At 38.8% G+C, this 288,358-nt stretch overlaps 1 protein-coding gene across 1 annotated transcript; it reads right to left on the bottom strand.

The window, feature by feature from the left end:
• Positions 1-109,480: 109,480 nt before the first annotated feature.
• Positions 109,481-271,328, bottom strand: GRIN2A (glutamate ionotropic receptor NMDA type subunit 2A). The gene is made up of 13 exons (XM_065732312.1): positions 271,076-271,328; positions 268,493-268,915; positions 179,062-179,654; positions 168,112-168,226; positions 155,184-155,389; positions 153,076-153,244; positions 152,798-152,951; positions 148,918-149,043; positions 146,729-146,958; positions 140,245-140,405; positions 126,330-126,517; positions 113,439-113,677; positions 109,481-111,813 (listed from the first exon to the last, which is right to left on the bottom strand). The coding sequence occupies exons 1-13, from the start codon at positions 271,091-271,093 to the stop codon at positions 110,023-110,025; spliced, it is 4,413 nt and encodes a 1,470-aa protein (XP_065588384.1). The 5' UTR covers positions 271,094-271,328; the 3' UTR covers positions 109,481-110,022.
• Between the last annotated feature and the right edge of the window lie 17,030 nt (positions 271,329-288,358).

Raw genomic sequence — 288,358 nt, 5'->3', positions numbered from 1 at the left:
ATGTTTACCACTGAATGTTTGTCTTACATTGGTTTCATAGGTAGATTCACAGGAGTGTGAAGTCTCTTTGATTTAGAAAACCCAGTCATAGTGAGATGTGAGACTTCTGTCGTGAAACCTTTTCCCTGGCCTTAATATCACAGATAGTTAATACAACATGGGTTAAAACCCACAGCTTCTCTTCACACACAACTGTGCCTTAACTTATGTAATAATGAGTTTAATTAATTTGGCAGTTATATCATTTGCTAATATTTTTACACTATAGCTACCACTGTATTCTGCCTCTGCTCATTACATTTAACATCTTTTATAAAAGATTCACTACACACAAACAGCAACATTACCTCATCATTTCTGAGCACACATAAAATCTTACCTTACAGAGGGAGGCAAATACAAATGTGAAGAACAGACTCCTTTGTGTTAGCTATTTCAGGGGCATTTGTGTTCATACACATTTTTTAAAGGCATTATATAAATAAATTACAGGCTTAAATGCAAAGTTATGTGAAAATCTCATCTCTAAATACACAAGTGCACACACACTACATATCATCATCCTTGCAGTGACATCACAGACGTTTTCTTCTCATCCACTTCTTTGTTAAAACAAAGATATTTAATCCTATCATAATTTAAATAATATTATAGTAAAATGCAAATTATAACTCTGAATAGGGAGCAAAATATGTAATACTCGTGTATATGTTTTTCTTTTTTTTTTCAGCACAGCACATCAGTGTGGAAATAAAATCCCATCTTCCAAATATCTCTCAGATGCTGTAGAAACAAAGAACGTGTAACGCTGATTTCTTCATGAACCCACTAAACAAATTGCATTAAATGTTTATCTGAGAGACATCCAGGCATCTGATTTGTCAATAAAGAGAAACCTAGTCAAATATAGCTCAGAGACATAAAATCAACCACAATGGTTGTATTTCAGTGAAATCAGAATTCTGTCTATTCTCCTCAGACATAAGAAAAAATTAAGAGAATAACATTGGAGAAAACAAAATTTCTTTCAAAAGTATTATCCATGTAAAGAATGAGCATAGCACTTATGAGACTGATGTTTAAAATTCATTGCAATTCAAACCTAAAACTTTCTTTTCTACCCACTTCAAATCATTCTTTCTCAGAGTAATCAGTGAAATATAATTAAAGGCTACCAAATACTGCTGGAGAGATGGATACGATTTAAATAAAATTAAGGCACTGATCTGTTTCATTTTAGTGCATCTTGAAGGATTTGAATAAAGCTATATTGCCTATTAACATAGAGGGATGCACTTATGAAGTTTCACCATTCATTTCTGAAATCCTCATTACGAGATGGAGCAGAAATACCAGCATATATTACATGAATTAAAGCAATCATTAAAGCATGCATGTCCTCTTCATCTGAAAGGATGTTGGGGAGTGCCAGGTAAGGGATGAAAGCTGTTCTTTTTAGTGAAAAGCTTTTGCATCCATCATGCCTACTTGCAGAAGATATTTCAAAGGGGGTGAATTACATCTACCTCGCTACATGTGATTCCATCTGACTGCCTGAAGAGTAGACTGCAACTACACCATGGCTTTTGGGTAGTGGCAGCATCACTGCATACACACAGCTCCATCCAGAGGGGCTTATAAGGAATCTCTGGTCACTCTGAAGAACTGTTAGGTTCTTTCTCTGCAACCCTGTGCCAAGGTTGACCTCAGTTCAAAGACTTGTCTCCAACATTCCCCACTGCAGGTCACCATTTATGCAAGATTTATTTCTATAATGTTTCCAATCAGAATATATAGGGTAGGTTTTCCATCGCATTTCAGCTGCCAATACTCTTAGATTCCTTTGAAATTCCAGTCCAATATCTAGATATTCACAAAATTTATTTCATGCTATGGCTACTTTAGAGACCAGTCTTTTTTTGTACAATACAAGCTAAACTAGGAGAAAATACTTTGTGCAATCTATATCACTACAGTTTGCAGAGTGGTTGAGGCAGACCTTGCACCCCATAATTCTATATCCAAGTTTAACAGTCAAGAGACAAGAGGAGTTGTACTGTATACAATTAAAACTTCGTAAATGCTATTGATGCAGAATGTGAAATCAGTACAGCTAAACTCATTCTCTCTACACAAATGAAATCCACACTAAGTGATTGCGGTACTTCTGCTTTGAAAAACACATTCAGTCTCCTCAGTGTTTGCTGTGGCTTGTGGACCATAAAAATAGAGTAATTTGAAACATTTTATGGAAGTAGTGTTTTAGAATATTAAATACGAATGCACACAGCTGTATCCTTCTCAGGCTGCATGCTGCAAAATATTAACCTTTTTTTCAGCAAATGTCCAGCAAATGAAAAGTGCCCTTGTGCTTTTTAGACCTTACCGATTTGTCCAGGGTGCTGGTGTGAAGTAAATAGGTAGCACTTATCAAATCTACCCAGGATCTGAGCAACCTGATTGAGCTGAAGGTGTCCCTGTTCAGTGCAGGGGAGTTAGACTAGATGACCTTTACAGGTCCCTTCCAATTCAAACAATTCTATGATTATATGATAAATAACATACCAGTATTTTTGCAGTGCAAGCTTTCGTCAACTTTCATTAATTAAGCAAAGGGCCAAATTTTCTGCCTAGTAACATTGCTCTGAATTCTGATTAAAAAAAAAAAAAACATGATGACTTAAAAGAGCAGAGAGAAAGATAAAATAACCCTAATAGATAACCCTGCTCCATACAAAAACAATTAAAAAACTCGTTTAGAAGGACTTCTAAATAAGTTACTCGTGGCAGGAACTACAAGACTTACTTTGCTTTTGCTGGGTTTTATGAATTGTTTTATTTTCCATCCAGGGCTAATTTTCAAATCTTAGCACGTCTGGTCATCAGGGATATACCTTAGTGAAGACAAAGTAGAGAGGTTTTGGAATTGAGTGCATGTGCTGGAGGCATGCTGAGAATGGTAACCAGTGCCCAGATGAATTTCAATAAAGCCTCCTGTGAGACAAGCCTTTTGCAATACTGGCAGCACCCACAGCTGGGCTTCTTACTTAAGGTTACTTAACCAGCAAAACTGGCATGGGATAGTAATCTCAGTATTCATTTGAAAACATACTACTTTCTGCAGGTTTACAAGTAAGCCACATTAATTGTCAAATTTAAGTAAATTCAAATAATTTTTAAATAATAAGCTTCTTATTTCATGTGTCATAAATTGATGTCATCTTCACCAAAATGTCTGATTAGGGTATTTGCAAGGAATTTTTTGTACATGTACAAATCTAACCAAATGAAACATTTCCAGAGCTTTGAGTTTGCATGTTTTGATCCCTATTTGCTACTTGAAATGAAGTACTGAATGTTGTAAAATCTTTTATTTGCAGACTAGATCCCTCATACCAAAGGTTACTGCCATGTACGTACAGCAAAAAATCTCAACCCACAGGTAGCTTTGTTACAACAATTAATAAATAAATTGGTTGTGTCAGCATTTTTATTGTTTGTTACTTATTTTACGCTAGCTCTTAATGGCTCTCCACCATTTTCCCAAAATGCAAAATATGTCCTTTCTGTCAGCCAGAATGGTTCCATTTGTTTGTGCTGTTTCTTTAATTTCACTCTCCTTGACATTTCAGTGCCCTTCATTATAGTTGTCTCAGGAAAATATCCTCCTTGGAACGTGGCCTGAAATTTCTATTATTTTACACCTTTTCATTAAAAAATGATGGCAGATGCAATGCAACATGGTGTCCAGTCATGGCATATGCACCACAGCAGGAATTTGCATTCCAAAAATGTCCAGTAATATACTTTTCAGTAGAAAAATCCCAAGGCTAGAATGCATATTCTATTAAGCTACCTGATCAGCTCCTTCTCTTCCTAGGTAAAAAGCCATGTTTCCTGAGTCTGAAGAATCTCCTTGTGCATGAAATTCAAAGCTAACTGACCTTGTTTGGTTTGGGCACAGGAGGAAAAAGGAAATTTTTATTTCTACCTGGTCTGCTCTGCCTCTTCCTAAGCTCCAGTCCAACAGACACAGACACACATTGGAGGCAAGGTGATAAATCCCAGTCCGTTGACACCAATATTGAAATCAGTTTTTCACAAGATTGCAAACTAATGTGGAGGTTCTGCAGGATATGAAGTAATTTTGCTGGGACATTGTCCTTTCAAAGCATTTGTGCATCTCTCTTTCTTGCAATCTCATTCTCAGGAGACTGTTCTACCACCCTGACATGACTTAGTGTCTGTTCTACCTAAAGCACCTCTTCTTCACGCTACTCTGTGTGTTTATCTTCTTCTGCAAGAAGATTTTTGTGAGGAAAGGCTTGCAAGAGACAAAAAGCTCCATAATGCACAAAGCTACCTGATCCTACTTCTCACACAGGTGTGACTGCAACTTTGCTGTCAGTAGTCAGTCCTTTCCAGACTCCCTTGTCTCACCTTTACTTTCTTTATGGCTTACTCTAAATTTAAGAGATTGACCTTTTGGTGAACAAAAATAATTAGGACATTTAAAATATCACTAACTAAATCACTGAGATGATGTACAAAAAGTAAAATAATACCACTTGATTAGATATTAGATTAAGAACTCAATAAAATTACATAAAGTTAGTCAATGAATGCTATTCTCAGTATCCCCAGAGCAATTAAAATTCAGTGCTCTACAAGTTCCTTCTAATGAATTAGCAAGGTCTCTTTTGGAACTATGTGCATGGTATTAATACCAGAACATTATACAAGAGCCTACAGACATTTACAAGATTCCTACTGCAGTAGGTTTGTGGGTCCTTGGAACAAGTGAGGCACAAAGAGATTCAGACATTAGATGTCAAATGGTGATAAATAAGAGATATATCCAGTGGTTTTGAAGTAACTGTAGAACTGGGATAATGTGAACAAGATCATTAGAGTATCCATGATACAAATGATCAGTCTAGTGGTATGGATGGAAAAGTCACTAGAAGTGTCATTGTGACGGCTAAAATCAACAAGTCTTTTCTGTGCATGCATTTTCTCAGAAGTCACAAGACTGCAGCACATCGTTTTTCAATTTGTTTTTGAAGGGAGACATAATAATTCATAAACACGTTCGTTTATCTGTCCCTTCAGCAGCAGCTCTGTATGTACAGCAATTACTTTCCAATATTAAAGTGCTTACAGCAGAATTCATCAGTACACATCAGTCCTTTTTAAAGCAGGTCTGGAGTTAAAAAAGCACTTGAAATAACTAAAAAATCATTAAAAAAATTAGTCCTAGAAAAGAAATTTTTAACAACCTTATTTTTGCCAGGACATGTTTCTCAAGTGTAGTCATTAGTTGTGACTGGATGATGTTGATTACACTCCATAATTTTGTTTGCATTCATTTGTTGTCTATTATAGGAAGTACTTGGAAATTACTTCTAAAAAATGAAGAACACCTTATTTGTCAGTTCAGCTCACAAGAAGCTGTGACGTTATGAGGCAGTTTGTAACAAGAGAACACTTTCTGAGTTGTCCAAAAGCTACAGATCTTACAGCAGAGTGCACCTAACCTATAATCTGTAATCTATTCCTTACTCTCCAGTAGACAGAACACCCAGGAAATTTGTTCCTTAACAAAATAATTTGAAAAACAATGAAGGGCTTGAAAACCAAAGCCACACCTTATTGTGCCAGTAGGAAAGGAAAGCATCACAATGTCTGTTCCTCTGAAAGATACTGGATTCATAACTAGCACGGTTGTCTCAGTGCCACTGCAACCTCTTGGTTTCTAAGTGTAAAGGTAATTAAAAATATGTATATATCATTAAGAAAGGTGTCTGAATTGAAAATCAAGTTGTCAGTTTCAAGGTAGTTCATCCTCCTCCATTGAAACTGTATGGGAACTGTTGAATCATGGCCTGAACCACTGATTGATCACCTGAGAAGAGCACTGAGTCAGCTGCAGGAGCACAGGTGAAGTCAATTCACCTGCGTGACCAGAAGGGGTGGGGTCTGGCTCCATCTCTCCCAGATCCCATTTAAGGGCTGACCACGGCTGGGGAAGGATTTCTTGTTGGAGATCCCTCCTCCATGGAGTTCTGGGTGAGCCTTTATGCCACCTGGATTATTTTGTGTGGGTACTATTCTTTTTGGGTATTCAGCCTACAATAATGTACAGGGTTGTTTGGATTTTGATTTGTTATTGGCTTTGTTTTTAATTTGAACAGCATAGTTACTGCTGTTTGGAGGTCTGAGTGTCTGCCTTGTTTAAGACTGATGTTTAGAAGACCACTTAAAAACTGTGTCCCAGTACCTAATATGGCTTCTAGGGAGAAAAAAAGTCATTGGCTATTTCCTAGTAACAGATCATACCAAAACATTTCAGTGATTAGTCTAACAAGAGAGAAACGCAAGTGGTGATTTGTTGATGCCTGATCATAAACAGCAAGCCACAGAAAATGTTTAAGAACTTTTAGTTCTGTGAAGTAAGCTGCTAAAATAATCTGGAGATCACACAATCATTTTGTGCTTTGTCAGGCTCATTTGAGTAATATTTTGGTAAAGACAGCATTTTCCAAAGGGACTGTTGTCCTAGTTTTAGAATTCACAAAAAAAAAAAATTACTTTTTTGTCTAATGCCTACAGCCTAATTTAAATAGGGAGATACTTCAGCTCTCTCAGTTGAGAATAGAAAAAGCAGGTAGGACAGTATTCCTCTGCAACAAAACTAGAAACTGATTTACAGGTTTGAAACCTCAGGAAAACTGTCCATTGTGTAAACATATATGCCATCCCAACTGTCACTATATAAGAAAGGATTTGCTGGCCCCTTGGAGCTTTGCTTCTAACAGCTCTGGGCTTGCAGACCCTTGACTGCAGCTTCCCTTGTTCAGCTGAATCCTTGAACACTCAGCCCACACACTCTGTGTGATCCAGCAAGAGCACTACGATTCTGTAGGCTTTAAAGCAACATGTTTTTCAGAACCATGTAGTTACCATCCATAATCAGAGTACAGGCAGAATTTCCCTAGGATCCAACACATCACTCCAAAGAAGGTATTTTAAATAACAAAGATCTAAGATTGCTGTGCACACAGACAGAATACCTTCAAAAGAGCAGCAGTATAAAAAGCAATATATTGTAGTTTGATAGGTCACAAATAATGAAACACGGCCTAGAGAGTATTTGCCATTATATTCAATTCAGTCTAACAGAGATATAAATTAAAAAACATTCTGGAAGCTCCTTAAATGATAGCACATTTTCCTCATCAGCTCAGGTGCAGTCAATCTCTGCTACGAATCTTTAGATTTTCTCTAACAACTCCTAGTTTACTCAACTTCAAAAACACATTAATTAAAGTCTGGAGAAGATTCAACTATTTTTCATTTCTACTTAAAATAGACTCTTTAGGACAAGGATCTGCCAAGATCATGAAAGCATTGAGAATACTGACACTGCGTGAGTAGGGTAGTGTACAAGCCATGCAAGCAGCAATAATTTATATGACCTTCTCATCTGCTGATACTGTTAGCTCAGCTCTTGCTCTTCTCTCTTCTCTGCAGGGAACTTCCAAAGTTATTCATCTCCTTACAACAAAAAAAAGAAAATTGAGCTTCACTCAAGTGCACTAGGGGATTTGTGAAAGTTTGTCACAGATTATGTGTCGAAGTAGGCACTGTTATGTAGAGGGTACATTATTGATAAAAGTTAAATATTTTATCTTTCTTCACTGTCTCCAAACAAAACTGCCATTTACTTTCTGGAAGGCTGAAAGTTCAGCCTTCTCAATATTCTAACAAGGAAACATGCTGCAAATTTTTCTCTGAAGACAACAAATACCATGTCCTCTCTACAGCTGTGGCAGAGGAAAGTTGCTGCGTTTACTCCCTTCCAATCTGGGGTCTGCAAATGCAGAGGTCTTCAGATAAGTAGGAGGGAGCATTGCTGGGGCATGCTGAGCACATGTCCATGTTGCACCATCATGGGAGGAGGGACAGTTTCATGTCTATGTTTCTACCACCCTTATGGCCAAGTCCAACCCATCCTATTAGCAGCATGCAGGTGTTTCTGAGTGTACTTGTGCTTTAATTATTCAACACATCAGCTTCATCTTTTATGGATTATTCTGCATCAGTGCTGGTACTTGCCTCATGCATTATGCACGCGCCTGAATCTCTTCTGGTGGAAGGCATAAAAGACACAAAGCATGTCTCTCACCTGTATGCTTCTGATTAGAAAAGAGTGCTTCTAACCCTGAGCCTGAAATGAATCCCAGGTGTGTCCTCCTATGTCCCATAACTGCACTTTAACATCTTCTGCAAAACAAATTTTTCTTTTTTCCCTCTTTTCTCTTACTCAGGCACTCCCAATTTGATGTTTCTGTTATGGTCAGCTTACTAAAAAAATAGCACCAGTGTGTGCTTCCTTGTGCCACACATCTGCACCTCAGTGACAGCATGGTTTCCCAACTCTGCTCACCGAAGTGCTGGCTCAGGTATTTTAGCATCACACTCCCCTGCACAGCATCCGAATCTCGCAGATCACCAAGATCTGGAAACTGGAAAATGGGAATTAGGGATTTAGACTTGTGAAAGTGTTACTTTGAAAGCAACAGAACCTGAAGCTCTTCTGTTTCCTCTGGCAGTGCTGCATAAGAAAATGCTTCATCCTGCAGCTTCCAACAGCTCTCACTGACAGTGCTTTTGATGGTCTGCACCCCATGGCTGGTGGCACTATAATAACTCAGATTTATCTTACCCTGCCTACAAAGCAAACAGACCATTCACAAGATAGATGAGAATATTTATTTTTAATAAGATAATTATTTGTAATTAGATGGCTATATTATGATGAAGACTGGCTATTTTCAATGTAGAGGCCCCTTGCTTATCTCTTTTGGAGCTCACTGAAAGGGAAAAAGATCTGGACAGATTACACTGCAAAACAATTCAACTTGGCAGCCATCAGACAGCTGAGGTAAAGCACAGTCAGTCAGCATCTGGGCTGGCAACAGTACCTGGGAATAAGTACCCCATGCATACTCTTGCCCCCACCAGCATGCTCCCAGGGATGGCATCAGTAGAGTCAGTGATGTTTTTACCAGCTTGTAATTGCTAGAGAGCATAACTTGATTAGGTCCACATCTGCTTGGAAGCAGAATCCAGGCTGGTGTATTAGCAGCTCCCCATCTGCCAGTCAGGTATTCTCAGGCCTCATCATGACAAAGAACAGCTGACCCTTTGAAAACCCACCAGAGGTGTCCTTGCAAAGGCAGCAAGCTAACTTTCAAGAAATACTGCCACCATAGCTCTAGTGATTGCTAAGGTAGGAAAGAGTTCCTCAATTACACAGAAATATTTTAAGAGAAACATAGCAAAATTATGTAAATAGATTGAAATTGCAGCCTCCTGCATTCTTGGTAATCATTTTGCCTCCTACACCCAAAGCACTGGGTTCTAAGAATGGAAAAGAGTCTGAAATTAATTACAGCCAAGTGACATCAACCCTTTCAAGAGAAAACTAACTAGTAATCTGCCTTTAAAACACTATGGGTATTCAACATGGAGAGAGTGATGATTGATTTGGGGTGCTATTTTTCCCTGTTGCCATCAGCAGGACTATTAGCTGCCTCCATTAAGGTTACCTGAAAGGTTCTCTCCACTAGCTCATCTCCAGCTCTTCGAAATGGCAAAGTCTAGAATCCTACCAAATAAATTTCCCAGAATACATGAACTGGACATTTTCTCCCCAGATTTTCCAATTGCTGAGAAAGTTACTGTGCACTAGCAGATGACTGAGATTAATGATGACATCTTAAGGAAACAATTTTTTCTATGTTTCATATTTTAGCTAAGCCTGAACAGATCCCATAACACACAGTAATAAAATACAAGAGCAAGTGAGACTTGAGAGAAACAAACGTTTTCCTATTGAGTTGTTCTTCCTTGCATTGCTTATGGCCAGACTCAGCAGGAGTACACATATACAAGTCTCTTATTCATTCAGCAACAGATTTATAAGTTGTTATTCAGGTCTTGTTAACCTGTCCAGAAGAAACTCTTCAACAAAAAGGAGGTAGTTAAGGAACGTGACCACGACTCACCCTTCACCTTAATAGGGTCATATTGATTTGTTCTAGCACTGCTAACATGCAGGAACAACGTGTTTGATTTATTTCTTTTATACAACCATCCTCTTTCCTCAATCCCTCATTAAAAAGAAAATTCTCATTTACAGACTTGCATAAGGTAATATTGACATCAGCAGCATCTGTCATGACATTTTAATTAGCTGCCCAAATATTACCAATCCTTGTTTTAATCTAATTTAACCTAGATTTTGAGGTTTGAACTGCATAGTCACTGCCATAAAAAGGCTCCCATAGTGCAAAAACCAAAGATGACTGAGGTGAATTAAAATATTGTCATAGAGTCCAGTGCATCTGAATTGGGTACTTCTTAGATATGAGGCTGGGTACCTGCTGTCCTAGATAAGATGAACTGGCTCTCAATCCTACCATATCTAACTAAGATAGGACAAGGTGTAAATATTCTATATTAAATTTACAGAGCATTTTTATCTATAAAATGCTTTGCAAATATTAACCACATATCATTAAATATTGATATTTGCATGATTAATACTTGTTACTTTATATAAGAAGAATGATATAAATGTTGGGGTAAGTAATCTGCCTTGGAAGCAAGCCAAGAACTTGCAGATAGTAAAACTGTCACTTGTGTTTCACATATGCCCCTATTAAAAACCTGGCAGCTTTAGAAATAGAACTGTTAGCATAGTGATCCTGATGCAATACCCTTAACTTCATTTTAGCCTCACTCTGTATCAATAATATGGTCAAAATTAAAACAGTATACCTAGAAAAAAACAACCAAAACAACGTTTTGCACACCATGCATTCTTTTAGGACTTGTTCAGCACTAGTCTGATGTATCTCAGATCAGTATCCCTGCTCGGGGATTTTATGGCTCCATCTACATCACATATGTAATGTGAAAACTGGTAAGGAGACACTTTTAATCTCTCTGATTTTTTTTCTTGCATGTTCTCATTTGTGACTGTGGACTTTTTTTTTTTAACCAGTGCTGACAGAAGGGAGATTTTGCACATCAAAAATATTCTTGCCTCCTCACTGCTTAAAAAGATAATAGCTGCAATGAGTAAAAATGGTATAAAAAGCAGATCCTCAAGTGGTATAAATTAATGTAACTTTGACAGTAACAGCAATCTATCATTGATGAGGACAGCATCCCCAGAGGGTCTCTTCCTTATTCATTTTTCTATTATGTATACTTGCTAGGTCAGAAGTTCCTGTTTTTCAGTAATACTTCCTTCAAGAGTTACTTGGAGGTAACAAATGAAACCCAAGAAGATTCTTTCTTATTCAGTTTACTTGCTGTATCCAGTTTCTTTCCCCTGCTGAGCAAACAGACAGTCTAGTAAAAAAGAACAATGAGAAGGCTGATGCACACAACGTTTTTGCCACAGTCTTCACTGGTATCTGTTCTTCACACACCCTTTGAGCAGATGAGTCAGAAGGCAGGGACTGGGGAAGCAATGCTTCCCATTGCAAGCAAAGATGAGGTTTGCGACCACCTGAGGAACCTCAACATCCATAACTCAATCAGTCTCAATGAGATGTATCTCAGAGTCCTGAGGAAATTGGCCAAGCTGCTCTCAGTGATATTCGTAAAGTCCCTGGTGACTGGAAAAAAAAGACAATGTCACATCTATTTTTAAGTAGGACAGAAAAGATGACCAACAGAACTACCAACCTGTCAGCCTCACCTCTCTGCTGGGGATGGTCATGGAACAGATCCTTCTGGAAGCTATGCTGAGGAACATGGAAGAGAGGAAGGTGTATAACTAGCATGACTTTACTAAGTGAAAATAATGTCCAACTAACCTAGTGGCCTTCTATGCACTCTCAGCAAGTTTGCAGATGACACCAAGCTGTGAACTGCAGTCAACACACTCAAGGGATGGGATGCCATCCAGAGAGATCTAGACAAGCTTAGCAGTGGACCCAGGAGAAGCTCATGAGGTTCAACAAATCCAAGTTCAAGGTGTTGTACCCGGATTGTAGCAACCCCTGTTACAAGCTAGGGGATGAAAGGACAGAGCTGAAAATGACTTGGGGGCACTGGTGAGCGGTAAACTAGACATGAGCAAAAAATATGCCTTCACAGTCCAGAAAGCCAACAGTATCCTCGGCTGCATCAAGAAAAGTGTGGCCAGCACATTGAAGGAGGTGATCCTGCCCTGCTCTGCACTGGTAAGACCTCACCTGGAGTACTGCATCCAGATGTGGAGTTGTCAGTAGAGGATAGACATGGGCCTGTTGGAATATGTCCAGAGGAAGGCTACAGAAATGATCCAAGGGATGGAATACCTGTTCTGTGAGGACAGGCTGGGAGAGCTGGGGCTGTTCAGCCAGGAGAAGAGAATACTCTGGGAGCATTCTTTCGGTGTAGCCTTTCAGCATAAAGTGAAAGAAGGGAAAAAAAAAGGAGAGGCTATTTAGCAGGGCCTGTTGTGACAAGACAAGGGGAAATGGTTTCAAACTTAAAAGAGGGGGAATTTTGAGTGGATATAAGAAGTTTTTTTTACTATAAGAGCAGTGAAGCATTGTAACAGGTTGCCCAGAGGGGTAGTGGATGACCTGTCCCTTGAGACATTCAAGGTCATGCAAGACCAGACTCTGAATGCCAGGTATCCGTGTTCATTGCAGGGAAGTTGGGCTAGATGACCTTTAAAGGTCCTTTCCAACTGAAAGGATTCTATGATCCTAATATTCTTCCTAACACTCAGAAGTACAGAAAGCCCAGCTAATTGCCACTCAAAGAGAAACAATACAATTTTTTTAAGTTATTCTTCAGAACTTCTTGAAATGTTGTTAATTCTAGAATACAAATGATTGTGCTGGTATTTTTAGTACCTGGCCAGAAAGAAAATCATTCCCTCTTCTACTCAACAACTTTATAATAGATTCTGAAGCATGTAATAGCTAAAGAATAAGGAAAAGTGAAGAAAAAAATACTAATTAAAGCTTAATTGGATATTAGGTCATTGAAAGTTTGCATCAGAAGTTATCAGACTTTTTGTTATGGTGGGTCTGTAAGCAGCTTTAGCACAGCTTTCCCATCCTTAAAACATTATGCTTCACCATTTCATTTGCTGTTCTCTGAGGTCAGAACATCTTTCCACTTCAGTTGTTCTTTGAGAGTGTTCCAGGTGTACTGCTTCACCTCCACCCACACCACACGCATTTGGTTTGGAGCATCTCAGGGTGAGATGCTACAAATAACTGTCCTCCAACCTACCCAACACAATCAGATCTCCCAGAGGAGAGATGGTGGAAAGTTTCCTTCCTTACCTGACCAAGAGATTGATGCCCTCAAGGAAACCTGGAGATTTGTGGCTCAACACTGGAGCTGTGCAAATGACTAGCTGTAGCTCCCATGACGCCCTGTTGCACAAGAAATACTTGTCATAAAACAGTAAATATTGCTTTTACACAATTTCTAGCATGAAATCACTCTCTGTTTTTATGTGTTGTACTTAAATATAACCTCCAACTTCTTAACAGTCGTTACAGATGTGTTTTTCTGATTATGATGAGCTGTAAAAGGCAGCCCAGCTATTAGAAGGCTAGGCAAAGCTAATAAAGTAGTCCAGGAACAGGATGGTAGCCAAAGTGGAGTAGTCCTGTGACATGTTATTCTTCAGATACCCTATGAGCTATCTTTTTTCCCTTTTGCTCTTGACTGTTGACTTGCAGGTCAGCAGTTAGCTTATGAGCATACTACAAGCTGAGTGTAGAGATAACAGAGTTTTGAAGGGGGTAACAAGTCTCCACTCCGTGCAGTGAAGAGGTATGCAGTAAACATGCCTGGCAATTCTGTTTGGAAAGCTGAGTAATTTCCTAGTTTTGTGCAACTGTGTTAAAATCTGGTGAAACTGCAAGAAGCCCTTCTGATCGTATCACAAAATTTGAGATATACAATGATTAAAAATTATTTAATTATTTCAAAGCACTGTCAGGTAGAAACTAGTGCTCAAGAAGATTTACCACAAGTTAAAAAATAAACTTTGGGTGTCTACACGAAAAAATTGCACAGGTTGAACCTGGGACTATCTTGGAAGAGGAGCCCAGATATGTAATATTCTTTAAGATGCACAGCAAATTTGTAGTCATTCTCATTGACTCTTAAGTTAATGCAGTCTGTTAAATGCACTTTCTCCACTTATAACATTCTAGGGCAGCAGAAATCTTGCAGTGTTTTCTAAAAAGATATATTACTTTTAAGTAACACACAGGTTTTTCAGTTTTCAGCATCACGCATGCAAACCCTCCTCTATTTTCTGTACCAACTCTGCAGTGTGATTTGGTTTTGTGATGACGCCCAGTGGGAACTGGCCTAGATTGTATTTACAAACACTCAGACCAGTTTTGCATTTGATAAGGAGATTTTTAAATGCAAATCAACATCCCAACAGCAGCAGCCTAGTTATATACCTGGAGAGTTCTGAAGGACACAGAACGACACTTGTTATGTGCAGCCACCACCAGCACTATCCTAAGAACTATTATTATCATCCATATTCAGAGTCACAGCTTCAATTTCATAACATAACATACATCATTAGAGCTTGCTACAATCTTGGCACAACTAGATTGTGCTGGTGTTATTTTTGTCCTGATAACTAGGGCCAAGGACAGCTGTGGCACAATCCTGATCATACTGATATTGGTTGCAGGACACCAGTCAGCCAGAATGCAAGAGGAAAGTGTTTGTTACACACAAGCAATCATCAGAAAGGGGAAAAGAGCAGCAAATCCCATCTCATTGCATAGAATCATGGAATTGCTCAGGTCGGAAAAGACCTTCAAGGTCATCAAGTCCAACCTCTACCTAACTATACTACCTTAACTCCAGCAACCCACTGAACCACCTCCCTGGGGGCCTGTAATATATATATATATATACATTTTGCAGGACTGATTCAACCAGGTATGTGTATGACAGTGTAATAGAAGGAGGCAATCAGCCAACTCTTTGTGTCAAACTGGTCTTTTATTTCCGAAATCAGACAATTCAACAGAGTCCCACAGATGACAGGGCTACCAAGTATCATTTTCTAACACATCTCAGTTGCACACAGTATGTAAACCAGCCCTGGAGATCATAGAATTAAGAGGGCAATAGATGGCATTCACTATAATGCCAGTAACATTGCAAAATTCAAAGAATATTGTCTAAAATATTTCTCAAATTAATGTCAACAAGCTCTGCTTAAGATCTAATTCTAAACTTCCAGAGGCTTGTTTTGATCTACACTAATTAGCATTAATTTATTAAAATTCATTATTTACAAATATTCATGTTACAAAAGCAAGAAAGTTTTGCACATAAAGGAAAGTAAAATAATTTACTACCTAAGTGTAATTCGTACTGGGTATCTAAAGCTGACTTTACATTATAGCTTTATTTTGTTATCCTGTTAAGCCTAATGTTAATAGAATTTCTGCAGTGCAGCATATAATCAGACATCTCAGCTGTGGGAATCTGCTCTATTGCTAGCTTTACCCTGTGGCTTTCCATGAAGAGTTGGGATTGTAATGCCAGCAATCGTTCTACCCAACGGCTCTGTTTGACAGAGATGATACTCTAGTGACATGACAATATAACAAAGAGATTTTAGCAAGAAGACAAACTTATTTATTTCTCTTGTCTCCAGGTGAGATGTTGCTTTGGGGCCAAAGTATTATTAAGGATTGTTTTCATTCTGATTACCGCTTTTAGGATGCATTATGACAAAATTAATACTGGACTGTTTCATTAACATTTTGATATCTCAGGAACAACCCTCATCAGCAATTTTCCCAGACAAATGTACATTGAGGAAACATTTTAATTCCCCTGAAAATTATTAAATACTGTTCGGGTTTCTGCTATCTCCTGTGATTACATAAACTTAATTATTTTTAAATTTTATTTATTTGCAATAGATTTGGTATTTTTCCTACCATCATTTAAAACTACATTCCATGTTTTATCATAGCTTCACAATTTATGGATTTAAATGTTTTTTTTAATCTTTCTTCATAGCTTCTTTATATTGAGCCTTTACTATACTGTTTACTGCCTAACGAAAATAAAAAGTAACATGAAATAATTGTGAGGTAAAACCATAATATTTAACATTTCTCATAAACTGACTTGTGATGAACACCTCTGGATGTACGCATAGTGAAATAGTACTCATTCGGAAGAAGTGCAATGTTTAGTCCTTAAATCTCAAAATAAATTATGTTTATGTATGTCAAAGCAATTATCCCATCAAATGAAGGTGCTTTCACACAGCTCAAGTACAAGAAACAGTAGTAGCTTTTCATATTTTTAATGCAGTTGAAAACATTTATTTTAGTAGCTGCTCAATGGAAAGAAACAGTTCACGCTGCCATTTCCAACATCCTGAGAGTATTATTTTTAAAACCACCTAAAGAATTCAAAAGCAGGGGCACAATTCTCTGTTGATTACATTTTATAAGTTGTTATAAATGTTTTATAAAATGGAATTGCTTCCTATTAAATACTCCAGGGTTTCCAGGGTTTTAAAGTTAATTCTATAGATCTATTTTTAATTTATACACACACACATAAAAATAGCTACATTAAAGGACACAGCAAAGTCACCCAGTTGAAAGTTAGTGCATGCCAGAATTAGAAAGGGCCAAAAAATATTCCTTCTATCCATTTCTGTGAGCAGCTTGTCTTCTGCAAGAAGCATTGCAAACACAGCTTGGAGTTAGAGACTGGATCAGAAGCACTGAAGGAAGAATTCAATGTTCAATGGACAACCGTAAAACTGATAGCACTTATCTTTTGAGGGCATGATTATGAATCCATTGGCTTTCAATTTACAATACTCTGATCTTTTTAAAATGAGTAGTAGTCAGATCCTGCTATTGCAATTACATTTCCTCAGATATTTCTTTCAGTTCTGCTGTCCCCACTGCTGCTGGAGGGTCTTGCATATGGTAGACTGGTGAGAGTATTAGCAACAGGACCAGTGCAATGAGGTGTTACAAAGAAAAAGGAAAATGGAATGCTCGCCTGCCTCCAAGGATCTAGGCTTGCAAGAAAAACTTCCCAAAGGAGAGATCTCCAACAGAAAATCTTTCCTCTGTGGCAATCAGCCTTTAAATGAAGTCAAAGAGGGGTGCAGCCTAGCTCCACCCCTTTTGGTCACACAGGAGAATTGCCTTCATCTATGCTCCCTGGGCTGACCAGGTCCTTTTTTCAGGGGCTCAATCAGTGGTTCAGGCCACAACTCAGCAGTTACCATACAGGTGGGGATATGTCCCATGGCTGGGATCCTGTCGTAGGATGGGAGCCCAAAAGTTCCCCCTCCATCTATAATTGCTGCTCTAGTTCTGTCATGTGCTTTGTATACATCAGCCAGTGTTACTGCTGTTGCTGTGGCTGAATTGTGTTTTAGCTATTCAGAGTGCTTCATGTTCACATATTATCTAGGCTAGATACAAGAATTTTCTCAGGGAATACAAGAAATGAAAGAGAAACATCAACTTGTAATAACTTGTAGCCCAGTTAAATGGAATACACAAGAGAAAGAACTGCAGTTTTTCTGTAATTTCAAGGTCTGCCAGATAAATACTGAACACATTTTATAAAAGCCAATCAAATTAGACATATTTTATAACAAACTCAGTCTTACCTGTTGGAAAGGTCTGTGTAACCACTATCAGCAGGATGCTTTTTGAAAGTATTTACTTCATTCCAAAAGTTTCTGAGTGAGTTTCTGGATCCCTCTTCAACTGATGTATTCTCTTGTAGCACAGAAAAAGTCCAGTTTGTGAAAGTCAACCACAAGAACTATCCCCATTTGAATTCCCACACATGGAAAGCATGCCAAGACCTGGCACGATCAAGGTGTCATTAACATGCACCATGACTTCACCTAGATTAAAATAAACATGACAGAAAACTCAATTCAGCCACACACGGAAGCATCCTTAGTGCCTGGTTGTAAACTCCACATCAAGGGAAGAACACAGTGCGGCATTGAGAAAAATAGAGTCAGATCCTTAGTACTATGAACAGTGCTATTTATAAGAGTACGATGGAAAGAGAAATAACCTTCTTCCATTCTTTTCCCTCCTTCCTTCCTTCCTTCCTTCCTTTTACTTGTTTTGTCTTTGCTATTCTAATTTATGATATTCTGCAGAAGACAAAAACTCAGAACACTGGCATTATGCCTGGAAAGGTGACATATTGCACATATATTTTTCATGTTTTTTAAAATATCCATGCAATGATTTTTTTTTTTCATGAATTCTTGTACATATTTGGCAGAACAACATCCCTCCCTTTATCCTAGATACCACACAAGGACGTTTTGCTTTCAGTTCCTGCTTCAACGTCCCGGAAAGAAGTTCATTTCCTCCTGAAAAGGATCCCTTGCTCAGAGCAGCTCTGAAATATTCTTTTAATTGTCAGCAAGAGCTTGAGAAGTGAGAATGTGCTACTTTATAATAGACTGGGACCTGATCTGAAGCAGGAATCAAATATTTCAGGGTACTGTTCAAATCACAAGCAAAACCACCAAATAGTACAGTCCGCTGATACAGAGTTCCTTATCTGAGAGTTATCTTTTCCTTATTCCTAATCTGCTTTGATGTGCTAGCAAAATAAAAGGCTTTTCTTGAATAACAGCTGCATCCAAGCTCTATCCTCCGAGATAAAAGATTTTTAAACAAGTGAAGTAAAGAACATCTGGACTTCAACATGAATCTAAAACATGTCTGTGAAGTTTTTTTCATGGCCTTGCATTTGTCCTACCTGCACTGAACTTATCTGAGCACCTGCCACGTTTTATCCAGAGACAATTTGCTTTAGACAGCTTCACAAGCTTGTTCAAGTGCAGCAGTGGCACTTCACTGCATCCTCATGGACTCCACCTCAGAGCTAGCCAAGCTGCTCTGGGCCTTTGCCAGAGGCTACAGACAGACTGATCCAGCATCACACAGATGATCAGTTGAGGACTTTCGACATGGGAAGGTGTGAAATTCTCATTTGCTTAGCACAGAGATTCAGGACTTACATTTCCACCTGCCATTCTGATGTAGTGAGTACAAAGAACAAGACAAAAATCTGGCACTGGACACAGGCATTTTGGAAATCACGAGTCTCAGGTGTCTGTTCCTTGAAAGCCTGAAAACACATCCTTCTGGAAACGGTTTTCTGTGCTCAGTCCTCATTTGGTCTACACTTCAGATGTTAAAGACCTATATAATACATTCCTTGGTCTTTCAAGAGCCAAGACTAACATTAAGGACATTGGCCTTTAATTCAGTTGTGGCACTAAAAAAATACCACAAAGGTCACAGAGAAAATGGTTAGACGTGTAGTATGTTTCATGAAGACTTAGTATTTGTCTCTTCGGCTATTTAATCAGTTTTTTTCTTCTATACATTGAAATTATTCTGCAAAATCATCCCAGAAGCCTGTGCTTCCAGTTTGTTACGAATATGCAAATCCCTTTTCTTTGATGACAAATATTCCCACCATTGGCAGTTATTTTTGGATAATATGTTTATTAATAATATTATTTTTGGATAATATGGAACTCAGCTGATATCATTGGAAGACAAGAGAAGTCGGCCAATGGCTTGTAGCAAAGCTGGACTGTACCTTTATGAGCTCTAAGAAAGTACTTACATTACAGGTTGTAGCAGAACGATCTGCATGGTCTGAAGGTTACCAAAGCTTGAGCACCAGGGTAAGTCCAATACACAGTCCTGAAACTCCAGATCATTCTGCCTTGATTCCCAAGTTGCGTTCATCCCACTGGGTACTTCCTTGCAAAAGAGACCAATTGGAACAGCAGGTGCCTTAAACACCTTCAAGAGGAATTATCTTCTGACTTGCTTTCTGTTTCAAAGTTCTCTGTACAGACCTGTGAAAGGGATTGAGGACTTTTTGTTAACACACACAAAATTAAGCCAAAGGTAACATTTCTTTGTTGTTGTGCTTTCCTTCACATTTCCTTCCACTGAATTTCACCTGAAATTTTGTTTTCAAGTCACTCCCCTTCTGTACTCTCCCAAGCCAGGATCTGTATAGCAGGATCTGTACCTGTACTTTTTTGAACAGTCAGTGTAACATTGGGTAACTTAAGGCACAGGGAAAGAGGTGTGGGGGGCAGGTATCCCTTCTGACAAGTTTTCCTAGGTATGCATGAGAATGATGGATAACATACAGGATAACCTACATCTGCTGTATCCAGTATCAAGGTCAAAGTGCTGAGCAGTGAGCACACAGCAGAGAACACTGCTTGGAGTTTTATTTATAGGGACATCCGAGTTATTCTATTGTTTGAGCATGCTATATTTACTGTGCAGTACTTCTTTATTTAAAATTCTGTATATTGATAGCTATTTCCGTAGGCACTAAGTGTCAATACTAACTTTAAAAGCAATAGGCAGTGTCCAGAAATTGATCTCATGATGGTAACCAATTTCAGAGAGGTAACATATTCCCCCTTCCAAGGGAAATTTCTATTTCTTTCCTGTGTCCCAGTATCAAAAGCCCCATTTGGATTGATGTAGTCAAACCTAGCACCCTACATTTTGCTGAAGATGCCTCAATAAAAAAAAAAAAACAAAAAACAAAAACTAAGTGTATCCAAGTAAAATCAATTCAGTAGCTGTAAACTGCAAAAACAGCAGTGGCTGATCTGCTAGCATCCTGAAAAGGCTCTTTATAAATTTTGCTGACTTCATTGGAATCTGTCTGACTGAGAGTGGAAACTCTCTGTGAGCACAGTCCTACTTTTCCCTTACTATCAATATAAACATTGCTCTTCTAGGTGCCTCACGGGGCTGATCTTATGAGGTTGTGCAACCAGATGTGCTCCTTCTTTCTAATCAGCACATTGAGCAACTCAGTTTCCTTATCTGGAAAAATATAGGGAATATCCAAGACAAGTCCAAGGTATCAATGGCATTGTCTGAGAAATAAGTTATGGCAAAAGCATTTTTTCCTTCATATCCTGCAGCAAACGGACAACTAGTGGAGGTAAAGCAGAAGATAGCTGCAAGGGGAAGAAACGAAGTTTCTTATCCATAAGGGCAGAGGATCTGGTACAGTTCACTTTTAATTTCTCAGTCATCTATCTTTATTCCCTAGAAATCTTGCAGTATCTGCTTTTCCATGTCAAGATAGAAATGGAGATACTACTTTCCCTGGTATATTAGCAACAACTTTGATAGTAGGCTTATTACCAATTTCTGCAAGCCTTTTGTGGCTTGCACAATATATACTTATGTTCAAACAAATATAAAGAGCAACCTCATTTTGCAGTGGCTAATTGAATGATCTGATCTTTTTTTTATTTTTTAAAATGAGGAACATATGGAACTAAGAAAATAAGTGCACCTTTAAAAAACACCCCTTGCATAATAAAAGCTGTGATTTTAACTCATTCTGACAATCTAAATTCCTATTAGAGCATATACAGCCAAAAATGCCCACTCCAAACATTTAGTTTTTCCACACATAAATAGAGCAGATCTCTTTGTCCTCTCACAGCAATTTTCATATACCAAATTCTCCTTTCTTAATTGAAGTCACTCCTGATTTATGTTGATGTAAGCTAGGAGTTTGGTCCATTATTCTTTTAAGACAAATTTCCTGACTGGGTGATACTCTGCTTTTCCTGTTCACATAAAGTACAGTCTATTAGTAACCCCAATGACTTCAGCGTGATTGACTCATATTTCAAGTTTGAGATTAAGGTCTTGAAACTATTTTTTTTTAATTCCAAGAATAGCAACTGCATTCTGGGACAGAAATATATTACATATATAGATATGTGTGGAAGTAAGTTACATGCTATGAGACAAATCCACAGATCTCCAAGATGCTCTACTGTGTTCCTTGATCTTGTAGGACTCATAATATTTACCATGGGCTGTGTCAAAGAGCTTCTGCACTTCTGAGTTAGTAGGGATTTGCTTTGAATGCATATCTGGTTGATTATAAGACTGAATGAAATGTCATAAAAGAACCACCAAACAGACCTCCTGGCACTACAGAGGATGACCACAGAGAAACAGAATTCATTCATTCTTTTTTCTTTCTTTTAAAATACATATGGCACATGATATGCTTTTTAAAAGCATGCATCCCACTGCAAAGGAAAAGCACCTTAAATCATGCTTTTGTTTTCTGTGAAAAAAAAACAACCAACAAACAAACCAGGAAAACAAAAAGCTGATTATGCCTCTGTCATCTACTGTTAGATGGGCAGGTCCTCTGTGCTACAAGACAGCAGCTGCTCGGAATATTCGGAACAAGAGCTTCCTGAGCAGCACAGAGGAAGGCAGAGATGCTTGGGTTGTGGGGAAATGCCGGGCCTGCAGTCACTGGCTCAGTTGCTAAGAGGAACAAATGTTTCTGTACATGATGCCAAGAATAAAGAAGTTTGAAAAAAATGCGAAGTCCTAACATATTTAAGCAATTTCAAGATGCAATGGCCTTCGTTCTAGATTATCTTTTGAGATTTCAACTGCTTTTAGTGTAACATCCTCAAAAATGTGATCAGTACTTCTTGATACATAGACAACATTTGCCTTGCAGCTCCTAGCTAGAGGAGCAGCTACTTTTGCTCTGTTAGCATAAATTTTGCTCATCTTTTTCTGTGAGTCCAGAGTCCTAGAGTCAGCCAAGACAGAGCCTTGCCCATTTGTTTGCAATCTGACTTGTTTGTCAACAATAAGAAGTCACTGTTCTAAAATAATGGTTTATTTAATGAAATACAGCATTTTTTTTAATGTGTCACAATAGCTATGCCTACTTACATTAGCATAGAATTTGTAATGATTAAAACCCTTATTTTGCACGCTCAGCTTCCAGTGAAGTCACCCAGGACAGAATTTGAATGTTTCTGCTTCTTCTTACTTTTCCAGATTTTCAAAAGGAGGAAACAGGAGAAAATAAACCCCACAAAACTGGAAGACTGGAATAGCAGAGGATCAACATGAATGACCCGAAAAGTCCCTTAAAACCCTGGCTTCATATTCTTATGTAAATAAATGTGAGCATGTTCTTTTCTTTTTTTTCTGGCTTGTCTTCTGTCTGTAAATAAATCACACCAGTCCCTACCAAAACTTCAGCTTCAGCAAAATTCTCTTCTCACACAATCAGTTTTCATTTTCATCACAGTTGAACACAGATCCTACACTTTTCTATCCTTTCTCTCAAAACCGACTTCAGTAGTGAGTTGTCTGCTTCCCTTAACTGTTGCTTGCGGCTTTTTGGAAGGCCTCTGCATAAAGCAGCAGACACACTGGAAAACTATTTCCAGTAATTCATGATTGACTCAGGCCAGTTTTAAAGGGTATTTCTAGTCATAGAACAAAGGGTTAGACTACTGGGCTTTCTACTCTTGTGAGCTAAATGTGTTTTGGCTGTGAACTCCAAGCCAACATTTGTCCATGGCACAGATATACTACATATCTGTCAAGATGTGCACCAGATTGTATTTTGATAGCTACTGCATCAGTGGAAAAGCTTCAGCCAAAAATATGGGTCTCTGGCAGCTAGTATGTCCTGAGTCCAGTTCACAAAATCATCAATTAGCATTTAACCAGAAATCTCAAACTTAGATAACATTTCAAAAGCAAAAACAGCAGATATTATATTACCATCAAATTAGCATAGAAGTGATTTTCTGGGTTGTAAAGAAGGAAGAGAGAGATTCACTAACTACAGGTCGATCACCTGTCAGGATTAGTATTGTTTTTATCTGAGTGGCTTCTCCTGAGTTGGCTATTTCTGAGCACTGAGGTTGACACAGGTAATCTTAGCGTTCTTCCTTAGTCTACTATTTTTTATTTAAGATACTAATTTAGGCAGTGAATTCCAGAAGAACATGAAAATGTACTATGATCGCCATAAAATATTCCAAAAACAAAATCAGACAAAGCTTTTCGATTTTCACCTAAGCTGGTTCTTAAAACTTTTCATAGAGGACCAGCTTCACAAAAAATAGGAAGTTCTTAGTACATGTAGAGCAAACCGAAGTATAACACACCAAAGCCCAGAGCTGATGCTGTTTTCTCCATTAAAGCCCTATGGTGAACAGTGAATCATCCAATAATTTGTTAATATGCTGATGGGAGCTTCTTGCTCCTTCTTATAAGCACATACAATGTGGTTTGCCACAATCCATTGATTATGAAATAGATCAATTCTAAAACAAACAAAAACAAGCAAAAGAGCCAAACAAAACCTTTGGTTTACATTGCATTTTGCTTCCTTCTGTCTCTGTATCAATGTACATGGTTTCTTCTGGAGGAAGAGTACCTTCCAGTTCCAAATACCTTGATTATGGAAAGAATTACATTAAGATACACCCAGAAAAGGAAATGATCGCTTTCAGGACATCAAAATGTCATTACCAGGGTCTCAGCAATTAGCTTTCATTCAGTTTTACCCACCAAATCTCACAGGAAGCCACTTATGCTGTGAGAAGATGACATCTGTGAGCTCTGCCTATGAGTTATGCCTAATCTATAGTGGTTTTCTAAAAGCTGAATATGTGAAATGCAGAAAATTTCCCCTGCAGGTTATAGAAATGGATATATTTGTTGCACACTGCACAACGTGCTTAGCAGTATGGCAAATCCAAAGCAAACAAAAGAAAAGTCAGCTAGTGCTGACTCATAAGATCCAACACAAACTGATAAAAACAGCCAACAAGCGAAAGCCAAAGTATAACCTCGTGTCAGCTTAGTGTTAGCAAAGCAGATCAAACTTTTTGATTCAGTATCTCTAATCCAAGCCAGTGAGCACAGATGTTGTCTAATACGTCAGTGAATCAGACCTTGCAGTTCCTCCTCCAGGAGGCTGACACATGGCACCCCAGGGAAGAGTCTAAAAGAAGTAACTGTAAACTTTAATATGCTTTCACATTAAAAGGCATCTGTGCTTCCTGGCTGGGCTTGTTTATTTATTTATTTATTACAGCATTTGGATGTTTGCAGAACTATGTGTTAAAGGAAATTCTTTTCTTTTAATCTAACTGAGTTAAAGTAGTGCAGCTGCACTTGACATTGGAAAAAACTGGGGTAATTTCAATACTAAAGTTGCCATTTGTTTATGCTGCTGCAGCCTGGTTTTCTGCTACTTGTTTATCTCAGCACTTACACTTTCTTTTTTTTTCACTCCATAACATTTTATTTGCCTTGTCTGGCTTTGTTTTTTTTCCTGTCAGGGATGTAGTATAGTTTAAAACTCAGAATTTCAATGGTTTTCAGCTCCCTGGAGTCAAACGTAATAGAGTAGTCACAAATTAAGCACAGCACAGTTAGATCCTTTTCTATTACTACTACTACTACTACAAAAAGTTCTAGTATTTTTCAGCTGTAAATGATGTATTAGTAAGGCAGAGTATGTTTTCAGGCCTTTAAAGGCAGCAATCAAAGCAGGAGTTATTTCTTGAAAGCAGTGTTGAGAGTACAGCTGTGGAAATGCAATGTATCTCATACTGTCCAATTGATCATTGTGGCTCTCCAGTAGAATATGAGACAGATAATGGATACGAAGATCATAGTATTGTAGAGATTTTTTTCTCCTCTTTTTCTTACTGGGTGACATCTCAGATACATTACTGTACATATCTCTGTGAGCAGATTATTCTACTATGGAGAAAGTCTCCATTCTACTATGGAGAAATTCTTTGTCAACTGCTATGAAGTATCTTTGTGCCATCATCAATGTCAGTGGTACATAAAACTCCACATTAAAAAGTCAAAGCAGTTCTGTTTCTCTTGCTATGTGTTGTAAAAATTAGAGTTCAAGAAAGGCATGAAGTGACAACACTCCCTGAACTATCAATTCATGAAATGACAATTGTTCTGAATGATATTATAGCATTGATTATTTTTATAACGATTATTTTTATAGCATTGATGCTAGTTTTGAAATATCTCAAGTACTCTGTGAATTAAAACTGAACACAGTACAATTATTTTAAGTTTTTAACCCTTTAATCTCCTTATCCATTGCATCTGAACATTCCAAATGAACTCAGACATTATGTTGATTAGCACTATACAGATATGTAAGAAGCAAACAAACAATTTCCTAGAGAATACAGCGTGGTGAAACCAAAACTATTCACCAGTTCTGGCCGAATTTTGGAGCTAAACGTTGGTCTTTAAATCTCACCAGATGATTAATACTCTGTGCAGTGCTTCTCAATCACAACCAAGCAGTACACACATGCTGCATACTTCAGTTCTAGGAAGTATTCTTTACCTCTAAGATGCACCAAAGAGCAGAAAACTACATTTTTAAGCTTGCTTTCATTGTAAAAAGATAAACAACAAAAAAACCACTATTCCCTGCTCTATTTTACAACTATTCCCAAACACTTTTTTTTTTTAATTTCCTGTTTACTTTTAGGTCAGATCCATGCCTTTGAATCGGTTTACAAGCAGCAACATTTAAATTACGAGGGAGCAAAGAACAAATACTGAGCATCGCTGAGTATTCAATAATGGGGCAAGGGAAGAGTACTTCTACCATCAGCAAGACTACCTGCAACAAAGCAATAACAGTGCCCATACTTCAGGTATATCCTGAAGTACATTTTATATTCCAGCAGGTTACATCTCAATAACAGTTCATGTTCTCATGTGAAAGAAGAGGAGCTTTGATGCTGATGACAGTAACAAAAGTAAAATCTGCTTTTCCATGGGGTTCAGCATTTTAAAAGTATTTATGAGACAGTCACTAGCTGATGCTTAGCTGAAAAAGCATCAAAGATAAAACATACAATGATATCTGCAGATGGGGAGCTAACACTCTGAGGAGATGAAATGATTCATCTAAGATTACACGAAGGAAATTTTGGCAGAAAAAAAAGCGACTTTTAATCTGAATTCAGTGCTAAGGCGATTCTCACACCTTGGGCTCAGGTAGCCCTTACCAAGACATTCAAGACTGGGAATAAAAGCAGTTACATACTGCAAGAGCTAGCATTATGGCTCCTGAATTTCCTCTATATTAACATTTAACGTGTACATTAGACGCATTTCCAAGATGACACTAATACAACCAGCAGTATTGGTCATAATCTGAGCTGTTTAAAACATCCCAAAAGTAATATTCTGAAACATGACCTTCAGTTAATAGCTTGCATGTCTTATGATATGGGCAAAAATCATATTTAATGGAAAAAATACAACCAAGGTTAAGTAATGTTGCTTAATTTTTATTTTTTCTTTTTAAACTTTAAACAGTAGAGAAGTTTGCAGATGAAACTCTGTAATTGCTGTCCCACTAATATCCAACACAATAGAATATGTAGTACAACTGTTTCATATTCCTGGTATTTTCTCACTTTAATTAGATACGTATCTTGTAAATTATTCAGCACTTCTTCAGAAATATGTTTTTTTCAAAGAGAAAATAGCCATGAAATTAAGTGAGAACATGAGCCATTGCAAATAATTCATACAAGCTCAGTAAGACCATGTACATAACTATTGTTTTCTTGTGCACAGGGTAGAAAGGGGTTCTTTGATATGGTAATACAAACAGCAACAAAAACAAGAGTCAAAATAATATGTGCAATAAAACCTTTTTGAGAAAATGTAAGATAAAATATACTTTTCAACTATCTGTTATAAGACAAATGTCTAGAACGTGTTTGTTACCATGAAAATTAGAAGATTCTGTTTTCACAGTGAGCTCATCCCTTTCTAGGAGGACAAATAATTAACAAGTGCCAAAACTCTTCTTCGGGGACCAAATGTGTGCAGAGTAGTGTTTGGATTTATTATTACATCGCTCTGAAAGTAATGCCTCCTATTTACTTCCATGGGAGCTACAAGGACACAAAGAGCAAAATAACACCAGATGATAGAGGAAATTCACAGCTTCAAAATGTTGTTTTTTCAGCCACCATTAACTATCCATTTTCACCAGTGGTGAACAAAGCCTGCATGCTTCGCTTGTAAAAATCTGCACCCATGGAGGTGACTGTTTCATAGCTGCTATGATAGTATCATTCAGAAGGCACCACATATGGAGTAAACAGTGGGTGTGGTAGGACAATCTAACCAAGACTGGTGATGTGCTCCATGACCATCGAACTGGTATGGGGTCTGGTGTTATTTTGTTGTGCAAGAAAGGTTGTGAAGTTCAATTCTTCAGCTTGCTCACAACTGTAATGTAGTCCTCAAAGATGGTGGTTTTTCCAAGTCCCAGGAATTGAGTGAATAAAAACCTCATGCAGGCTTCATTAGGGGATCCATAAACAAAGCTCTGACTCCACAGAAACCCATAAGGAAACTGATTTTCATTTGACCAAGGAACACTGTACAACCAAAAGTTCCGTGTTTTTTTTCCTACAGAGAAGTAGTAAAAATCAAACGTCAGATGAATTCTGGTTTCTATGACTTGCTTCATCTTAAAGCCTTTTCTTTTCTATTTAATCAAGATATTTGCTTTCCACTTATTCTAGAAAAATTACTTCTAAATTATTTTCTGCATACCTGAAATAGCAGTGTCCAATGAGAACTTCAAAGTTGATTTTGGAAGAACTTCAGTCTTAGTGATTACAGACTTACTTGACAATAAAATGTCTCCCAGCTAACCTTAAAAAGTAGAACTGACAAAGCTGTGATTTACTATAAGTTCAAATTAAAATAATTATGGAATGGTTAGGAATGAAAAAGGTTGAAAAGAAAAAAAATTTGAAAAGGAATCAACATTTCCCAAATTATTATTATCATTACTATTATTTTAAGGGGAAAAAAAAATCTTTGGATACTAAATTAATTTTTTTTTGCTCAGAATGTAGTGTTTCTGGCTGTGCATATTCCTTTTTGTTTTATGGGAAAGGACAGGACAAAAATTTACATTTTTTAAATTTATTTATCCATACCTTAATGGAAGATGCTATGTAAAAAATAAATAAAACCTGAGATCAAAAGGATGAAAGTAAAGATTTTCTTCCTGAAGGAAAACTTCAACATTCTTGAAATGAAACATTTAGGTCATATTTGTGCAGGGAAGAGGGAGGTTTACTTTGGTTTTCTTTCATTCATCTGACCCCTGGTGAAGTATATATATATATATAACCACTCCCTCCTATTCCACCTCTAACTGTTAAAAAAAAAAAAAAAAGTTTTATTCAACTCATTTTGGAACAGAACCATCTTCTCTCCTCCTTTATGAGTCCACAGAACAAGCCAACAATGCTATAATGTAGCTGAACAAATCAAAGAAATCTTAAGAGATTGAATTTTCACTTAATATGTCTTCTCTCTGCCCAGTGCATACTCAATAAGCAGTCGAGGTCAAAGAATATAATGTCTGTGTTTAGCTTCTTTTGCCTCTCCCTTAAGCTTCATTTCCCTTGTTCCCTTGGCAGTACATCGGCCTGCTGCTTTTGTGAAGACATTACCATTCAGAAAGGACACAGGAAAGCCATTTGTCATCCCAGAGGGGGCTGTATTCAGTTTCTAGCACTGTTCTCTCACTGCTATTACATCCTAGATTAAATGCAAGTTACCAGCTGCCACGGATGGATTTTCTTTGCAGCCTGTATCTTTCCAGAGCACTGCATACAGGACTCCTTCCACAGCCTTTTGGTCTCAGAAGCTGTATGAGGACCTGACATTGGGGTGCTCAGAACTCTGTGTGGCTAGAGGCTTCTTCAAACCTGCAAAGCTGTAGATGTTTTTACCCTCAGATTCCTACAGCAGCTCCTTATTCCATGCTTTTCTGTCAGGATTGCTCAGCTTGTTGTTCAGTGGGAAGAGGTGAATGCAAACACTTTCTACTACTTTTCGAAGATTGCCTAATGGATAAAAGTAAATTCCTTTGCCTTCCTGTAATGTTTCAATAGCATGAGTTGAATCTGGAAAGCCTCTGAAAAATCAGTTAATTCTACTTAGTAGCCCAAAAGTTTGGCCATTTTGAAGATTATGCCTAGTCACATGCTCTAGCTCCTTGTCCCATCATTTGAGATTTTTTCCCCTGAAACTACTCTTCCCTTCAATCTCATCTGTTTTATTTCATCAGAGCTTTGCAGCAAAGAAGAACCTCCAGCATCCTCCATTCCTGTTTCATTTTCAGAAGAAATACAGAAACTCTAGTGTTTGCTCTTAACGCAGTTTCATGCGCTCTGTCTTGGAGAGAAGAAATACTGATAACATCTCAAAGTAGGCAGTATTCAATTTTTCAGGCACCCCCAACAAAGGCCTGATCAAAACAATTACCAGTAGCAAGAACACAAGTCAAAGAGGTGGAATTAAATATTTGCCTACTGGGAAGGACTGCTACCAGCAGAAACCTATATTAACACAAGTAGCCAGGAGAGCAGTATCATTAACCATGTACTAACTCAAAAGGGAGTAAGAAGTCTTTTAGGTTGCATTTAGCACCCTTGGAATGCTTTCTGCACTGCCAACTGTGCATTTCTAAGAATCATAGAATTATAAAATGGCTTGGGTTGGAAGGGACCTAGCCTAAATGATTTCCAGGGACTAGGCATCCACAGCCTCTCTGGACAACCTATTCCAGTGCCTCACCACTCTCACAACTCTCTCAATTAGAAAAAAAAAAAGAAAAGAAAGAAAAAAGAAACCCTTCCCCTTGACATCTAATCTAAATCACCCTTTCTTTAGTTTAAAACCATTTCCCCTTGTCCAGCACCTTGTCTGTGGTTGGAGCTCACCAGAGCAGACATTACTTGGGTGAAGAGCTGGATTTTTTCTGCTCAGCAGAATTCTCTCCTACATGGATCCTCTCAGATGCTCACAACACCACAGGAAGACCTTGCTCACCATTCTGGGGGCTAGGAATGCTAATGTTATGTAGCAAAACATTGCCAACTTCTTTTACCTATGCAGATGCCAACCAAAAGGCAAATCTACCCAACGGCTATTGATTATTTCTTTCAAAATGCAGGTTTATTTGCAACTGTAATCATTCTTCAGTGTGGACTGAAGGGGATGATAATCTTCTTACAATCCAAATGGCTGGAGGCCTAATTAAGTTATCAATTTTCCTTAGATGACATTTAGTTTAGAGCCCTGAAAGAACTGCCAAAAGAAATTCCTTGTCACTCTGCCAAAAGGTCGTACTGCTCAGCATGTCCTACTATAAGTCTTTAATCGGGAGTGATGGCTGTTAGGTCCTTTTTAAAAGACAGTGTATTGGACTACCTCAGATCTGTGCCTTAGTCTTGTCATTGTGGGATGCCAAATGTGGCCACATACGGTGAAAACACTGAGATGAAAACAAGAAGGGGAACAAGGAGAAATAGATTAAATAGGATGGAATTTTCCATGATAAATACCACTTCTGTACAATTTAACAGGAGGAATGATGGGGCATGATCCACGTTAAACTGAGAAGGTTTATATTCTATTTCACATACATGTGGTTCAGCAGAAACTTCCTTATGCACTGCTGACTACCACACATTTACATTAAGGAAGAACAGATAAGGTTAATGACTGAATTAAAAAAAAATGTTTTTCTATAAATATTTCCAATATTTTGAGCTGTACCAAGAACATGAACTCCCCCTGAGTGTAAAGATTTCAAAAGCTTTCAATATTTTCTACTTAAAAGGAAAAGAAGCAGAAGAAAGGAAGAACAGGATCTGGAGATGATATTCAGGACAAAGACCTGAATCTGTTTTCCTCAGAGCTCAGTTTGAGTAACCTATGCTATAAGTGATGTCTGGTCTGAGTTCCTCCTGTTAGCTGACAAGTTTCCATTTCCATGAATTTACGAAGGAGACAGTTCTACTGAGAATACTTATACCATCTCCATGGTAATTCATATATTTCTAGTTTCCATGCTGTCTTTACTTTTGTGCATCTACCACTAGTACCCACCACTACAGAAAAGGTTCCATCTGATTCAGTTGTGATTCTCCCAGTTTAACTGTTTTTTCTTCGCAGGCTCGAGCTCTTCCCTAGCAAAAGACTCTGAGGAGGTCTGACAGCTATCTCCCCTTTCAAGGGAACTGTTCTGAGGTTGTACTTGGATGTGCTTTCCTGATGGGATCTTCTACCAAAACACTCTGACATCTCTAAAAAATGGAAAGTGCCAATGAGTGGACCGAGAAGTCTGAATTATGAATGATGGAATGGGAAATAATAATACTCGAGACTGTCCAGTTTTACATCTGCTCCAAAAGCCCAGAGAGAAGGTTCAGCACACTGTTTCCTATTCCACACTAAGATTATGAGCTACTTTTTGCAAAGCCATTTAGATATGTTCAGACAGGAAAGAGCTTTCAGAAATTAGGAAGAAAAATGCTGAAGGTTTGGGCAGATATCACAAGAAGGAAAGGAAGGGCTGAGGTCCAAGCAAGAGTGATAGAAAGATCAAAAGGCAAAATATTGCCATCAACAGACAGCAATTAAATTCCATGACAGCGTCAGTTGATTCCACTACTACAAAGGTAGTAATCACCTTGTTTTTTCCCCTGTCTCTCTCCTGTACCCAATGCCTGAAGCATGTTTGCTCTTTTCAATGCTCCACTGCACAGGCGCATGCCAACTAAACTTCTAAGCTGTACCAAATACCATATATGTTCATAGGTTCATAAGGTTGGAAAGGACCTACAAGATCATCTAGTCCAACCATCCTCCTATCACTATCCCTACCCAACTACTAAATCAAATCCCTAATATATCTGCCCATTACACACCCACACAACTCTCTCAAAGGATTTGCTTTCATCACACAAAACCCTCTCTTCTGCACAACTTCCACCACCTGAACTTCCATTCAAGACTGAAAAAGTAGCTCCAGGAAATAGGTAAAGTAAATATACCAAGGCTAAAAAACTTAAAAAAATGAGTGCTAGAAGGTGTCTAGAGAAACTGAACACAGCAAAGAGCTTATGCTGTCCCTTCAGCTCTGAGTGTTGAATTAGGAGCTCCCAGAGCCCCTTTCAGGCAAATTACATACTCTACCCAGAACTGTATTTGTAAGTTTTAAAGTGGATATTAATCAACATGCCAGCTACTGACTTCAAATCAAGAAAAGTGCTGTCATCAGCACTTCCAAAGCATGTCTCCAAGAACCTTAGATAGCAATTAAAAAAGCTGGAATAGTCTTAACTTCTGTTATATTTTCATTGTTGCAAACGAACTTTTAAATTTTTGATGATATAGTAGGGAATTAAGATGATTAAATTCAAGAAATAATAAAAAACAAATGAAAAAGTAACCATTCAAAAATTCTGTGAAGATGAATTACAAAGCCCTAAAATTAAACTAAGAAAACTCTTCACAACTAATGTAAGCAAATAACTTATCCACACATGAATTGTCAACTTAATGATCAACAGGAAATCTTTTATGCTTCATACCAGGCAAAGCTTTGACATAACCCACAAGAAATTGCACTTTACTTTCAGCAGCCTTCTCTCTGTCTCCTAAGCAAGAAGCTCAGAGCACTTCTGACTGACAGAGCACACATCACAGCAAGTCAACAGAAACTGCTTACTTTTGTTATCTTTCCTTCTACAAAGCACAGTGCAAAGGTGCCAGATTGGTTTACAAAAACAAATGCATCACTTTTTAATGTGTGACTGGAGCATAAAGAAGTTGAATACCAGGCACAAGCAGTATATACAGTAGGGGTTTAGCCATGCACCTTGATACACATGAATCAAGGTGGCTTCCTCTACAGGCTATTAAAACAAGCTGAGTGGTTACCAGTTGTCAAGCCTTAAAACGCAGAATCAAGGCCCTCAAAAAGGACACAGAGATTATACGAATGGAGAATAAAGAGAAGATGTGAGATATTACACAGCAGGATCAAACAGAAGTTGTGCTGTGTTAGAAGGAGACTCTGCTTCACAACATTTATGAAACAGTACTCAAAGGAATACAAAAAGAAAGGTCTGGCTTTTCTCCAGGTCCTTCCCCAGCCCCTTCCTAAAGGGACGATGATACAATTCATGTTAAAAAAATGCTTTCTGATTTTCCAGTATTCAAGTGAGGGTAGGGCGACAGATCTTTAGACTTCTGATACACACCAGAGAAGTGGATATTTTTCACTGTGTAAGACAGATGACTATTGCTGTGGTTTTGTGGTTTTGATGCCGGTATTCCACATCAGAGCATCACGCAGCAGTGAAGGAGTTAATGCTGTGGGAGCAGCAGAGGGGCGGAGCTCCGCACCGGATGCAGGCGGCGCTCGGTCTGGGCGCGTTGCTCGGGGCTGCCGTGGAGGTTCAGCACGTGTGCTTCCCCTGCAATTCCTCCTTAACGTAAGCTCACAGCTTTTGGGTTGGAAATTTTATCTCTCTCTCAATTGTTCCATTTTATTCGATTTAGTGAAGTTACTGTTCCTTCTCAGATCGTGCCGTTGTTTTTTGTAGACCCATCGTTTCCCGCTGTTTCCCCCTCCCCCCCAGAGCGCGGCTCTGCTCGGGCGGCCGCGCGGCCACTGACGCAGTTTCTTTTTCTCTCCTCTCTCCCTTCTCGGTTTCCCTTGGGTCACTGTCACGGACAACACCATGACAATTATTGGTGGAGAATGCGGGCAGTGCAGTATTTGTACTCCATTGTAAATCTGGTGCTAAGTGGATTAAGGTTTTTCATGTACCTTATAGCATGCTGGCATCTTTTTAAGCTTCTCATGTTCAGCACCGAAGTAATGTGTGCATACAGCTACTTTAGTGTGCTGAGGGGGTTACATACCTCCTGCCTAGACACCCTGGCTAACGTGACAGATTATGCGGCATTTGGATTGGTTTCCAGGTACTCTTTTCAGGTCTTTACCTATATTCAAGATGTCAGCCTGGCAACTGTGTTATCTGTTTTCCTGCATGCACTCTCTGCAACAGTAATTTACATAATGTGGAGGAAGCTTTCCTCAAAACCAGAGAATGTTGAATGGCAGGGAAGGTGGAAAATATTAGGAAAGAAATTAGAAGCGTGGGGTCCCCCAGTGTTATGCAATTTTTATCTTGAGCGCCTGTGGGATCCTGAGAAATTCAGTGAGTGTTTAGGTAAGGAGCCATGTGACTCAGGACGATCTGAGAAGGAACGGATTGTTTGGGGTCTGGCTTGTGCTTATCGAGCTATAATTGATATTCTGGAGAGAAATGGTTTCCAAACAGAGGTCCTAAGCAAAAATGGAAACCTCAAAGTTAGACCTGACCAATCACAGGAAGCACCGGCATCAGTGTCGGTTGCCCCTGTGGAAGGCCAGAAATGGACACGGCCGTTCTTGCGCCTAGAACGGAAAGAAGAAGAAGCAGAGAAAGAAGAGGAAGATCCAGGCGAGGGGCCCTCCTCAGCACCACCACCACCACCTAGAAAGGCCACTAAGAAAAGTGAGAGACATGGAGAAGACAGCGATGATGATGGAGTCACTGTTACCACTACTCATCAGCCCCTAAAGATGACTGAAATACAAGGTTCAAGAAAGGAGTTTGTACGGCACTCAGGTGAATCTATTGTCACCTGGTTGCTGCGGTGTTGGGACAGCGGTGCCAGCAGCGTGTCCCTAGATGGCAGCGAAGCCCGCCAGCTGGGAAGCATTGCTCGAGACCCAGCTATCGACAGAGGAATTGGCAGATGTCTGAATGGAGTCGCTACCCTCTGGGAACGAGTACTAGTGGCTGTAAAGGATAGATACCCTTACAAAGATGATCTGGAGCCTAAGGTGGAAAGATGGAACACCGTGGAGAAAGGCATCCAATTTTTGAGAGAAACAGCCGTAGTAGAGATGCTGTATGATCCCAATTTCGTCCCTAACAATCCACACCAGGACCGTGATCCTGATAGAGTAAGGTGTACACCTGATGTATATCGCAAGCTCTCAAAAACAGCACCAGAGAGGTACGCAAGTACACTGGTAGCAATGTTCCATAGATTCGAGGGTCAAGCCTGAAGACACAGTTTATGAATTGATTATTACACTCCAAAACTTTGAACAAGTTTCCACCATCACGTGCTTCCATTGCAGCTGTGTCAGCAGTAGCAGAAGAAGTAGATGAGATAAAGAAGACACAGAAAACTATACTGGAGGAACTGTCATTACTGATGAATAGGGATGAACCTGTGTCAGTACTGGAAACACCTGATGAGCATGACCCAAAGAATCTGGTGAAGCAATTGATGAAACTGATTAAAGTCTCGGCCACCAAAGGCAACCACTTCTCTGCTCGAGCAAATGACAGCAGTAACATCATGTCATGTGTGGCCATGTGGAGCTTCTTACGAGAAAACAGAGAGGACGTGAGGAAGTGGCATAAAAAACCCACTCCTGCACTGCGAGCATGGGTGAGAGAACTACAGCATAGATCAGCCACCAACGAAATTGCTCCCGTCACTGCAGGTAACCAATAGAGGGACCCTGCCCTCAGCCAGGGGTGGGAAAGGGATAATAGAGTGTATTGGACTGTGTGGATTAGATGGCCTGGCACATTAGAGCCACAAAGATATAAGGCACTGGTGGACACTGGTGCACAGTGCACTCTAATGCCCTCGAGTTATAAAGGGACAGAATTGATCTATATCTCTGGAGTGACTGGGGGTTCTCAGGAACTGTCTGTGTTGGAGGCAGAAATAAGCCTCACCGGTAAAACCTGGCAGAAGCATCCCATAGTGACTGGACAGGGGGCTCCATGCATACTCGGTATTGACTATCTCAGAAGGGGACATTTCAAGGACCCCAAGGGGTACCGATGGGCTTTTGGAATAGCTGCTGTAGATGCAGACAACATTCAGCAGCTGTCTATTTTACCTGGCCTGTCAGAAGATCCGTCTGTTGTGGGGGTACTGAAAGTGAAAGAGCAGCAGGTACCTACTGCTATAAAAACAGTGCACAGACGGCAGTACCGCACCAACAGGGATTCCTTGCTCCCCATTCATAACTTGATCCATCAGCTAGAGAGTCAGGGAGTGGTCAGCAAAACTCACTCACCGTTTAACAGCCCCATATGGCCGGTGCGTAAAGCCAGTGGAGAATGGAGACTGACGGTAGATTACCGTGGCCTGAATGAAGTCACACCCCCACTGAGTGCTGCTGTGCCAGATATGTTGGAGCTGCAATAGGAACTGGAGTCAAAAGCAGCCAAGTGGTATGCCACTATTGACATTGCCAATGCATTCTTTTCTATTCCTTTGACCACAGAGTGTAGACCACAGTTTGCTTTCACCTGGAGGGGCGTTCAGTACACCTGGAACCGTTTGCCCCAGGGGTGGAAACACAGCCCAACCATTTGCCATGGGCTGATTCAAACCACACTGGAACAGGGTGGGGCACCTGAGCACCTCCAGTACATTGACGACATTGTTGTATGGGGTGATACAGCAGAGGAAGTTTTTAAAAAAGGAGAGCGAATAATCCAAATTCTTCTGGGTGCTATTTTTGCTATTAAATGGAACAAAGTGAAGGGACCTGCCCAAGAAATTCAGTTCCTAGGAGTAAAATGGCAAGATGGATGTCATCACATTCCAGGAGATGAGATTGACAAAATCACCAGTATGTCACCACCCACTAGCAAGAAAGAGACACAGTCTTTTCTGGGTGTAGTAGGTTTTTGGAGGATGCACATCCCAAACTACAGCCTCATAGTAAGCCCCCTCTATCAAGTGACTCAAAAAAAGAATAATTTTGCATGGGGTCCTGAACAGCAGCAGGCCTTTGAGCAAATTAAGCAGGAGATAGCCCGTGCTGTGGCCCTGGGGCCAGTACGGATGAGACAGGACGTAAAAAACATCCTCTACACTGCTGCTGGAGAGAAAGGTCCCACTTGGAGTCTGTGGCAAAGAGCCTCTGGGGAGACCCGAGGCCGACCCCTTGGATTTTGGAGCAGAGCGTACAGGGGTTCAGAGGAGTGCTACACTCCAACTGAGAAGGAGATTTTGGCCGCATACGAGGGGTTTCGGGCTGCCTCTGAAGTAATTGGTACTGAGACACAGCTCCTCCTGGCACCTCGACTGCCAGTGCTGAACTGGATGTTCAAAGGAAAGGTTCCCCCCACCCATCATGATACTGATGCAACCTGGAGTAAGTGGATTGCACTGATTACACAGCAAGCTCGGATGGGGAACCTCAACCGTCCAGGAATCCTGGAGGTGATCATGGACTGGCCTGAAGGCAAGAAATTTGGAACATCCCCATCAGAGGAGATACCACGTGCTAAAGAGGCCCCACCATATAATGAACTACCAGAAAATGAAAAGATGTATGCCCTCTTCACTGATGGATCGTGTCGTATCGTTGGGAAGCACCGCAGATGGAAGGCTGCTGTGTGGAGCCCCACACGACGAGTTGCAGAGGCCACTGAAGGAGAAGGAGAGTCAAGCCAATTTGCGGAGGTAAAGGCTGTCCAGCTGGCCTTAGATGTGGCTGAACGGGAGAGGTGGCCCATGCTATATCTTTATACTGACTCTTGGATGGTGGCAAATGCTTTATGGGGGTGGTTGCAGCAGTGGGAACAGGACAACTGGCAACGGAAGGGTAAACCTATTTGGGCTGCTGAACTGTGGAAAGACATTGCTGCCCAAACAAAAAAGTTGGGTGTAAAGGTGCGTCATGTATATGTTCATGTGCCTAAGAATCGAGCTACTGAAGAGCAGAAAAATAACCATCAGGTAGATCGAGCTGCCAAAATTGAGATGTCTTAGATAGACTTGGACTAGCAGAACAAAGGAGAGCTATTTTTAGCTCGGTGGGCCCATGAGACCTCAGGCCATCAGGGAAGGGATGCGACCTATAAGTGGGCTAGAGACCGGGGGGGTGGACTTAACTATGGATGCCGTTGCACAGGTCATCCATGACTGTGACACATGTGCCGTAATTAAACAGGCCAAGAAGATGAAACCTCTCTGGCAGGAAGGGCGATGGGAAAAGTATAAATATGCAGAGGCGTGGCAGGTTGATTATATCACCTTGCAACGAACTTGAGACGGTAAGCGTTACGTGCTCACCATGGTGGAGGCGACCACTGGGTGGCTTGAGACATACGCAGTACCCCATGCTACTGCCCGAAACACCATCTTAGGGCTCAAGAAACAAGTCCTATGGCGACATGGCACTCCAGAAAGAATTGAGTCCGATAATGGGACTCATTTCAAAAATTCTCTTGTGGATATCTGGGCCAAAGAACACGGCATTGAATGGAGAACCATATCCCCTACCATGCACCAGCTGCTGGTAAGATCGAGCGCTACAACGGGTTGTTAAAAACCACATTGAGGGCAATGGGTGGCGGGACATTCAAGCACTGGGAGAAGCATCTGGCAGAAGCCACCTGGCTGGTCAACACTAGGGGATCAGTCAACCAAGAGGGTCCTACACAGTCCGGCTCCCTACAGACCATAGAGGGAGATAAGGTCCCTGTGGTACATGTGAGGAGCATGTTGGGAAAAGCGGTGTGGGTCCTTCCAGCCTCTGGAAAGGGCAAACCCCTCCGTGGAACCGTTTTTGCGCAGGGACCTGGGTGCACCTGGTGGTTAATGGATAAAAATGGGGACGTCCAGTGTGTCCCACAAGGGAATTGATATTGGGGGAATGCAGTCTGTAATTACATGTGTATGTATGTATATGTTTGTAACTTATGTTATTACCGTTTTGGTTATGTATAGATATGTGTTAAGCATGATGTGATGATATGGAATAAGGGGTGGAATGTTGTGGTTTTGTGGTTTTGATGCCGGTATTCCACATCAGAGTATCACGCAGCAGTGAAGGAGTTAATGCTGTGGGAGCAGCAGAGGGGCGGAGCTCCGCACCGGATGCAGGCGGCGCTCGGTCTGGGCGCGTTGCTCTGGGCTGCCATGGAGGTTCAGCACGTGTGCTTCCCCTGCAGGTCCTCCCTAACATCAGCTCACAGCTTTTGGTTTGGAAATTTTATCTCTCAATTGTTCAATTTTATTAGATTTAGTGAAATTAACATTCCTTCTCAGATCATGCCGTTGTTTTTGTAGACCCATCTCTTCCCGCTGTTTCCCCCTCCCCCCAGAGCGCGGCTCTGCTCGGGCGGCCGCGCGGCCACTGACGCAGTTTCTTTTTCTCTCCTCTCTCCCTTCTCAGTTTCACTTGGGTCACTGTCACGGATAACACCATGACAACTATTTTGAACTATCTTGATGACAGCTGCTACACTAACATTCTGAATTTTTAACATGCTCAACATTTCAACACGAGTGTGAATGCTGTTCAGCACCACACTGGAGGCATTCTCTTGCTTTTTAATCTCTTTTTGATATGTTTTTGCTTCTACAACAAAGTATAGAATTTGGGAGCACAACAGACATGTATGTTCGTAGCTGAACATGGTTGCAGTGTCATTTTTTCTTCCTGTGGTTTTGGGACAATCTGTAAAGTGCTCACGGTGCTTTTCTTCACAGAGGTCCATGCATTGCCTGAAGAGGTACCAACAGAACGGTGGATTACATTCCCTTCACCTTCCTTTTCGTGCAGATCAGCTACAACTGTGCTTAACCGTATATTTCTATACGGTAAAGGATAGGATTCTATATTTCATTCAGTCATTCTTTCATGGGACTTGGACGTATCTCTCTTGTATATTAGCCAATAATTTGGGGAAAAAAAAACAAAAACAAAAGAAAACAACAAAGAAACTCCTGCATTCCCGTGTCAGTGACTATTTCAAGATTTTCTGAGGCATCAGAACATCTGCTCCCATCTGTTCATATCAAGTCCAGGCTTCTGCAAATCTATACCAAATCTAAAAGTGTCACTTGTATTCCTCCTGACTTTTGCTTTCCAAATTATTTTTTTTAAACGACACAGATTTTCCTCATCACAAGTGCTCCAGCCTTAACTTCATTCTCAGCAATACTCATCAGATTCCATTTAACATTGTCATTCTTTGAAATAAACAAATCTTCAAACATTTATACTATTTATTCTGGCTAAGACCAACATTAGTAGTAGGATTACTTTGAGTTAATGAGTAATAGCAACCTACAAACTGAAGCACTATTGTTCTTAACACTAAGAAGTATACCTGGGGGGATGCAGGCTGGTCAGTTAAATAAGGAAATGGCATTCCCTTTCTCTAGATAACTGTGGTGATGACTAGATGCAGCATTTCTTATTTAAATTATAAACAACTTGCATCTGTAAGAGATTTTGAAAGTAGGCCAGTCACAAATATTAAAGCATTAGGCTCGCTTTATTATACTGATAGCTGAACTGTCAGTAAACAGTACAGATGATTAAAGGCATACAGGTTACAGGAGCATCAGTAAGATACTGAGATTACATTCTAATTTTATTAAAACTTAGCAAACATCAGCTTTGTCAATGGGACTGGTTTTGTGCATTTCTTTTAGCGTGTGTCTGGACTAGATAAGGAGGCAAACATTATAATCAGAGCAAATCCAGTATAGATTTTGCGGGATGTGGACTGTATTGTTCCCAAGCATTAGAGTTAAGAATATAAAAGCTGCAAATGAAACACAGTACAAAATCACTTTTCACGAGTGTGAATGCATAAATCCACAGGTTATGACTGTCATCTCCAAAGTCCATGACCACAATACAGGTGTGGTGTCTCAGCCACTGGGCACGAAGACACAAATCTGTGCAGTTTCTGTCACATCCATTTCGATCCCTGTGATTTCACACAGGCCGTGACCCTCCTGCTGTTCCTTCTTCCCCTGGGAGCAGGCCTCACACCAGGATTCCCACAAAAAAAGATATAGGAGAAACGAGCAGTTCAAGGAAAACACTGTTTCTGTCAGTTGTAATGTAATTCCTGAAAATACTTGGTCCTCCAATTGGCATAGAGAAAAAGGTAGCAGTCCTTATTCACAGCCTGAAGAGAAATGCAGGAGTCAGAGAGCCCACAGAAGTTGTGGGGCAACAAAAGCATCTCTGTGCATAGGCATCTGCATCTCTTCGTGGCCATTAGCAATATACAGAGGTAAGAAAATGCTTAGAAATACAAGCAGTCATAATGAAATATTTTTGTTGTTCAGTCCTTTTCAAAAGACATGCAACTGTTGGCCATAATAAACAGCAAGTAGCTTTTCATTTCTGTATGCCTGCCAGCTGAAGGACTCAAGGCAGAAATGCAGTGTTCAGGGTAATGGCAAGGCATCAAGGCATTGGGATGCCTGAGATGGATGTTAATTCAGCAAGCTCGCTATTTTTATTGAACACACAAAATATATCAGAGTGAAGATGATTGTTTGTTATGGTTTTATGATTTTTGTTATATTGTTGATATTCCACATCATAACATCATGTGGTGTATTGGGAGTTAAAGAGTTAATGCTCCAGCTCTGTGGATCGTCGGTAGTTCTGGGTGTACCTGTCTCAGAAGAGAAGAACTACATTCCCCAGAGGACTTTACCGGGTCAAACTGTCCTGCAAACCGGTGACATTGTTCAAAGTAAGATCACACAGGGAACTGCTCATGTCCCACTAAGCTAACAGAAATCAGGGTAGTGATCCTGTGGCCATATTTACTCCATTCTACCTATTCCTCACCCTGTGGCAAAATACTGTGACCAATAAATAAATAAATAATTGATGAGAAATGAAGTGGCATACTCATAAAGCACCAACTACCAGAAGCCAATAAAGAATGCATAATACCTACTTCATACAGTCCCACACACTGCCTATCCGGCTTATCCTACACTCCTCACTTCAAAGAAGCTTAAAATACCTTTTGACTGAAAATAATTTCCAGACTTTGCACAGAGATTATTTCACCCATCAGTAAAAGGCAGTCACTTCTGAAGCAGCATTTAACAGAGCACAGCAGCCTGGAACAAAAGGTGAAGAATAACTTATTTAAATGAAATGTAGGAGGAGATCTAGAATGGCTGAACTTTCCTTTCAAAATTAGCTCAGGATATTGGGTTAAAAAAAAATCTTCACGCTGTGAAAATTACAACAAGCTGTTGAAAGAACATCTCAGCTATTTCACTAGCTAATCAGTTCATCTTCCCCCACCATCCTGATATAGTTACTGCACATTAACTCCACTGCAGAAAGGCTTTTGCTGGAAAGCCACCAACTGCAGCGCAAAAGCGTTCCTTGGTTCTCCCTCAACCAATGCTGAGCTGATCCAAATAGCCAAGGGAAATCAGGCAACAGGCGATGCAGAGAATAACAAGACTGTCCTTTTGCTGGAAGTTCTTTCTACTGACAGATTAAATGCTCATCTAACAGATTTCCCCATCCAGCCATGATTTTGATGACCTGAAGCAAAATCCCACGGTTTCTTTTTGTGAAGCTATTTATCATGCTGAAATGTGCTCTGGATTCATTCTAACATGTCCCTCTCAGCGTAGGTGTGGGAACATGCTGCGGACAGCTGTCTGGCCTGGGAATCCTTCCATTAATAAACACACTTAGTGCATACGAGCAGCACTTCAGCAGCCTAGAGCCATTCCCATCTGTTTGGATGGCAGTTTTCCCTGCACCCTTATTAACAGATTTTTGCTAAGAGATGCAGCTACTGCGGTGTTGAAGGGCTCAGTTAGTATTTCCATTGCACGCAGAATAAGACGTTTCTGTTAATGGCAGCCTCTGTGCCAGCATCCCAGGGTTGGCATTACATCCTTGGAGACACTCTCACACCTGCTATCTAACGCTAAAAACACAATAACCCAGCAGAGGACAGGAAGGTACAGAGTTCATGGCCACACAGCCTGCCAGCAAGACAGCTTGTACTGCCTCACGTGGCCAGGAAAGCCATGAAAGTTACAGCAGCCTACTGCCTGAAGACCAGGGACAGGAAGGGACACAGTAAAATGGGTTCTAATATAAGATTTAATCTCATAGAATCATAAAAAAGTCACAAGTTTAGGACATTAGAGATAATTGAATAGATCCAATCCCACACAGAAAGAAAACAGAAGTTGCAGCAATAGGACAGTCATAAAATAATACACTATTCCCCAACTCCCCTAACAAAGTCTTGCTTTTTAAAAGGTAAAGCCAAAGAAGGAAACACCTATCCTTTCAGTGGTAGTTTCTGTAGTACCCAGAGGATTGTCCACATGTTATTTTAGGAATTCTCTGCCAGTTTTGGTACAGTAGGATTTTGTGAAGCACTCTCAAGTGATCAGAAGTCATGGGATACAAAGCCTCCAATGGGAGCTGCTCAGCATCCCATGAACTGCACTCCCCCAAACATCAGGGCTACGTGGAGGTAGTCTGTTAACAATATCAGTTTCCACAGCTCCACCCAGCATGCAGGGGACCACTGGGATTTGTGCCATGAAAGCTAGAGCTGCTGCAGGGACAATTCTAGGGCAGAGTGAAAGACAGATGAGGTTATCACCCTGTATTAACACAGGCAAGCGTCTGTCTTAAAGACATTCACAGTCATCTAATGTTAGAAATGCGTTTGTATGAGATAAATAAACACCACAGAAAAACAGTATCAGTCTGCTCAATCAATAATTCTTTGTTTATCCTGTATGATTTTAAAGATAATTATGCAAGGGAAAACAAAAGTAATTTATTGAATTTTTTCCTTCCCGGTTAAGTTATCCTGACTGCTCTCATCATTAAATTGAAACATTTAAAGTAATCTATTGCCTGAAACTAGCTATCAGAAATCCACAGCATAATTTTGCTTGAAGAGTAAAGAGGAACAAATAGATAAAACTCCTTTCCTTTGAGATACAATTTTCTTTCACAGGTAAAGAAACCCAATGGTACAAGAAATCACATTTTATAAATGGTTAAATATTATAAAATTAAAAATAAGCCTTAAAAAAAGCCCAAACAAGTAAAGGAAATATACCTGGGCAGCACATGCCTCACCCTGTATGTAAAACCTGCTGGGAACATGCAGTGTGGATATTTTGGTGCTTTGAGCACGGCTCTTGCCAGCAGCTACAGCCACAGCAGTTTCAGAGCTGTGAAAAGAGGGGACGTGTTGATCCATTGGAGTTATAGTCACAGATGCCTCACCAAAAAAAAGGCTTGTGTCTTCAGAATAATTTCTGCTGTAAAGGATTTCCCTTTCCTGCTGGCCATGAGCAAGTAGAGAGTCCCCCTGGAAAGCTCTGAGCGCTATCAGAAATATCTAAGGTTTTTTGAGACATTTTCACTGCAAGGTTTGTGGTGTCTGGTGTTTCTCAAGTCCTCTGCTGAAAGCCACCTTCCCTCCATCACCTCTGTCTTCACACACACATTAACACCCCAGCAGCAATGTTTTACAGTGTGACTTTAAAACCAGGCATGTGCTTTTACCATAGCCAGAGCTCATAACAGTAAAGGAAGGGGAAGATTTATGTGAAATAATACAGGTAGTTGAATATTTCAAGGGTCTCAGATAAATGCCCATGTTTTGATGCCATAACAAACACCATGAGCTCATCTGAAACCCTTTTTGCATTTTGCTGTAGTTAAATGAATGTGACAGGTACGTTAAGTTTTTCTCCTGGTTTCCCTATGAACGATGAAAAGTAGGAAGAAATTTTCTCATTTGTATTCTTGGATATAATGTAAATGAAAAATTAATATTTTATTCCTAAACGCCTTATAAAACATTCTTTAGATATCGCAGCAAATTTAATATATAATTCCACTAGCAGACATAAACATGAAAGCAAAATCCAGAGCTAAGACTCTAAAAATAACAATAACACAATGCTTAAGTGCTAATACAGGCAACTTCACATCTACCATTCCTTTGCAAGTTGCATCAGTTTCTTCAGCATTGCACTGTGACCTCCTCAAAGCATACAGGGTTCAGTGCTGACAAGTTGTGTCAAATGGAAATTCACCTGATGTTTTTCAGATGTCCACAAATTGTCCATTTGTTCATCATACATCTTTCTCTGTAGTGAACTGATCACATGGCTGTTATATCACACCAACTACATGTGTTCCTTCAGTCAACCATGTGTGTATGTGAGTTTGCCCAGCAAGGTGGTGAATGCCCCCTCCCTGGAAGCACTCAAGGCCTGGCTGGATGGGGATGTTGTTGGAGAGTGTTGGAACTAGATGACCTTAAAGGTCCCTTCCAACCCAAACCATTCTATGATTTGGGTTGATGAGGGTCGGTATAGGGCCAATAAAAAAAACAAAAACAAGTAGAGAAGATAGGAAAACATTCCATTTTGGACTGGGACAAAATAGGAGTAGTGGTAGTGATGGGATAGATGTGAGAAAGGGAAGTGCTGTGAAGAGATGACAGAGTACAAGGCACTGGTGGTAAGAGAAGCATATAGTAGTTAGAGAGAAGGGAAAAAGAGCAAGTGGAGCTAGAAAGACTAAGGGGACGGTACTGAAGAAGGGGTAATTTCCACTGACGTCTCTGAAGGGCAGGAGCAGAATGTCTTCCTGTGCTTCCACCTTCTTAATCTTTCTCTTAAGATCTACAGCTGCTTCCAGAAGGTAGAAACTCAGGGTCCCACATATTTATAAAAATCAAAGAATATTTTTTCTGCTTTGACAAATTGCAATTTGAAAGCTGCTCGCTCAACCAAAAGGCGGTCTCAGCATGCTTTGAAACTGTGTCAATGATAATCAGAAACCCTGCATGTCAGAGCTGAAAGATTTGTCGTATTACACAATGCAATTCAACTTTCTGAAAACATTATAGAAATTTACAGCAAAATCACAGCAAGTCAAATAAGATGAGAAAACTTGCTTATTGAATATTTACCTTATTTTTCTACAGAAATGGCACGTAGCCAGGGAAAGCATATTTTAAATTCTTATATGTTATTCATTTCTCTTCTTGCAGTGAGGGAAAAAATGATCAGTCTTCCTTTACTTAGTAGCAGACACATACTGAAGTTTAAGATGACTCCTTCACTGTTACTGGGAAGTTCAAGACAGTTCTGAACATGAAGCCTCTGCATCTGGATAAGCTGAAATACACTACCAGAAGTGGTTCAATACCAAAATTGTAAAAATAAATAAATAAATAAATAAATGAGAACTGATGAAGTGAAAGTAATTGCAGTCACAACATTTAGTTAAAACCTCAGAGCAGTGCATAGCTATTCAGAGTACGTAAATCTTTTCAGAGACTGAAAAAGGAAACATAGCCTTATATTAAAAGCACCAGTGGGAAAGTCCAGAACTGTGGTTTTTTGATGCTTAGGAAGTAAAAGAAAGGTGGAATAAAAAAAAAAAAGGATTAAAAAAACCATTTTCTATGAAATGCTATGAAACATTTTCATTCACACAAAAACAGGATGTAGCAAGGAAACTGTAGACAGAAAAGAGCACTACGTTGAAGTAGATATCTCATATATCCATAAGCATGCAGAGGTAATGGAATGGAACTGAATAACAAAGCATATCTGGGTTTTTGGATATTTGTTTAGCGCATAAGAAAATGTATACATTAAATATTCACTAAGAGCAAGTGCAAATATGAATCTTTCAAGTAAACAAACATCTTTCTCTTTAGGATAAAAAGATGTCACAAACTGTAAGGAGATCATGATCATCTTTCAGAGCTTCATGGAAAGCAATTAGTTTTATTAGTAAGTGAGTATAGGAACCATTTTGCTGAAGTTGGCACCCAACTCCACCTCTAGTTTCAACAGTGCCCACCTGCAGATGCTTCAGAGAAACCAACAGAGCAACTTGTTTTCGGGAGTACTTTTTCCCTAACCCACCAAGCCAGTTATTTCCTCATATCTAGAAGCATATGAACATAAATGCTGTATGTGGTTTTATTCTCTTTGAAGGGAACTGTAGGTGCATCTATTAAAACTTTATCAGGTAGCATGGTGACAGGAATACTGTCTTTAAACTAAAAAATAAAATCAAACAGGGCAGGTTTAGATTGTGCATAAGGAAGAAATTCTTTGCTCCAACAGTGGTGAGGTGCTAGCACAGGAAGCCCAGAGAAGCTGTGGATACCCCACCAGAATTCATAACTTACGTATCCCTCTGCTTTAGGTGTTAACTGTTGTAAGTAAAGCTAATAATATGTGTCTGGCTCAGAGTAATGACAAGACATATCACACCATTGGCAGCCTCAGGCAGAGAATACATCTTTGAATTGTGATATCGCAGTTTCATGACTTTTATGGATGGAATATAATATTATTTAAAGGTTTTTCTTACTATTGTAAAACAAATATTCCAGCTGTCAAAATATCATAACCCACAAATACAGCCAAACTGTTCTTGCATCCTTATTTCAACTGAAAAAAACTGAAAATCATAATTTCGTTTTATAAAAACTTTATCTGTATTAGAAATCAGCTCTTGATAATAGGTCTTTCCGGCCCTTCTCTTTCTCTAGATAATTCTCTTGCTCTCTGACAAAATCTTCTTACTTGATTTTAACACATCATAAAGAAAGCTCAAATAGTAGGCATTCTACAGTGATTCACATGAACAGATTTAGTGTGTGTTTTCTGTAGACATCAACCAGCGTATTCACATATCCAACTTGAACAGTTATGTTATCAATACAAATAACATTAATATTATAATTTCAGAATCACAGAGAAAATAAATTTGAAGGAATCTTTACTGGTCTACAGCCTCTGCAGAAAAAGATCTATCAAACTGGGATGGGAAAAATCCCATGTGTTAGAACTCATCAAGTTCTGTTGTGGTAGACTGGGAAAGGAGAATCCACTGGAACCAAAAGCCCAACGAGTTCAGACACCTGTAAAGTTGATAAAAGCAGGAAAAAAGAAAAATTAAGAAATGTTTATATTACTGAAATTCATCTAAAAGCAGGGACCTTTACAGATAATTTAAGAAAAAAAATAGTGGCTGTGATTCGCAGAATCAGACATAATTGTAGGGGTTGGAAGGAATGTCCAGAGATCATCTAGTCCAACCCCCCCTGCCAAAGCAGCTCCCTAGACCAGGTTGCACTGTAGGCATCCAGTCAGGTCTTGAAAGTCTCCAGAGGAGAAGACTCCACAACCTCTCTGGGCAGCCTGTGCCAGTGCTCCATCACCCTTCCTGTGAATTCGGGTGTAGTTAGTTCTCAGTACTACTCAAGATATACCTCTGGCTTCTCCAAAGAGGAACACGGGTCTTCCTTTCTCCTGAGTCATATGTTCCATCCCCACCTGGCTGTCGTGGCTATTGTACAAAATTTAAAATACCAATAAACTGTATTCATTCTTCTGCCTCGCTAGATTTTGAATACACAAAACCTTTGGTGAGCAATTTGCCTTTTGTTAGAACTATTGGGACAAACTCATCTAACATTCAGCTCTGGATATTTAGAGTTTGCATTCACTTGAAAATATGAATTTATGAGTAAATATAGACATCTCAAGGGCTGTCAGTGTTTTGGTTAAGATGTCCTTAAGATGCTGTTGCCTAATTACTGTTATGTGTAGGCTCCATGATGTTTTACAGACATTTATTGCATGGTACTGTGTCAGTACCTTGCAGTCCATGTACTCACTACCAATGACACTGAAGTAGTAGGCATTGATGTGCCTTGAGTTCTTTACTCCCCCATTCTTTTTTAATGTTTAATTACTTATAAGTAAAAAGCAAGTAATACATTCTTCTCTTAAAATAATATTCATAAAATCACCTATGGTAGATTGCTGAAGTTAGGAAATACACAAATTAGGCAACATGAAATAAAAATTCAAGTTCTAATAAAATTCTCTGTTTTTCCATCACGTTTCAGCCTGATTGGGCCTGGTTTCTGTGACCTTAAATGCAGACCTGCTCAAACAGCACTGTGTTGTTTGTACATAACAAAAAAACAAGCAGCAATGAGCTTGAGCCTGTCTCCACCAGCTGCACGGAGCCCACAGCATTTTCACTTGATTTTATTTCCACTGCATATTCTGGCCCTCAGCCCATTGCATACTCAATTCCTCCAATCCCTCAGCAGCCCTGTCACCCTTCTTACATCTTGGGGCTTCACTCAAAGGCATGTGCAACTATCAGCCAGGGTTTTACAGTTACATGAACCAGATGGAACCTCTTGTTATGTTCATGCTAGTGTCACGCATGATTCAACTCAGATCTCAGTAATTAGACTGTCTCCAGCTTCTGCTCGCATTTCTCACTGCTGGAGATACACAAGCATCTTATATAATGTTTGGGTAATCTCCCTAGAGGATGTCCCTGGAGGAAAACAGAGCATCCAGCATGTACACAGATAATGAAAGCCTCTTAGTGTTCAGTGCAATGGTGCAAATTTATACTAGCAAAGGAATTGTTGCTATGACATAAATCAGATCATCTCTACTTTAAACACAGAAGTAAACTTAATAACAAATTAAATCTCCAAACTTCCTTAGCCCTTGGCCCCTTACAGCCATCACTCACTTCTTTGCAAGAGCACTTTGCAATGATTTCTTACTCTGGATGAATATTATTCGAAGACTGAAAATAATCTTGAAAAACCTCAATTCTAGAAGTATTTCTCTTCTCCTGGCAAAACTGCTACTAAATATAAGCAACACTGCCTTTGAAAACCTACAGAAAACTAGGAAATGATACATGATTCCTTAAATATAGCTTCTTATTTCTGAAGTGTACCTTTACCTAATACGTCCATAATGGCTAGAAAAGAGTAGGATTGTGTAGGCATTTGAGTGGTGCTAGAAATGGGGAAGAGGAGGTGGTGTTGCTTGCCTGGATTATTTCTAATAATGAAAAGGGTTTCAATGACAGCAATGCTATTACCACCTTTCATCAGAGAGTTATGAAGAATGTTATGATTTCTTGAATATTTTTTAAAGGATTATTCCTCATGAAGAGGGTCATTACTTCCTTCCAACGCCATTTGGGTTTGTGTCTTCTTTAATGTGTAGATTCTCCCATGAGCAGAGTTTAGCTCTAATGGCCATGCCACACAGTCTTAGAAGTCCATCTCATTAAATTATCAAGATAGGAATTTGCTAAATAGAGCAAACAAAAAACAAAAAAAGCATGTTTTCTATGAGCAAATGTGGTTTTTGGATTTTTTTTTCCAAGTTTCTTGTTTGGAAATATTTTCATAATAGATCCCTAAAGGCAGTATTTTAATTTAGGTTAATTCTATCTAAATTGTGCTTTGCTATTATGCTGTACTGCCTCATGATAAGTTTAGTTCACTTAATGCTTCACCACTGAGAAGTAATGAGCTTGCAAAATTGTATCTTCCATACATACTCCAATCTATGCAAATGTGAGATATATGTCATGAAACATCACACCACCAGTGTGTATCACAGTATGAGATTTCAAGCAAGTTGGCCTCAGTGTAGAAGAGTAATGCAAGCTCCATAATAAAGCTAGCATGAATTAGTTTAATGCTAATCAGAGCTGAAAGGAAAAATCCCACCTTTCTTGCATTAATTCTATGCTTCTACTCTATGAAATTAAAGTCATGGATGTGCTACTTTCTCAGCTACTGCTTGGAGGCAAAGGTTGAACAACTGAAATCGTTTGCAAGACAGAAATTCTTTCATACCAACTACAGCAGCTCTTGGTACACACAGGGGCCAGTGGAAACTCTCTGTTCTTTAGTCTGGTACTAATCAGCAGCTTCAGCCCTCTGCATCTCAGGGATAACATATCTTCGCAGGTAACCCTTGTCTGCTTCCCACCTTTTCCCAGTAAAGATGCATTTTCTTAGGGAAGTTACAAACAGCTTAATAACACATCCTGAAAATTTGCCAGGACCATTTCTTGCCCTGGATAAAACAGTGAAATAGAAAATGAGTGCTTAATTTTAGTCCTAAAATGCAGAATCAGAATGATTTCTGCTGATCTCATTGTTCTGACAGCAGGTTTGCTATCAGAGGGGTCTTCCTCATTTCAGCTGCCACTGGTATTGCCAATACTCTGATCCATGATGCCTCCCACTGAAGATTCCCATGTCAGTCATACATTCAAATCTGCATCTATCCATCTTCAGGCACTTGTTCACTGCTCAGCAGAGAAGTGATTTTTATTTTTCCATTTGATTGCTGTTGCAGTGTTCAGGATGAGAACACATGGTTAGAATCAGTCATACAATGGAAAAGGATGCTTTCTTAGGTTACCTGTTCCCTGAATACAGCTGAACAGCAACATTTATCTGCACTAAAGACAAGCTACATCTGCAACATCAATGAAGTCTATTCAAGGATAAGAGGATGTGCAGCACCTCAGAAATTGCCAACAAAGGTATCACCTGCAAGAGCAGTAAACCTTTTCAAAATGTTCACCATCATTCCTTGCAAGAAAAATCATAATCTGAAGACAGACAAAAGGAAACATTTGTTTACAGGGCTCCTGGTCCTCATAATTTAATTTGAAAAACAGTTTAAAATTGAAAAAAATATATATATCACTAGGGTTAAGAATTCCCCTGAAGTCTTCTCTAACAACAGAGTATTTCCAGGCTAATGACATCTCATTTCTTGCCTTTGCAAGACAGGTCAGGCTGAACCTAACATACCTCTGTTACTACTCAGTGTCTTACCCTCATTTCATGGACTCGCCAAAGAAGCTGTACCACTGTTCTTCTCTGACACAGAGACAAAAAACTGCTTTGCTATCAAATAGTACTTTATTGGCTGCAGTGAAGCACCCTGCTCCTTTGGGCTCATCAGTAAAGCTATGCTGCCTTTCCAGGAACATATACACAAATAATAATAGCAATATATAATATTGTTTTTTTCACTAGTTCATAATATCCACATGAAGAAATATTTTGCAAAGCTGGGACCACTGTTAAAGAAAATGAAAGCAAATTAACTGGATGCAATTAACTAATCCTCTCCAATCAGTAATTCCAAATAACCTAATCTCCAAAAGTTCCAGATATGTCTGTCTCAGCCAAAGTGATATATACCCTCCCATATATATGAGCTTAACATGAGATAGGAAAGACAGAAATGAATATTTAGCTTTTCTAATTTTTCTTTTGTATGATGAGCTCTCAGTGATTTGCAGTAGAGTGTGGATAATACTTCCCAGAGCAGGAGCACCTCATTGCTGGCACAGCAGATGGTTCTATAATACTCCATGACAGAGCTAAGTATGCATCTCTACTGCTGGTACCCTTCTACTTTCAGATCCAGCATTGCCTGAATAAAATTGGTAGTAACAATTTAGTAAGCTAGCTTATGAAAACACACAAAAAAATACTATAAGTTTCCCCTTTGAAGATTCTGGAATATTTACAACCACTATTATTTTAAAGTTTGGGCTGGAATCTCCTATTTCACATACAATGCAAAAGAATGAATTGGAACCCCTGGCTTCCAACAGCAAAAGTTTTTCCCTACAGAATAGCTTATTACCTTTGTTAAATGCTACAACATTAAGCAGAAGATAAATGGCATCAGTAGCCCATCATACTGGATGTGATCATCTTAACAATTAGGTATGTAATGTATATTTCATGCTTGCATGCTTCTTAAATATGAACATTCTGAATTAAAAAACAAACAACTCCAGAAACACTATTTTAAAAAGAAACAGTAAGCAAAATATCATTATTCCTCCTATATGTTATTTTTGGACTTATAATCACAAGATCCCAACTACAGAAATGTTAAGTGCTACCATTCAGTTCCCTCTGCTTCTTGTGTGCTGCCACAGGGACATATTCTGCAACTCCCTCTGGACTCCCCACATTTCTTATGGAGGGCCAGCAAACACTCTCTAGAAAGAGAGAGAGTTGTCTGGTATCATGAAGAGATTTGACACATCCAGATAGACTACATGGACTCTTAATGCCCTCTGAATGTCTCCTCTGTGAACTGAGAAGAAACAAATGCAGAAGTTACCAGAGAAACTGAACAGAATGACTCCAGCAGAGCTACAGATCTTGGAAAGTGAGGGGAAAAAACAGTGAAAATGGAAAGAGCTCCTGCTATTTAGGTGTTTATGGTTTGGAAACATCAAACAAACCACCGTGCTCAAAGGGAGCTCCAGGTTTTCCTGGAGAGCAAACACAGACTTACAGCATCTCTGCAGGAACACATACAAACTGTGCTGTTCAAGAGACTCCTGAACATTTCTGCAGTGGAAAGTGATTCAAGGAAATGTATTGCTCAAATTGGCTTTGGTCTTTCTAGCAGGCTGTTACTGCACAAACTAATATCAGCCAACAGCTGTGACAATATTACTTAATCCATAACCAAGCAGATCTCAGCAATTACTATGCATTTCTTTTAATGTAAAAATAAATTCAAATATACGTTTTTCTTTTGCATCTGATAATGTCTCTCTGACTACTCAAATTCTCAGTCATCACACATCTTTTTTTCCTCCTAGAATAAATAGTTGTTGCTACATCAGAAACAGTGGAGCTCAAGGCCATCTCCACAAAACACCATTGTTTACTTTGTGCTCATGGTGCCAGTAATGGGTTTGGGACCATACATTTCCAGTACACCAGTAACCTGGTAAATATTTAAGACCACTTAGGATTCTGCCTATTTTCTCAGGAAAAGCATTTCAGTTTCATATTCATTGTATAAAAATGGTCAGTCTCATTGAGGGACTATTTCTTGTGTTCCTTTGCTTTTAAAATAAGTCAGCATGCTAAAGACACTTTAATAGTGTAACTGCCCCAGGGAGCAATTTATGTATTATTTGTCACACTCTACCTGAAGTTCGTTAGATTTCTTTACCTTACACTGTCATTTTATGGAGGAATCATTAATTCTGCACCTTCTTAAGTGAAACTTAATCGTCATCTCTGACACTGGACCAACACTGGAATAAAATAGGAAGCATTATTTTTGGAGCAGCCTTCATACTTCATCCACCATGAAGCTGTGACTCCTCAGACAGTCACAAGCAGAGTTGCATAAAGCCAGAATGTCAATGCAGGAGGCCAAAGGTCAGTCTCTTTTTGTCTTGGTGTTACATCAGGGATAGCATAACGTCATGGAGAGTCTCTTCATTAAACACTGACAGTATAAACAATATTTCTGGGAAATAGCAAAGTACCACTTTCAACAAAGGTGAAAAACAGATATCCACCAGCTCAAAAGAATGATACATCAGAATTCAACCATAGCACGAGTCTCCTGAAGGCTTAACCCAGCGTCTTCAAACTACATTGCTTCTCTGCACAGCCACGAACATCATATTCACAACTGCCTCACTTCCCAAAGGAACACATCCCCCAGCTAAGATGAATGAAAAGAATGGGGTTTTTGTTTAGTGTGCTGTAATACATTCAATTTATCAGCTTTATGTTAATAAACAGATGAACAAAACTATTAAAGACATTAAAGTATGCAAATAAAAGAAGGTTATCTCAAGCCAAGGAGAAGGGGATGGAATTGAGATCAAAGGAGATAAAAATAAAGCAAATATGAGCTGTTTAATCTCTCTCTCTCTCTCTCTCCAAGGCTTTTGGTACCCAAGCAGCTGTTAAAATAGCCCAAGGACCTGTCAGCTGGGATGCATAACCTCATCCTTATTTCCTTGGAGCAATGGGAGCTGGGGGATGTTGCCTGTATGCTAATCCAGAAGAGTCTCAGCAGCTTGAGATGCTCCAGAGGTGCAGCTGGGATCCAGAGCTGCACACCTACACACGGCACATCACCAGCTCAGCGTTGGCAGGGGTACACAAAACAAGACAGGAGAGTAACACAATAAAAGGGCAACAAACAAGCAAATAAACTAGCTACAGCTGAGAAGATTTTTTTTTCTACACTCATCTCTCCACTAGAATAGACTTCAGACACAGGTCTGTAAAGTAAAACTTTAAACGGCCTTTTCATTTTTGAATAGCACTACTTAGTGATTTTCAGCTGAAAATAAAGCTCCGGCCTTTGAATTTGGTTCAGCTCCCAGTGCTGCCGTAAACGTTCCATGCATGATATAAGCAAATTGCCTGATAGCATCTGGCCTCGTATACCCATTTATATATGGAGATTATATTTCACCATTTTATTTACACAGAACTCTTTGAGAAACATACTGTTCTTAGAATGGGTTTGCATAGCTCAGGTACAGTTGTGTTATGGAAAAATCATTCATATTACGTTTAATTTCAGAAGGATATACAGTCACTGTTGATGTAATAGGAAACTGGGAGGCCTATCATTCCACTCTGCAAATGCAATTACTTTTCAGAGAAAGTCATTTATTAATAGACCACACTCCACTGAATGGAAACAATTCTTGGAATATGATTTCTCCAGTGCTGTTAAAGTCCTGACTACGGAGAGAAAAGCACCAAAGCTTACTGTCTCATAGTTCATTACAGAAATGAAAAGCTGCTTCCCATTTATTTGGGAGTTACTTTTACAAATCAATAAAGAGAAAATTATTTTTGTTTCATACGGTACCTCATGTGCCTGCCACCATCACTTGAGTTTGCATTCTTTTCTGAATATCCAATAACAGTCATTTCCATCTGCCTCCCATTGCCGAAAGTGGTGGCTACCTCTCTATCCCAGAAACAAACCTCTTTTGGGTACTCATATTTCTGGAAGAGCAAAGGCAACAGAGGTTGCCTTAAATGATAACCACTGAACCTTTACCCTGTGATTGATATGAAACATGATCCAAGCAGGCAAATAACGATGAAAATGATGACCTAAGAACAAAGCTATATAATTTACGTTTGAATTTCAGAGTCCTACTTCATCTTTTGTTTAATTCCAGAGAGAAATTCACTAAGAAAAATAAGTTTTAATTTATTTCTTCTGATTTTTCAGTAAATACTTTTACAAAAAAAAAAAAAAAAGCCAACAAGCAACCACTTCATTTCATATTGAATGAAACAGTATCCCTGCTCCAGATGGATAGCAAAATAAGACTGGGAAAGAACTCAGTTACACAGGGAAAGAGGTATAACCAAGGTCCAGGGAAAAAAATAAAAAATAAAAAAAACAACATACCAAGTAACTCCTCAGAGCAGAACACTTTTTAACACTGTGGGCAGTAGGCAGAAGGTGAATTAGCACAATAATTTCCTCAGCAGCAAGAAAATCAGCTGCAAGGCATCAAGATTCGACCCATCTTCGGTGGACTCTGGCTACTATCATTACCTTGTAACCTCATAAAAAGTGATTCTTACTTTTCTAATATGTTTATATATCTTAATAAAATGTACACAATCATTATCAGTTATAACTGCTGTTATTAGCCGCATACCTCAGCATTATGGTACACAGGTTCCCATCTCATAGGACAAGCTGAGTAAAGGGCAACCTTTTAGAACAAATAATCTTTAGACAGATGCAGCTAGTTAAGCAAAACCATCTGCAGCAATATGCACCAATGCGTTCTTCTGCTTATCAAATGTAATTCCGAAATCATTTCCACAGAGATAAGGAAAAACAAAGGCCAGATAGCATTAGCAATCCCTCTTTCATTTCTAAATGATTTATTCATTATAAACAGAAGCTCATCATGTAGATTATTGTGCAAAGACAACAACGGTTCAGCTGATGTCAATACCACTCCCTGCTCCACTAAACAAAATTAACTGCTTTGTTCCTGTTTTCTCTTGACTTCTACAGACACTACAGTCTCCTGGAGAAAGGACAGCATCTAGCTAAGCTGAATATCTAATCTCTTCTGTAAATGATGTCACATATGTCATATGAGACTTTACTGAAGTAAAAGTCAGTGGTTTAGACTATACTAGTCAGATTTTAAAATCCATGCCTTAGATGACTGCAAGATTGTTCTGTGAAAATCTGAAATATGCTTAAATATAAGGAAAAATCCATGTACTAGTTAACAATTGAAAATAGCATTGATAACGCATTTACTGCACTCTATGGGACTTGGGAATATACACTGATCCATGCACCTTCCAATTTTCCCCCTCCTCATTTCTTCCTTTTTATTCTGCCCATGGTTAGACTTTGTGGTAGTTTATTTCCTCCATCTCTGTTTCAGAGATGGTAATCTCTACCAAGAGGAATTTTCATAGTAATAACTTTACAACATCTGGGAGAAAGAAAAAAAAATGTCTTGCTCTTGTGAACATTAGCTCAACATCTTGATGTTCATACATGACTAAAAGTTTACCAACATTAGTGGGGTTTTTTTGTTTAATGTACTGTTCTTATTTGTAAAACAAAAGCCCAACTTTCTTTCAGTTTACATAATCCTGACAAAATCAATATGAAATTCCTAAACAAAAGAAATTGCATAAATGTACCATATTTCATAATTCATTTCAGAAAGGCACAGATGGATCGATAAGAGATCCATAAATCAGAATTTATACTCAGCCAAACATTTTCGATAGCTTTTTAGTTGTGATTCCAATTGAGTATTTGAAACTGCGTTGAATTTACATAGAGGCCAATCCTCATTGACAGGTTAATGATTATCTTTTGCCAGAAACTTCTCTGTACTAGTGCACACAGTCAATATCAGCCTTCGTAATGAAAAAGCTACTCCACTGACATGGTTTTTAGATAACATTCATAAACATAGCTAAATAGCAGATTATTAAAAAAATAAGTATTTTAGAAGTACAGCATTTGTATTCTTAATACCTTTTTGTCTTGCTCTAGGTTTGCCCCTGAATACTAAAGCACTATTTTCATTCTATTCATGCAACTGTTCACAGAATCTGAACAGAAAATACTCAAGAGTGGTTCATTTAATAATATCCATGAAATTTATCAATCGTTTGCCACCAAATCACTGTGATTAATGAATATGCCAAAGTCTATCAGCAGGCAGTTTGGGTGCAGAGTCATAAGAACTGTTAATGGCAAATAACATGCTCCATTCTCCACTCTAGAAATTCTCTCTCATCGTGGCAATAGCAGAAACTAAACAACTACTGAGAATCTCTCACAGGGATTAGCTGCTTTAGCCATCTTAAAACACAAAGGTCAAGTCTCCCTTAGAGCCAAATCTTTAGAAACTAATTGGAAGTTTTTCCCCTCCAACTGCAGCCAATTAACATAAGCTACCTCTACTTCTTCCTGTCTGTCAGAGATATAGTTCTTGGATGGTTCCTTCTTGTTAATGTTATGAATTGTAATGATGATTATTTCTTTAAAAGTTTTTAAGGGAATAGAAAATAGAAGCTGTACTAGCTGAGAAGCAGACATTAGCAAAAGAAAAAGGAGGAAAGGCTATAGAGTAACAGACTATTATATTTATCTATTTTAATGTCCAGGAGGCATAACGTCATGATGTTGCTCAGCTATTTGCTGGCATAGCTGAAGACCTCAGGAATGGCTATAACCCAAGACACACAAGTTTTAGCATGAAACACCTGGTCTTCCATCATCCTACCAGCCAGCAGGTAGGAAATGAAAACACTACATGCAACACCTGCTCACCTTGAGGCTACGGGTATTTTTAGCGTAGAAAGTTATCAACCAGAAATTACAAACCAACACACAAAACAGTAGGCAGAGCTGTGCTCCAGTAGAACAGTGGATCTTAGTGCTAAATCTGAACCACACATCTAGAACTGGGTAACAGTGGAGTGTCCAGGTAAGACCTTCACAACAAAGAGCACATTCTCATTTCTCATATGCTAAGTAGTAGCAGATATTCTTTAACAAACCCAATTAACTCCTTATCCAAACACTGGATTTTCTGACACCATAGAAATACCTGTTCAGGTATTCCCCACACTCTAGATAAAGATTGCTCACTTTTTAACAAAAATTATGTACAATTCATCTTGATACACTAATCCATTACTGGTAATGCAATTTCAGCAGCACAGAGAAATAACCCACAAAACACAATTTATTTTTGCAATGACATGAGGAATTTTCACAAACTCATTTCATCAAGAGATGCAGCAGAAGACACATGTAGGTTTCTCTGGGCATTCAAAACACTTTATAAAAAGACTTCCACATATTAACAGCCGTGTATCATCTCTTCTTTTCAGAAGCAGTATTGCTTTCTTGACATGGAGAAAGATTTCATCACTAGAAGTAACTATTTGACCAAGAGTAAGTAGGCTGCTGTGGCTAGCTGATAAAATCCTGTCCTGACTAACCACCCACTGTTAATTATATCTTATATATTAAATTCTGCTGACCTTAAAAAAAATGACCAGAATCTTGCTGTTGTCCCAGTGATCATGCATCCTTCCCCATTAAAGGCTCACTCAGGATGGCAGAAGAGCCACAGTGGCTATGAACAAAGCATAGATGACCTCTTGAGAGGCATCAGAATTGCCTTTTCAAGATCTGTAGCTACAACACGACTCCCATAGCCAACTTGCCATATTTATGACTGATACCCCTTCCTGGAGAAATCCTCGAACAGCTTAAACTATGGATTCCTAAAATGTCTTCTAGGGTACTGATAGCTCCACAGATTTCAGGATAACATATGATTTTATTCAATCACACAAAAAATAAAAATTTGAGAAAATAAACAACACACAACTTTCTTAGATTCCAGTATTTCTTAAAGCGTTCTTACTTTTCTTCATCCTTTTTTGGTTAGGGGGAAAAAAAAAGCAGAAAATTCAAAAGTTGCTTAAGGGAGAAGATTTAGAAATTAAGAACCATTAAAGGGATTATTTGGGGTTTCTTGTTAATAGCTTAATCCTTGCCATTCTGTTTGAGTTCTTCTCACATATTCTCATTAAAAAGAGAAGTTTAGCATTAGCTTTCCCACATCTTCTTGCAGTAATGTCAGAAGTTCTCTGGTGCAGGGGCTAAGAAATGCTTTCCCAGAATGCAGAATCAAGTTAGAGCCAGGAAGCTGTGACAAAGCTGTAGTACGAGAAGCTGTTAGGTGTTCAGCCCCAGATTAAACTTAAGGACAGAAGCCATGTACACTCCTCCATGGGTGGAGGGAAATTATCCCCTTCATCAGAAGTCATACCCTACTATAGTTCTTCTTCATGTATTACCATAGCAGTTTGGAAACAGAAAATTCTACATGAAGTTTATTAAATGTGCCATTAGTGGCCCTGCAGTGCCACCAAATAATATAGAAATTAAGAGCTTCTATTAAAATAGAATTCTGTAGATGCTGTTTCCACCAGCATAATTGCATAAGAGAGCTCCAGAGAAGCCATGAAATGCATGCACCATTCCTCTACTTCAATTTAAGACAGCCTATGTTGATACTGTCCTTCTGCACAAGAGGCATGGGTGAACACAACGGCTTTGTCTAATACTTATGCTCTTGTCTACTACAAAAAAAAAATCTTTGCATTTCCACTGGTATTTGTCCTGCTACCAGAACAATGTCAAAAGCTTCAGTAAAACTATGAATAATAAAAAATTATCTGTTTAATTGAAGGTTGTACACATTCTCTTTCTTTGATTTTTCACAGAGTTTAATTCTCATGAAAATGGTTTGGAAAAGAAAGATTAAATGAGAAAAGGTGAAAAAAAAGTATATTAATGAGTCCTTTCTACAAACAAAAAAAGAGACGATCTGAAATAACAGATTAAAAATTATTCTGAATATATGATGGTGAAAACATTGTACCCCAAGGTCAAGGTTCATCAGTTTTCACTTGGATTTATTTATGCAGCACCACTTTGGGGTATGGTGCAACAGTCTTTTGAAATTGTCAAATTTGTCATGTCAACAGATGGGCTGTAAAAACAGAAGCACTGAACTGGGATTAAGATGATTTGGTGTTGAATGAATCCATCTAACTGCTAGTTACAGCTAGAAGAGCTAGATACAAACTTAGATCGTTATCCATTATGAGTCATGCTGTTCATGCTGTTGCTTGTTCAGAAGCATTACATCTCTGTGAGCTTTCTGTTGCTGCTGTGATTTTTTGACAAAATTATGCTGGACATTAGGTAGGAAAATTAACACTGGCTAACCAGAAAAGTAGATGCTCTCCCCCTCACCATTTCAGCTACCACACTGAGTTACTTTGCTAAATCTAATCATAGCATGCTACCTTGTACCATGCTATTACATCTGATGCAATAAATTACTAAATCATACTAGAATCAATCTACACTCAACAGCAGTAGTGCTACTTTACTGCACTGGTTTGTGTTGTGCTTAATTGATCCAGCACCAAACTAAAACTCCTCCATTTCAAGTGTGTCAGAATTGTTTCAGTTTAAGGATGTAGATTCACATGATCAGGACTTCCTTAATTTGTCTGAAGATTTCTTATAACTAAGGTTCTTAATCACTCCAGGAAAAGTAGCTAGTAATTAGGTATAATGGGTAACCTTGAGACCCTCCCTGGCTCTCATGTTAATGAAATCTCCATTAGGTTTGGCCTAAACGTAAATTTAGCAAATATTGTATTCATATATATTCATGCATCCAAATACCCAACTTACTCATAAGAAAAGCATTCTCCTGCTGTGTGAACACACTCATGGCTTTTTGCACATAGATGCAAGGAGAGAGTCTTTTGTACACTGTTATTAATGTACTTCCAGCTCCTTCATCCAGATCACCCCAAGGTTCCCATACATATATGAAATATGCTAATGCCTACAAATAACTTTATTAGCTACCTTCTTCCTGTAAGGTTTTGGGAGGGTTTCTATTAGACATAAAATAGTCATATTTATGTTTGAGACTAGAAATCAACAAGTATGAAGTGATCTAGAAAAGAAATGCAGTTACTTCACAGCAGGCCTAGCCAATAATTGCCACCCTACTTTGGACTGAAGCATCAAAAAAAAAAAAAAAACCCAACAAAAAATCCCCACAACTCCACCAGTCTGTGATGACTGCTTGCATAAGTAAACTTCCAGAGACAGGCAAAGCTATTAAATTATTATATATGGCATTTAGGATTAATAATAAGAAAAATGACTCAAATGCTAATATATTACCATACTTCATTAATTAGATCTTCAACTTGTAGAGCACATTTTGCAGAAAATTCTGTACAGTTACATACAGTAATTTACACAGACTGCCTGTCATGACCCATTTGTTTGGCTCACAGTTTTCTTCTCTACGTTATCACCCATTAACTGTTGTCATAACTTCCAAGACTGAATCTCCTGTAGCTTTCACACACTTATACACCTTGAGGTAACCAGACGCTGCAAACTCTGGTCAATACAAATCCACTTTACCATATGCCAAAGCAAAAGAGAAAAAGCTAACTACAGTCTTTCTGAAATCTCCTATTGTAAATCTCACCCTTCCACACCCCCAGTGAAAAACAATGCAGCACTCAGCATCCCGCTTGTTAAGAGACAAAAGGTAGGTACTAAGCTTTGTCTTACTTGAACTGTGTCACAAATCAATAGCATTCCTTAGACTCACCTTCCTAGAGCTAACTCGTTTTTTTTGTTTTTTAATCCTCAGAGTAAGAAACACAGTAGCCTCACACACCACCAGTTTAGCATATCCCTGTCTCCAATAGCCTTAAACAGTTTTTGATTGAACTCCTGTATCTGTGAGCTAAAGCTACCAATCAGACATCCACTGTCACCCTCCAGTTGCTTGTTGTGCCCAAAGCTGTAAAGAAGAATTGCTTCCTCCTCTGGCAATTGCTAGTTGCAACGAACACAGTACTTGCTATGTTAGACTATGTTCCTGGCTAAATCACTACCGCTTGTATTTTCTTTGGCAGAATTAGGAACTAACTTCAGACACTTTTAAGAAAGCTTTGATGAATAAAAATAATGCAATAACTGTATAGTTTTCAGAGCTCTTTTGTCACGGGTTTAGTAGCAAAACACAAGATATATTTTAAACATGAGTGAGACTACTGGTAACTGAACTTCATTGGAGATATGCATCTGTAGCTTGCACGATACTTTGATCTACTGCTTAATTTATCCTTTTCAAGAATTACTTAATTGCGGAGTGGAGCAGAATTTTGGTTCTCATTCAAGTTTGCCCAATTCTGAATCCTCCAGAGAGGAGAGAACCAAGTAGCATGATCCAAAGGCTCCTTTTCCCTAAAGCACAAGTCCAGCTAAGCTAACCAAAGCATTCCTCTGTCACATTTACACAAAACACGCTGCAGCTTACGGTCACACAGGGGAAAGTCTGCACTGTACGCAACCATTCCTAAGATAATTTCTTAATCACACAAAGGTGGCAGGGTCAGGAAGGGGCAAAAGGAGGTAATACTGCAGAAGTGACCTATTTCTCCAGTAACTCTATGAATTTTCAACTACGACCACCTTCTTCTGTCTCCTCAGTCCCAACAAGCCTAGTATAATCTTGCAATTAAAATAATTCATAGTAAAAATTAACATTTTATAATTGTTACTGTGAAAATTTTCAAGTTGGTTTTAATTCTATGGTCTCAAAATAGTTTTACTTCTCTCAGCACTGCAGTGTACTCATGTAAAATTGAACGTAGTTTAAACATTTTGGAACAAAATAAGACAGTTCAAATCATTTGCTTTGCTAAATTATATGAGTGAGTCACGCAGTCCAGAATTCAGTTCCCTGAAACATCCAGCACCAGAAGCTTCACAGAGGATTGAAAAAGCCCCACAGATACGTGGGTAAGGGGATAAACCAAACACAGGAACCAGTTTATACACTGAAGCAAAAGATCCGATTAGTTCTATCATTCTCCATCTTACATAACCCAAGTCTTCATTAGCAAAACCAACTCTTCTGCCCGGCCTTGACCAGCATTCAAAGGCTGGGTCTTCATTGGATGCCCACCTAGCTGAAAAAGCAGGAAACTTGAATCATGCTGTCTGGCTGTTCAACAGGCTGTAATTCCTTATTCATAAACAATGACTCAAGCAGCTTTCCCAGAAGAGTGCTTTGCCTACACACGCCACTTTTCCAACTCGCAGTGTCATCAGTGTAATGTCACTGACATCTACAATTCTCATTTTAACTGCACAGGACCCCAGAACACTATTACAAGTGTCACTAGAGAGAGTTGAGTCTATTCCCAATTAAATCTTAAGATTGACAAAGATGCATGTACTGCTTGTTACAAAAATACATTAATCATCTAACTCTGTCACAGAATGATTCATGAGCAATTCATTTGTAGCCTATGCAAAAAAAGTGTCCTCGTTCAGACTTCCTTCCTAAATTTAGATTCCACAGTAGTTAAATTTAAAAGAAATATTAAGTCAGTGATAGGATGTGGAACATTATTCTTTTAGTTAAAAATAAAAGGTTGACTGGGGATTCTAATTAGTTCAATAAGCTATGAATGACTACTGCCAACTTTAAATACCAAAAATAATTTTGAGACTCTGTTCCACTAATTAAGAAATACTTTCAGTTGTAGATTAGCTGAAGAGTCCTGTTAGCTGTAACTAATAAGCCTAAGCTAGTTTTGATGACAATTGAGTCTAGATAAATACATTAGAATTCATTTTCTGCCTTGGAAATAGTAAAGATTTGGCTTCACAGTCTTGCCTCCAGCAATGCTTTACATAACTGTTTTATGAAATGTCATCAGCTCATTCAGCGCCTGAGGTCCTACTGTGAGGGAAAGCCATGGTTCTATATATGTCACACATATTCTGAGTACCTACCAAAATAATAGGAACATCATTAATTTGATTGACTGGATACGGATCAAGAAGTGTTAAAGTGTTCTTTTCAGGACTTGACCCTAACAAAAAAATGTTTAGAGAACAACCTCAGATTCAAGTTCTCAGATGGATCTCCATTTTGCCTACGGATTATGCTGCGATTATTGTATAAACTTGCATTTACAACTGAATATCAAATGATTTGATTGTCCCTTCAAAGTCAGTGTATGGGAAAACATTTTTTCCTCCTCACACATACATGGACCCAAATTAAACATACCCATTCAACAAGGACACTGTTTGCATAAGTGCAGATTGAAGCAAAATTTTACCTAGAAATGGGTAGAGTGCACGGGGTGGAGGGAATACATAATGATTAATTAACTGCATTCCGATAACACTGTGAAGAAAGCTACATAGCTAGAAATATCTTGATTACATATTGCCAACAGAGGGCAAAGAAAAAGAGAGAAAAGGGAAATCACACCCAAGAAGACACCAGAGGATTACATTTATTACACGGCCTTTCATCACTGGCAGAAAACTGTGATCTGAGAGTTCACCTTAGCAATATTATTATTATCTAACAGGCTAAAATGCACAGCAAAGTGGGGACTGACAGGAAGGAAAATAAGATGTGTACACCTTGCAGAACAAAGCATCTTGTTCCACTAAGATCTATGTATTACAGAAGGACAGTGACATTAAAAATAGCAAGGCAGCCAGCAGCAGCCCCTATAGCAATTTGGTTGTGACAGCTTGAAGGTATGTGAGCAGTAAAGGAATTCTGCAAGTCACATCTGTTCCTTTGATTTTATATTAGGCATTTTCTAGTAGTAAGTGAAATAAATATGAAAGCCAGTGCAAATCACATCAACCCCATGTTTGTTGTCACTGAAAAATAAACCTTGTACCAGGTCAGATGTCTCAACAAATTGAGACTAGAATTGATAACTATGCCATGCAATGAAAAAATAACTTCTCTGATCCTGGATAATCCTTTCCAAACGCAGTTCATAAAACACAGTAGATAAAACACATCTATACTCTTTTATCCAAACTGCATTCCAAGGCAAGGTGCGTCATCAATCCAACATAAAAATATGTGCAAGCAGCTGCTCATTCTCACAATTTTTCATTTTTTACCATGAAGTAGTAGAAATAAGCATACTGATACGGGGGAGGGAGGAGCGAATGTTATTTCCTTAAACTTTCTACTTGTGAAGCTACATCCTAACCAAATCCAAGTGCTAAAACTCCTACCTCTACATTCTTCCTCTGCAACGCTAACTATGCACTGTTAGCACCACTCAGGAGTTTACCTTTTTTCTGTCTCACAGCATGCAGGTCAAATCCTTTCCTGCTCCATTCTTTACCCAGCATTACTGCTACCTGGACAGAAGACCACACAAGACCCAGTACAGTGGAAAATCGTGTATTGATGACACAGTAATGAAATACTGTAAGCTATTCTTGAGAACAGAAAGAAGAAAAGCTGATCAGTAAGTAATCTATTATTATGCCACTCCCAAGGTTGAAAGAGAGACTATGGAAGACTCTGGGACAGAAGAATCAGTAGTGGAAACTGTATGGTATCACAAGGCAGGACTTCAGAAGCACTAAATGAATTTCAGCCACTCAGTTCAGCAGCCCACTCCCATCTATTACACCTGGTTTCAAAATTATATGCATATAAAACAGATATTTTAATGTAGGAAGATTTTAAAAGAGGTGTCAGGGAGGGGAGGCAATAGAGAGCCCAACTTTAGGAGTAAACGGCCAGACTCCCTGTGCCATTAAGCTGCAACAAATACGAAAGAAAATAAAAATTAAACTAAGTGAGCTAAATGAACTAAAATTAGTACTGGGTCAGAGAAAAGTAACTCCATTGCCTGAGATGATGAATGATGCAATTACAGCAGCCAAAAGAGAAATCTGCATTCCCCACTCCAAACCTTGCTTAACAAATAAATCAGTCCTGTTATCAAAAGCAGAGGTACCTGTGCTTCCATATTGGCTGATTTACAGGGGTGAGAGCAGATGGTGTTAGATGAAACCGAGCAGGATTCAAAATGTCACGTCATGTAGAATCATCAGGAAACTGAAGTGCTACTATTCCTGCCCCCGCAGTACTTTTAGTGCTGTAAAACTCTCAGCCTTCACTATTACTACCTCCTGTCTACTTTTGCAATGAAACCCAAGCAATTTTTATTCCTGAACTATGCGTTCAATATTCTCCAATTCATTTAAATATCTCTTTTGCTAGTTTTAGAGTCACAAGACAGGAGCAAAATCTTTTCAAATTTGTCTTCTTCCTAGGTCCTGTACACTAAACATAGGTACTCAACAATTGCTACAGAAAACACTGAGCTATTGCTTTAAGTTCCAGCCTCTCCTACAAAAATACACTTCTCAAAAGTAGCTCAATCTGCCTTTAAATAGCAGCCTTCCTCCATGTAAAACTGAGATTATACACTTATAGCACTGGTTGGCACTCAATGCCAAAAGGTCTGCAACCAAGCTTGGTAGATGTGAAAGCCTGAAGGTTTGAATCTTGTACTAATTGGAAGTTGTTATCAAAATTTTCATTAATTTAAGGAAAACAGCCTCCCAGCTGACTTGCTCAATCTGTCCTTCAATACCCACCTCAATTTGGTGTTCTTTGCTTGTGGGAGAACTTTGCAAGTTGGCTACTCTGTCACTTTCAATTACATAGTGGAATGTGTGATATACTGTCTCATCCAACAGAAAGATTTCCTTAATCTGAAATTTATTCCTCTACACAACATCATCCAAAGGAAAGCTTATTATCTTAATCAAAAAAAAAAAAGATAAAAGAACACAGGTGTGATTCTAACATCACCTATGTACCCAAAAAGATAAGTTACATCCAAATTATAGCTTTGAGGCTCTATCTATCTAATGTGCTATTGAAGATAATGCACCATTCCCCGAATTGTTTTGCAGAAGTATAAATCCCATTTCCACAAAAACACACTCTGAATGCTAAAGCTATTCAAACTTACTCTAATATCAATATTACTGAACACGTTTCCTGTGCATGTCTCTTCTTTGCTTTGCTTTTTAAAACCCAAAGAGGTGCGCCTATATTAATATTAAATGTATTTGTTTGCTGTCTAGAGGCCAAATTAAATGTGTTTTTATAGTCAGCACTCACATAATAGATAGAAATAAGAATAAATGAGAGTCATTAATTAAATCTCAGAGGGAAACTACATTCCTGCAAAAGGAAAAGGGAGTCCATTTTTCCTGTAACTAGTATTTTATGCTAAATGCATTATAGTTGCTATTCAAGACCAGGACTGTTTTTCCAACTCGCACTTTGTGATCAGACTGCACACTAAGTCTAACTCTTTCCATTCAAACATAAACGTGAGTTCTTTGAGTCATGGATGAGTCCATGGCATGAGTGTGTTTGCAACCCATGCTTTAGGGCATACAGCTTCATAAAGCGCATGCCAATAGCTTTAAGTCATTCTTAGGTTTGGCCCTAAGACAACTATTTCCTTGCTAGCAGGCCTTCACATATAAAAATAGTTTCAAGTTCAAGGTATTGGGAAGTTGAATTTTGCTGAAATATAAAAAAAAATAGCAGTTTTGTTATCTCTCCATTACGTATCCGTCCCTACACAGTTTCCCCACTTGCCCACTCCAAAAGCAGATCAAACAAAACATGCTAGATCTGTAAAAAAACACACCTTATATGAAACAATCCTCTTCTCCCTCTTTGTAGAAGTACACCCATAAAACACTCCAAGCTCATCTACTTCCTTTATATTATTATGTTACACATATGAAAACCTTTCTAATCTTGCAACACTTTTACTACTGATAAATTAGAGCAGACTATTTAAAAACAGATATCGTGAAAAGCACAAAAAACCACAAATCCTGAAAACTGCATTGGGGCAGTGGACCTGCTCTGGCTTCCCTTGCCAGCTACTATACATAACCAATAATAATTATAATCCATTTCACCCTCGAAGCTTGGTGTTGCTGTGACCCCTCCAACCGTCTGAGAGGAATTACAGCTCTCTGCAGTCTTCACATCCTTGCTTTGCATCATGCAGGGATTACTCACAGACAGCAGTTGAAGACAATCTTTTCCCCATGGGCATACTCAGCCCTTTTAATACTCCTAATCCCTAAAAGCCTCAAGTCTAGCTCAAATCAAATAAGAAAGTATCTTTAATAACGAGAGGATCCAAGATCCCTATTCTCAAATTTAAGTGCAAGAAACCAGCAGAGAGAATACAATCCTTCCATGCTTTTAATCCCAGAAAAGGCCTGGCAGTTCTTGTGAATGCTCCAACAGCTGCACAGATGTTATTTCTGGGTTGTACTCCCCATCTGAGCTAGTAGTTAAACAGTACAATTCTATCCTCCAAAGCAAAGAGGTTTCAAAGCCAAGTTCTAATGATTAACAGCCCAAACAAGATGAAAAAATCTTACACAGAATACACAGCAAAAAGAGGCCTCAGTTTTATAGTGACAAGAACTGACAGTTATAAAACCGTCTCTACCCTCTGGAAAATAGTAACCAGGAACGTGTGGCCAGCAAAGCAAAGAAACTAAATGTCTGTATGCTCCCAGATAAACCTGGAGATAGAACTCTTTCTGCATACACACACAAAATTTAGAAAGTCCTATTGTCCACTGTAGCATTTTGTGTGTGCACACGCACACAGGAGTGCTGCACCTAATCTCAGAAGTTCTCCTGTAATTCAGGTTCTTAGTTTCTATCATCTCACAAGCACAAACCATTTTTTTCTCCTGCTTTCCCCTGCTTTAGGAATTCTAGTATGTGAATCCTTACGTCTGTCTTCACCACTCCTTGCACCAAGCAGTTCTGTAATTTGTTCTTCTCTTTGTATGAAGAAATATTTCCTTTGCTTTAAGCCTTCTGCCATCTGGTTCTCAAGTTCTAGTTATCATCTGTGCTTTCAGAGGCAACTGTAACTTGCACAGACACATTCCGTAACTCTAGTAGGAATACCTTTAATCACATATGGATGACACATCTCTTTCCCACCTCAGATATTCCTCTCCTCTAGTTTTATCTTGAGAAGCAGAACAATGTGCTGTATGTTGCGTTTGAATGTACGTATATCAAAGTGAGTGATTCATGAAGAAACAGAACAACGCTTTTTGTTACTCATATTTTCCCAATGAACGTTTAATACTCTATTTAGTTTTGACTACTAAGAAGTAGTAGACTGATGTTTTCAGAGAATTACCAATAATTCAAGATCTTTCTCCCACTGTATAAACATTATGTGGGGTTTACAGCTTTTTTTCCCCTAAAGTACATTTATCCCAAGGTTCTATAATGCAGTTATTCAATACTGTGAGATTTGCCTCATAATTAACTCATATAACTTGTATTTCAGTGGAGGACAAAGGGCCACTGATTGTCCTAAATAACCTTTCCTTCTTAGAATTGCTTTGATATAAGTAAAGGGTAAATCAAATAACCTTCCATTAAAATCTTCTCTGCAGGTCCCTATATCAACCGTTAAAGTCTGATGAAGGCATTATTTCACATGATGACATCAATTCTGTCAATACTTCTTTGACCAAAAAGGAAATAATTTCTGTCAATCACAGCTTGGAAAAATACTATACCACATTCCCTGAACTTTCTTTTACCTAATTATACCAATAATATTTACTGGCTATTCTTGACCCTTTAAGGGCTGTACAATCTAACAAAATGAAAAGAGCAACCATTACAATAAGCTGATCTAATAATCTCTAATAACACAGAAAGAGGGAGTACATCTCCACCAAGTAATTATGTAGAGTATGTTTGCTTACTCTTTAAATGTACAGAAATAACACTGTTACAGAGAAGTCAAATTAGATCCTAATAACTCATTTCAGGATTATTTCTGTAGAATCCTGTTTGTTTTATTCTTAATAATGTGATTCTGCAGGATTTTTCAACACAGATGCTGTTATACACCAACTCCAATAACAATACACAAAAATTGTTTTTTTCAGGCAGCAATCCACACTTTCTCACTAAAAGATCACAGAAAAATGGTGTTGTAATCTCCTTCATTGAGACTGTATTGCAGGCAGCAGTTATACTTTCAGGTGCAGCGCAGCCTGTCAGCCAGCATTATCAGTTATTGTGCAAACTGCCACAGGAGCAAAGGTGGGCTTTTCAAGAGTTCACCACCGCCCTAAGCCCAAAGCAGTTTTACAGTCAGTGTAAATGGAACTAGGCTTTACTTCACTGACAGTTTGAATGGGAGTAGCATCAGACAAAGGGTATGTCAAGCAATGGTAAGAAATTTGATCTGGCTACAACTGAGCACAGGAGTACTGAAAGCAGTGGATACAGAGCCATAGAGTCTAATTAAAGTCTAGAGTACTAAGTTCCATTTTCTTTGCTATAATTATTTCATTCTCTTAGAATTCACTTTATTTTTATTACATTTATTTAAACTTCAGATATTTTTTCCAAGCCAAGAAAGCCTCACGTTGAAAATGTTGAAATGAGATGCAGTTGCAGTCGGTTTCTTAAAGCTTCTTTCAGAGAAAAAAATGGATCAAGTCAGCCCTTTCCCACACAGTTCCGGTTTTGGCAAATTGGCACTTATAGCTGAAGTATGTTCTTCTAAAGCATCCTGTTCAGCTCTATTTAAATACACAGCAAATGTGAACAGTGAAACTATGTGCTGTGGCATATTTCATCTGGGGCCCAAATCACCAAGTACTCAACACGGTTACAGGAACCTTATTCAATAAAGACCTCAAAGAAACAGCAGAGCAAACTTTTTCAGACTTGAAGACAGACCGCTCAACGAAAGGACCCGTATTGCAAATAAAATCATTTTCACATCATTACTGCTCATACAGAGGTGTTTAGAAACCCCAAGTGCTATTTCAAGTAGAAGTAGGGAAAAATGTGTTTTTAAACATGATAGAGTCAAGCTCACTGCAGCCTGAATACAGTCAGTTTAGAACGCTGCTACAAAACAGCTGGGACAACAATTATTTTCACTTTTTTGCAGCTAATTTAGACCTTACTACATATTGCACAAAATATTACTACACAAAATATTATTACACAGGACTGGCTATTGTGCCTTAAGTTTTTGGATGCAAGTTCTTTTTCCAGCATCCAATATGGCAGATTGTTGCAAACTAATTATACCCAGCTTATTTCACTAGACTAATTAATGAACATTGAATAGACTGGAATTTTAATAATAGTAATGCTAGTGCTTGGAAATTAAAGAAAAACAGAATATCAGTTTTGTAGATCTTCACAAGTTTGTTACACTTCATTTAGTTTAATAATCATTTTATGATGGAACTCATTCATTTTACAAATCTATTTCATTGTTATAACCAAATGATATGATCAAAATGTTGTAACAGGCATTTTTGCACCAGTGGAAAGATCTAGAGGTAATTCAAGGAGACAGTAAGGAATGCAGAGCATAAATATAAAATTTAAACATTAATTTTAATATAATATAGGTGACCAATTATGTGGCTAAACAGCAGGAGATAGTCACCTGATCTTAATTAGGTGCTAAAACTTTCTTCTAATATTTTCAGCCACGTTTCAGCGGAAAAAAAACCCCTAGGCAGCTCTCATCACATCTGGCACAGTAATCAGTTATAAAGAAAGGTCAGGTAAAATCTAAGATGTAGCTGTAGCTGACTACAGATGGGTTTGCACTACTTTAAAATCTGGCAACAAAAAGTAGCCAACAGAAAAATTCAAGTCACATAGTTCAGCCACAGAGATGCAATGTCAGGCTATAATCAATTGAACAAATATGCAAATAGAGAAGATGACCTTCTGTTATATTGATACTGAATAACAAGCTTCACTGAACGTGTATGCAAGTAGCTAAGCCCCTGTACAGCTGTTAGATATCAAATCTTTATGTCCAACCGAGACCAATTCAGGAACCCTATCTTCTATCTCTAGAATTCAGAAAGAAGGAGGAATAGGAAATCAACAGTGTAAGAAGAACAAGCAGGAAATACGGGCAGAGAAATAGCCCCAGAAAAATTGTAAAACATCATTGCAGTAAGATTTAAACAGTCACTGCTTCTTATTCGCCTCTAGATTGCTCCTCAGTGGCTGAGGAACTCAGCCCCCAGCTGCTCCGTCCTGATCTCTCTCAGATTATCATCTCCCCATTTTTATCAGAGTGTAAACAGCAGGATAATATCCCAGACACATGCAGAACTTCTCCATATCTGAAAAGCACTATTAATTTGCAATTGCAAGCAATTGACTAATGACTTATCACAAAGGCCAAAGCAAGAAGCTGAGATGAGATGATATATTTTATTGACTGCATCTTCAAAGGATAAACTCACAGGAAGATTCAGATACAAGCAGATGATTACCATTAAGAGAACTCATGTAATCTAGTCTGCTTCTAACAATGACAACAATAAGAAGATATGACAGTATTTGCCAAGAGAAAGGAGCTACTTGACTCCATAATTAGGAAAATCCTCCCTCCCCCCCTTCACACTCCCAACACTTTTTCCATCAGGTAAGGAAGCAGTCTGCAATGACATCTAACCTGATATCAAGCTCATGACACTCATTTTCATATTTGCTGTTCTTCACACATTTTTGCTGATTATGAACAGTGCAATGAGTTCTTCACTTCTTAGGTAATGTTGTCTGCAATACTGGTCAGATAAGCAGCATGGCACCCATTCAGTACATTGCAGCACTAAATTGGTAGGAATGATAATACATGCAGAGTTGAAATTCATATATAAATTATTTATACCACAACTGATTGGGAATTTCACCAGATAGACTATTAATTATTTTATATTGACGTGTTTTGTTTTTTGGGGGGTGGGGGGACGACGACGACTTAAGTACACCTGAGAACAGCTTGTTTGTTACTGTCACAGAGAATACCAAACCAGCACAATCTATATATGACATATCAAGACACTGAAAGAGGTTTACAGCATTTCTTGCATGATATAGGAGTGTATATCTAAAAAAAGTCTGGGTTTAACACTACCATTAATAAATGCTCTTTACATAGCTTACAAGCCAGAATGAATTAATGCATATCACAGACTCTTTCAGTAGAGAGAAAGGTGTAAAAGAGGCTGTAAAATATAACAATGTAAACAATGATGTTCATGAGTGAAAAATATCTGTCAATGTGCATTTTACTGATTTTATTAGTTGCCATATACTTGTAAAATAAGTTTGACCTTGTTTTAGCCTTCACATTATGGTAGGCTTGTGTTTGATCAATCATCCCTTTCATATGAATAATTTAGTTCCAGTAATAGCACATTACTCTGAAAAATATAACAGTAAGTATCACAATAACATTATAAAAGTGAGGTTATTTCCCCTGACAACATTTTCAGAAATAGCGAAAGAAAACAACGTTATCTAAACTTCTTTTTTTCCCTTTGCCAAAAATGCATTCATTATAAGGACAAAAATATCTGAGCTTTGAGAATTTCTCTTTCCTCCCCTTAATGAATACAAGAATTGGGTGAACCAGCTGTATTTGGTTTTCCTGGACAGCCAAATACAATGAAATAATAAGAAATAGTTTTGGATCAACCTGACTTAAACACCACTGGACCCAGATTAAAAGGCTGCAAATCCCTACCCATCAATTTGGGCTAGATGACCTTTACAGGTCCCTTTCAACTGGAACAATTCTATGTATTTCCTTCCAAATTTAATTAAAGGAGACAAAGTTACATTTAAAAATATTTAGAAGACATTATTTAAAGGAAACTCAGTATGGCAAGGGATATGGTCTTTTTGTTATGATCCTCCAAAGAATCAAATTTTTCTGTTTACTTGCCCTTCCACACAACATTCACGAATACTGCCAAAGATCAGCAAAACAGAATGACTTTTCAGTGGCCATTAATTTCTTTTTTAACCATCTTTTTTAACCATTCTTAGTAATCCTGAAGCACAGGTTAGAGTCTTTTGTTGAGCTCAGACCACAACAGCAAATAGAAAGGTTGAAAAAGGATGTGAATAAATATTTCAAATTAATAAAAGAAAAATGGAATTAAACAAATAATAGCATAGTAAACACAAAGTCTGGAGTAGTTAATCTAGCCTCTACAGATATCAGGCTATTCCAGTGAATCATTGTATTTCATCAAGTACAGGCAGAAAGTACTGAAGGAAAAAAAGAAAAAAAACCTTTTAAATATATTCACCATTGATGATACTGGGGAAAAAAAAAGTAAGAGAATCAGTCAAGTAAAGCATTCATACACAGACCTGTTTTCCCTCAACATGAGCAGGTCCACCAGCTCTGCTATTCCAGTGGTATAGTTAGTTCCTCATTTCCCAGGCTTTGTGCAATTGTATGCACACACTTAAGACAGGCCCCTTTCCAACCTGCCTTTATCTTTTCTGGTGTTTCTCCTGTTCCCATCACCCTGTACCCATCATTTTCAACCTCTGTCCACTAACTACATTGGTGGTGTTATAACACGATGGGAAGTACAACAAACCAACAGAGCAGGAAGATCACAGGCTGCAGCAAGTAAGGATCTGCTCAGATATGGGAGCAGCAGGCATAGAAATAAGGAAAAAAAAGCTGCTTACCTTCGGAAGGCCTGCAAGGACCTCAAGTACACAGGGATTGCCAGACGAAATACCTTTCCCTTCCCTGCCAACACTTCAATGAGATCTGGAAAGGGGTCGATCCTGGCTGCACCCCTACCATCATTCAGCTGCACTGTTTGCACCTGAGCTCACGGCTGCAGTTCTGCAGGAGAATGAGCCATCTCCCACAAGGCCTTTCACAAACCTGCAGCCTCCTCCATCTTGAGCATCTCCATACCAAGCACAGCCACCAGCTGAAAGGTCAAGCCACAAAAATCCTCACTCAGTGTTTCTCCACCGATACATACAATTCATGACAAAACACATTAAGTACCAGTCCTATTCCTATGGAGTTCAGCAGTGCTGTACTAGACTCCTAGGAGCCTTTCTTTTAGGTATGAGATGGGCTATTGAACTTGCAAGATTAGACTTCTGCTGCAAAACCAATTGGAAGAGCCCCTGACATCCTCCAATTGCTAATATGTTGAGGTAGTTTCAGTAAGCTGGCTTACATTGCATGGCTGCTTTTACAACCAACCCATGACCGAGGGCTACCCAGTTAGATATTTATCAGGTTTTTCAAATCCAGCAATGTATTGGTTCCAGAGATTTGTATTGATACAAATATTCCTCTGTGGTCATTTGTCTAGCTCAAACCTTACACCATGTCGATTTGTAAACTTAATTAACTGTAGTCTCAATAAGAGCCAAGATTAGGGACATCGTGATTAATTAGATCCTTTTAGGTAATGCAATGGTTGAATTAACTAAATAAAAATATAGTAGAGAAGCTGGCGAGATAATGCTTCACTGATGGATGTAGGCTCATCCTGCAAAAGCAGATGCAAGCAGCATTATGCATTAGCACAATAGAAATAACCAGAGCATTAATCATCTCAACTATTTAAGGTATGTGCAGCTCTTTTCTACATAAAGACATGACTACTCTAATGATATCTCACTCTAGGGAAAAAAAAAAAAAAAGGAAGCTTGAACCTCTCCATATAATGTCAGAATTTAAGAATGATCTTTAACCTCAGGTAAGGATTCAGGGGACCAGCCCTATTAACCTATATTTGTGAGAGGAGTTATCACACAGGTGAAGAGAATTCACCTATCTTTTGCTCTTCTGTTTTTGTATTATGCCTTTCATTATAGCGCTTAACAACTACTGCCCATCAGTATCGATTATTATTGTAATATTTGGAAGCTATGTGATTGAAGCTTTTTCCCATTTTGATCACTGGAAAGAACTCTGGGAGTAACACTGCAACCATCATAGCAGTAGCCCTAACAGATCCTTCCTTTCAGTTTACAATTGCACCAATGCAGATTTATGTGACTTGGGGATTGATACGCCTCGTTCTTTTCAAGTTGAAGTCTCTCCATATTTTACGAACTTTTACTGTAATAAAATTTGACTTGTTTTAAGAAGGCATTTTAAAAGCACGGAATATGACATGCTTACAAGATGTGTTGCGATGCAGTGATCTAATATTTTTAGATGTTTTAGAACTCATTTACCGAAGCCAAGAGTAAACATCTAAAGCTGAAATACTTCAGGAGGATTTAATCAAGCCATTGTATATGTTAACATTTAGGAACAGTATTTTATTGGCAAATTAGACGGGGAAAATTTCTGGAGGTCAAAGTAATTGGTAACAGCCAAATGGGTTTATCATTGCTCTCAATCTATCCTGGTTCCACAAAGACGTTGCAGAAATCATCTTTCATTTGTCCCCATTTTTTCCTTTCTATCCTCTCTTTCTCAACAGTTAACTTGGAACAGAAGTGTGTTTAAAATAGGCACAATTAAACTATCTGCCTTCTAGAAAATTAAGACCTCTATCTAACTTAAGTTTTCCGGAGAGTAAATATAATAAAAGCAAAATATAATAATGATTGATTACTTTCTAGAGACAGAAAAGGTGAGTTTTTATCTCCTGCATTATTTTCCTGTTTTCAATCACAGCTAAGATTAAGATGATTTTGCAGATGAATATTTCTCACCATGTTCAATTGCTATGGTAACTTGTCCCTTTGTTGAAGGAAATCACAGCACACGTTATTTTTCTAATTGAAGAACGGCCTCGTATGAGTTACAAGATGAATGTGATCTAGATTCTGGGGCTACTCCTTGTCCCAGGCATTGTTCTTTTTACTAACACATCGTGAAAGTTTCTGACATCACTGATGTAGCATGACTAATCCCAGTAGGTTTAGCTGTGTTTATTTGTTCCCTACAAGCATTTAAATCTGTAATAAATGCTAGCAAATTGTGAGACTGGATTTTATAGGTATATTCTAAAATTAGTGGCTTAAAAACCTGCAAAGAGAATAGGGAAAGAAAAAAATGAAGACAATTATAAACTTTAAAATATTCAGAGTTGCACTGCTTTTCTAGAAGAAAAAAAGAAAAAGAAAAAGCATATATGCTGCCTATTTTCTTTTATTCTCTTACAACAAAAAACACAACTGCAACTGAAGAACTGAAAAGCTCAGTCATTTGCAATAAGCCACAACTAAATGAAGGCTGCCAGATTCAATTAATGCATCCTGTTTAGTGCAGATACTGCTCTGTCAAACTGAAGGGAGCTGAAAGGAGAAAAGGTTTTTTTAATTTCTTAAACAGGTCCTGTGAGTATATTGCTTCTGACTTGTGGAAAAAATAAGAACTAAGCTTTGTGGTGCATTTCCCAAACCCTAAAAACTATAGCTGATTAGAACGCTAAATTTCATTGCGTTGACTTACTTTGCACAGGCATGCAGATGACTTACTATGTCAGCTTTGGTCAATGTATTTTATTTTCTAAAGCTGTTACTTTCAATCTAAGGGTAATGAGGAAGAGTGAGGGAAGAGGGTTTTTTTTTTTTTTTAAGGATAAATGCATTTGTGGTAAAAAAAAAAAGTATACTTGAAATGTAAAATTAGCTCTTAAAGGTAACCATCTGAGTGTATTTTATTATACCTAGTAAGTATACACTCTATAGATACACTGAAAGTTCCTACTCCACCTACTCCAGATACATTTTAACAGAATTTAAAATTCTTTGCTAATTTTAGTTCAAAACAGCCAACAAATTCCATGTGTGCAGCAAGGCAAGTGTCCAATAAGCCGACAGCACAAGATTTCTCTTCTCCTTAATAAGCACAGCTTAGAAAACAAACAAACAAAAACTATACGCGAGATAAACCAGAAGAAGATGACCACAGAAGCATGAGACAGCAGGCAGATGAAATATAATAGAAGTGGATGTTACAAGATTTTATTTAATTCATTCAAATGGCATAGTATAGCACAGAACTACTTCACACTGACCAGTTCTCAGATCACTCCATCTAAGTGATACCACATAGCACCCCTGTTCTTTCCAGGAGAGCGTTTATTTCTTCTCCAGAAGATTTCTTCATCTCCAAACACTGCTGTTCTCATACACTGACTTAAATACCTACAGGCCGTTTGTACATACCTTGCAGGGAAGGAGGAACCAACGCCCAAATCCTCATTTTCCTAGCCCTTTTTGTATTAAGGGGTTTTACAGAACCTGAAGAATGTCACATAAAGAGGAATTGCCAAACAAGCCCTAACTTACTGAGAAAGGGCATGCACACACAGCTCTCTCCATCAAGCATTTGGTTCTAAGTTCATTTATACATCAACAAGATAAAAATGAATATAAGTAAATCCTCTCTTACAAAAGAATGTGGAAGAACTCTAAAGAAGCAACAAACTCAGCAGCCCCTCATCTTTCATTGCTTTTAATAGAGGCTGAACAAAGAACTAAGGCAGCCACACACCTATCCTAATGAGGATAGTTGATAATCATTTAGCACGATTTCAGAAAACCTGGCACAATCCCCGTTCCTGAAGTGCAACAACTCCTGCTACAAACTTAAACAAATTATCTCCCACACCAATTGACTACAGTCTCTTTCTCTTCTCTTTGCTTACTGTTAAGTGGAATAGATAAGTGCTGTTCCTGATATCAATACTCTTTTTCCACCACGTAGCAAGGAAGATGATCGCATTTCAGCACCACTTACTCTGTTGCTTTTCGTGCCCCTTCCCACAGACTCCACTGCTTTCCCTGAACACAAGCATTCTGACTCACTGTAAATAAGCATTGTGTCTACCAGCCAATGGTCAGATTCCAAAGCTGACAGCAATTAACCATCCTTTGGCTGCTCTTGGAGCATGTGTTTTCTGCCAACATCTGAACCCAATCCATGAAAATCAGTTCTAGCTAAGCACAGATGTTTTCCTGATTGCTTTCTGCAATGAACTGAGTTGCCTGTGTGCAAGTGCATTTCCCAGCTGTGAGCTGGCCTTTCTGTGTGAATATGCAGTTCGTAATAAGGGAACCACCATGAATTGTAAAACTTTAATGTGTATGTATTGATTATCCACAGAGAATATAGGAAAAAAAATGAAAACAAACAAAAGAAAAAAAACCCCACCAAGAAATAGAAATACTTAAAAACTTTAAAATCATCCTAGATTGGTAGTTGGTAATTTATTAAACATTAGAAACTTTCAGTACATGGACCTCAAACATATTAGCCCTAGGGAATCTGTTAGTATTTATAATAATTTTTCTCATTAAGGAACAAACATTTCAGAACATTTTGGTATTAGCCTGTCACAGTTGGGAAAATATTTTCACATTAACTGTTTAAGTTTTCTGGCATTATCTGCACTATTTTCAGTTTTGCACAACAGAATTAAAGGACCGAGGAAAAATTATTCTCTCCTATAGAGCTGAATTAACCTGACCTAACTTGAAGGCTCCAGTGTTACACATTCATGGAAGGATGAAAATCTTTAATAACTCCATGGAAGTATTCCCTGAAAGAGTGAAACTTAGAAGACATGAATAGGGCATCTAAGGGAATTTGCATTTGAAACTGAAGAAATGTTGATAGCTGCAAAGGATTAGTGCCTACGCATATTATCCAGTGATGTATTCACACAAAATACTTGGCCCTGGGAACTAAGCAGCCTCAGGAAGCACTTTTTCATTTTCCAAATCTTTCTTTAGCCATTTAACCGTGCAGTCTTAGCTGTGTGGACTGAAATGTTTCCTCATCTCACTCGCCTTTCACCTGGAGATGGCAGACTCCTCTCAGAAGGAGTTGTAGTACCAGGTTTTAGCTTTCAAGTTCAACATAAGCTGCATATTTTCGAAAGAATTAGATGCTAGTTGCATTTGGCTAGGGTAATATGCTTATACACGTATACACTCATAAGCATTTTTTAACTTTCAGTTTCTTTTCTATTGCCTGGGAGAACGCTGCCAGTAATTTCACTGTTTTTTTCCTTTCTATTTTAGAAAATGAGAAAGCAAAACTTTTCCTATAAAAAAATAGCATTACCTATTAAAAAAGGATGGAGATAAGACCCTGCACTTGCTACCTTCATGCAATATATGAATATATAGGTGGATAGGCACTACAAAAATGACTGGAAATTTGAATGGCCCTTCATTTTTTGATCCTGCCATGTCTAGTCACATATAGTGATACACTGCTGTACTACTCCATAATGACTAACCAAAATCAATAAACTTTCCACTTTTTATTTTGATCTCCTATGAACATTGGAATAACCACTAGGCACCACCACTACTAACAGAACAGACTACATGTGCTTCACACACATTAAAGACATTTTCAGGTTTATAGATATATCTAGATGATCTTGTAAGTCCTTTCCAACCTTGTGATTGCATGATTCTGTGATTCTATGATTCACAGTGTCTAGTATTTATTGCAGTAAATTCATGACAAACTAGTTGGTTTATGAGAATTCAGCCTGTTTTCTGGGCCTGACCACAACATGGAGGATGCCTTATATAAACCGAATGTGCAGCTCTTGATAGGGGATCCATCAACTTCAGTCATATTTGATCTCTCCTAGGCCTTGGCATGTGTACAGGAACCATAAATATCTTATATGCAGCTCAGGTGTATTGTAGGACACTCCTGCTCTTACTGCAGGCCTCAGCAATCAGAAGTGCTGGTGCCAAAGAAACCCACTCCATTTAATTTAATTTTCCAGAAACAAATGCTATTTATGAGAAATTTCTCTTCCTAGAATAAAGTAAATTTATGACAGGAATGTAAGCCAAGTCTACTTAGGCCTTGCTGTCCAGATCTGCCATCATAGTTCAATGTACCTTGGAGTAATCAAAAGCATTTCCACTTTGCAGGATTTTATATATGAAGTGATTAAAGGTTTTACTTCTTTCCAGCCAGCAAAAACACATATTCATATGAGAAATGATTCAAAGAAAATTTAAACTTCAAACAATATATGTTTTATCACTGAGTCTTTTATTGTGGAGCACTGACAGATATAAGTAACTGGCAGATAGAGAATTCCAAATTAAGTTTATAGTTGGAAATTATTTTGCCTGGCAGTTACAAGTAACAGAGTGTTCAATGGTTTGCTAGTTAAAACATAATTAAAGTAATACTCATATTTAAACACTATTGCTAGTAGTTTTGAATGCACTTATCAACAGATATCAGTGAGTGACTGACTGCTGCAGAGAACTTAAGTGCAGCGTTAAGAACAGGTGCTGTGACTGAAAATGATTTTCATGGTGCAAAAAACAAAAGCTTCAACTGAGAAAAAAAATGCATTTTGACATTCAGAACACTATCGTAGATCCAAATTAACAGATACGAATCATTGGATCAAGGGAGTTCATTAGTGAAACTGTCAGAGTAGATTCTCATATACTATTCAAAAGCATTTCCAAATGTATTCAACATGGCAAAAAGTTTGCTCAGATTTTTAGATTTATCGTGCCACATTTGGCAAAAAATGACAGTCAAACAACGATCTGTCTTCAACTAACATACTCATCCATGTTCCCATTTTACTGGGGTGACAAAAATCACCTGAGCATTTTGAATGTTCATCATTTTATCTTCATACATTTCATATTTAATTTGAAATTTGTTCTATTCTTCAGTGGCAAACTGAATTTTTGTGTTTAATTGGAAGTACTTCAAGCTAATTTTTTTCAAGTATATAAACATAGCATATAACCACACCTGTATTCTTACTCAGTTCAGAACAGGATATTTAAGAATGTTTGTGACCAACAGTTATTTATGGGGTCAGAAGGCAGAAACCTATGTCCATGAAAGTGTTAGACATGCAGAAGTTAATATCTGAAGACACTTAAAGGAATAAAGTCCAAATACAGAGGTGTTCTTCATTTACTCCATAATTTTAAAAAGTTTTTAAGTATTTCTGCAATAAATAAGTCCAAATTGACATGCAAGATTAGTTTTTATGTGCAAAAAGCAATAAACTGTAATAGTAAAACTAGGTATTTCCCTGTTTTCTCCCAAAATCTGCATGGTCAACTACCAAATAAAGTTACCTTTCCCCTAATTTTTTCTGAATCTTAAGGCCACAACAAAGAGTATCAAGACCTAAAGACATTCGTATGATATTAATTCACACACAATTCACACCATCTTTTGATTAGGATTGCTTTGATTATTTTAGACAGGATTGTATATATTAAATTTTTCTCACCCCCAGCATCACACTAATTGTTTGCTCACCTAATTGCCATGAAAAATCACATGAGCTGGAAATAATAGCACTGGCACAAATAAATTCATCCTGATAATTAAATATAAAAGTAATAAAAGAAGTACTACACCCTTGCAAATTCATCATAGGTATTAAAATGAGATGTCTCATTTATGATCTTTCACGTATTTGGTGGTGGCCCTAAGAAAATTATTTACAGTCAATTTACAATGTGGGGACAGTAATACGGCCTCCATTATAAGTGACTTAGAGTTCAACTGGCTGGAAAATGGCCCTTTACTTACCAGTAGCCTATATAAAGCTTTAAGGAAATATACCATCCTCTGCAATATCTCCTCTGAATTCCATTCTGTAGAATTATCCGCCCTACAGGTATTCTAGTTCCTGCAAAATATTTATAAGTTGAACCTCTATATAACTTGGCCTCACAGATTTCAAGACTAACTTCAAAAGAAGGCATATGGGCAAATGCTCAGTGTAGAAAAATAAATCCATTTTCACCCAGCAGCCTCTCAAGGTACAATTCTTCAAGGAATAGAAAAAGCTAACTGATGGTCTACCTCGAGGACTTGCTCTGAGTCAGATAGAAAACTGAATTGTTTTTCAGTGACAAGCACTCAGCACCACTATCAAACAGTTATATTAAAGTTGCCAACAAACAATCCCATTAGCACAGAATGAGAAATGCTCATGCACATCTCTCAGAGTGGAGAGTTGGAGCACACAACATTCCTTAACAAAGGGAACACCTATCCTGTTGCTTCCCAGCTCTACAAGCAGACAAATACCTGTCTCAGGAGTCTGACAGCCTGTGGACGATCTCCAGAGGCAGAAAGGATGCACTGTTGTCACTTAGCAAATTGAGGAACAGCAATAATGAAGATTCTTTTTAATTTTTTTCCTCTAAAAATCCATAATAAACTAGCAAAGATTAAGATTAGGTGATGAGCAGCTGAATAAAAACAAGTAATTATTTTTGAGCCAAACAAGAATGGAGTATCCTGAGTAATTTACACTGGGTAATTAAGGTAATGAATACTTGAAATTCTATCAAATAAACAGTCCCTAGAAGTGCCATTTTAAGAGAGGCATGATTATAGGCAGAACTAAAGACAAACAGCATACCTGTTTCAGTCACACAATTTTAGCATTTGGTCTTGATTGTTGATTGGAAGGGTTGTATACATGTACTTGCATCTCTGCTTTAATAAAATGCAGAATTTGAAAGGAGAATAATTCACTAAGGCCCTTGCATCGTTCCTCAAAGATAATATAATGCTGTGGGCACGTTTTGCTGACGGACCATGAATCTGGCACTCCCCACAAATTTAGTCCCTATGTTCACAGACTTTACTGATTCTAAGGGTTTGGTTCAACAGTTTTGACATTTGAAAGCATAATACAGTTGATTATTGTCTCTTTTCTTCCAGGCAGGTTAAAAGAGTTCATGAATCCTCACTACTACTTTCCAAAGAAATAAAACAGTTCTGCTAACTTTGAAAATACCTTTCTTTGTTCACATAAACACAAATTACAATACTCAGTTTCTTTCTTTGGAAAAAAAATAATAATACGGTGGGAAAGCAATTTAATAAGCAAAACAATTAATCACTGCAGCAACCCTAAATAACCAGTAATTAATATATTGTTGAACAATTTTCCATTCATTTCCAGAAGCAGCCCTGCAGGCACCACTACTTGTGCTGAACAGCAACACTGTCCTTCAAGAGTTAATTGTGACACACTCTGTGAAAATGTGCTTTCTGCAGTCTTCATAACCTTGCTGAGCACGGCACTGAGCAGCTCTTGTTTCTCCACTCAAAATGAGTTTGATTATGAGCACTTTCTGGCTAAAATCCTCAGGTCAAATTGCAAATGAAGCTGGGAACCATAAATAATCTTATGAAATGAAAATGGGAGCTGATATTTTATTTTTTTCTTTAAAGGAGAGTGACAAGTAGAGTAAAATAGGGAATATTCACGTATGAGGACTGCTCCGAATGTAATGCCTCTTGTTTTATTATGTCGGAGGCAGACGTTGGAGGTATGACATTAGAGGTTGAAACTTCCCACCAATATCCAGTTACATTTTGTTGCCATGTGACAGATGGCAGCAGAGGGGCACTCTGACACAATGGTGTTTGATGTGGAAGAGCACATGAAGCAAAGGTGTGCCTCTGAATTCCTCCATGAGGAAAAAATGGCACCCACTGACATTCATCGACACTTATTTATGGAGACCCAAGAGCAGATGTCAGCACCACGAGGCAATGGTGGTGCATTTCAGCAGTGGCGACAAGCAACTCTGCTCTTTGAAAGCACAGCTCTTGTTCAACACTGGTGAAAGTGCACAGCTAATGGTGCTGACTGTGTTGGAAGTGTTTTGTAGCAGAGAATTTTCCACATTAAACAGTGTTACTGTGCTCCTTTTAGCTGTTGTAGTTCCCATGGAAATAAATAAGAGGCATTACTTACAGAGTGGCCTACATAATGAGATGTTTGATAATTTGATAGCACTACTGTAATTTTGGAAAAAAAAATAAAATGAACAATGCTTGAGTGCTCCACATAAGTTACATGACTTCAGTTCAAAAGGAGCAAGCAGTAACAAGCAGTTTGCATTTGGAAAAGAAAGCATGAGGAGTCATCTGTGATATTTCATAGTGACATTTTAACAGCTTCACTATGAACTTTACCAGTGTTAAATATTAGTTGTTCCTCAGTTGCTGGGTAATTTTTAAATGTTTGTTTCTTTGTTTAATAACAAATAGGGAGAAAGACTTTATTTTTCATCAGCATGACAATTTATATCACTGTTTTCTGGAAGTACGAACAGTAGGCATTTTCTTCTTGCCAGCACCAGCATGTGTGAGCTGAATTGTCTCCGAACTACAAGCGATAACAAGATATTCCTGGTGCCAGAAAGCAATTAATTATTGTGCATTGGCCAGGTTGGTCTCGGGGGTGGAAGCCCCTATGGCACAGACACATGGCAGCCTCAGCTTCTGTATAGATCCATTTCTTAGGTAAATGCTTAGAGTCTTTAAAGAGGAGAGACCCTTCTTGGACTCTTAGTCATACACAACAAAATTTTATTATAAATAACCATTTTTCTAAAAGGTTTCAGAATCTTTTCCTGTATATGGAAGAAAAAATAAGGTAAAAGAAGGTAGAAATAAATGACATAGTCACAATACTGTAGGTTGTCCTAAAATTCAGAAGGGTTAAGGCAACTTACCACTGCATACAAGTGCCTTCTAGTCAACTTTTCCCATCTGTTATGGACTCCATCATCCAACATCTGCTGTGAACTGGGATTTAAAAGACAGACAGCAAAGGAATTTATCCCAGAAGAGCGAATGCCATTGATGTATCAGAGAAAACCACCTCAAGCACTCTTGCTGATGAAGGAGGAAACTCCCAGATCTCAGTCCCATAGGAAACACTGCTCTGAGGGTGCATCAAGCCTAGTGAGCCTTAAAAAATCACTGTTGCTTGCCCAGAACTAAGGAGAATGACAAATTTTGATAAACTATCTGATTAACTATGAGGATGAAAGGTTTTTTCTGAAGCCTGCTAAGTTCTCTATAACTGCACCCAGATGTACAACTGTCATCTACTGCTTCCTCTCTAGCAACATAACTCTGGTTACATAAACATGCAGTGCACACTGAATTTCACATCACTGATGCTGCTTGAAGTGTGCTGTAACATCTTCCAGCCAAATATATATGTCGTTCCAACTAATATACACACATCTCCAGAATGAGTTAATGAGATGCAATTATTCACAACTGATAAGACTCTTGTTCTAAAATCCTCTACATGAAAGCAAGAAAAAATTGAGTTGCAGGGAGACTTCTCCCTTTCATCACTACTGTCAATTATAATTTCAACATTATGTAAGAAACAGGAGGAATTGGCTCTGATCTGGCTAAAGGTTAACAAACGCAGCAGTTCAGGGAACTAGAGCAGAAGAATACTAATGGCTCCTGCACCTGGAACACAGTTTCCCTTTTTAATTACCTTCTCCCACATCAGTGCATTTATAATGCATTCATGCCCAATACATTTGTGAAATAGAACAGATCTTCAGCTTCAGAAAGTCAAGTTCGAGTCAAACAGAAAAAATAAGTTAACAAAACACTCACCCTGTTATCACTAATTAGATAATGTAAAATAATAGTTGATAGTCCTGCTCCTCTATCCCCGCTAAAGTAAAACGAAATAAAACAAAACACAAAGCATTTTTTCTCTGTATTAGTTCACAAATACTTCTGTCTATTCTCCTATATTAATATTTTTAGATTTCTCTATAAATATTCAACCTTCTCACACACTGACAGGTGACAAAAGTTCTGTAGCAATGCCATATTTGTTGTGAAACTGTGTCCACATCAAAACATGTAAAATTTTCAACAAAGATGCTATAGCAAGAGATTTTCTGGCATGGAAGCAGTGAGGATTATGCAGCAGATGTTACATTAAATGTCTGAGGCCATACACAAGAGAGGGACTTGAGGAGTGATGAACAGCTCATCTCTCAGTGCCATTAGCAAGCACAACAAATTGCACGCAAGGTATGAGCAGGATGAAACACGGCTCCTTCTCCCCAACCAAGTGTCCCACTTGAGGGTCACTGTGATGCAGCATCATGGAGCTGACAGTTGACACTTGCACACCCTACAGTCAAGAGATGCATGATCTCTCCCAGACACTGCTCACCCATGGCCTGCTTTTTGTTAGTACCACTGGAAAAGAGTGGTGAGCTGTTCAGACTATGTTCTTGCACAAGATGTGCCACATCATTCCTGAATTCTCAGTTAGAGTCTGTAGGTCTACAAGTAATTGCCAGGCAATCTCAGAAGGCAGGAGCCCTTCCTGCTCACTGGGGCTGTGCCCTGACTACGGCATAGCTATGACCAGCCCCTCATCCCCTGTCCTTCTGCACCCCTCACAAAAATCTCTGCACTGTAGGCAGGATGACAGTTCTCTTGGTTTGCTTTCTTTTTTTTTCAGGACAGGGAATCCATTCATCCATCAACAGGAAGAAGAATTTTCTGTAGACAAGCAACAGGGAGCATCAACTGCTTCCAGAATGAGATAATGTGGAGAAGACACCCAGCATCTAGTGCAGTCACCAGTGTCACTCTGATGCTCACCTCTTGGACCACTGTTTTGCTCCAGGATGGAGGGGATGCCTTGTTTTGTGAAGATTGTTTCTGCCATTGCAACAAGCTGATTTCAGAGGTAGAAGTACATAAAGCAGCCATTCAGTGAAACCCTGGCATATCTGAGTTTCTAACTGGGGTGGGAAGCCTGCACATAGTGAAGAGGAGCATGGCAGAGGGAAGTGCAGAACTTCACTGGGCATGGATCTCCTGACCAAACACTTATCTGTACAGTAATAACTGGAAAAATAAAACAAACAACCCAAAAGAGACAAATGTCTCCTTATCTGTACATGATGTTGTCATGCCTTGGCCTGCTTCACCCCAAAAGCAGCTAGGCTCTGCCATCTCTGTACCTGAGGTCCTTGGTTGTTGTTGCTTAGGTTCTATCCTGTATCATAATATTTAATACCAAGGAATGATTAATTACATGTTCTGAAACTTTGGCTCAGGTTATTCATTAGGGACCAGTTTTTAAATTTTCCTTCCTAAATTACCTGTAAAGCAGCTTTACAGGTAATAGTCATTTTCCCCTTCCTGCTCTCAGCAGGTCAACTCAGATGCAACTCAGACTGTAAACAATGCAAAGTAATTAGCCCTAATAACACTAGCTCCTTGCAGGAATGACTTTTTCCATGGTGCACATCCTTTCAAAGGAAACCAGGACAACCATGAGCTCTGAGGAAGGGCTGTGAAGTCCCACTTGGAGTCTCATATGCTCTCAACAGAGGCCATACAAAACAGCCGCTTTGGTGATAATCCTGCTTCTTTTGTTCTGAGAGGTTGTGAAAAATTAAGTTCAGTACAATTTAAATGCAGTAGAATCCACAAACACTGAAGCCATTTTTTTTTTCATGCAGCTGAGTGCAATCATTGGCATCTGGGTTCTGCATAACTCTCTGCTTTGCCCAAGGATTTTTCTAGTCTGACTCTCTCCCTTGGCTTCTCCAACAAATACATGTGCTACCAAGCAGTGACCTGAGTAGCTGTGGCTGAGAAATAGCTGACAAAAAATTAATGTAAAGAAATATCTCCTTTTCAGCCCAACCCTTTCTGATTCATGCCAGAGTGCTTCTGCACATGGACAGGTCAAACAGAAAATCTGCTCAGTCAAAACACAGCAGAAATACAACTGCTCACTCGTGAGTGTGACAGACCTGTTAGCTGCTCTTACAAACCTGAGTGCATGTCTCACAGACCTTTGGGCTTTTCTCACAGCTTCAGGCCTTGATGGCAAACGTTATCCATCTGATGGCCTAGCTCACAAGCCATAGGCCCTTTACACAGTTTTCAGTATTGAAGTGCAGTGTGAACCAGGGTAGGGGAAATTTTGGCTAAAAGAAACAGGCAGTTTTATTTAGTTTTTGCTTTCTTTGTGAAAACCATCTCCTGTGCAAGTGTTTGTGACAGAAAAGAGGGAGCTGAATATCCCCCAGTTCACAAGGGTGACTACTGCTACTGCTGTTCCTCATTAGGGTCATCTGAACCTAGCCTGCAGCTTCTCGGGGTCCAACTACATATCTATCCTAGTTTCTTCCCTTTCTCTGAGTGCTACTCTCCCATTTTCTTTTGTTTTCCATTTTTGACATGGTCTTGTAAGTCACTTTCACTTTTCAAGTACTTCATGGGTCTCTTCCCATGCACTCAGCCTCCTCGTGCAGACCTCATCACCACTCATCACTGCCAAGTGGACAACTTCAGAGGTCCATTCAAAGTCCCAGCTCTGGCTGGAAGGTTCTTCAGCTAAGCAGGCCTGGCCACAGGGCAGGAGTTGGAAAGAACAATCAAAACGAGTGCTTTGGACAATCAGTAATGTCTGCATGTGGGTGGGTGGGTTTTTGTTATCTAGCGTCACTTGAGCAGTCATATTTCAGTGATGTCCATCAAATCTACTTTGCTGTAAGCAGAGAGCACAGAGGAGTGAGAGCAAGAAAAAGTCTGTAATGCCACACTCAATGAAGGAATGTGGTTACAGTACAGAATGTTAATGGAGAGTTGCTGTGACAAATTATTAAAAGTTGTTAGAAAACACAGGCTGTGCAATACTGATGTTATCAGGTTTGATTTCATTTTATTCATTCAAAGTTCTGAATTGGAATTATTATAGTCACCAGTCAGTGGTCTCAATATTTTTCCCTGCCTGCCCATTTATTATCAAGTTTTTCAGATCAAGAATAGTGAGTAGCTCATGTTAAAATATAAGGCTATGAGCACATTCTTCTGTTTATAAATACAGTATTTGTCAAGCTTCAAGTTGGCACATGGATTGGGAAGGAAATTAGAGAGAGTAAATCCATTTGCGGATGCACTTCATTTCAAAAGTAATCATGTGGGGAAGTACAAGGATGTTAAAACCTCTACTGCATGGTATACTCAACAGATAAGATATCTGTGCTGGGGAAAACAGGTTTTTCATAGTATTTCAGTCTGAAATAGAAATTACTGGAGTCAACAGCAATCTCTGTATCTGCCTGTGCAGTACACACTCATGCACATTAGCTTTTTCCTTGTACTGCACACACTAGCTGAACATGAGATCTGACAAGGCCTTTCATATTCACTGCTTGCAACCTACCCTGGCACTCTCTGAACTGAAAGGTTTTGTTCCCTGCGCAACCTGTCCTATATATATATTTTTTAAGGATCAGAATTCAGTGTTCAAAGAAAGGAAAGAAAGTAGTTCATTGTTCACAGCTTAAGTGATGTATTTCTGCGCTGGCACCTGCATAGACAGTTTCTCTCACAGGTATGAAAGGACAAAACATCAAGGATGGATGAACAGAAGCTGATCCCTGTTACACCTCCCGACAACTAGGACAGAGCTGATGCCAACCAGACTAGCACACAAGAGCTTATGGATTCTTGCAGATAATTCCCAAGGTGTTCCTCCTCTCCTCCACAGTGTAGTTTCACCAGATCTTTGTTTCATTAAGAGCTGCTGGAGATTTTACATAGAATACGTACTGGGAGATGGGTACCAACATTTTCAAATCATTTGAGGGTTCACAGTGTACATGAAGAACACATTGTGAGAGTATAAGGCATTCACAAGCCACCTGAAGGCTGATGGTACTGTCTGTCCGCCAGGGTACATCACAGTGTGCATTCCCAGAACAAGGTAACGTATCATGGAAGAAAGAGGACTGGGGAAGACAAACAGAAAAAAGAAATGAGAAAAATTAAGGTTTCTTTATTATAAAACTTGGTTATTCTAAAGAAAAATGACTGATTTCACTGATAACTAAAACTCTTGCCAAGACATTTGCCACATGTATCTCTTTCTTTTCCTCTATACATCTAAGGAGAATAGCGTGCCATGTGTGGAAATACCTCATTCAAGTCTCTTCATATTTTACTTGAAATTATCTTTTATGGAGCTCAGCATCTTGAAAAGAATTTCCAAAATGAGCCAGGCTGTACTAAACTAGCTTCGTTAATGTAATAAAACTTCAAAGTAAAGGATTTATTCCATCTGTAGCAATCAAAATGTAAATAAATACAAGAACTCAAATCATTTGTCTAAATATTTGGGTGATTATTTCACTTCTGGGAAGTGTAACACTCAGACCAGCACATCAGGGAACAGAAAACTGGCTCGCTCACTCTCAGGAGATACATCTACATCCGATGGCAGAATACTGGGATAGATAGCACATACTTGGGCTCCCAGAATGCAGGCCCTATATCAATACTGCTGTTGCACAATATATTGTGTAACATCTCTGATTTGTAATACAGTATTTTTATTCAGAAATTGAAAGGATTTACCATTATAAAGAGGGCTTTCTTCTGCTAGTGGCACGGGCTGGATACCTGTTATTTTCCACAATTAACTGAGAAATTCGAGTGGAGCAGGCAGTGCCAGGTTAGGTGCTGTGCTGGCAGCCTCCATGTACTGCTCCATCCTGCTCCATCCCAGCACTGTCAATGATCCCAATGCTCCTTACCTGCACCAGGAAGGAGCAAACAGTAGCAATGATCCTACCTGGGTGACCTATCATAGGGAGTCTGCTTTAGCGGGGGAGTTGGACTCAATCTCTTGAAGTCCCTTCCGGCCCCTGCGATTCTGTGATTCTGTGATTCTGTGATGCTTCTTGGTCTCTTCTAACTCAGGATATTCTGTGAGTCCATGAATATGAAGTTATCCAGTGACACTCCTTCCTGCTCTTCTCTCACCTCCCCTGCTCACCTGCCTGGCCAAATAATACTCTGTGAAACTTTGTGAGGGCTTTTTTTGGCACACACTGTGCAGTGGAAGCAATGAAAAGACATCATAATGTTTAAAATAGGACTGTCACCATCTTATGACTATGAAGAGATCTTTAGTTTGATTGGTTGATCATTAAAATGCAGCCCCTTAATGAAGATGTAGTTCTTGCACAGGGATCATTTCTGCAATATGAACCAAGACTTCTGATTAAATCTCTGAAGCCATTAGTACAGGACTCTTCTTTTAATAACCTATCTCATTAAAAAAATATTTGGATCCCTCTTGTTATAGTTAGCTCAAATTCTCATTAAGCCCTTTTTTGTGATCGTTTTTCTAAAGCTGATGCTCATAAGTGGAAACAAAGCTATTTCCTCCAAAGGGCTTTTCCTTTGTGCCTGCTGTAAGGAGGAGAGCGCAGCAATGCTCAGCACAGCTCAGGACAGCTGCTCTGCACTGCACACAGCCAACAAGGCAGCAAAAACAGTGAAAACAAAATTAAGCCAGAAAAGGAAACACTCATATTCATGGGTCCTGAGGACATCGTAACAAGTTCACAAGGATCTAAAACACAGCAAATATCACGAGCACGATCCACTGAAAATATCCTACACAAGCCTTAAAAGAATTATCTAAGAACGTGGCTTATACAAAGTTAACCAAAAATTAATTTTCCTTGTAAGACTGGGCCAAACAGGCCAACAGAGGGCAAAGTGATCAATGCTTCCAGTGCTACGCTGTTAGTCTGGGGTCTGCAGCCTTCAAAATAATCCTTCCTCCGTGTGCTCCCAGCACAGATCCCTCACCTCAGCAGCAGAGTGGTGTGGTGTCAGAGCTTTGAGGTTTGTCTGCAGGTAGGTGTGGATAGGGACCTGTTTGAGCCTTACCTTTATTGTCGTATTTCACCCCAAATGCTGGTGGCACAGAGGTGAGTTCAGCTTTATTGAACCCTTTATTGAATTGGGCTTCTGCTGGCAAATGTTTAGGTGTTGTGAAAGTATCCCTACAGCTTTCAAAGTAGGAGAAAATGGTGTATTTGTTTATTTTTAACTATATTATTACCGCAAATGCAGTTGGCCTCTGCCATGACTGGGAGCTTCTATTTGCAGTGCCTGATCCATAAGAAAGTGGCAAGGGATGGATACCTGCAAAGGTTTTACTGTCAAACGGAGGAGGAATGAGATTACAGAAGTGGAGCAGCTCACAGGATCCCCTGGCATGGTAATGCAGGAACCAGTGTTAGAATACAGACTGCAGAAACCAGGACCGAGCACTCCTTCCAAACAAAAATAAAGCAAGACTTTTGTAAATTCCACACTCCTGACCAAATAGGGCAAGGTTTTTGTATCTTAGCAGGCAAACTGTCCAACCACCCATGGCACCGCATTATCAAGGTCTTTTTGACACATATAGGCAGTTTCTGCAACCTCACTGACCACTGAGCAATCTGCCTCCTTAAAAATCTCTCCTATGATTGCTGTTGAGTCAGCAAAGAAGGGTTTGGTATTGGGAGCGTTTCACTCTCTTTAGAGAGGATTTAGAGAGGAAGATGGTTTTTTTAAATCCACATCCATACACATAAACACTCGCGCACACACACACACACACACACACACACACAAGCAGTTCCCTAATGTAACAGCAGCCCTGACTCAATAGCAGGCACATTTCTGACTGCTAAAGCCCTGTGGTGCCTGGGACACTCCAGCTTAAGGTGAAGCCAGTGGGAGCACTGAAGTTAGAATTGAACTGTTGCCAGGTCCTAAATTAGTCTCTATGCACAGGACACTGAGCCAAAGGCACCCTGCATCCTCACTGGGGTAAAAGGAAGCAGTTTGCTTGGAGTTCATTTGTATTTAATTCACTGTGGGTTGCCCATGTGTAAATAACTGCATCACCTACTTATGCAAAATCATAGGATTTTGTTAGTACAGCATTGAGGCAAATGTGATACAGGATTGCAGTCTGAAGCAGTGGTCCACAGGCAGGAAGAGGGCACAAGTACCATGCTGCAGATAACCTCGCATCCTACTCATCTCGAAAAGCGAAAATGCTTCTGCAAGAAGCGTGGAGGGCCAGCTGGGGAATACACTGATGTGAGCAACGAGGTGGCAAGTCTGGTTCATGTACTCTTCAGTCTCCCCACCCGCTGCTCTAAGCCCTGAGGAATACATAAAAGCATCATGATCAAATAGGGCAGGTTTCACCAGTGAGTCAGTTTCTCCCTGTTAGGCTCATTCTGCTGCCTGGGTACAGCTCCTCACAGAAGTTAACTTCTGATGTTTTTTAGTAAGAACTAAAGACAAGTGTGCCATTTTCTCAAAACATCAATATTTAACATGTTTCTTGATAACCTAAACTTTAGTTTTCTTATTCTCTGACTTCAAAGCATTTAATGGCCTAACAGAGCACACATTACATAATGAAGCTTTTTTAGATGCTGAATATTAATTCAAAATGTCCTCAGCTCATGGAACAAAACAGCAGCACACGTAGGCATTCAGGTCATAGAAGTACTCACATGGACCCAACATCAACCGTGGCAGGGCATAGTCCTGGCCTCAGCCAACAGAGGACCTTTCTCTGCTATTCTAAATTAAAATGAGTTGAAGGATATCTAAAATGACCTATCAGACTCAAATATTAAGAAAAAAAGAAGTCTCTGTTTAGAAATGCCAGGAGATAAATATACACTAGGGAAATAATTTAAGCTATCCAAATGTTTTGAATGCAAAAATAACATCTGAAAAAAAAAGGTTATAGATGTCATTATGCTCTGAATACTGAAATCATCACAGGGTGGCAGTGCAGAAATAAATGCAATGTTAGTTTTTTAGAGTCAGAAATAGAAAAGAACACGGAGATTACAATGCACTTAGAACTAACACATGGAAATGTGCTGACCCTGCAGGTCTTGTTCAAGGTGGAGTTCACACTTCCATCATATTCTAGCAGGAACAGAAACAGAGAACTGTTAGTAGACAGAGAGAATGAGAAACTAGAAGGAAAGTTCTAAGAGTAGAACTGTTTTGCTTAGAGAAGTGATATATGAAAGCAAGCAAAAGTACAAATATAGTGAAGGTCACATTGGGTGCTCCATTTGCTAAGATAATAGTGCAACCATGGAAGGGAGCAGTACTGGCTTAATGCTGAGCAATACATGACCTGATTTTCTTCCAGAAATCATTCCAGGCTTTCTGATTAGGGTAAAAATCTGAGTAGCATAACAACTTGAAATTTGAGTTTTCTTTAAAAAAGATCAGAGAATAGTTTTCTCAGTTGACTGAGCGTGAGATGCTCCTACAGGTGACAGGCATGTTCAAAGAGATTTGCCCCCATCCTTTGTAGGATCCTTACAGATGTCTTTCATATTTCGAAGTTACTCCCATAGCAAAAACCCTTCATATCATCCTCATCCCTAATTTTAGTTGTAAACTCTTCGTGTGTATTTACAGGTAAAATAAATTTGGTGACAGTGATTGCATTTGGCAGATTTCTAAGTGCTCACAGTGGTCAATTCAGTGCAACAGCAGTTCAGTTCTCAGAGGAAAATCAAAGTTTTTCTCATCACTTTCTTCCTACTGCTTTTATCTTCTCCAGGGTATACAAATGGCTCTTCATAATAACTGCAGTAAAGGAGCTCAGAGGCATTTCAGTTGCCACAGGAATGACACATTTGATGTTTTTTCTCTTGCTGGGAAAGAAGAGGGTAAAATAAGCATTGTAATATTGTGGCACAAGTGCTGAAACTTTCTCATTTGGGTAACTTCTCAGCTGTCTGAAACTGCATCATCTTGTAACATGGAAGTAAAACCTGTCCAAAGTCTGAGTTTTCCCTGTGCACAGAGATATCCCTGTTACAATTCCTACACAATTTACTTCTTCCAGTGCAGAGTGAAGGGAGTGAGATGTTCACAGCCAACCTGCTGAAGTGCCAAACATCATCGGTCCCCGAACTAATTAGTAGTACTATACACTTCTATAAAGAAAGGGACTTAAACCTGGTTGATCATCTGTTTTTCTCTCTAAAGTCTTAAGCTCAAATTTTCAGCTTTTTGTAACTGCCATAGATATTTACACAAGATGTGAGATGTTACTGGCCTGAACATAGAAAGTGTGAAAATATCAGTTCAGTTATCTCACTGAATTTGTCCAAAGGTCTGCTCTAAAGGGAGTAAGAAAACAACAGACCTTGTACTTTTGCAAAACAAATAGGATTTCAAGGCTCCTAGAATACTGCCTCCTGGAATACTCGGAGCTCTACGGAGATTGCTGGAAAATGTCTCTGACCTTGCAATAACCTTCTGTAAACAACATTAAGCACAAATAATTTCTGTATTACTGTCTCCTGTTGCCCACTGCTAAGAGACTTCAGTGCATTATAATTGTTATTACCATGCTAAAGGACCTATCATCACTTGTGTCATAAATTATCTGTAATAACTAAGTTTTGAGCATACTGACTTGAAGTGCAGTCAACTTCTGAAATGATTGATCATCCTATGTAAGCTGACCAGTAGAAAATAAATCATCAATAAATTAGAGTTAGACCACAATTCGGAGAAGAATAGCAGTGGTACAAGATAGATCACATGATAGATTTCATGCAATTGGTGGGAGCCATGATTCGATTTTTTGTACCATCACAAGGCCACAAAGGAAGTTGATGCTGTTTGTAGGCTGTTGAGGGAAGCAGAGAGATGAGTGGAAAGTGTGATCAAAGGGGCAAAACCACCACAATTTGGGATTTTGGTGTTCCTGCATATAGAGACAAGCTGACTTCAGCTGTTAGCCTTATAACTAGGGGTTTGTGTCCAAATAAAAGGAAGACACTTGACTTCATAGCAAGTGAATTGCTCCGTTTGCTAGTAACACCACTGGCATTACTATACACAGGATGCCAGATTCAAAAAGCTTTAGTTTCCCCAGTCACTGCTTAATTTATTTATTTTTAATGTGCAAAGTTATGGAGGACTGACAGTTGCCATAGATGCATCAGTAAAGGTACAAAAGTATCTGGGAGAATATACTGTCTTTGAACTAAATCCCAAAGGGAATCAGAGCTGAAACTGAGATGACTCATACACACACAGATAGAAATTACGGTGGCAGGTGAGGCAGGAGGAGCAGTCTGGGTACACAGAGCAGCCCAGCTCCTCAGCAAAAAGCAGTGCTTCAGGGCTGGAACCGTGCTGGCTGTTTCCCGCATCACCCATTTCCTTTATCGACTCCTGCTGCTTTTAAATGACTAGAGGACTTGAACTGGGCCTTTGGGAGCCAACACAGCAGGTGAACAAAGCCATTCAGATCACTGTTTGCTACTTTGCTTCACAAAATGGGAGTGTTTATATAGAAAAAGAGAGGAATCCCTTTACAACTGCCTTCTAGCAGATGAGAGAAAGCTCAGCAGTCTTTACTTCATTAAGAAGAGAATTTCAGTTTTATATCTCTCATTTTATCTGTGCAGTCATGTTAACTATGGGAACGAGCAGAACTGCTCTGATGAGATCTGTGAGCAACCTTTCACCTCTTGTCCATTACTTTCATATTCCACTATACAAAGCATACATATCAAAATGATGCCTTGAATTTAGATAATGCCTTTCATCCCTTCTGCCTCGAAGAACGTTATTCTAACCGCCGAGTGATTGCTTAGGCTTATTTTATTTAATAAAGGAAGACTTTCATTAACTGATTTGAAATTATTGAAAATGGGTCATACCGAACCACCAAGAAGCTCCACATGAACCTTGCTCCTTCAGCCCCACTGGCCCAGCAAAAGGGCAACTCTTCAAAAAGATTTTGATTACTTCACTAAATCCCCTACTTTAAATGAAGTCTTGATTAACTAAACCATCAAACAAGTTTCCTGATATCAAGGACAGATACATCATTTCAGCCTGATCTAGTGCTTGACCTAGCAGCTGGCAGGAGTGGGGTTGGAATTGAGTGATCTTTGAGGTCCCTTCCAACCAAAGCTCCTGTGATTCTACGATTATTACCTCCGAGTTTGCTTTCCCCAACCTTCTGTGCTCAGCCTGCTCAAGTGCTGCCATGGCCATACTCCAGTTCTTCAGAGCACAGCAGCCTTCCAGCAGCGCATCCTCCTGGGGCTGAGTGCTGCCCCCACCATCACCACAAGGAGCCCCCACGTTTCTGCAGCCAAGAGCATCTCCTCATGAAGGGCCCCTGAGTGTGGTGCCATGCATTAGCAGATCACCTCGACCCATGGGTCCTATGTTCCCTCTGCTGAGGAGCAGTTTGAACTACATGACTCACACTGAATTTGTTTTTCATAAGTTAATTGTCTCTATCCTTTTCGTTAATTAAATTAAACTGGGAACATCAAGTCTATACTGTCAGCCTTTGCTTCAGGCATCTTCACCTTTAGATAATTTCTAACAACAAATGATGACTCAAAACATGTGGCTGGTAACACCTTCAAATCAAGTACAAAAAAAAAACCACAGATAAGCCTTATTCACAGGTGACACTGATCTTGTACCATTTAACAAGGAATACAGACGAGAATGATTCCATTGTTCATTTTCATATCAACTGGCAGAAATTATCTTTATTAGAAAAATGAATTTTTCATATATTTACATTTTTTACATCATGTTATACTTGGCACATGTGTTTTCTCCAAATAGTTATATACACTTCGATACACACAGACATTCGAGTCTCCCATTCCCTTAATGTTTTTCTACATTTTTAACAAAAATGAAGAACACAATACAATTCTGTATGACAACCATAATCATTATATATTTCTCTATCATAAAAAGATTTGAAGCAAACATTTGTTTTAGATATGTTTCAAAATATTTATACAGTATTAGCACTCAGTCATGCACTGGGTTAAAACGTGGGTGGGGAGAACTGCTGTGAGACAGTACGTGTAACACAGGAGAGGTGCGTGACTCCCAGCTCCTCCAAGGTGCACCGTGTGCTGCTGGGGAGATCCTGCTACCACCAGGGCTTTAAAGGCATGGACAGATAGGTGCAGGGGTGGTCGAGTGTGTGCATGTGTCCATAGTGTGGCAGTTAGTTGTCTGTGCAGACACCTGCGTGTTAAAATTAATTTCAGTTTGCTAACCCTATCCAATGAGACAGGCAGTAATTGGAATATCATTATTCATTGTTCTCTTTTTCTCCCCAAAACCTTTTCTTTTGAAGAATCTATTACGCTATGAATTGTATCGTAAATTTCTGGATCCTTTGAAAAACAAATTATTTCATCCTTTATTCCATTTCCAAGATAATTTTATTTCTACTTTAATGTCCTGATTAATTTCCCCAGGTGCACAGAGGTCTTCACACCTCTACTACTCTTTGCTAGCAATTGGATATTTATGAAATGTAGTTTGGAATACTACATTCTTGAGGATGTTACGGTAAATGGCACTAAGAAGCAGAAGTGATAGCCTTTTTCATTCACTGTGTATGAAACCAATTGGTTCCAGGATTTCTGGTAAGGTGTTATTTATGGAATGCAATTTTCTTTAGCTGCAGTGTAAGTTACTACTCTGTGCAACAAGACTGGTACACCTGGAGTCTTTTCCCCATCAGAATGAGAATACATTTCCAAGTGTATCAAATAATTTTCTTTCTGAGCAAAAACCAAAGCTATTATTGTGAATTCTTTTCAAGATACACATGAAACTAACCTGAAGCCTTAGATGAGGATCAAAGGTTCAATACCAAATATTGTTACTTATTTTTCAGAGTACAACTGCAAATAACTTCTAGTCTAACTCAAAATAGCAAGTTACTTCAAAACATTAATAAATGTTTGTAGGACCTTTGTCATAATGCTGAATTTTTCTCCTGCCCCTCATTCCTCAAAAAAAAAAAAAAAACCAAACCTTTATACACATACATTTATATAAAGCTTATATACAGCTTTTCAATATATACATGTATGTATATAAGGAATAATCAGAGCATCACATTACATTTACATAATTCAAGTAAATAGGTAAAAAAAATTTTTAAGCTGTAAGATGAAATTTTAAAATTCTTCTGGTGATTTTTATTTAGCAGCACACAGAAATATTTGTGTTTCATCTAAGTCAGCAAAACATCCTTAGAGAGGTTTAAACAAAGCACAAAATGCCCAGTTTAGTGTAAATTCAGCTCTAATGAGTTAAAATTAACAGTATTAGCTCAGAGGTGAAGTGTTTCTGTGAGAACCTGGAATGTATGGATGCAAATTTTGCATAAAAGTAGCATGGTTAGATAAAAATCAGGTAGGAGTCTGCCTAATGGTATTGAATTCTGTTTGTACCTTCTGGTTTGCTCAGGGAAGACACAAAATACACTGTGCATGTGCATGTGGGTGTGAGGTGTGAACACAGAGAGATCAAGCTGTTCTTCATCAGAGCAAAATGGACGTTCTGAAATGAATAAGACTATTTAAAATAGTATAGGTGATATAAAGTATAAATTGTAAACAGTTCTTATTAAAATCACACAAGTTTCCTTTCTAGCTGCACACAACTTTACATGATGCAACCTCCACACCTTTGCAATGTGACATTTGGTATTGGTATTTTAACTCTGAGCATTACCTGCACTAAGAATGTGCTCTCCCATCACTCACTTGCACATCTCTAAGTCAAAAAGTGTTGCTTATAGAAGGAATCCAGACTTAAGCCGATAAAGACAAGATAACCAAAAATGTTCTTACTGCAGACAAAGGAATTGGGACCAAGTCCTTGTCCAAGATACACTTGCAACGAGTCATAAAGAAATGCTGACCCTACAGAATTTTCTGCTTCCGGGTAAAAGTGGAAAAAATTACTAGTTATTCAACGCTCTCTTTGAAAAAAAAAAGCTCAGGAATGACTTCAAATAAATAAATCCATCGCAATTTTGTGTCGCAAATTTTGGTTAGAGCATTCTAAATTTAGAAAAGAAGCCAAATTTCACCATGTCTAGGTCAAGACCTCCACATAGTGATAACATGGCCAAAAGCCCATGCATTCAGAAGTTACTGACAAGCACCACTGCTAAGTACTGCCTCTGTACAAAATCCATTTTTAAAAATGCTTTCTGCATAGATGAATAGAAGGCCCTCCACTGGTACACACAGCTGATCTTTCCTTGGAAATTTTGGGTTTTAACTATCCTTGCTCAGCTACTGCAAATAATGTATTTAATGACCAGGTTTGGGTCACATAAATTGACACAAACTTTTAATGTCAGAGCCATTGGCCCAATAGACTATCTCTGGTGGTGAATCTTCAAAACAGCACAAGAAGACATCCTTTTCCCACACCTATAAGTATGGAAATTACTGCAAGCATCATTTCCAGCTCCTTCACACAGAAACTTATTTTCGCATCCTGACATTCCTGATCCCCAGCAAGTCCTTTAGCTGCTTCAGCAATAGGCATCAAACCCTACAATAAATGCTGTTAGGGAAGTGGTGGCTTTAGGAGGTTTGGAAAGGAAAGTAGAGAATCACTTAAAATAAAGCACTTCTGCAATGTGCCCCACATTTGGGAGATTACTCACGTGTGACTATTCGGGAGAGGGTACGCACGCACGTGTGTTCATACTGTATATATATTTAGGTTAAAAACTACTAATAAACAGCTTTCTTCGGGTATTTGGTAATTAAAATATTAGGCTTTTATCATTCAAAATAGTGCAACCTACTTAGCAATATACAGGAAAATTACACGCATTGTTCCTATTACCGTTGACATGCTCTTGCACATCAAGATGACAGGATATCCATTTCCATAGGATTAACCTTTTGCATATTTAGTTGTATTCTTTGGCCCATTTTCCTGTGAAACCTCGTATGACAGTATAAAGAATTCAGCTTAAAAAAACAAAAAGAAATAACAAACTCCCACTTTTTTCTCAGTGATTTATAAACTCCAGCAGAATTCAAATCACCTTCATTAAGAACTGACTTCTGGAAACCATACTCTGCTGCCCATCAGAGACCACTCACTACTGTGGATAACTGTGAACCTCCAATTTCATTGTTTTTGGTTTTTTTTTTTTCAATTTGAACATCATTTACACTTCAAATATTGCACAACACATACTCCAATTTTTTTTCCTGACTCCTCTAATATTGTTCCATCAATGAACAAGAGAAGTCTCCTTCTGCACAGTGTAGAGCACAGGAACCTTGTGAGGGCCTTCAAGACCGGAACTATGAGTCCAAATGAAGGTTTGGCAGTGAGAAACAGAGGTCAAAATATATTTCCAAACTGTGCTTTGCCACTAAATGCCATTATTAAACAGGCTAAAGGAAGTATTATCAGTCTAAAGAATCCTGTAGTGATGATGTAACACAAAACTCTTCAAACGGGCTATTCTCATGTACTGCAATGCACAGTGCTTAAAATAACAATGTATGATCATAATTCAGTTGCTGAGAAAAACATCATTTCTTCTAATAGTTCTAAAAGTGCAAAACAAGACATTCACCATTCAAATTCAATATCGCTATAAATATTACCATTTGTCCACATTAAAGCTCAGGACCATTTATGAGAAGTGAAGAAACCTTCATGAATTCACAAGCAAATTATCATCTCATTTGGAATTTTACAGTGCACCGAATAAGTATCATATTTACTGGTATTTATTTTCACAGTTTTAGAACGTGCACATAGAAATATAATCTTTGAAATACTAGTGAAAACAAATACTAATACAAAAGGGAAAGGATGAAACATCTAAGAGTATGACTGCTTATCACCACTACTTCTGAAGAGCTGAAAAGTGAAAAATCATCCCTCTTTTAAATACATAGTACTCTATTCATTGTGGTTATTTGCTAATAAAGATATTGCATGACAAAATTACAGCATGGCTATATTCTCTTCTAACTTAATACAGGTAAAGAATCAAGGAAAAGGAGTAAAATATATAAGTGCAAAATAACAAAAGCCTGGTAAGTACTGAGGTAACTATATTACTTCTGTTATTTCTGGTTCTTAAATTATAGATACAACAAGATCATCACGTAATCAACAGTGGATTCTTACAGCTGCTTTGACTGACATTCATTTTAAAAGCAGTTTTAACCAGGGTAGATACATCCTGCAGGATGTAACCAAAAAAGCTCCCAAACCTGCAAAAACACGAGAGTGCATTCTGGCTGCACTGCAGGGAGATGCACACTTGTGATCATGTCTTCCAAAGAGTGCAAATTCTTAAACAAAGTACTCTGCATGCAGATCTAGTAAAGAAGGGCAAAAATTAAACTAAATTAAAAGCTTGATTTAATTGAGGGACTTATTTACAACCAGTGCAGTGACCCTCCCCCAGCTGAGCAGAGAGAAGCAAGGCAGCATTTCTGCTCCTATTGAACAGAGGAGCAGACACCAGAGAACACGAACAACCACCTCTACATCCCACAGACATCACTGCTACGCTGCAATGAAGGTGAACAGGTGAACATGGGATTAATTTCATGACGACAGCTGAGTGTCAACAAGAATTTTACACTGCGTACAATATGTGCACATGAGACAGAGAAGTCGGCACAATCAGAACGATGGAGGAGACAGGATGGACTTGAGGCTACTCTAGTGTAACTTAACCAGAGCTCTGCAGGAGGCTTCAGCCAGAACAGGTGGGGTCTTTTCTATATCATAACCTGTATCTGTCTGTACCTGCATTTATGTGCACAAATAAGTACACAGCGGTGATTAAATTGCACTCCCTCCTATTGACCATCACTACTAGCATTTTGCTAACACATTTAAGCAAGGTGGTACAGGCTTGGCTGAGCAGGGAAATGGCACTTGCCATGAAGTCGTGCACTGAAAGGCTTTTACACTCACTCAGAAGATCCTTCAGCACTGTTATAATTTTAAGGTTCCACTCTCAGTAAGAAAAAGATTTAGATTAAAAAAATTAACATCAGTAAAACAAGCAAATTAAGCATGTCACCAGAATACCGTTTTTATGTTGTAAATCAGATTGCCCTATGCAGGAAATACACCTACTTCGGAAGGATGTTTGAGCTAAAATTAGAGCTAGATGTTCGAGCTAAAACAGAGCCAGAGCTGGGAAAGGCAAGTGGATTCATGACACTCCATTTTGAGAGAAGCACAGAATGTGGTGATTAACACTTAACATACACTACCCAAGTCACGCAATGGATGCTGTTCTCTATTAACTAAGTGGACTATATAATAAAATATCTGTTTTCACTAGGATTCATATATAACATGTTAAATTCAAAGAAAAACAAAAAGATTCACCTCTTTAATTCTTCCTAAATCCAGCCTGACTTTAAGACCTATATCATAATCCCTGTTCTGTTCTATGGTGGTGAACCCAGCAAGGGAAGGAATAGTATTAAAGTCTTCCCCATCACTGCATCTTAAGGTGCATATGCTACACAGAAGGAATATAAAAATAGCAAGTTATTCTACACGGAAGAGATGCTAACACTTTTATTTCATGCTGACAGGATAAAAAGAAAATGGTGATACTGTTTAGGTTGGAAGTACTGCAGAATCCACAAGAGACAGCTGCAACCTTAGTAGCTACTGAATAAGCACAGGAATCTATATGATCTTCAAGGTGTAAATTGACACTTGCAGATTCAGCTGAGCAGATTTTGAGGCTGGGATAAATAGTCCACTAAGCACACCTAACTGAGATCTCTAATTAGGTGCCTAAAATGACAACACAGAGATAAATACTTTCAGGACACATCACCAACACAACTGCTTCCAAGCCTCCAGTGCTCTGACTCCCAACAGGAGGGAACTTTCTTTCTCCTTCTCTCCCTACACTGGCAACTCAAAGATCTTAGCCTTCCAGCACAGAAACCCAAACGTCACACCTCTCTAGCTTTTGCTACCTCTGGAACTATGTAAAACAAACAAACAAAACTGTTTTCTTCAGGAAAAAAAAAAAAAGAAACAAACAAACTAAACCCTACTAATTTCCCTTAGCTTTACTGTGAGACTTAATTTATCTAAGTGTTCCTGAAAGACCACAGAGAGACATGTTCATGAGATGCTGCCAAAACATGGTGAGCTGGCGGTGATTTGGGTTCAGTGTGTCCACAGCACTCTTTGTCCTAACTGAGCTTTTAAAGTAGCAAAATAAAGAATTCTGAGCAAAAGCTGCCAAAACATTAAATGAAGATTTCCAGAAATACAAAGAACTCTTAATTTCCTTAATTTTATCTTATATATTGAAGTATCTTATTTTCATGCTTTTAAGTTAGTGAGTGGCTACACTGCTCTACAGAACACAAGCAGAACACAAAAATCATTTGAAAGGAAAAGCAAAATGTACTGTGGTGAAAAAGGGAAGACGAAAACATGAAGAAATTCTACAATGTCTTTAAAAGAGAAAAAAAGCGAGAGGCAGGAATGTCTACATAGCTGTTTTTACCTCCATGTACCTACTCCATTCCTCAGCAATTCAATATCCTGCCTCCATAAAAGTTGTTGTCCAGGAGCAGTGTAACACTACGGGACATGCTACCAAGAATGGCCCATATCATTTACAGCCTGATTCAGTTCCAGCTGGAGTCACAGGAAATCTTGGTGATAGGAATGACCAACAATCTGCTAGAGCTGTAATCAGGAAAAGTAACAAGTCACCAGCACCATCCAGAAAGGTACAGAAAGGATGGCCGCTTATGCAGGAAGATTCTTTTCTCCTCTTCAAGTATAGCAGCAGCTAGAGTGAGAGAGAGGGAAATACAGAAAGTCTTGATCTCAATTTAATTGAAAGTCAGTGCAAATATATCAACAAAGCTCAGGCAATATTCAGTTCCATATGCCCTACAGCTGAGCCTCACAAGCTGTGGCTTGTGGCTCCACTGTTGAAGCTTTCCCTTCAACTTCTCAGCTTCTTCTTCATTATACGTATACATCAGCAACCACACGAGCAACTCAGCTAAAACCCTACACGTAAACCTTTTCTTCCCCCTTCATTCAATCATATTACATGCCAAGAAATGCAAACGCAGACGCATGCATGATTCTTATCCCTCTACTTTCAGTATCTGTTTTTTATCTCTTTCTTTCTTTTTCTTTTAAGGCAGCGTATTTTATTCCCATGTGAACAACTGCTGTGCAACATTATCAAGTCTTCCCTCTGTCTCTATAATTTGGTTTGGTGTGGGCTTGTATTACACGTTTGTAGGTAACCAATCTCTTCACTCACCAGAAATCCACTCAAATTAGAAAAAGCAAACATTGCAATATATTTCCTTTTAGCTAATTTGCCTGAACATATAACAGAAGGATAAATCATTCCAAGTTTTAGCATGTTTGCATTTGGATCTCAACAGTTCATTTAGAAAATGTTGTAAATGGGATTTTTTCTTTCCCAGAGTTTTATATACAGTTCTTATCCATACACTGAAGCATGGGTGTCTAGTTGCAGAAAAAAATGAAGTTACAAAAGACTTGGAGTGATCAGACAATATTCTGAGTGCACTCAGATGATGTGAAACACGAGAGCCACCATGGAGTTATATGATTCACTTGGTAAAATTCCCAGCAACTTGCATGGTAGTTTTGGGTGTGATACCAGCAAACAGATGATTTGCTGAAAAACACAGGTGGTTCAAAATACTTCAGATTTTATTTAATCTACTATGATTTAGATGGGAAATTAAAATTTGCCTCAAATATTTTGATCACACTTGTTATAATACTTGTCTTTAGAGCATTTTCCTTCCTGTAGACCTAAGACAAATAGGACATACGTATGTATACACATGGGAAAGGGGTTCTGTTTGTGAAAAGCAGTGCTCATCCCATCCATAAACATCCTAGCCCTGCTGGGTTCATACAGCTATTCCTGAGATAGAATCTCTGTAAGGTCAGTCAAGGATCTTCTTTTTTATGAAAACCAGAGCCAGCAAGAAGCCAGAAAGCATACCATGTGAATCAGGGCCAATAACTGTGACCAAATGTTGAGCAAGAAATACACAAAAGATATTTGCTCTGCACAGAATGCAGATGCCCATAGATATGCTTTCTGAACATAAACATAATAAAGTATGCTGAGATTTTTGGAAGCTGGGAAGGAATTTGGAAAACCCCAAATCCCATTGCATTTCATTCCTTCAAAAATATCATCTCCTTCACCATTATGACAAAAGTACAAATACTTTGTAAATATCAAGAATTCACTGTGGACTGTTTAGTAGTTAAAGTCAACTCGAATCTGCTTAATCAAAGAACTGTAAACAAAAATTCAATAAGCCATATTTTGTCTATCACTATGTGTCATTTGTATTGCCTCCTATTTGCAGCTCCTGTCTGTAGGATGCTACTCCAAAGTAAACAACTTGCATACTATACCTCTGACTGGCAGATATACAATTACTTTTGATGTAAGTAGGATTCTATTGAAAATAAATTCTGTTTAGGGGAAAATCAGGGTAATATATACATTTTCCAATTCACAGTGGTAATGGTTTCCCCATTCACTGATTTTCAGTGAAATCTAAGGAATAATCTAATAATCTAAACTCCCTATACACTGATAGATAGATAAATAAAATCAGAGCAATTCTTAGAATAGCAGGACAATGGGAGAGAACCACCTGTTGAGGCTTTCTGCATTTAAATATATAGCAATTTACTTCTTTAATTTAAATACAATTTACAACTGTACACTCTACTCATGAAAGTCTTTCCCTTTTCCCTTCCACACTCCCTTATGGCTTTGGGGGGATGAGGAAGGGTGCATAGCATACATTTTGTTTCTGAAAGATGCTGATTGATCTTTACTAGAAATAAAAGTCATGTAAGAATACAGCCTTGTAATGTAAATATTTTTGCGTACTGGTGAGTGATGATGTGTGCATATATTCAATTTATAGGACAGATTTGATTAGAGAGGTAAAAAAAAAAAAAAAGGTCCAATGTTCAACAAATATGCATGATACTCCAGAAAGAAGAAGGCCCACTAAAGGCATTAATCCTTCACGTTGTATGCAAATAAATAGCACTGCATTCCTTGCTGATTACACTGAACATATGGCTGTTGGTGTCTGATACCATATTAACAGCTTTAGTAATACTAACATACAGTTAATTAGATGTCTCTAACATCCTATGAAGGAAGAACTCTGGTGAGTTGGGATTTGGTTTGGGAAGTGAAGGAATAAAAGAAATACTATACAGCCCTGAGTAATCACCAGTAAGGGGCAAATGCAAACTTGCATACATAATAGGTCTCAAGAATACTAATGAAATCCACAACTCCACAATAAGTAACATATGTTGATAGCTAAAAATATATACTCTGGATTAGGCAGCTGTGAATTTTTTGACAAGATGACTGCAGACTTCTCAATGAACTTAGTTTCTAATGGCAAGTGCATGTGAAATATAAGAAAAGCATTTGTACGTTAACATTAACAAAAATCCACTGGGCTTTCTTTTGGTACACAGCAGTTCACATGTTTGGGCCTACAGTCTTCCCATTTGTTTTCTGTCAGTCTACGATAAACATACGAATTTTGTGCTAACACACTGTGTTTTGTTAATTAAGGTCCCGGGGTTTGGGTTGGGTTCATCTTTTTCTTTAGTTTTTCTTTCTTTGAAAATGATTATGAAGCTAAAATATATTTTTGAAAGCCTAGCTCTCTGTTCTCTTTTAAAGAATCTTATTTTTGTAACTTAGCAAATGCATTCCTAATTCTTCTTGTCCGTGTCATACTACATGCATACCATATTGCTTATCCGGTACTAGAAAATCATTAAACATTTCTAAGGACAAAAGTACATTGAATGATACTTAGCAACAGAAAATAGAATAACCAAAATTATAAAAGAATTAGATACAAAATAGCATAGTTGCCAACATATATTGGGGCTATTTCAGTACAGCTTGCCATTTATATAAACATACATAAATGGCTATTTTTTCTCCTTTTCAACAAGACATTTTAAAAAGATGGTTGAGAGCATACTAGTTTACCTATTCATGTACAAAAGTGCACTGAGAAAGGGAGAGGTTTACATATCATTTACTATAGCAGGATACTGTTAAAGGAAATATTCTCCCTCTAAGATGGTGGCAACTATTTTTTCCCTATAAATAAGTGTTCATGGGAAATTTAAACATCTGATTCAATGCTAGGCATTTTCTTATACACACGTCTATTGCTACAGGAATTTAAAACCCTTGGAGTTGAGTACACACTATTCCTATTTGCAACATAAGGCAAAACATGCTCTGAAATGTACATGTCATTATGGATCCGACCATCCCTGGAACAGTATGATGCTGTAGACTTTATGGATGACCTGAAATAATTATCATTTCTTCCTCTGGATGGTAATGAATATTTATAAAGATCAGCTGGATTTCGCCTAAGAGATAAGTGCTGGTCATCACGATACGAGTGCAGAAAGGGATTATCTTCTGAGTGAACAGGATACAGGGACTTGCTCCTCTTACTGTCCTCTAGAGCATGAGTTAAAAGTGAGGCTTTGTTGCTCAACAGTTTGCTTGAGGGAACACTAAACATGCTTGCATATGGACTACTTTGGAGAAACTTCTCTTTATCTTTCAAGCTTATACTACGTGAAGGTCTTCCAAGATCAAGTTCCCTGGACTTATCAGCAATATTATCGAAAGAATGTTGCCTGCTAATCCTCAACTTGTTTTTTTTATGATATTGCAGAGCATTATTCTGTGACCAGCTATGGTCGTATATTTCTTCAGGAAGTGATAAGTTCGTTGTGTCCTGCAGCATCTGATCTTCCTCAATATCATAGAGGTTCCCCATCCGCAAGCATGCATCACATTTATAGGGAGATCTGCCTGAAAAATGTCCAGCATAAGTGGGCAAATTGGAAAGACAGCTCCTACAGTGGGTAGAATTCTGTCTGTATCTATCATTCATGTCAACTAGGGAAGCATTTTTATCTTTTAAACTGTAGTGCTTTGCATAAAGTTTATACTGATCATTATTTGGAAGACTGTCTTCATTATGCAAGGGAGTCCTGTTAGCATGTTCTGCTTTCCTGTAGTTGTCATCGTGATCTTGGTAAACATCAGGATACTCTACAGTTTCTGGAAGGACAATGTTTTCAATGTACTGGGGTGTGTCCAAGCGGAATCCTGGCTCCTTATCAGCATCAATTGTGTAGATTTTATCCCGTGGAGAACTCTGTTTGGTTTTCAGATATGTCAGTTCCACGTCACTACAGTCTTTTGGGTATTTTGATGCTACTGTTCTTTTTTTAAAATTGTCCTTGGTTTTGTGGTGCTTATTGTTGTTCTCAGGTTCCATATGGCAAGTAGCTCGGCTTGATGTCTCTGATACATCTGAATGGACAATCTCTTCAGGAAGATATCTTTGGCTTTTCACTGAGAGCTGCCTGTTTTCATCTGACCCGTTTTCCCTCTGGGAACCTTGACTCTGACGTACAGATTCTTGACGTAAAGATTCAACAGATTTCCTCCAAAGTTGCCTGGGTCTGGAGTTCACTTTTGCTTCTGTTGTTACTGCAACCTCTACTGTATTTGGGTTGGACTCATTCAGTGTGAGAGGATGCTGACCTTGGAAAACATAGTTGTTTAGATTGTCTTTGTGTCGATTACCAGGAAGTGCCTGCAGTTCACTCATATTTTCACCAAAAAAGTTGTCCTTTGTCTGAAAGGATCTGTTATCAGAGAAGATCAAGTTTCCCTTATCCATGACCATGTCCATAATCAAGGAACCCCTCTGAATAAAATCAGCTGTTCTTTTAGGGGAGTTAATTCTTGAAGGATTTATATTGGTCATATTTTTCGCTGTTCGAAGTAGTTTTAACATGTTGGTTTGGGAATTGGTCAAAGTAAAGTCAGGAGATTTCTTTTTTTCTTCAATGTGTACTCCATGAATGCAGCTGTAAATACCCTGTAATAAGAATAATATAAGACAAATAAAATCAGTAGATGTAAATTTTAAATACTTTCACTTCATTTTCATTGTCAATAAAGAAAAATTAAGCATTGCTTATCTAATGAATAAAAAGTATCTACCTATCTTGTAGTATTTCTTTAAATCTACATGCAAGAAAAAATTCTGCCACAATCCACTGGCAATGTAAAGGAGAAGGACTGCCAGTATTTTATGAACCAGTGGTCTTTGTTGGCCTCCCATGCTTATTCCCCAAAACAAGATTATAAAGGACCTCAAAAGGTTCCCCAATCCCATCACAAACTATAGCTAACCTCCATTAATGGAAATTGTATTTTTCTGAAATACAATTTCAGTGATTAAATTACTGCTCTAAAAGAAGCCTGCAGACAGGCTACTGGAAGTTATGGGACTCTTCAATTCTTTCTAAGCCTGAAATTGAGTACACCTGAAGCAACAGGCCCAAGTCTATCCTGTAACTCTCACCTATTTAGTGGGTCTTGTGAGTTCAATGATGTTTTGGATCCTGTGAAAATTGCCTTTGAAATAAGTATTTTTCACCAGAGAAATTAATTGAGTTTCACAATGAAGCCCAAAGCATAAAGTTTGAACGTAAGATGTGAAGAATTAAGCATTTATGCTTTACTAGGCAATTTCCAAGAGGCTAGGGCAGAGTATTTTTAGTGCAGTTCCATTACAATCACACTTTCTCAAAAAGGTACTTTTTGTACATTTTTAAAGAAATTAGGCATTTTTTTAATCATTTTCTATTCTCCTCAGCTATGTACAAGTGCCCACCAAGTCTATTACCTAACGAAAGCCCTACATTTGAAAAATTAAACAAAAACTATAAATTTGACAGAAGACAAGGAACATTTGGATGTTGTGTTGTGGGACATGGTCTAGTGGGATCTATTGGTGACAGGTGAACAATTGGACTGGATGATCTTTTAGGTCTTTTCCAACCTTGGTGATCCGGTGATTCTATGACTCTATGGCATAAGAACAAGCACTTAATTCTTTTTTCTTACTACTCATATAAATTATTTGGATATGTAAATCTGCTTTGAATTTGGTATTATTAAAAACTGTCTTACTGTCTAATCAAACACAAATGACATTTGTGTTTGGCTCTTATACAAGTTAGCTATCAAGAAAACTCTACATAAAAACTAGTTCAGTACTTTATCACTTAAAATCCCTTTGTTTATGAAGTATATAAACCTGAGAGTTAACATCTGTCACTAATTTAGTGCTTATTTTGTTGGTTGTTGGTGTTTTTGTTTTTTTGTCGTTCTTTTCTCGGAAGGTGGGGAAGGGTGAATCTTATTCTTGAATATAAGCAGCTCTGCCTTTCTTTCATCAAATTTTCCCTTAGATATATTACATTCCAGCATTTGATTAACAATTATTCTGAGATAAGATAATTTGGTAGAATAATCCATTGGAGAAAAGACTTTCCATGGAATGCCAGAACAAAATAAGGCCACTGATCACTTTGTCGGTGCTGTAAACAAGTATTTCAAATGTCTGAGTGGGAATACAAAGAAAAGTGATGCATCAGGGAGGCAGTGCACATACTGTCAATTGCCTGAAGGGGTGAAATGCAAAGAAATACTAACCCTGCTGATTGAGAACAATAATCCTGGTCTATCAGAGCAGATTCCAGTGAAGCAGAATCTAAGCTTCCAGTAAAATAAGTGCTCCCAGACAAAGGTTATTAAACTGAGTGCCATGGCTGCTGCAAGCATGTAAAACACTCCTGCCATGTTGTCAATATCCAGCTGGCTGCTCATGACTTCGTTCTTCTCGTTGTGGCAAATACCAGTCAGCCACAGGGTTTCTAACTCTTCCATTTCCCCTAGGGAGAGCAAGGAGTCAAAGCCATTAGAATGCAAAAATTGTCACAGTATTAGAAAGTATTTGTAAGTTTAAAAATACAGCACCTTTTAATGCTTCATTTGTGATGCTCTTTGGTTTTATCGGCAAATATAACGGATTTCAAATCACAGATCCTTAGCTGCAGATGTCCTCAAATTGCATTAATTGCATCAGAAGCTGGTTGCTCTTGGGAGCAGGACCAGTGTAACATTCTTCTGCCTGCCTGCTTACCCCTCATAAAAGAGGAGTGCCCATGTAGAGGAGAACCCATATCTGTACACAAGTCCTGTGTCCTTTGCCCAGGCAAGGGCTCAGACTTTGAGTCTTTCCAGAAGTCCCCTAACAAATTGCATCTGCCCTCACACACCAAACAGAACACGAGATGACACCAACACCAGCTGGGAGTTAAGTAGAGAGGTGGGGCAGCCTGCATTAATCAGACACTGGGCTCAAGTAAGCTGCTTGACCAGCATGGTTCTATACAACCAGTCCTTGCTGTGCCCCCTCCTTTTCCTTTTTGCACACTTGTTCCTCCCTGAGCCCACCCTCTCCCTGCCATTGATTCATCCTCTACATCTCACCAGATACGTGTCACATTTTCCCACAGTCCATTTAAATGTGTCCTGAGAAGTTTGCTCTTGCCTGGCAGACCCATGCATAACCTTACTTCCCCTATTTTTATAAATCACAAAGTTCTGGTTGAACCTCTCCTGACAGATACAGACTCTGCTGTCGTCTCTGGTATCTCCTGTTTCCTACAGTTTCAGTATCTGTGGATTTGTTTTACTAGTTTTGCTGTCCCTTGTTATGTATTTTTTTAATGTTGAACAGCTACTAAATCAGATAACCTTCTTAAAGACCTTACATTCTGGGCATCTATGTGTGCATATCTTTTACATCCACTCGTTCCTTATGTATCCTTGCACACCAATCTCCTAACTCCATCAGATGGTTTTGGATGTTAAAACACAAAAAATCTGATCAACGAAGATTAAATGACAAATTCTAAAAACCATCACCATTCTAAGGTGAATGAGCTCCTCTTAACCTCCTCTAGAGGGAGCGGGGATTGTTTAGTCTGGAGAAGAGGAGGCTCAGAGGAGACCTTATTGCACTCTCCCACTTCCTGAAGGGGGGTTGTGGTGAGGAGGGGGTGGGCCTCTTCTCCCTGATAAATAATGACAGGACGAGAGGGAATGGCCACAAGTTGCGCCAGGGAAGATTTAGATTAGACCTGAGGAAGCATTTTTTCTCTGAAAGAGTGGTCAGGCACTGGGATGGCCTGCCTAGGGAGGTGGGTGAGGCACCATCCCTAGCACTGTTCAAGAAGCGTTTAGATGAGGTGCTAAGGGATTTGGTTTAGTAGTTGGGTAGGGATGGTGATAGGAGGATGGTTGGACTGGATGATCTTGTAAGTCCTTTCCAACTTTATGAACCTATGAACCTAAAAACAATCACCAACACTGGGTGCAAAATTAACCATAGCTTTATGTTCACACTAACATTTGATAGTTCTAAAAGAATTCTACTGGGTTTCATAAACTACCTACTTTTGCAGAAAGCAACATACTGACACTAATAGCCGAATACATGCAGAACGTCTCTTCTGTTTACGTTTCTTTATTTTTGTCTCTCTTTTTGTCTCCTATATGCTTTCTGTTTTCCCTGCTTTCAACCAGAGACCTGGGTGATGCAGTGACTGCAATACCTCTCCTTGTCCCATGTTCCCCTTCCAGCTTCTCTCTGGCTGAGCCCTGCACACCTCTCCCTGCTCCCTGCTCTTACCACCCCTCTTACTGCAGTCTCCTTTGGTCTTTTGCTGCTGCTTTCTGAGCAGCAGAAGGAAAATAAACAGCACCACCAGGGCTGAAGCAGAGCAGTCCTGTTTTCTGGTTCTGGCTATGCAGTATCTTACTGTAATTAAACCACACAGTTTACTTAAAACTAAGGAAGCAGATCAGCTCCCTCTCTCTGTTGCATACTGTTAGTCTTAGCATCTGAATTTCCCAGAAGAGATTTGGCCTTCGATGAAGGATGCTATCTATCATTTAGCAGCAGCTGCAGCTGCCAACATGGACAGAGAAGTGCAAGAAATTGTGTTTGTTACTGCAAAGACTGTGTTTTTATATTGTATCATATTTTCAAACATTATTGCCGTGCTACTTACTGTAGCATTGCAAATGCATACATCTTTTTACTCTCTCGGGAATATAGTCAGCTGAGTAATTCTATTATTATTTTTAATAATGGGCATAAATTCATATCTAGAAAATACTGCAGGCAATAGAGAGGGCCAAAATGGTTTAGGATATAGCTTCAATCTGGGGGAAGAATTCACAAGTTACTGATCCCTAATCCTTACCAAGGGATTAGGAAATGCATTTTCTGTATTGTAATCCATACATCATTGGAGTAAAGATCAGAAAAATAGCTAAAAGCCATACTGACTTTTCAGCCACCTTCAAGCCAGAGTAAAAGATCAATGACTTGCTGTGCCAGAGAATTTTAAAAGGATAGAGTGCCTGGGCAACAGGAAAGCTGCAGCCCACAGATAATTTGGATGTGTGAGTTGGAGGTGGAAAACAAGACTGCAATGGAGAAATGAGTTCTCAGGGAATGCGAAGGAAACACTGAAGCAGAAAAGACAAGAACTGGGGCATTTTAGCCAAGGCATTTCACAAATCTGTACGAGATTATTTACTTTGTTAATTATGAGTTTAGTTTTGTGCTTGAAGCATGAATTGAACCTCTATACCTGAAAAAGGCTGCGTGACTTCTCCCATTTTACAGTGCTCAATCTTCAAAACACCCCAGCACAATGAAAAAAAAGACAGTTCTAGTGAATACTTAAAAGACTTCTAACCCAGGAAACAGGTGCAATAAACTATTAATCGTAACAGTATGGATATTGCACGATCAGTACATAAGTATCTGGGGGTTAGGGTTGCACTTCTATATCTTGTAACATTTGGATTTGTTTGGTATATATGTACACGTGCTAAACCCCAATAGACCATTCTCCTTGTCCATCTTACAAGCCTTCCCCAGGCTCTATGAATAAAACTCACAGGCTATGGAACAGGAAAAAAGCCAAGACCAAAGACAGAGTGATATTTCTGGTTTGGGCATCAGTAGCTGAAGCTCTGACAATCAGCCCTCATTATTTCCCACAAGAAAATGCACATCTCCCAGGATTGTCAAACATCAATTTGATTTGACTGCTGTGCCCTTTTACAGCTCATAACAAAATTCAGGGAGGACTTTAAACCTCTTTTTCATTAGTTTCCCATGTGTTTCTTCCCTTTGGCTTGTACATCTGAAGTGACTATTGATAACCCACTAACCTTTCCAAAAAACATCACTACAGAAACAAACCAGGATTGTTTGAGTTGAGATAAGTGGCAGCGCCCTGGTAAGCTATGAAGAACAAAGCATCCCAAAGTCTCACAGATCCTGCTGTTGTAACAGCCCTTTCATTATATCTGACAGTGACAGAAATGACTGTTAATTCCTAGCTAAAAGTAATGCACTACAATTTTATAGAGCATAAAGCACTGTGAATCACTGGACTGTCATATTTATTAAATGACATTTTCTAGGTATGGACAGATTAAGCTGGCATTCTGACGTATGAATATGTAGATCAATCATTTTCAGTGTGTGTGTATATATACACATATATGTACACGTGTTTGCACACAGACATAAAAAACACCGACTGCTTTAGCTGTAATAACACAGCTGATTCTAGAAAACTGGACAAAAAAAAGTCTGATCTTTTTGTTGCCCCTCTTGCCCATTACTTGTTTTACACCCAAGGTATTCAGAGAATTGTTCCAGATTTTAGTAGCAAAGTGCATCATGACACTAGTACGTAGATTACAGCATGTTAGCACTATATGATAGAATAGCACAATATAAATCTGCTATGTAACACAGCATTATGGCACAAGATATTAAATGAACAGTTTCAATATATTTGATTTAAAAAAAACCAACCAAACTAGCATTAGCTTCTGTTTAATATGGTCACAGTATAGCTCACTTGCAAAATTCATAACTGTCTGGTGCCTACAGTAAGAGGTATAAGTATTTTAATTTACACATTTATCACATAAGGTCTGCTTCATTTATAATGTAACACTCAGTGTAAATAACTACTGTATTATTATTTTATTTCAGCGGTGTTGAAAGACTGCACTATTCTCCTAAAATGCAGTATGGCCCTGTCCAACAAACTGCTAAATTCTCTAGCTCTCGGTTGAAGGCTATTTACAATGCTTTTGCAAATTGTAAAAAGGTCCCTGCAAATTTCTCTTGGGTTGGTTTCTGTGCATGTGGCGTGCTCTGCTTTGGCTGCTGTTGACACAGAAACAAGCTGTTTGGCCGTGCTGACTCCGAACATCCCAGAAGTGCCCTTCTGTCTACATTAAGTGGAAAACCTCTAGCATATTTGACAAGAAAAACATAATCCAGACACTGACAAGATACAGATCAAAGGGTAGAATTACACTTTTCCTCATCATAGCCTTCAGCTTTTTTTTGCATGCTTTGGGAAATATCTGACCCTTCTGATATCATCCCTGAGCTGGAAAACATTTTCCTCTTCTGCAGGTCCAGTCACTGTCACTTTTTCTAGAGAACTGTCAGCTCTCGGGGTGTTTTTAGGGGTTCCAAACTCTCCAGCTCCCAGCACAACCTCTTGCAAGGCTCCGACATCATTTCTTGGTTCTCAGCTCATTAAACCACCATCCCAGAACAGCCAGCATCTTCCCAAATGATGGGCCAACATGCTTAAAGCTGTTTGCCTCATGGAACATTTCACTGATGCTATTTCCTTTTCTGAGTGTTTCATCCCCCACATTTATGCCTGCATCCAGGAAGAAGCACACATACCAACAATCATGTTATTTATCAAAAGCAAACAAACAAACAACAAACCCCACAAAACCAAGCCTGCATGAGCCATCATTCTCCACGTTCACTTACAGAAAAGTAGTTTGGGAGGAACCTTTTAACTTGTTAGTTTTTTAGGGGAAAGAACAGCTTCTCAACATTTGTCTGATGTGTTCCTCCTACTTGGTTAAAAGCAAACATGCTTCATTACCACTCCAATAGCTCCCTAGTTAAAAACTTGCCAGAAACAAACAAGCACCAAGTTTTATAATTACTTCCAAAAAGAGAACAAAAAAGGTGATAAACTTATATGCAGCTTACTTATAAAGTAATCTATAAAATTAACCTGCTGCTCCACTTTAGTGAAGGAAACAGGATTATCTCTGAGTCTTGAATGACACCTGTGCATCCTCTCCCCCTTCTTCCTGAGAGAATATGAGCATGGAAAAAAGGGACAAAGAGTGCAGCATCTAACCCTGTATCTTCCTGATGCCAAAACCGACTGGGCATTTCCATAGTTAATAAATAACAGACACCAGAAGTGCTGTAGCACTGGTAGTGCCTCCATTTCCCTCCTCCATGTCCACAGTCATAGAGCTTTCATCCTCCTCCCCAGAACTGCTGAGCAGCAGAAAAAAAAAAGCACCACTTCAGCCATGGCAGTTGTGGGGAGAGCATCAGCCTGGTAGAACCACCCCAAAATTAAAGCAAGTCCATGACTTCCTTTCTTTGATCTTCACTCTTGGGAAGCAAGCCAAACCTGTGCTGGACTTCAGCATGACTTGGGAACACAGTCAGGCTAACCACAGACTTGTGGCAGTCCAAAATATCACACACAAGTCCCAGACACTGCATGCTTTTAGAAGCTGTGCTGCATTCAGCCAGCTCCCTGCAGGGAGCAGACACAAGCAGAAGTTTGGACAGGGTGTTTGATGGAGGGAAATGGAAGAAATAATAACGACAGAGATATGACTTTAGAGTTCACTCTACACATGAGAAATGCCTCTCAAGAAGCCATTAAATCAAAGTTATGGGAGGGAAGAATAGGCAGCTATTTACAAACAGTGGTGACAGTCAAAGCCCTGACTAAGTAGAAAAGCAAAGAGAAATGCTCCTTTTGAAGAATTCACTATTTTTCACTTCTTTACATTCTCTGCAAAAACAGTTATCCTATCAGATAAGCAGCCTACAATAATTTTAGAACATTTACAAGTGAAAAATCTACTGTTTTATTCTGATTGTCTTATAACGCTCAAATGATCAAAATGTTAAACAAGGTGTTTTAGTATATTTCCATTAAATTCTATGTAGCTCACTGAGTTGTTATTTTTTTCCTTAGAAGTCAGGTGTTTTTCTGCTCTACTTTAACCCGATAGGCTCTTACCCATCCTCCCTGGGATGTTGGAGATAATCACTGATGATTCACAGACTTCCTCAGCTACTTCCTTAGCTACTCTGGGGGAATTTTACATCAGGTTCTTACCTCAAGTATAATCTATTTAATTATTCTTAGACAAAGAGAGAAATCCATTTCATTTCATATCCCACCTGGATTAAAAAAAATATATATATGGAATTCTGTTTTGTTTCATTGGTGATTTACAGCAGACCTCTGGTTTCAGCATAACCCCAGGCTTGCACACGGTGCAGTGCAGGAGGAGGTCACCATGGCACAGGGTCACAGCACATGTGACAGCAGAGCATGCAAAGCCACAGGCTGCTATTGATGGCCAGATGGGTGGTAACTTGCACATACTGCTAACCACACTTTCAGGCTGAGGAGCAAGCGTGCAAAGAATAAAGAAAATAAACATATACAAATTTTAGATCTTGAGTAAAAGTGTTAAAAATATATTTTCACATTGGGCAAATGTAGGGCATAATGCTCAAAAGTCTGTGGCTATGCTCGCAGAATCATCTGCTTTCCATGCTGAACAAAGCAGACAGTTTTCACGTTTGGAGACAAACATACTTCCTCTGATGTTAGCTCCCACCAGTGCTGGAGGAGGAAGGCAGCACTCCATCATCCACAGACCCCAGTGAAAGAGGCTCTTTACCCTGAACAGAGGAGTCAAAAGCCAAATGGGTTGATGGTTGATGTGTGTTTGGTTCAATAAGCTCATCAGTTTCAATCTGACCTACTTATGTGAACCATACAGTGCACTGCATGTAAGATATTATATAAAAGCACCATGACCTCTTGAATTCAGCCTGGAATCCCCAAAACAATCTCTCACCGTGGGAATTTTGAGCTATTTCCCCTTGTAAATATGGTAAGAGGAGCACAGATGACTGATAGTGATGAACTTATGGTGAGCTAATGACTGTGCTCTGCACGCCCCTATAAGTTACAGATGAATTAACAAAAACGTTAAGCACGACTTTCAATATTACAATCCCACTCACCCCTGTTCAGCTACACAAACAGCCTCCTCTTATACATTCAACACTCTCCAGTCACATTTGTTCCACCCACTGCTTAAGGAGGACACTAAATATATAAACAGAAAATCACTGGGATTGTGGGTGTATTCTGCCTAAGCAGCACACAATGAAAATGTGTCCATATAATCACATACGTATTTCCTTCTTGATTTTTAATGGCCAGCATGAGTCACTTTGCTACACTTCCTTATAACTGAGATTTGGAAGGCTTGTGTTAAAATGTGAAAAAAATGCAAAGTGCTTTCCTATTCCAGATGTAAGGGGGCAAATCTTATTTCCACAGTTTCTTATTGCCCCTAAGGAGTGGGAAGCAATTATCCACCCAGGAAAATGATTCTTAGTGCATTAAGCTTTCCAAAAGCAAAAAAGATTAACCAGAATTTAAAGGTATTAGGAAGGGGATAACAGACTCTCTGTAGAAACTCAAACGAGAACCAGTTTTCTTCCTCACATCTTTGTGTCTCTAATTGCTCTAAAGGTTACTGCTCTGAGGCTTAATACAGTTACACAGTCTGCCTGTCTTTTCCTGGGGATCTCTTCCTAGATCTCTGGTTGAGCAGAGCTCATGGCCTGCAGGTAGCACAACAGGTTACAAATCCCTCACACACACTAGGAGCTCCATCTTGCCAGCTGGATGATATTCTCTCACTCCTCTCCATCCTCGCCCTCCTTATGCAGCATTTTTCTATCTCCCATTTCCACCTATTTCTGCTGCCTGTGTCTTTTATTCACATAGCTAAAGGCTCCTGCTATCTTTCAGTCAACCCTATCCCACCCTCTGAAGCCCTTTTACTCTCTTAATCTGAAAGTAACTTGGTCTTTTGCAGTGCAGTAATCTCATTTACTCAAATATGCGAAAGGCAGAAAAGAGAAATAAAACTGATTCTGCTCCAAACTGTAAATACATGACAGAGATTTCAGAAGCAACATCTTTCAAGGCACTTTGCAGTATACTTTTTGAAGTACAGCTCTGCTTTAAATCACACCGTGCAGCCCAAGCTAGAGCAGCTGGCTGAAAGTTTGCAGAGTTGAAGGCTGGAGGAATATGAGTGCCATGCAGCAGTTTAGCAATTATAGACTTGTTGAATTACTCAGCCTGTGTGTTTGAGCATATATGGAACTTAGCAAACTGCAAGCTAACACTAAAAGGAGTTGACAGCTTCTAGGGTAACATGCTAGATAGTGGGCACGTCGGCATACCCAGCTGATCCTTACAGAGGTTTCTAAGAGAACTCAAAGCACGTACTCTTCAGTACACAACATTTCTGTTCTGACACATCGCTGTTGTTGTGGGCGAAAGATCCAAACAAAATGATGGTGCTGTTTCTCAGCAGCTGTATCGTTTTAGCCGCTTTTGAATTTTTGGATGCTTTTATTTCTCAGCAGAAGGCTGAGAAATAGCCCTCTGTGTGTCAGTAGAAATATTTTTATTTTTCAGTTAAAAAAAAAAAGAAAATTTCCTCTTGTGAAAAATAGCAAGCCAAAAAAAAAAAAAAAAGAAGAAGAAAAAAGAACAACCAGCACTGGGCTTCAGAGAATTACCTTGATGCTCCACTATTTCAAATGAAACCACAGATCCTAATTGTAAACTGCAAGTCTGTGCAGATAATGAGATGTGATCTCCAGAAATGCAGAACTACAACACTGGAAATTCACTGAGCAATTTCCTTCACTTGTATCCTTAAAACAAAAAAGTTTCCTAACTCAGTATATTAAAAAGGTTCAGTGATCCAAAGCAATTAATGTTATTAATAACAAATGAATACTTACCTCAACTTGCAAAGAAGTGGGCAATGTATATGAACTTGTATGGATCAAGTGATCAAATAATTTGGGCATAATTGCATATGAAAGTATTCACTATTCTTCAAATTTGTGAGCAACTCCTCCCCATGTTCCTTCTCTCTTTCTCTTTTTCTCTTAGTCAGAATAATAAACATGGCATCCTATGGCCTGATTCCTTTCTGCTTTACCAATGTAATTGTCATTTGGCAGTATAACCTGAGCACCCAGTAGAACTGTCACAGCAGATCAGGACCCAATTCATGTAGATACATAAATTCACTCATTCAAAGGTTAAAGCTATTTCTAACACAAACCTATGTCCCTTTGTTTTTACCTTAATTTTCTCCAATGCCAACAAAATACAAATGTCAATTCAAAGCTCTTAACTTCAATGCAGAAAAAACACTGTATTGTGGGATGAAAAGATACGTGGGATGAAAAGGTTTCTGAAAAAGTAATACTTGAGCTCGATGTTTTACATCAGGGAGAGAGAACAAAAAGGTTCCTACCAGCCTTGCAAAAAATTTCATTTGAATGTGTATGTGAATTGGATATGGTAATATCCAATATGGAAGAAGTAAAAAAAAATAAAAAATAAAAAAATTCAGATGATAAAATCACTGTGGAAAGACATACATAGGAAACGTAAAGTTCCAAAAACACATTTCAAGATCTCAGAACAGTGTAAATGTAAAAAAGAAATGAAATCATTCTCTGTATCGGTGTAATCTTTCAAACAAATCTTTTAAGTAAATTTCTTGGTCTTATCCAAATATCTAGCAAGTATCATCCAAAAGGTTCTCTCACTCATTAACGTAGCAATCATATCAACACACTGTGTCTTTTCAACTAATTAGGATTTTTCTTACATTTACGAAACTCGACAGATTTGCAGTCATTTACTGAAACTATTCCATAGAGATAAATATTCTATTACATATACCAAATTGTGATTCAATACTGCTTGTCACTATGTTGTTTTATGGGCATAATAAAACCAGCAGAGACAGCACATGTGAAAGAAGTATTTCTATTTTCATTTTGTATGCATATTTACTTAACCAACCTCATTCAGACTTCAGTGTGGATTTCCCAGGAGATTCATCCTAAGATGAAACTTTCCACCCAGACATATTTGCTTTTAGTCTAGAAATCTTCAAAGAGATTTTTAGTGATACAACAAAATGATGTTGGCCTGAACTCTGGATTCATCCCTTCTGATTCATCAAAACAGAGTTACATAAGTTCACAGCAAAAAAAGATTGTTCATCAAACTACTGAAGTTAGACCTTGCTTACAAATATCAGGTCACGATAGTTCTAGGCAATAATTCATCACATTTAATTTCCTGGTGTTTTGTTTCAGCTCACATACAATGTACATTACAAAGCAGTAGAACTTTTAACCTCAACATCATCATTTGTATTTACGTATATCTATATATTTTATTCTGAAAATTGTCATCCAGATCTATGATGCAGTAAAATGAGATGAGGCAGCAAATAATTACAGGACTACAAGAAACATTCCTATTCCTTCCCATCATATATGACCAACTACTGTCCTCTCACATAGTGTCCAAACAATTTTCTGAAGAAGTGTAGTGATTCATTAAAAGAGAAAGTGATCACTTCAGCATTCAGGGGTTGTTCAGAATTCTTTCTAAAGGCATTGAAAAATAACACTGAAAAAATGCCCCCTTTATAATCTCGGTGGCTTGTACATACTAAACTTGTGCTTATCTTCTGAAGTAATCTGAACATTGATGAACATGGGAACAATACTTCCATGACAAGCTTTCATTCATGACAAGTTATACATATCAAGTGCTTATCTGTACATTATTTCTATGGAAGCTACAATATCAAGTTTTGTAGACACCTGAATTGTTTTATTTTCAGCTACTAAAAATGGTTTAGGGAGATAGGCATTCATATGTTACGTAAGTTCACAGTTCAAAGCATAAATACAAGATATTATTTTTCCCTCTTCCCTCATACCCCCTACTAGGGGAGAAAGCAACATGTATAAATGCATTACCTGTTGTATTTTTAGGATTTATTTTGTTAATGAAACAGCTTCAAATAATTTCTATTTCATTTTTTTTCTTTCCTTGGCATTTCATTTCTTTTTGTTGGATGAGGAAATATCAAAAAATAATGAAAGAGTAAGCAGGAAGAAAATGCAAAGTGAAAAGAATGACAGTGATGCTCTGGGAGTATCTAGAGGGGTTTGCCCATGACTGAGAAAGACCTCAGATCCTCTTTCAGGCTGTACCAGCTTTTTCTCCTTTACTTTGGGACAAATAACTTCACTTTTCTGATTCTATCTCCCTATTACCAAGGGTTAGAATACAGCATCCAACATTTCTTAATACTATTATGAAAACAGAAAAATATATTCACATTTCCAGAAATAAGAAAACAATGACTTTAGCCAGTTAATTCCCACTACATAAAAGTATATTTCTTTGCTTGAAACCTAGTCGGTGCAGGTGATATATTCATTACTTAGCAAAAGTAAGCAATGTTTATTCCATAAGCCTCTCTAAATCCAACAGATCAATAATGGTGACACTAGTATTTCTCCGATAAGCCAGACAAAATCCATCAGAAATGATGACTACATCTCTTTCAGAGATTTAGTATTATAATAGAAATAAAATCTTTATGGTGGAAGACACTCACTGTCTTCAGTTTGAAAAGTACTGGCCAAGGGTTTCTTATCGTTGCTTTTTGCTGTTTGGTTGGCTTTTATTGAACAGGAGGCCTCAACACTAAGGTCCTGAACTTGACAATCACTTGACAATTTTAACTGTCCTATAAGACAAAAATTTACTCTATGACATACTATTAGTAACCTTAATTGTGCACTTCTTTTCCTATGAAACCATCTATTTCACTGTCAAAGAAGTTTAAAGTTAACATATATCTAAGTTAAAGACTGAAAATCATAACATAACATGCACCACACTCATCTGATTTTACTCAGCTGTAGTCTTTAAGGATTTTAGACAAGTTACAGTCAGTCATAGTTTTGGTCAATCTTTCTCTCTTCTTGCCATAATGAAGGCCTCAAAGACCTCATCAATGAGAGTAATCACATTAATTCCTCTACCTACAAGATAGGCATAGATGAGCTAACTGGATCTTCCTGAAAGATAACTTGTCTACAAAGAACAAAATCCTCAGGAATTGCTCACAGGAAAAAAATAAAAGAAGTAAACTCAGAAATGCATTTTAACATTGAGCCGAACAATATTTTGTGATGCATATGGAAACTCTTTCTGAAAATAGATGCAAGATTCCTAGGCAGTGAGGTAGGTTAAAACAGAATGGAAGAGAATTCCTGTCTAAGCACTAAACATATTTTACTCATTTGTTTACAATGAGGTTTTTTCCATTAAGTCTATAAAAGAAGATCACTAAAATTCTCAGAGCTATTAAAACTGAATTAACTATGCATATACAGAAAAAGGAAAAGAAAGATTAAAAATTGGTCCCTACCATCTCCAACAAACTGCAGAAGGGCTAGATCAATTTGTCTTTTCCAAGGTGATCCTTTCTGAAGTGCTATTCCATAGCCCGTAGTGGCAAAGATGTATCCACTGCCTATTGTGACAAGTTTGCAGCCTTCATCTCTTCCAGCCTTGTAATTCAGCACTGCTGCATCATAGATGAAAGCATCCAGCTTCCTGAAATAAAAGAAAACATTTTACAAACCAAATCATTAGGGACAGCTGTTGTCAGACTTCTTTTGTCCTTGATGTTAGGACCCTGTTGAATATCATATCGTTTCTTTGATATCATTAATTACATATCCCGCTCTGCTGTATCTAAAATTAACAAAAGGCATCTATTTTAGTGAGGGGAAAGTAGGACACATAGTTTTGCATTTCTATTTTAAGGGATGCTGTTAAAAAATACTGAGAGCAGGAGAAAGCAAGCTACAGAATGTCTTGCCCCGTTATCTTTGCATCCCAACGTGGATAACAAAGACATTGGGATGCAAAATGATCTCCAAATACAACAGAAATGATGACAGAGAATTCAGAATAAAATGTGCAAGAACTAATGAATTTATTTATTATATAATGAATAAGACTGAAAATGTGGCTTAACCAGTTTTCCCTACACACCCTCTTATCTTTATCTTTCTTTCCAAAAATAAACAATGTGGTACAAATGAAGATCTTGCTAAAACAAAGGAAGGTATTGATGCATATCTAATAGAGCTATGTAAATTATACTTTAAAATTATAGGAAATATTTATTTATCATTAAAGTTCCAAATATATTATTTATGTACCTGAAGCACAGCAGGAATAAAGGAACTTGTGGAAAAATTCAAGTCATTCTGTACATCTACCTTCAACATAAGATTGGAATGCTCTGATTTTTTAAGGCATACAGCTAACACAGCAAAACAGAGGGAAACAGAAAATCGATAAGGAAAGGAAAAGAGAAGGTATCTTTCAGGGATGACTTGTAAGAAACACTACAAAGCAAGAGTTATGTAAAACTGGGCATGGCTATTTAAGAGATGAAGCCAATAAAAGTGCACATATATGCAGAGGAGGCCATATGGAAAGAGAGTCACTTGCCAGCAGAAAACTCAGCCAGTACCTACAGAAATCCTTAAGCAATATTTAAAAGAAGAAAGATGAAATTTAGGTAAGTTTTGTATTACCACCCTAAATCCATAACCAAAATATATACGATTTGTAATGCAAAAAAAAAAAAAAACCCAACAACTAGCAGATTACAGAGGTAACAACAAAAAAAAACCAAAAAACCCAGCACATTTGCTCAAAACCCACCTACATTATGCACTAAATAAGTTATTACTTCCTCCTTCTTCAAACAACCCATAGGAGTCAGGGGAGTGGGGAGGACACAGCACACAGCTGGCTGCACAGCTGTGGGAGGAAGGCTCACTGCCAATCTACCCTCCTGGCACTGCAGCTCCAAGGCACTGCCCTGAAGAGCTACAATACTTTGCTATGGTGCACTGTTGAAATTTTCTGAAGGGATGCAAACAGCACAGCCTGGCAGAATGCTGTTTATAAACAGTTGGGACCTGTTTTCATTGAAAGGTTCATAGGTTCATAAGGTTGGAAAGGACCTACAAGATCATCTAGTCCAACCATCCTCCTATCACTATCCCTACCCAACTACTAAATCAAGTCCCTTAGCACCTCATCTAAAAGGGAACTGTATGAATTCACTTTGTCACAAAACCATACAAGGGCATCAACTTCTGTTATGTTATATCCATATGCAGTCTGTACCAGTTGTGAATTCCATGTCTGCTGAAGTTCTGAAGTCACTTATCTCTTATTTTAAGCTGTCTCTCATTGTTAAACCTCTTCATTTACATTACCAGATCAGAGCAAGATTGAGGCGTATCAGATTTTGGCTACTGACAGAGAAAAAATACTTCTATACACCACATAATTAAATATTTGTTCTTAAATATTTAATCAACAAATACAGAAGCCTAACTTTTGCAGATTAGATAGCAAAACTTTGACACTGGAGGAAAAAAAAAAAAAAAAAAAAGTTAAACCAAGGGGAAATACCAGAGAAGAGTGAGGTTGCTGGGTGTAATGAAAAAGTGAAGAACAAACTTTCTCTCACTTCTTTCTGCACATTATTGCTCCCCTTCAAGGATATCCATTCAACAGTCATCATCCAAGTCATCAAATTAAATTTAGTGAAGTAGTTAATTTGGAGAAACAACAGGTGGCTCATGCCACCACTAGAAGAAACAGCTGGGCCATCATTTCCTTTGTTTTTCCATTCTCCTCTAGCACTCAGTTGACTTAATCCTCAGTTCAAGCCCATTAGTGTTAAAAATCTGACAGCTCCTTCTTTAAAATGGGTAATTTAATAAGGAGAAAACAATTGTTAAGCATCTGGAAGCTGGTGTGTCACAACCTCAGCCTGAAAATGAGATATGGCAGCCTAATGCCAATGGCAACAGAAATGGGCTCACTGGGGAGGAGCTGTCCAGGCACCGCCATGACACAAGGCCAGGCATCCTTTTGGGTAGGCACACAAGGGAAAGAATGAAGGAAATATGTCTGCCACACCCTCAAGACGCTTAAACATTTCTAATCTGCAGCAGACAATGACCATACTTCGATCTCATGCTTTCTGAGCCCTGCAGTTATCTGTGGGGACGGAGGACACCTCCAGCCCAGCAGGCTGCACTCCTCCTGGTGGGCAGTGACACTGCAGCAGCAAGCACGGCCACAATTACATGTTCTGAAGTTTGGCATCGGTTTATTTTGGGATTTATTGTTTTGGGTGGTTTTGTTTTTTGTTTGTATGGCTTTTTTTTTTTTTGCAAGGTAAGCATGCTGGTAAACACAGAGAAAATATTGTCAGCTCTTTTTCCAGACACAGTCAAAAATATAGAGGAAAAAGATATCTTTTCTAAGGACTTCAAGGCAAACCCTTGTGCTACCTGAGAAACTCTCTTTTTATGCAGCTTGCCTTCTTATTCAGCAGCCTAGCAACATGTTGGGACAGGAAAGCGTGGCACAACCAGTTTCACTCTCTGGCTGTGTACCCTGCCCAGCTTCTCCGTGCAGCATGGCATCAGTTGCAGTGGATGCACAGTGAGGGGGTGGCTTTGAATGCACAGACAGTTTTAGCTTTACCTTGGTGGACTTTCTCTCTGCTATGTCTAGAAGGTCACAAAAAATACCATTATGTAAACTGATTTAAAAACATGAGGCACTTTTCTGACAGGCTGAGGGCTGAAGGCTTCTGCATTGCTGCCCAATGCCTGAGCTGTAAATCAAAAAAATTGATTGCCCTGAAAAAGTCTTGCTTTCTACAAATACAAGTTCATATTCAGAATATATTTTCTCGATTTCCAACATAAATCTTATAACCTCTCAAGGCTTAATTATCTCTTCACCATGTGCTGATTACAGAAGCACTTCTCCTTGCAAAGCACAGCTTCAGAAAAGAAAATGCTGTGCCCCTGGAGCGTGGGCAGGGAGTAAGCCACAAATGAAACTTTTAGTGTGAGAGCAAACAGCCTCTTTCATCATGAGAAGGTATATTTCCTGACACACTGAGTTTGGAAGAGTTTTCAAACAACTTTAAATGTTCCTCAAGAAAAGCTTAAGAAAACTGAGGCAGCAAAATCTCAGCAAGTCCAAAAATGTGACTCCCAGTTGTCTGCACAGTGGTAGCAGTGAGCATAAGCTCCAGGATAAGACAAAAAGCCTGAAAGGCTCACAGCCTCAGACAGGTAAAGATGAATCAATTAACTTGCAATTTCAGTGCAGCTGCTTCAGGGGGAGAAAAACTTTGTCACATTGTGCAGGTTTAAATAAACTGCTAAGAATTAGAAGAAAGATGGAAGAGAACAATAGAAACTGGAATACAGCAAGAACAAAGATGTATAGCTACCGTGGACTAGCCAAATATGCCAGGCTTCTTTGATGAACTTAGAGGAACAGGATTATAGTCTTATGACTCATCAGAGCAACTGGCAGGTTTGTAGACCTCCTCTGAACTACTGCAATAATCCTGAATAAGAGAAAAAATAAATGTTTTGGAATATTTATGTAAGAAAGGCAAGTGTCCTTCATTACCTATCAAATACAGAGAAGACTGGGAGGCTGGTACAACTAGGAGAACAGCAGGTGTTAGAAAACTATGGATTGGAATAGTTCTAAAATAACCCAAAACATTACTGAATGTAATTATTTGAAGTGTGAGATCTGTGAGAAAGAAATGCGGACATTCTTGTACCTAAACATTTATGAGTCACTGAGAAGTATAGGAGTTGAAAAATCAGAATAGCTACTGCTAAAACCCATTCTCTAAAGTGCTGCTGTACACATTCAAAAAATGCCTCTGCAAAGAAAATTCAACTTGGAAAGGTACAGAAGAATAATTTGGGGAAAGCTGAAAACTGCTTTCCACTGTAAGTCATTTGCACACACTTTTCACCAAATTCATGTGATGGAAATTGAAAAGCAGGATCAGGAAAATGCCTCTTTATTAGTTATGGCTTCTTCCTCAAGAATAGAAGTATCATTCATTTGGAAAATGTTATTTTGCCTCCTTTGCCAACTACACAGTCCTTCAGGGATTTTGTTTTTCTGATGGAAAGAAAATGGAATAATCTAAAATGACAATCTGTTCGGTAGTTCTGCAGACACAGAGCAGTAATCAAGCACACCAGAAATCAACCTCTTTCAATTACTTCGTGTCCTACTATGACCTGCGTTGAAGTATTCCGAAAATGAGATATATGCTTTTATGCAGCCCTGTTTTTTCATTCTTATTCTTTATTTTCATTCACAGAAGTCGATGGAACAAATGATACTGTGTTTGCATTGAGAATCAGTGGAAGTGGAGAAAGGCTGAAGTCACTTTCAGTTTTCAAATAATGCAAAAAGAAAAATAGTAAATCCAAACATACAATATCTACAGCAAAATTAATTTCCTGCTAAAACAGGAGGGTTCACCTGTCAGATGCAGGACATCCAGAATCATTTTTTCTCATTCTCATTTCCTAATATTTTTTAACACCCCAAATATGTTCTTCTCATGGCTACCAAAAATCTGTGTATAGTTACTAACACAGATTTTGCTTACATAAAAACAGAACACACAGAATACATGAATCACAGCAATTAGTGCACACAGCATTTTGCTGTAGACAGCTGTTTCTCAATTATTTTTCTACATTACTTTTGATGAAGTGTCTTTTAACCTAAAAATGCACCTTCTGAATTATTCTGAAGTTTATTACAAAGAAGGTGTGATACCTGCTTAGTAAGGCTACAGTCCTGTCCACTCGATGGACAATAGGTTACCTTCCTGTTACAGGGATCAGACTGCAAGTCAGTGAATCCTCAAAACAAAACTTTCTGCATCCCCTGTACTCTTCCCTCTCATCCTCCTCATCACCAACAATACTAATTTAAGCTTTTTCTTGTAAAAATGATTTTAGATATAGAGCTCATTTTCAAAGCATTCTGAAAAAAACAAAACAAAACAAACAAAAAAAACCAACCACCACTTTCCAGCTTTTTGCTTTTAAGAATAAATCACATATCTGCAAAATAGAGTCATTTATAAGTAGCAAAATAGCATTTATCATTTGATATTAGGGAAAAAACTTGCGGCTGCTTAAGGCGGGATTAAACATGAGCATGTATTTTAGAGATCATAAATATCACTGTTGGGAAAGCAGCAAGTGCATTTTGCAAGTGCAAAAACACTGGTTGCAATATATGATAGATGTACAGTCTTTCTGGGTTTTTTATTTTTAAATCCACTGAAGGGATAAAAGGAAGTATGTCAAGAGTGCACAGTGAGAGACACAACCTCATTTGTGCATCTCTAAAGCTGTGTCCAGGAGTCTAATGCCAAAAGGTCACCATGTAGTGGCACAGCAATCAGGGAAAGGAATGCTGCTCTAAAGAGGAGGCTTCAATAAAAGTGCTCTAACGTGACATTTTGGCATTACTGGAGCAAGATAAGCAGATATTTAACCTTTACCATGAAGAACTGACGATTTATTCTACCCTGTTTTGACAAAAAAAGAAAAAAAAGAAGCATTTCAGGCTATCTGATGGCACTTCATCACCCGCAGAGACTTTATCCTACAGCACATATTCAGCAGCTTTGCACAGATCTTAAATCCACATACTCTGGATGGATTCTTTGACATCTTGACATTACCCATTCAATGGGAGCTAATTTAACAGCCACCTCCCACTGCAGTACAGGTTAGCAAAGTTTTATCCACCTAAATTTCTAACTCATTAGCAGGGAATGGATCTCACTGTCCTCACTCCAATCTTCACACAGAAAATTCAGGCACAAAACTCAGAAGAGCAGGCTCTTGAAGACATTAACAGCATGCACACAAAACATGGAGGCTCTATCTCACCTGTCAGGGGATCTCAGGCTGTGAACCCACCAAGACAACAAGCCTGTAGTTCCCTGAGCAGGCATCTTCTCCCTGCACTAGCAGGAGTGCATGTTCTCTGTCCTCTACCCACCTGCCTTCCTTGTCCCTGTAGCATTTCCTTTAGTAACAAAATAATGGAAAACGATGCATGCCTTTATGATTACTTAAAGCAGTGGAATATTGTGTCCCATTTCAGGTCTCAGCAGCCAAGCAAAGAAGTGCTTGCAAAGCATCGGTTCATAAAAACACAAAATTTGAAAAGTCAAGTAGAGGGAATATATTTTTAGATTAAAGGTTTTGTCCCAGTTACAATAGCATAATGAAGGATGAATTCAGCACATTTCATGAAGCACCTGATCCCATCCCCAAAGTAAATGACTATTACAACTTAGAATGGCTTCCTCTCAAAAGAAGAGGGGTTAGATGGAATATAGTTCCTTTCACTTGTCCATTTATTTATTTATAATATATTTATTATTATAGTACTGAGTAACAGAACTAGAAATAAATGACTATAAGTCATATTTTTCCAGAGACAAGCTGTTCTGGATCAGGTTTTAGGCATCAACGTTTATCTTACATCATTGAAGAAGATCCTGATGGTGCGACTCAGATTTACGGGACTTGATGTTTTCTTTTTCTGTTTATCAATAACATGAAACTACTGGGGTATGAGTTTCCACAGACATTTTAGTGAGTGCTTTCTCATATCCTAATAACTATCTAAATCTCAATTTTATTATTTTCCTCTTCATCCTAACCCGTAAGAACCAACCTCAGCCCCTGGAGTCCTCTGGAGCAGCACATTGAGTCCTACTCAGAACATTATTTTGACTTTTCAACACATGGAAGAAATACAAGGATGTGACAACAACTCTATTTCCTGAAAGAATGGTAAGAGATGTGGAAATTGGGATTGGCTATGAGAAAAACTTATGCCAGCAAATACTGTCACAAATGGAGATGTCACAGGTAGTCCTTATCACCATGCCACCAGCTTGGTGGTACTTTGCAGTCCTGATCCTGCCGACTGCTCACTTCAGGAGTAGTGCTAGCAGTAAAAGCAGGAAAGATTCAAGATTCATGAAAGCATTTCTTTTCAGCTATTAGATTTTGGGATTGATCTCTGAGGGAACAGATACTGAGAAAAATTCAAATGTCTTCCTATCTCCACAGTCTTTTGGTACAAATAGCAGTTGGAGAGATGCAAATAAGCTTTCAAATTCCTAGCTTGGGTGACTACAGTAGTAGCATCACTTCAAAATCATTGCATTCACAGTGTAATACTAAACAAATATTAGAATGAGTACTGAAAGTGGTATTAGAATACAGTCCAAGAGAAAGCATCATGATGTAATTTGAAATTAAACTATCTCAGCCATCAGATGACAAATTAAATGAAGCTATTGATTTCACAAGTTGATCGAATTCAGTCAACCGGCAGACAAAACTATTTAGCAGTGTCGTTTTAAAAATAAATAAATAAATAAAATATATCAGGAAAAAAACATTATGCACATTATTAGCTTCTTTAGATGGTTTTATGGAAAATGTATTTATATTTGTACAATATTTTAGTACAACTCAGAAAATTGGTAGGGTTAAATAGACATTGTAAAGCATAGCAAACATCTTGTTTTCTCAGGTAGTTATGGATCCCTACTCAGTGCTGTTTGACTTGTAAGCTTACCCAAAGATAGATATGATTAGAAATACCTGCCTATACATGGGCAGTAGATCTTCACTGGCTCAGACTTAGGTCCTAATAATCTCTGATACTAGCAAATAAATGCTTTAAAAGGAGTAAAGGAAATAAGGCAAGCATGGATGCCATTTTCACTGAGGGTCTTGAAGAACAGATATTTCATGAGGTTGTATTGATCCCCCATCATGTTTAACAGTTACTAAATAATTCAGCTTCCTAACATTTTTTTCAGTTTCTGAGTTTATTTTACTTTTTGTATACACAACTACTGATCACCTGACTATGCCAATTTAACTCAACAAATTCAGTATCATCACTACTGAACTTAAAAATCTGGTTCCAAACAGGGAAGAAGGAAGACGCAGAGAATGAGGAGGGGAGAGTAAGAGAAACACATCAACACTGTCAACAGTTGTGATTATCTTAACTAAAGAATTTTAATTTCTGAAAGTATTTTACATCTCTATTTCTAGTCTAGCTAAAAAGCACAAAGTAGGCAGGTAATAAAACATGATCCTCCATGTGTGTTCAAGGATAAAAGTTGCCTGAACTTCAGATGTGGTCAAGCTCAGTTTTGTGCATTATTTGACAGAGAAAATTAAAGTTCAGCTTTTTTCTAAGGTGGAGTTCCCATGTTCCTGTCTCACAACTCTATTTATTTTGTTTTCCATATCAGCTGCAAAAAATGATGCTTCTAAGTGTCAGACCCCAAAAATTTTGTAGAAAAAAAGAAATGGGCCAGAGGGTGCCTTTGTAAGAAAGTAGAAGCTCGTTAGGCCAGTTCTCTAAGCTATTTTATATTCCCGGCCTTTACTTATAAGTACCATTGACAATGAGTTATCTAAAATATTAATTTCTCATCTCATTTCACACATTCACAATTTGGATTTATCATATCCTTAAAGGAATGACCACCTGGCACAATAATTTGCTCATTCAGAGACTGACAAAAAACTCTGTAGTAAACATCCTTTAGATCCGATGAAAATAGAGTCATTTTCTTAAATAGTTTTCCTTAATGAAACAACATTTGGTGATACAAATTGATTCATCACTCAGTACATTCTGTTAAATATATATATATATATATATATATATAATCTGATGTTTCTGTTCTTTTATTTTTTTTTATTTCTATCATAATAGAAGGAGATGCAGACTCAGGAAGATATTTTTCCAATTGACAAGTTTCAGATTCAGTAAGTGGTCAATGCTGAGTGTTCTAAATGATCCCTAAAGCTTTCAGACCTTATGAGGACATTTTGAAGGAGGAGAACCTTGTTCCCCCTTCATTAAGTTTAGTACAAAGTTGAAATTGAACTACAGGTTGTGGTTCAAATTAGACCTTAAAAACGTGACTGGAGCAGGGATCATCCATTTGAAAATTTGTTTTTTTAATTGTATTATGTTTCTAAATTCCACTTCCAGAGCTTTTGGAAGGCAGGGAATTGACAGATTTGATGAGCAGGCCATAAGAAAAGCAAGGAAACATCATAATCTTGGAAAGACAGCTGCATGTTAATGATTTGATAAGTTTTAAAATTCATTTCCCAAAACTCGTACCTGTAGTACAGCAGCTTCTTCATGTTTCATAACAGCCACTGAAGTGGGCTGCAAGAACTTATTACAGATGACAGTTGTGCTGCCTTCTGTCCTTTCCCTTTTTTCCTCCAACTCAACCTTATTTAGTAATTTCTCCAAAATTAGCTAAAAGAATGGCTATAGGTATTGTAATTTTAAAAGTCGAAGAAAAGTGTGAAGAGTCTCAATTACAAATCCTATAAGGTGTTGTCAATCAGAACCAGTCAGAAAATATTCAGACACTAGATTAAAAGTTTAAAAATTTATGTCTGCTGAACATTCCTTTGAGTTCCGGTTGCAAAGTGTTATTATCTGCCCATAAGAATTATAAAGAACTTGTGCTTTTATCAAAAATTCAGGAATATAATTTTTCTCTCATAGTTTTACTCCTCTTTTGTGAAAAAGTATGAACCACAGAGAGAACAAAAACTAGAAAATTTTTCCTTTGATGAAAAACTGATAATTTTTTTCTGCAAAATAAATTGAAAACAAAGTGAAAAAAAATTAGGCTTGCATCCAAGTGAAGATGTCAGCTTGCTGCCCAAAAGACAGCTTTTTAATTATTTTTATTTTAGGTACTATGCCACTTTAATTGGCAGATGCAATTAAGAGGAAGACCTGCTGGGCACAATCTGAACTGTGTTCCAGCTGACAGAGAATTTTGCCTCCTGGTTGTGCCTTCAACACACTGCAGAGCCTCTGAGCAGCCTGTATCTGTTCAGCAAAGAACAGCGTGCAAAGCTGTGAACTGGATACGATTTATAAGCATTATAAACACAACAAAAATTCAATTCAGGCCAATAAGCTTAGGGACTGTGGGTTAAAAGGGCATCAGAGCCTTCTGGGGTTTTTCTCTTGCATTTTCTTTGCTCAGAAACATTAGCATCATAACAGTGATGTCATTAAAAATGTTGAGGAAAGGAATAGACAAGTCACCTGTTCCTATCAAAGCAGTTAACAGCTCAGGGTACATTTGCAAGTCAGAATTATCTTCTTAGCACTGTTCAAGTTTGATAATTCAGTGTATGTAAGACCATACCTGCCGAGAGCCCAGCGTAATTGTTGTCACCATGGCATTCTTTATAAAAAGCTTTGTGTTTCTGTCAGTATGGCACAGACAGTGAAGGAATAAGGCACTAACCTTCATTATATAAATCAGCAAACATTGCAGTCATTAACAGGAAGGCAGATGGAAACCTAAGCAAACCTTAGCATCAAATCCTTGATTATATAGTCACAGCTGTGGCTGCAAATAAAAACTGAAAAACATTAGTGAGAGCAAAGGGGTCTGCAGCTGTATAGCAAGAGACTGCTTGCCCATGGAACACAAGGGATTCATTACTGCAATTTTCCTGAAATGAGTTATATTGACAGCTTTTTGCAGTGAAGCTGAAATAAAGTCCTCACATCGATATGCCCTCGGAACACAGCACCAGTTAGAGAGGCCATCGCTTTGCTTGAAACAAGACATACACTGTAAGCTAAACAGTCTGATTTCCAGGAGAATTAAGGAAATAAAGAAAAAATTAGGCATTCATTGTGTTGGGGAAGAGACACGTGAAAGCTTCCCATTTTATCTCTACTGTAGGAAAGTATTCTTCTGATGAAATTTTGTCATTTCAGGCATTAGCAGTTAAATTCTAATCAACGCACCAGTGTAAATACGGCAGGGCAAGGATGAGAACACTGCAATCACTTTGAGTTTATCTCCACTGCACTTCTCCTCTTTAGAGTTTTATAACAGCAGAACACTTACACATGGAGAAGAGCTACATGGAAACTCAGCAACTCCAAGTAGATACAACCCACACCAAAGGATTACAGCAGATAAGGCTGTAATACAGAACTCTTCAGGAGGAGCACAGGCATTGTTTATTCTGTCTTGCAGCAGACAATATCAAGCAGACAATCTTTGCAAGTCTTTACCAGGTCTGCGGTCTATGAATTTACAATTAGCAAATAGTTCTTCAATAAGCTGTGCAGAAGCAGCAGGCTGCATGATATGGAAGAGAAATAGCTTTTTGTATGCTACCAATGATGCTGATGAAAAAAAGAACAGATAAAAGAATAGCTCTGATGAGAGATAAAGATGAAAACAAATGAAATAGAGGTAATCAGAACTCATACATACTGAAGAAGAAAACAGAAAAGGTGTATTTGCTGGGAAAAAGCAGCAGTTTGTGGAAGGGGAGATGTCATCCTCAGAACAGCAATAGTGACGTAGCTCCTTTTGGCACAATTTACACTCATAGGCCCAAGTGAAGAAGGGAAAGAGACAGCTTGATCTAACGTCGAGAAAGATGAGGGCAATTTTTACATGAAAGTGTGAAACAATCTGGTGAGAAAAAAAAATGATGATGGAGAAAGGAAGAAGTTGGGGAAATGTCAAAAATGAGGAAACAGCTATGCATACTGAGGAAGGAAAGGGGAAAACACTGTTTTTGAAGAATATAAGACTGGACAAAGAGAAGAGGCAGGCAGCTGTGATACTTTGACACATATCCTTTCATGTCTTTTCTTGAACAGGGAATGCAAACTGTTACAGTCTCCTATTATACAGGCTCATCACTTTCACCCAGGAGACTTCCAGCTCCACACAGCTGAGGTGTCAGCCATAGGAACTGCCATCACATCTTCACCAAATTTCTTAGCAAAAAAAAAAAGACAGGTGGGACAAAGTGATGGAATAATTCATTCAGATTGGTTTTGTCACCAAAAGGCAAAAAAGATGAAGTCATGCTGTCTGAACTATAACTGAGTTTATTGCCCACAATTACTACATTCACTGGGGCTTTCTAAAATAATAATAATAATAAAAAAATGTCAGAGCTGGAATGGTAGCATTCAGCTGAGTATATATAACACACAATGTAGATGACTCCTAGGAAATGGAACCTGCATGGGTTTGACTCTGTCTCCAGTTTGGAAGATCTTGGGCACCTTATCTTGGTTAGAACAAATTGTGCTTGAGAAATGCATCTGAGAACACCTGAAGAAATGATGATATAAGGAGTCCAGTTGGGTACATGGAGACTAGGGAAAAAGAATCTATAACAAAGATAACATTTTAAGGAAGAGAACCTCAACTCTATAGAAAGGTTTGGATAGTTCAATTTTTTTATTATTATTATTTTTTTTTTTTTTCACAAACGAAATACATTACAATCTACTACATGTCTGGGTGAAGGAGAGTAGAAATTAAAAGGACAGACAGTTCCCACAGTAAGGACTAAAAGTAATAGGTAATTTAGTACAGGAAGAAATGTTTCCTGTGCTCACTGTAAATAATAGCCGTGCCACCAAGCAGTCACAGGAGCAGATGTCCTTAATCTGCTATTGAAAACTTAGCCTTCTAATTAAAAAATAAATATGTTGTATCTTGATAAATTCTTTAATCCAGTATCATTAACATAAATACATAGGCTATTGTTAAGCCTGTATGTTTAGAAAAGATTACCACAGCTAACATACTCCTCTCATCCAGATAAAGCAGTGAGTCACGTTCAAACTTTTTGAGAATTAAAATGAAAATTCAGTCATCTTGACCAACCAAGTAGAATGGGCTGGTTCAGAGAGGGAAAGGAACGGAACACATTCCTGAGTAAATCTCAGAACCTAAGGATGGATAATTGTATTTTCCAGAATATTAGCCAACATTATCAGAAGCAAGATTACATTACATATGAGACTACATCATCTCAACAGATTTTACAGAGATCAAAGCCAAGACTTCAGATCCGACAGTAAATATGTAGGGCCAAAGAATGACAAAAAGAATGGAAGGATGAAAAGACATCTCAGGATGTTGCACACTCAGCCGACAGAGTCAGAAATGCACCCTCCAAAAACATATTCCTATGGAACAGTCCTGAAAAAATAAGCAGGGTTTGAACAAATAATATTCTGTTTTGAGCTCCAAATGCAGGTGTTGTTGTATCCCCCCTATTTAAAATTAAGTAATATGTCTTTTGCACATTGGACATCGAAGCATCCTCACAATTTAAAAATAGTCATACAAATCATGGACGCTTATTTTCCTGTCTAAAATCAGTACAGTGTGGTTGGAAGAAAAAAAACCCATGAAGTACACACAATGCCTGACATCACTGACCGGTACGTAGAGATCAACATTTCTCAGTTTTTATAGTCTACAGTATTCCTTAAAACCCACGGAAGAAGCTCACCCAGTTTTCAAGCTGACCAAGGCATCTTCAACTCCTTTTTGATTGTATTTTGTCATGTAGAGGTGCATATCAGGATAATTGTTTCTGATATTCCTTTCCGTGCTGCCATTTGGGACTGTTCCAAACCGAAAAGGAGGTGAATAATCATGCGGCCTTTGAAACTACAGAGAAAAAAGGAAAATCAGAATCTTTCAGGCATGCAAAATAAGTACCTGTGAAGATGTAACTTAAGCAAGAAATATCTACCAGGGCTATTTCAGGTAGAAAATAAAAATCTTGCATAGGCTGCCTCAAATTTATTTTAGGCAAATGCATGGGGTTCATATTCAGCTCTATTATATCAGAAACTGTCTTCACATTGGGAAAACTACACAGAAACATCTACATGCAAATTAAAAACAGCTCAGATATGCCACTCTGATATTACTTTCTTCTGTGCATTGCAATATGGCAGAACCACAGAAACCGAAACAGAGATTCTGGAAGATGTTCCCCATTTGCCAATGTGTCCTTAGAGAACCCAAACTCCAGACACACTGGTATATAACAATCGTAGTTGATAGTCATTTCACACCATCATCTCAGCTGAGATATGGTGGGTTGCTTGGGGAAAAAGATCATTTTCACACCCCAAACAGAGCCTAACGCGCCGTTCCAAAGGTGATGCAGGAAGCTGGTGTGCAGAGATGGAGAGAGGGAGGGCTGGCTTCCCTTCCACTCCTGTGATTCAGGGGGAAGAACAGTTCTTGTGTCTTCCCCAAGGCCTAACAGCTACATCACATGACATGAAAAGGGTCTCTGGAGCTCTCACACCTATAAATCCTAGTTACAATTCATTCCTACATATCATTTGCTCAAGGGCAAATAGATTTTATTCTACAGTTTACTCTCATCACTATTGCATCAGCACGGACAGGCAAGCCAGGGACTATCTCAACAGGTTATGTGCTCAGGGCACACTCAAGATTCAGATAATCTCACTCAAACACTTGCTACTAGATCAGAAAATTCTGTACGTGACGTCTCAATATCAATAACTCCCATTAAGCACCACGTGACACTTTAGGATTAAGTTAAAATGTTTCTTTGAGAAGTACATTTTGGAATGCCATTCAAATTAGAGGAACTAATAAGGGAATTCAATTGAGCATTGATAAAAGCAGTCACCCATGAATTCCATGGTAAAATGCACTCCGTTTTCACTGCTGAAGTTAAAGAGCAATCTATGAACCCTGTGCTGCAAGAGACAGCTAATATTTATACAGCTGCTGCTTCCTTTGGGCTACATATGTAATACTACTCTTTTTGAAGTTTGGTCTCAGGGCATTAAGAAATTTCAGGATCCGGTGCCAATTTGGAAAGAGAGTACAAACAGAGTTCAAAAAAAAAGTGGGAGTATTTTCCATTCCATCAAACCCTGACCGTGAAATTATGGCTGCAACAATATTTTCACATTAAAGAACTACAATTAAATGCTTCATTTTAATTAAGCATATTTTGACAAAGCATAAAGAAATGAACTTTATTTTTCTCTATTCATCCAGCTAATGGATGCCTCACTTTTCTCATTTTCCCATTTCACAGCTTTACTGTTTAAATTATTACTTTGCTACTACCTTGCACATACTAATTGACCTATGCACTAAAATTACACTCTATACCAGTCATGGTTCTTAGACTATACTTGTTCTCTCTTTTTTGTGTTTACTAGGTAGCACTGAGGCAAATCCTGCTTTTAAATTTATGTCCAGAGAATCTACTGACACAGCTGTAGTTTGCTATTATCTTTATTTAAATGTTCAGGATAATGAATCATTTAGATGGCTTCCAATAACTCCTAATATCTGACTCACATTTTTCAATTAATAAAAATGGATGAGAGAAGAAAATATATAGAAGATTGACATCGACTTCAAGACCTGTGAAAATCACTGCTGTTGATGCAATTGGTATTTATGGAAATTCAACAGTAGTGAGCACTCTGCACGCTCATTTCCTAACCCTGGGGTATAGCATGAGGGATTTGGGAACAGGAAGATCATGTTGGAGCATCTTAGTGATTTACAAATGGAATTTTGGTTTAAATAGTCTCTCTTTTTAAGAACATTCAGATGGGTTAAAGTTGTTGGCACCAGGTTCCTCCCACAGGAATGGTTGGAGGAATTGAGGCTTCCATCTCAAATTGAACACTCACAGAACACAACAATATTTCTGTAGGAAAGCAGAGCTTGATAAAAAGTACTAATTCATTCTGAGATCATAAGGATAATAAGTAATTCAACTGATTAAATAATTTGCATATGGAAATCACATACATAAACTTCGTAGGGATGTATAATTCCAAACATTTTCCATTGACTGGAATTTCCTGCCACAGTGCACTTAACCAGAAGTAACAAGGAGATATTTTTGTGGACATAATTGTGTGGTACTACTGCCTGCTCATGGACTACATGCAAAGGGGAAAACAGAGTTTAAAACATTTTTACTAATGGTGCACTTATATTTAAGATGTATACATTTCTAATCAGTAGTTTAAAACATGTATCTGGAGAACTGGTGTGTCCTAGAGAAGTACATAGGCTGAGTGATTCAGCACAGATCTGCGTGGTATGGTAGGCATAAGAGATAAAAACACTGAATCTGTAGATGTACTCATTTTCCCTGAAACCCCATGATAGGAATTAAAATGTATCATGTCTGCTAGGAAGCAATTTTCTTCCTAGACATTTTCTGAAATTTTATTATTATTTTTTTAAAGTTGGTAATAAAATCCTTAAATTTAAAGCACAAGCCTCCTGCTTGAGTCATAATTGCAGAGAGATAAACTATTATTCAGAAGACAAAACAATTCATTCTCTGTGCTCTGCCTGCTGCTAGATCTGTGGCAAATGGTAACCAAACCCCAGCCCTACTGACCTAGGAATCTCCAAAAGGATGCCTGAGCTTAGAAACAACAGTTCTAGTGCTTTTAGTTTGTTTTGCCTATATGCCTTAAGAAAACTGGCAATTTCATTAGGCTCTTTAGGATTAGGATCTTTCAAAAACGTTTAATACTGACTTAATTTGATGATTCATAGGTTCATAGGTTCATAAGGTTGGAAAGGACCTACAAGATCATCTAGTCCAACCATCCTCCTGTCACTATCCCTACCCAACTACTAAATCCAATCCCTAATTATATGCACATCTATCCGAAAACACTGCTATTCAGAGCTTTCCTTTTTATTTTCTTTTTCGGGACTATTTTAAGGGATGTTGGAAAAATTATTAAGATAATAGAAAATAGTAAATATTCTCCCTTTGCTAACAGATTTTAGTGGAAGTTATAGATGGAGATAGGAAAAAAAAAATAACCCACATTTGAACTCTGATTTATTCTGACAATTTGATTTCTGGTCTTTGAAAAATGTAGCTGCTGTGTTTAGTAAATCCAAGATTATTATTATAACCATCCTTCAATATCTACATCAAACAAGTCTCAAAAGGCACTGAAGAGTGTAACACCAAAGTGGAGAGATGGGCTGAGGTAAGAGGGTCATCCTAGCTGTTTCATCAGCCATGCTGCCTTTCAATCTCACTCTGCTCTGTTATGACAGACATCTCTTTAAGTAACTAGAGAGTTCATGCTGTCTTGTTGCACACAAAAATTAAGGAAATATTCCAAGAACACTCTGAATATTGCAAAATTAAGGACTCTGTAAATGGCATAATTAAGGCTCCTCATCAAGGTGGAAGAGAATCCCCTTGACCACGTGCACATGGGGCATTTTGGAGGAAAAACAGTAGATAAAGGCTTTGCAAGACAGTTCTGTCCAATGCTTCCTACTCTCTCTTAATGATCTTGTCTCTCTTCAGATGAAAAGGCATAAATGGCCTCAAAAGTAGCAAGTGCTATGAGAGCCAGCTTCAGTGGATACTTTTGGACTCATTTTCTGTAATTTTTTATGAACACAAAGCTTTTATTTTACATATACAAAGATGTCAAAACATAATTTTCCTCCCATCTTCTGAATCATTTGAGTTTATGAACACCCACCCCTAGTAACTCCAGGACGTGCTGTGCCTTGTATTTCTGGGTGACATGCAGATGACACAGCACTCAGAAGTTTATTAGTGACATTATGAAGGATGATAGTTTTATCAGGTCTTAAAGTCAATAAAAGTAAGCAGCATGTTATCACATGCTCAGCAAAACCAAGGAACCAGATGCTGGTGTAAAACATTCCTGGGATGGAAGTTAATTGTTGCTGACTATTGGAGTAACTGCTCAGAGATAGTTATTCTCCTAGCTTCTCTATTATCTGTCATGTATGCAGTATTGAGAATCCCCTGCAACTCTAATTGGGAATGCTTTATTCCTTGGCAGACTTTTCAGTTGTAGAAGTAAGAAAAGGAGGAAAGTGGAAGACAATTTCCCAACGATGCATGAGTTAGTGAGGGCCAATTCCACTTATAGCAAAAAAATCTCTAGGTTTAGGGATTAAAATTATGCTCAGTCATTATAATTATTTAAGTCTGGCTATTTTTCTATATCAAAATTTGTCAACATAACCACAATTTTGTGAACTTCTAGAAGTTACTTCCTGAAAATTATTTTTACTCATATTCAATCCTGTCTCTTCACACTTCCTTTTTCCTGGGGCAGCTTTGCTTGCAGCAAGGGTCAGAGTTTTCCTGATCTGCTCCATTGCTAATGATATTAGTAAAACAAGGAAAAGAGGGGAGTAAAATAATTTAAAATGAATCATATTCTATACCCATAAATTACTCCTAATCATTCAGAGTTCGAAAATCTGAGAAAGCTCAAGGTTGTACAGAACCAAAACCTGTGCGTGAGAGAAGGATATTTAAAATGGATTTTTTCTTGGGAGAATTTCTCGCTTGCTTAACTAATGTAATCAGAAAAGGCATATCTCACCCCTTATATATCTCTGTATGTTTCAGGTAGGATTTAAAGAACTGCAAAATAGTTGTTTTTTTCTTGTTTTTGTTTTTGTTTTTTAAAGCTGATCAAATAAATAATCAGAACACTGCACATGAACAGATCTTACTTTCTGATTCAAGTATTTTTCTATTACTGTTTTTTATCTTATTAATCCACAAGAGAAGAAAATCTTGTAGCTATCTCTTACTAACCATATTATCTTTAAATAGAGGTGTTTCTGATAGTCTTCATACTCTTTCAGGGTTTTGCTTGTTTTTTACCCAAGTTTATTTTTTTGTTTCCTTTTATCCGTCTTCTCCCTAGCCATACTCACAGGTCATGCTTTGATAACTTAGATCACTCAAAGGCCAGTTATCAAGAACCACTAAAACAATAAGCAGACACGAGTCTATCTGAACTGTTTCTTTCTTTTTGATAACAATTCCTTTTATTTTCTAGCCTTTGAAATAAATCCCATGTGAAGTTCTCTCTTGTGCGACACTCTGTTGAAATATTACTTCTCAATGTCAATATTTAGTTTCATTTTAACTGGGCAGAAACTCCACAACAGTGTGCCTTTTATGTGCTTTATGCATATCCATCACAACAATAATTTTGTAAATGGACTTCAACCCTCCCACCTGTGCAATATTTCTACAAAACAGTCATTCAAACTAAACAACAAATTGTTAGGTTTCTGATTTAGAAGACAACTGATGAAAATTCAAGTACAAAGAGCTTGTATACTTTCAGAAGAAGAAAATTAAGTCAAGCTGGAAAAATATGAAAAAATAAGTATGTTTATTATCAGATAATTTGCATGAAACTTTAGGAGGGGTTAAGTGAACTATCATTTGTCTACTGCTCTGCAATTCTCTTCTGTAGAACTGAAGCCTCACAGAAATTCTTGAATCCAGGAAGGACACTTCCACATTCAATGTTATGTGGCTTAATCCAGGTAATTTACATCTCAACATTAGTTTTCCCATTTAATCTTTCCATTTTATACAATAAAAATATTCAGAAGTCTACAGAGAACTTAAATGGATTGTTAATGTTTCTCTTTCCCTAACAATGCTAGCGTCACTCTAAATCTGGACTTCCATCCACACCATATGAAAATCAGAAAGACATTTTCTCAAGAGTACTGACTTTTTTCAGATAATGACTGGATAGTTACTGGTTTATGAATATTTTGTCAATTAATAAACTGTTAACATTCTACACAGAGATGTTTAAATCATTTCAAATGTCTTCCATGCATTCAAGCTCACTTTTCTACTTTTTTAATGCTTTTATAGGCATCACGTTTAATCTAAGAAGAGTTGATTCCACTGCAAAATTAATCTACTTTTTAATTAATGCAGTTAATTTTGAAAAGGCAGTACAAAGGCTTTGAAATCAGGCAGATATTTTCATGCTTTAGGTTTTTAACTCAGAAAGAAATAATACGGTTCCAATTGATTATCTTGCTCGGGGTTTTTGTAGTACAGACTACAAATTTGTAGAAGGATTGTGAAGAATAGATATGAATGTCTTTTAAGGTAGAAGACCTACCTTTTTATCACTCAGTCCAGTCACTTGGTCAACAAACTCCTCTTGAATCATAAATGCAGCTAAGTTGGCAGTATAACTAGCCAGGAAAATGACAGCAAAGAAGGCCCAAACTGACACCATGATTTTACTGGTTGTCCCTTTGGGGTTTTGCACAGGCACAGAGTTGTTGAACACCAACCCCCAGAGTAACCACACTGCCTTTCCAATGGTGAAGGATGGTCCATGGGGATCTATAATTGCAAAGAGTAATAATTTTAGTTGCAATTATATTAAATTGAGGTAAGATACCCTGTATAACAAAATGTATTAATCACGATGTGGTTAAATATTTTAATACATTTTCATTGTCCTCCCAGTGGAATCACAGGATTTTTTCACTGGTATTCTGTATTGTAATTGCATTTATGTTCACAAATGTTACAAAAATATTTGACCACTCTTCGCATTTACTTCAAAATCTTTTAACACTGACATTATGGGTAAAAACATATCCCATGTAATCTGTACAGTTCTGTAATTTTTGTTATTCCAGTTTTCAGAAACCTTTTAAATTACTTAAAAACAAAACAGTGTTGCCTGCATAATGCTCTCATGCTTATTGTCTGACAGAAGTGGATTACCAAGGATAGTATCCACTGAAAAGACCTTATGAGAAAAACAGAAGGAAGATTCCCTGTAACCAGATTTTGGTTAGTACAGTGCAGACACCTTCAATAATTTAATTATTATTAAACGAACAAAGCCCAGTGTGAGTATACTCAGTGCATGTCATCATTTCAGCAGCAATGCTCTGTATTACAGTGCAAACTTTCATGATACAATCAAACACTTCTTCGATTATCCTCTATTTTGCTTCATTGCTAAGTTACATCGCAGTAAAATAAACATAATGGAGCTGGCTATTGGTTTATGAAACTACTCTGTAGGGCCATTTAAGATCAAGCTGATGTATAGATATGTATTTTCTGAGCAGCAATGGTAAGGAAAGCAAATGCCAAGAAAGCAGTCTAAACTTTTTATGTTACTGAAGAGTGTAGTGCCATTGAGCTTCCGCCTGACAAAAACATGTTGGACAGGGAGTAATAGAGTCCCATTGATTTTAAGCTTTCCATGTTTCAAACAAATGGCAACTGGATTTGTGGCAAGCCTCTAGGAGCTGTTAGAATGGTGCAGTGGTACACTATGAATTTGTAGCCTCTGTATAATCATTTCTGGCACATGAGGAGGCAGAGAAAAGAACAGCCCAGCCTGCAGATCTCCAGTGTCTGTACAAACCTTTTATCTCCTCTTCCTAAATGTGGTGTTTATTTTGGACATAGGTTAGAAACATACCACCTTACTGAAATAATATCATCATCAGAATATTACAGTAAACTCCGTATTCAGAAAGCAAATCAATCATGAACTAGAAGAAACAATTAGCTGGTCATAATCTCTAGGACTATGTTCACCAAGTGGAATCTCTCTCATCATAAAATGAAGTGACAATGATTTAGAAACTAAAAATAGTCCACATTCTGAACCGAAAGTGAAGAAAAGGGAAGGATGAGGCCACTACAGCACACAAAACTGTCATTCTCAGACTGCACTGTTGACCACTGCACTCTACGACTGCAGCTTTCATCAAGAAAGTCATGTTCTGTGTCTAATTTGTTGTGCCACTATATTTTGAAAATTAACTTTCTATAGCTAAGGATGCTACACAGTAAGAAATTATGCTCTCTTGCCATTGGCCTCATTTCAAGGCTGAGTCCACCACAAGGGAACTATATCTTTTTATAGGGACTATATAAAACTATATACAAGCTAACAGCTACTTTTCTGGCTTGTGCAACAAATTACATCATTTCAGATCATTATCCCTGAGCTGTCTCTAAATTCACAAGTTAGGAATCTGTAGAGTTTATTCCAACCTTCTTTTCAACTGACACTTTTCAACTGATAACAGTATACTAACCAAACACTGCCTGAATACAACTGTTTTTAAGAACACTTACCATTCCATGTCTTTATTGCAATGAATTAGAATATAGCCCTCAAGAAATCACATTTTAAATGAAAACCTTCATGACTGCTTTTACTGCTTTATTCCTATGTTATGTTTATTTTAAAAGATGGAGGGCAAGGGATAGTAAATAAGTGAATACTTTTTTTTCTGGCTCTAGGGATGTGTAAAATGCAAAGCTTACCTCTCCCTTGCGCTAAGTTCCTGTTGTATCCTACAGGACTAAAGTACTCAAATATAAAGACAGCCATGGCCGATACAATGAGAAGCATAACAAACATCATCACCCAGACAGAAGCACTAAAAGGCTCTGCAGCAAAACAGAGAAGAGAAACAGAAACAGTTCATTAAATCAGTCACATCACAAGAATTCCAATGTCTTAGGCTAGGCAAGCCCAGAGGCTTTCTTCAAATTATCTGTTTCAACCAAAATGCTTGCAGATAACAAAGCAGCAGTATATAAAGAACTGCTATTACTATTCACAATCTTCATGTATTCAAAATCACAAATGAGAGCTGCAACTCAAATACAAAAGCTATGTACTTCTTCAACAAAGCCTTAACCAACACTGAGTGGCAAATTCTCGGCTCCACTCACTGCTTATTCAGTTTACAACTCATTTCAGTTTATCCTAAGGTGCATGCTTTTATCAACAGAGCGGCCCAATCTTTATGACTGTATTTCTGCAGAGCAAAAGCAATTAAGCATACACATAAGACATTTGGTGTTTCAGTGAATTACACCTCTCTCATTTTCTATCCAACAGAAAGCATTAGGGAAAAAAGCCAAATGTTTCCATTCAAAGCAGATTTTATGTTTCAGATTTTTTTTTTCTTCTGTTCACTTTCATCTACCTCTAATGAAGATGTTGTTTCTATTGATAGAAAACACATACTTTTGCAAGTCTCACTCTCATCTGGGAGTAAATTTTTGAAATCAAAAGCTTTCTATGGAAAATTGAACGTCAGGAAAAGATTAAAAAAAAAACCAAAACCAACATGATTAAGTTAAAGTAGTTTAGAACACTAAAAGCAGTTTAAAGTACTGAATAAGCACCAACTTTTTGAAGGGATTGTTAATACCATGTGAGAACACAAAGTTCTTAAATAACAATAACACCTTTGCCTAATCAAAAATTCTCTGTCATTTAAGGAGTTCCTGTTGCAGTCATTATGGTATAAGGATGCAGGCAATAAAGGTTCTGTACAGCAAAGTAATATCCCTTTATTAGGTCAACATATTTGGGAGCATATAGTATGCTAATTTTAGTGATTACTGGAAGTATAAATCAATGTAAAAGTGTTCTAAAGTGTGAGAAAAAGACCTCATGTAGTATTTCAAACTAGAACAGAACCAATAAACACTGGATGTGGCAACAAATGGATTTGCTCCCATGCTTTGCTTTGTTGGAAGCTGTGTTCTTCCATCCAAACTTCTTCATTCCTTGAATATAACATTAGAAAATTTTTTCATTATTGCAGAAAATGACTGAACAAGAGCTGAGCCCAACAGCCCATGTTAGCATGAAGGATTCACCCAGAGCTAGAATGAAGTGTCATAATTTGGACCCAGGTGTGGGATCTTGTGAGATCACAGGACTTCTACTACAATTTCTTCAAGAATTTGGAACCAAGACAGATCAAATTCTAAATAGCCAAACTTGTAATTTTGGATGTTAATAAGATAAAACAGGGAATTATTAAACCATACAGTTCCTTTTCCAATTTTAAGATAAAAAAATGATGTTTATTTTATTTATAATATTGTGAAGACAGATAACAAAATTATTTCAATAACTACAGAATTTTTTTTTTGGAAGAAAACACTAAGTTAGCAAAATAACAGGATGCTTAAAAGGAAGAGAGAAATCCTTTCAGAAGCAGATAGATATACCCAAATACGCTTACTAATTCATATATTAATTGGAATTAATTGAAATTCACATAAAACTATCATACAGTATTGACAGCATCCTCACAGAAGAAAGCAAGCCTAATAAAACTCTTATCAAAAGCAACATTGTAGAAACACCAATGGTAATTTGTCAAGATTTAAGTAAGGCAAAGAGCAAAGCAAGTTGATTTGAAACAGCAAGCTATAAACAACAGTTTAGGCAGAATGCTCTTTAATAATTTAAGCAGATTGGTAATGAGACAGAGGATTAAAAGAAGCAAAAGCAAAATAAGCTATTTATAATAACAAGTAGTAAGTTTGAACAAGTACAAAATCAACTGAATAATAAAGATGATCTTCCTGTAATATTACAGATTCAATTATGCATTCAGCACTTTTATTTGAGTCTCAAAGGACAGAAAGAACATCCCCCAGCAAGCAGCTGGTTTCATAAGATTTTTCAGTAGAGTAATGAGATAGTAGAAAACCAGTAGTATATGGCTTGTTAGTGTACATTTCAGAAGACTGGCAATGGAGAATACTGAGCAATAAAATGTGTTACTCCACTAACTTCAAGTTTTACCCCCAGACACACTGAAAAGAAGATCTTGTCCAGGCTATTTCTGTGTTTGTCTACATTGATGGTAACAAATCATAAAACGAGATATTTCATAAAATGTAATCCTATTCAGTTTTAAAATAGTATTGTTTTACATGTATTCAGAAAAATAAAAGAATGATATATAAAGAATGATATATATATATATATATATATAGTAAGACAACTCTATTCTTAGACACTCAGAATGAAATCTGTCTGTGAACAAATTCCATTATCTGACATAATTTTGCATGGCAAACCACTTTAGTACTGTCCACACATCAAAATACACTGGTTCCAGCTTCATCTATGTTTAAAATGACAGAAAGTACTTCTGAGATCAGAGACTTGATTTACTAGTATAGTAGATTTCTTCAAGAATAATTATATTCTTTAGACTTTTACAAGAAGTCCTTATTTTTATTTATGAATTCTGTACATGTCCAAATAAACCAAAATCATTAAATTAAATCAATGTAGAATACAGCAACCACATTGCTGTGAGATGCAAAAGCAGCCTGTTTTGATGAAAGCTGCAGGCAGGTGAGAGATAAGCAGGCTGCACATGAAAAATTGACTACTTTCCTGTGCAAAAATACATTTGAAAAAAGCAAAAGATTTGAAAAGCTGACTGAAGAACAGGTTGCTCAGAGGGGCTGTGAATGCCCTGCCTCTGCAGGTGTTCAAGGCCAGGCTGGATGGGGCCCTGTGCAATCTGATCTAATACCTGATCTAGTGGTTGGCAACCCTGCCTGCAGCAAAGGTGTTGGAACTCAATGATCTTTGCAGTCCCTTCCAACCTAAGCCATCCTATGATTATGAAAAAGCAAAAGCTCTATTCTGATTCAAGTAAATTCAGGCTAACCACCAAACAAAAAGAAAGTAAACAGTAAGAGCTATAGAGAAGGAGAGGTACATAATGAAAGGAGAAATGAGCAATAGAACTAAGAAGCAAAAAAAGGAAGACAGAAAACGTTGCTTTTTTATATCCAATTTATTTTCTATCTAGCCTTTCATTTCCATGCTGCATCTACATGGTTCATTTCTGTCATCAAAATATCTGAAAAACAAAGAAAACACTCAAAAACTGCAGTGAAGTAGGATGGTTTCCAGAAGCAAGACATATCTGTTGCCACTGTCAGATCTATTCTAATCATAACCAAGTCTTCTCATCTATACTCATCTTCTCATCTATACTCTTCTAAAAGGGGTTTTAAAATCATTTTGTGAATATGACTGTTAAAAAAAGTAATATTATGGGCTAAACAAGCATATGTTATTGTGTAAAGCAGCCCTTGAGGAAATTTTTCCAATTAAAGATTTTGGGGATTTATTTTTCATAAAGAAATCCTTATCATTTGGTTTCTAATTACTACATCTGAAACCAACAGCACTTTATTCTTGTGCCTATAACCACATTAATCAGTCTGTCAACACCATACAAACTTCTTAACGTGTAACTCAAAAATTGAAAACATGACAGTACACTATTTAGCTTAACAAACAGTAAAACCTATCCCAGTCTACAGAAATGCAATTAAATGATCTGGAGGGGTTAGAGAATCATACCTAGAAAAGCAGATGGTGAAACTGTGCCATTGCTCCGTGACACCATGACACTAATCCCAGTCTCAACAAATGGCACTGAAAAGTCAACCACTTCAGAGCGCTCTTCATTAATAGTGAGAGACCCCACAGCCATAACTGCACGATGATATACCACCTGATCCACAAAGAGAAGACACCACCAGTATTACTCAGTAGAGAATACCTCATTTCTCAAAATGAATTAAAAACAAGCATTTCTAAGTTCTTACTTAAGAGCTCTTTTACCTAACAGAACTTACTTCACCAATCATTCCATTCCACACATTATTGACTTTTTTGCCATGCTTCCCATTAGTCACCAAATAGAGATCATATGTGAACTTGACAGTTTTAGACAACTTCTTCAGGATATCAATGCAGAATCCTTTGCAGCACTTCTTTACGTTAGTTCCCTCATTAGTTGAGTTGCTGTCAAAAAAGAGAGACATAAACATTTCTTCTGGGAGAAACAGAATCACCACAAAAGCGAGAGTCGACAAAATTGTGAAACAGCACTTCTGAGTGACCATGTTTTTCTGAAATGATGGAAAAATACACAATGGGATGCTTCGTACAGTGATTGCAGCTCTTCCTATTTGTACTGGAGTGTCTTGACAAGAGCTAAAGAGAAGAGGTGTGCTTCCTGCTGCAGTTTGTGGCCTGCTGGATTTCACCAGTGCAGCACAGACCCCACTTAGTGATGCCTCTTGAATTTAGGTTAAGTATTTCTTTTACTCTCAAGGTGTAAGACCACATGGAATTTAGTAATTAAAGAACTGCCCACCACATAGGCTGTATAAAGTCTCAGCACTTCACAGTACTGAAAGTGGATGCAAAGACCACTCAGGAAGGTCAGACAAGCCCTATCAACAGAGAAACTGAGATTGTACATGTAGATCTTACACAAGGACTTTCCTTCTATAATTTTTAGAAATGCTCTATGACCTCCGGCACTCTTCAGTCTAAGTTTCCTCAAAGGTCAAGGCAATATCTCCCTGGCTCTGAAGAAATTCAGATCTGAAATAAGAAGCTCAACTATGTAAAAGAAATATTTTTCTGGTCTTTTTGGAACTATTTAGCAACTTATAGAAATGTTCAAAATATTGATTAAATCTTCTAACACCTGCTCAGTTAAAAAAAGTCATGATATTAATTCCAGAAATACAAAGACTGAAGCACAGATTGGGTGAAGAAGCATTGGCAAGTACACAGTGACAAATTTTTCACTGATTTTTAAGAATTGTTCCAAAATTAGAGCAATCAAAGCAGGGGACTTTTCTCTAGTTAGTATATCACAGTGGTATTTTATTATGGAGTAGTTTATCCTGTACCAAACTTAAGCATAAAGATACTATTTTCAATAAAAGGAATCTCCAAGCTGTAAACTAATTAAAGTTGTTCAAATGGGCACATTTCAACATAACAGGAAACAATTCAAAGAGAAGACATTCAATCAATCCAATTTTAGATATACTCTCTTCTTTCATGAGACTGAGAAGGGCTATTTCTAGTTCAATTCAAATTTTCTACAAACTGATTATCTTGTAATTAATTCAATGTTACTTACAAGTATATAACTAGAAACTTCCAGATTAAAAAGAATGAACACTTTATGCAAAAGGGAAAAAGAGGAAGAGAAATACAGAATGAAAAGTGAACAAAAAAAAAGCAAACTATAAAAAAATATATATGACAAAAGAAATAATGGAAATTAAAGAAAGAGAATGGGGGAGCACATTTCACACAAGAAAAAAAAAGGAAAGGGAAAAGGAAAAAGGGAAGGAGAGAGGGAAGGAGAGAGGGAAAGGGAAAGGGAAAGGGAAAGGGAAAGGGAAAGGGAAAGGGAAAGGGAAAGGGAAAGGGAAAGGGAAAGGGAAAGGGAAAGGGAAAGGGAAAGGGAAAGGGAAAGGGAAAGGGAAAGGGAAAGGGAAAGGGAAAGAGAGAGAGAGAGAGAGAGAAAGAGAGAGAGAAAGAGAGAGAGAAAGAGAGAAAGAGAGAGAGAGAAAGAGAAAGAGAAAGAGAAAGAGAAAGAGAAAGAGAAAGAGAAAGAGAAAGAGAAAGAGAAAGAGAAAGAGAAAGAGAAAGAGAAAGAGAAAGAGAAAGAGAAAGAGAAAGAGAAAGAGAAAGAGAAAGAGAAAGAGAAAGAGAAAGAGAAAGAAAGAGAAAGAGAAAGAGAAAGAGAAAGAGAAAGAGAAAGAGAAAGAGAAAGAGAAAGAGAAAGAGAAAGAGAAAGAGAAAGAGAAAGAGAAAGAGAAAGAGAAAGAGAAAGAGAAAGAGAAAGAGAAAGAGAAAGAGAAAGAGAAAGAGAAAGAGAAAGAGAAAGAGAAAGAGAAAGAGAGAGGAAGAAAATAAATAAAAATTTACTTACTTAATTTTGACAAATTTACGACATGGCACAGTGTTTTTTTGGCAACTTTCCATCAAAGGATCCACATCTTCAACAATGACAAAGGGAGCCTCCTCCAGGGTGACAATACTCAGATGGTTATCATCTGGATCACTGTCTGCAAAAGAACTGTACCTTGGCCAGACAGAGTACTTCAGGCTCAGAGAGTTGTTCTCCCATTTCCCCACCTGAAAAATCCAAGACACATAGGCTGTTCATATCTGCTTACTTGTTTTTGCCAGATGAGATCTCATATTAAATGGTCAGGGATATAGATACAGGAAATTACATTGCAAAGACAGTTGTCTTAGTTATCAACATTACTTTAGAAATCTTCAGCCATTGCATGAAGTGAGAAATCGCACTGTGGTAATGACAAATAAGGTAACGTTATTTCAAGAGAGAAAAGCTTTACAAAGCCTGGAAAATAAAAGTTAATGCTATCTATCACTTGGCTACGGAAGTGCCATAATATGGCAGCTATCATCCGTGTTTGAACCAGAATAGCAAACAGATATCTGTAAATCAAGACCGACTTGTTAAGTAATAAAAAAGAGGAGCTCAAAAGCAAGAAAACTAATCTACTCACCTAGCACACCAGGATGATAACTAAAGAATGGCAATATTACTGTATCTCCTCTACAGAAATTACTTCAGATATTAGGAGTTCGAAAAGGCATCGTTAAAGCATTTTACCTAGTCCTAGGGTTTCTGAGCTGGGCCAAACTAGGGCTTTGGTAAACAAAGGCATAATTCCACGATTGGAATAAAGCTAGAAAAGGCACAGTGACATGATTCTTATTAGAAATAATACATTTTTTTTAATTACTACCAAATAATCCAAAATGTTTAGCAAGTAATCAAGCAAACCTTAACTGTTAGAGCAAATGTATGGTTTTAGAATTTGTGGGGAACATATCCGGTTCTACTTTCAAACTATTTATTTACTATTATAAATTACCCAGCCTTAATGAAGCTGTATTTTTTCCACTGCCAGAACACCAGCAGTGGGCATATGATTAAAAAATGATTTAAATATTTTGAAAGCTCTAGCATTTTTAACTACTTTGTATCTGTAAATCTAATTGCAGTTTACCCAAGCAGTAATGACAGATTATATAAATGAGCTACCAGTCCATATAATTTATAAACCAATAGATTTTAATAACCCTTCAGTTACTTAAGCTAAACAAATTACAACATAATCATGGGACTGGAGGAATATTTGTTTTGCAAAGACAGGCTCAGATGATAAAAAAAGACTGTATAAATTTTTGTTCTTCTTTTTGGTCTTCTAAAGACTTTAAACTGAATCACAAAAGTGCCCGAAGAACATGATTTATATCTCTTCCTATTTAGAGAAGCACATAGATACATGCCCTTTGCAGTTTCCTTTCTGTCCTGCTTCTAATGCAAGATGTTTTGCTGAACTTTAAAGTAGGAGGTGGAGATGCCAAATCTTTATACACTGAAATTAGGAAATTCAAAATATCCCAAGAGAATGAGTAAGTCTAAATCAGCAGGAACCAGGCACTGAAATTATATTACTTACAGTTCTAGTATGTAATTTAATCAAAACACAATGAATGTAGCCTTTGAGAAAAAACAATTCCATGCAGAGGAAAACAAATGCACTTAACTCTATGAGACAGTTATATTGCAAAAAATTGTTAGATTGCCAAGTTCTGGTACATAATCTCATTCACAGCAGGGCCTATGCTGCTTTATGTCAGCTTAGGTAGCACCATTCATGGCTACACCCTAAATACACCAGTAGGCTCCAGCCAGAGCAGTCCTGCCAAACAACAAACACACAGAGCGGAAAATGTCCCTGCCTATTCCAACCAGCAACAAGAAAAGCACAATTGACGGGTTCAATTGGCCTTGCATGTCCAGGAGCACGGCAAGAGCAGCACACGGCTTTCTGCATGTCCTGGTAAGGACTCTGGAAGCACCTCCAACGTGCATCACTGTCACACAGACCAAAAGAAATACAAACAGCACACCATAATATGCACTTGTCTGATCCTATCAAAGATACGGAGACTGTTTTGTTGTTAAAACAGGAATCATGACATTTTTAAGTAATTTACTTAAAACTAATTGCCATTTTATTGTTCTGAGAAGGGTATAATCGGTGACGTTTCTAAAGAGCTGAATTTGGGGAAATGTTCTTTATTTAGACAGTTGCATCTCTACAGAAGTGCTATGCTGATTAAGTCTCTAAAATCCAAACATCTACTTTTCCCATGGATTTATCTCAATAGTCTCTGACTGTATCAGTATTAAATTAAAAATTATGACTTTCCCTCAGGACTCAGGAGCATCTCCACTTCTCTCTGAAGAATTCTGCTGCTGCATTGCCAGCACTGAATTCACCTGGGCTTCAGAAAGGCACAGATCTCAGAAGCACTGCAGGTCATCCCACAGAGTCAGAAAGCACAATGACCAAAAAAAGTACAAGATGATTTCAGTGTAATAAACAATGGCAGAAAAGCACATGGCAGAAAATTCCTAAGGAGATTTGCAGGTGAGATAATGGCAAGCGAGAAAGAGTAATTAGGAAAAGCCTCTGTGTCACGTCTTTTTTTTGGGTAATATCTGTGTTGGATTTGCTTGTCCTGATTGATAAATAGTTAGAAAGAATATCAGATGTGCTCTGTCACTGATGCTGGACTCACAAGTGAACAGTTTTAATCTTTATTTGGTATTTTGATTTTGAAAATATCATTGAAGAACACGTTGCACTTCTTTCTACCATTGAGCTAATGTTTTGAATGATCAAAATACTTTTTTCTTATTTATTTTAAATGGAGGGTAAGAATTTAGAATTTAGCTTTACACAATTAAAGTAATTAAATAATTAATTTAAGTAATTAAAGTAAAAAAAAAATAAAAATTAGCACATAGTCAAAATACATCAAGATCTTTATATTTACAGTAGAAGCCTTCCAGCTTGCACAGAACTAATGGTAGCATTGCTAATAAGAATCTGAATGGTATTATTTATTTACACAGCTTTTTGTAACCCCATATATTATTCAGTTCTTTCAACATCTTTGTGCAATTGATAGTATCAATTTTTAAAAGGTGAAGAGTTGCAATGACAGAGAACAGCTACAGATTAAGCAAAACTGAAACATTAATACGTTCCTGCTGAAATAGAGAGAATTTATGAAATTGAATCCATATTTTGCTGTCTTGCAAGATCAACATTTATGTCACTTATGGAAAACTCAGACCTAGTACTAGATCCAATCAGTATCTCTTCTGAATGCACGTAAATGTTTTACATGTTTAGGTGGGGAAAACTGGTCATAACACATTTCCATTTTATTTCTGAACTTCATAAAGAGATTTGCTTGTAAATGTAAGAATTTCTGAGCAAACTCAAAGGTTAAGTCCTTATTCAAAACTCTTTAAATGACTTACCTATGACAACAAAGAAAAATAACTGAGACACCAAAAGCATGAAAGTCCTGACTTTACCTCTGTAAGCTACTACAAATGCAATGGAATAAGTTCACATGTAAGAAGTAAAAACTGGAATATGAAAAGTTCAGCTGCTATTTTCAGTATGAGGCAAGAACTATATTTGAATAAATCATGTTACAGTGAAATAGTTTACCAACCTGGACAGCTCAGACATTTGCCTCCAGTGTCTTACAGCATAGCTACTGATGAAATAAACTAAAAATGTCATCCTCTGAACCAAAGTCCAAGTATCTAGATTTGAGGCTCAAGGGGATCCTTTTTTAAATGTAAATTTCTTAATTTAAATTACCTGGTAATATTGATATCCTTGATACAAACATTCACAAAAAAGCCAAGAAATCACTGTAATGCAGGCTACCATTAATAATACGAAGATAAATACAAAGGTTACACACCAACGAAGTGCAACCCAGGCTTACAAGTTTTTCTCTAAAGATCTTAATGTTATCAAATCATGACTCATATGCTTTATCTTCAAAGAATTCAAAATACAATCTCATTGATTGGAATCATACAGCAAAGCAGGGGAAACAACTGAAGAAAGCAGGACAGTGGTTGTGACAGTATAAAGCTCAAAATCAACACTGTTTCTTCTTAGCCACCACATAATGCAGAAGGTGTAGAAAAAATGAAATACTTTAACTAGAGACTTTAACTAGATTTTAACTAATACTTTAACTAGATTTTAAAAGCAAATGTCAGCAGAATACTCATTCCTATTTCAAGAGAAATAAACAAGAGTGGAATGTAGTTATCCGTTCATCAAAACTGTTAAATCTTTTGTTCACACAACTGTTATGTAAAGGAATACACCACACAACACAACAATTGCAGCGCAGTTTCAGGAAATCTGCACGATTTGAAGCACTGTTGGCAATACAGCACAGAATCATAGAACAGCTTGTGTTGGAAGGGACCTCAAGGATCATCAAATTCCAGCCCTCCTGACAAAGGCATGGTCACCAATCCCCAGATCTGGTACTAGACCATATACCCTTCAACTCTGTTTTCTAACAGGAAATGATTTATCTGCCCGAGTCACTCTCTGATCAGGGCTGGCAGCATACAGCCCCAGAAGTCTTTCACCATACCAGCTAATGAACTTATGTGTAGACTGGAAAAAGTTGTGGCTAGATACTCCTGTCTGGGCTAGCAGTATGAAAACTTCTGAAATAAATGTTTTTTCTTATGTTTCACAAAATGGGAATCTAAAGACGTAAGCAGTAAATCCACGTACTCTTAAGAGACCTGACATCTTTTTCATAGCTAATCAAAACTGAGATATACAAAAATAAATAGTGGTAAAGTCACAGTCACAATTGAAACACACAGTCTCTACTATGGAAATCCTGTAACTACAGTGAAGAAATTTATTCAATTCCATCTGCATGCTAAAAGTCCCAACTTGTATGTATCTAATCTCAAGTAAACTCTGCCATTCAGAAATCTTCACTTATCTCACAGTCTTCAAGCCATCGCTGCTTGGTAAAAAAGATGGAGGTCAATGAGAGAGTTAAAACACCACGAAGGACAGGGTGCCAAAATTATATTTTGATAACCTGTGAGATAGTAGAATTTTCCAGACAATAGTTTTCATTGCCCTCCTTTCCTGAAAGAGTATTTTTCCACTTGAAGGAAGAAAAAATGGAAGAAATATGAATTAAATTGAATTGAAAGTAATTTGGATTTAAAAGAAAATTGAAGCTAATTTGAAAGAATTGTCCCTCCTGCTCTGAAGTGGTCAGGCAGCTGAACTAGATAAACGTTGAGTGTCCTTACCAACTGAACTATTCTATCAAATTCTGTAAGAGGACAGAACAGAAAGTGGGCTTTTTTGCTATTCAAAAGATAAAAATACCGCTTGAAATATCTTGTAAAAAGAAAAAGAAATTTATTTTGCATGTATAGTTCTGGACTTACTGTCTAGAAATACATGCTTATTTATCAGAATAAGTACAGATAAATTGAAGTATTGAATTCCACCTGCCTTAACTGACTGGGATTTTGGGTTTGTTTTTTGTTTGCTTTTTGATTTATAGAATTGGAAATTGTAACATTTTTCTCTGAAAAAAATATAAATATTATTTTAAGATTTCAAAACTTGATGTGGGTTAGAAAATCACTTCTACTAGCTCAGAGAGTCAGCAGAATGCACAGCTTGTTAATGTTAGGCAGTCAGAGTCACATTCTAGCTGCATCGAGATGAGTCTCAAGAAATTGGGTTAGTCTGGCAGGTACAGCCATCTTTAATTTACAACAAAGGCAAAACAAAATGCAGCGTTTATAGTTGGTGCAGCTACTCCCTAACGACAGGAACTGTAGACGAATCAGGACAGTTTGCTCAGTTTCATCTGCCTCCATCTCCTCTTTCCTAGATTAAAAATATTTTAAATCGGTCTTCTTTAAGTGTAACACATAGTCATCTTCACCTCCAAACATGAGCTGTTACTAAATCTCATGTGATGAGGAATCATTTCCTTAGCTCCACTAGGAACCTGTAAAACACAGGAAAAACATAGCTATTTTTAAATAATGTGTCTTTAAAATCTCTTTTTCATTTAGATAGTTGGTAGTATGACTTTTTTAGAATGGCAGACATTTAACTGAGCATAAAAGAAAGCAGAGAAGGAGTATTTGACTACTGGATTATGCAGTATGGAAGATGAAACTAATGAATTGTTCAAAGACAGGTCTAGAATTTTGATTTATGCTCCAAACTTAAACTCAATTAACTACATATATTTACAGTCTATAGCAAACTGAGCTATGGATAAGAAAATAGAAAGTTTAGAGTAAAAAAAGCCATAGGAGCGTGGCAAGGAGAGTTCTCATTCAGACCTCCTAAGAATTCAATTAACATTAGTAGAGTAATTAAATTGAAAATGAGCGTATTTTCAGCAGATGTTATAGTACATCTTTGTTGCAAGATTCAAAAACAGAGGAGGAATGTAAAAATGCACTGAGATCAAGTTAAAAGTAATAAACACAGTGATGTTTTCAAACCAGAAAACTCAAGCTGAGGAAAACGTTAAAAAAAAAAAAAAACCAAACAGACATTCTCTGCTTGGGAACTGTCATAATCTGCACCCAAATAAACTTCACCCTACTTTATGGAAAATCTATGAAATACTTCTACATTTATGATAAATTTCTGTTATTACTAGTTAGATTGCTAACACAGTAGTGTGTAGTCTTGATCCCAGAGAAATATGGAAGATGAGCTGCTTCTGAAAAGAGAGCAATGCAATTGGTTTTGGGAAAGACCCTGCCACAAATTATAAAACCTCTTATGTATGGCCAGAAGACTCTGACTCTTACAATAAATAAATGGATACATGCATATAGTCAGTTCCTTCACATATAAAGGTAAAGGGTTTAATTCACTACAGTAGGTGCATATACTAATGCTCCCATTGTAAAAATGTGTACATCTACTACAGTACTCCTTACAAACATCTACGTTCTTTTTTATTTCCTCTTTCTATGCAGTCTGGAATTTTCTCTTTTGCTTAATTGAGAAGGGAAATCAGAAAATAGCATAGAGCGTGGATGAGTTCAATTAACATCAACCTGAATTAGCAACCACATGTTTCTTATCTCATTCACCCTTATCTAAAGTATCTTCCAAATACCATGTGTTAATTATGCACCTTGTTCGTGCTTATTCATTTTCTAAAGACCACAGCTGCAGAGGCCAATAATGAACTATTTGGTGTCATTTTCTGACCAGCAACAGAAATACATTTAGGCTAAGAAAGAAAACCTGCAAAACTACTTATTGTACACTGCAGAGTCCCCTCTCCTGCTGTACCCTAGAACAGCCTCTAAATAACAGAGATGGTTGGTATAAACCTAAGCACACACCCTCATGCAATGAGAGAAACAGAGAAAGGGCAGATCCTAAGCAGAGAAAGAAAAGAGCAGAGCATTCTCTTTTGCATGCCAGCATTGGCACAAAAAGGAAGTCTGTCACACCAGCACATCTGAGAAAAAACAAACAAATAACTTGGTCCTATCACCCTCTTTCCAGCAGATGGGAACTGTATGCAATACACAGCCATCATCCTTTTGTAAGGGAAAATGCTACACGACAACACAGATGCTAAATGCACTCACAGGATTACCAAAATAAACCTTTAAAAAGGATAAATAAATAAATAAATGAAATCAGCGTTGCTTTTTCTACATTGAACACACATATATTGCAAACACATTTTGATCTGTCACACTTCTGTGAGAAAAATAAGCGAATGCAAAATCTAACCTTGCTTTATAGAAAACCTATTTGTTGCTTCTATTTGAGCACCCATTTCCACTTACAAGTCTTACATCAATAACTAGGTAGCATAAATCGACTTTGTCAGATTAGTTATAACAAATAGCAGCAGAACAAAGAACACAAGAAAAATCATTTCTCCAGATCCAGCATCTGCTCTGTACCTTCCGCTGCCAACTTTTGTGTTGCTTCATGACGGTCAAGGTTCACATTTCACAATGACATTCCTAATTTCAATGACAAAACACGATGTGAGCATTTTCATACTTATTAATAAGGAATGGTTTACAGACTGAGTTGAAGATGCCCGTTTGTAGACTTTGAAGTTTTCAAAAATTAGTGCAAAATCTCACATGGGGTATGCAAATGTACTGCTCTTCCCTTATGGCTGCTCCTTACGCTGACAGGAAAGCACGAAGTTTGTGGCCATCAGGGCTCAAAGGAAAATAAAATACCCACAGAGATTATCAACAAACGGGAAGGAACAAAAGCAGAATGAAGAAAGGAATCATCACTCTTGGGAATACAGGATTTAAGAAATGGTGCATAATAATTGCTGCAGTTCAAGAAATCCAGCATAGCAAAGGCTTAAAGACCTTTCCTTTGACCAAGTTAAAGCTCACTGATGCAGAAACGATATACAAACAACCTCCATTCAACAGTGTCAGGATAAGTATAGTTACAGTAATACTAAATACCCTAACAGACAAGAATGAAACAAGGAGAAAGACAATCTGACATCTTAAAGGCATGCTGCATCTGCTTTGGGCATCAGCTTAGGCCACAGAGGTACTGACAAATGGTACACCATTAGATTATGCATTTGTAGATTATATATACGTATATATATCTACTCATAAATTTTAGCAAATGTCTAAGATATCATCATCATAGGATTATAGAAAAGTTTGAGATGAAGGAGACCTGAAAGGTCTGGCTCCAAGCACCCGGCATAGGCAGGGACACCTCCAACTGGACCATGCTGCCCAGGGCCACCCCCAGCCTGGCACTGAGCAACTGCAGGGAGTGGGATCCATAGCTTCTCTGGGCAGCCTATGCCAGTGCCTCACCACTCTCTGCGTAAAGAATTTCCTCCTAATTACTGATCAAAATATGCCTTCTTTTAGTTTAAAACCATTGCCCTTCTATCACCACACTCCCTGCCAGAGTCCATCCCCAGCCTTCCTGTAGGCCTCTTCAGGTACTGGAAGGCCAACATAAAGTCTCCTGGAATGGGCCTTCAGCTGTTGTGAACCCAGCTTGGCACACAATTTCCCAGAAAGACACCCTATAATAACTCAGTGAGGATTTATTATGATAGTACTTTAACAAAAAGCTCTGTCAGAAATCTGAGTGTTAGGCTTTCCAGGTTTTGTCCACTGAAGTTTCATCTGCAGTTATATCTAACAGCTGTCTTTTCTCATCCACATGAGAGTGGATGTCAGTAGACAGATGGAGCTCTCTGAGAAGACCTTAGTCCATTTTTTCCAGCCAGGAATTACTCATTCTGCCTACTCATTCCTTCCTAGATAGAAATATGTACAACCTCACACAGGGCTCTTAAATCTGGTGTATGTTAGTTCACCAGAGCAAATTCAAGTTCTACATGAATTCCTGCATTAATAGAAAATTAAAAATCATTGGTTACTTTCAGAACAAACTTGGATATAAGTAATGGTTCTTCCAGACATTTAACTAGCAATTGTGCCATGCAGTGTCAGCTACGTATGCTTCTTGTAAAAATCAATAGGTGGCAAAAATACATTGCTTTTTTACCTCAGAAACTCTCCCAACACTTCAAAAGACATTTTTTTTCTTTTTTGCATAGGACTGAGCAGGCGTTCACTTCCTTCTCTATATCGATACTTTTTCTTGTAATCCAAACACATCCAAATCTATACCACTCATGCTCACCAAAAAAATAAATCAAAAATCTACAACTTTATTCAGAATTAGTACAACACTTAGTTCTCAGAAGAAAGAAGAAAACACTGACACCCTCAAGCTAACTTCGCCTGTATTAATTGGAGGGCATCAATAAAAATTCATTTGTTCTGGAATATGATAATCTATAAATTCAACACAGTCTTCCCAACCTTATTTAACATACAACATACGCACAGCTACAGTCAGCCTGATTTTGTCACTGCTACTTATATTCTAGTATATGATTTTAACATTGGGTTAACAGGGTTTATGTCAATTAATTTTTTCAATTTAAGGAGGCAAAAAAAACCAACCACAAAATGAAACAAAAACTAATAGTCCATGAAGTTTGCAACTCAGTGAGCAGGCAGGGTGAGACATAAAAGTCACACAGCACTGAGATGAGCTGAGTGGGGGATATGCAGCTGGTACTGCTGGACCTCTGAGATTTTCTTCAGTTTAAGACAGTGTTACTGCAGAGCTTTGGTCATCACCGGGCAGTGCTGGTAAACATATTAAGTTTCATTGAAACATTAAATTTGTCTTCTTAAAAATCTCTTGTCTGAGGAACAGGAATCCTGTTGCCTGTCAAGATTACAGGGAGAATATGAATGCTGATGACAGAAGTTCGAGCATCTGCTCAACGATCTGTCAAAATATCTTGCTGGATGCCTGCAGAACATGCCCAAAAGTAAATTTCAGCCTTCAAACTATTATCATCCAACCACCTTTTTTCAGAATCAGATATGGGACAAATTCCTTAGTCAGTTCCATTTATATGTAAAGTTTCTATTTCAAAGTTTTGATACTCAGTCAACTGCAATGGAAAAGGTACTTTTTTTCCTAGGGGTAAGATGTATGCTCTTCTAGTATGCATGAATGAATTTTCTATAACATTAAGCCTTGAATCAAGTATATCAACTTAGAGACCAAGGAAAACTGTGCTTAAATAAAAGCAGATTATTACCTAAAACCAAAGAAAAATGAGTTTTCATATTAAATCTTGCACTTTCAAGGGGATACTGAATAAAAATATCTTCACATAAAACACAATTACTCTTTCTTACATAAAAAGCAGCGTAAATACAATTCCTGTATACGTTAGTTACATTACAAGGAATAGCAGACTGCTGAACTGGCAGTTATTCACATGAGCAAATCATGTAATTACATTCTAGGATTTGATGTTTTCCATCTATAATTGAGTGTATTTAATAAGACTTAAGTAAAATAATTCTGTGATACCAACAGAAATACTGTAATCGTAAGTAAAATCAAGCACTCGTCAGGAAACTCAAAGCAGGAAATGTTGGACCACAGATGTCAGTTTTGAAACTGAGCAAAACAGTGCAATGAGAAAGCCAATTTCTTTCTCCTTTTTCCTACGAGATATGAAGTGAGGAAAGAACATCAATATGGCACTACAGAGATATTCAAATAAACCTAGGGTGGGCAAGAACCTCCTCATGTGTCTAATCAGAGGAACATTTCTGTTATTTCTGAAGTGCAGAGTGAAATTCTGCTGCTATAAATGCGGGGTGCTTCGATACAGCTGAGAGTTGCCTCCAGCTTGCCAGGATAATTGATTAGTCAGTTTATTTGTCTTCATCCACAGAGGCAGGGATCAGCTTGTGGTCAGAGGAATAATTCTGGTGGTGACAGCTCGTTCTTGGCTGCCTTTCACTTCTCCGCTCTGACATAATTAAACCTGGCTGCCTTCCCATAGTCCTACGATAGAGAAGCGGTCAAAACTACAGCTAGGGGCAACCTGTCTCTACCAAAATACCTCATCTGGCCTCTACTGAAAGGGTTCCAAATCTAGATAGAATCTAGGAGTAGATGCATAACATTTTCTGGGCAGTAGTGTCCTCTCAGTCACTCTTCTTCCTTCTAAAAACACCTCATACACACCAGATGAAAACTGTAGGTCTGATCCAATAGGGAGACTTTTAGCCCAGTGCAGCACGTGAAGCATACACTGCTGCCATACAGTATTCAGTTAGATACAGCAAAAGCTGGACTAAAACATGCATGCTCTCACATGGGAGACACTCGAAGGTTCAAGCTATTTCTTGGAAGTACTGTTGCAGCATATATTCAGCGTTTCTTTGCTTGTTTGCTTAAGAGCACTTAACCTACATCACCTTGTCATTTGAGTGCTCTCTTCAGAGAAGTATCAAGATCTGAAATAAATTTATGACACCAGGAGCGCTGTTGTCTACCTACCATTTTCTGCCCTTGGTGCCATACTATCCCCATGTAGGATAATACTTTTCCAGAACATTATACGTGATATAGAGACTGTTGCAGAATTTTAAAACTGGATAAGTAATTCTCATCATGTTTGCTAAGCAAGAGATTCTCCAAAGATTCCAACTGACATATTTGGATAGAATTAAATTTATCCAAAGATTTAAATCTGCATCAAGTGAACGTCAAGAAGCACAGAGCATAATCTAGTCTCTACGTCTTCCACGACTGGCATATTTACAGAGATGTTCTACATTAACTGTTATTTTGTCATTATTATTCAACATTATGAAGGATCTGACAGTCTTACAAGCTGGAATTGAGGATTTATGAGATCCTAAAAGTATAACACAACAGAGTTCATAGATTTCAGCAGCAATTTAGATAACGCACAGTCATGCTTTATGAATTTAAAATGGATGTGGGGGTATGCTACATCTGTATTTTTTATTATTATTTTTTTCCAAAGTGCAAACAAATACTAACGCTTCTGTTTTTAACACATGGAATCACAACTATCCTGCAACATGTCAAAATTGAGAATAAAATCTGCTTAAAGTCTGTTAAAAAAACAAACAAACAAATAAAAGGACTTTTCTGTGGAGCTCAAGGAGGCTGTCATGATACACAAATACATGCAAACTTAGATACTTATGTCCAAATTTCAGGACATTTTTCAGTCATCCATTCTATTTGGCTGAATTGCACTAGAGAAATGAAAGGTGTATTTCTCAAAATCTTCTGAAATCCATGTGCTATATCTTCACTGCTTTCCTCATTAAAATTCCTTAAATCTACTCAGAATAAAGCAAAATTACCTTCTCTAAACTGTTGTGACAAACCTGCTACAGCAGAATATCATCATTGACGTACATGATATTAATCCGTCTGCTCGTCTTTAATAAGGTTCTGCCAAGTCTCTTCTACCTCCTCTCATGTCCTTTACCTACAGATGATGCTCACCTTCTCCCACACACGATCCTTGTTCAGCACGATCACCACCAGCCTGGGGTGTGCCTGATAACCGTCGGCGGTGAAAGACAAATCTTTGCCTTCCCAAGTCACGTTCATCATAAACCTAGAAGGAAAGGGAAAAAAATAAACGTTCGGTGAAAAATTAATAAGCTGTCTAGCAGCTAATGAGCAAGCTGATTCAGTCTTCAGAAGCACCGATGAAGACCACACACTAAATCCTGTTAATGCTGTAAAAAAGCATAAAGTTTGTAAAGTTAAGTTTAGTAAAAGCTGCAGTTTGAAAATGGGCAGATGCTGAAAATGTTGGGGATCCTTAGTAGAGGAGAAAGCACGACATTATTTTTTTTAAATAATACAGTTCTTAAAACAGACATCATTTTAAAGTAGTTTCCAAATCACGTATGACTTACACACTCCATGAATCATCTTTTTGTCATTTTGCACAACCTCACCAGCTTTTCAGCACCATTTTAAATGCATCCATATCAGACGTGAATGAAACATCACACTTTGGTCTCATTGGCAAAATACTCAGTGGTCTCTATTCACAGACCTGCTCAGTCCTCAGCAACTGAGCTGACAGTGCAGCTTTGCAAACTGTATCTGTGACACGTGGAAAATTTCCCCTAATAGATTCAGCCAAAAATCAGTAATGAAAACTTTGCAGGGGTTGATAATACTTCATTTAAATATTTTTAAAAAGAAAAAGAAATGTATGTATTTTTAATTTTGGTTGATCTTCAGTGTTTTTCAAAACACACAAAGTAATTAGCACTTCAAACAAGAAAAAAAACCATTTTAGAATGTTTCAAACTAAAATGTACAGGAAAAGGAAAGATTTCTTTTTTCTTTTGTTGATGCTGTTGGCTTAATCCCAAATTTCCTGCCTTTAGATTTGAGCACTGAATCAAAACCTGTTTATCTTGACATAACAGCTGTAAAAGAGAAGATCTATGCAACTAATTTGTTTATGGTTAATTGTTTTGGGTTTGTTTTTTTTTTTTACAGATTTATGTCAACAGAAGGCTATAACTCAGAAGATTACTACAATTGTCACCTCTCCTAAGACAGACCATATCATTATTGTTTGCTTTCCCTATCCTCCTCCTCTACTACCATGTTTATCTGCATGTTCTAAAAACAGAATGAGCCTTATAAGCAATCCAGTCATTAGCAATGATTACATCAATTCTACCCAAATCATTGTTCCTGAAGGTTTGAAATTCCTTAATTAGTTTTTACTTATTCTAGTATAATCTATCCAGTTTAGTAAATAATTGTTTTTATTTTCTAATTATTGTTTTCTATTTGCCATTGAAACACATAGCCTCTTCTCCAAAGCATTATCCTTTTGGTGATTCAGAAGCGTTGCCATTCTGGCCATTCAACAAATTCTTTTTTGTCTAGACTTCTCTCAAAAAACATTTTTCCATATTTATATTTGTTCCAGTTCTTCAAGGCTTCAGTGTTTCTCAGTGAGAACAGATTGCTTCTACTGCTCCAGGGTCAGAAAGAGTGATGAGAAACTACAGTTTTTATTTAAAGCACAAATATGAGGATCTTGCTGCCAAGACTCTCAACTACTGGAGCACATAGGCCATGCTTCCTGGACTGTGATATTGCAAAAATCGATCATTTTGCACATTACCCAAAACTCCCACGCTTAGAAACATCAGGCCTGAAAGGGAAGTGAGTAAAATGATGGTACTGGCATTGGTGTTCTTTGGTCATGTTGAAAAAAATAAAAATAAAAAAAAATCCAACCTCGTGGTTATCAATGTGAGCCTGACCAAGCTATCCTGTGGATGGGAGGGAAAAATGCATGGCCCATCCTCCTGGGAGACCCACTGGTACTTCCAAAAGATAGCATACTCTCCATCCTATGTCTGTGGTCTGAAATAACCTGTTTTCCAGTGTATTCTATGAGATGAAATTCAGTCCAGGTTTTCAGCTATGAGTTCCCCTTCTTGAACTCTGCATTTAACACCTCTATTATTCCAGCCCTTAGAGAGATGTGTTTTGGAGGGCTTTACAGTCACTCCAGAAACTCATAGGTTCATAGATACATTAGGTTGGAAAGGACCTACAAGACCATCTAGTCCAACCATCCTCCTAACACCATCCCTACCCACTGAACTACTAAATCAAATCCCTTAGCAAACTCCTCACACACTGCACTGTGCTTTTGTATCCACAAGAAACGGATGCAATTTTACACGGTGTATTTATTTCTGTAGTAGCAGTGTGGCCTCCTGGTGAATCTGATACAGAAATAATGCTTCAGTGTCACGTTCAAAGGCGAGGGCTTTGTGTATACTTAGCTGCCTGAAAATCCCAGCAGCAGAAAGCACACTAAATAAAAGAAGATAGATCCAGGAGAAATAATGATACTATATCATAACAGTTAATAATTAAATGAGCACTGCCCTAAACAATCATATTAACACCATTCAGCACTGGTTTGACAGCAATTTATAAATTCACCCATCACAGCAACTCATATTTTATGACAGACTTTCAGCGTGAAAATTTTCCCCTCGGCAGAACTTTGCTTTTCAGTTGAACTAATTTCCCACACACTACATTTTTCATCCAGCACTGAAAGAGCTTGCTCAGGAATGAAAAAAGCTTGTTTGCCACCTCAAGAGCAAGTGGCAAACCAGCAGGCAGAACTTGCTGGCAGGTATGTGTAAGAACCCAGCACAACGCTCACTCACTGCCGAAAATTAAACACGCTGTGACCCAAGGAATAACACGCTGAGGAAACCACCACAAAGGAAAACTAAGGACACGATGTGAAACTAGGCAGTGCTTGTATTCGTATTTCTCCACCTTCCTTTGTAGGAGGTCTTTCCTATCTGGTTCATATATATGAAACAACCCTCTCTCAAAGAGCACAGCTTCTTATGGGGTCAGGCACAAGTGCCCCAGTTGCCCAAAACTGGGAGAACTCCGTGTCCTCCTAAGGACAGGAGCACACATACATGCCATACTACATGACACTTTTCTGTCCAGACAGGATTTTTATTACATCGTCACTGATGGTCAGGCTTGAGTTGAACCCTTCTCACGTGAATTTTAGTTGGACTGTTACCCTTGATTTCAAACACCACTCATCATATTTTTGGGATTTATATGTAAATCCTCTAGAGTAGAAGCTATTCAAGCACCATTACAAGACTCAGTGCTGTAGCTGCAGTAATGCTCAAGCACTCAAACTAAAAAGATTAAATCTAAAATGGAAAACATGTATTTTAAACGGTGTGATTTTATGAGCCATTTAGTAGTGAAATACATCTTGCAAGATAAAAAAAAAAAAAGTCTTTTAATCTGTAAAAGTCTCTTAAAATTTTATTGTCATCTACAAAGGTATCGGTGAGTGATGCAGACTGAGCTACTCCAGTTTCTCAAATTGCAGCAATAAAAATGAACTTCAAAGAGATTCTTGTTTTCCTGAGAAGATTCTTCTGTACAAAATTCAACTGCCTGTGTTTTTCAGAGCTAAAATCTACATTCACATGAAGGATAGATATCCTGCTCTGCATCTGCTGGCTATGATCCTGCACTGCCTGTCTCTTAAGAAAAAGAACTGCTTGCTAGTTGGAAAGAGTGAAGAAAAGAAAGTATTTGTATTACACATTAAGAGTTTTAAATTCACCCACGATTAGTTCTGTGCAAGATGTCTTACATGTCTGAACTGGCCAATATATATTTTTGAAGTAGTTCTGGAATTGCATATTACTGTTCTTAATAAATCATGGTTCTCGATTATTTGTGCTCTTTACTTCAAGTCAGTAACACAGCATACACCTTGGGTTAGTAGTTAATCTGCTTTCATACCTCATTTATGCAACAACCTTTGCAATATGATTGCAGGAAGCCCTGTGGTGGTGTTATGATACTGAAGACTTAATTGACTTTTGCTAACTGAAGTTCATGACTAAGATTCCCCAGGTGATATATGCATGAAAGAAGGGAATTTGGGGCAGAAGTTAAGCTGTTCTCATACTAAATTCAAAATAGGTTTTTATCATGCAATGAGCCAAGCCTGTGCTAAATTTCAAAACACTTTTAAACATTTATACAATTATTTTCACCTTCCTTAACAAAACTGAAAAGAGAAATGCTGAAACATCTCAACAGAAAACTGTTCACATTGAATTTACAGCAACTCTTTAAAGTACCAAGGTTAAAAAGTGCTCTCAAGACTTCCAACTTAATTTTTATAGGTTCAAAAAGATCAAGAATATTGTTACTGGACCTGTGAAATTCAGCACATGACCCGAAATTCCCACGTAACCCACGACTTCTGAAGCTCACACCAGCTCAGCAACCATGGTAGCTCCCTCCGATGCCATCGCAGTGGACTACCATTCTTTAACTAGTGAATTCCTTACCAAGGGGCATTTCAAGTTTGTGACAACCTCAGGAAAAGGAGGAAAGCAGAGACTTAGGGAAATACCAGTTTAATAGGAAAAAAAAACTCTTCTCCTTTCCCAAATAAGGGATTTACAAAGTGAGATTTGAAGGACATGAAATATCTCACAACCAACATTATCTGATGCAATTTCACTTTTCCAAACACTATGAACTAACACCCAGGATCATACCTAAGAAAGCAGGAAGGAATCAAAGCTTGACCTTTTATTTTTTTTTTTAAGTTATGATTTTTTCTTTATCTTTTTGGGGCTATGTTTCTTTATTCTGATGCTACTGTGAAATCTGGAAAACACTCATCAATAGAAACCTGATGAAAAATGTTTTATCATTAACCTTCCAAAACGCATCTATAAAACTAGACTGAGAAATCATTATGTGAAAGATATAACGTGCTGTATAAAGTATGTAAAGAAACAGGTCAGAAATAGACTACTATCAAACAAGATAGTGATGCATTTTTCAAGTAGATAGGCATAGTTTTCAGGACCATTTTTTATCATAGGCTATGTAAGATTTTTTTTTCTCACGTAAGATCCTTCCCCATAATGCAAAGAACTGCTTCTTCATACCTCTTCCTCCTCTTCCACTTCCCCAGCTCTCGGTCTCCTGAATATAACTCCTGCTCCTGGAGCTGCATCTCCCTAGGCCTTGAGCCAGCATGGATGAATCAAGTTTTGGGAACAATATGCTCAGTGACTGTGAAAAAGGAACGGCGCGCCAACTACTTGCACCTTATGCCAGCTGTTCCTTAAAGCACTAGGTGACACCAGATCTGGCAATGTCATTTTGACCCAATTCTGCCAGACCAGCAACTAAAATTTTGGGGAATCCTTTTAAAAAAGGGATGAGTGGGAGCAAAATTAAGAAGGGTCCAGTTGGCTGGGTGTGTGCTGCAGGCCAGCATAACCCATCAAACACCAGAAGGTTTAGTGAGCTAATGTTATTGTTAGTAAACATATTAGCACTTCTTTACAAAACGTTGTTCTGTTTTGCTTCACCACCACTCAGCAGCACCTCAAACTCATCCGTGGGAAGTGTGCCTGGTTCTCTGCAGCAACACCATCTCCAATACCCTTCACATTTCTATTTTGAATTCCAAAACTTGCTTCCAGCCCCAAAGCTGGCTGTGCTCAACTGAAAAAAACAGGCCATGCTTGTTCTTTTGCTTTGTGTTTTGCTATTGTTCTTTTTGTTTGCTGAGAAAATGTTCTGGAAGCCTCAGAAGCAGGTGACTGACTTGTTCCTACTGCTTCTTAAATGGATCTAACCCGGGAAAAAATTTTAATACTAATTTTCTATAATTTCAGAATCACTTTATCAGTATGGCAGCATCATGTCAGGACACTGGTAAAGTTCAGTTTTACTTTGAGAGAAACAATGACAAGTTTCAACAACTCAGTTCCCGCTGTTTAATACAGCTATACAGAACTATACTGTGCAGAAATCTTTTATACTATTGAAGTGGGCACTTACAGCACATGAATTAGAAGTGACCCTACAAACCAAGTAAACAGGGTATCTGATTACAGAAGCTTGGGTGGCAGTCTCAGATCTTCCCCCAGCGTACAACGCGCTGCTCCAGTCACACAGTGGCTGCAGCAAAACCACAGCAGGAATATAGAAATGGGAAGCATAAATAAATAAATACATACATAACCATCTTGGAAGTGAGGGTAAACTGAGCAACTGATGTAATCTGCTTGGACTTCTGAAAGGCCCTTGACATGGTCCCCCACAGTGTTTCTCACAGGATCACAGAATCGTAGGGGTTGGAAGGAAACTCTAGAGACCAACTGGCCCAACCTCCTGCTAAAGCATGTTGCCTAGAATAAGTTACACAAGAAAACATTCAGGCAGGTTCTGAATATCTTCAGAGAAGGAAACTCCACATCCTCTCTGGGCAAGTTGTTGCAGGGCTCCGTCACCCTCAATGTCAAAAAGTTTTTCATCATGTTGGTATGGAAAATCCTGTCTTCCATTCTGTGCCCACTGCCTCTTTATCTGACATTAGGCACAGTTGAAAAGAGGCTGGCCCCATCCTCTTCAGTCCTGCACACTTGCCCTTGTTGAACTGCATCAGGTTCCTTTCTGCCCATATCCTTAGTCTGTCAGGGCTCACTGAATTGCAGCACAGACTTCTGGTGTGTCAGCAGACTTGCTAAGGATGCATTCTGTCCCTGGATTTAAGCTGAAAGAGGGGAGGATTAGGTTAGATGCCAGGAAGAAATTCTTCACTTTAGAGTGCGGTGTGGCACTGGCACAGGCTGCCCAGAGAAGTTGTGGATGCTCCATCCCTGGAGGCATTCAAGGCCAGGCTGGATAGGTTCCTGGGAAGTCTGATCTAGTGTCTGGCAACCCTACCCATGACAGGGAGAGGCTGGAACTAGATGACCCTTTTAGATCCCTTCCAACCCAAGCTATTCTATGATTCTGTGATTTAAGGCTACTTTCAATCCAAAACATTCCCTGATCCTATGAAAGAACATTTGCTTTTTATGCAGAGTATCTCTACTAGTAAAAAGCATTTTGTTCCCTATATAATTAAATAACAATACATCTTCAAACAGACTATAAACCAGATGATGCTTTTTTTTTTCCCAAGTCTTTTGACAGAATTTAATGAAAAGAACACATCTCTGAAAATTAGAAAGCATTAAACAGATATGTTGGATTATCCATCAAACCATTGTCTCCAAGTAATACTTGATTTCACTTGAAAGAAGAAGAGGAAAATGCATCTGTCATTGCTAAAAGCTGGCATCAAAATATTGAACTTGATAAATGAATACCAGGAGTTCAGGGACAGCTGGAGCAGACATTTCATAGGCAAGATGCAACAGCAGTACAACAGCATGGATAAGAAAATGAAATGTTATCAAAGGTCATCATTTGGACCTCTTTGGACTTCAGAATGCTGCTGCTCTCTGGCTTAGGTGACAGTGAATTACAGAAACAATGGGTGGGCAGAGCATGAAACCACAGACTGCTCACAGCAATTTGGACAGATTTTTAGCCCTACAACTTCCCTACAGAAAGATAAGCCCCTAAATCCTCTATATTTTTTTGCTTATATTTGTAAACTAGATGTAACTAAACACAGTGTGGTCAACAGCTGACCACTGGACAGGTATATCACACTTTTTTTAAGTCATAATCCACCATAACACAACACGGTTATGGCTTTTAAACATGAGTATTCTACTAAACCACGCAGTATTTTTATTCATACGGCAGTAGAATTTTCCATGACAACTAATAGGGTCATTTTGTTTTGCTGTTTAAATGTTTCCCTTTTTAAAAGGGAGAGCATTTGTTCAACTGTCATTGCTTTAATGAACTGCTAATTCTAGCTGTCCTGCAGTGCTGGAGCCAGTATTTCACACAACAGTATTTTTCTGTATTGGAAGATTGTAGGTCTTACATGAATGGCAAAAGGTCTGAATACATAGATACATATTTCAAATGTGTTGAAAAAGATTTCCCTATTTTATTTTAAATCCTTTACTTGTAAAGAAACATTGGTTTTCATCTGTGTATTAGAAATGTACTATGATCTGATTATTCCAAAAACTAAAGCAAACCAGATTTTTTCTGGATCTAGAAAGCTAATAAAAGCATTTTAGAATTGCCGTGACTAGGGAAAGATAAATTGTGTGCTTCAAAACATATATATCTTCAAGCAAATTTAATACATAAGGGATTTGCAAAAGAGGGAGGAGGAGCTTTCAATTCATAGCTTTCTTTACATAGAATTCCTTTATAAGCAGAGATGAACCCCGCTAGATGTGAAAAGCAGCACATAAAGCATTACCTATCTCCATTTACACGCAAATTAGCTATTATGGCATTGCCTTAGAATACAATACTGGGTTTAAAGCTGAATTAGACTGTCATTATAACTGATGGAATTGAAAATCCTGTTTTCTGTTCTCCTCTTGAGCTTAGTTTTGCTTAGGCATCACCTTATAGAGTCACTTTTCTGCTCTCCACTGAGTAGTAGTCTGTTCCTGAGCTTGGCGAAGTGGTGCCCCTTTGTGAAGCCCCATTTCTCTACCAGCAACACCCAGCACGAAGAGTGACCCAGTACTGCAGGCCCCAGGTCCATCCGCTGTTTAGAGAATTGCAGCCCTTTACCACTGTAAGTGTATCCCAAAATCCTTTGTTCAAGTTTGCTTCTTAATACAGTGTCTAATGCATTTATCTTTTAGTTGAAAGTACAAAGCTGAACTATTTGTGGCCTGAAACTATGAAGACTGCATTTCAGAATAAAATCCCAATTTACGCAGTGATTTTTAGAGGAGGCTTTGACTTTCATGTAGGAAAAAAACATTTAGGGATGAGAAAAATAAAGTACACTGTATTTGCTTAATTCATCTTGGCATGACTGGAGAGCTCCCAGAGATTACTTTGCAGTGCTAAATGCTTCTATAAACTTGCTTCTCTTACAGATTATATGTGATATTATCATATATTCTTGATTGCTTTGGAGAGTCATACATAAGGAGGACTATTTAAACTTTTTTCATTTTAGTGTAATACTAATATTATTAAATTTAAAAAAAAACAAACCCTGTTTCGTGTTAATATGATGCTGGAGAAGCTCAAAGCATTTTCAGTACTGAAAATATATTTTCACTTCACAGCTCAGTGTTCTGCTGCAGAAAAGGACATTATTAACCAAAATGCACTGTATTAAAACGTCATTCAATGCACACTGCAAAATCTCCTGGTGAAGTCTAATCTCACTGCCCAATCACTCACAAGCCCTATTCTTGCAGTCATACATTTTTCATCAGAAAAAAGTGACACCTGGAAGAAAGACAACTTGCACTGAATGCTGAACACTTAATTCAGCTCCACAGCTGTGAATTGCCAGATCTGTGGAGTTCAAGTTCTTATGGCCTGTCCAACTGGGCCACTGTATATTAAACACCAACAAACAGAATGCTACTTAATTTTTGCAGAAAATAACCTCAAATAGTAGTGGGCTTCACTGCTTGTAAAGATCACATCGTTAAGGCACGGAAGGTATCAAAGGGGTATCATGTGCTTTAAATTTTATCATTAAGAAGGAAGAATGGTTTGAGGGTTACATAGTGGTATGGGTAGGACAGTCCTCCCAGCAGTGCCTCCAGCTGCGGGTGACCACTGTCCACTCTATGGGCCAGAATGGCGATCCAACACAGAGCTGGTTCCTGGCATTTCCCTGAGTGGTAGCAAAGAAAGAGTTGGCGACTTTCTGCAAGCCCTTCAATGAATTTGGACAATTTTAGAAGCAGAGTCTTAGAGATAGGAAAGGTGAGACACACAAAAGAAAAGTGTCATTCTAAAGGCAAGTACAACCTAAAGAGGGCTGTACCAGTTTCCCAGATTTGGCCTTACTGTGTATGAAATACATGAAGTGTTAAAATCCATTTACTCAGCACTATTTGGCCTACAAGGGAGCTCCTGAAGCATATTGTGCCTTAAAGATGTTATTTTCTAAGAAAAAATAACTATTCCAGACATTATACACTAATCAACTCCCAATCTAAATATGCACATACATCTCAGAAGATTAAAAACATCCCATAAACTCCCATAGGAAACTGGCACTAAGTTTTCTTTTTCTGTCAGTTTCAACCTCCTTTCCTGTAAAGAGCTGCATCTGCAATATTCAGTCAAAACAAATTTCATAAATGCTGCTTAGTAATATCCCTAGGAGAAATTGTGAAGAGCTATAAAAATATGCAAGATTTTACTTCCTCTCAAAAAAAAAACAGATAAAATAAATAAGTTTCTGTGTGGCATATATTATGCAACATTTGGGATATAAGTAATGAGACGTACCACATCCGATGGGGATAAATAAAAGGACAAAATAAATACATAAATAACAAAGAATCCTGATTTAAACCTTACCAGTTCCCATATGACAAACTATTTTGAGAAAACATCTATACCAGCTTGGATTAATGCAGATATGGTTTTACAGTTGCTCTAGAAGTGACAAAAATGAAATCCTCACAAGAAAAAATGACAGATATCAGTTATTAGGTGGTAAAAGCTGGCTAACTAATCTAATACTTCTATAATTTCCAGGAACATCCACTTAACATTGCACATCTCCTTCCTCCTGAAATTTTACCGTCTTCCCACTGATGTAAGTGAGAATCCTGGTAACAAAGGCAATGCCTTCAATAGTATTTTGGTAATTTTCCTCATAGTTAAGGTACGCAATGGCACTATTTCATTAACCTAACATCATACCCATTTAAAACCAATTTCTGTTGCCTTCTTCATCAGATTCAGTGTTTATTCTCAACAGCACATATCAATTCCATGTGTACAGTTAGCAATGTGGCAATTCTTACTGCACATTTCCTTGGAACATCTGTTTAAAAGGGGCGTGATGAGATTAACAAAAACTACTTTTCTCCTTCAAGAAACTTATAATGGTAACATAGTGGAAAATCACCAAGCTTATGTAGAAAAGAAAAAGAAAACAATAAACCTTACTGGTGCAAAGTGTGAGATGGCCTGTCGTTTTTCTCCAGTTGACCATAGCAGCTAGTTTTTGCTTCAGGGATGAAGGAGTACTTTTCCAGCATTGCTGATGCAGCAGTGGCAATAATCCCAAGGCCATCCCGCACCCGAGCTTCTAAACTGTAGTCCCATTCGTCATAAGATGCTGAAATGAGTCCCGAAGGAAATTCCTTGGGAGTAATTTCTGTGTTACCACTAACCAGACTTGGGACTATCCAAAAGAAATCATACCCAGTAAGGCCCAGTGAGCGAGCCTCATCTAGTATGTAGACAGCTTCATCCTTGGAACAATACAGCAGGATGACAGATGAATGAATTTTCTTGAGCTGAATTTGTGTCTTGGCATCTCCAAAGGCAGTATCAAGTATGATGATGTTCTGCATGTCCCAGCCCACAAAACTATTTTCCACTGTGGTCTTAATGACATTGATGAAGTCTCGATATCCAGGGAAGGTGGTGGTTACCAGAGAAAACACATGCCAGTCATAATCCTGCATGATCTTAAGCATGACGATGGCTTCCTGCTGGATAGAAGCCCCAAATTGAAAGAATGTTGACATCACATCCTAGAACACAAAATACATTGAAAGATTACACTTCTGGACAAACCTTAACAGAAGTCTACTCTACTTCTTATTCTTAAGTCCACCATAGTTACCAAACTTTTGTTGCATTTAAAGAACTTTCTGAGCCCTATCACATTCAGATCATTAATAAGCAAGGCTGATTGCGAGTACCACAGCTAATTATAATATTTTGCCAAAGAGTGACAGATATTTATGGAAGATATTTTCAAGTGCTTGGTCACATGAAGACAAATAAAATCAGTATTTACTGAGGAAGCACAAGCTCCTCGGAGGTAGGTAGCCACTCACTGGTAAAAATCTCATCTTCAGCAGGTACATTTAGATTCATCAGACTGAGAACCAATAAATTCACAGCAAGTTTTAGTCACAACAGAACTAAATTGCAATACATATGCTGTACAGAAAGGAAGCAACTCTGTTACTTCTAAACCTAATATCTGAGTGGTACTTTATCTCCATGGGCTCATGCAACCTGGTTGAAGCTGATAAAACTCCACGGAACTACATTTGTTGCCCCTCTGTATTAGTTCACCACCGCTCATGAATTCACTTCTGTTCATGCTCCACTCAAATCACAAGGACCATTGATGCCCAATGAAGAATTAACAGGATGGCACTCCAGAGAAAACCAGCAAGCTGACAGTATCCACATTAAAAGGCTGAAATAGGATTAAATTCAAACAATGGCTCCTAGACTGTAACTGGAAGCTGCATTCCCTTCCTGAAGGATATAGCTGTGCTGTAAACTTGCTGTGAGATTTATTTCTAAAATTTATCTTGGGCATTTACAGTATCCATAGCATTTTACACATCATCAGGCCAGGTATCTTTTACTTTAAGAGCATCTATCAAAAAATAGGGGAAATAATAATATAATTTGTTGGCACTAAATGCACAAACTTCTTCACAGATCTACTTTTGCCATTTTGCAACAAGTTTTAAGTTTATTTTTGAATTTTACATTCTAGATTTACATACATCGCACTTACTAGAGTGTCAGTGTATATACTATAAGCTGTATAATTCTTTATTTTCACTTGACTTCCCTGACCAACAATGGCAACCTATGTGCATTGTTTTCAAATACAAAATAAATGAACTTGTGATTTGAAAAATAAGACTTTTATCATGCAAGACTTCTTCAGTAGCTTTCACAGGAAACAGAAAGTAAGTACTCTTTTAGTAACATATGTGCATGCAACTTAAGGAGTTTTATGAATGTGGTTGTGAACTGCTATTCTTTTTTATAGCTGAGGAGAAAGAAACAGATTAATTGTCATAGTTCTGCAGCAAGGTGGTGTTAAACATAGAATTGTTAGTGACAACAGTAACTCAGCCCTTCAGGTTCTGTCTTTCAGCTACTGAAATCTATTCATTGGAAACTGAGGAAATTGGGTTTTGTTTTTGTTTTTTTTAAATAGATGAGGAGTGCTATTTCTTACAGAACATCAAGAGCTCAACATCAGGATTTTGTATAACTTATCAGTACCAGACTTCCAATTAGTTACAGACCAAAAAGACTGGTATCACAAAACACACATCACTGGTGGCAATGAAATCATCTCCTGTGACATATTTGTCACATACAGGACAGCATTCTGCATGTCATTGCTAGCAGAATCACAGAACATTCCAAGTTTAAAGGGACTCACAAGGACAGTGCCTGACCACACAGGACCACCCAAAACTCAAACCCTATGTCTGAGAGCATTGTCCAAATGCTCATTGAACTCCAGCAGCTCGGGGCCATGCCCACAGCCCTGGAGAATTTGTTCCATGCCTGACCTGCCAACCTTCATGCCTGGTGCAGAACCTTTCCTTGGGTATGGTTAGACTATGTTTTAAGCTCCAGGGCACATGGCTGACTTACACTGAACTTGCCATGAACCAAAACCACAGGTCCCTCTCTCCAGAACAGCACACCAGATTCTGCAACCACAGAATCACAGAATTGTAAGGGCTGGAAGGGACCTCGATATCATCAAGTCCAAACCCCAGTCTATACATCTATGCAGGATTACATCATCTCAGGCGCAGAATCTGGCATATACTCTAGTTAAATTTCCCACTTTATTTCATACACATTTTCACCTAGAGTAATCCTTGTTACATATCTTTCCTGGCAGTGAGCGATGGTCTTGTGTACAATGGCTTTAATAACCAGGAAAGGGGTCTGACAAAACAAGAGATATACTAAAAATGAAGCCTTTCCTTTCACAAGCACTTTGGTAGAAAAATAGTTTACAGAAAGAGTTTTGATTAAACATTTTGGTAATATTCACACCCATATTGCATAAATGATTTTCATATAATTGTGAATTTACACTCTAGTGAAAATCAAGCAGTTAATATCAACCTCTGATCACAATGATGAAAAGATTATAATTATATGGTGAAAGCAATTCTGGATTCAGGAAACTATTTATTAGAAAAAAAATAGTTAGGAGTAGTTGTGGAAGATTAAATAATTATTTTTTCAAAGTGACTTGATTTTCCTGCCTTAACTTAGCTGGATTCACCCGCAGTCATGTTAACAAAGAAACAATTAAAGAAAAAGAAAAGAACAAATGAAAACTTCTTGTTTCCTTCTCTTGCACATGAACATATATTTCACAGAACACCTTGCAGGATGTACCTTTCAAAAAATAAGTGATCTTTGAAATGCTTTTTGTTTGACATCATTTGTGCATACTACACGTGATGTAAAATTGCAATTACAGATCGACACTTCCTATGGAACATTGCTATGCCTACGCACAGAACAAACTGCAGTTCTCTTTAGTTCTGTTATTTCACAGATTAATATATTACAGTACATTGCTCTTTTAATTAGCACAAACGATGTCTATAGCTCTGTCACTAACATAAGAATTGCACATTTCACTTCCCTAATTTCAACAAATGATGTCAATACTTCTCTCAAAAGCACATCCTTGGCTTTTGTTTTGATGCCTTAGCTTCTTCCCTCTACCTTTTCCATGAGATGACAAGGACAGATTCATAGCCACTGTAACACTGGTGGTTAGCCCTTACAACAAAGTATGGCTGCTAAGGAAGGAGCAGCAATAGCTGGTTAGTTAAAAAAAAACACATCTAAAATACTATACTACACTGCTATATGAAAATACAGTTCTAAATCAGAACAAAATAGGGGTCAACACAAGAGAAAAATCAATTTTCCACTTGAGGAACTTTTCAAATTTATGTTTAACAATATTAGGACAGGAAACAAGAAATAATATGGAATGCAATTTAAAAAGCAATCTACAGAATGATTATATTCAGTTACAAAGATTGTTATTACGACGAGACTACAGGTAGGACTTTAAAGATATGTCAATTGCTTCATTCTCTGTTTGTATCCTTCAAAGGGATCCAGAAAAATAAAGGTTGTTCTCTTATTTTATGCCACCATAGCTCAGAGATTCAATTTGATATCAGTTTTAATGCGTGTGGTACTAAGTCTACACATACAGAGAAAGCTGTTTCCTGTTTAATGAATTATATTTGGCATGCTTATGGAGACTGAAAAAACTGAAAACAGGTGAACAGACATGAATTTAACATCACATCTAAATTATAGAGAAGGAAATTATTTTTACCAGTATCAAATGTAGGCGAAAAACGTACCTCGCAGTGTGCAGTAGCAACCGTGGCACTATTTTTCCTGGACTGTTTGAAATGATATAATGATCCCCAGTTAATAGGAAAGTGAATTGTGTTTAGCTGTGATTAATATTTAGGTTTCACAGCCATGTGATCTTCCTTCTGTGTAAACCCATACAAAATTTTCAGTAAATGCAAACACTGAAGTGAGGAGCTGAAAGGAAAACCTTTCCTTCCAAGAAACCCTACGCACTTTTAAACTCATGTTATTCAATTCCTGCCTCTGTTCATTAAGAATATAGAACATGCAATTCCCAATGCAAACATCACAGAGGCGCCCAGGGAGAAAACTCCTTCATTATCACCATGGGAGCAATTTGGGGGGAAATTATACAAAACCATGTTCTTTTAGGAGAAGCGTGGCAATATGTGATTGTGGAAAGAATTTAAAAATTATTACGAGAGGAAGAAGAGATTTCCTTCCCTAGGACCTTTGGACTTCACTTCTCTCTTCAAAACATTCAGCAGAGCAGAAGCTCTAAAGACAAGGCCGGACTTTATACTCTCCAAATCTGCCTTTGTATACTTGTAAAGATTTTGTGTTTTCTACCATTATTTACCAAGAAGATGAAGGCCCTCTGACAGATGTATAAAAAAGGATAGAAAATTTCTTACCCTGTCATTTAATCATGCAAACGGAGAGCCACTAAATGATAAAGGTCAACAAAAACAATGAATGGAGGGCTTACTTTTTGTTCTAAAAGTTTGCCCTAGGAGAAGAACACTTAGTATAGAAAAAGACAGTAGCAAGCAATGGAGTACATTACAGCTTTCTCACACCTTTTGTTATTTCAAGGAGTAAATACCAGAGAAGTGTGATTGTGAATGGCTAGCACCAGCTTCATCAAGCATGTTCTCTCCCATATCCCAAGGGAGCCTGCAGGAATTCATCTTGTAGATGTCTCTGTATTTTCAGGTCATGGTTTTATCCTAAGAATGTTGTTAGTTAACAGATACCTCTTCATTATATCCATTTCATTTTATACTGCCTTCTTGGCACATGGGAGTTAGCTACAAGATTCAACAGTCACCATTAGGTTTAGCTGTATCAGAGCAGGAAATAAACTGTAAGACATGAGAACTGGGGTTTCTAAAGATCATCGCAGAGCCCACTGGTTTTCTATTCTTCACATTCTTCAAATACACAGTCACATCTAATGAAAGTGACTCAGCATGCCATCACACTGTAAAAGCATAACTTAATTACAAAAGAAGACCAGTTTTGCAGAGAGATCAGGAACTGTTCTCTGGGCTGGAGCACACCATCTGGGTTATCATTCACAGGCTTAGCACACATTGGAAACCAGAGGTTTTGTTTCAGCTCCCATTCCACCATGACAAGTAAGTGAAAAAATGTTTTCAAAAGACTGAAATGACATCAACAAGCCTGTGACTGCTTTAAAATGTTTTAAATGTTTAAAATAGTTAATAGTTTAAAATGACTTATATTATTTCTTGCAGGAGACAGCTTTTTCTGATTATAAGTGTTGAGAACAATCTCACTGTTAATGACCATGCTTACTGAAAGCAACTTTATAGATGGTTTAACTGGCTGACTGTAAACAAGAGCCTAGCAGCCAAGTTTCAGTGTAGGCAGATGGATCTGTCACATATGATGACTTCAGAATTTCAAAGGACCTCCCTCTCAAAAAAAACCAACAACTTCTTTCAGTAAGTGAAGCGTGCTATGTTTTTTAAATTTCCAACAGGTACGACTTCACTCTAAAAATTTACTCCTACAGATCTTAATGACCAAAAGAGTTCTATCATGTCTTTTAAAAGTGCAGTGTCTAAATGCTGAGTAACAGCTTTTTATGGAATCAGATTAATTTGAGGTAATTTCTTCCCCAAAATAACCCACTTTAACTGATATTATTCTAACCCAGACAAATGTTTAAACATGAACACAATTTACTGTGTGCTGTCCATATGATATCTAGAACAGAATCCAGTTCACTTATTTTTTCAGGTACCTGCTAAAGTAAGCAGATTGTAATAATTCTTAATACTCCTTTCAGTTTAATGGAAACTTTCCATGTGCTTCGGTTATTATTGCCATGGAACCAAAATACACATTGCTTGAATGATTTATGGAAATTCAGAAGAATCAATGTTATGCAGTAATTCACCCACAACTTTCATTTGTGTTCTTCAATATCGGACACACAAACCGTTTCACTTCACTATAATGTAATATTGCATATAGTAATCTAGATATGTACCTTATACATGCAGCAGATAGGAAAATGGATTCAGAATGAGAGGTTTAGAGTGCTTAAGGACAAGTATGTAAAGTTTTGTATCTTAGCTGGTGCAAGTACTGCACAGGATAATTCTGCGTATCCATCTGCTTAAACCTCATGCAACAATTAGTTTCACAGAAAGGTTTTTCATTCCATTGCTACCATTAAGATTGTTATAACCTATACCATCCAAACTTATTAATCCTGTAAGCAGAATCAAAACTTCTGTTAACCACGATTCCAATGGTTATAGCCAAGAATCTAGTCTTAAATTCAGAATCAGTAATAATTTGTCGTTTATTGGCAGCTGAGCCAAGCTAAATAAGCTGATTACTTATTTTTTGTATTACATAACTCTGCATAAAAGCCTTATATTATATAGAAATATATGCAGAATACAAATGTCTTAAGACACAATCTTCTTATCTGAAAACATTTAGCCTCAATTGAATACTAAAATACCTCACTTGCATTGGGATGAGATGCCAGAAAACCATTAACGGAGTCATTTCCACACAACTACACTTAACAAGTAAAAACAAAGGCAACAAACAACCTCCCCCACCACCCCCTTTCACCAAATGGTGAGTAAAAAAATATTAAGCAAATAAAGACAGTTTAATTTTTTATCATGCGCTTTTCCCCTATGAGCCAGGACTGTAGGACTGGCCAATGCCATACCAGCTCAGCCTCGTTGGACTGAAGACAGAAATCCAGCAACATGAATCTAGCTGAGAGGACAAACAGACAGATGGGAAGGAAACCTCGTAAGAGAAAGGATAAAGGGCATTCAAGGAGCCACTCAGAGCAGCTTTCCATGGCAACAGAGATTTGTAGGAGATAACCAAGCAACAGAGGAAGATGAGGAGAAAATATGAGATTCAAGATTCTTCTTGATCTCCTCAGGAAGACAGACGCATTTTGGTTTCCCAGGTAGTCTGTGTGCTAAACAAGAAGAGGTGTGAACTTGAGTCATTTACCTTTGGAAGGCAAAGTCACAAAATTCACTACTTATCCAAAGCATGCTTGCTGCTTTTAAATTCACCTAGAAAGAAGTGCTTCAAAACACCCAGTGTGCTCCTCTGCTCTGATGTACCACCAGCAGATCTGGTACACAAGGGAAATGCCACTTATGCTTATCCTCTTTAGGTGAGGGTGACGGAGCACTGGCACAGAGGTGGTGGAGCCTCCTTCTCTGACGACATTCAAGGCCCATATGGATGCCTACCTGTGCAACCTGGTCTAAGGAGCTGCTTTGGCAGGGGGGTTGGACTCGATGATCTCTAGAGGTCCTTTCCAGCCCCTACAATTCTCTGATTCTCTTTATATTTTCCTCTTCAGGCACCTTTGACCTCCAGGAAAAGCAACAGCTGCTTGTCTGTTACACTAATAGCAATTACATGCTTTCTCAGAGCAGTCAGCCCATCAAGCTCACAGTGATCATCCTTTTCCATTGTACACTTAATAGCAGCAGGTCAGAAGCAATTTCAGGTACAAAATTGCTGAGGTGAATGGTCTATATCAATATATTCGTATCAACCTAGCTTGAGCTGAGGGGGTGGCTGGCTGTGTCTTAGAATGAATCCCACTGATCAGAACATAGCCCGAAGTACCAACCAAGGATGATGTTTCACTGATGGTCATTTCAGAGCCTTTGAATAATCATTGCTCAGATCACCAGTGCTTAAAGAACCACCATCCCTATGAGAAGGCACACAGGGTGGTGAGGAAGGGTGTGGAATTCAGATGTAGGCAGAACAGTTTATCAATAGCAGTGAGCTAACTGATGAGGACATGAGCATTTATAGCTGCACAGCATGATGGAGGTAAGTAAGGTAAGGTTACACATGCTGACAAAAAATTGCATTGCATATACTTCTTCCGACACCACCCACACTGTTACACATCTTTGAGGTAAATCTACATTTTCTTTTTGCCATTCCACTTAAGGAGGCGTCAATTTATTTAATTGCAAGAATGTCACACATCAAGACATATGCCAAGCATTATTCCCAAGAGCAAATAATGTACTGGACAAAAAAGTTTTACCTACATATATTCAAATTACTGAGACTTTTGTACAGGCAGTAAAACTGGGGTTTTTTTTTGTGTGTGAAATAATGTAGTTCAAATTACCATTCCTGAGTTTAGAGTCAAAACATCTTTATACATGGTTCTGATTTACAATAAATATGTGAAGGAAAACAACTTGAAGAAAGGAAACGTTCAAACTGCTAAGCTAAGGCCCCTGCAAGGCATAGTAACTCTTTCTAGTAATGCTTACATATTTGCCTGTCATTCTAGATTCAAAGAACACTGTGCTATTGTAGCAAATTAAGTATCTCATTTCCAGCTATTAAAAAAATAATAAAAATAAAAATTAAACTTCTGCACAATATTCAGTACAATGTGCAGAGGATTTACATGCTCTTCCTTAACCTGCATCATATTGCTACACTTTGAAAAGAGTCATTGTAACCTCATCCTGAATAGGAAAACGTGACAAAACATCATTTAGATGTTTTTAATGCCAGTGATTTTTTTTATTAGTTGCATTTTACAACTCTAACCAATTTTACAACTTTCCAATATTTTCAAAAATATTTCCAATTATAAATATAAATATTTTCAAAAATATTTCCAATATTTTCCAAAATTTTACAACTCTTCCAATATCTACAGTGCAACTCAGCTTAAGTCCCCTCACAGCTGGAGCCAGTGGGAAGGAGTTCCAGGATGCCAAGCAGCCTACAGAGGTGGGGATGCTCATGCAGAATGGAGCATCCACACACATAGGACAGTTTGGTTGTGGCCTTTTTATCTATGCAACTGTATGAGTCCTGAAAGAAGGTTGTTAAGTACTCAGTTGACTGACATAGATTGTCTACCAATATGATGCTGATTTTCATTAACAGAACTGTCCAAACGGATTTAGATGCCAAACTTTTTAGTTCCTTTGAGAAAAGGACTTACATGTAGAATGGCTTATGAACAGAACTCCTGTCCTCACCAGTTAAATGCCTTCAGTTCCACACATAAAAGATGAGTGCTCATTACATTTCAGGGGCTTTGTATAACAAAGCTTTGTTAAGAAAGTTGCAGCAACACTTCGATTTCAGTATAAGACTCAAGGGACTGTGGTTTGCCTTAAACAAGTGTATCTTGATTTGTCTCCATCTGTGCCCCCGGTATCACATCCTAGAATTACAGTCTTAAATACAGTGCACAGGATTGCTCATGTTCTACGGGTCCTTTAGAAATAATCCATGGACCTACCCAAAATTCAGTTTGGAAAGCAGCATCCCAGTCTTCCTCATTTGATACTTGCTATCCATAGCTCATGTAACCTTTCACCATCATTAAACATCTTACTGAAATACAGGACATTCTCAGACAGGCCATGGCTTACTGTCACATGACGTACAACCAAAAGGAAGAGAGAAAGCAGTGACACAACCCATTGCAACACACTCTACCAAAGGAAAACTCCCGGAACGTGGGAGAAATGTGGAAGAACAGAGCCAGACTTCACGGCACCGCTCTCACTACGCTGCCCTGACACTCCTCACCGTGAATCATAATTCTCTCTTAAAAAGCAACACAACCCAGTGTTGGACAGATGATGATATTTCATGTTATGTTAACAGATAATTAAAAGAAGATGAATAACGAATCTGAAACGGATCTCCCCTTTTGTGCAAGGATCTGTGGAGCACACAGACTGCTGTGCTCAGGAGCAGACGCTGCTCCTTTATGAAGGTACCACAGTAGGGGATGAGTGGGAATGCTGGTTCTTGCTCCCACAGGTTCCTTGCTGGGCACCCCAAAATAACAGTTTCCCCTATAGCACTACCTCCCAAAGAGAATTTCTGATGGTTCTTGGCTATTCCTAACACACCTACACCAGCTCTGTTGTCAGGAGCTGACAGGTCTAGAGACAAACATTCAGCACATCAGAAGCATCGTTAAAATAGATGAATAGTGCAGAACGAATTAACTCCTTCAGCAGCAGCAGATATTTTCTTTCACTGTGTACACCATGTACTACTAGTAAGTATTTGGAATCTCACTGGTTCTTGATAAAAAAAATTAATTATGTATTTATTTACTTTTTAACCAACAAAAAATCTTCATTTGAAAACAGTCGTGAAATCCCATCACTGAACTCATATATTCAAAAAAAGAAAAGGAAAAAAAAAAGCAGAGGGCAGAAACAATACATTGTGATGGATGACCTGGTGCCAAACATAATCAGTTAAGAAAAGTTATCCAATAAAGCTTATTCTCTGAAAGTTAATCATCATTCCTATTAAGAAAATACTGTGAGTAACATTATTTCAGATTAAATCAGTGAGGGTCAGTAAAAGTTTAGCCCAGTGAATTAGAGCAGTAATTAACTGTTAGTCTCAGCAGTGCTGCTTAGCCAGCAGTTATCTATCGCTTCAGATTGTATGTGCACAGTTACTGGTTCATAAAAAGGCACTTCCACAAAAGCTGCAGTTCAACAGCTATCAGTTTTCAAAGCTGTAATATTTTTCTTAGTAATAAACAGTACAGGTTTAGAATAAACAAGTATACCTAATTTCCTTCTAAACCTTTCTTTTCATAAGATTCATTTATCCCAAATGATACACAATAATTGAATTCAACTCATAATACAATGCCACATCTCATGAACGAGCCTTGAAACCACCTGTACAGAAAGGAGGTTTCAGTCTCCCTTTCCAAGTGGATATAAGTGTGATCCAAAGGTGGTTTTGCTCCTACAGTTGAATGATAAAACGTCATTATACTGCCTATATATGGGCTGTGATTGTACTCTCTTCATCTCAGTCTATCAAATGATAACATCCGATCCAACTGTGGAATGGAAATTACAGCCAGGTTTAAATGCTAGCCCATTTATAGGACTTCTTGAGCTGAAAAAAAACAAACTGTAATTTCTATTCCAGTCTAATATAAAATTAAAACCTGTGAAATATAAAGTATATGGAATTACACACACGGAAAGACTTCTGCATGACAAATGCTTCGTCCCATGCCTGGAGGTGAAGGATACTTCCATTTGATTTTTGTCCAACCAATCTCATAGAGAAGTAAGATTTGTTATCATACAGTCACTCCCTAGAAACAAAACACTAACATTTTCTTGCTATGAAAATACCAAACCTCTTGTGGTTATCAGTTAAAATATTCCATTGTTTTTTTCTCTGAAAAATTGTTTTTCTTACAGCTTCACACAAACCCCCAAGAAAGAACAGATTTTATGCAGAGTATTTTAAGCAAAATTCAACACAAAGCATACAACGAGGTATAAATAAAAATGGAATCATTAAAACAATATTGAAATGATTGGTGCAATGGCAGAAATAAGCACAGAGGGAAAAGCAGCCTGTGCTCCTGAGGAAGGGCTGAAATTATTACTTGCAAATGAAACAAGTACATCAAAATAAGAGCTCAGCTGAGCAATTATACACTGCTGCACTTGGAAATTAAATGGATGCATAAGAGAAATTCTCATTAACTCATTCATTTAATTTAATATACAATGAGTAAAAGAATTTGAGTAGACAGAATACTCAAATGATGTTTGCTCCAGCAAACAAGGAGGAAATATACAAATGGGGTCTGATCGCCAACTCCGCTACACAGTTAGACGTGTCCAACCCTTTGGTCTCTCAGATGCACACAGATGCATCACGAAGCCCAGAATCAGGTGTCCATTCCTACCCGTGATACGATGTCATTTTCCCACCTATTTAAACATTTTTACACCTTCTCAGTATGCTTAACACAGACCTCTTCCTGCCCCATCAAGCAGTAGCTGAGCAGTAGTTTACTTGAGCAACTGTGTTTACTGCAAAGCTTAGGACCAGTTCCTGCCCTGTACAGAAAGATAGGGCCCTTCACTAATCAGAATGTGATTCACTTGGCTATAAACTCATAAAAACGTTTCATCTATTCTCTCCACAACACAGAGAATTCAGCCTCTTCTACGCTCATCACCTGGTCTCCAGAGCTGTCTATTTACAGAGGGTAATACATGGTCTATGACAAACTGCACTGACCAATTACTGCATACTTGAATACTGTAAAAAATTAGATTAGAGGGAAAAAAATGTCCAAGTAATTAACACATAAGCCATGACATCTAAATAAGCTCTGAAGTGCATAGCAGTCACCCCATTACCAATTTACAGCTAACTGTAGAATGTCTCATTTCAATGGAACTTTTTACAAAACATATGAGCCTTTGCCTTGTTTGAAGTGACCCTACTGTCCTGCCAATGAACATGATCCAACCGCTAGACCTTTAAGCAATGATTTCAGCTGCTGATCAGCCTTTGGAAGCACTGCCCCAAGGCCTCTCCTTAGCAGCTTTTACCTTCACACAAGTTCTATTCTCCAAGATACATAGGCTTAGAAAGGCAAGTCACAAGAACAGATAGTCTGGCAGACTTTGATCGGATTTATCAGGCAATTATCAGTTAACGATGATCAGTATTAAAACCAGATGCATTTAACATTATCTAACTGATTTGACCCATTCTTCCCATGTCATTATTTTCTAATTTGGTACCTCTGATTGGCCGCTGTCACCCTCATGGTACAGCTGGAAGGATTCATGTGAATACTCCTTGGTTGCTCCAGTGAAAAATCAGTCGTGTTGTTTTAAACAGGCTTTTGTGCCTCATTCATCCTTAAATGGCCAGCTCTACTCAGAAGATGATGAAGATTGTTCAGCAATTTTCAGTGCTGCAAGGATGTAACCCCTAAGGAGAGGGATGGCACTAAGCACTGCAGGGCATGGATGCTGCCTGAAGTGAAACAGACTTAGCCTCCTGATATTGAAATCTGTTAAAGTAATCTACACTCCGAAAATTTAGGTTAGATTCAGAGGTCAGATAGCCATAAAGAAAATTCACTGGTGATTAGAATCTCACAGACATTTGTAATGATTTAAACTATTAACTGCAAAGCAAAGCAAAAATTATACCTCATTCCAATTCACAAAGCCAAATCAGAAAGATTACCTCAAAAATCACAGCCTCCTATTTAAACTTACACTAAGGATTTGCATTTTCCATCTCTGAGCTGTAGAATTAATGAACTATTTGGAAATGTGAAACATTTCAAGCAAGCTTTGCATTTATTTAATGCAGCTTTTGCAGGTAAGCAATTACATGTTATCTGTTCAGCTTCTTTCAAATTTGCACACTTGTTGAGCAACACCTGGACATCAACCAACTCTTATTTCAGCTTTTCCTGACCAGCATCTAGATATGGCATCCTTCTTTGTATTTAGAACATACAGTCGCACTTACTGTGCTGAACTAATAGACAACATGTTATTCTTACCTTCCCTTGATACTTCTACCTTTGGCCATGCAGTATTGCATAACAAGTGCCATTCATTTTTCAACATCTTTGCAGAGAGATATGAAAATCCGGAATTTTGAAAAAAATACTGATGATGCAACTAATACATAGTTGCAACAAACTGAACATGCTGGGTACACTATATCAGGAGAATAAGCTAAAATAATAGCAAATGTCATTTCTGTCAAAAGAGATCACAACATGCACACCATCTTCCAAGGAGTACTGGTGATGGCTGTGGCGTAAGCTCGTGACTGCTCATTAGGCATGATTAACTAACTTTCCTCTTGCATAACAGAATGCTCACCGGTATTCAATTAATTCGGGTTATGAAGAAGTATCATTCTCTGACTAGAGGATTCAAGGACAAGCCTTGCAGTCACAATAACCTTTTGAATAATCTGTTCGTGAACCAAGTCCCCCATCCTAAATGGTCAAAAAGCTATTCTGTTCCCTGCAGGATACTCACTCTTCTCCAAGTCACATCGTAACACGTGTTCAGGAGCTTCCAACATCTGGAGTCCACATAATAAAAATCTATTTCAGAACAATTTTATGGACTTCATTTGTTACATAACAATTGAATATAAAAATTAGAACAATAAAATGTATCTTTGCACAGACATAGCAATAGCAGTGAGTTTTAACACACGCTTATCCACATACAGCAACAAAATATTTCTCATGTCGCACTCGCTCCACCATAGCAAGTGATATCTTCACAACTAATACATACTTTTAAGAAACCATGAAACAACCACAGTGCCAAAGACATTGACCTCCTCAGTCATTAAAAGCTTAAATATCAGACTATTTTAATCAAGTGAGCTTTCTATTGCCAAAACTATTTCATTTATTTTCCACTAGAAAACAATAACAGTGATTTCTGGTTTGCTTAGCACCATAGGAACACAACCTCTAATTTACCCCTCACCCACATTAAGCACTTGAATAGCAATACTAATCTAACTGGATGTTTGGAAAACTTGTGATGAAGGTAAGCAGTGACACAGCATTTTGAGTGTTGTTAGTTGTTATTTTATTTTGCTTTCCAGAACCCAGGTCAAGTTCTGAGCTCTGCAGCTATTCCCTCTCCAGTATGGGCCACGCATCCTTCCAGATCCCAGCTACCTTTCCATAGTCCTTCTCTTTCTGAGTTCATTTGCAGATTGCACCTCAGACTTGCTGAGGCTGTGTAAAGTTAATGAAGGTGGACTGGCTGGAATTTTCTTCAGGCTATAATTCTTCCAGTGCTTTCATCCTGTCTCTCACATCAGTAATACTCTGTGTACTGAGAGAAATTTAACTTAGCTTTTACTACACTTGGACATAGGCAGACTGATGAAATACTACAGAAATGAGTAGCAAATTTCATAGCACATCATGCAGATGAAGCAAATAAATCCACACATAAGATTGCAAGGAAAATCTTTCCTTTAATGCATTTAAGAAAGTAAACACTTCTGGCCTGAACCAAAATCCCAAACAATTCTATACCTGATAAACATCTATGGCTACAAACTTGCACTGTCAGTAATAAAAGGAAAGCAAACACTAATTTTTTACCTGCATAATAAATTATGCAAGCATTTTCTATAAGGTTTTAACCTAAATTATTTTCAGATTTCTAGACCTATGATCGACTCCAGTAGAGCCGTTCTCACATTATTGCTATAAAGTTACATATTTGAACTATTAACATAGTACTAAATAATACATACAGCCACGTTTGCTGGACTCAGAAATGGCATTTGTTGATAAAAGGTCTGACTGGAAATGCTAATTTGTTATCAAACAGGAAGCTCTCATTTTCTCTCTAGAAAAGTAATACTTCTTAGATTGCAGTGATTATAGGGTGGTTCATCTTAACATACAATGTCTGTGGCTGATAGATGGAAAACTCCCTCAGCTCAGAAATTATTGCCCTAGGCTGTCCAGATCAGCTTGCTCCCAGGCTTGCCAGGCTAAGGGTTCAAGAAAAAACAAAAGTTCTCAGTCAAAGATGAAATAGTCCTGTATCATCCTCATTTTTTCCTTGCTAAGCAGATAATGACACTCAGAATTGATTTATTTTATTTGAAATATAAATCAAAGCAGAAAAAATCATTTAGATCCTCTCTTCTCTTTTTGGTTTACCATCAATTCTTTTTATTTTCAATTCATAAAAAGAAACGCTGGCAAATCTAAATCGCATACTGAAAAACTCTATTCTCTGCTTTTAGAGGAGCTAAACAGAAAGTAGCCAAGTTTCAACTTAGGTCCTCCTTAGTCTGAAGAAGTAGTTCACAGTAACTTCACTGGACAGATTTGCTGCTATCACCAGTAAAAAGGAATACTCATGTAAGGAATCTGCAGTTTGTAAACCCTAATCTTTAACTTATTACTATCTATTTTGTATATTTTTCTACGATTGATTATTAAATGATATTAAGTAAAAAGTAATACTGAAGTATTATTTATTTTAGACTGTTATTAACAGAATCAATTCGTATGATCTATCATCTTTGCTCTAAACTGAATTCTAACTTTCACATTACTGTATCATCATTTAAGAACAAAAGTCCAAGATGACACATCAAACCCAAAGAAAGATGCACTCAACACGCAAATGTGGAGTTTTCTAATATTCCAACAGCAAAAATACATTCTGTTTACATACATAATCCTTTCCTATATATGCACAGCCTTTATAAAAAAAAATTCTAATGACAGAGGACAGATTTTTTAAATTAGGCAATAGTTTCTGTAAATCTAAGGAATACTGCCTCTGCAGACATTCTTTATGGTTGCATAAATTAATTTGGCAAGGTCTGCAAAATGGTCTAAAATGCAATGTCAGAACTTCAGAAGACACCAACATATTTATCTGTGCTTTTGCAAAACACGACACAAAGGCTGAACAGTCCAAGAATTTAACAGCATGTTAGTTTAACCTATCAGTGCTCCAACCTATCAATAAAAATGCAATAATTTACTATCCTGTGACTGAATGCTGAATTTAGCACTTCTTCTAGATACTGAGCCAGATGAGACCAAAGATTTAATTTCATTAGGAATCCTTTTTGCTACGCTCCTCTAAAAAGAAATCTGACTTTTCCACAAACAAATGTGGCCATTAAAGCAGCTTTGTAATTTTAGAGCCAAATTGTACATCAGAATCAGGTTCATAATAAATACATCATATACATTTCTTGTCTCAACAAACACCATTCAAAATAGTAAACAGAAGAAAAACAAAGCATTAGTGTTAAAAAGTTAAGGAAAATGTCACATTGGCACTTGAATGAAACGTATAATCCAACCTATTTTAAGTTGCTATGAGCATGAAGCATCAGCTGTGGTTTGGATCAGGCCAAATGAAGGAATTTCTATGCCACCACTTTCAGAGTGGAAAGCTTCCCTCTAAAATAAGATGTTGACTGTCACTTGTGTCATGGTTTTATGATTTTTGGTACTGGTATTCCACATCATAACATCATGTAGTGCATTTAGAGTTAAAGAGTTAATGCTCCAGCTCCGTGGATCATCGATAGTTCCAGGTATACCTGTCTCAGAAGAGAAGAAGAACTCCATTCCCCAGAGGACTTTGCGATGCTTTGCGTTCTTACGTGTTTACGCTCAGAGGGAAAGATAAAAACTGTCTGCGGTCACGGGACACTCTTTTTCCTTTGGGATCGACTCAGCAGTGGGTGCTCGCTGCCGTCCGCCTTCAGCGTTAGCGTAAGGCCTTCGGTTTATCGGACACTCTCTCTTGCTCATTTTATTTGATTTATTAGCTTTAATTCCAATTATATTGTATTATATTGTGTTATTTTGCTTTCTGATATCTTATTTAGTAAATTAGCTTTCCTCCTCAGATCGTTGCCGCTGTTTTGTTCCTAGGCCCATCTCCCTTTTCCCTTTACCCTTTCCCCCTTCCCCTTTCCTGGGGCGTGGGTCCGTGGGTCCCCCGCACCAATCGTCACGGAACCGGGCCGAACCTGCCCGTAAACCCTTGACATTTTTGGCGCCCAACGTGGGGCAAAACCAGCTGCCTTAGCCGAGCAGAGACATACTTTTAGAGTGAATCTCTGTCTCTCGTTAGCAGGCTTATCTGTACTGCAGGTGCTGTACGGCAAAACACGACCTTGAAGTCTGGGCGTACTGCCAGTTGTCCTGGGATATTTGTAAACTTTTTGGGTACTGCCAGCTAGTTTTAGAAAAGAAAAAAAAAAAAATGCTTTCTCTTTTTAAACTGGTCTTAAAGGGACTGCATTTCATCGGTTTTTCCCTTGTAATGCTCAGAACGTACTGGGACTTAATTAAGTTTGCCAGTCTGATCCATGGAGCTTGGTCTCTGTATGATAAACTAAAAACACTGATGGAAATACCTACCTGGCTTTTGTATATGATGTGGCATTCAGTTCCAGAGGGAGTAACTCCAGATGAAGTTGCTAACTCTATGGAACTTGTGATTTTTAAACAGACTCCTGGCCTCTCCTTTGAATTCATTATGCGTTTTCTGAATGCCCATCCAATGCTTGTTATGATTGTGGTGTCAGTCTCCCTGAATGTACTTTTACTCAGTATTTGTATTTATAATATTTTGAGAAAACCCTCCCCAGAGCCAGAGAATACTGACTGGCAGGGAATTTGGAGGGACTTAGGAGAGACTTTAGAGAAATGGGCATCACCGGTGTCATGGAACTTTTCTCCTGAACACCTGCGAGATCCTGAGAACTTAAGCAGATATTTGAGACAGGGATGTTGCGGCTCAAACAGATCTGAGGAGGCCCAAATTATTTGGGGTCTGGCTTATGCTTATTGGGCCTTATTCAATACTATCCCAGAGAGGCATAGAGTTTTTGAAATAGAGCGAGAGAGTCTCCGAGCCGAAAGGGACAGTTTCCTGATCCAGAAAGAGAGTCTTTTAACTGACAATCAGACTCTCCAGTCCAATCTAGACGCCCTCCAATCCGAGCGAGATGCCCTCCAGACCGAGAAAGACACCCTCCAGTCTCAACAAGAAGTCCTCCAACCTGAGAGAGACGCCCTCCAGACCGAGAAAAACGCCCTCCAGACTGAGAAAGATGCCCTCCAGTCTCAACAAGGAGCTCTCCAATCCGAGAGAGGCGCCCTTCAACCTGAAAGAGACACCCTCCAGTTTGAGCGAGACACCCTCCTGTCTGAATGGTACTCCTTCAGAACTGAGCGAGGTACCTACCAGTCACAATAGCCCCTGCCCCCCAGCCAGGGGGGGAAAGGGATAATAGAGTGTATTGGACTGTGTGGATTCGATGGCCTGGCACATCAGAACCACAAAAATATAAGGCCCTGGTGGACACTGGTGCACAGTGCACTCTAATGCCCTCGAGTCACCAAGGGACAGACTTAATCTATATTTCTGGGGTGACTGGGGGTTCCCAAGAGTTAACCATGTTGGAGGCCGAAATAAGCCTCACTGGTAAAGACTGGCAAAAACATTCTATTGTGACTGGCCCAGGGGCTCCATGTATACTTGGTATTGATTACCTCAAAAGGGGATATTTTAAGGATCCCAAAGGGTATCGATGGGCCTTTGGAATAGCTGCTGTGGACGCAGACAACGTTAAGCAGCTGTCTGCTTTGCCTGGCCTATCAGAAGATCCGTCTGTTGTGGGGTTGCTCCAAGTGGAGGAGCAACAGGTACCGATTGCTACAAAAACGGTGCACAGACGGCAGTACCGCACCAACAGGGATTCCTTGCTCCCCATTCATAATTTGATTCGTCAGCTAGAGAGCCAGGGAGTGATCAGCAAAACTCACTCACCTTTTAACAGCCCCATATGGCCGGTGCGTAAAGCCAGTGGAGAATGGAGGCTGACGGTAGATTACCGTGGCCTGAATGAAGTCACACCCCCACTGAGTGCTGCTGTGCCAGACATGCTACAACTCCATTACGAACTGGAGTCAAAAGCAGCCAAGTGGTATGCCACCATTGACATTGCTAATGCCTTCTTCTCAATTCCATTGGCCACAGAATGCAGGCCACAGTTTGCTTTCACCTGGAGGGGCGTTCAATACACCTGGAACCGTTTACCCCAGGGGTGGAAGCACAGCCCAACCATTTGTCATGGATTGGTCCAAACTGCATTGGAACAGGGCGGTGCTCCTGAGCACTTACAATACATTGATGATATCATTGTGTGGGGCAATACAGCAGGAGAAGTTTTTGAGAAAGGAGAGAGAATAATCCAGATCCTTCTGCGAGCTGGCTTTGCTATCAAGCGAAGCAAAGTGAAAGGGCCTGCACAGGAAATTCAGTTCCTAGGTATAAAGTGGCAAGATGGACGTCGTCACATCCCTACAGATGTGATTAACAAAATCACTGCCATGTCTCCACCCACCAGTAAGACAGAGACCCAAGCTTTTTTGGGTGTAGTGGGTTTTTGGAGAATGCATGTTCCAAACTACAGTCTCATTGTGAGCCCTCTCTATCGGGTGACACGGAAGAAGAATGATTTTGTGTGGGGCCCTGAGCAGCAGCAGGCTTTTGAGCAAATTAAGCAGGAGATAGCCCGTGCCGTGGCCCTGGGGCCAGTGCGGATGGGACAGGATGTAAAGAACATCCTCTACACTGCTGCTGGAAAGGAAGGTCCCACTTGGAGTTTGTGGCAAAGAGCTCCTGGAGAGACCCGAGGCCGACCCCTTGGATTCTGGAGTCGAGCATACAGGGGGTCTGAGGAGCGCTACACTCCAACTGAGAAGGAGATCTTAGCCGCGTACGAGGGGGTTCGAGCTGCTTCCGAAGTAATCGGTACTGAAACGCAGCTCCTTCTGGCACCTCGATTGCCAGTGCTGAACTGGATGTTCAAGGGAAAGGTTCCCTCTACCCATCATGCTACTGATGCCACTTGGAGTAAGTGGATTGCGCTGATTACACAGCGAGCTCGGATGGGGAACCTCAGTCATCCAGGAATCCTAGAAGTGATCATGGACTGGCCTGAAGGTAAAAAGTTTGGAACAACACCAGCAGAGGAGGTATCACGTGCCAAAGAGGCCCCACCATATAATGAACTACCAGACAATGAAAAGAGATATGCCCTGTTCACAGATGGATCCTGTCGCATTGTGGGTAAGCACCGCAGATGGAAATCTGCTGTGTGGAGCCCCACACGACAAGTTGCTGAGGCCACTGAAGGAAAAGGAGAATCAAGTCAATTTGCAGAGGTAAAGGCTGTCCAGCTGGCCTTAGATATTGCTGAACGAGAGAGGTGGCCAGTGCTTTATCTTTACACTGACTCATGGATGGTGGCAAATGCTTTATGGGGGTGGTTACAGCAATGGGAACAAAATGGTTGGCAACGGAGGGGTAAACCTATTTGGGCTGCTGAACTGTGGAGAGACATTGCTGCCCGAATAAAGAATATGGCTGTAAAGGTGCGCCATGTAGATGCTCATGTTCCTAAGAGCCGGGCAACTGAGGAACAACAAAATAACCATCAGGTAGATCGAGCTGCCAAAGTCAAGGTGGCTCAAGCAGACTTGGACTGGCAACACAAGAGTGAATTATTTTTAGCTCGATGGGCCCATGAGACCTCTGGCCATCAAGGAAGAGATGCAACATATAAATGGGCTAGAGACCGAGGGGTGGACTTAACTATGGATGCTATTGCACAGGTTATCCATGACTGTGATACATGCACCACAATTAAACAAGCTAAGAGAATGAAACCTCTTTGGGGGGAAGGGCGATGGCAAAAGTATAAATATGGGGAGGCATGGCAGGTTGATTATATCACCTTGCCACGATCTCGCAGTGGTAAGCGTTATGTGCTCACCATGGTGGAAGCAACCACTGGGTGGCTTGAAACATATGCAGTACCCCATGCTACTGCCCGAAACACCATCTTAGGGCTTGAGAAACAAGTCCTATGGCGACATGGCACTCCAGAGAGAATTGAGTCCGATAATGGAACTCATTTCAAAAATTCTCTTGTAAATACTTGGGCCAAAGATCATGGCATTGAGTGGATTTATCATATCCCCTATCACGCACCAGCTTCTGGTAAAATTGAAAGGTACAATGGATTGTTAAAAACCATGTTGAAAGCAATGGGTGGCGGAACATTTAAGCACTGGGAGAAGCATTTGGCAGAAGCCACCTGGTTGGTCAACACTCGAGGATCCATCAATCGTGATGGTCCTGCCCAATCCAGATCTCTACCTACTGTAGAGGGAGATAAGGTCCCTGTAGTACATGTAAAGAACATGTTGGGAAAAACAGTTTGGGTCCTTCCAGCTTCTGGAAAGGGTAAACCTCTCCGTGGAACTGTTTTTGCTCAGGGACCTGGGTCCACTTGGTGGGTGATGCAGAAGAATGGGGATGTTCAATGTGTACCACAAGGGAATTTGATGTTGGGGGAGTGCAGTTGGTAATTCCATGTATATACATATATGTGTTGTGTGTGTATTTAATGCATGTTAATCATTGTTCTTCTATACATATATATCAAGCATGATGTAGTGATGTGGAATAAGGGGTGGAATGTCATGGTTTTATGATTTTTGGTACTGGTATTCCACATCATAACATCATGTAGTGCATTTAGAGTTAAAGAGTTAATGCTCCAGCTCCGTGGATCATCGATAGTTCCAGGTATACCTGTCTCAGAAGAGAAGAAGAACTCCATTCCCCAGAGGACTTTGCGATGCTTTGCGTTCTTACGTGTTTACGCTCAGAGGGAAAGATAAAAACTGTCTGCGGTCACGGGACACTCTTTTTCCTTTGGGATCGACTCAGCAGTGGGTGCTCGCTGCCGTCCGCCTTCAGCGTTAGCGTAAGGCCTTCGGTTTATCGGACACTCTCTCTTGCTCATTTTATTTGATTTATTAGCTTTAATTCCAATTATATTGTATTATATTGTGTTATTTTGCTTTCTGATATCTTATTTAGTAAATTAGCTTTCCTCCTCAGATCGTTGCCGCTGTTTTGTTCCTAGGCCCATCTCCCTTTTCCCTTTACCCTTTCCCCCTTCCCCTTTCCTGGGGCGTGGGTCCGTGGGTCCCCCGCACCAATCGTCACGGAACCGGGCCGAACCTGCCCGTAAACCCTTGACAACTTGGCAGAGCAGGGAGACAAAACTGTCAAATCTATGCTTATCTTTTTCCTTTGTTACTTCTAAATCCATGCTTTGCACTGTTAAGGCTTTAAATTCTCTCTCTTGTAGGAAAAAGTGTGTCTTACAAGAATAAAACATTATTCGCTTTAATTCACTCTTCAGGAGAATAGTTCCTCTGAAAATGCTAAATGCTGTTCCCAAGGCGTCATGCACTGCATGTAAAACATTCTAAGGGCTCAACACTGAAATCCTTGAAGATGTTAAGCAAGGTGCCCAGTTTCATTAAGGTCAAAGGGAGATAGGAGCCTGAATTTCTCTGTGATCCAGGCCTAAGAATATTCTTAACACATACAGCATTTTTAAAAAGCACTCTGTGTTTAATCACCATCGGTATCCCTCTGAGAGAAATTTAACACTTCTCACATCATCCACACAGGTAATTCTAAGAGAGCCAACAAAATACAATAAATGGGAGGTCTTGTGTATCCTATGGATGGCATTTTAGCATCCAGGTAATGAAGCATATAAAGGCTACAGGTTTGAGGTAGATCCAGCAGCTTTTGCTGTGAAGCGAGCATCTCTGAAAGCTGCCAAATGGCAGCCACAGAGCCTTGCAGCCCTAACAAACTTCAGGGGAGCAACTGGAATAAGCAAAACCACTGTTTTTAGGGTTTGCTTCGGAAAGCTGCTCCTATCCTTTATCTTCACCTTCTGGCAAGCACAGCTGCACAGCTTATGATGTCTCTGCAACTGTGAGCTGACCTCTCTACTGCCATTCGATCTGTACCAGCCACGCTTCTGATGCTCAACACAACTAATTACAGGTGGCTTTGTACTGCCCTAGGGAGCTCTCAATCTAGTATTAAATAAGAAAAACATGGCTACAGAAGGGAGTACAAGATTCAGAACTACAGAAACCATAAACTGACCCAGTGAATGTGTGTGTATAGGAAGACAATAACAGTCCTGTGCTGTGCCTGTATCTCCAAGGATCACACAACTGGGATGACCTAAGTTCATTATCACCAACCTGAAAGTCAGGTGCCTGCACAGAAGGACAATTAGTAGTTACCATGCAACTTTCAAAAGGCAATCACAGAAACCGTTTAGAGAAATAATCACAAATGCATACAAAAATCACAGGAGTTTGCCAGCATGTAGAAGCCCCACACCCCTCAAAACACTTGAAAATGTTGCCAGTAGAATCACAAACTTCTGTACCTTACGAGAAATTCATGCTTTCAGAATACAGCTCCTTGGCCTCCTCAGCCACCACTGCCCCAAAGCTGTACCTTCAGCACACACTGAGGTCTTTCTCTCAGCCCGATTCATCAATAAGTCTTTAACACCTATATTTATAGCCTTGTCCTCCTTCTCCCACCATCTGCACTAAGCCCTAGGGAAAACCTGGAATAAACCTAAGAAATATTTCTTTCAAGCTCAAAAATGCTAACTCAGGAACTACAACAGCTTATAACAGAGGTTTCTACACTTCCTGGGAGTTACATTTGAAGTATGCATTGACGTGTTCCTCACCCTCAGCAAAAAACACTGAAGCTACTGCTGCCCTTAAAGCCACAACACTGCTCTCAATAAAGGGACAAATTCAAATACAGTGCAATGCATGATCTATTCATTGATGCAATAAAATAGATTTGGAATTAAAGACACCATTGACCTTACAATGATAAGGCAAAGGAAAACGAGTATGAATATTACAGAAGGAGTTCTTATTAATAATCTTATTAAAAATAATTTCATATAACAGTAACTTCTCTCACAAGAAAGTAAAAGGTTTCTCCTGTTCAAAGATAAGAAATTACTGAAATATCAATTGAAAGTTTAATTTTAAGAGGGAAAATCCATAGCGTTCTTTGGAAAAAAGAAAATAAAATTCAAATGCCTAACCTGAAAAGACTGAAGTAAGGTGTGGGAAGTCTGTTTTTATTAAAACTCTGATTTTCAGTGAAAAAAAGAAATTTAAAAAAGAACTTCAGTTTATTGTGGAACAGTCTCAATCTATACGGTGCCATGAACTATTTCTATTGCCAGGTTACCTTTCAGTCTAAGGGGAATCAAGTCACTGGATCCATGCATTTCTGGGCATGTGGAAAGACTCATTAGAAGATACAGAAAATTCACAGTATTGACTGAGTAGTCAGAACCACAAAGTAGGTGTCAATGGAGCACCCTTCACAGGCAAAACCAACTCACATGGAAGCAGTATAAACAACCTGAAGCTTTTATTACCTCATTCCAGCTCCCCAGGGTCTTAACGATGAAAGTGATAGCAAACAGATCTGGGGGTCCTGTTTCCTGAACTTTCTGTTGTTTGCTGTTGGTTTTTTTTTTTTTTTTTTTTTTGTCATTTGTGAAACAAGAGTCCATAATGAACAAAAATAATGCCTTTCTAACCCTGCAACAGAGGCCTATTTCCTCACTCCCACTCAACACCATTAAAGTAGCGTATGGTTGAAGGGTGAATGACTTGGAACCTGCCACTTAAGGACTTCTGCCCTAAGGAGGAGATGGTACATTTCTAAAAACAGTCTGACACAGGAGTGGAAGAGCATTACCTGAACAAAGAGTTGTCACTGTCACCTCATCCCCATCTGCTTGTTAACTCTCATTACTGCTGACTTTCAGCAGCTTCTGAGGTTATATGCTTACATTAATCTAGATAATTTCTATCTTCACAAGGTGGCACACAGGACGGTTCATATTTCATCACACCTGTGTGAATTCAGTGCTTAGTTCTCTCCAACCTCTAGACTGCTGTGGTTGCAGCATGTAAACCAGAGAGGAGATACTACTGCCTCAGAAGAAATGGCAGAACCTAAATCAAACAGCACAAGTCAAATATGTCACCGAATCTTATTTTTTTCCCTGGCAAGAGCTGAAGAATCCCGGCAGAACATCACCAGCAACCTAGGTCTAAAAGGCAGTACTAGCTGCCAACACTTCTTGATCTGTTTCTTTGAGGCTTGCCAGAAAAGGAGAAACAACGTGATGCATCTGATTTAATATCACACAAGGCCCAAATGTTTGCCCATTGCACAAGTTATAAATTTTCCCTCACATCTTCACACACTAGCTCTTAAATTGAATTACCCTCAGTAAGATAAATTCTGCATAGAGCATTTCTGATTATAGACTTAAACAGACCATTTTGCACTGTGGAATGCAGTGATATCAGAAGTTTCACAAAAGCAATCTCATTTGCTCAACGTCCATCAGACTAACACTAGAACAGGTTGCCCAGCGAGGCTGTGGGTGCCCGTCCCTGGAAGCATTCAAGGCCAGGCTGGGTGAGGCTGTGAGCAACCTGGTCTAGTGGGTAGTGTCCCTGACTATAGCAGGGACTTGGAATTAGATGATCTTAAATGTCCCTTCCAACCCAAACCATTCTAAGAGCTGGATGCCTACAGCACAAGTGTTCATCTTGCTTTTCCTGATGAAAAATATTGTTCACTCTCAGTGAACAATTTAACATCTGCTGTTCTTGCTTATGAAAGAAAGAAAGATGTCCCAGTACTGAGATCAGAGCTATGGAGAGATTGCACGTAACAGTATCTTTAATGGCAAGTACAGCATAACTAACTCTCCAGATGGAGAGAATTGAAGAGAAACTGACAGAAAAAGAAAGCCGTGTAAGGCTGCAAGCAACCGTATCTCCAAATACAGTATTACTTTGAGCAGCTGGCTAGACCAGACAGTTCAGAGGTTCTTTCAAATCTGAAATCCCAATAGTAGACTAACGCACTTTTGCTATTCATTGAATGTGGTCAGGAATACAGAGGCCTGTATTGAAATATCTTGAGCCATCCTGGTACAAGTATGGTAACCCCTTCAAGGGGTTACAATACTGCCCTATTCATCAGCTTTTTCAGTTTTATGTTCTTGTCTTTAAAGGGGGATAGCTGGAGGATGGCATCACAGAAATTAGTTAACGTGCTTTAGACATTTTGTGTGTTCGCTTCACTGTCTCACAGCCTTAAATTATATTAACATCAGTACACATGTGTATCAATACAAAGCGGTGCATCATCAATAACACCTACTACTTGAGATTACTTGAGCCAAACTTTTAGTTTTGTCAACTTAAATTCATGGAGGCCTTTTCAGGGCACGTAAATTTAAAGTATAGCAGCGTGCAAAATCTCTGCAGGAAGTACCTGTAATTGATGTGACACACCAGCTGCCAAAACTCTGAGAGGGCAGTGGTCCTGTCCCATTTTACAATTACAGAATCAATAGTACAAGCAGTCATCTGCCTCGTCAACACAGACTGAAGTCTCAAAGGTCATTAGTCCATACAAAATACAGCTATAATCTCTGGCTGAAGAATACTAGATTTCCTCATTAAGTTTTCAAAGCTATGTGCTTCCATGGCTTCTGGAGCTGTTTATTCTTCCAGCTGAGAATGCAATGTGGAACGAAATACTAGTCTGAGATCTGCAAAGGTAGCCGATAAGCACTGAATATACTGTAACTATAGAAAACAGTCCTGTTCAAAAGAATATGTATGCACAGAAATAGACACAGAACAAAGCAGACAAAAACCTGATGCACTTGCAATGCTTTCCTGGAGGATTTTACCCACATGAGTTGTACATGAGTGAGCAAGGTTTCAGTGACAGATCCTTGCACTCAGCCTCACCCTTTCCAGCTCAGCACGTTGAGCTGGTTTTGGTCCAGTGAACCTGGGCAGCACCGCACAGCAGCTGGCCAAAGGCTGTTCCTTGGATGGCTTTGAATTGAAAATAAGCATCTGAAAACAGATCTGCAGCTGATGCTTCTATGCTCCTTTCAGGAAGTACTGAGATCTGTGGTAAACACCAAAAGCAAGTATTACATGATGAACTGTACAGCTTTTAGGGGGACCAGATAGAGCTTCTAGTAAAAAGCAGCAGAAGAACAACGGTCTTATCTGCATTAAGGGGCATCACTGGTAGAGAAAAAAGTGATATGAAAATAGTATTTTTAAACCAATTAAAACATGGACTGGATCAAGCAAAGAGTAGATTTGGCTTGTAACAGTATCTTTGCCTAGGACTGTTGTGTCCCCAGCATGGTAAGGACAAAATTACTAGTAGCAATAAAACTTCATTTTTAATTGACCCAAAAAGCAAGCTGTCAGGGTATTTTCAATCTGCCAAGTGAGTTTTAGGTGTGTGGGAGGACTAGAATATGCCTCCAGCATATTCTGATAAATTAATGGCTATATTCCCAAGACTATTACATGGTGTCTATGATCAATTCTCAGATTATCTACACATTAAAAAAAAATTTTCCGTGACTGAGCCATACCTCATTCGAAGTTACTTAAACCAAGAACCTTCAACAATCATTTTCTCTGTCTTCAGCAATGAACCTTGGAGTGGTCATGGAGAAGTTGAAATCCACTGCAGTTCAGAAAGGTCTAAAATTAAACTACTTCCTTCATAGACATAATTTAGGAACTGGCATTACTCTGTGATGTCTGTGGGGTTTGGTAGCATTACAGAGGTTTGCGAGCATCTTGGTCTGTGAGCATGAAATGTTCCAATACATTTTCTCAGAATGACAGAGGTCATCCTTGCTATTCATTTAGCCTTTTCTTCTTAAAAGGACTGGATGAATTAATCAGCAATTGCATCCTTATCCATTGCTCCAAAATTTCTACCAGCAGGTAAAGGCAGAAGTTTACATGCTACTCAAAGATAAGAAACTGTGCTTTCCTTTTCATCACGAACCAATATCTGGAATACCTATACAAACACATTTGAAGTTTATTCACATTTTGGAAAGAGGCCAAATATAACAAAGACTTCACAAGGTTGCTTTAAAAGCTAGATCAGTTGCTTGATCTGGTTCATGGCACAGCCATACAAACATTGTGCTGACACAACAGATGTCTGGGGGAAGGTGAGGAAACAGGCGTGCTTTATGTCATATTGCTATCAAATAAAACCCACCGTGAAGCCATAGCCCCTGAGCACAGACAATATACAAATACATCCAAGATGAGGTCATCTGAAAAGAAAAATTTACAACACTCCACAGACACAAAGAAGCAAACCATAAATTCTCTGCTATCTCATATTTTCTGTATTCTTTATTGTTCAACTTTCACTTAAAGGAAAAATAGCTACACATCACACACACACACAAAAAAAGGCATCCAAAAGCTATAGTTATTTTATTTTATAACAAAAAAGGAAATGCACTGCTCTAGGCACAATACCAAAAAACTGTCAACACTGCATGTCAGAAGTGATACAATTACAAATCTATTATCTAACTCTGATACTAAGCAGGGTTACTTCCAGTCTCAGATTGGACCAAAGAATGTGCTATTTCTGTAAAAGGCATGTCTATCTGAAGCCCAGAAAAGGCCACTGCTACCTAGCAGGCTTTCTCTGGCACAGATAGTCCTGCCTTGAATTTATTCCTTCTGGGATTACAGTACATACTTTGGAAGAATACCAACCTAGATTTTCACATTTTTAGCGAAAGAATATCTAACTCAGTCCATCCACCACATTAGTAAAATCTGCCATTAATCAATCACTTCTCAGAGTTAAAACCTGTCTATCTTTTTGTGAATTTATTTAAGTATCTTTCCTTCAAAATTGTTGTTACTCAGCTGAAAAGAAAGGGTTGTTGTCCATTTAATTACTTACTCTGGTTGAGATACTAGCTCATTTTATCTTGGCAACGAAATTCATAGCTTTGAATACTTGCTCAAGCAGTCTCATCCATGCTTCTTGTGAGAGAAAAAGAAGTTGGTATATTTTGTCCCTTTCAGATTTCATTACAATCACCAGAACTGACCAGCTGATTATTGTAGCAGTTCTGTTATTCTTGGGCCAAAATAGCTTCAATACTTCTCTGAATTTCTCCACTGGTAAAAAGACTGCATTTACTCTTTCACCTCTAGCTCTGAAGTTTCTGGGAGTCAACCAACAAATATGAACAGTCTTATGAGTTAAATAGTCACCATTATGAGTGTGTGCCATAATCATCGTTCTAGATGTCCAGCCTAAAATTTAGTTCTAGGCCAACTAGGAGTACCTCCATTAAACACAGATTTCCAATTGCATTTCCATTTTTAGGTCTGTAGGATGTCAGTGTTGTTAGTCCACTTAATGCAAAACTTTTGGACACTAACTTTTTTCAAAAACTCATCAAACATAATACAATTAAAAGTCCTGCAGAAAAATATTTAATCACTACTAATATTTTTAATCTCATTACAAATTGACATTAGCTTATTTTTTCATTTCAATTGATGCTAACTACATTACTCCTAATTTTCTATAAATCAAGTCGTACACCAGCTGTTAAACTATTTTACCTGATGTAGGGATGAGGCAAGAAATCCCCAGGTCCTTCTGCTTGCCCTCTTGGATTTTTTTTTAAGTGTTCTGTATCTGACTTGAAAAGAACTATAACAATAATGACAAAGTCTCTCAGCTTTAACACCACAGAAAACTCCTTTCCTAGTTCTTCAGTGTCATGTTGAGGGTGAGGAGCACTGGCACAGGCTGCCCAGGGGGGTGTGGGGTCTCCTTCTCTGGAGATATTCAAGACCCACCTGGACACCTACCTGTGCGACCTGGTGTAGGAACCTGCTTTGGCAGGGGGGTTGGACTCCATGATCTCTTAAGGTCCCTTCCAACCCCTATGATTCTACGTATGTGGAACTACTGATTTTTAAATATCTTTTCAGTAATTGCCACATAGATAATGAATTGTTGTTGAAAAGTCTTTCACTGACATTAAATGAAAGAGTTTACCTGATTACTTTTCAAAATCTGAGCAAAAATATCTTCGGAATACTGCTGCCATTTCTCATCAAGTCTTTGTGTCCTAGGGTTCACTTAGGCTGCCTCTAAAATACTACAGCTCTACTGATAATCTAATTATTTTTATTATACTGAAATTGTTTATAAAGGAGATGCATTTATATCCGTCTTCTGTGCAATCACTCAAAATGTAAGCTAAGTACAACATGTAATCAGCTCAAATACAAAAGTCTGTGGATAAAAGCTGTAGAAAAATATCTATTTGATGTCAACATGCTGAAGGTACCAGAGCACCTCAGGAAATGGTTTAGCTTCAGGTTCCTTCTCTGGATTGTCTCAGCATCAAAACACTTTGCTGACATAATCAATTCCCTCAATGGTGTATGCGTATAGCGAAAAATACATCATTAATCAGCCACTGCTTGAAGCTGCTCCTTCCTGATATATCCAGACTGCAGACTAGAAGAGAAAGAAAACATGCCGGAGGGGAACAAAGAAACACAACCCACTTATCCACCTACAATGGGAAGTGAAATTAAAATAATCATAATAATAATAACCCAAAGATATCAGCTCAAGCAGAAGGTTCAATGCAGAGGACATGCTCCTTAATCTAAGCTATAAAGAGTTGTACATTTAATTTCACTTCTGGAATGCTTAAAGACCCAAACTAGGATGAAACAGATTCATCTGACAGCAAGGCTCATTAAGAGATCACTTATATTCAGAAGTGATTGACTGTATCCAACTGATGCATCATAAGAAAAAAGCTGAGAAGGATTTTCACCAATAAAACTAAACATGTACTATACACACTACCAACACTTTTATAACTGGGTCTTATCTCCCATGTAAACTACCTGACAGTAGGACAAGAATCCTGTATTTAGGGGAGTACTGCACAGTATTTTTGACATGTCACATGAGAAGACACTTTCATTGCTCTGCTTTGCTTTCAGTGCTAGTTAGCTATAATTGGACCTTTGCTGGATTTGGACAGTGATAGCATTTTTTTTCAGTTATCAATCTTCTCAATTATTCTGTACTTTCAAGCACAAAATCCATTATTTACATTTTGGTTTTTTTAGTCTCTATCAATAATTGTACTGACTGCCTACAACTTCTGCTTTAAAATTCTCATCTATTGCATACAAAACAGATGCAAATTACAAGTAGGCACTAAGGGAATAAGCATCTCTTGAAAACCGTGTTTTGATTCCTAATGATAAATGACTAAAAATATTCCACATCTCCTCCTTAAATGCAGCAATTGTAAAAGTCAAAATCAGATCCTAAAGGCAAGGGGAAAAAACAAGAGTCCCTAACTGGAAGATCTTATCAAGGAGGGGCTGGAAAGTTTTGGGATGTAGTTTTATTCATCTGACACATCTCTCTAGGGTATGCCACTGCTGTAGGCAGATATGCCCAAAAAATAATCGAGTCTGTGATAAATAAGAGATGCTGAAAGCATCTTAAACATCTTAAACAGAGAGTAGGAAACTCTTTTCCAATCCAATAAAAAAATTTGATGGGAAAAAAAAACTTAATTTAAATTGGGATTAAAAAATGATCTCAACCTAAAAATCAGTGCATCTAAACAGAAGTGTTGTACTTTCATAACTTTCACATATTCCATTTTTACATTTCCATGGAAATCAACTCACATTTATAAAATCTATTTAAACTGAAAAATATTTGTACAGAAAGTCCATGAATATCTGTCCAGATAAGTTTGATATTTTCATAATTGCCTCAGGAAATCTGTACAAAGCATTTCCATTATCATCACTTACAGCATCTCTACACCAGCTGTGCAGAACAGACACTGACATTTTCTGTCCAGTTCTTGAAGGATGAAGGTGGGACAGAACTGCCATCACCTTCCTTCTTTACCTACACCTGCCAAACTTCCTCTGCAGCTGCTGCTTTGTATTCTTTAAGGGAAATATTTTCCTTTGAAGCAGTGATTGCAGTACAAATAGCTATTTCATTTTGCTCAAACACATTTGTAGGCAAGTACCTAATCAAGAGCAGAATGTCACCAACCTCTTCAGAAAATGTCTTGGATTTCCAACACATTTCTCTTCCCACTTTCTTTTCAGCACCTTTGTCCATTAGTAAAATCTTTGTACTGTACACGAAGTGTTAAATTTTGTGTGATTTCAGGCACTGCATGAATGGTTCTTTCTGGTCTGAACAGAGAATTCGCCTTGTTCTTGTACTGTGGTGCACCAGGCACACAGTGTGGTCTTTGGGTTTTCAATTCTAATAAAGATAGGCCAAAACTCCTTGAGTCATTTTGGTGTGGAGTACTGCAACTCCTTGTACAGCAGCCTATAAGCCAAGATCTGCAAACTACACATTGACATTGCAATCTTTTTATTTATTTATTTTTAATCCTCTGCTTCAACACATCACAGAATCAAACAGATAAAAGAAGAGTAACAGGACTAAGCAATGGCATCCCAGCTTACTCCAGCCTCACTGCAGGCAGGGTGCAGGACAGCAGCAGGACCACGCCTGTCAGAGCAGACCATTAAAGCAGATCTTCTTCCTTGCCACTCAGTGTCTTCTGTCAGCAAATATTGTTCACTTCATTTAAATTTGATGAGAATATTTCTAGGCATTCACTATCTTTATTTATTTCTCGTCTCTCCCTACCAGCAAATGCCAGATTATTTATACCGAGACCCTGATGAAATCTGCACAACACCTGTCATGATGAAGTCTTCCCCAACTTTGGCTGAGCAAGAGCCTGATGTGACTTGATATTATACAAATCTCAGTTTCTACACTGCTGCTAAAAACTGCCATGCTGCCTAGAAAATTGCCTAGCCAAGTACAAAGATCGATCACAGAGCACCAAACAGTCACATTTTTTAACAATTTTGTGTCTACGTGGATCTTATAGCAGCCACCCCAAAATCTGATAGCAGCAGAAGCCAGCACACCCTGTCACACAGGTTTCCTTTTAGGTAGGACTGAGTCTGACAGCCCATCCTACCACAGGGATACCAGGCCTGCTGCACATGGAGCAGCTGCTGCACCACAGAATTTATTTGCAGTATCTGTTGCGTGCAGTATCTATATATGACATGTATTTCAGCAAACCTTCACATATTCATCAATCTTACTGGAAAGTTCTGCCCCTTAGACTGTTTTAATAACATGACTATTGCCTTTTTCAGCACAAAATGAAATAAAGAAGCAAAGAAATGAACTTAATAAAATTCCTTCCAGCACTGGACAGAAAACCACAAATGAAGACAAATCAGGGAGGAGAAAACATAGAATCATAGAACCATTTGAGTTGGAAAGGATCTTAAAGGTCATTGTCAACTAGTCCAACTCCGCTGCAATGAACAGGGACATCTACAGCAGGATCAGGTTGCTCACAGCCTGGTCCAGTCTGACCTTGAATGTCCCCAGACTGGACAAGGAGCGTTAATTTGAAGAACAGAGGGTTAAAAGAAATGCCTACAACAGCCTCATAAAACTTCATAGTCACACTGCACCAGGAGCCTTGTGCTGTTCATCATTACACACTGCCCTGACTCCTTGAGAAAACACCCACTCAGCAATATTGAAATTATTTGTACTAACTTTGGATTTCTTTTTCTTATGCTCATGAGCTTCCACACAGCCTGCGGTGTGCTGCTTCCTCACTGCAGAAACGTGTGCCATTCTGCATTGGCACAGCAGAAGCATTTGCAGGTTCCAACATCCTGTTCAGGTGCATTCAGAAGCATGGGATAAGAAGTTTAAAACAAAGAGTGGCACTACAATGGCCAGTAATTATGGTCACTTCTTCAAGACTCCTGCAACTTGAGATTTTAATTACCAACAACAAAGACTATAATCAATTATAATATTAAACTACCGAATATTAAGATGTATTCGTCTAATAATTTTAGCATTTTGTTCATTTTCTTAAGGGAAAAGAGCACTAAGACCTTTGGCAAGTTATAGCTACTGTCATCAGTGTGGCCAAGAGAAACATCGATTCTCATTGTCACCTGGAAGCCCTGTGACACACCAGTCTGCTCTAAGAGCCACATCAATCCAAACAAGATTAGCTGAGGATGTATGAACCAGATTACTTTGTTCTCCTGCACTATTCCTGTGTATTTAATCAAGCTTTTCCTGTAGAAAAGCACCCTAGGACCAATGTATTTTCATTCAAAATTCATGAGCTCTATTAATCTATCAAATAAGTATTTTTATTGGATCTCACATAGCTCCCTCCAGGCAAGGACATTTTAGAGCTAATTAAATAGAAACCACAGCATTCACCGCTGTCAGTGCTCAGCTAAGGATGCTGCTTCCATGTTCTCCTACTGAGCCTCTCCTATTAACATGCCACCAAACATTTTCAAGCTACATGTAAATATACCAAGTGACATGGACTAACAAACCAGCAGTAACTGCTTGATTTTTATACATGCGCCTATAAAAACTATTCATTTCACTGACCAGAAACAGTTTTCCAATATTTAAACCATATTTCCTCAGAAATCAGGCCATTAAAAATACACATATAAAATGTTATTCCGGGACTTACAATTCTTGTGCAGTTTCTGCTCTATGTGTAAGTTCGTCTGAAATTCTGAGCAAAACTCCAACATAATTTCAAGAGGTTCAAAAGACAGTGCCAAGGGAGACTTCTCCAAGAAGATGAAAAAATGGGTGAACTACTGAAGCAGTCTTATTACTAATGTCTGTGTAACAACCTGAAAAGCTCTCGTTGCATATTAAAGATCTGGAATAGCTTTTGGCCATTACACATGGAGAATATCACAACAGATAATCATTATTTCATAGATGAAAATGAATGAGCTTCAGGCTTTTAATATGCACGTGCTGGAATCAAAGTTCATTTCTTCAGCTGGGGAATCTCCTGTTATGTGTCGATGCACCAGCATTATTTCAGGCTTGCAAGGTATGACGTACACGTGATTTTCCTAGATTCATTCCTGAAGAGTAGCCACAAACAGCATGAACAGACAATTCATTAACTACAATCTTTTGGGACAGAGGACTTATCTACATGGTCCATCCTATGAAGTAGGATATATACCAGTATATATACCATGTATAAGAGTGATAACAATATATACTGTACTGGTGGATCTCTATAGATCACTGGCAATGAACTTAGCAAAGCAATGAAGGAACTAGATATTAAAATCCAACCAAGCTGCCAGGCATCTGCAGAGGAATCTCACTGGCACAACTAGGCTAGGCAGTACCTAGCAAAGCACTAAAACGCAAACTAGGATGAAATTACGCAGCAAATCTCATAAGCAGACAGACAGTGATGTATCTGGCAGGGATATGAGGTAAATGCACTGAAGGGCATAGGATGAGGCCCATGTGTGCAGTGTCAGCAGGACAGGGAGGACCCACTGCGTCAGCAGGGACGTGGGCAGTTGGCAGTGCTCAGCTCTGAGCTCCAGGCTCACTGGCTCTGCTGCAGGATGCCATACAACAGAGAATAGAAGTGATTCACCTTTTCAAAATATGTAAAGATAAACTGTTTCACAAATGATGCAGAAAGCATTAAGATAGATATATCTTTCAAGAAGGTTATAACGCCTTACCAAATCACTAGGATTTCAGGTTATTAGGATAAGCAGAGAACAACATAAGACCTGGATGGGAAACTTCTGAATTTACAGAGTGATAGTTTTCACCCGGAACTTGCAAGTCTGCAGATCCCTTCTTTTCTGAAAATGATCCTATGGCAAAATAGCACTTTGTTGTGATATAGAGGTTTCTGAGATATTTTTGTAAGATGAGATGTGGAGTTGATGCTACACCCCCCCCCCCCCCAAAGGGGTTTTCAGTGTTGCTTTAACTGAGCTCACTTAATTTACAAATAACAGAGCATTTTGCTGTGGGTCAAGGGGCTTTACAAGCCAAGTTATTCAAAGAGAAACTTTCCCTGTGTGAAACTGGTCCTCACCCAATAAGATGGGCTCTCCTGGCAGTCCTGCTTCCAGAAACTCCTAGCGCTCACAGGAAAAGTCACAACTCCTTTGCACTTATTATAGGTGGGAAAAAAGTGCTAAACAGCTTACCAAGCAGCACTGGGCTAATTAACATCATATCAGCTCTAATTGGAAGTGATTCAGCAGTCTCAGCCTTGTAGTAAAAGTCTTTTCAGGATTCACTGATGTGAAAGGCTAATACTGACATCAAGAAGTGTGCAGTTATCAAGCTCTCAGATCCCAAAAGGAAGCTGTACAGTAATTGTTCACTGGAGAGTGGTCTGTAGCACCAGCAGGAGATAAGCCAGGCACTGTGCTGCTCTTTCCTCCATGTTGTTATTCAGATGTGCAGCTAGCAAGCACACAGGACTATGTGCACTGCCTAAAGAGATTTTGCTTTTTAAGGGGGGGTTCCTTAACAGGACAAGCTCAGAGCTTCAGCCCTCAGTGCACGGAGGCTCACTGTTCTTTCCAACGCATTTCACACAACTTAAGACCCTCACATATGAATTGAGCTGTTCAGGCCTCACAGAGAAATACCCATCAGAATACCAACAGTTTAAATGAAGATATAGTCAATGCTTGTATTCCTCAGCTCATGCAAACTCAGACCTACTTCCCTCTGAATAGTGGGAAACTGATCAGTTTGACAAACTAATTAAAGTTACATGGCAATTAGTGCCTCCATCTAGAGTGTGGACACCAAAGACATAGACAAAACAGGCCAAGAATGAGACACTTATAATCAAATGAACTTTGTCAGCCTCTTATTGCACATTTCTTACAGATTACTGCTGTACAGTTGAATAGAAAGGAGGAGGAAAACTAACAGTCTGAAATACCCACTATTATCAATATACTGTATCATATAAAATTATCCTTTCTTTGATAGCTGACAAAATTTGTAGAGAATTTGTTCCAAAGACTGAGACCACCATATAAAACTATACAAAATCCAGTTTACTGTGCTGTGGCATAAATACAGTAATGTTTATCTTCCTAAATTAGTGCTTTAAATAGAAGAACAAATTCTCCAGCTCTTTTCCAGGGGTGAAAACTAGCAGCGCTCAGGAAAACTGCTCAGCAGGATCTAAAACAACAACATAAACCCAAAATTGGTTCTAAACCTAAAAATCAGCATGCTGAGGCATATATTTGAATACAGAGGTATCCCAGACCACTTTTACCCCACAAGAGGAATGCTTAATACATAAATATTGCTCCAGAAGAGGTCCAGAAGCACTGAAAGGATCCTGAGCTATTTGTAAGTTGCTCCCTTGGTTTTTGCAATTACTTTTACAAAAGGCTAGCTTAGACAGAAAGAGCATAGCACTATAAAAATGAGCTCCAAGGACACATTTCACATTTAAGTATAGTCTATTACTAAGATATAACATTTTCATACATCATTTTCTATTGGAAGTAAGCCGTGTAGTCTGGGAAATGGTAGGATCTAGCTCTTTTTGACATAAAAGTCCTCCTCTGTGCAGTGACAAAAGAGCAATACGAGTCACAGATACTTCTCATACCTTTTTTTTTCTCCTAACAAGTGTCAAAATTCCATGATTTTATTACTAGTCTTAGAGACAGCAACAGATGGCCAAAACCTATGCTTCTCTCATGTCCGTATGCCCTCAGACAGTCAGGCCCACATGAGATATCAGTGTCTATGCAGCCACAATAAGTAGGGCACTGCCCTGACTTTTTTTCAGCTCCATCATTCCACAGAGACCTTACGTATCTATATTAACTGCCTTCTTCCCTGCTTGATAGCTGTTGTAAGCTGTATTTCAACATGAAGCAGTGACTTAACAGACTGAGTATTGAGCTAAATATCTAGATCTGAATTCTAATGCTATGTCAGAGAGAATAATTCTTCTTGGTCCTAGTCTCCACTGCAGCCTATTAAATCACTCTGATGGCAAAGTATCTAAAGCAGCAAGGAAGCATATGATACAAAACATGGGCAGAGTGAAAAGGTTAGAAGCAAACTATGACAAACGAATTAACAAAAGCCCACCTTAAGAGAGGCAAACAATGAAAATGAAAGACACACTGCCCATGAATCACAGAACTGCAGAATGTCTTGGGCTGGAAGGGACCTTAAAGTGCATCTGGTTCCAACCTCTCTGCCATGAGCAGCCACCCACTAGATGAGGCTGACAGGGCACCACCCAACAAGGGCAACTTGGATTCACTGCATCTTCCCTATACCACAGCAGGAAGCACCACCTTAATGAAAAGGTTTTGCTCATAATGCACAGTACTCATACAGCACTGAGGAAACAACGGCAGAACGCTATTATTGTCCACATGACTTATTACTAAACACACACGTTCATCATTTTAGGAAATCTTACTTTAAGTGATTACATTAAGTAGCTCTGCTGGTTCTTCTTTTGCTTTAAAATTATTCAGGGCAAGTAGAGGAAGCATTATTCAGCCAGAGCTACTCTACAGTCATTCTGAAATGACTTCTGAAATTTTCTTCCTCTTCCCTGTTGATTCTCTGCTGTGACTTTACCACCCCACTGGACAAAAAAGAAAACTTATTTGATGATGAGCACGTAAATCAGAACTTTCCACTGGAAAGATCTGCAAGTCTCAATGCTCTTCCAAGCACAAAAACCTTCTGCTGAATTCCCCTTGGATAAGGAGACACGAGGTCCCAATCAGAATGAGCCGAAAGGTCCTATTTTCCCAAAAATTTTAGAAAAGTGCCCTGCAAGTCAGATGTCACAAGTATACACAAAGCTAGATAACAAAATATAGGCTGCTACTGCCTATTTTCTATCTATACCGTATGCTAAGAGGACTTCAGTGAGCAGAATGACAAATCCAGCACCTAACACGCACAACAGAGCTTGCCTGGGGTATCATGCAGTCTCAAAGGAAAGGGACAGGAGTGCAACACGTGCAATCAGCTACAGAACCCTTGCTCTCCAAGCCAGGAAGGTTTATGCAAATTAAATGAACACAATAGGCTAGCACAACAACAACAGCAAAAAAGACATTAAAATGAATAAAGCACTTCAGGTTTTAGCATGTAAAAATTAAAAAGTCAACATGACAATAAGAAAGCGAAGTTCATTTATTTTTGGACTGAGCATTTGTGCCACTTCAGCTGCACACAAAAGGTTCTTTCCTAATTCATATGGCTTTTTAGTAGTTTGCATAATGCAAAAACTAACAGCAGAAACTAAGCAGAATCTGTAACATGACTTCATTGCAGTTGATAGAAATGGAACAGCAAATGAAGTATCCATCCAGTATCTGCTCCGAACTGGAAGATATTCTGACTTAGCAAATTATGTTAGATCTAATTTGGCAAAAAATAAAAGTCACTATAAGTTAAATCTTTCCTCAAACTTACTGTCAGAACGTCCACATAGGCATCAAACATGTACTAGGATGAAATATTAAGTCCTATTTTATTATTAATTCTTCGCTGACACCTTTTGCAGCAGTACTTTCTAGATGTCCGAAGAACAGACTTTTTATTTTCCATCTCTGTACATCACTGCCTCCCAGTCAATTCTGCAGTGCTGTGACAGAGCAAGCTGCTGCCATACTGGTTTTACCTTCACATTTTGCCTTATTGATTGAAAAGTCAACAAAACAGGTTCATATTTATTTGACACTAATAACTAGGCTGCCTCACCTGCAAATGAAGTTAAAAAACAGACTGTTTAGCATGTTAATGTGCTAGTAAGCTAAGAACATCTCTACATTGCTCTCGAGGAGTCTCACGCTATGAGCATTTTCATCAGTGATTAAAGTATTAAAGCTTATATTGCAACAACAATTAATATTTTTCAGTTTCCTGACAATATTCTAACTGTTTCATCTAGGATTGCAAAGCAGTTTACTGATATGAAAACATAAATTATCAATACCCACATTGTAAGCTGTATTTTTGTTTTTCCAAAGGGAAAAGCAATGTCCTGATGCAGTTATGTTCACAACCGACCTCTGCTGTCACAGCTGGAGAACTGACAAAGTGCTTCACTCATCCAGCTGTATCCCAGGCTTTGCTTCTAGTTCACATCTGTGAAGATGAAAACCTATATTTCTCAATTTAAAAAGATCAGAAAGAACTGAAGAAAACATAACAATTAAAGGAATTACAAATATCTGTAAAGATTTCACAGCCAAATGACAAATGACTTTCTAATTACAAAATCCTGATCACTTTCCTACCTCCAACTGTATTGTGTTGTTGTATGTGTATTCTCTACTTGGACACTTGGGGTAAGTGTGCCAATCCACAAAAATAAGGACTCACCAAAAACAAAATTAAGTTTGCAAATTTTGAAACTTGAAACCAGACATAAAAAAATAGCTTTGTATTTTTTCTTAAAATACATATTTAAGAATGAAACTTCTGGCAGCTATGGACACATAAAAGAAGAGAATGAACTGTCTTTGTGATACCCCAACAACGTTCTGAAATACTGGAAAGGTGAGGCTGGATGAGGCCCTGGGGAACTTGATGTAGTTGTGGTGTCCCTGTTCACTGCAGGGGATTTGGACCAGACGGCCTTCAGTGTGCCTTCCAACTCTAAGGATTCTACGATCTTCTCATAACATAGGGATGATCCAAAAGACATCAAGCATTTTATCACCATGGTTCCCTACTCTATAGACAGAAACAGAGGACTTCAAGCAAGAGGAATATAACTGTTTCTTGCAAAAAAAAAAAAAAGGAAGAAAATGGACTGTCTTCAGTCTGCTCCTCATTATGCATTGCTACATTACAGCTGTCTCTCTGACATTACAGCAGAGTGCAATCCTAAGTTTAGATTTCCAGACCAATAGGAAGGGCAATGTGACTGACACAAAGCCAACTCACACTGTCTTGCATTACCTTACACTTTAAATACCTAATGTATGCTAGCACCTGCTAGCACTTCATTTAAAACCTCCCTTTCCTCGTTCCCTTGGACAGTCCATGGCTGTCTGTTGAAACACCAGCACAGATAGGAGCTAAGGTTCAGTGCAGACAGATAAGGAGTGAAGGAACTTGAAACATCCAACTTCAGTGTACGTGATCTGTGGCTTCTGAGTTACTGTGATGTGTTACTACATGAGTATTCTCTCATTTCCTGATAAAGCTTATTTGATCCTAGGGAGGTAAGGGAAGAGTATTCTGAAAGCTTGTAGAACAGCTTTCACTACTGCTCAACAGAAAGTGGGATGTATTCTATGCCTAAAAACTCTAGGTATAAAAGAATACAAAAGCAAGCAGAACTATAATAGGACCTGCAATTATACAGGATGTAGAGTTAGGTAACGAGTCAGGATAGGTTTCATTAAATACACAGCCAAAGAAGAGAACCAATAACTGATTTTATTAATTTCTGCAAATAAATGTATCACAACTACAATAATATCATTGAGAAAAAAAATGCACCCTCCTAAAAGTGCAAGTTGTAAATTACAAAAGAAAAAAAAATAGGCAACCTACACTGAGTCTCAAGTCACTGGACTATGAAGTCACTTAAATTTATTATGTAAGCAAAATGCCAAGTGCTACTTCTATATTTGTATAAAAAGCTACCAGGAAAATGCCATCAGTTAACCACTTCTTCGCTGCTTTTCATTTGAGAGTGAAAGCAAGTAAGGCCTCATCAATGCTGCCATCTACAGAGCACTTCCACTTCCTAAAAGATTTTTTTTTTTGTAAATGAAGACCTTGAGATTTTGCAGTACCTGATAGCAAGCTGTTTGGGAAGCAAATGCATGTCATCTCAGGTTTCCAGCTGGAGCATAAATAAAGCTATATGCCAGAAACTTTTTCCAGGAGAGAAAGTCAAGGCGTAGCAGTGATTTCCAAACAAATCCAGGGTCAGTCCATCCCATCCACTCACACTGCTGTAGCTAATGTCACCTGTAGTACTAATGCATCACAGATCTCAGCAGTTTACAAGGAATAAGCAAAAATCAAGGAAGAACAGTGAAAGATTAGAACATAAATAGCTGAACTAAGACAAGAAAAACCATTCTGTGAATCCAGTAGCATTTTCACTTTTGCTTCTCCAAAGAAAAGTGAGTAGATATGCAGGTAAAATAAATAATTCTCTGATAAATACATTCCAACTCAAAATGTAGCCTTATATAACTTCACTACCAATACAACTGTTTCATGAATTCACAACTTTCAGAAGGTACAAACAAACCTGTGCTATAAAGAAGTAAAAAAATATGAAAAAAATAAAATGCAAATAAAAATGAACAGATAAAATGATCTCTGCAGCAACATTTTGCCTTGGTTTATAATTGAGAAAGTAACCTACGTCAGTTGAAAGGATGTTTTGAATTACAAACACACTTGTACAAAGCCAGGCAGCTTCCTTTAATACCAATTAATCTCACATTGGGATACTATGCTTGCTCCTCCACTTCCATCTCGGCACGTTCACGCCCTTCCAGCAAATGACAAGATATCTGCAATCTGATTGCTACAAGTGAGTATTGTTAACAAGCACACCTGTAGGAATCATGTTCCATGAAGGGTACCAGCCTGTCCTGGGAAGGGAGCTGGCATGCCGCTTTCGTGAGCGCATACGCATTAGAAACTAAAAAAGCTTACGAAAGTGCTCATGGACATCAACAGAATACAGTGTAAGTGAACTCAGCATGCAGGTGAGCTTTTACAGGCACACACATCCTGCCCCAGTGGCCAGGATTTCCAGTAAACAACATTTAAAAGCAGAACTTTTCAATAAAAGGGGAGGCATTATCAGATGCATACATTCAAAACGGATGCTCACTGGTTTGCAGAATATAGCCACAGCAATGTTCCTTTCAATTCTGTACTGCAGTGATATATTCATATGGATCAGAAACGTGAGCTACACACAGCCACGAAGACATGATGCTGCCCTCACACACGCTGAGCCACTGGACCACTGTATCTTCGTGCTGCTCCTAGCACAAATAAAGCCTCAGTGTGCACCAGGTGTTTTCCTCCCAGCTGGCCTGCAGCTGCACACACCAGGGGCTTTGCAGATACCTCTGCAGAGCACCATGCAGGTGCAGATAAACAACACCCAGCTCACACACAGGGATGTATTTCCACTTTGCTGCAATGCCATTCAGGGGCTGAAGAGAAATCAATGGCCCATTTTACAGACAACTTACAGGAAGAAATCAAGGATACTGAAAAGATTATGAAGGGCTGTCAAGACATTTGCAGCTTCTGTCCCTGCATTCGAAAAATACCAAAGCATAGAAAGATGGAAGAACATGAGTAACAGTAGAGCAAGAACTGTCCTCCCCTGCCACACCATCACATAGCAGGCCATGGAAAACACAGCAGCAAGCCTAAAGGCACAATACTGCATTTACTTTAATTTCATATATAGTTTTGCACAAATCATATTCCGGAGAGGAGCTGTTTCTATTCAACTTCATATGAATTTCAAATATTTCATTTTATTTTTAATATGATGGATATCTAGAAGCCAAAGATTTAGGCTGCACATCTGAGGCTTGAAAGTACAAAATCTGTTAAAAGCAAAACTCACTAGGATTTTGCTGAAATTAACAGCAGAGATAATACACTTTAATTAGACATCTTCAGCAGCCGGTTCTTGTAGACAACATGGATCTGCCTGAAAAAATATGATGTAAGAAGAATAGCTGTCAAAACTTTTCAGCAGGCATACAGGCATCACATGGATGAAAGGGACAATTTTTTTTTAAAGGTCATTGCAAGTATTAAGTTTTGTGGCTAGTTCTGTAGCCAAACACACATACATATATGTTTTTAGAAGAAAGCTGTATGTAAAAATTCTTTCTGTTTGCCTTTGGTGGCATTCAGGGAGGTTGAAATAGATGATCTTTAAAAGGTCCCTTCCCATCCAGACCACTCTGTGACTCTGATTTATTCAGCCTTCCCTTATATATCTATTTGCCCCCCTGCACAAATGTTCAGAATTAGAATGTCGAAGGAAACCCATTCAGGTACTATTTTATACCTCCAGCCCAATAACCTGCAACTTTTCCCTTCTCTTATGTTCTCAACCTATAATGGAACAATAAAATGATAAATCTAATAACGTAAACCACTAGTAGAAGTATGTCAGCCCTTATCATATCCTTTTGTTCAATCTAACTGCTAAGGATGCCCTTTGGCAGTTCATCCCTCAAAGGGAACACCAACTCCACCAGGTGAGTACGTGTAATCTTTCTTAACCTTTAACAGGCTTTGAGCACAAGAATTTAAATAGCTACTAGCAGCATTACAGCACAAAGTCAAATTATTTTTCTCTATCTACATGCCAGAACCCTAATTGTGAAGGAAGGTGCAAAAGTGAATCTTTTTGCCAAAGGTCTGGAGCAGAAGGAAAACCCATTCAGGAAGGGATAACTACATCTGGACCAAGCATTACTTCTGATCTGCACACTGAGCATTAGTTTTATTTCTGATGACATTCAGGTACATTAGTCAATGCACGATCCTGGTACAAAAGATCTTATAGAACATCATTAATATGTATTATTAAAGCTTTCAAAAAAAACTATATAGGATACGGATAATGTCAAACAACCCACTACATCTCAATCAGGTAGCAAAAAGCTGCATGTAATAATTCGTTTTAAAAGCTCTAAATGTTCTTTTTCCTAGGAAACTTTACGGCAACAGCAAGGAATTAGGTAACATCCACCTGTGGAGATGAAGTCTTCACTGACATTGGCAACACAACAATACCCAATGGTACGAGCATCCACCACCATGATAGGCTCTGCTCAATGGCCTTTTAGATCTTTTTTTCCATAGACATGCTTTTAATATGTTTTCTGAACATAAAATAATTTGAGGGATTTTAAATGAGTCATGAACAAAAAGGGGCTATTTGATCTTATTTGGAATTCCTTAAGTAATAGTGAGAATTCAGTTGAAGGGATAAAAGAAATTATCATTCAAACATAAAGAAATTACTTATAGAAGATGTTATTTTCCACCTTACCAAGCAGTCCCTGTATTCTCTTAGAAACAAAAGCAAAGACTGACAAAAGTGACCAGCCTTGGCCTGCTTTCATTTGCCAGTTATGAAACTCAGCTATCTTAATAATTGTATGTTTCCATCTTTGTGCTCTAATAAAACACATTTGATTTTGTGCAGTGTTTATAGGCTTTGGCAAGCTCAGAAGAAAATCATAGTTTTCATCTAGGCTAATGTTTAAGTATTTCAGCATGAAGCTGCACCTTTAGAAGACTTTGAGACTTTCAAGTTTGGGACATGCCTTCCCTATGCCTCTCGGGTGTCTTTACTTCCACAAGGCTGCACTTCATTGCAGGGCTGACTGAGCAAAGGCTTGTGAAGTTGTCCCTTGGGTGCTTCCCCTTCTCTGATCATGCCTGTCTAATCATTTCTTTTTTCTGAGATAACCATCTTCTCTTTCTGTCATAAATTAAAAAAAAAAAATTAAAATGTCAAGGTTGTTAGAAGTACATTTTAATTAATAACTATGGGTTTTCTCCCCAACATTTACCTGCTTAATAAAAAATGCACTTACTTAAGAAATTTCCGATATTTTGTGTGAATTTGTTGAAAAGATTTAATGGTCTATTTCTTTACATAACAGTAGTACACCATACAGCTATAGCACATTAATTTTGTATAATAGCTCTCTGGCATTTTTATCTGCACAGCTGTTTAAACACACCTTTAATGTATCTCAGAAAATAAAATAATCTGAGAGCAGGCAGCAAAAACAACAATTCTTATCCAACATGAGCTTTGTAATGAGAAACATTATCTTCTAGTTCAGCAAAAAAGGGACAGTAACACCTAGTGCTCTTTACATGGTACTTTTTGAACACAGAGATCATTTTGGTTTCTAAAATTTCTCAAATGTGTATATGCCCTATACAGGTCATTTATCAGGACGGGAATAATGCAGGATAACCATGCATTTAAAGAAAATTGACCTTTTGCAACAGCAATAGCAAAACCATAGGACCTGGCACAGTATGTGCCACTGAAAACTATCTCACACTGTAATTAAATACGTATTTTTTAAACTACTTCTACCAGGCTTTTGACATGAAATAAAATTCTACTTGCTTAGCACCATCCAAGTCTTTCAAAATACATACAACTTAGCTCCTGCTAATAAGAAGTGAAATAATGACTATCATGACTTGGGAGCACGAGTCTTTTGAAAATCACCCTTTTTGTAGATTCTGTGTAAGAGCAGCAAATTAACTGCCATATTTTAGTGAAGTATTTCGAGGTTTATCCAGGTGAAAGAGAATCCAGAGAATTTATCCTTGTGCCATCTCTTGTGGCTGCAGGCACCTTCAGCCCTGTTCTTAACAGCTCCGTTCTTTTTTCCCCCCCAGAGAGAAGGTCCCAAACAGTACATAATAACCAAGGACTACTGAAAAATTATTAATAAAATCACAATTATCCTGCATTTCCTTTTTCAATATTTTGCTCATATCTGAAACTGTGAGATCTGTATGACCCCAAGTGTCATCAAATAAATGTTATGTGCCTGCAGCACACTATAGTGAGCAGCGTGGAAGAGGCTCTTCTGTCCTTAGAGGGGGACTGCAGCTCAGATCCACTTCTATCTAAGTATCTAGAAAGGCTTGAAATTTGCCAGAGTATGTTAAAAATTAAACTGTCCTCCAATTGCTCCTTATTAAGCATTCTTATACTTGAATAATTTACTTCATTGTGTTTTCCTTTAGTATGTGTACCATTAATCCCATTATTGCTTCCGTGACAAAGACCTACAGCAATGTCATCAATTTCTATAACCCTTTTCAAGGCCGTCAATAGGATAAGCTCTCTGGCATCTCTCCTGAAAGACCATGAAAACTGTAGGAGACATCTCGGTGGCACAAGATTTACTGTTGCTGAAGGCTACTCATCCCAAATGGAAACAGCAGCACTCCTGCACACTGTGCACTCCTGCTGTGACACCAGGGGTGCACTCCCAAGGGCTGCTGATCACCCTGCTCCTCTCTGCACTCCTAAACTGTGGGGAGCAAGTTATCCCTTTTATTAAAAAACTTTATATCGTATAGGGCCACAACTACACAATCGGTACATGCCCATATGCAGAACTCCACAGAAGGTTTTTGCTTAAAGTCTCTTATGCTCTCTGTTTTTCCTGAGAGTAAATGAAGTTACCTGAAGGATTCTATCACATTCATATCACTACTGGCATTATATGTGCAACACTTTGTGCAGCCCTCTGTGTTATCATATATTTGTGTAAGTCAGCTGTAAGCAGAATTCAGAGAGACAGAGACCTGAAGAGGTCACCATAGCTTGCACTGGAGAAGCATCTGCCTGTGGTCAAGTTCACCAATGAAAAGGTTGCACATACCCCTCCGACCTATTCATGATGACAGCATAAGAACAATTCTAATCCAAGGTCAAGAATCTGGAAAAACAATTCAGAGGTGAACAAGGCTACAGTTAACACAGGGTGAGTGGCCCAGACAAATGAGAAAGGCCACTTCTCTGCAGATCAGTCAGGACCACTAACTGAATGTTTTGACTTAAAAACAGTCAACAAAATGTTTTGACTTAGTTAAACAGTCAAAAGCAAAATTGGCTTGACCTGGCCGTTGCAGCAACCCATGGAGCTGTGCTACACGCACGTACATGGTCAAAGAGCATATAAAGCTAATTCATGGATTTGTATTCAAGCTATTTCTTGCCACTGAGTGTGGAATCCATTCCTAGAGTCACAAAAGTCATGTAATAATTCAATCAAGTCTTTTTCCTTTGTACCAAAAGACTGTTTTAAATATTAAAAAGATCCACTAAAGAAGTCATTGTAATTGGCTCTGCTCACTTAGTGAAACTCAGCAATACAAAAATACATTTCCCGTGTACTTCATAAGTAGAAACAGAATCACATCGCATGCACAGGATTATTTAAAGGACTTCCACATCAGGTAGTTTGACTAGAATCAGACCCCTTAATCACAAGATTTACAGTGTACCTGGTTGAGTTGGTTATTGACAAGTGTTATTTGGCATTTTGGATGCTGCGAAGAATTGTTCATAGCACTTCATATACTTTGCATGAAATAAACCATACACAGCTTGTACACATGATACAACCAGTTTGGCAGGGCAAGATTTTTGATGAATGAAGCATCTGCTTAACTGAGTTATCTACTTTATACATGTAAAAAAATTCATTTTTGGTGACTGAGACACTCACTGATGACGTTTAACTTTCTTCTCTTCCCTGTTGAGATGAAGGGTAGAAGGGACGAGGGATGGCTACAAAATTACTTCGGCCAATTATGCACCCAAGTAAATATCCTCAAATGCCGATGGCACATAGATGTAATTAGACAATACATTTCTACTAAGGCTGTTTAGAGATGTGGTTGAATAAACACATCAAAATATGGTGTCTTTCAAGAGCTGAACTGGAAAGGTCAGGAAAAAAACTACTAAATTTTTTACTCCATGCAAGTCATGGAGAAGGGGCAAAAAGGGGAAAGTATCACTGAAGAAATGCACTTAATAATAATAATCGCAAAACCCAGCTTCAAACCTGCACTTTTGAGTAAGATGAAGCTGTCCACAGAACTACAGAGCAAGCATACTAATTCAGAAAGTCTTGTTCCACGTTCACAAAATCCTAATATTAACTATCCTGTAAACCCAAAATTTGAAATCCCCTATGCCACCACCCAGCAAAACAAATCTCTGCACCTCCAGAGAGCCACGCATTTGCTAGCATTGCTTAAGGCATCCACTACTGATAAACCAGCCCCAGGTCAATGCACAGGCCAGCACGTTGCCTGACAGGACACAAGCATCTCTGGGAATACTAAATCCACTAACAAAAACCATATGGCACAGTATCTTTTTTGAGAACACGTATAAGCAAATATTGTTAGAAAAATGAAGAAAAAAAGAAAGTAAAAGTAAGGAGAGGAAATCAACACGAAAAATAAACATTCCACCTAAACCTAAGAGCGGAATCATGTAAGACTGATGGTTAGGCAGGTAAATATGTATCACAGAACATTATGTATTCCGTTAAGATGCTTAAGTCCCTTGAGACATTTCTCTGTACCAGTCACTTCTATTTCAGATCACCAGCCTATAAAAAGAAAGAACTAATATAAACTACCATACGTGCAGCAACAGAGCTAGCATCTATATAAATATCCCTCGGAAGATAATTGCCTACTCCCTGTCATCTCATGAGAAGACACATTGGGAAAGTTTGCAAGAAATCTGTTTCAGAACAAAATTTTGCTTGAAATCTTTTTTAAGTAGGGGGGAGGACAGGGATGCAAATATAAGAGAAATCATTTATCCACTGAGTTCATCCCTTAGCAGCATTGTTCTTCCTCTGTATCTGTGTTCAGTTTCCTTTAACCTCAGCGATGCTTTCAAATATTTGGACTACCCAAGAAGTAGCACCTCTTCACAAGGCTACCACAATACCCACAGCAAAAGATTTGGTTTGAAAGACGTTAAGAACAGGAAACTGGATAAACCATGTAATCATGGACGCAACGTTGAAAATAACACAACTGCCTTGAGCTGAACTCATATATGTGACTGCATTTTTAGTGTTTCTGTTTTCTCCGTAACACTAGTCAGACTTTTCCTGGGGCACAGAATGGTCTTTTCCCTTCTCATGCTTCACCAAGCCAGCCCTCAGTAGTGCTGAACTCTGACACAGCCACGTACATCACCAGCTCGGTCAGCAGCAAGGAGGGTACCACTGCTGTGGAACCAGTAACAAAAAGAGATAGATACACTCTGCTTTAAAAAAGAAACAACTCCTTATAAAATGTAAACCCCAGTGATATGTGTATTATATTCGAGTATTCATTTGAACATTAAAATGAAATGTTATATACTACCCAATACTACCCAAATACTACCCAAAATTTTAAAAATAAGTTAAAAAAAACTTTTAAATTCTAGGGCATGAAGTAACTACAGAGGTAATGAAGTAGCTACAGAAGTAACCACATCATGCGAGGCTGCCTTCTGGAAGGATATTTTCTCTAACGTCCTGAATCCTCTCCGATAACCATTCTGAATTCTCCCACTATTGATATTGAAGAGTACTCTGCAAAGAGGAAACTCTCAAAAACTGTTAAATGAAAGAGTTTGCTTTTCTACAGCTAAGAATTCCACAAACCAACATTGTTAGCAAAGCTCTTGATGCTGTTTCAGTGCATGCAATAAAGTTGTCCTGGTCACGTCAAGAGATTTCTTAAATGGCTGACTTGTCTGTCTAGTTGCTAACTTCTGTGGGCTTTTTACCTAACTTGTCTGAGAAAAGTGTTTTTTGGACAGTGTTGAAGACAGAAGGAGCTTTGCTAATAGCTATAATTACATGCTTGTGGTAATTTAGTTGAAAATGAGCTGCATGGTGTTTCCATGTGTTGCTAATATTGCTATGTCTCACAGTTAGGAAAGAAGCAAGAAGTCACAGGGAACCTACAGATTAGATAAATAGGATCAAAGCTAAGAAAATCATCTGCAGACTTACCTATGACAACACAGGTAGAGATAAGGCAAACAAGCAAAGCACAAGCATATGCTCCTCAGGAGACAGCAGAAAACCATAGTGGAAAACAAATTTTATTACTCAGTCTTGCTCTTAAGCTTTCGTCCACCTCACATTATGTATACTCAGTATGTTTCAATCTGTGTTAGGTGCTTTAGGCACTGAGGAGGTATTGAACTTGCACAGTGTGTAAATTGGCTTGACTTACCCAGATACCAAAAATGGACATCGCTTCGAAAACCAATATCAATAAGTACATAAAAAAGTCTTTCCTACCAGAACCCTCTTTGGAAAGTACAAAGTTCTCAACAGAGAAGTCTCAACAGAGAAAATGCAGAAAAAGTAAGAAGCAGAAAGTGTGGCAAGAAAATTATTGTAGATTATGTTATTTCCTATATCATTAAAGGGCATACCTAGACATAAAGACTAACATTTGTGAACAATTAGATAAATCTCTGCTGAGAATGCTCCGTATGGAAACAGCTTTAGAGGTTAAATGCTTTAAATCCAAGAGAAGGCTTAAAGATTAAGCAAAATTGCACTGGAAATTACTTTGGGTAATGGCATCTTGATAAGCACAGATCGCACTTACACATACTTGGCTGTATGTATACATGTGTGTAAGGCAGTGCAAAAACTGCTCTTTCCTATTATGAAAAATCATCACATCTGTATATTCTGAATTTTCGCCCAAGTCTTAACATAAATATCAGTGGATGTTACCTCTGTTGCAGAGAACTCAGTCTGGAACGTTGGGAACACCAGCCCTAGGAAGCACTAGGCTTACATAAACTCTCTAAAATGAGAAACTTTGAATGGCCAGATTTGGAGCTTTTGACAGGTGATTATGGAGTCCTCATGTTGGACAATGCCCTGGAAGACCACTTAGAGATCTGGCTTCTGCCAGCTTTGCTCTTACATCAGCTAGTATTTCCACAGTTGGTGCCAAAAGCAAATCCTATTCTGCACCCAAAATGATAATTCCAAAAACATTTCTCTAGTGCTAGACAAAGCCCTTCACACTTCTCTTAAAAAAAATTACAGTGAGTTTTGCCAGGAGTCTCAGCATTTACTTAAGTATCTTAAGGGCTGTAAGTGAAACTATAAGAATGAAGCTTTTCCCCAGATTCATCAGACCCTGATGCACTTCCAGTGACAAAAGTTTCCACACAGCCGTTTGGCTAAAAGATCCTTTTGAATCCAATGGTTGTTCTAAGATTTGTCACTGAAACAGTTTTCTAAGTTCTTCATGGTATTTTTCTGTCAGTAAGACACAGACAAATCTTCAGAACAGACAGTGAGATGGACAGAAAGATCCACAAAGAGAGAATAGATGCACTTAAGGTTCCAAGACTGAAATATTCGTATCAATTATTATTCAAACATCTGTGCATTTGAACCATGTGTTTCTCAGTGCTATGCAAACACTAAAGAACGTTGGCATTTGAATACAGAGATATTTTTGAAGCCATTTAATATTAGACCCAGAGTCAAGAATACCATTTCAAGGCTTGCTTTTTGTGAGTCAGAGTGTCTTGTAGAGCCAACATTAAAAGGAGATGATAGTGTCAGTGATGGCAGTGAGATTAGAACACAAAACTTGGAGTAACTGATTATGCAACAGAAAACAAGATGTTGAACCTGCATTGTCATAATAAGTAACTAAATCATTTTGAATAGGGCCCACTAGAAAACTATACAGATTGTATTAAAAATGAATTGTCTGAATATCAACAGCAGTCAGAGAGGTTCTCACTTAAACTTCTTTGTATTTTTCTACCAGCTATAGAAGAATGTATTAACGTAGGAGAAAGCTGTTTCATTTTCTTCCATGTTTATAGACATAGCACAAATAAAAAAAAAAAACTGAGGGGCACTGCTGAGATTTCACCCATAAAACTGTCTGCCATTTCACAACTCAGCAGTAGAAGTGTCAGACTAAAAAAGGACACTTCGAGAACAGCAAATTGCTTAAATGGATAAAGAAATTGAATTATGAGGATTTGGTTAAAGAGACATCTATACTACTGTAGTTAATAAAAAGGCTAAGGGGGAACTAAAATTTGATTAACTGCTTTTCATATCTCTGTATGCTCCATGTACTACATTACTGAACGAAACGAAGCTGCTCTGAATATCCTTTGATCATTATCAATGCCTGCTAAAATACATCCTTCAAATTAAAAACTAAAAAAACAACAATCTTGGCTAGAAAGAGAAAAATGATTTCAGGCCGTGTATACACCGACAAAAAGAAGAGAAAGATCTGATAAACAGAAAAATGATAATAATATATATTCATCACTATTTGTTTAATTAAAATCATATTAAATCTAACAGATAACACATTGGAACGCTGAATCAGACTCTGGTAGGTTATGAGATTCTCTTTGTGCTTCCATAATCTTCAGAAAAGCACAATTCAGCCACCAAATTCTGACCATAACATGCACATTTCAAGCATTTAAGTCTTCTGTTTGCAATTTGGATAATCTCTACATTTGTTTCTCCATATACTCCAAATTATTAAAACCTTATTATTCAGATTCAGAGCCACTGGATTTTAACAGCTTTGGAAACTTTTGCATCACTGTAGTTAAGAGCAGAGAAAGCAGAAAAGCTTAGAAACTGTATTGCAGCAATTATTTACCACTCTTAAAAGGTTTCTTAAGGGCTATATGGAATCAAGCAAAGGAAATGGCATTTTATGCAATGTTTCTTTTAACAATTAGTCACATACACAGACCATCTTTACTTGAAGGATCATTCAGAGCCTGCTCGAGTACTAAGTTCATCCAAGAGGAACCTCGATACTTTCAAAGAACTTATTTTATTATTATTGTTATTTTCCCAGAGATAATACCATCTTCACACAGATCTTTTATTTCCTAGCACTTTAAGATTACCATTTAAAACACACTTTGATTACAATACTGGTAAAGTACCAAGTTCTGCATGTAGTCTTGCACTTTTTTTTTCCATCTTTTCAATTTCATGCTTTACGGTCTAAACACTTGAGTTATGAGTTCATTTCCTGTGGCATTACAATTCTCTACTTCTTGTCATACAACATGCAAATGCAAATGCCGTACATAGTGTCATCAGTACACATAGGTCAAGTTGAACTTTTTGCCTTGGATGCTGAGTTTAGGAAAAGCTTTCCAGCTACTGTAAGGTTCCCCAGAATTCTAATGGGGAAATAAAATGTCTAAAAGACTCTCAAAAATAACTAAATAATCAGAATAAGAATTGGATGAGGCTTGGGGATATTTAAGTCACCTGCCGTTCACTGTATTTTCATCCCTGCTCTGTATAAAGCCATTTTTAAAGAAAATTTTTGCATGAAAGACAAGACTTGATTCAGGCAACAATAGCAAATGAATGCAGATGCCTTACTCCAGATATTTGTACCTTGGTTAATGTTGCATTCGGTTGAGTGATTTTCTTTCTCTGTCAATGGATTTGCAGCACTCATCATTTCAGTCCTTACTTTGTTTTGCTTTCTCGCATTGAAAGCATATCATCCTTGAAAACACCCAGTGCACCTTATCATTTGTATCTTGTAATCTCAATATTAACAGAACAGCAAAAACAAAAAAATACATTCACTTCTTACGTTGAAGTCTAAGGAAGGTGCTGCAATCTGTATGTATCAAATGCATAATACTAGCATAAAGCCAGACTAAGACCTTAAGTCAGGTTATATTTTCTATTACTTGAAATTCTGAAAACTTTCCCTACACCCAGGACAGCAAGATCCAGCTTCCTCTGTTCTTCTACTTCTGTTACACAGATCCAGCAAATCCATCAAATTCTCACACACATTCCTCTGAACTCTCCATCATTTATCCAGGGCTATTGGAATAATTAAACTGATAGATGAAAACCACGTTAAGAGGAATCATCAGCCCTTCTCTGTACATCAACCTCAGCCCATAGGCTGTATGTTATTAGGGCAAGTTAGGCCAACAGCAGAACATGCTGATTTATACATGGCTACTCACCTGTCAATAAAATGGTTAAATATATTTGTTCAGAGGTATATATGTCAGAGACTATTTCCTCAAAGTCCCTAATGAATAAAAGTGTAGGACAGTGCTGTCATCTCAACTTGGATCAAGACTCACATTTTATATACCTTACAGGATTCTTTATAAATGTAAGTGACAACAGTATTTGGTTATCTAATCAATTAGATATCTTCATTAACTTAACTCAGCAGTGGGGTGGTCTAAAGAAAAAGCTAGTACTAAATCTACTAGTAAGTGAAATAAGTCTTCTCCAAAAATATTTTTGGTACTGAAGGTCAGGCTCCTGTTAGATGTAAAACTATGCAAAATGTGCATCCTCTAACCTAAATTTCTTATTTGACATTAAAGTTAGCTTTAAATGCATCAACAATTGAATTACCTTTGTAATAAAAGACATCAGAATAAAAACAACCATTGAGGAAATAGTTCTGTAAGCAAGATGCAGCCACCAGACCAAAGCAATGCACCCGGAGTGCTCCTCATTTACACACCTGAATTATAAGGAAATGTTCTACATTTCCCTTTGGGGAAGAGGTGAAAAATGCTCCACTGAGCTGGAAACTCGCTGCTCTTGATTTCTGTGCCTCCGGATTACTTGGATATTCTCTCTGCAAAGTTGGTGGACTTACAGCAGGAAGTTCAAAAGGAAAGTCACATTTTTTGATGTCACGTCATCAAGTCTTGCTTTGTACATCTATGTATGGATTTATTCATTTGTATACGCTCTCCAGCAATTGTCCACCATCCCAGTTTCCTTATAAGCAGATTCAGCATCAGGTTGCAGACTCCATCCCACCTATCATTCAGTAGGTGGCTCAGAGCCAACTGCCCACCTATCTGTCCTGGTGGCAGAGGACAAGCACCTCTCAGTCACCTCCTTCCCATACCACACAGCATCAGCAGCACAGCTAGTTCATCACAGTTCTAGTTGTTGATCCTTAAAAACAGTTTTGCCTATGGCCTTTTAGAGACCAAATTTTTATACTCTTTTATTCTTGGATCTCTCTGACACTTGAGTAATGCTGATTTAAGTGCAGACTTGCACAACACATCTATCAAAGGCAAGAAGCAAAATATTCCAGGACTTTTTCCAGGTTACACCAAAGTCCTTAAATAGTTTGGACTCATTCAGTACTTCCCACTTTTCTTTGACACATATGCCAGACTTCAAAAAGTCATCACTAGTCAGCACCACACTTCCATACAAACAGATGTAACCTGCATTGTCACCAGGACTGTCTAGAGGAAAGAACAAATGGTGCCAGCCCCCTTCTTCTACCTCAAGACATTTGCCAACTTGTGAACATGAGCTCATCAAAACAGTACACAGCTCAGAGGTGCAGAACTGGTGAATTCTTTCTCCAGTGAACTCTTGTATTCTTAGGACATGGTTTTCCTTGCAACTTCAGTTTTTACTGTTGCTAGATTAGAGTACATCTGTGTTAACAACATGACTTCAGAGTACTCATAACTAAAGAATAAAACTCAATACAGTAGAAACTTCCATCACGTAAAATCTTGAGAATTTGCAAAATAAACAGTACTGCATACCATCACAAGAGAAAAATCCACTGAAACTGCTGTTCTTCTCAATAGCAGTTTTACAGATAGGGAATTTAGGTAGAAATTTATCAGAAATATCCAAGGCCAAACCAGTATGGCATTGTTACTGTTAGAACTAATGCGTGTAACCAGCTCTTCTTTTGCAGCTGTAAAATGTATCCTTTAAACATATTAAATCTTATCCCACTAAGAAAACTCCACTCTTTTGTCCTTAAAAAAGGAAAAAAACGAAGGGAAAAAAATAAATCAATCTTGCATCTCAAAGCTTCAAATTTACAGCATAGTTCCTCCCCCCAGGGTCCTGCTATTCTCTCTAAATTACTTTGTATTCTAGACAGTCTGGCTACATTGCCAACACATCAATTATACTTTACATGGTTTGATTGCTAGATTTATTAAATTCAATATAATTAAGTGTGAACCTTTTAGCCTGAAACCCATACGCTGTAAGTACTGGAACAAATACATCTGAAACTTTTAAAAGTTAACTGTTAGTAAAACAAATTTATTATTTTAAATCTAGAAAATAGTTATACAAAATAGACTACATTTAATCTTATGGGTGCACAATGGACCATGAAGTACAAAGCAAAGATCAGTCTTCCATGAAGTGATAGATGAGGCTAAAATACAGACAGACATACTGACTCCTGGAAGATCCAAATTTATCCCATTATGAATTGTGAGTAGGCTAGAACAGTAACTGATTTTTTCTCCTTGAAATAGCTAATTACAGATATAGAACAAACTTCATCAAGCTGCGCAATTACCAAAATACAGACAAATTGAATGACAGGTAGTACCTGTCATATTTTGCACAGTTCTAGTGATTCTTGGTCAGGAAAGATACCTAAAACTGGACAAGTCTTTAGAAGGAAAAACCAAGAACCCATCATGCATAAAAGAGCTTAGCTGGTTCAGCTCAGCAAACAGAAGACCAAAGAAAAGAGACTCTCTTACTGTGAATGAGCTTTAAAAAGGTGTAAAAGCTATCTGAATTAAAGAATGCTGCTCATACAGCCACAGTGTATGTGAAGTAACCCTGAATAAATTTAGGTTCAGAAATAAAGTAGGGTGTGTAATCACAAAGATACAGAGGCTAACAAACATCATCGTAAAATAATTATGCACACCAAGTTTTAATGTAATATTTGCACAGTTTATGGAAGAGATTTTGTTGTGCAGTTCTTCAGATGGAAGCAGAGTGAAGTTTATGAATAAGATGTGAAATATCCCAATAAAAAACAGTAAGGATAAAATGTAAATGTCTAACTTTGCAGACACGTCTAAGTCACAGCTCTCATGGAAACAAAGTCATAGCTGGTCATGACTGCATGGTCTTCATACAAACCAGACCAACCAAAACATTCCCTTCACATCAGAAAAGGATGATCTTTTCTCAGAGAATAACAACAAGATGCTGTCAGCCATGCTGAACACAGGGAAGGAGGCAGAATTAGAGGATAGCTCTTTTAGCACTATGCTGTGCAATTATATTTAGATTTCAAACCAGATGGACTCTACTATTTCAATATTAGAATTTCCTGCTTGAATTTCAAGTAGATCACGTCTGAGTTATGTCTCAGTCTCAGATAAGTGGAGGCATCAACACAAGAATTTAAAGAAAGGTAAAACCAAAATTAATTACAAGTTCAGTGAGAGCGAGACATACTGAAATCAAGACTGAAAATTGAAAAACTTGGTACAATAACCTGAAACACAAGTAAAAGCTTCCAACCAAAGACGGTATTTTCAAGGCAGTAAGACTATGGTTAGTTAAATTCTTCACAAAGCTGAATTTCAATTATAAGCTGGGCAGAAGAAATAAGATCTTATTCTGTTCTGATCCATTAGAAGACAGCAGTAGTTTGCAGATCAAGCTATAAAGAAAAATCAAGGCACAGAACTTTTGCTCGAGTCCTTTGCCCTTCAAATTTGATTATTTCCCTTTAAGTAAATTGCTCTTTAGCTGAAATTAATATTATGAATAGTATTATGGACAGATATACTCACAGAGATTCACAGCCACATATAGTTTTGTCCAAGGTTAGGTTCACAGAAGCCTGATGATTCCGTTTCTAAAAATTTGTATTTTACAAATGGCCTTCAGTTTAAGCAGGGAAGACATCTGTTTGTACAAGATGACTCAACCAGCATACTTTTGCAAGCATCACTTCTTAAACAGCTATATTGGTGCTCTTTACATTGAGCATCATGCTAAGAAACATTAGAACTTCTCTAAATTTGTTGAGCAGATACGAAGGAATGTAATATATCTTCCTAAGTGACCCAGTTTCCACAGTAATTTCTGACACACTAGAAACTAAATGCATTGCCAGTAGCTAAATACTGTACAACCAGTAGAGTGCTTTGACATCTGATATGCACCCCAGCAGAAATGGGAGGGCTAGGGAGAAGGAAGCATTAATCAAAGACACCTTACCAAGCTTGCTTACAATAATTAAAATAATTCCTTAACGTAATGCATTGCCTCGTGTGAACTGTAGCTACACATGCAAAAACCCTTATTTTAATGAAATGCCAAAATTGATAGCTAAACTAGACCTTCAACAATCACGAGCTGCCTGTTCTCCAGCTAGTACAAAATGCAATTTTGATGCCTTTTAACACAGGTTTCAATGTCCTAGATCATCACTGTGGCAAAGGTAGAGATGTAACAAACATCACATATTGCAGGAAAGTCATTTAACATTTACAAAAAATTTTCACCAAATTCATTCAGCCTCTCCTCAAATGATTATGCAATGCACTATAAATTTGAACAGTACCATCTGGAAGGAAGATGTACAATGCACATGCATCCATTATTCGCACATTTTCACTGTACCAAGCCTCTGGGAAAATGTACTTTACTGCGTTATTTGAATTGGAAAAATACCATGTAAGGACTAAAATTTGAAATGAAAAGGCTTGCATCTAAATACAGTCACAACATTAAAAGCTAAACTCAAAATACAAAGTAGAAATTGTACAGCATTTTCTAGTACAGTGCACTAGGGACACAGGGAATGTGTATTGCTATTTTGAACATCTAGTTTAGGTAGCTACATTTCCCATGTGGACACTGCAGAAAGTCTGAGTTAAGTCCACTAAATCACCTACTACCCTTTAATACCTGCTTGGGGAGCACCAATTCTTAGCTCAAGCACAGGCATAATGAGTAAAGGAAATGAAAACCCTGTATATTAGTTAGATCCTCATTTCATAAAGCTGAAGGCTTCCTTGATTTCAAGATCTGTCTTTCACTATGCAGACACAGGAAGGGAGGAGTATCAAGTCAGTCTAGGGAATGAAGACTAGGAGGGACCATAAGCATGTACTGCAGGACAGAAGTAAAAGAAAGGCTTCTGAGAATCCTGAAAAGATCCTTTCTTCATAAAGAATTTATCTGAAATAGGCTGGTACTGCAAATAGCAAAATGCAATTGTATTTCTCTGAATACAACCAGATTCCCAAGAATTATGCACTTGGAATGTATTCTTACCTAGGACATATATGACTTATTCATCACCACCCAAATACAGCTGTACCTACACACACACAGGAATCAGCACATCTCTGAATGCAACGTTTCTACTTGGCAGATTAATGTTCTACAGATATAGTTGAGCATTACTGGAGCTTGTGGATAGGAGGGAGATCTTCACATGCACCAGCAGAACTGACTTAATAAAGTAAAATGTCTTTATAAGGAGATCTAACAGGATGAGAAATCATTTTTCCTTGTGTCAGTCATAAATTATCCCCTGCTCTTCTATTTCCAGACTTCAGAAACAGAAACGGATTCATGGTTGACTCTTTTCTCATTCAAAAGTGCAGAGAAAAAAAAAAAAAGCAAAGATTTGTTGCAAAAAGCCAGTTCCTATTTAAAGATAAGATCCAAACTAATTTCCTCGATAGACTTCTTAAGATCCTTTGGTTCAAAGACAAGTCTTTGTCCTCAGTCTCTGAATTAGTTGGCCAACACTCTCTTCCAAAGATCACTCAAATTCTGCATCAAAAACCCAAACACAGGAAATTTGGGTCCATATAAAATTCACTTTTCCCAACTATTTTTAGTCAGTAGATCAGGGGAAAAAAAAAAGTCTATTCAGGGAATTCAGTCCAAAAAATTACATGCGGCATATGTTCATAGCTATTTACTATCCACTTCATTGTTGCAAGTTAGAATTAACAGGAAAATTGATACAGCTTTTCCTCCCCCACCATTACGACATTTTATAATGCACAATCCCAGAAACAACTGTAGACTTAAGCAACAAATAATCAGAACAGCCATGGGTTGAAGGCCTCTTGTAGCAGCCTGAAGTCTAGCAGTGGCTAAACATGCCTTTTTTCCTATGCACAGGAAGAAGCCAAGCAGAACCAGGTGGCAATTTGGCTGGACATTTAATTAACACTTTACTTAAGAAGTTGCTTGTGTATTTCAACTGCAAGAAACCATTACTTAAAATGTGTATCTTGTATTTATTAAAATAGGCATCAGATGGGAGTCCTTCTAGAGTCATGAAAATTAAGAAAAGGATGAAAATGTGTCAAAAAAACCCTCTAGTGAACTGCAGCCTATTTCTCTACAGAAGGCTGCTTCACACTTCTCCACAGGGTAAAGAAAACACCATGAGGAAGCTCTAAACTCATCTGCTCCAGAAGGTGTAAAATACATGATGGAAGTGTGAGAGGAACCAGTAAGAGAACTGTTGGGATTTTCTCACTGAGTGCACGTATTTGAATGTCAGCAATTTTAATCTAGATCACTCATTACACAACAGCTCACCTCACTCAGCGTGATACCAGGAGACTCTTCAGCCTGTTATGTTGCTCATTAGCTCTCAGCAAAGCTCAGGAAGCCAACCATCTTTACAAAACTCAGGGCTAACTCCAACACATTAAGGAATTTTATCAATAAATACCCTTCAAAAAGATCACTCAAGCTCATGGTTACTACATGAGATGTTTCTCTGCAATGTAATTTTTTATTTGCGAACTGGGCAGGTAAACACAGTGCAGAGAACTTCCTTAAACCAGCTCAGATTTAACAGCTTATATATTTTTTTCACACCCACTTTTCCTGTTAACACTTTTTGACAAATACACTGCACGTTAATTTTCACTGCTTATTCCTTCATGCAAAATGGGCTTCTACTTCTCAGCCCCACTAAGTTTTCTAAATGAACTAGTTTCCAGAAATTTTGCAAACAAAGCCCACGTTCCTGTTCAGATGGGCACAGGTGTTTGCAGTATAACATTTGGGATATTACCTGACTGTAGCTGATGCATTTACAGGTTTGTCAAGCACAGCTGATGGCAGAGTAGTAAGCAAAGCAAGCTGACATCACTTGAGAAAGCACAACCTACTGTTGTTAAAATTAACATAGAAAGGATTTTTTTTTCCATAGAATAGGCTTTTTTTTTTTCAGCCATCTGAGTAGAACAGAGGAGACTTTGAAGAATATTACTGCATAATCATTCAGTGATAGGGATGTCATATCTGACTGAAGAAGCAGTGCAGTGAAACATTTCATGAGAAAAGGTGATTTATCAAAGCTTTCTCTCATTCTTTTTTCAACCCAGGTGGAGTTCCTGGAATTTGACACTCAAGGCTTTTGCTCTCCAGGAAGGCTCCATCCTTCTGGTCAATGAGTATTTACCTATATAAAGCAGATTAGCACTAGAAACAGCTCTATAAGCTCACATGCCCCCATTGCAGCCTGGAGGTCATGTATAACGTGAGCCATAGAGCTACCTCCCAGTCCACCTTTCTCCTTGCCATGTGAGTATCACAGTCCCCTGGATATCAGCCAGAAGTCAGTGACACTGAACAGTATTCTGGGGAGTCTTTTAGGAAACTTCAGGAAAGCTTTGACAGAGGAGAATAACTAAAGAGAAGTGGGTGAATGTGGATAGTGATTTTCTTATGCGTGACAAAGGCAGTTCTGATTCCTGACCACCCTGTTTCTCTGCCTTTAATATTTGCCTGAATTTTGATCAGAAAAATACTTAACAGTAGAAAAAAAAAAAGGTTCTTGTTCTGTGAAACAGTAGCTTCATGGTGTGTTAGCAGAACTTGAAGATGTCCTGAGAAACTGCATAATTAGCAAATCCTTCACAGCCTTGGACCCTCTCCACCTGCACTCTACATTACACATTTGAAGACAGGGAACAGCTGTCTGTACTAGTTCTTAGTCTCTCAGCAAAGCAAGAGAGAAGATGTTCTTAAAAGCATCACTTCAAGCAATAAAAATCAAACCTCTCTGTAATCTACTCCATAAAAAACTCATTTGGATATGTACAGACTTGCTCTCTGTGTGCTCTGGTCCAGAAATGCATTTGCAATGAAGCTTCCAATACTTAGCAAATACTAATTTACACTCAAAGCAAGATATACAGCTGTCTATAAATCTGTAATTTTTCCTCTTCTGGAAAGTTCAGGTAGTTACATACAGTATTACAATACTGAGAATTAGAAAGTTTTTCATTTCAGTTATTTCCTCAGCTATCTTAGGCTGAATTGGAATCAAGCAAACCCAAGCCTTTTTCTTTTTATGAAAAATTAAAGCATACTTCCAAGTGGAAATGTTCAAGTTAAGTTGATTCTTGACCACAAAAGTTTCTCTTCAAGGTTAATATTAATTCTTGGATAGTCTTCATTTTGGCACATTAACGCAGATGGCAACCCTTGGGATACTGACAGAGCCTACAGGTAATTATGTTCTCTCACAGCAAATTAAGCTTATTTCCACACATGAAAACCCACTCTAAGGTAATAAATGGGAGCTTCTTTGGGAAATGTGCACATAAATTCAGGTTTCTTGTGAGCAGTAGTTGAAAACCAGCCTGAAATCTCTAAGCTGAATGAATTTTCAGAATGGAATTTGACTTAGTTATCCACAGCCACTCTCCTCTTGCAACGTGCAGCAGTGAGTTGCTCTCTCTCCTCTGCCAGAAAGGAGGGCACCAAGTAGAGCTCCTGCCATGGGAGGGGAAAAAAAGACTCTGGCATGAACAGCAATGGATCTGAATGGTAACAAAAGGAAGAAGGCTGAAGAAAAGCAACTATTTAGCAGTGCAGAAGTTCATTAACTTTTCAGACTGGGACTTGCTTTTTTAAAAAAAGCAATTTCATTCAACATCTTATGCGTCCCACTCCCTTCAACGTGTATATACACTAACTCCACTTCTTGGCCTGTCTCAAACAGCTGTTCACACATACAGCAACCCTGGTAATCACCTGTCACCCACTCCAAAACAAGTCTCAGTTCCAATTTCTGGAGGTGCTTCCTTCATCCACTCTGTTGTCTAGGCCCTCTACAACCACCCCAAAACTTTTCAAGGAGCCTCAGTCCCTGCAGCTCTCTTCAGGCTGCCTCATCTGCCACCTTTGCATAGCAAAACTCCTTACACTGCTGCCTGAGAACTTTAAGCCAGTGCTGTACAGCCAAGCATGCACGGCAGGAAGCATTACTGAATTGATCCTGGAGCACTTCATGTTCAGTAGCTTACTGAGAGAGCCCTGTTTGGACTCCTGGTACCAGTGATGTGCAGGGCACGTACACAGCTGACCTTTCGTTTTTATTAGATCCATAGCCAGGGCTGGCTAACATCCCAGCAACTGAACAGTAATTAGCACACTCAGCTAATTAGCCCCTTCTCAACAACAGCCCTATATCTTCAGGCACCATTCAGTAAAGCTGTTACTCAGTATCCCCATCAATGGGACACTGTCATATGCTCTGCATGCTGCAGTAGTCTATAGGAATTGCATTCTTGATCTTAGTTAAGAGAATATTCCTCAGAAACAAACTATGAGCAAAATCATTTGATAGTTGCACAACAGTGTCAAGAAAGATTGATTTCAATGGTAAGGCACGAGATTGCATCTGCTGAACTTCCGACTCCCAGGTATTCAAAGTCCACAGCATCTCAGAAATCCTAAGTTTACTCAACTAGAAAAAATAAAAATAAAACCAAACATTAATGATGTGGCAGACTGACATCCACAGACACTGAAATTCAATGCACGTCAATGCTGACCTAGAACAACTGATAACACAAGGGAGCATATCATCATCTCACAGCCCTCTATAGGCTGCTGTATCTAACACACGGGCACTTCACTAGCCATAGTTTGCAAAACAAACAAACAGAAAGAACCAGCTGTTGTAAGTACTAGCACAATCACAACTCTCTTCTCTTTCTGCAGTCCTCATAACAGATGGAAATGAGAAACCTCTGTCATTCCTCCCAAGGTTATTTGTGCACTCCCACACGAGAAAATACTGAACACTGTGGATATGGACCTGTTAAAGTTATGAATCATAGTTTTAGAAAAGACCAGGAGTCTTTTCCAAACAAGAAAACACAGCCAGTACAGGCACTGGTCCTGCCCCAGCTCACACTTTTAGAATAACATTAAGATAGGGGGGGACACTGGTCTACTTCTCCTCAAAGCCTGACATCCGTGCCCAGTACCAGCCCAGGCCCCACACTTGGAGGTGAGTTTTGATGTTTTCCTCACACATCATCACCAGATGCACTTACCAGATCAGCTGTGTGAGAAGCAATGAACTTCCTAAGACTGCAGAGCAGCTACTGCTGCAGCAGCAACAGCTTCACACAGACAGACTGATTCAGATGTTCCTTCTGGATAGCACTTCCATGTTTGCCCATGAGGCAAGCACTTCTGGCAGCCCCTGAAGCTGCAGCCTCACACAGGCAACAGCTGAAGCTTGAGGAGAGAAACGATGGCTGCTCAGTCATCATCTTTAGAAAGAAGCAGGAGCCACAGATGTAGCACTCCTGTGATTCTGTGTTCAGATGCCTGCAAGCTCTCAAGCAATTCATGAAGGAATTAACTGTAAGAACTGTAAAATGGATCCTCATTGGAATAAATCAGGATATTTCTTTTGTTTCCTACAGTGTACAAAAGAATTCAAAACAGACCATGCTAAGATAACTCTTCTGTGTGAAAAATCCATTTTCTCCCACAAAAATATTGAACCCAAGACCCAGATTCCAGTGACTGTGAGGAGTTTTATGGCTATAAGACATTCTTAACTATATCAAGCAGTTGTAAGATGATGTAGTAACATCTTCCTATCTTCCTGAATATTCAGAAGATCAGTTAATCAAAACTGCTCACCTCAGAGGGATCATTAGGACGTGCAGTTCTCATTCTAAATTCTAACTTCCAGTCACTACTGATCATTCTACAAATACACTCAACTCCAGTGCTTATCCCCCAACTTACCTCATTTTCCAGCTGTCTGATGCAGTCCCCAGCTTCACTCATTTTCTCAGCACTGAGTTATGCATGAATATAAATAATTATGGCACAATGAAAATCAAAGTTATGAGGAACATCAAATAATTTATTCATACTAATAAGGTTTATATGAGGTAAAGTGTGAAATTCTCTTATAAAGTCGCATCCATTTTTCACATCCACTTTCGATACAAAAACTCTTATTTTAAAATAAACCTAAACTTGTTCTGTAATATTTAAATGTTCGTAGTTTCCCACAGTCTCTATTTCTATTTCAATTGCTTAAATTGACAGAATAGCATCTAACAAATCTGCTTTAAAAAGTTCTCATTAAAAATATTTCCTCTGAACTGAAGCATTATAGATAAAAATCCATTAGGTCCAATTAAATTTACTCACTAAAATCAGTCAAAACACATAGCTTCAAATGAGCTTTTAACTGAACATTCAATTTGCCAAATTCAGCTTTCTTCATCGAGCTGAAGTAGAAAAGATGGTGGCATGGTCAGAGCTGTCAGGGCTTAAGAGCAATCAGCAGCACGTGATTTTGTTTCAGCTTGGACTTGTTTCATTCTGAAGAGGCTTGAGCCACGTTTCTGAAGAACCTTCTCACTATTCTAGTGGCACATCAGTTATACAACACAGATTTTAGCTTCATGTAATTCCTGTGCTCAACACATGAAGTTGGGCACAATAATTGATGAACAAGCATGAAAATGCAGAAAGTTGCTTGCTTTCAGAAACCTGCGCTGTCCCCTTAGTACACCTTGGTATACTGCCCAAAACCCCTGAGTGTTCCTGTAAGATATTGGTGTGCATTATAAAAGTCTCCTTCTGTCTAGGCAGCCTTGACTGCATGCAATAGCATGCTTACTTAATGCTGGCACTTAACTACACGTTGGAAATAGAGCAGACTGTGAACACTGACTTGCTACCGTAAAATACAGCCAGGAAAATCTGTAGAGTAGTCAAAGAAAGAAAATCTTCACCTGAGCTCTTAATTCACATTAAAATTAAACGGGAAACACTACACCTGCCACAGAACAAATACAGCTTACCTCCAGGACAGCTGCATGTAAGAAAAAGCAAGACTCATTTACATATCTTAACAGCAAAACATGGCCCAGAGAAATTCTGCTCCATATACTTTAGACAAGTTGTTCCAAAAATGAGAAAAAGCTACTATCAAAAGTTCCCCTTTCCCAGTGCTATTACATCTAAAGGATACACAACCTCTTGAATGAAACCTGTGTTTGAGCCAGCAGATATTCTACAAGCCACAGGTAAACAAATCTGTGAGTTATGTTACAGATTGGTGACTCCAAAGCTTAAATCATGTATTTACATAGTCATAATGATCAGCTTTAATTTTGGAGATGTTGCTGCAGATCTCCACCTGAGTGTGCTGACGCTGCAAACTCCTGGTGTGAGGGACAAGAGGGTGAAAACATCACATTGTGAGTCACCCACAGGAGAGTAGGAAGAGATAATGAACTTGCACAAATAGCCCTCCCAGGTGCAGCCTCACAGAAAAACCTGGAGGTAGAGCATGACCCAGACTGACAGCACATACGGATTCTGGAGCTGGGGACAAAGGCAGAATCCAACTGCCAAGAAGCAAGAGCTGGATTTTCAGCAATTTGAAGCACATTTTGGCTGAGAACTCTGGCAGAGCACAGAGCCCTGAGGCTTTCCATATCGCAATGGAAATGAAAACTTCTAGCACTGCAACAAGAAATGCAAGAGAAGTATTTTAAGAAAAGTAACTCTAGCACGAAAAGCAGAAACAATCATCCCACACTTTTATGTTCTGTACATCCTATCTTGAAAAGCTATCTCCTGCACACAGAATAGGAGGATGGTCTCACATATACTTTACAAGTTAAATTAGGAGCGTTATCTTCATTTTTTTTGTTACGTATGTCAAGTAATTAAAGCAACAAAAGTTGCTGAATTTCAAGAAACAAACCCCTAGAATAAAGCAGAAGCTTGTGCACAGCTGTACCCTGTGAGCCAAGTTCCAGACAATTCCTGCCTGTTTTCTTTGTTAAAATAAGGCAATTACTCTGAAGGAACTGTCACCATAAATGTAGCTGTAACACGTACTTTTGACATGTCACTGATTTGAATCACCTGAAGTGAAAGTTTATAAAGAGAAAATGTTGCTGCGTTTACAAAGAAATACCTTGCTAAGAACACTCGACTATAAAAACAAAATAACCGTTGGCCGTTGGTTTTGTTTCTAGCCGTGTGCATTCAAGGAAGCATTCGAGTATCTGTTTATCATTTTAACATTTGTCACATTCCCTACAGTGAACCACGAACCTGCAGATGTCAAGTGCTTCTGTTATCTTCAGCTTACACAATGCAATGAATCATCGTGCATCACGCACAAACACAAAGCCTGATGGAGTTCTGTGTTTCAAATCCCTCCCTGAAACATCAAGAGCTATCGGGGAAGCCTTCCCCTAGATTTAGCCACAGCCCAGCTTGTTACAAACCACAAACAATGCACTGACATTCTGCCTCATCCTAAAGACTGCACTTTGGTTTTCAAGAGTGTTCAATTTGACAATATACAAGCTATAAATCCAAAAATATTGGGATAGTAGTTATGCATCACTTATGCTAGCAGGCAAAGGCTTGGAATTGCTGCCCAGAGGCTCCCAAGGCTGGATAGTTGGTTCTCACCCTCTACTTGTGTTTTAACTGACAGCACTGCCAAGAGGGAATCCTTTGCACTAAACCTAATTGTTCCACTGACATGCTGCCCAACAGACACCTCCACTACACCCCTGACGTGCCAGGGAGAATTACAGCTTTTATTTGGACTTTCCTGAAAACTACACAGTAGTTCATACCAAGATGGTGTCCTGATATTATTCACAATTTAAAGGAGGCAAGCCTGCAATTATCTTTAAACAAGAGTGCTGTTGCTCTTTTCAGAAAATAGAGATTCCAAATTCCCAGAGAGCAGCAATAGATCACAAGTACTGCTTCAATGTTGTCCTGGACAAGACGGATCTTTTGTAGCACTGAACTACCTGTCACAGCATGCAAACAGGTCAGTTTAGCACAGTGCTTAGACACTTCTATGGTACATAGTGGTCTATTGTTCCATTATGTAAATACAGTCCATTTTTGCCTTCTTTTAACATGAGATCAAGGAAAACATCTTAACAAAGGCAAGCAGTGCTTATTCTGCATTACAGACTGTGCAGCTAAGTTAAATGGATTTAAATGCACAAACTAGATAAAAGGCATTTACCTTTATAATTATAACACGTACTAATCATGTGATTAGCAGAAAATGCATTTGTGCAAGTGATAATGTCAGTGTTTTCCTCTGTTGATGACGGTACCTCATACACACATATTTCCTGTATAACCAAACACTGTCCATAGTCTTGCCAATATTACCAATTCAGATTCTGATTTTATAGCTTGAACTACTATAATTATCATTAACTATGATTAGCAAGTTTAAAGGAAAAGAATAACAAAAAGAAGTGCCAAGCTATCTGTCCCTGGATTAACACCATTTTATTCAATAGCACACCTGCTGCATGACTTACTTTGCACACTGCTACATTAGACAAAACACTCATTTTGTCGGTCTTCCACAGACACAATTTGGTGGTATTCACATACTGGACACAAATTGTCTCCTTCAGAGACATGGCCATGGCACAAACCACTGTGCTCGCTTCTTAGTTTTGCAGACATCCACCATGGCATCTTTCAGCCTCACTTTGTTAAGCCTTCCTCCTCAGACTGTGCTTTGCCCTGGGGGCTCTTTCTCCTGTGCTGCGCCCACCCTCTTCAAAAAGGGCAGAATAAAAGCAGAGTGGCATTAACATGTAAAGTTTTCTGATTAATTACTAGGATTACACGTGGTGTTCTGAATTTTTCCAATTCAGGTTATGGCATTATGCAGTAATACCTAAAGATCAGTGAAGAACTTTACTTTTCTTCTAGTTTTTCACAGGCCAGTGGTATAGAAATAAGCACTAGTTGAGAGGAATACATACTTTAAATGGAAAAACATCATTCAAGACTCTGTGTACTATTCTGCTTTGTATATATGGCACGCATATCTGCAATTCAACTTGCAGTGGATTCACAATGGTACAGGAGTATTTGCAGAGAACACTCCAGCACTTGTTCATAGCATGAGTACTGGCATAACATTTCAACATGTTTCAGCATACATCTCTAACTAGATTTATCTCTCCTTGAAAGATATGTCTCAGTGGAAAAAAAACCAAAAAAAAAACCAACCATGTTCTAGTCTTCTTCTCAATGCCATGCAGCCACACAAATCCTAAGATAAGCTAAGGAGAAATAAACAACAGTTTGGTTTGTTCTTTCTGTCAGAAATCAAAGCTATTGTTTATGAAAAAAGGCCCAATCAAATGTTGCAGAAGAGAAGCAATTCATTACCCGTACATTATCTCTTAGATATGTGCTGCCATGATAAATTACTCCAACATGAAAATCAGGTTACCTGACAAGAGCTGTGGATATGAACAGCTAATGGATTAAGTGTCTATTGGAAATATACGGTAATGCAAAATTAGCACTTGTACCCAGTATTGCATTAAGGCAGTTGTTCTCAGTTGGGATTTCCAGCTTATTTACTTGATGTTCTGTCTGCAGCAGTAGGAAGCTTCATCACTCAATACTTCAGTGAGGCAGCTCCCAGAGAGAAACGGATCAGCAGAAATTAATCAGCGTGTCAGATATTATAATTTCCAGAGGGGAGGAAAAAAAAATGGTTTTCATAGACCTAGTGACTGAAACTGTGCTCACTAAGTCAGCCTGGTTAACATGAGTAATGTTACAACAGTGCCAGAGTAGGAGAATATGATGGGTTTTTCCCCTCAATGAAGACTAAAGATCTTGCAATTGGCAGAAAGTACCTTTCTGACAGCATGAACAACAGGGTTCTGCGCTTCATTCCGACATAACGCTTAGGTTAGTCGCTTCTTCCAAATCTGCATGGTCACTACTACCTATTGCTTCAACTCCAGAATCTTACAAAAGCATCAAAATTCTGAGCAGAATAATCAAACACTACAGAATGGTCCAACAGCCTGTCTGAAACTACCAAAATTGCTGGTATTCCTAAACCAGATGCCAAAACAAGACAGATGATAACATTACTCTGCTGACTTGCTAAATGTTTCTTTAAGTTTTGCTCTCAGACTTCACTTTGGAAGGACTGTGTGGTGAATCCTTTAAGTTTGCTACCCCAAGTACATCACAAAGCACAGCTGCCATTCAGAGACACTTCCAATGAAACTGAGGCAGGAGGCAAACTCTCAGTTTTAGCTCAGGCTGACCACAGGCAACTCAACCGAGGCCCTGAGGGCTTCTGTGTACCAGTCAGATTAGATCAGAAGCAGCAAAGGAGGGAGAGAATGTAAGAGACAATAAACTCAAAATCCCTTTCCAATCCTCCCCTCTGTCAGCAGTAGGCATCAGTCTAAAGAAGAAACAGTATGGATAAGGGGAGAATCAAGGCTCAAGACGTTAAATGAAGAAAATAAAGCTGAATGCAAACAAGTATTACCTTAAAATAAAAAACTCTAAACCTCAGTTGATAAATGAGGAAAGAAAAAAGTCAATAAAACTATGAAAACATTCCCATTCTGTAAGTTTTCCCTCCGCTAGCAAGACAGCTTTATTTCATCATCTGTGCACATATTCTTTCATTAAGAGAGTGAAAATAAATGCTAATAAGCAGTACTGGCTTTGCTAGTTTAAAGATAAAGCCATCTCCTTCAAAAAGAAATTTGTGAACCTGTGCCTGGAAAAGGAATCCACAAAATTACACCAACATTTTCCATCTCTTCGCATTGCCTTTTTCTAACAATGTGAGTACAAACAGAGCGTGCTTCTAATTTCTTGTTCAAATCCACTCCTCTTATCTCCACTGCAAGAAAGCAAGCATCTTTGCACAAACAACAAAACCACGAAGAATACACTTATAGAATTGCATTTTTCTTCTCTCCCAGAAGCACAACTAAGAGGTGCCTTAAAAAACTTTCCAAAACACTTTCCCACCTAGGCCTTTTCTTTCCACTTGGCCACATATTCTCCTTAATAAGCACTTTATCACAAAATAATTGGCTGCTGCAGGTCCCTGAAAATGAAACAGCTGTAACAGGCAAACAGATTATGATAATTCTGGTATTAATGAAGTCTAGAAGAAGCCTGAATTGCTTCAGGGAAGAAGCAAGCTTGGTCACTTTGAAACAGAATTTTATCCAATTTGCAGTTTAGTCATTTCTAGAGCAAAAACTTATTTATAAACAGTACTACCCATGTGTTGCAGACCATATGTAGCATTCATTAGCACATCACCTCAGCCTTGCTCTCTGGCACTAAATTATCAGTAAGGATTCAGAATGTTTCTTAAAAGTATTTTAGGAAGAAAACTCCATTCCTGCAAGGACACCATTTCAGTTCATTAAGCATTGCTGCACAGAATGGCATACTAATAGTGCAGCATAACTAATGTCTTTATAGTCTTCCCTCGTTAATGTTCTGCTGTGTATGCACTGTCATGCCCTGCATTTGAAGCAGAGCCTCACGGGTGCAGAGAATACAATTCTGATCCTGCTCAAGTCTTCACAATCTGTGCATTCTGTGCAATGCACTACCTTCTCTAGCCTTATATAAGATCTATTCAATAATAAAATCAAACTCTCAGTGGTGGTAACACTCATTTGCAGTTGCTCAACAAGACTAGAGGCCGAGCATGGTATGTGTGAAGAACCCCACTCAGCTGACAACCATGCAAGCTGTGAGGAAGCACCTGAAATCCTCAGCTCCTCAGGCAGCTGTGAGGGCAAGCACTAGCCTAGGGGAAACAGCCAGGAGAGATTTTGGAAGTTTAAAGCTATATTGGTAACATCTCACTAAGCCTTTCAAAGTCTCTCAGTTCCAGTCAACACCAAACAGCTGCAGGAACTCGTGCAATGCCCTGTGCCACAGGGCAAACAGCAGCCCAAGGGCCTAGCACGGCAGGCAGCCACGCACTGTGCTTGCCCTGCAGCAACCCGTCCTACACCTCAGTCAGGTCTCCACCTGGAGGGAACTTGTTTGCCCCAGGTACACTCAGAAGCGAGCTAACACCTACTTGTTACAGCAATTTCTGCTTCCTTGATACGGTTACATGCAACAATCTTGCTATTACCACCTCTCTTCGTCAAGTCATTATACGCATGTTAACTCCCAGCACATTACATCTTCCCTTTTTGTGATAGCACTCACTAGAAAACGTTTCTCCAAAGCACAAGCAAGAATTAATGGGATTTTGTTCTGTAAACCAATCTTTTGAGTAAGCCAGCATTTTCAGCAAGTCAGTTCTTGGTGCCCAAGGCTGCTTGGCCTGGAACTCCTTATTATTTTCGGAGACAGCAATACTGACACAAACTTGAACCTGAAAGTATTTACTGGAACGTTAAGAGACTTCCAGATGATAGAGACTTTTGAAAAAAAATGATCACGGTAACTGGTACAAGGCAGCAGCAATTAGATGGCACAGGGAACTTGTTCAGCCTGAGATCTACTGAGCTTGAATATACATTGGCTGTTAGTGACTAGCTTCTATATGCCCATGTAACACAATAAAATTAAAAACATCCTGTGGAAGACATTCCTGCAAGCAGGGTGCTAACATTTTGGTTCTCTAAAACAAAACAAAGTCATTGTCATTAAGAAAACTGACAGATTTATTGCATGCTTACTCAGTTCTGTCTTCAGTCCACAGAACAGACGTGAATTTCCAGCATGGCCATTAAAAACCACTGTTTTGGGTGTCCAGCTGCAACTGTCAGACTGCCCCCAAATTTATGTATTATAAACCACAGCGTACCTAGGTTTGCGTTTCTGACATGCAGCCAACCTCACACCCAGATAACGAGATTAGACCCCACAACTCACAAAGTTTTCACCTCCATGAATACTGCAGCTTTCCAAGCACACAGCTCTGTGGCTGTTAACAGGTTCTCTCTTTTCCCAATAAGACAGGATGACATGCAGCAAACAGTTCTGTTACTTCAAGTCAAGAGTATGTCTTCATCACTTTTCCCTTGAGAATTCTGTGCCTGCCTGAGGCACAAGAAAAGAATGAAGTACAGAAAGGCAGAAATACCCAAACAAAACTCAAAAATTCTCCTACTTTAAAAATGTAAAAATTAACACTTCCTCAGGAAATAAGTAGTATATCAGTTTCTAGGAGCTGAAGTTTTAGAAATGTGGCAACATTCTGCTGTGTTCTTACACCAATCCCAAGGCCTATCTCTCTCTCCAAAGTGGATCAGCACAGTCCCTAACTTTGAGAACAGTTACACACTAGAATTCCACTCAACACACTTTATTCTTCACCAAATCTGGTATACCTAGCTAGGTTTGGAGAGAATCCTATAATTCTAGCCTATAGTTATCACTATCAAAATATAAAAGTGAATAAAAATGTAGTATTGGAAAGAACTTCATGCCACAAGTCCTCTTTCCTTTGTTCATCTACCAATTTCTATCATCACAGCAGCTGGTTCATTATTATGCTCTTCCAAATACTGTTTACTACCTTCAGTTTCCCACCTAAATCATGTCCACCTTAGTTTTAGTCCTCATACCCATTTACTTGATGTTTAAACAGCTTTTTGTCATCCTGCCTCCAGCTATCATATTCCTCCCTCAGGCTCATTTTTACTAGTCACATGCCCTGGCAGCCCAGCAAGCCAGCTGTATCCTGGGCTGCATCCAAAGAATCATGGCCAGCAGAGAAAGGGAGGTGATCCTGTCCCTCTGCTCTGCACCATCCAGATGTGGAATCAGTAGAGGAGAGACATAGACCTATTGGAGCACATGGAGAGCCACAAAAAACGATCGAAGGGACAGAATACCTCCCTATGAGGACAGAATCAGAGCTAGGGCTGTTCAGCCTGGGGAAGAGAAGGATTCAGGGCGACCTGAGACTGGCCTTTCAGTATCAAGAACAGAAGCTGTAAGAAAGAAGGGACAGACTCTTTTAAAGAGTCTGTTGTGACAAGAAAAGGAGAAAGGATTTAAACTAAAGGAGGGAGATTTAAACCGGATATAAGGAAGAAGCTTTTTTTTATATAGCAAGAGTGATGAGGCACTGGCATAGGTTACCCAGAGAGGTAGTAGATGCCCTGTCCCTGGAATCATCCAAGGTCAGGCTGGACCAGGCTCTAAGCAACCTGATGAAGCTGTAGGTGTCCCTGTTCATTGCAGGAAGGCTGGAGTAAATGGTCTTTGTGGGTCCTTTCTAACTCAAAAGATTTTACGATTCTATGAGTCTATGAACAAAACCAATTCACCCTTCCTCCACCAGCAGGTAAAACATCCCATTCCCCAGTCACACGAGTAACCGGTTTCCAGAACCATGACAGAACTAGCCAGAGCTTTTCAGAGTCTAGGAGAGTAACTGCAGACAATCTAGATGTTTCCCCATTTCCAGCATAGTTGAGTAAAATCATCTCTAGCAGAACACAAACAGAAAGTATTCAGAGATATCCTACCAGATTCTGGCCCTTATCAGCACAGAAGTTTGTTGCATGCAACCAGTGCTTCAGAAAGACGTTCCAACTTGGTCCTATAAACCTAATCTCATTCTTGTTATACCTTTCCCAACTCTAAAGTATTTATTTTTACAGTGTCTCCAAGTTGATGAACTTAACTACAGACTCTAAAATCTGCAGCATGATAAACCATACATTGCATTCCTATAAACATGCTGAGCACATTTGGTACGTTTGCCTTTGTGTTTTGTTTTTTTGAAACAGTAACATCCAGCAAATTCAGCATACTGTCCTTCAGCCGTGCTCTTATTCTCAGAACCCTTCCATAATACAAAGTCATGGTCAAAAGGCAGAAGTCTAATGCTTAAAAACTGAAATAAACATCCACAATGAGCAGCACAGAAATTTTAATCCTATCCACCCGGTCATGGAGAGAACTGCTAAAATCTGGGTTAATCCTTCCAATCCTTAGTCAGAAATGAAAGTCTGTGCGATTGAAATAGCATGCCAGAATTAGATTTGCTTGTGGCAAGGATTCGATTAAGCTAAAAATTAAGATCTTGGCCACAGTTAGAAATAGTTACAGTTAAAATCAAAGCAGTGCATTTCTACTGACAGAGACTATAATCCACAAGAGTCATTATGCTGAGAATAAACTTATAGCCTTTCTCTCCACGGGAAATTGATTTAGGGCCATACATGCTGACTTTCAAACAGGAGCTCTGTCAAAAACTTTTAAAAAATAAACAACAACAACAACAATAAAATAAATCAACAGCATTCCCAAATGAAGATGGCAGACATTGGGTGTAGTACCACACATAAGGTGTGGTCTGCAGAGCAAAGAAATAAGAACTACTTACATTGCAGCTTTAGGATGCAGATCCTCCCAAACACATCGATGGCAATTTTAACTGCTGTATATTTGTTACTGTATTCAAAAATATGACATACACATTAGATGTAAAATATTTATCTCAATCTATTTCTCCATAGTGGCCAGGGGGGTTGTTGTTATTTTTAGTAGATTATAAATGTCAGCATAGAAAATCTTAAAAGAAACCACTCTCCCAGGAGCCACTCTGCTTGAGGTTTCTTTGATTAAGGCTCACACAGATCAGGCTGGATTAAGCGTAAAATAAAACAAACATTCTGAATGTGCTGCTGCAGGTACATTATGGACAATTCATGCCAAACCTGGGGTTCATAGAGCTGCTGCCCCCCCAGCACCACACTGCCAAAGTTACCTCAGTACAATTTTCAGTTCTAAACCTTTAAGGGTTATAGTAACAGAATAATAGAGGCACATATTCAGCTCTAACCTCCATCCCAAGATAGCCAGAGGTTTCAAACTATTGCATAAGCATATTTCTGTAATCTTTGCTGCTCTAAAGCTGTAAGCTTTTACTCAGGCAGGGCTCTTTGAAGTTACTTTGGGAACGGACTCTCCACAGATGGAAAAACAAATGATTAAGCCAGCTCAACAGGGAGTCAGTCTTATTGTACATACTTGATTTTAAAAGAAGCTAAGGGAGGGAGAACACGGGGCTTTTTAATACAAGCCGAGAAAGCTTGTTAGGAAGGAAAACACACCACCATCTGAGCTGAACCAGTAAAGCTGTTTAATGACAGAGCAACTTTAACATGCAAATTAAAGCATTAAGTGACCTCAGGAAGATAACGTTTCATACTTAAAATGAAGCTTGAGAGCTGCCCTGCAAGTAATGCCTCCTATTGTATTATGCTGGCCCATGATGTCAGAGGAAGGTGTTGGGATGGCAGTGGCAGTTGAACCTTCCCATCAGTATCCCATTACATTTGGTTGCTGAGTGACAGACGGCAGCAGAGGCACACTGACACAATGGTACCTGACAACACAAGTATGTATGAAACAGAGAAATTCAGTGACATTCCTTTATGTAGAAGAAGTGCCAGGCACTGATACCAACTGACCAACGGTGGATGTGAGCGCAGTGAGGTGGTGGTGGCACGTTTCAACTGCTTTTTACCAGAGCATGCCTTAAGTCCAATACGTGGCTTTGAGTTTCAACTAGGTTGAATATAAGGAAAAAGGCTTTTACAGTAAGGGTGGTGAGGCACTGGCACAGGATGCCCAGAGAGGTGGTGGATGTCCCATCCCTGGAGGCACTCGAAGACAGTCTGGGCCAGGCTGCGGGCAACCTGATCGAGCTGTTGGTGTCCCTGTTCAATGCAGGGGAGTTGGACTAGACAGACTTCCAACTCAAACTCCATATATTAAGAGGCTACGATTGTATCTCTACGTCTTTTTAAGTAACGAATGTACTGAGCAACCTCTTAAGGTGGCAAAAACCCCTCCATTTCCTAAATTTGCAGCACTAATATCTTCAGGAATAGCATTTAAGCAAGTATTAAAAGATGTTTTAAACATTCACTTCCTTCATATGCCTTTACTTCACAATGAACTCAGCCATGCTGCAGGAGTGTACAAGCAGGACTGCCTTCCACACAGGGGTCACACATGGCCTTGATGCTGTATGTGCAGATGCTCCTTTTTTCTAAGCTTCACCCTCCTTGGCATTTGGAAATGCCTTTGCTGACCTGGAGAACTGTTTTATAACAACTCATGCTGAAAACAAGTTTTTGCATGTCCATAACTTATCACATGGTAACAAAGAAAGCAGTAGGAGTTGGGAAATTAGTGAAGTTCATTATTTTGCCCTACATTTTCCACAGCTTTCAGGCAGTGTCCACTGAAGTGCCCATTGCAGCTTAACAAATCAATAGGACTTACATTGGAATAAGGATTACTGAGCTGGACCGTTACATTTTATTATTGGATAACTCATTATTTTAAGATCTCAAGTTCTTACTGTGAACAGGGTAAATCACGGGGCAGCTCTTCTCAAGTCAGCAGTCACCTAGCACAGGAAAACAGAACTACACTTACAGAAAACAACTTATGCAAGCACACAAATGACATCGGTAAGGCTTTCAAAGGCCATTATAGGAACTTGCTGCAGGCAACAGCTCACTCCTGTATGAAGTATCCACATATTCATTTAAATTTTAACGTAGAGACTATAACATGCATTTTTAGGACAAATTGGAAATCTGAAAGTGTTGCATATAGTGAGAAGCCATTTAACAACTGTTCAGAATATTTTAAATGTTAAGATTGTTTACTAATTACGCTAGGACCGATGTGAATGAATTGAGATAGGTGTCATTTCACTTCCTGAATATTGGAAATAATGTTCTTCTTAGGCTACAAAATGATGATGGAAGAACAACAGAGATATCAGACTGTAGCCAGATGCATCTGTCTCGATGTGGAAGAAGTTTGAAAATGGAAAACGTGGCAACCTAAAAAAATGTATAAGAAGTATTAGAATGAGCATATCTAGGAAATGCAGCGAGGATTATTTGTTTACTTTACCCAATGTAGAGAAAAGAAATCATGCAAACATGTATTTTTCCTTCTGCAAGAGAGCACACCCTGACAGCAGCCAAAATATCCTCATGCGGTGTCTTCTTATGCTCTGCTCTCAGAAGCTGTTGCTTCTTTTCAATCTCATACAGCCAGCTGTTTGGATGACATCAGCATTTATATAATTCATGATCCACGAATCTGTACCGTGCACATAACTGCAATTTAAGTTATAAGTGCCAGTAAATGTAAGTCTTAATAATATTCTAAAGCCACAGCAGAACACATTCTCAAACACCATGTAGGGGAGACTGCAGAATCAGCAGGCCACTGTAACACTGTGGAAAGCAATTTGTTCTCATACATTTTAAGTGTCAGTTTGCCCTGCTCCCAAGTATTCCAGTGCCCCTAGAGGGAGATCTGAAAATTAGATTAATTTAATTGAAAATGAGTTGAGAAAGAAAAGATTCGTCAATATATTTTCAAATGCCAGTTCCTGAAGTTCAAGGTTGTAGGCACCCCATTAGAGCCCATGCATGAAACAAAAATGCATACAAAAATGTACATTTATCACCACAAATCAGAATAATTCCATTTTTTACATAAATGGATGTTTGCCTAAAAGGACATGGGTGCTGGACAAACTGGGACAGCAAAAAAAAAGTAGTGAGATTGCATACTTAGGAAGCCTCTAGGCTGACTCTGTGTCAAAGGCTGTACAGAAGAATTTTTTTTTTAATTTACAACACAAAAACATAAAATGTTATTAGAAGACAGACATGCAGCCTCCAATACATCAACTTTGAGATGTTTACGTACAGTTCAGACTCCGTACTAGGAAAAGCATTTGAAGAAAAGTCCACCTATAGGAGAATGCAAGGTGCTCAGTGAAGAAATCACTCAGCAGCGTTCTCCAAGCTCCCAAGGCCAGGAATCCTGAAGATACACCAAGATGGAAGGAATGGTTGTCTGAATCCTTTTGGATTTCTCATATTTCTTACTTCAGAAATAGACAAATTTCAACTTTCATCAGCAACTTCTACTGCTGGTTTCTTACCACCACAGCTCTCTACCACCACTCCGTTACCCTGCCTCAGTTTCTCACCCTTTCTGTATTTTCTACTACTAAATATAAACAGGCTTGGCTCAAAGTTGTAACAGTTTTGATCTTTTTCTCTTGGGATTCCAGACAATTCTTCTTTGTTCAAGCTAAACATATTTTAGCATAACTATTATCTTTTGCCTGTATACACTGGAAGAATCCTAGTACTCCTGAAATTAAGAGACACGATTTTAGGTAGAGAAGTGTATCCCATCCTAACCAACACGACTTCTACCAGAAAAGAACTAATGCAATAAACAAAACTGAATGCTAGGGTGATGGTCAACCATAGATAGTAATAACAAACAAAGGCTGGAGAGTATGGCAGCAAAAAGGAAGAGTGCTTGGAGAGACACAGGTGTTCGGTGGAAGGAGATCACGTTCAGAAGAGACTAGATATGAAAAGCTCAGTCTAAGAGCAGGCAAAGACAACAAATGCATATTTTCATATCTTTTCTACCAGTTCAATTTTTTTTTTACACTGTTATGAAATAAAGCTTAAGGTTTTGAAGCAGTCATCCACATCTTTTGCTAGAATCCAGATTCCACAATGGGAAATTTCAGCATTTATGCACGTAACAGCTGACAAGAAGGAATTGAAGGAACAGAAAATGGACCAAAACAAGCCATAGGGCAGGGTTACCTTACTGACTACAAAAAAATGTGACTCTCTAAAATAAAGTAGTCCATCCAAACAGTGCTTGACTAGAATACAGACAGCCTCCATAATTTTTGCATCTGCTTTCTTATGACGAATTCACAAAACTTATCTCACCCCAATTAGGTGCTTCGCATAACTCTGATGCTTCTGTCAATTTACAATTTACCCAGAGCACTAAATTAGCCTCATGCACAAGAAAAAAAAAAGTAACATGTAATTTGTCTGGTAATTATATGTTTCTGTAACTCCTAAAAGCAACTCATTACAGAAACGTTGCGCGTTTAGAACAGATTACCTTAATTCTATTTTCTGTTTATCCAATTATAACTGTCATTCCTAATTGTTTGTAAATTGTGTTGAGCTGGAAGGTGGCTATAAAATCCTCGCTCTTTCCTCTTTCATAGTGGCTTTACATATGCAATGTGTTTCCACTAGGCACAAAAATCAGTGTAGTGAAAACAAAGCAATTCTATTGTGAATTCTGGTCATGGGGAGAGGCAAACTGGTAAACACCAATGGTCAAAAGTTGGTACTGAAAAATTACAGGCAGACAGTCCTGAACCGAAAGCTGGAATGCTGAGAAATAACACTGTGAGGAAAGGGATAATAAACAAAAAGATGAGCATCTTCCCACCCTACAGTCCCTCGAATGAAACATTTATAGAAGCATCCTGCTCCGAGATGCACAAAAGCAGGCTATAAATAAATAGCTGAGCACAGCACCGCGCCAGCAGCAGGGCCTGGCGCAACCAGCCATGCTGCAGCAGGTGACCAGCCTGCAACAAGGGAACAGCCTGCCATCCCCCACGCAGGCTTGGGATGAAATCACGTGCCAAAATTGCGGTGGGGATGGAAAGCCTAAACAAATGACCAGTGAGTCAGCTGTCCGTAAAGAAGCTCCCTGGGTGAGCTTACTACAAGTCTAACGTTAAGGTAAGGTATGCATAATATTAAAGATGAGAAGTGCACAGCCTCCTAGCCAGCTTTCCCTTTTCAAATCAGATCTTCATCCAGGCTACTTAAAGATGAATTATAGGCAATGCTGTTGGGAGAACACACTGTCTTCAGCCAGCCCCACACACCAACCACTGCTGCGTGTAGGCTCCATCCTGACAGGAAGCAGATCAATGCGCTTCCACACAAAATATTAAAAGCACCAACATGGCATTTATTTTCTCACGCCCTCTCACTCTCAACCTTCACTATTGGAATCTGGAAGAAAGCTGAGAGGAGAATCTGTACATATACTAAAAACCATAGATGTAGATTTCTCAAACCAGAGCATTCCTAAATGCGTACCAAAAGGCTTTCAAAAGAAGTTATTTAGGAGCTGCATAGAAAATACATGGTCACATTTTAATTAAATCCCTTCTATAGCCCTCCAACGCACTTCTTGGTGCTTTACAGTCAGAAAGGACTACAATAGTCCAAAAAAGGGGATGACCACAGCTCATTTGAGTTGGAAGAGACCTCTGAAGGACACCTCGTTCGACTCCCCTGCAATGAACAGGGATGCCTACAATTCAGTTGGGTTGCTCAGAGCCTGGTCCAGAAAGATCTTGAATGTCTGTAGGGACAGGGCATTTTCATTCAAATTTAAGTCAATCACGCTAAGCATTCTTCACCCTGTCACATACAACCAAATGGAGATGTTTCACAGTTCTTCACGCTCTAGAAGTTCAAGACAAGTTTATAACCCCAGCTATGTTGCTGGATTCCCTAGGTCACCTTTAGTTTGGTCTCTGGGACTGCTAAGGAGATTAGGGAAGTAGGAACAGCTCCGACTGCACAAACTTTCCAGAAAAGTATGTTTGTGAAAAATTTCTTCAATCTGCATGGAAAACTTGAAAAGCCAGTAACCAAGCCAAACCTCAGTCATAACTCTGGAATAGCAAGTACTGTTTATTTTCAGGACACTTGCATACCTCATACAAGTTAGAGCTGCTGCACCGCAGGTAACCTCTTCAACTTTGTGTCTGAAAAAAACCAAACCAACCCACCAGGTTTGGTAATTGCTGTGCATTTCCACAAAAGGCCAAAGCCTCTACTCCTCAGGTTGGAGGAAGACACTTTACTCCAAAGCAGTACTGCCTCTCTGGTGCCAGTAGATTTCATACAGGTCTCCAACTGGAGGGCTCTGAGCTGGAGCACAACTGCAGCCCTGTGGCAGGAAAACCAACCCTTGGACGTTCTGTACAGACAGTGCATCTAGCTTATACACCTCAGGTGCCAGCATGGGGCTCTTCTTCTGAGAACATTAAGTGTAAATCAAACAAATAGCCAGTGCTGCTGCTACTGTTTTATTAATTTCAGTGAAATAGAGAAAAAATATCTCGGGGATTTAAACAATATGGTGACAGATGGCATGGAGACAATCCAGGCTGGGCTCCCTCATAAAGTGCACACAACTTCATAGCTCCAGGAAGGAGGGAATGTGTCTGAGGAGAGTGCAAGGCTGGCCCAGATGACCACCAGTTTCTGACAGACAAAACCAGTCTGCAGAGACTGCTCATCAGCAACATGAGCTGTACCATCACTGATGTCAACAGCTCCATCAAGGACATCCTTCAAGCAAGTCCAAAATTGTATCATTCTTAAAGAGAAATTCTTCACATTCAACTTTTAGCTCAAATGTGGCCAATATAAAGGACTATTAAACTACTTATTCAAATTATCTAAGCAAGCTCTCAAAAACAATTAACAAGAAAGACATTCAAAACATTTTTTACATGATATCAAAGCCCTTCTGTTCTTTCACTGCATAACTTTATTAAGATGAATATTTTCAGGCAGAATCAGATATATTCTGATTACCAGAAGTGCCTCTATGTGTTATTATAGTCCCATTATTACTTTGTAGCTTAAGGGAAATCATTTCAGGTTTTATGTTAGAGAATGCTCTAGGAAAAAAAAAATTCTAAAGATGCCACCAAGAATTTTTGCAAGCAGAAAATTATCCTGAAGGCCTGGTGTCCTACTTTTCCCTCCTGGGAGCTGGCTGTGTTGTAATCTCCCATAGGCAGTCAATAGCTTAGGTGGATGCATGGATGATCTAGACATTGACTTAACACAGCAGTTTTAAGACGTTACTGCTCAAAACACATGGAGGCATTTGTGGATTCCTGTTTTCAAGAACTGTAAGAACATACAGTGTGAAGAGAAAGAAAACGATACCTTTGAGACAAAAATATATTACACTTACTGCAAATAAGATTAAGTCCCAGTAAAGCCAAACACTGCACACCATTACCCAGGAGCAGTTTATAGGATCCCATCCTGCAGCCTGGGCTCAGCTACAACAGAGCAAAGTGGAGCAAGCTGAAAATAGGACGTGGCACACACCTCAGTCACCTCAAACACAAGGTAAACTCTAGGATGTGGCGGTGAGCAAAAGATTTCCACTTTCTACAGTGTGCTTACTAGTTCTTAAAGAGAGAATTTCAGTCACTGTCATCTTTCTGCTTGGGTAAATTACACCAAATTCATCTCTCTTTGTCTCCCAGAGACGCAATTCAAGCGCACTCTCGCAGTATTCTAGGAAATACTTTCTTTTGTCAAACAGAGGGGAGAATGAGGAAAATACAACTGTCTCCAAAACAGGCAGGGAAATCCTTCAGAAAAGTAGGAGAAGGTGGGAGAGAAAGCACAAGAAAGCGAGAAGACAAGGCACATCATGGTATAATGCTCCCTTGAGCTCTGAGGCACAGCTCAAAGTAGCAAACACTTAAACTTCACTTTCTCATAGCCATGACAGCACAAGCATAGCAATGCAAAGCATCACGCTGCATCCTAACAACCTCATGCTCCCCGAGCATTGGTTCCAGGTGAAGAAAAGCACAAGAAACTGAATGCAGTCCATGCCTCAGTAAATCCATGCCACAGATTTCAAGTGCGTTTTTAACCATTTAATTACAACGGTCATAGCACACGCACACAGAATGCACAACTGTGGATTATAAGCTCAGTTATAAGAATCTTTAGCATGTGCAGGAACTTTTATTAAAATTATTATACATTTGCAAAGGGAGATGAAACATTACGTTTTTGTTGCAGTTAAAATACAATAAGAATTTCTGGAAGTTATGCTTTCTGTAGCAGCATTAGCACAGCAAGAAAGGAGGAAAATCAAACTCAACTGCTCCTTTACAAGAGGCAGAAGCTAGAAGTATTGCTTGCATGCAATGGAACAGCACAAGATATCCAGGCATGAAACATCCAGAAGTGATTCTACAATAAAAAAGAAACCCTACATCCTCCACCATTCTTTGCAACAATTTTTAAAGCGTGAGAATTGAAGCACATTTATGCACAGTATGCTCACAAGGCATCATTCCCTCCCTGGAACTCATGAGACCACGGCTGGAATCACACATCCGCTTTCAGACTCCCCACATACAACCACCACCATCTCCCAACAAGTCCAAAGGACTGGAACACACAAAGCTGAAGAGTTTGCTGAAGGAATGGGACAGGTAAGAACAGATGCTGTTGAGGTCTAAAACCAATCAAGAATTGGACTCACTGGAAAACAAGAGGTCACAGTCACACTACAGCAGGAAATTCTAATGAGACAAAAAAGTCTGCACAATGAGAGAGTTGAACTACTGGAACTGATTGACTGCTGCACCTAAATCCATGGAGATACTCACAGCTGGACTAGAGGAGGCCCCAAAGGACCTGACCCAACATTGCAGCTCACTCGTCGACAAATGGGGCTTGGGTTGGGAAACCCCCAGAGACCAGTGACATCTGTTCTATGACTCTGTACTCACTGCTGAGAACAGGGCAGATAAAAGGAAAGCTGAAGATGGTGGTAGATGCTGAGTAGATTGTATATTAAACAATTAAGGAAAGTGTTAATTGTCAATGTTAATTCATCAGCACAGAAAATAATGAGAAATTACTTCATCATACATAGGATGTATTATAGCATTCTATGATATCAAAGATTTATTTTAACAGTTTTATGACCATTTCAAGAAGTGTCACTTTCTAATAGCCCTGAAGGAAAATCACCCTCACCTTCAGTGCTGCTCAGCTGCACGCAAACTTCCACCACACTAAAATCTTCCAGTTGCTGTGTCTTTCAGAAAGGTTTCTAATAAGAAGTTAGACTCAGTTTTGAAACATGCAAAAGCAGCCTGGTTCCGAGATGCTCAGTGCTCACAGGTGCTATTACAACACGGGCAGCTTCTTCCCACTTCTGAAGGAAAGAAATCATTATAGTAGTGGAACTAACCATAATGTTCTGTTTTAGAAAAGAACCTTAATTACAATCATTATAACGATAGCATGTGGTGAAACAAACATAACTAAGTTTCAAATCAAATGATGAAGTCAGGAAACAGATCCTAAGCAGCGTCTGGTTTGAGATCTCAAATCCTAACAGGCATGGGATGGATAAGCAACCTCCCTGTTAGCAGTGCCCTCCAAGGGCTGCCGATGCACAGCAGGTTGGCACACATACCCCAGACACGATTCTCATCTTGTTGCAGTGCACTATCTGACATCTGAACATTCCCTGAGCCCATGGCAGAACTGAGGACCAAAACCCAAGAGCAGATCATTAGCAGAAGGATTGCTGCCAGCAGCAGCTGACAACGCTAGAGGCAGGCAAAGCAGGTGCCACCGTTCAGGGCACCTCCACAGTGCAGCTGGGACAGGTGGGCACTGCACAGCCATGAGCATCTCGTAGCTTTATTGGTAGCGTTTTGACAGAAGATGCTGGGTGAGGGAAAGCTCAGAAACCATTTCAGTGCCGCTGGATTTGCACACCTGCCATGATTGTTATAATCCATATGAAACAATGCATTCCCTCAGCTGCGCAGCCAAATTTTAACAAGGGTGCAGCGAGGTAGCCACGGCTGCATGGCAGCACCCAGAGCTCATGCTGGGACACTGTACCCCAAGGGCAGTATTCATTAACAGTGCAGAAAATGGAAAGCTCATCCACTGGGAGACATTGCAGGGAAGCCTTTAGGAGTACAAAGCTTTAGAGACTACAACTTCTCATTGATGTCCGCAGTTCAGTTCATGTTTAGGATGGTTAAGCATCTTATAGGTACTGGCACAGACTTCACTGAATTGTGCTGCCTGCATGTCAGCCTTGCTTGTAGATGTACGTACGAGCAGGTACAATACCTGCACATATTCCCATTTAAAAGTAATCTAAAACACAGCATCAGCATGATTCCACAGAGAACTACTAGAGCCGCACAGTAAGGACAAATGAAATGGGCACAGAGTGCCAGAGGTAGGTGGGAACTCCATCCACAGGGAAGAGTGAGACCGAGCACCTTTTGTGCATACCCAGTGCTCTCAGTGTGGGAGATGAAACAGGAGACTCAATACTGATCAACTTTTTAATGCAAGCCAGCAGCCATGCGTTTCGGCTGAAATCCTGACACCGCCTTGGAAAACAGATTTTATATTTGCAGCTTTTCTCCCTCAGATTTTATCTCCTCTGCTTTTCTGACAGCACTGTGAATTTCACCTTCAGCTCCCAGAAATTCATTCCCAAATGGTCGGTTAATTGAGTGACACATGCAAGTCTTATTTCTGCACTGTTCCAAATGCAGTTGCAAGATATACTGTGCACTGGAACAGACAAGATAAAAATGGAGGCAATTTCAGTTACACAAACATAAAACTCCTCCAGCCAATTCAAGCTACTAAGGACAGCTCTGTTAGATTGCCTTAACACACGAGTGAGCAATTTTGATTTCCCAAATGGAAATCTTAGAAGCCAAGATTCAGCAGTGTTACATTATCAAACTGAGAAAACCCCTGAAATCAAATATGGTGATGTAATAGTGACAATATTAGCATCCAGTGGGAACACAATATTATCATCCTGAGGCAGGAAAAATACAATCTGTTTCATGTTCTAGAGGCCCCTACCTAGAAGTAAATAATAATTATCTGTATTGGGAACATCCTGCATTCAGCTACCGAGCATTGATACCATACAGATTTCTGCCAGTTTCATCACACAGCTCTCACTGGGTTCTTCAGTCTCAAATGTTCTTACACTGGTATAGAAAGTTGAGTGACCACAGTTCCTATGTACGTATGAAGCTACCTTCAGAAAGGTAAGGAAATCTGTACACTAATTCAAAAGCACACCAAATAACCATCTGTGTTTCTTGGCAGCTGCACTTACATTTCAGATCGTAACACTAACCATAATGATCTCTCCATTATAAACCAAGATGTCCAACCCACTGTTACAGAGTTTCTGCTATAATTCAGCACTTATTATTCTCACCATCATATTAAAAGATTTAAAGGTCATTCATGACACAGAGAAATGAAGGCTCTCTTTAATCACAGCGGAATGCGTTTTTCGCAGAGGGAAGAGGTTTCAAATGTTCATTACAGACATTTCAGTCTTAAGTAACCATTGCATCCTTGCTGCTTCTTTTCCCCCAAGTTACAAAACTACTTTGTATTCAGATGGATAGAGAGAGAGCTTGAAGGGCTATTCAAAAGTCATCTATAAGTAAGTATAATCTCTAGGGAACGAGAAAACCTAAAGAGTACATGTAACAGGAAATAAGTTGCAATTAACATCATGTGGGATGTGTGCAATGCAAACTGCGTGCTGGAAAACCAGTGACTGACTTCCCACACAAACTCCCTTCCACGCAGCACGTGCTCCTCAGCATCAGCAAGAGCTTCTCACAGACCCTCAGGCCGAGCATTCATCCACAGCAGAACGCTTTGCCCCGGGAAGTGCCACACACCTGCTGCTTCCAAAGCAGCACCCATCACCCCACAGGATCAAACCTACCTGCTGTGCCAGTAGATACATCTTTAACTGTTGCAGTGTTAAAAAGCAAATGAGCTGCATACATGAGTCACTTCTATTTGTCATCCCACAATCTCACAATAGATTATGTAAAGAAATGTTTTCCAACAAGGCCATTTATCATTACCTCCAGGGTTCTGACAATGCTCTGTGGATTCTCATGGGCTACAGTAGGAAGTTAGAAGTATCTGTTGGTAAAGAATTAATTTAACAAAGACACTGAATAAAGGCTAGTCTATTTAACTTACAGACCCTAGTGGATCACAAAAGTCCAGACTAACATAAATGTCTCGTTATAACTACTGTCCTCAAATACATTCAATCCTATAATTTGCTGGTACTCTGCCATGCTCATAAATAATACCTGCTTATAATTTCATATTTTATACCTAAAATTATTTGATTCAAGTGTTTTGTTGTTTCTACAGACATACGTTGTATTTGCTAACAGAATTTTCTTAAGGTGATCAGCATTAGATTTTGTAGAGTGTAATTAGGATCACTACAGTGGAAAGAAAATTGAGTTTCAGGTATGAACCCCAAAACATCCCAGAATATTTGGTGAGTGGTCAATGAGGACTCTGCTCTGTATATCCTTTTCTTTCTTAAAATAAAGAGATAATTAGAGGTAACCTTTTTGAGCTGCTTGCAGTGATTATTCACAATAGAAACTAACACATTAAAGTGCACTAGAGTAGCAAAAGCTTTGAATAATCTTCCTACCTTATCCGCCATTATCATGGAGGCCCCACCATGAATTCCAAGAATTGGAATAGAAGTCTGAGATGAAATAAAATCCAAAATCTGAGCTACTGCCTCCTGATCAGTGTCGTCTCCAAAAACCACTCCATGGATCTTGGTACCTGACATCAAGTCACAAACGTGCGTTATGATGCTTTTAGGGTCAGTCTGGTTCACCAGAAGGGTCACTACATTGACATCAACAGTCAGATCTGCTGACATCTCCCTGGTCCAGAGAGATCTGATATCTCTCTCTGTGATATCCTTGGTCCTTCCCAGAATGACTGCAATGTTCAGGACAGGATAATTCTTCTCTGCTCCACAAACAAGATCCAAAGGTGCAAGAAGAGCTTGGAGTACCAGGAGAGCACAGCCAATTTTCCTCATCTTTGCCAGCTTTATCCCCTGTAAAAGCGATCACATTGTACGAGAAAAGCAACAGACAAGAAGCAAGTATGTACCGTATATCTCCAGTGAAGGTTCTAAACTGAAAACTTCTGGACACCAGACCGAGTTTAGCAGCTTTTTATAACACATTCTTCATCTAGTTCTGTTTCAAGTCTCTTACATCCCTTCAAACGCTTCAGTTGGCAACGACAGATAGAACTGCAACTGGCCTCCCACAAGCAAGGCAGCAACAAAAAGAAAAAAAAAGCAGGGCAACTTCAGGAGAAACAGCCATTAAGATGCTTCCTGGGCAGTTAACAAAATTAAAATGACTGAAACAGTCAAAGAAAGGTGTCATCTTCCTTCTCTTTAACCTTGCCTTCCTAAAGCAGGTGAGGAACAGAAGTCTGTTTTCCTTTGGTGTGAACGTCTATTTAAAATTCAGTCGCAGTCTGGTAGGAAGAGGTGTGTTAGCTTAAAATGAGAGAAGCGAGGCAGAGGTCTGCTGGAAGCCCCAGTCCACGTACTCCGTACATCATGCAGCATCCCAGAAACATGCTGGCTTATTTCTGAAGATCTCTCCTCGGCAGCTGCTGCTCATGCACAGTCTACCGCATCTCTGGAACAGGTTCAGCAGCACAGTATTCTATCTTAATTCTTCTCCCTTCTCTTACACGGCATTTACTTGAGTATCTCAGAACTGCTGATCTCAGACACAAAGTTGTCACTGGTGTTGAAGGGGAGGGTGTTCCAGAAACGAGCATCACTGCATTGGTTTACTTCAGATCTTCACTGAATCTCTGTACGGGGCTGAATATAAAGAGAGATGAGCCAGAGAAGTGATCTAAACTATCTGAGGGAGGAAAGGGAGCTCTGACTCCGCAAGATCTCCCCGTTCCTGTGCCCCGGGGGATTTCCACCCCCACGACTGACTCTGCTAACTGCAAGAGGGGAGTCCCTGTGCCACACTGAGCCAACCTTGCTGCAAAGCGTCATGCAGAAAGCACCAGCAGGGCTGGCCAATCAGGGGTGGCAATTCTCAGATCTCCCCTCTCATCATGCCAACCGTATCTCCAGCATCAATCAGAATCATCCACTGCTGAAGCACGCACCAAAACAAGGGCATGCTATATCATCACCTCCCTTCAGGGCAGACGGGGAGACGAGCTTGAGAGACTGTTTAACTGAAAACCTTCCCCAGCGCGCTTCTTAAGTCATAGCACTGCGGGCCACGTCCCCACCGCAGCAGCACAAAAGACGAGCGGGCACAGACACAGCGCGGCCGCTCACACCCCCTGCGCAACCCGGGGATTCGAACCCGCGGCCCCGAGACCCCCGCCCGCCCGCGCCCAGAGCGCCCCGCTCCCCGCAAAACCGCGCCGAGCGCGCGCGGCGGCACGATGGCGCCCCCTCGCGGCCGCGCGGCGCCGTCCCACGTACCCAGCGCGTCAGGAGACGGAGCGGCGGCGGCAGCCGCGGGTGCCGGTGGGGACGGTGCTGGCGGGGCCGCGGCCGCGGGCATGTCGCGCCCGTCGGTGCCGGGGCTCACAGACGGCCTCCACGCCTCCGGCCGCACGCGTGATCGCCGCCGCAGATTGCGAGGCCCATCGCATCCCGGGAGGGCAGCTAGGCGGCCAGCGAGACGGGCGCAGGGGGGCTGCAGACAGGGAGGGAAAGGGGGGCCGGGGAGGGGAAGAGGAGAGGAGAAAAGCCGTCAGTCGGACTGGATGTTTTACGGGGAAAAAATCAAACGTAATCTCACGTGGCATGAGAACCGAAGGAGCGCGACTGGAAGCGATTCCGAGTGACTAGACTCGAAAGTTTCCCCCCGCCCGCCTGCGTTTGGGAGCAGATCTGAGCTGTCCGTAGCGGAGATGCCCCCGGAGCCCGACCCGCAGCCCCCGCCCTGAGCCCGCACGGTCAGGAGAGGGGGGTTCGTGCCACGCACAGAGCGGCGGGGAGATGCTCCGGACCTTGTAATGCACCGATTCGTTCCCGGTTTAGCATAATAAACCCGGGGGGGGGGCGGGGAGGGGGGGGAATACACACAAGCTTGACTTGCTTCGATTTTCCATTCGGTGTTCCCCATAAATGCTTACGGGGTCACTTCTGGAAGAGATCCCAGAACCCCAAGGCTCGCGCCGCCGCTCAGCACCGCGCCCCGACCCCCGCACTCACCGCGTTCGCTCTCCACATCGCTCCGGGCTCGCGCTCCTCCGGCTCATCTCAGCGGGTTCCTCTGCAAACAACGGAGAGGGAAATAGGTCCTCTAATGCCGGGATTTCATCCCGCAACTTGCTCCCACCGCAGTACGTGCAAGCCTGGCAGCTCTTTATCGCCTTAAATCCCGCAGGATCAAGTTTTAGCAGACCCATCACAACTGGGATTTGCTCTTTACTTTTAGCAGGAGGCGTTTCAACATCTTCATAGCTTTTTCCTTTTTGGTTTTGTTTTTTTTTTTGTTCCCCTGCTGTTCGAAGAGCAGTTGCAACGCTGCTGCGGCAGCTCCCGGGCCGATGCTCCCGGTCCTCCTCAGCCGCCGGGACCGTGAGCCACCGCCGGGAGCCACTTGGCGGCCGCTGCCGGCCCCCTCCGCCCGGAATCTCACGGGCGCCTCGTCAAAGCGAGACAAATCGCGGCTACTTTGAAGGCTCCCCCAGCCCGTTCTGCCTCTCCGAACACCAGCGAATGAGTCAGAGCCAGGCGGTCGGGGGAGGTGTCACACCGGGAGCGGTGGAAGCGCCAGCGCTGGGGCAGAAGAGATGGAAACTTGAGCGCTCGTCCCACGTTAACAGCCCCAGCGAGATGCTGGCAGCGCGGGAAACCCCCGAGCGTTCTCCTTTCCCTCGATGCAGGAGCCGCCCGAGTGAAATCCCCGCCGTGGGCTCAGGGGAGCGAACGCAGAGCGGCAGTCTCTGCGCAAAAAGCGGCCCGAAGAGCCCCAGACCGCAGCCGGGTCTCACACGGGGCTCTGCAGCTGCCGGCTCCGTCGGGGCTCCGCACAGCCCTCCAGCCGCCGTGCCCACGGCAACCCCGCCCCGCACTGCGCTGCCCCCCTCCTCCTGCTGCACCTACCCCATGGCTCTGCGGCTTCCTCCGTTCCAGCTGCCACAACTTATTTGCTTCTGCCGGAATAGTACACCAGCTCGCTACCACACAGGTGACGTCTTCTCGCATTCGCTCCTTTACGGCGATGCTTATTTCTGACCTGAGAGCGAGGCCGGTCTGCACCGGGACAGACTCCTTCCAGTAGGACCTGCGGCAGAAGATATCTTCGGGTTCGAACAGGCTGATGCCAGCCTGCCTCTCCCCGAGGGCACACAAAACACAGAACTCAGTCCCCAAGACACTTAAGCACACATCAGTTTTACTGCTCCTGACAGTCTGTTTGTAAGAGTCCCCAGCAGATCTATGCATTTTCTTTTTCGAGAAACCCTGTCTCCTGACTTATTTAGTGACCACTTCCTCAGACATCACATTAGTCTTTCTAAGCAAAGCAATTAAGCAGCTACAACTGTTCCAGTTTTTAAAGTTTGATGTTTAAGTGCATCTTTGCATATCGCTCTGATGCACGCTTTACTCCTGTAGTGACTCCAGCAGTCCTGCTGCAGTTACTGGGGGTGAGGCCACATCTCCTGCCTGGGGTGACAGTCATTTCCACATCGCCGTTCTACAGGTTTGTCATAGCAGTAGCAAAACAGGGATTCGAGACCTTAAATATCCTTGAATGCAAGTTAAACCCACCATGGGGAACTGTGGCTCTATTTGAAATACTAAAAAATGGTGTGGTGTCTTTAGAATATACTTAATAAATAATACACTGTGCATAATTGATGGGCTAAGTTTGGTGATTTAGAGACCAACAAAAGCAATAGTCACATTTTCTAACCTTACCAAAGCTGTGTGACTTTCACGAGCCAAAACTTAAATATACTTCAGCATCTTCTCAAATGTTTTCCTCAACCATTCTTATAAAAATCTCTATGACCCAATAACGGAAGTACCAAGTAAAAACTTAGACCAAATTAAGTGTCTTATGTCACCCTTGCAACCTGTGTGTAAAAAGGGAACACTTACTCTAAAAACAGTATGACAAACACTGACATCCCTGCACGTCAGAGATTACAGGTGCAGAGTTGAGAGGAAAAGGCAGAAGGATGGGTGCCTAAGCAACTGCAGCTGTCCAACATCACTTCTTGAAGATGGGGATCCTGCACTCCTGAGGATGCTTCCCAGGTGGGGTTTCCCTACCCTCCTACCCACTATATACACCCATATATAATGGTCCATCTTTTTCTCCGCAGCAAAATTGCACTAGAAATAGGTTTCCCATTTCCTTAAAGTAACCTTTTTCGAATACTCTTGTCTACAAAAACAAGCAGCTAAGTTCTCTGACACAATAAATACTTCCAAAGGAAATAAGGGGCGGAGGAGTCCCCCTATCCCAAGGGGCTTTTTTCCTTTAATGACATTGAGTTCATTACCTTCACACAATTTGCTTTTTTCTTGACCATCTGCAATGCTTACCTCAGAGATCAACTAAAAGTCAAATTTAAGCCCTAGATTCAGGAAAACTCTATTTTCCTCTCTCTTTTCAATAGGAGAGCTTTAAACTAACTGATTTAATTCATCCCTTTAAAAACACGGTGAATGCCCTGACACTCAAGCTCAGGCAGGATGGGGCTCCAAGCAATATGACTGAGCTGTAGGTGTCCCTGTTTGCTGCAGGGGATTTGAACCAGACGACCTTTTAGGGTCCCTTCCAACTCAAGGAATTCTACAATCCCATCTAAAAGAGATTCGTTCTCCTGTAATGACACTAAAGTCAGACAAAAATACTTCAACGCTTTAAATATCAAACTATTGCCATTCTATTATCAGAAGTTACTTATTTGCAAAAGTTGAAGCCACGATTCAAGATTTCTCTAAAGCAAACTGCAGACCATTTTAGTCATTCTCACTGCTGGGAAGCACCGCTGCATCAGCCTCCATCTCATGGAACAAGACTGGAAGGAGAGACAGCTGGAACTGGTTAAGGAGTGAGACTGCCTTTGAATTTATTCCAGTTTTAAAAACAGCTCTATTTCCATCAACAATTCTTTTTGCATTTCAGAAAGATCACTGTAACTAATGAGAGTATATTTACCTGTGTCTTATGTGTCACAAATACCTCAAGTTCCTCCACACTGAGAAAGCTTCCACAGCAAGCAAGAATAGACATGGATGTGACATTTCACAGTACACACAGGATCAAGTCTGAAATGAAATCATGCAACTCATTAAAGCCTTCGTACATAGCAAATAAGCAACAGAAAATTTACTTTTGGGTGGGCTGCGAAGTTACAAACGTACAGTTCACTTAGTACAAGTAAAAATCGGGAAAAAAATCAATTTCTTTCAAATTTACTAGAACATTTGGTTACAGATGGCCCTCTTATTGAAAACTGGCTTAGCTCCTCATTTGGCAGTGTCCTTTCTTGTACAATTTACCAAGTCATGCATGAAATGATGGCCTTGAGCTACTCTCAGTTCTGCAAAGGACATGAGATGCCTGCCACAGAAAAACTGCAGCAGCCTCACTGAGAGGACCTGGGGGTACAGCATCCATCTCCTGCAAACAGCCCAGGACAGGACAGCTGTTACTGCCCACACATTTCCCCCTTCCCCACACCCTGCCCCCAAACCATCATTTATCTGACTTTCCCTAAGAATGTGGCCAGTTGTTCCATGCTCCCCAGGGCTGCGTCTTTGCCTCTTCCATCATTATTTTCCCCCCATCAAATCACTCTTCAGCTTTATTTCCAACCTCTGTTATGCAAATCCCAAGAGAAATACTGTTTCTCTGACAAATCACTGAATTAGTCAGATCTCACTTTAAGGGTCAAACCAGAATTCCATTGTGAGCTCCATGCTTTTTAATTAAAAAAAAAAATCTGTTGAAAAAAAATTCGTCCTGTTAACAGATCTGTGTCACAGCAACACAGTTCTATGAAGGCTGTCAGAAGCAATCCCATCATACATCCAGCTGCCTGCACCAGGACTGGACCCTGCAGATCTGAATGGGCTGTAAATGCCCAGCTCAATGGCCCTTCTCTTCCTCCCCAGCAGAAATTATGAAATACCCATATATTTCTAATAAAACCTTCTTGGAAGTACCTGAGAAAGCACCTCACCCTTGTGTGCCCAACACAACTTGTTCATCCGCATCCAGGAGCCAGCAGAAAGTTGTCATTGGCTGTTTAGGGCCAAAATCATCTTCACTGAGTGCAGTAGAAACAACAAGCCTTTGTCAATCAGATTTGATTTTAAACACTATTTTAAGCCTTCTTTTCCCTCGCATCCTGAATCACACATTACCCTCTTGCCCATCTATTTCTAGACAGCACAGTGGGTCTGATCCCATGGAGTTCACAGCTCGTATCAGTCTGCCTATAGGACACTCAGATACTGCAAGTATATCAAGAAATGGTTCTGCTTTTGCCTCACGTGGAGCATTCTGTGTCTCCATGTTTGAGACAGTCTACATTTATACAGACAGATTGTTCACCCAAAAAAAGCTCTTAGATGTAGCTGATGCATATTTTTAGAACTTCTACTAAAAACCTGAAACAAGTTGGAGATTACGGCCTCGTTGAAAGATTAGAATGACAATCATATAGGTCCAAAGCCCAGTCCGTGGATAAACACGCATGCTTTATGCGTTCAAAGGGCTGGACAGACTGATGAGGTTTGAAAATATTTATCAGAAGAATACTATGTGAATCCTGAAGATAGACGAGCTCTATAGTCTGATCGATGTTAGTATTACCTGCACACCAAGCTTTGGTAGAATATTCTGAAGTTATTTCATTCCAAATTTGGTTTGACACATAGAAAAGACTGCTTCGGACAGACACCAGACAGCAGTGACCTCTCACACTCAATTCCTCAGCAGCTCCTGCTGCCAGAGCTGCACTGAGGGGGAAGCACTGCGCTGCCTACACTGCAGCTGCTCCCCAGGGCTTCACTAAGCACATTTCTGCTTAGGGAGCTGAGACTTTGCTAAATCCAGAAAATCAAATTTAGTAAAGGTCGATGTTAGCTCCTCAACACACAGTTACCTCAGCTCTAGCTGGAAGATATTTTTAAGACAAGTAGTATTTTGCTCCTCAGATCCAACTCATTTCTCAATTGTAAGCACTGGCTCTATTAAAACTAGGTGCTAAAGACTTATGAGACATCTGAGCCAGTAGGAATAGATCCAAGATAGAAAAATCCCTCTTGGTCTTAAATTACAGTTCCACATGATGAGTCAGAGCCTTCTGTTACCAATTTCTGCTATACATTCAATGGTTTTTGTTCACATACCGAAATGCTCGAGGCATTTGATTGCTGGTTTCCTTCAAAGTGCAGTGGTCACGTTTCTCTCAGGTTCTGCATTGACTTGGCTCTGCTCCTGCCCAAGTCCACCCATTCCTTCCTATCTTCAGAGGGGAAGCCTCTTCTTTTCCCTGCCTGGGGAGGATTGAGGCCACAGTGCTCTCTACATAAGCTGTGATTATTAGGTCTCATTAGTTTCATGCTATTACATTTTCAAACCTTGCACAGGTTAATCTCACTGATGGGAACAAAGAGCAAGACAAAGGGGTTTAAAATTAACATTAAAACACACTCAGCTACCTAAAATTCTACAGGCTAGCCTACCCAGATAACCCCATTTCTAGTAACTGATACTGAAATCAATCACTGCTATAGCTCTGGAGGCTCCAGCTCAGAAAAGTAAATGCTGTTTCCCCTTCCTCTGAATTGCTGGCTGTCTGACAACAGCTCCTAAGCCTGAGAGAACTGGCTTCTGCCTCCCAGGCAGGGGAAGTCAGGCCAGAAGGAAGCAGGGAGGATTCAAAGAATCTCTCAGTTTTGCTGGGCGTGAAGGAACTGTCTGCTCACCTAGTGCAAGACAATTCTTACAGCAGTAACCCTTTCTAGACGTGGCTCCATAGTGGTTTGAGTCACTTGTAATACTGTCAGAAGTTATTGGCTTTGAAAAGGCCTTTTCCCAGAAAAGTTACTGTTGAGAATCATGTTATTTCCTCCTCTCTTGCCCTATGGGGAAAAAAGAAAATACTGCTGTGTGGATTTTACAAAGAGAAGTCAAGGACTGTGTACAGGCTCGTTTCTAGCTTTCATTCATTGCTACTTCTAAACCTCAAAGGTCACACTGCTGCTATAATCATGGCTTCTGGCTCCACAGGTGTCACACAATCAATTCTATGCTGTTTGGAAAACAAAGTTGAGTTCAGAAGCTGAGATTCTGGAGAATCCTGTGTTTGGGAGGAAAATGCTGTTTGCTTGCAGTACCACTGCAACACAGTCCCCCCCAGCAGGTTCAGTGTTCAATGCACCGTTCTGTTCACACAGTGATGTGAATCACTTGCAGTAAGATTTTCATCTTGTTGCTTTAATATCAGAACATAAACACCTATGTGTATTGAAATACCAAACACAATGAAGTGAATGTTCTCTACTGAAATGTATCGTGATAGCTGTTCAGAAATTCAGAAAATGAAAGCAAAGCACAGCAACTTTTCAAATACAGAGCTTTCTGTGATTCCCTGGAATGACATGATCACAACCTCCTTATAACAGCTTATACAGATACTTGTAATCCTTGTTGACTGCTGACATTCTTTAAATTGAGCTCAGCTATTATTTGATGCAGCACCTGCTAAGTAACAGCACTGATATCTCTCTCTCTTAAACCATCCTCATACACAAGATAGACTCATGTATATGTTCAGGTAATACATTCAAACTGTAAATATCCTCAGATTTGTTTTTATCAGCTCATCTACTTACCTTCAACACAAACACATATAGGGTTAGTGATTTCTCTAAGTGACAATTATACATGTGAAGTCATTAGTTAAATATAAACTTCTGAATATTTTTCAATCTACTGAACAAAAATGGCCCCAGACCCAATTTCTAGAACTAATAAATAATTGCTAATTTTTATGAGTCAATTAACTGGAATCTCTCTTGGCAGACAGCTCTATGCTGACAGCTTTCACACAACTATTTATGTTCCTACCAGTTCTTTCTACAGCAGATTCCAAAATAACTGTGATATATGTAGGAACAAGAATATTTTTTGTTAAGCCTGCCAGATCTTATCTTTCACCTGAAAAAAAAAAAATCTGACAGATTTCTTGCTGTCTTAGCGTTAGCCAGAAACCCAAAATGCTGCAAGATGGCAATGAAGAAGACAAAGCTTTATATTAAGGTTTTTTGCTGATGGGGAGCTATGCACTGCTCCAAAGTGTTGAGCGCAGGACAGGACGTCTACCTGCACTTACCTTGCACAGTGATTGCAACTTCCAGCCTTACATACGTGACTATATTCTCATATCAAAATTTACAGAATGTGATTATTTGCAGGAAAAATAGCACATGGTTACACATTATCCCAAGCAGTTCCTTAATGTAATGCAATTATATTCTTTAAGAATTTTTAAAACAGATTTCATTTACATTCTCCTATGCAAGTACTAGAGCAATAGCTGTTTGATCTCAGTGATCTCACTGTGAGAGATTTCACAGTCCCAAGTTCTTCTTGACATCATGTTTGAAGAAATTTAAATACCGCCTTTTTTTGACCTTTCATCTTCTCTGGTTATTAACTTTCAATCTTAAAATGAAAGCAGAAGACTTATCCCAGACAAGTACTGGAAAGTTTGAAAACAAAATGAAAATTGAGCTCTGTATTCAATGTGCAGATCATCCAGCCTTCATTTCTATCCTAGTTAACCAAGATGAACTTTTAAATAACAATTTTAAATAATAACTTTTAAATAATTAATTCCTAGGCTGGCTGTTTGCACCAGGAGAGAATTAGAAAATTAGTGGGGTAGAAAATTCTTCATCAGGCAAGACTGCTAATGACAACTGATTGTAACAGGTCCTTGAAGGTTAGTACCTTTAGTGTCCACTAAGACTTGAGTATTCTTCTCTTATAAACCTTAAAATCACCTGCTTCTTACATTGATTTGATCACATTCTGTGAATTGCTAATACAGTGGAGCAGTAACAGCAGGGGAGAAAAAAAAAATCACACTTTTTTAATCAAAGTGTATTTTGCATCTTGAAGTTCAATTAGCTATTTAGCTAAACCTCATCTCAGGATGATCAATTAAGGCATTTAGACCACTTGTAAGGAAGAAGAGCATGGGTGGGAATAGAGCTCAGTTTCTAAGGATGAGTGAATTGTATTTTTTTCATTCAACTTGTCTTCCAGTAAGATAATTTTATAAGCATGAAAAATACAAACAAGAATCAGCACAGATCCAGAAGCTTTGATGTTATATATGGATCCGTAAAAGACACCAGCACGTGATAGGAGGGAATATTAAGTCAACATTCTAACTGAACTTATAAACTTATGAAGCCATGTGTTTCTATAAAGTATGAACTAAAAAGGTAAATAAATTCAGTTATAATTGTTTCCCTTTTCTTTTATCTTCTTGTAAAAGAGGGTGGGGAACTTAGCCTGAAGAACCATTTAAAGTAAGATCTGATCTGACAGTTGTTCACTTATCTCGAGACGCAGACTCAACCAGCACAGCCATATCTCAACAAACATGTCCTGTTGTAGCTGAACACAGTCATTAGTGTCACACACAAAGATGCATTGCTAGCAACTACAGAGGATGATGAGCGCCTACCACCACACCTCATTTTAAAGCACATGTAGACTGAAACAGATTGTGTATGTATCACCTTTGGTGCATGAGATTGTTAATATAAGCACATGAAAGCATTTATTTTGAATATTAAGTACATTACTGTATGAAATGCTCTTCTTGAAGTGTCACATGCTCAAAATAATTGGCTTCATTCACAAGGCTTCTGAATAGTTAAAGCTCCAGCTAAATCCCCAAATTCCACTATGACTACCCTTATCAAATAGAACTGCATCCCAGAATTTGATTTCTCTCCAAGAAAAGAAGAGGGAACAGCATGAATGGAAAGCTGGTCTAGAAGTCAAAGGACATTAGAATTAGTCAAGGGGACAAAAAGCAATTTCATGCACTGCCTTCAATGGCAATTACGTAATAAATGCTGCATGCCACTGGAGTACAGCAGCCTTGTACAGCGTGTGGTTGCTTTGTGCTTATACATTCTTCTACAGGAAAGGTAAACTTAGAACATGAAAACAGCTATTTCAGCAGTTACCATGCCTTCCAACTGCAGCAGAAGAATGACTAAGCTTGCTAAAGCTGTGCACTGTACAAGCTGCTTTAAGTCACTGGTACCAATCCCACCCAGTGAGAATTCCTCTCTTCCAAAGTGGTGTGAACACCAGCATGCAAGCCTCTCACACTTCTACAGGCAGAAGCAAAATGATGTGTTGAAAGCTTACTTAGTGCTAATACCAAGAGCTTAAAATCATTTCAGACAAGGCTTAAAACGCAGGTCTGCACTAATACTGCAGTTGGATCTGGAAGGCTCTAGCCAAGAGAGCTTCCTGGCTGAACATTTCCTTATAGCTCCTAGTGCACAAGCTACAGAAAAATATTGTGATTTTTTCAAACTGTCCAAAAAATCCAGAATAATACCAAACATACAATTGAAGCTTATTTACTCCCCGGGCAAAAAAAAATCAAGCCCCTTTGTGAATTATTCTGCAAAACAAGATCTGTCCCACATGAAGAAGCCTGAAGTTGGTGCTCAGCATAAGCAAGTTATTTTAGTTTGTTTCCGCATAGAAACCTACATTCAAAACTAGGTTGAAGATTTCCAGTACACAGCTATATTTATATTGTTTACACTGAAGCTGTTTCAGAAGCTATCCACATAATGTCCACATCAAATTATTTGTCAAGGTGTGATCTGTAACTACTCTTGGAGACATTAGCACGCAGCTCTGATTGCTCAGTAAGGATCTAACAGGAGGAAAGGAAAATAACACAACCTCATTGATTCAAAAGTTGTTATGGTGTAATCGGATGTAAACTGACAGTGAAGTATAGTTGCAGCACTGCACTGCATCAGAAGTGAGCCAAGCAAAGAGCCAGAGCTAAGAAGAATGCACTTAACTCTTCAGAGACTATCAGAACAAACTGCAAAAATAAATAAATCAGTTGGAGCATAGCTAGCACTGAAGAATTCCCATTATTCAGGTCTTCACAAGGCTCGACTGCTCGGGGCATGGGAACATTTACCAAACATAACAGGCATACAGACACAGTGTGTGTGCACATGAAGTGCCTTCAAGAACTCTAGAGAATACACACGAGCAAAACAAATTACAGATGATGCTAGCATTCTTCCCAACCCTTTCAAAAACTGACAGATGAAACCTTTCTGAATTCAGATCCTCCTTTCAGATCACCGCCTGGAGAGCTGAGGTTCTTTATTCTGAGTGCAGTGCTAGGATTTTTCTTTATTTCTTGTGATGCTCTTCTAATCACCCTGTGAAGGCTGGGGGCATGTACTCCAACCCTGCTCATCTATTAAAGAACATGCAAACTTTTCAGGTAGAACTTCAGCTTCTTTTCCTTTAGTAGTTTACAGTTATACACTGCCATAACCTTCCTGCAGGAGAAAGTTAAAGGACACAAAGCAGATACTGCTTTCTGCATACCTTTCCCCTCCTTCTCTACAAAGACACGGTGCTCAGATCAAATGATTCACATCTTGGCTGCCACTCCCAGGTCATCTGAGTTTGCACTTTCATCCCAGTTTTCTATTCAGATATTTTTTCCTTCCTTACAGGATTTTGAAGACAGACTCATCAGGAAGAACACGAAGCAAGCACCATCTCATTGAAGCACAGGCTTCAACTATTTCACAGGTTGGTGTTTTTTTTTGTGAATGTTACCACCATCACTTGGTAAGCTACCAACTCTGCTCTATTTGTATGCCAGACCGATCAGATTTTACCCCCAGCATTCCTCCTGCTGCTCCCTAACAACAAATTCACTTCAGCAGGACTCTGGTACAGCTACCACCATCACTTGCAGTAAAGTCATGGCTCGGAAGGGAGAAATGGTGCAGCACAGCTAGGACTTTTGCCTGCCTGTATATTTTAACTCTTCCACATCACATCTTTCTCCCAGAATACTATAGCATTCCTGTATGCAGTCACCATGAACTTTAAGAAATTATGGCTGAAAAGCTAAGTGATTTCTATAGGTCAGGACAGAAGAGAGAACAGAGGGTGGGATTTGCTCTAACTAGAGAAACATTCCCACTTGTATTCCAGCATTTCAGAGAATATAGGCAAATGTTTTGCCAGCAGCTTTCTTGATGATGACTCACCTAGCCTCTTTTTTCCTCAGCTTCTTTACTTTTACATAATATTACAGAAACGTTCTGTTTCCCATCAAGGAGTGTCTTGCATGTTTTTTAAACACATTAAAGAAGATTTACTTTGAAGCTTTGAATTGTCTGTAGCTCCTCCCAGCAGAAGCATCACAAGTACTGCCATCTGAGTGAAGGATATTTTCAGTTCACTGGTTAATCCAAAATAGGAAAACAATACTGCTCTCTTTAAATCAAAAGTTTATTTTGGAGGAAGTGTTGCACGTTAACTTTTTTTTCCTGAGGAAGAATATTTGGCTAAAATTACTACTTTAGCAACTGGACAAACTCAATAGGATTAGATAGCAATATCACACTTCCAGGTGACCCAAATCCATATTTTCTACTGAATAAATGACCAGAAAAAATACAGCCCAGTTCTGTTCAGAAGTAGAACACATTAGCACCTTCTCACCTTATGTGCCCCTTTCTATCTGTCCTCCTTCACTCCTCAAAACAACTTCAGGTCCAGAAGCATCCCAGTGCATCCAGTGAAGTTTACGCATTGCTCTGCCTTTCTCTTGAAGGGTTTTGAGAAGGTCAGAGAATATGAATTGCTGCCAAATCCCAGAAGTGTACCATACTATCTACCCTAATACCTGGGATGACTACTTTGTTATGCACCAACCATGCAATAAGTTTTTCTCCCACCAGATCATTTTCAGTAAGGTTAACCCATAACACATTCCATAAGCACTGCCACCAATATCACTCAGAAGATAAACAAAATTACACATACTTCATTCACAGAAAGAATCTCTAAGAAAACAAAGATACTCCCCAGTAAATGTAGCTTCACTTAGCACAAAGGATCCCACGTCCATGGGGAAAGAGCAGGACTGATTCATTCATACAAAACTTCAGTTGAAGACAAGCTCTACATTATAACTCGAGTAACAGAGGCAACATCACAGTTCAAGTATAATTTCTTTAAACAAGTACACAAAATGAAAACATTGCATTACACCCAGAATTGCTACACTTAAAATACAAATATGATACTACCAAATTCAAGAAGTAATAACGTACCATCAAGAGGAGCACAGGACTGAGTTATTTCTAAAATTATCAAGCATACTGGCAATACATTTAAAAATATGTAACTAAATCCATAACCACAAGAAATTAATCTCTTGATGAGCAGATTTTCAGCTTATTTGGTTGATAAGTGTGCATTAAGACAAATAGCTTTATCTTCACTAAGTCCATTTCAAGCTACAGTAATACTCATTGACACCACCATCCTACACAAGCAGAAAGGGAAAGACTAAGCAAGAAGGAACTGAATAATGGTTAAACAAAATGCTTGATTGGGTCTGTCCAGCTTAATTTGGTAAAGGGCAATAATTTGTTCAACTGATGTTGTGCTTGCTATTTGTGGGTAGTGGATTATTCTTATCTCCATACTTGAAAAGCTGCATTTATTGTTGGTTTTTATTGTTCTGCCCTAGTTTTATTATTATAAATCAGTATGCTTGCATCAGCTTCTGACCTAAATCTTAAGAAACTGGATATTTCCAAGCTAGAATTCAGGGTTTACGTATCCTCAGTGACAGCCACAACTCTGTAACACAAGCTCAGATTAATGAAGAATGTTGAGAAGTATTGGAAAGTGAGTCTTGACAATTTGACTAGGAGTCTGAAACCAAGAAGAGTGAACAAGCAAACGCAGAAACCATTTCATATTGGAAAAAAAAACATCACCTAGTAACCAACTCTACTAAATATTACAATCTTGCATTTGAGGCCAGGTAGGGGAACAAGAAGCGATCTGGTATGGAGGACAAGAGGGCCTGACTGCAGAGCAGGTTAAACTGGAAGGAAGCAGGAATGACAGAAACAAGGACAACTCCAGTCAGGGAGTAAAGCTTCCCTTTCCAGTAAGTGCCACAGCAATGGTGGAATGCCAATGCTCAGAGGACATCTCTAGTGATCAGAGTTTATAGAATACCCTGGGATGGAGGTGACCTTAAAGGTCAGCCAGTTCCAGCCTCTCTGCCTTGGACAGTTGTGCCACCCATTACAGCCCAGGTTTCCATCCAGCTTGGCCCCCAAACACCATGCTCGTGCTTGCAGAATGATTGCTGATGCCAGTGTACGCAGGGAATCAACTCCCCCTGCACCTCTGAAGACCCCTCATAAGCCCACTGATGCAATAGGACTGTCTCATGCATTGCTCACAGATGTTTTTATTTTTAAGTATGCACATAATTCACCTCAAGCAGTACAACGAAGATCCCCCAAGAGCCAGACAGAAGCCTCTTCACTCAGCAAGAATGATGTCTATAGGAGGAGCCTGTTTTGTTTCCAGAATTCTATGTGACTCATTTCCAGGGTTAACAAAAGTACAGAAACAGAAAGCCATATAGTGATTTGTCCAGAGCTACTGTTTTCAAGTTCTGAAAAAAGTTGGTTTCCACACAATCAATTCCAATACCCAACAGATTAAAAAACAAAGACTTGAGACTGGCTATTAAGTCTATTTCCATCATATTTTTCCTGTTCTTAAAGGAACTAGTTAGGAACGCCTTCTTGGTGATGAAGAAAAAACACCCCTATTCACTTCTACTTTTCATCTTCTTAATTAGGATGAGAATAAATTAAGATAAAAACGTGGAAAAGCACAAAATTTTTTCCTTGCCAAGACAACGCACATTCTGCCACTGAAGCACCAGCATAACAGGGAAACAGCAGGTGCCATTCCTCTCACTTCACTGAAAAGGACTCATCTCCCAAATTAAACATACACCAAAATTCATGTTTTTCTTTCTTTTGCAGACTCTCACTCTGAGACCTGCACTACAATCACTACTAAATTGCTACCTGCATTTCAAACACACACTAACTAGAATGTAATCGGTTTATTTTTAATTCTCTTTAAGAAAGAAAACAACATACTGCAATACACTGGAGAGTGGTTTGGCCAATTCATTCGCTCCTTCTCAATAAAACCCCTCAGGAGCCCTCCCCTGGGGTGGAAGATAGGTAATTTCAAGTGGACTTGCCAAAGGCAACTGTGGCCTTCTGTTGTGGACACAAGCAAGCTGGTAACGCAACCTGCTTTCAGGAGTCATCAAGACTGCACCATTCATTCAGTTCCAACTCACTCATGCCTTTATGAAATTTATCAACATTAAATAAAAGAGCACCTAAAATCCATCGAGCAATGAGAGTAAAGGAAGAGATTCCTGTCACTGAACACAGGCAATTAAACAAGAGATTGTTTCAGCTACGCAGGTTCCACAGTTCAGTTGTCCAAAAACAAAAGCCAAGAGGCAATATTTTTTTCACAGTGCAGAAAAACAGCCAGCACTATCTGCCACGATCCCTTCCTTTGGTTTTGTATTACTTTTATTCCTACTACTTCCATCTTCTTTGTAGCAGATCTCAATGTTACAACTCCCATCATAATCTATCAGTTCAACTATCCTCAATACCTCTTTCTGCCTCTCAAACTGCAGTTTTGTACTGTTTCCCTTTGATGCATTTCTCTCAGATTCCCTAGCACCTCTTTTATTTATTTTCATTATAAGCTGATAATTACATTTCTTCCCCTATCACAGTTGTTCCATATTTACCCCTCTCAATTTCTAGTCAGAATCATAAAGAAAACATTTGACACTAATCTGAAATATTAAAAAAGCAAACCTTAAGGTTTTAATTTATATAGTGTTGAATAGAACAGTTCCCAGTTCAAGAGCTTTAGAAGAAGCTGATTTCTTAACACAGAATAGGAAAACATATCAAAGTCTGAAATCAAATTCTGCAAAACGGGGCAAGTTCTGTCTCACTATGCCAACAGTTAACTACCATTTAAAGAGAAGCAAAAAGGATGCAAAAAAAAACAACCCAAAAAGTAGAATTCATATTCCTCATAACCAATATGGTGAGGAAGCATTTCAGTCTCAACGATGAGTCACATGAGATTCCCTGTAATCCCAGTCCTGCCAGCTGCCTTTGTTCTGTGTACTCCGTTATATGTAGCTTCCTGAATAGAAAGTTCTCCTAACACATCTGTATTGATAATATAGAAATCAATGTAAACATGAATTAATATATATAAAACAAACTGCAAGCCACAGTTCCTATACTGCCTTCCCAACTCCTGCACTTTTCATCAGAAGCTGCTTTGGAGCAAATCTGTTGCACACGTAGAACCAAAGTCATCACTACGATCACGTGGGCTGTCAGCCCAATCCTGTGCAGGATTAAATGACACACAACTAAACCCCTTAAGTTTAAAAATAGCCAGATCACATTCATTCACACAACCAAAAATGGTGTTAGAACAATAAATTCAGACACATCCTAACGTCCATCAACAAGCAAGGAATTCTGGCTTAATCTTCATAAGAGATCAAAAGTAATACTCACATTGCAAAAACATTATTTCTTTTCCTCCATTATTTGAACAAAAAATAAAGGATTTTACCTTCAACAGTTTGTTACAAAATAAGAACAACATACTTTGATCATCTCTCCACATACTGAGAAGTTAAATCTGCATAGCACAGAATTCACTCTTAGAAGCCAGTTTTAAACAATCATGATTATCTAAATGTTCCCTATCAAGTACTGACTCGACAGCACAAGACGTTTATTTATGACTAAAGTAGTGAAACACATACACAGTGAGACATTTTAATTAGCAATTACTCACTGCTACTAAAGTGATTTCAAATATTTATTTTTCAGCTATGTACGAGGTAATTTAATGTTTGGGTTTTTTGTTTTTTTTTTTTGCTTTTCTATTTTCATTCAGAAGGTAATTTCCAATCTGTGTTCAACCACCTGCCCTTCCCCTCATAGCTGAAATAATATTTTCAAATGAAAGATGGATAACGGCCTTTAATGAACAATAGTGCTGAGCTCTGCAGTTGTGCATGATTCACATCACAAACTATGCTCCAGCTGAATTTACGTTATTTCCTTGAGATGCTAGGGACCCATGAAGCAAACCACTACTAATGGGCAGTTTCTTTATTTTATTGGCAGCACAGCTAATAAACTAAAGCAAATGAATCTGCACTGCAGAAGGATTTTTACTCCCTGCCAACACTCCCCTCTTACTTGGATACAGCTGTGTGTATGGAGAGGTACCAATATAGGGAAAAAGTCACAGAGTAATGAATTTAGAGCTTCCACAGACAAGTCAGCCTGCTGTAACTGAGAAAGCATCTCAGCCCCACTTCCACCCAGACAAAAATACATTAGGGACTGTACTTAAAAGAGCATTTATATTTTCACTGTGAACCATTCAAGGTACAAGAACAACATTTCAAATCAAAGCACCTTCTCAATATCTGTTTCACCCAAAGAGGTAACAACTGAAACGTGATAATGATATTTCTACAAAACCTTTTGAGAAAACAAAACAAAAAAATATCGTACCTTCTAGGTAGGGTTTTCTGCATTTTTCAATTAATTCCTCACCTGGCTCAAGATTTTTATTTTTTTGCCAAACAGTAAGGTTTGGCCATGTTTTAGTTTGTACTTTTGACCTCCATCTATTCCAGTAAAGGGAGGAGGGAAGATTTTCACAACTGTATTAACAGAAGTTGGACTCGTAGCTGGTTAAGAACTTTTGATATGCAAGCGTATTATACGCCCCACACAATTAAATAAATTAGGTAATAATTCATGTTTCTGGCTATGCACTCAAATTAGAGAGCTAAGCTAAATTTAGTAATTTGCCTCATGCTCATGTATACTGCTTTTATTTCATGCTTCGTTCTATTTCAAGTTACAGCTTAAAAACATTCAAGTATTAATTATAAATTGACATTATTCCAAAGGCTATATACCCAGACACCTTTAAGAAGCATGGCAAAAACAACTGCCTCATCTAAAACATTTATCAGATGAGATTTAAACAAGACATAAACACAAAGGATTTCTGTATATCGGTTAATCAGATGCTTTACCCTAGTATGAAAGAGGACATTCATCTTTTAATATATCTTAACTGTTACAAAACTCTTTTGTCACTACTAAAGGGTCAAAACTAATGTTCTCCAAAAATCCCTTCCTCTTGTTCCTGCACCCACAAAGTCAGAATATCAAGGAACCCTTTGGAGTCTCATAATTACTATAAGTAAACCTGGGTAAAAAGGTACACTA

This window comes from Cyrtonyx montezumae, unplaced genomic scaffold (assembly GCF_038088225.1).
Source record: "Cyrtonyx montezumae isolate F1298 unplaced genomic scaffold, pur_monq_1.0 scaffold_16, whole genome shotgun sequence".
Classification (NCBI taxonomy): Eukaryota; Metazoa; Chordata; class Aves; order Galliformes; family Odontophoridae; genus Cyrtonyx; species Cyrtonyx montezumae.
Note: the sequence above shows the minus strand (reverse complement) of the source record. Positions and strands in the feature narration are given on the sequence as shown.

Excerpts from the sequence above, each read along its gene's own strand:
- GRIN2A (XM_065732312.1), bottom strand. Across the intron at positions 152,952-153,075 it reads GGAATGGAATGATTGGTGAA|GTGGTATATCATCGTGCAGT; the intron begins GTAAGTTCTGTT and ends TTTGTGGATCAG. Across the intron at positions 149,044-152,797 it reads TTCACCATCTGCTTTTCTAG|AGCCTTTTAGTGCTTCTGTC; the intron begins GTATGATTCTCT and ends GTTTTGCTGCAG.